The 288,358-nt window shown below is 45.4% G+C and overlaps 2 long non-coding RNA genes across 2 annotated transcripts; both read left to right on the top strand.

The window, feature by feature from the left end:
* Positions 1 to 65,091: 65,091 nt before the first annotated feature.
* Positions 65,092 to 171,372, top strand: LOC138302145 (uncharacterized). The gene is made up of 2 exons (XR_011205305.1): positions 65,092 to 65,201; positions 170,305 to 171,372. It is a non-coding gene; the product is annotated as an uncharacterized lncRNA (long non-coding RNA).
* A 13,037-nt stretch (positions 171,373 to 184,409) lies between these two features.
* On the top strand, positions 184,410 to 185,136 carry LOC138302146 (uncharacterized). Its single transcript, XR_011205306.1, has 2 exons — positions 184,410 to 184,457; positions 184,953 to 185,136. It is a non-coding gene; the product is annotated as an uncharacterized lncRNA (long non-coding RNA).
* The last annotated feature ends 103,222 nt before the right edge of the window (positions 185,137 to 288,358 follow it).

The following is a 288,358-nucleotide window of genomic DNA, read 5'->3' on the forward strand; positions in this document are numbered from 1 at the left end:
CAAGAAGCGTGAGACTTGCAACACTGCATCCGGCGCCCCCGACTCGACTGGTGGAGAACCAACACCTCAGGGAGGACCCCCAGGTGACTCCAAGACTGTGAGTAACCAAAGTTGTCCCCCCTGAGCCCCCACAGCGACGCCTGCAGAGGGAATCTCGAGGCTCCCCCTGACCGCGACTGCCTGACTAAAATCCCGACGGCTGAAAAAGACCCTGCACCCGCAGCCCCCAGCACCTGAAGGATCGGAACTCCAGTGCAGGAGTGACCCCCAGGAGGCCCTCTCCCTTGCCCAGGTGGTGGCTACCCCGAGGAGCCTCCCCCCTTGCCTGCCTGCACCGCTGAAGAGACCCCTTGGTCTCCCATTGAAATCCATTGGAAACCCGACGCTTGTTTGCACACTGCACCCAGCCGCCCCCGCGCTGCTGAGGGTGTACTTCCTGTGTGGGCTTGTGTCCCCCCCGGTGCCCTACAAAACCCCCCTGGTCTGCCCTCCGAAGACGCGGGTACTTACCTGCTGGCAGACTGGAACCGGGGCACCCCCTTCTCTCCATTGAAGCCTATGCGTTTTGGGCACCACTTTGAACTCTGCACCTAACCGGCCCTGAGCTGCTGGTGTGGTGACTTTGGGGTTGCTCTGAACCCCCAACGGTGGGCTACCTTGGACCCCAATTTGAACCCCGTAGAGAACTAACATTACATTACTTTACCTCCCCAGGAACTGTGAAAATTGCAGTGTCCACTTTTAAAACAGCTAAATGTGTTTTATGTAAAAGGTATATATGCTATTGTGATTATTCAAAGTTCCTAAAGTACTTACCTGCAATACCTTTCAAATGAGATATTACATGTAGAATTTGAACCTGTGGTTCTTAAAATAAACTAAGAAAAGTTATTTTTCTATACAAAAACCTATTGGCCTGGAATTGTCTCTGAGTGTGTGTTCCTCATTTATTGCCTGTGTGTATGTACAACAAATGCTTAACACTACTCCTTTGATAAGCCTATTGCTCGACCACACTACCACAAAATAGAGCATTAGTATTATCTCTTTTTGCCACTATCTTACCTCTAAGGGGAACCCTTGGACTCTGTGCATACTATTCCTTACTTTGAAATAGTGCATACAGAGCCAACTTCCTACATTAAGGAATTATGATTGCATTTAAAAAGCAGCAATGTCCATGGCTTATTTACAGACGTTTCAACCAATGACTTTTGTTTCTTAATATTTGTATTTTAATAAGCCCCTCAAACATCTTTGAACGCTAAAATAAGACATACCTCTTGCAATTCATGCTAGCTTCTGAGCAAGAGCATTGCCGTCTAGAGAGGGGCTAAAACGCCAAAGCACACAAACATACAGTCCACAACAAAATATGAACTTATTGAAAAATGTATTTCTATCAGTTATTTCATTGCATGGTAGTGACATGCCTTATTATGATTGGATGGTCACCTATATTGGTTAACATCAAAATACAAGTGTAACATTAGAACTAGACTAGTTGTATAGATGCTCTGTATAGACAAATTAATGATGCTTTATACTGATACAATATTTCTTATTATTTAAAAAGTGTTTCCTCAATTATTGATAGTGATTACATTCGAGATGACTACTTAATTCATGCACATTTGTTTTATCCTGCCTTTCACAATTTTCTATTTAACTGAGCTGGAAGGATATGCGAAGTTAATTGTGCGGGTTATTGTGTACAGAAATACCTGCTTAATGTTTTAGATATTAAGTTAATACTTGTTTGCTCAACCTCTGCCCTAACAAGATTCATCTGTGTATAGTACAGACACGATATCCAGCACCGAACGAAATGTGTTTGCTCCATTGTTTTTGTATCGTGAATACCTGCTCTAACCCTAACTGTACTCGAGCGCATTTTGTTTTCCAAGCAAAAAGATGCTCACAGAGTGGTGACGTCAGGATTCCATCACGAAGACTAGCCAATCAGAATACTGGCCGGAACACGTCATTTCTCGAAAACACTTTTTTATTTCCTAAAGAACCAGTCGGCACTCTTTGCTCTGCATCTACTAAATGTTCAGAGCTCGTGGAGCTGCTCATTTAGCACGGAGGTTCTAAATATATTGAATAATTTTTCACTGAAAAGTCATGCAGGTTTTGCAAGGGTGAGTTATGCTATAAACAGTGGCAGATAAAAAATGTCTTAAAATCCGGCTCCTACCCCATTAAATGATTCTGCCAAGGAGACGAAGGACAAGGAATTAAAAACACTGGTTGTAAATCGTGATTCTGTTGAAAATTATTTAGTTCCTAGATCCAAATAAAACATTTGCAATATCCTATTTGTCAGGGAAAAACATAAAAACACGTGCTGTGCAATCTGTGGCAGTTTATTTGAACTCTAGTGAAATGCTCCCTGTGGTTTACATTAAAGCCTCCAATTTGTCCCCAAAGACAACCCTTATTTAGTACATTCATTTTGGATGAAAGGAATATTGCTTCACTTTGAAATTTATAATTATCCCCATCAATTCTCAATGGCTAAGAGGAATCCTCACAACATCTAGTAAGAAGAACTGAGAATTAGAGCATATTAGCATAGCTGAACTAACTGTGTCAGTTCGTAACACTGGTCTTGGTTAAAGGTTACTAACTGCTCATTGCGTCCTGGTTAAGCTTGATTTATTTGTAAACAATATTGCTGTTGCGGGGAGGGCAGCATCTGTGCAGCCGCTCTTTTACACACATATGACAGATAAACAGACAGGCATACATCATTCTCTAAGGCGAATAGTATAGTTTCACAAAGAGAAAGATGAATGAATGAACACTCATTAAGCTCACTGCACTCTCATAAAATATCCTAGTCCTGAGGATTTTGCCAGACTAATCTAAGGCAATTTTTCTGCCTGGGTGGTCAGAAAAATTGACCAAGGCGAGTGATGGGTGTCATGTGGCCTTCGATCCCAATCCACAGTAAAGGCCTCAGATGGAACATTGGTTGGCATATGGCGTGCAAAGTGGCCACAAGCGTCTTCACACTGATGTGAAGGAAGTGATGCATATGAGGTGTCACACGGGTCAGAGCTTGTCTTGATGCTTTTCAATGCATTCATATATGACTTTGCAGCTGAACTTCTAAAGATGATATACAGACCTTGCCTAGAGTTCATATAATGCCCGAGTGGTAAAGGTGGCAGTTACTCAATAAAATAATGTAGGAAAACAGGGTTTTTGCAGGTTTCCTCCCATTTTTGCCCCCATCTGGTCTAGTAGCTGCAGGGTTATGACTCTGACAGAGCATTGGAGCCTGCTAGCCAGACCCCAGTGTTAGTGCTCTCTCCCTAAAATTGATGTATGTGAATTGATATTCCCAACTGGCAAGGACTTTAAAACCCTTTTAAGTCCCTGGCAAATAGTACTAGTGTTATCCAGGGTATTTGACTGAAAGGGGTTGTCAGGGCTTGAAGCACTGATGGTGCCACCCCGAATGACCCAAGTAAACAAATGACAACAGCCCTGCCATTGCAAACTGTGGAGCAGGCCAAACTGCTCCAACTCGACTTTGCCCTCACCATAAGTGGCGAAGTCAAAGCACTACTTTTAATATATGCCTGTCACCCCTAAGATAGGCCTCCTAAGCCCAGGAGGTAGGGTGCATTATATTAAAGATGTGGACATATACATCCAACTTATGTGTCCCTATAGTAGTCTCTTCCTACTACAGGCTAATGTAAATGGTCAGGAAGCCATAGGCTAACATGGGCCGGACCCTGGGCATCCCGAGGTCACCAACTCCATTATGACCCCACTAACTATGCCATATTTGGTATCAGACGACATGCCTCATGAAACCTGACTTTACTCAAAAGTCAGATTTAATGTCACATGCAACCAGGTGACTACCTTAGAGGTTGCCCATCTGGTTGACCCAGTCTGTCAGCCTACGAGTTGCTGCCATGACAGGTATCCGACCCCCGTCAGGAGGTCTGAACACTCCCAAGAGTTAGGAACAAAGGCCTACCTGGGTGGGAGGTGTCACCTTCTTCCCTGACAGGATAGCTGGTGAAGTGGTACATCAAGGCAATATGCAATCAGGCTGACTCCCAGGATAGAACAAAGCCATCCTCATGCCCCCAGGCACATTTGCAGCCAGGCAGTTGAGAAAATTAGGTAGTCAGGAGGTGTTCTTGCCCGGAAGGCTAGCCACCACCCTTAGGGTGGGATACCTGGTCTGTACAGGATGGTTTCTACCATTTTTAAAAGTGGCAAAATGAAGGGTTCTAGGTAGAATAGGTGGCATACACCCCTGGATGTAGTCACCTCAGGGGCATATTAGCTGCTGTACTATACACTGAACACCCCTAAACCTAGGATTTAAGGGGGACCGCTGGCACCAGAACCTCAGATCTGATTAAATTTGCAAAGAAGGACAAAGAAGAGACCCAAGTCTGCAACTTCAGTACCTTCACAAAGTAAAGGCGCGATACCCTGCACCTGTGGCAACCATCCTGCAACTGCACAACTGTGAACTGTCCTGTACCAGAGGTCCAGTTCCAAAGGCAAGAAAATATTCTCTGAGCATCAAAGGCAACTTTAGAACTCCGTTGGACTAGAGGCACTAGTTCCTTGCAGCCCACAGGTAAATGTACATTCCCTAGAACTAAAGAACCACTGGCCATCAGGCCCGCCCAAAACTAAATGGTCTAGTGCATTGTGGGAAACATAGTCCTGACCTCCAGCAAATTTCAGGTGGCTACAGTTTCCCCCCACCCCATACTCCAAGACATAGAAGTAACCACATGCTTTGTTTGGCGCTGCTAAGGATTGTTGATGGTCAGCCAGGCTACCACTACTTTAGTTAGAGGCTGCACCATGAGGGAACTTGGCAGCATCTTCAACAACCCACCTCAGTTGCCCTGTTGTTCAGTTTCTGAATTTGTTTAATTACCTGCACAGTTTAAGTGGTAAAACCAGAACGCCTGCGGCTCCTCCATCAGCACCGACAACAGCCAGGATAACCCCAAACAAGGGCCCTAGGAGCCAGATAAAATTCAACTGATTGTCGTGGCCTGGTCCTGGGATCCACATCACCTTACCCTCAGTGGTTTCCACTGTACTCGACCTGCAAGTGACTGATTGCCATTAGTTGTTATCTCCATTGACCAATGTTAAAGTTTTGCAGTAGTGACTTACACTGATTTATTTTTCCTTCTAAAATCCAACTCCAGGTGTAAGTATCTGATTGTGTTCATTTTGGTGTCTAAATTTATATAAAAATCTGCTCTATTTTTTTAAAACTGGTGTCAGATTTCATTTCACTCGAGTCAATTACTTATCATGTTGGTGTGCTGAAAAGCTTAACATATGTTCCTCTAGTAAAACCTGACTGCTCTGTGCCGCACTACCAGGACTGAGCTAGGGATATATTAGTGTGAGTCCAAAGGACCCAGTTTGGGGGATTGTGAGAGTATTACATTGTTAAGCCCAACTAACCTCACTGCATAATACTCAACTTCCCTACAAATAGCTAGTGTAATTTAAGGCCCTCAGCCATCCAGCCATAAGGCTGAAATACCTTGGACCAACCAGTACTAGTCAGATGATAGTTAACGCCCTGTACATCATACATAGACAGTGGGAAAAACTTTCAAAGTTAGTCTAAGGATAGTATTTTGTGCTGATATGACACCCTTCTATTACAGATTCTGTGCTGACTCAGACACACACCCTTGGCAATACAGTACAAAGGTGTGTGCATGGTATTAGACAAACAAATTGTATGCCAGCACTTGGGAAAGAACAGAAGCTCAGTATCTTTGTAGACATGGCACTGTTCTGAAATCTCCTTTTCAAGGAATGCAGTACTGCAAGTTTGATTGATGTAATGTATTTAAATACGTTTATCTCAGAGTCTAGTCACATAAAACTTCATTAAAAAATTACATCGAGGATCCATACACATTTTACAAAATATATTCATAATACATGGATTAATCACACAAGAATAGAATAAAATCAGTTCAAAATACATTAACACAAATAATTTATAGGTCATAATAGTAGGCCCAACCTCTTCCTTTGAAGCCAACATACATACAAACAGCTGCTGAGGGCATGTATTAATGGGGAACTTGTGTCTGGCTGAAGGATTCGAAAAGCAGCTTTATAGTGTCTCACACCTAATGCTATAAAAAGCGGTTTGACTCACAGTTTTCTTGGAACCAAGAATATTGGACAAAAGAATACTAAATGTTCAACATTGTCAGCTGTGTCACTACAAGTTAAACAGTATGGAGATGTCATTGGGTTAGACTTCTACTTGCCATTGAACTCACTGACCAACAACGTACCCAACTTAAATTTGATATACAGTGTTCGTGCTTGCTAAAGTGAGATTACATCCAGGTAAGACTGGAACAAATGTGCCTCCCCACTTGAAGGCATCAAGAGAGTAAGTGTTGATTTTTTTTTATAACATTGTTTATTTAAAGAGAAAACAGGGTATGAACCAGCACACAACCCTGACGAGCACCACGCTCAACAAGTATGCGATTTGTAAGCTCTCCCCATCTCACTTGGGCAAAATTTTCCTCATGCAGTTTAATCAAAATACCTAGCAGAAAAGAGTTAGGCCCGTATTTATACTTTTTTTAGCGCCGCATTTGCGCTGCTTTTTGACGCAAAACGGCGCACACCTACAAAATACAATGGTATTTTGCAAGTTTGCGCCGTTTTTGCGTCCCAAAACAACGCAAATGCGGTGCAAAAAAAGTATAAATACGGGCCTTAATACTCAATGACGCAAGCAGGGACCATAGACATTACCTGGGAATTAAGTTGAAAACCGCACTTAAGCCCATGAATGCCAGATACAAGTAACCCTTAGAGAACTTGAAATATTCCACATGATTAAGTTGAGACTAAAGATCTGGTCAATCGTACTCACCTTGGAGTAGAATGCTGCCTGAAAGGTAGAAAGGATTTGTGCTTCTGCTATCAAATCAAGCAGTTTTTCTAGGATGTGGTGGCAAAACACTTTCTGAAGGTTATCAATTAAACAAAGGGACGATAATTGCCAGTGTTGGACCTGTCCCCTTTTTTAAACAATGGAATTATCTTTACACAGTCAGGTATTCTTTCCCCAGCCATAACCCTATTTGACAGGGCATTGATGTACAGTCCCCACACAGTGGGCTCTGACTGAAATAATTCACCAGAGACCTTATCTGGAATTGAGGCTTTCCCTGGTCGTATGGATTGGATGGCCCTATGTGTGTCCTCGATTGCAATGAAAAGGGTCATTGACTGCTAAACAATAATCAGTCAGATGGATTAAAAATTCAGGATTTTGAGTGTCTGCCTTGGCATTTAGTGATGCAGCTTCTTCTGCACTATTCAAGACATACATTTCCGTGAAATGGTGAACCCACTTTGGAAGTTTTACAAAACACTCCAAGGGGCTGGCATTACTTTAGCTGCCGTATGCTAAGATATGCCAAAAAGCTACTGTGTCTTTCTGTCTTGAGGCTTCTACAAGGGCATACCCGGATAAATCAATACATTGCTGTTTAGATGAGGGAACTACCCATTTGTAATGAGAATGAGCTTCTTTAATTGCCACAAGGTACTCTAGTTTAATGCCTTTAATCAATACTGCTCTGGCCCTGCAACATTCATCAGGAAGCCAGGGTCAAGACTGACAAACATTTGAAATGGAGGAAAGAATATCTTTTGTGCACAAATGTTGCAATGCTCTGAACACTTCTTTGTGAAGATCAAATAAGGGAATTGTATTGCCCTGATAATTCTCAAATGGACCAAATTGTGATGCCGCGGGGTCCCACGTCGTCCCCCATGCAGGCTGTGGTTGGAGCGGCGGTCTGCATTTCAGGCGGCTGTTCCTGCCGCAGGCTGCTTTTTGTGCCGCGACCTGTTTTCTCGACCGCGGAGAGGCTCAGGAGTCCTCTCTTGGGCTCTGGGTTGCACCGCGTTCACTTGCGGCCTCCGTAATTTTTCTTACCTATTTGCTGGACTTCTTTTTTCCTTTTTTCTTTCTTCTTTTTCCTTTTACTTCTTGTGGCCATATGCTTCCTCACAGGTGTCTGTGTTTCCCTCCCTGCATGCATTGCACTACCTTTTCTACAATGGCACGCTTTCCCAATCCAAGATGGTACCTTTAGTTCTTTCTGCATATCACTTCCTGTTTGCCGGTATATAAGCACAGAAGGACTTCTTTTACTTGCATTGCAAACACTTCCGTCCTGGTGGTGCTCCTCGCTCCTGCTTCCTGTGTTTTTGGACCTATCCTGTTTTTTGCCTGCAGTTTTGTTTTCCTGTTTCTTTTTTCTTGTCAGCTTCTTTTCTTTTGCCTCTTTTCAGGAGTTCCTGTAATCTGAGTTTTTTCCCCAATTTTGGGTTTTTCCTCTGGGACTTCTTATGGAGGTTACGGCCTGCTAGGTGTTGTACTGTCAGCAGCACCATGGCTACTGGAAAGGGTCGCCCTTACCTTGGTCAATTAAGAAAAAGCAAGAAATCAGGTGGTGCCCGAGACTGGCAGACTACAGTGGTAAGAAGCGTGCAAACCGTACAGATTGCAACGCCCAAAGATTCAGCATTGCTCTGGAACTGTGGAAGAACCTCCTGAAAACATTATGGAAACTGCACAATCCATGCTTCGTACTGTACAACAAGAAGCCCAAGAGTTACAACAACTGCATGCCAAAAATACAGCATTGAGACAATCCTTGGTTTCTCGGTCCATTGATATACCTACTGTCTCTGCCTCAACACCACGTTATTCTGGAGATCCAAACAAGTTAAAGAAATTCCTAGATTCCTTAACAGTATATTTTGCATTCCAACCCACTCAGTTTACACAAGATAAGACCAAAGTGGATTATCTGATCAGTGCCCTGTCTGGCCCAGCCCTAGCTTGGGCTACCCCCTTGGTAGCCGCTGATGACTCTTTATTGTCAAACTATTCAGCCTTTATTAAAGCTTTTAAACAGATGTTTGAACGACCTGGACTGGAGGCCGCTGCTGAAGAAGCTTTATGCGATATACAACAGGGCAATCAGGATGTCCTGAATTATATAACCTGTTTCAAACAGCTAGCGCCTGAAACCACTTAAGCTGAACGTACTTTTGCAACTCTCTTCCGTCGAGGACTACAAGGTGAAATAAAGGATGAATTGGTGCATTCCACTCAGGTAGAATCTTTGAAAGCACTGATGGATCTGGCACTAAATATAGAGTACTGTTTACGAGAACGTAAGTTGGAGAAACGAAAGACCAGGATGCAGTCCCAGTCAGGAGCATTTTACCCCTCAGTATGTCGCCCTGATGAAAATCTGTCAGAGAACCTGGTTTCTACAGAAGAAGAACCCATGCAAATAGATATTGCTCATGGACCTTTATCTGAATCAGAGCGAGAAAACAGACAACATAAGGGCAGGTGTCTTTATTGTGGCAGTGCAGGTCACTTGATTTGAATGTGTCCTATTCGTCCTTCCACATCTTCGGGAAACACCAACTCCCTTCCCCTGTGAGAAGGAAGGGGACGGGATGTGTTGAACTACCTTCTATGTCCTCTTCAAAATAAAAGGTGTGGAATCGGGCCACTATAGCGTGGGGTTGAAAGAATTGGACATTCCAAGAAGCATAATCTCTGTTTTATCGGTGTTGCACTTAGGATGGTTAGTGTATGTTTATTTACACATATGTAATTTAAACCTACTATTAAAATTATATATTTGAATTATTTTATATTTTACAAATTTGTTCAATGTAATACTATTTAAAAATACATATGTGCATAGATATATAAACATATATAGACATATATAGGTGTATATATATTTATATATATATATATACATATATATATATATATAAATATACATATATAGATGCAATACATTAAAAACATTAACAAATAAACTGAAAAATATAAAACACATAGCAATTTATTTAGACAGAAGAAATAACCAATAGAAAAAAATAGAAAAAAATGCATTCTATTGAAAATATGTTGTATATTACAAACATTACTAATTAAAACAAATATAATTTAATATACCCAAAAAAAATCATAATAATACATTTGTAAACAATATAAACAAAAATGTTAAATTCTAGAAATAATACATATAATATTCTCACTGCAGTCAATGCAACAGTAAGGAAAGTGTTGGACTCAGAGGGGTAAAATTTACTATTCCCACTTCAGTCAGTGCAACAGTAAGGAAAACATCCAGTGAATGGAACAGTAGGGAAAGCATTGGATTCAGAAGGGGTCAAGTTTATTATTCCCACTCCAGCTGGTGCAACAGTAGGGAAAGCATGGACCTCAGGAGCAGTCAAATTTATTATTACCACTTCAGTCAGTACAACAGTACGGAAAGTGTTGTACTCTGGAGGGGTCAAATATAGTATTCCCACTCCAGTCTGTGCAACAGTAGGGAAAGCGTTGGATTTAGGAGAGGTAAAATGTACTATTCCTACTCCAGTTGGTGCAACAGTAGGGAAAGCACTGAACTCAGAAGAGGTAAGATTTACTATTCCCACTCCAGTCAGTGCAACAGTAATGAAAGTGTTGGACTCTGGAAGGGTAACATTTACTATTCCCACTCCAATCAGTGCAACCATATGGAAAACATTGGACTCAGGGTAACATTTACTATTTCCATTCAGGTCAATGCAACCGTAGGGATAGCATTGGACTCAGGAGGGGTAAAATGTACTATTCCAACTCCAGTCTGTGCATCAGTAGGGAAAGCGCTGGACTCAGGAGGGGTAACGTTTACTATTCCCACTCCACTCAGTGTAACAGGAGGGAAAGCATTGGACTTGGAAGAGGTCAAATTTACTATTCCCACTCCAGTCAGTGCAACAGTAGGGAAAGCGTTGGACTCAGGAGGGGTAACATTTACTATTCCCTTTCCAGTGAATGGAACAGTAGGGAAAGCATTGGATTCAGAAGGGGGCAAGTTTACTATTCCCACTCCAGCTGGTGCAATAGTAGGAAAAGCATGGACGTCAGGAGCAGTCAAATTTATTATTACCACTTCAGTCAATACACCAGTACGGAAAGTGTTGTACTCTGGAGAGGTCAAATATACTAATCCCCCTCCAGACAGTGCAACAGTAGGGAAAGCGTTGGATTTAAGAGAGGTAAAATGTACTATTCCTACTCCACTTGGTGCAACAGTAGGGAAAGAAGTGAACTCAGAAGAGGTAAGATTTACTATTCCCACTCCAGTCAGTGCAACAGTAATGAAAGTGTTGGACACTGGAAGGGTAACATTTACTATTCCCACTCCAATCTGTGCAACCGTATGGAAAACATTGGACTCAGGAGGGGTAACATTTACTATTTCCATTCCAGTCAATGCAACCATAGGGATAGCATTGGACTCAGGAGGGGTAAAATGTACTATTCCAACTCCAGTCTGTGCAACAGTAGGGAAAGCGCTGGACTCAGGAGGGGTAACATTTACTATTCCCACTCCACTCAGTGTAACAGGAGGGAAAGCATTGGACTTCCCACTCCAGTCAGTGCAACAGTAGGCAAAGCGTTGGACTCAGAATGGGGAAAACTTACTATTCCCACTCCAGTCTGCGCAATAGTAGGGAAAGAGTTGAACGCAGGAGGAGTAAAATTTAGTATTCCCACCCCTGTCTGTGCAACAGTAAGTTAAACTTTGGACTCAGGAGTGATAAAATGTACTATTCCCAATCCAATCTGTGGAACACTAGGGAAACTACTTCACTTCAAAAACATACTTTACTTTAATACAATTATTAATTGAATAAAATTATAAAACTATTAACATAAAACTAAGGCCCTCATTATGAGTGTGGTGTTCTCAAGACCGCCACACTCGTGATGGTGGTTGGACTTCCGTAGACAGGGCAGTCTGACTTCCCCATTATGATCATGGCTGGGCCAACTACTGACACCGCCAGGCTGCAGGCTGGCTGCAGCCTTGTGGTCCCAGCAATTGTAATCTACCAGGGTAGTGCTGCAAGCAGCACTGTCCAAGGAGATTACGAGTCCCCATCCGCCAGCCTTCCCATGGTGGTAAACTCCGCCATGGAAAAGCTGGTGGAATGGGGGCATCAGGGGCCCTGGGTGGCGTCTGCTCTGCCCATGCACTTGGCATGGGCAGTGCAGGTGCCCCCATGCACAGCCCCATTGTGCATTTCAGTGCCCAATTGGGCGCGACGGGTGCTCTCGCACCAGACGCACCACAACATTGCCGCCAGCTCAATTATGAGTCGGCGTCAATGCTGTGGTGAGTGTTCCACTGTGCCAGTGGGCGAAAACGCTGTTTTCATCCATTGGCCAAGAGGAATACTCCTAATATGGCGGGAAAAAGACCTCCAGGACTGGCGGTCCTTTGCCTGCAGCGTCTTCGGCGGTACGAGAAAAGGATCACCAAAGTCATAATGAGGCCCTAAATATATACATTTAAAAAATAATCAATCAAAATAATTTAGATTGTTTAAATAATTTAAGTTAAAAAAACTTTGTTTAATAATTATTTTATTAAATTCCCACACTATAGTCGAACATTTAACATACATCTAAATTAAACAATTATATAAATTACACAATTCACATAATAATTAATGAATCAACAATTAAATAATTATCTATTTATCAAACGTTATTAATTGATACATTATTTATTAAACTTCCCTCCCTATACCTCTGCAAGCCAAGAACCCACACCTAAAATACAACTTAAAAAAATAATATTTGCATAATCTACACACTTAATAATAATAATTAATATTAATTTAAAAATATATAAATATTTTGTACTTAATTTACATCCCACCCTGTACCCCTACAAACCTCACAATCCCTATGACACTATCAATTACTATTATACTTTATACTTTGTACTATAAGTACACAAAGAAAATAAAACATATACAATTAAAATGTCTTTGAAACACATAAAGAAACTTAAAAAAGAATATAGCTTACCTTAAAACAAACATATTTCTGTTAATTATATTTTTGCTCATGATATTTCTGTGTCACAATATTAAAGACAATACTTGTGCAATTTGATATTTTTGATTTGATATTTTGTCCGAATACCCAGCTGGTGCCACTCAGCACAATGGATTATGGGGCTTGAAATTCCCCCCAAGAAGTGAGCTGGAGTCTAAGTAATGCTATAAGCACGAAGGAGGTGTGGCTCCTCCTCCCCTCCTAAGCCCTAGGTGACCAGCAATGTACTTATACTGTGCCACTATATAATTTTGAAAAACAAGTGTTTGCCTAGAGCTCTATTTACATTTTTTCTTTTTTCCCCTTGATATAGCTACTGTTGCTGGTCCACCACCGACCCGGCAGTAGATAGTGGCCTGGCTCTGGCAGCAGAGGCTGAGGCCACCATGGCACACTACTAGCTGCTGGTAGACGATAAGGGCCAGGCAGTTGGCTGGTGGAACTGGGCGATGCTCCTGGGCCCCATTCCACCAGCCAACCACCTGCTCTTTCAGCCTCCAGGCCACACCAGCGCCACCGAGAGATTGGAGCTGTCTGTCTCTGACACAGTGCACCCTCTCTTTCAATCTGCCTTGAGGCCAGGATTCAACACCTTAAAACCATTATGAAGAATGCCCTCTACCAACCCCTTTTAAAAAAATGGTTTGGTGGTAGGGAGTTGTGGGTGGAGAGAGTGGCAATTTGAGCAGGGCAATTTATCTACCTTACAGACCTGGTGCTTATTTATTATGGACATTGGTGGGGGATGGGAACAGATGTAGGAGAGGGATGGGCCTGTTGAGAGTGGAGAGAGTGGGTTTTATTTTTTAAAATTTGTGTTAATGAAGGGAAAATCTTTATAATCCACTTTATGTCTGAAGTTTTTTGTGCTTTACTTTAACTTTGCACTGCTACCTTTTCACGCAGCCTCTCTTTTTAATATATTTCTCAAAGTGTCTGCCAGTTAGGAGTGTATGCTGCCATGACCTATATTGCCTACAGAAACATAAACAATTACTTATCTCATCTGCAGTAGACGTTACTTATGTACTCAGTAAAGTAGGTCACTTCACCCCACATTTCTTTTACCTGAATAGATGAAGTGATGGCTGGCAGCTGCTTCCTCTGTCAATCATCCAACGCCTGCCTGAAGGGCTTCCCAAAGTGCCTTTCTTATGATAGTGGCAGTGAACTAACAGAGAAGGCATCACAGCGAGGTCTCACTCCCACCTAGGTGATCTCCAACTGTAGGATCAATCAAAATGAGCACAGGCAACTCAATTGACAGAAAAAACGAGAGTTAGTAACTCATAGATGTACTTTTATATTATAGATTTAGAAAGACTGAGTAAAGACTATCACCATGTGTCGAGACGGGCCACTCACCTGAAAAGCAGGATGCCTGCAGGGGCGATTATATGCCCCGACCTCCTGGAACACCTCTCGGCACTTCCTGGTGGACACAGAAACACTGGCAGCTGTCCCAAAAGGAAAGGGGGAGTGGAAGAGAAAGAGACAAAACACTGCTATGTCTTGCAGGTCCAGCCAGGCACCCTGTATCTTCGGGGGGCAGGTTGTTGTTGACAGAGTGATAGTAGAGTTAGTGCACTCAACTTCCTTGAAACAGAATCTCTCTTTCCGATATGGGCACAGGTGCAGTAGAAGAACACCCGAATGCTCCAGCACTTTTCTTGGATAATAATAATTGAACCCACCATGTTTTAAAAAATATGATCGTTAAAAGAAAAATTATACTGTTTTGCCAGATTGGGTGGTGCATCTTAATTCTCCTCTGGAATGTCCATCACTCTTGGGTGCTTGTTTGAACCGGTCCTGTAGGTAAGCAGGTGTCTTGAGTTCAGCTTTTGCCTTTTGTTCATGCAGGAGAGGAGAAAGAGGAGAAGGCCTGTAGATTGTAAAACAGAAACTGTCTATTAGAGTCAAGGAGAAGGACAGAAGGAAGGTAAGCTTCATGAGGAGTGTACCAATAAGACTCAGGAAAAACAAAAACAAGAGGAGTTTCATGTTTGCCAGCAGTACAGCATGCACACACAGCAGCATTTCCCAAATCAACATACCTCTCTCCATTACACATAGCTGAGTACTAGGCCTCAGAGTCCTCATCATGGTTTCTCTTTGAAGTCGATAACTTCCTTCTTCTAGCTGTTGAGGTAGTCCCACTTTGAATCCTTCCATCCTCCACCTGACTCGCAGTAACTCCGTCCAAGTCCCAACTCGAGCGAGATATACAACACTCTTGACCCCTCACAATCCGGGTTCCGCAAAAACTACAGCACGGAAACCGCCCTCATCACATGCACTGACGATATCAGGACCAAAGTCGACAAAGGCGAGACCGTCGCACTCATCCTCCTAGACCTCTCCGCAGTCTTTGACACCGTCTGCCACCACACACTCCGCACACGGCTCCACAACATAGGAATTCGCCAAAAAGCCTTAGACTGGCTCACCTCCTTCCTCACCAACCGGACCCAGAGAGTCCACCTTCCGCCCTTCCACTCCAACACTACCAAGATCACCTGCGGAGTCCCCCAAGGGTCCTCCCCCACACTCTTCCACATCTACATGATCCCCCTAGCCAACATCCTCCGAACACACGGAATCACTATGCTCTCCTATGGAGATGACACCCAACTCATCCTCTCCCTCACCCGCAACCCCACCACCACCAAAACCAACCTACATGCCGCTCTCCTCGACACCGCCAACTGGATGACTACTAACCACCTCAAGCTCAACTCAAACAAAACCGAGATCATCATCTTCGGCCCCCAAAAAAACACTTGGGACGACTCCTGGTGGCCCACCACCCTATGCCCCGCACCCACCCCCGCAAACCACGCACACAACCTCGCCATCATCCTCGACCCCTCCCTCTCCATGATACAGCAAATCAAGGCTCTAACCTCCTCCTGCTTCCACACACTCTGCACTCTAAAAAAATCCTTCAAATGGATTCCCCCAGAAACCAGAAAGACAGTCACCCACGCACTCATCATCAGCAGACTGGACTATGGTAACGCCCTCTATGCCAGCACCACACTCAAACGCAAACTCCAGAGAATCCAAAACACAGCCGCACGCCTCATCCTTGGCCTCCCCCGCCACGAATGAATCTCACCACACCTCAAATCCCTTCACTGGCTCCCCATAGACAAGAGAATCACATTCAAGATCCTCATCCACGCACACAAATCCCTCCACAACACCGGCCCAACCTACCTCAATGAAAGAGTTAACTTCCACACTCCCACACGCAACCTTCGATCAGCCGACCTCGCCCTAGCCACAGTCCCCTACATCCAACGCACCACCACAGGAGGCAGGTCTTTCTCCTACCTCGCCCCCAAAACCTGGAACCCCCTCCCCACTGACCTTCGCAAAACCAAAGACCTACTGGTCTTCAGAAAGAACCTCAAGACATGGTTGTCGATCAGTGACCCACCCTGCCCCCCCCATTTCCCCTTACCCAGCGCCTTGAGACCCTCATGGGTGAGTAGCACGCTCTACACATTTTTTTGATTGATTGATTGATTGATACTTGTAGTGCACTGCTGTTGAACAATAATTATTTTGTATAGGTTTGTGTTTGCTAACTAAAGTGACTGGTCTGATCTCTGAATAACCAAAATAGGAGTGGGCCCTACAGGTATATTTTTGCTAAGTAAGTTTGTAAAAGCCAGTCACCTCCAGGAAAACAGATCACCTATCAGGCACCAAACATTGCAATTCATCAAAATTAAGTTTAATATTAATTTAACACGCTCCCTCACTCTCTGCTACCACATATCTCATCAGTCATCACTCATATTCACTCATTGGTGCAATAGTTGTAGTCACCTCTTCCAATCCTAGCACAGGTAAGCACACAATTGTTTCCTTAATGCAGGCAGCACATTGTAATTTGGTATTGACACTCATGTAAATCAAAGAACTTCTGAGGATCCCTGCTAAGTGATGCATAAAAAAGGATAAGCTTGTGAGCGAGGCAGGCGTTGTCTCTAATGTCATTATGGAATTGTTGGCGCTTCTTCACTGCACACTCTCCAACTATAATCTGGCCAAACACGTGATGTGAATAAAAACTGGTGTGGCAGCATAAATCAGACACTAAAATAATGTTCCACTAGCTACTTTTTTTTGCAAAGAAATAATTTAAACGAGGAATAATTAAAAAGTGCTATGCTAGCAAAGGCATTCTCAGACAGGGAAGTAGATTTCATCCTCAAACACAGTTGGTTCACCCAGAAGTTGGTCAGCTAACATACTTGATTCTGACCAATCATCCTTCTCTCCCTTCTGTGCTGTTTCAGTCACGGTGTAATCATGTGGTATCAAATGTTTGTTCATTTTGATCATGGTCAACCTCTCAAGGATTTGAGGTGAGAGACTGGTTTTTCTCACTGTAACAACTGACCCACCTGCACTGAACACACGCTTAGCAGACACACTGGCTACAGGACACGCCAGATAATGTATTGCCAACCTGTTGAGATGTGGCCATTGACACAGATCCCAAACAAATACATTAATGGATTTTGATCCACAAACCCTCTTTTGGGTCATCCAGGTACTCCTGGAACATCCTCTGAATGGTTATTGGTGCTACCACTTGCTATAACTCTTTTGTCTTTGCCTCTGCACTGGACTTAAGACCTGCCACTTGAAACCAAGCCAAGGCAGAGGTTGGGTCTGATTCTTCTGTTGCTGTTGTTGCTGGTATTCTTGTTACTGGTGTTGACTGTTGTGATGAGACAAGACTGCCCTCTCTGGAAGTTGAAGTCGGCACCTGAGAGAGGCCGAGTGCGACTCAGTTCCAGTCGTTCTTCTTTTTGGTGTCCGGCTTGCTCCACAATCTTCCTGTTCTAGTTTAAAACATCCCTTTCAGAAAAACAAATAAAAGTGTGCAGAATTTTTTTGTACTGTGGATCAAGTAGTATGGCACAGATGTACTCTTTGGATGAGATGATGTCATTTTGCAGCCTTGCAATACAAGCCAAGTGATCGATTAAGCTGTCAACCAAAGCATGCGATTCTGGATTTTGGTTCACACCAGCAACTTTTAACCTTTTAGACACCTTCTTTAGCTGGTCCTGTAACAGATGCAACAACGGGATAGCTTGGCCCATTGTACTGTTCTCCTTGCTAACTTCCCATGTGAAAACTTCAAAAGGGAGTAGCATCTGTGTCTGGCATTTGACTAGGCCCCATTTGTTCGCATGAGTGGTCATAGCTTTCCCAGTTGCATCCCCTCCTTTTTAAATGACAGTCATTGATCTGTCTGTACTGCTCAAAGAGACGTTGCAATATGTAATAGGTCGAGTTCCAATGTGTTGTCACCTCCTGTATCACAGCTTTAACTGATACTCTGTTAACATGCTGAATAATCCGCAATGGCTCCCGGGTTTTAAAAGAATGGCTCAAATGAGTGCAGATTCCTCTGTAGGTGGTCAGTATGTTGCTAACTATGTCTACTTTTTTTAGAAACTCTTGCACACCCAGGTTGATGCAATGTACCAAACACAGGATCCTGAAATAGCCACTGTCTGACATGTGCTTGACTATGTTACTGTCATTGTTCGTGGCAACAAATCCAATTCTGAGACCTCTGGGACACAGCCATTCAGACACCTGGCTATTAAATTCATCCAGAATGTTTGCAGCTGTATGTGATGTCTCCATGTGGACATGGTTACTGTTGCATGCAGTTGAACACTCTGAACTTATCCGAAACTACATTACAGATCCAGGACCTGTAGATAGCTGTTGCCTTTCCCCCTGCAAAAGAGATCCAGTGTGCAGCGATGAACATTCAATCAGTTGCTTGGCAACTGGTCCACATGTCTGTCGTCAGAAGAATAGTGTGAACAACGTTTTGCTGCAAAGCTTGCCCAACCAATTGTAGTTTGCGATGCAGTGCTAAAATAGCAACTCTATCAAAAGTTGTCTGAGTTGGAAGACAGATGGCTGTCACAAATTCTAAGAACTCCACTGCTTCCACAAAAGAAAAAGGGAGTAAGTTCAGCAGTAACATTTTGGCCGGCTTCCCACTGATCAAACGTGCCATTGGCTGGTTGCGGTTGCAGGGCCCCTCCTGCCTAACATGTCTGTAACAGTAGCCTGGATTTTCTTCCTTTCTAGGGGCATTGATGCAGGTGAAGTTTGAGAAGTAGGTGGTGGTAGACTCAATGTTCATCGTGGGTCAGTCACTGAATGCTGTGGTGTCTCCATATGACTCTGAGTCTTCTTGTGCCATTGTGAGGATGCTGAGCGGGGTGATTCTGGTGCACTGCTGGGGACAAGGCTGCTCTGTGTGAGGATTTCACCCTCTTCTTTCTCATGACCTCCCACTGTGATTGCACTTGTAGCTGATATTTCACGGTTCTCCTCATCTTCACCACCACAACCACACTCAGCAATTTTTTAAGGTGTTCCTCCACCGGATTGCGTGATGTTTTTACATATGGGTTGTTTGGCCTCCAGTACCATCACGTGAACCAAGCACGCCTTGACAAATTATTGCATGGCAAATGGAGCATTTTGCAATTTTATCCTTCTGCTTGCTAAGCGCAAAAAAAGTCCCAAACTGGAGAGGAGTACTTTCTTTGTGGGACATTGCCAATGCATGAGGAAGAACTAGAGGCAGGTGGGTGTGCAGTCGATTGCCTGTCTGCAGTGCATAGTTCTACTGAGGTAGGGTTTGGTGCAGGTCTCATCTGGGGCTTTACAAATATGGGAGCAGGTAGTACTACCTGTGCCACATCCCTCGGAGCAGTTTGAATGGGAGGAGTAATGTCATACTGTTTTGTGCCAGCTTCCATAATGACTGGATCATCTTCATTGTCGTCCTCATCATCCCCTTAAATAATTTTAAGGATTTCAGGAACTTTTCTTTTCCCTTGCCTCTCCTGGTATCTCCTGGACTCTGGCTGGTTCCACTCCATGTCCTTATCATCATCATCAGAGGTAGTGCTGGGAGAAGATGGTAGATTACCCTTTCTTTTTCTTGCTGGAGATTTGGGAGCCAAGGATTCTAAAAGAGGAGGTTCTTGCTCAGCAGGAAGCTTCAATTCCTGTTCTACTCCAACTTCAGGAAGATCTACTATTGATGTGGCTTCTGTCCACTTTGCTGTGTTTCCTAAAATGATTGGGTAACACTTTGCAAAAGGGACAAATCCAATTCAGCATCACTGCTTGTCGGCATTGCCATAATTGCAGTGGCTGCCTCACTGACAGACATTGTCTTGGGCTTAGGTTGGGGTGGTGCTGTTGATGGAGGAGTGCTGCTCCCACGTTCCCACGTTCCTCCCCGGAGGCAGGTGCAGCAGGCACACGTCTCCCAAAAAAGGTTGTGGTTAGCTCCTTCTTCTCACTGACCACTTTCTTGGGAGCAACTTTCTTTGGGGCCATCTTACAGTTCTCAGTTGGCAGTGGCACTAAGCTGAATAAGCGGAAGAGATTGGAGAACTGAAAACACTGTACAGGTCTCTGTTTGGCAGTACTTCAGGTGATGTCTCTTCTTCTCTTGCACCTAAAAGCAAACAAGCAAGAAAAGCATTTTGTTAATGAAACGTGGTGTTGTTGCAGGTTGAATTTGTACAAAGGCAATATTAGGGTGGTTGGTTACTTAGGTAATAAAATTAATCCAACCATTGTAAAATCAAATCATACCAACATACCATAAATTTTCATTTCCAATCAGGATAACAACACAAAATACAGATATAGCTCTTTGCCATCTATTCTAACGCAAACACCTACAGTAGTCAAGGATGTGCATGGGTAAATGGAATAATGCTTTAAAAATGAAGGTTAGTGTGCCTATGGCAGGCAAGGTGGTCGGGGAAATGAAATAATCGTTAAAAAAAATGAATGAGCCTGATGTGTCTGAGGCACTTCACTACAGGCAGGGTGTCCAGAAGTAAATGGAATTATACCGCCAAAAATTAATGCTTTAGTGCAGCTGTGCACCTCTGGTGTTTAGATGGATAGAAGCAAAATGCAAAAAATTAAATAAAATGCAATTTAAAAAAACTAAAGGTTGAAATAAAATAACATCTAAAATAAAATGATTAAAAAATAAAATTAAATAAAAAATTAAATTAAAAAAATGATATATATGCTGATGTTTGCATGGAACTACGAAAATAAACCTACTGTCCATCCATCCAAGACTATGGCAAAGGCACGCTGGCTGAATGCACAAAATGTCAGCCAGCCGCATGGTCAAACAACAAAAGCTAGCAAAGAGGCATGGGGAAATAGAACACATGCAAACCTATGGCAAAGGCACACTTGCAGGATGCACAAAATGGCGACCAGCTACATGATCAAACAAGAACTGCAAGCAAGGAAGCATGGAGAACAAAGGACATATGCAAACCTATGGTAAAAGCAAACTGGCTTAGACAAAATGGCCACCAGCAACACGGTCAAACAACAAGGAGCAAGAAGGCATGAGGAAAAAAGAACTCATGTAAGCCGATAGCAAAAATACACTAGCTGGATGCACAAAATGGCCATCAGCCATATAATCAAACAACAACACGAGCAAGGAGACATGGGGAACAAATAACTCATACAAGACTATAGCAAAAGAACTCTGGTTGGATGCACAAAATGGCCTCAAGCCACATGGTCAAGCAACATCAGTGAGCAAGGAGGCATGGGAACAAAGAACACATGCAAGCTCATGGTAAAAGCACACTGTCTGGATGCACAAAATGCCCACCAGGCACATGGTCAAACAACAACAGATTTGAAGAATGCACGAGGAACAAAGAACTCATGCAAGCCGATAGCAAAAACACACTGGCTGGAAGCACAAAATGGTCGGCAGTCACATGGTCAAACAACAACAGCGGGAATGGAGGTATGGGAATCAAAGAACTCATACAAGCCTAGATGCACAAAATGGTCAAACAACAACAGGGAGCAAGAAGGAATGGGGAACAAAGAACCTAGGTAAGCCAATAGCAAAAACACACTGTCTTGATGCACAAAATGGCCACCAGGCACATAGTCAAACAACAACAGCCAGCAAGGAGGCACAGGGAACAAAGAACACATGCAAGACTATGGCAAAAGCACACTGGCTCGGTGCACAATGGCCACCAGCTACATGATCAAACAACAACAGGGAGCAAGAAGGCATGGGGAACCACGAACTCATGTAAGCCTATAGCAAAAAACACACTGGCTGGATGCACAAAATGGCCACCAGCCACATGGTCAAACAACAACAGCGAGCAGGAAGACACGGGTAACAAAGAACTCATGCAAGCCTATGGCAAAAATACACTGGCTGGATGCACAAAATGGCAGCCAGACACATGGTCAAACAACGACAGCGAGCAAGGAAGCATGGAGAACAAGGAACACATGCAAGTCTATGGTAAAAGCACACAGGCTGGATGCATAAACTGGCCACCAGCCACATGGTCAAACAACAACAGCGAGCAAGGAGGCATAGGGAACAAATAACTCATGCAAGCCTATAGCAAAAACACACTAGCTGGATGCACAAAATGACTGCCAGTGACATGGTCAAACAACAAGAGTGAGCACTGAGGCATAGGGAACAAAGAACACATGCAAGCCTATGGCAAAAGCACACTGGCTGGATACACAAAATGGCTTCCAACCACATGGTCAAACAACAACAAAAAGTAGGAAGGCATGGGGAACAAAGAACTCATGCAAGCCTACAGCAAAACCACACTGGGTGGATGCACAAAATGGCAGTCAGACACATGATCATCAACAACAGAGAGCAAGGAGCCATGGAGAACAAGGAACATGTTCAGGCCTGGGGGCACAGACTACACTACTACAAAAAGACATATGGTGGCTGATGACAAACACACTCATGCACAGAAAAAGGAGGCATGGTCTAATACTGAAGCAAACACTACCATAAATTCAGGAATGCAAAACACATAATTGACCAAGCTATAACATTTTAACAACAATGACACGCATTCTCCTATCACATCAAATATTACCACACATATACACATTTTGCAGAACAAATTTGAAATACAAACAATAGCCAGCATATTTAATTTAATCCAATGCCATCCCTGCCCTTAATGATGTTTTAAAAACATATGCCAAAGAAAATTTTTTCATGCTCTGATGACTAGTACTGGGCCTACTGGCTGGATAGCCCATTGGAAGACTAGGTCGCCTAGTAAAATAAATGAATATTGCAAATGTAGCAAACATGGAGAAAAGGTAGTGAACTTTGAAAAATAAAATGCAAAAAATAACTAGGCCCCTGCTGAAACTCCAGCCAACCACCACAATGAAATTTTACCTCAGCCGGAAGATGTAATAATGTCACTGCTCCTGGAGGGGGCTCCATGTCCTGGGGAGTGCAAGGCCACAGTCTCTCTAGTGGGTGGTTTACCCACTCCTTGGTTCTGGGGAGTGCAAGGCCACAGTCTCTCAAGTGCTTGCTCCTGGGGAGGACAAGGCCACAGTCTCTCAAGTGGGTGGTTTGCCCACTGCTTGGTCCTGGGGAGGGCAAGGCCACAGTCTCTCAAGTAGGTGGTTTGCCCGTTGCTTGGTCCTGGGGAGGGCAAGGCCACAGTCTCTCAAGTGGGTGGTTTGCCCACTGCTTGGTCCTGGGGAGTGCAAAGCCACAGTCTCTCTAGTGGGTGGTTTGCCCACTAGTTCTGAAGGGGGTTTTGTGCCCAGTCTGCTTCATCCTGCCAAGGATAGGGTGAGTGGATGCCTTTCTCCACTGGTTCTGGAGGGGGCCTTGTGCCAAGTCTGCTTCATCCTGCCAAGGATAGGGTGAGTGGATACCTTTCTCCACTGGTTCTGAAGGGGACTTTGTGCACAGTCTGCTTCATCCTGCCAAGGATAGGGTGAGTGGATACCTTTCTCCACTGGTTCTGAAGGGGGCATTGTGCCCAGTCTGCTTTATCTTGCCAAGGATAGGGTGAGTGGATGCCTTCTTCCGCTGGTTCTGGAGGGGGCATTGTGCCTAGTCTGCTTCATCCTGCCAAGCATTGGTGAGTGGATGCCTTTCTCCACTGGTTCTGGAGGGGGCTTTGTGCGCCTTCTGATTCATCCTGCCAAAGATGGGGTGAGTGGATGCCCTTCTCCACTGGTTCTTGAGGGGGCTTTGTACCCAGTCTGCTTCATCCTGCTAAGGATAGGGTGAGCGGATGCCTTCTACCACTGGTTTCGGAGGGGGCATTGTGCCCAGTCTGCTTCATCCTGCCAAGGATAGGGGGAGTGGATGCCTTTCTCCACTGGTTCTGGAGGGAGATTTGTGCCCAGTGATGCAACACTTGGGGCGTGGCTGTTCACAGTACCTCACCTGGGTGTCTGAGGCACGAGATTTGCAGGGACCAGGTTGGATGATAGTTCATGGAGGCAGGGCTAGACTCCATCCGGCGGCGGCTATGGCTGCAAACTGGTGGTAGTGCTGGTTCTAGTGGGGGTGCTGCCAGTGGTGGAGGGAGGCTCCAGCCTTTTCTCCTGCAGCCTCGGACGGCTGCCCACTGGGGCTGCTGCTGCTGGTAGTGGTGCTACTGTCAGCGGTGTAGGTGGCAGTGCTTGCGGTGATGCTAGCGGCAGTGCAGGTGGCGGTGCTGGCCGTGGTGCAGGTGCCGGTGCTTCCAGTGGTGGAGGGAGGCTCCAGCCCTTCTCCTGCAGCCTCGGACAGCTGTGGACTGGCTTTGGCCTTGGAAGGGGTTGATGGTACACTGGCTGGGCTGACGGGTGCCCCCTTTAAGCCTCCGATAGTTGCAGGAACCACAGCGGACGTTGACTTGGTGGCTCAGGTGCTGGACTGGGTTCTGGCCATCCTGGGCCGAGGTGAAGGACTGGGGGGAGGGGAAGGGAAGAGGTCAATGTTTGCCAGGAAAAGCTTCTTATGAACACTGGGGTGGGAAGAGGGAGAGGGTTTGGGAGTGGAGGAAGACGGAGTGGTTGTAGGAGGTGTCTGCTGAGTTTGGGTGCAGGTGCATGGGCTGGATGCTGTTGGGAGGTGGATGGCTGTTGGGTGGGTGGGTGCTTGCGTTTGTGTACTTTGGGAGGATGGGTCACAGACACACTGGGAGAGGACATAGGGGACATGTGCATGGATGTGGGGGTGGTGACTGCCAGTGAGGGGTGTGTTGTGATGGGCGTGCTGGTGATGGAGGTAGCGGATGAGGATGTAGTGCATGCAGGTGTGAGTGGAGACGCTACTGGGAGGGAGGTGGATGATGAGGAGGAGGGGGACACAATGGAAGCAGTGGATGCTGGTGTGTCTGCATGGGGATGGTGCTTGTGTGAGTGCCTGTGAGATGAATTGTGGTGCTTGTGTTTGCCTGAGCCACTTTTGTGTGTTGATTTGTGTGACTGCTGGTCTGAAGGTGTGCTTGGGATAGGCTGGGTTGAGGGGATTGGGACTGGGTAGAGGAAGTTGGAGGGGGGAGGCTGGAGACAGGGACAATGGCTGCCATCAGTGCGGAGGCCAGAGCCTGAAATGCTCTCTGTTGGGCCACCACGCCAGAGTGAATGCCTTCCAGGTATGCATTTGTTTGTTGCAAATGCCTCTCAACACCCTGGATGGCATTCAGAATGGTTGACTGCCCAATAGTGAGGGATCTCAGGAAGTCAGTAGCCTCCTCACTGAGGGCAGTAGGGCTGACCGGGGCAGGGCAAGAGGTGCCTGGTGTGAAGGAGATGCCCACCCTCCTGGGTGAGCGGGCAAGGGAATCACGCTGAGGGGCTGCTGGGAGGGCGGTGCTTGTAGGAGGGGTGGCGGCTGTACTTGTTGTTGGGATGGGCACAGAGGTGTCCGCCACTGCCAGGGAGCTTCCATTGTAGGAGGAGTCGCTGTCTGTGGTGTTCCCTCCTGTCCCCGTTGTGGTGCTCCCCTCACCCTCCGTCCCACTGGTGCCCTCACCATCGGTGGATTCGGCCTCCTGGCCCATGTGGGATGCAGCTCCCTCCGTCGCCAATGCCTCTGCTCCTCCGCCAGATGATGCTAATGCAAACAAGGACAGGGTGACAAAATAAAAAGGGGGGGAGAGACAGACGATACACTTGGTCAATGCCAGCAACACCACTACAGTTGGCGTACACAACACACAGGGAGCAGCCCTATGCACTAGGCAATGCACTACCAGTTACTAAGATAGTCACCAGCCCATGGGGTACAATGCCTAATGCCATTAGCTGCACACCTGAAACCCACAGGACCCTGCCCAGTAGTAGATGCCCACTAACACTATTGGGGTTGGAGTGCTTCAGAGCCTGCCCAACAAGGGACCTACCCTGCCATGTTCGCCCTGGCCTAGGGGCACCCACAGGCCACAACCCCCACCCAGGTAAACCTTACCACACGCAAAGTCATGAATCTGAATCTGTACTCACACCCTTGTGGCTGCTGTGATGCCTTCAAGTGCCCGTCGAACTCCGGATAGGCCACCGCTAGGATACAGAACATCAGGGGGGTCAGGGCACCCCTTCCTCGTTGGGAGACTAGCCCCAGCTGGGCCTCCGCCATCTTCCTTGCCCAGCGGCGCAGGTCCTCCCACCGTTTGCGGCAGTGGGTGCTCCGCCTGTCAAAGACCCCTAGGCTCTGGACCTCCTTGGCAATGGCATGCCAAATACCCTTTTTCTGATGGGTGCTGGCCTGCATGGAAAAGACAGCAGAAAAGGGAATTAGTTAACTGTCCGGACCGTTACACTCATGGCACACCAGATCCCTCCCATCCCCTGATGCACATACATTGACCACCATACATGCAGCACTCTGGCCAGGATGCCTCACCCCCCCGATATCTGGCTTACACACAGAAATCCATACATTCATGGCCCACCCATCATGCTCACAGTGTACTCACCTGTTTGTCTGGAGGACCGTAGAGTAACGAGTAATGGGGTAGGACCTCATCCACCAGTTTCTCCAACTCCTCTGCAGTGAAGGCAAGGGCCCTTTCCCCCAGACACCTGAGCCATTGTCGCTTCCAGACACACGTCAGAGCAGCACTTGCAGTGTAGGTCCTCTGCTGTTGAAGATCAGATAGCAAGTGATTGAATAGCTAGAAAATGGTGGTCACGTCCACGGCGGTGCATACCGTCACCAACGGTGTACATCGCCATTGGCTCCTGGAAACCATAGGGCCAATGATAACCAATGCGAAGTTGCACTGCGGTCGTCAACCGCCTACTACAACGGCGCAAAACGCCAGCGGAACTACCTCATTTCCACTTGTCCCTTCTCACAGGTCAGGCAGCCCCCATTTCAGGAGGGCACAGGCCATGGCACCTAACTGCATCACAGCAGACATTGGTACAGTAACTGTCAACACCAGAGCAATACGCGCTCTATTGGTGACAAAAATGCAAAAACCCAGCACTCTCAAAACAAAGTAATTTATGCATTGTGCTGATATTTTGTGGTTTATCCTTTTGCATTGCAGAGTTCAATCCTGAAAATGTATTTTTAATATGCTTACAAATACTGTTCCTTTGCAATGTATTGCTGCAGGTCTTCAGAGTGTGTTAGGGTGTGGCCCCTTTCCAGGGCCTTCCAGAGACATTCCCTGCAACATGCCTGGGCGTGGTTCTGGGCTGGGCCAAGACTCTATAAAAGAGAGCCAGCCCAACTCCCAGTGCTCACTATTCAGAGGTCCCAGTGCAGAGCAGCAGCTTCTTCCTGAGCTCCTGTCCCGGCGGCCTATTTTGATCTTCCAGTCTTCTGCCCTAATCCTTCATTGGTGATCATTGTTCCAGGCGGTAAGACAGTGGTTGGACTGTCCCGACACCGTTATTTAGAATTTTCATATTCTTGGTTTAAATTCTTAAATGAGTAACAGATTACTTGCGCGCTACCATTTCTTGACATTTATATGGTAGTTTACAAATAGGCAAGATGCTCAATTTATTTCATAAAGGTTTGACTTTGTTATTCATTGCGCGCTACCATTTCTTGACATTTACATGGTGGCTTAAGAATCGGCAAGATGCGCAATTTGTTTTATGGTGTTTAAACATCGTTGTCCATTGCGCGCTACTATTTCTTGACATTTACATGATGTTTTACGAATTGGCAAGACACACAACTTGTTTCATGAGCATTTAACTTTGCTGTTCATTGCGCAATACCATTTCTTGACATTTTACATGGTGGCTTAAGAATCGGCAAAAGAAGTGCGATTTGTTTCATTGTACTTTGATCTTGTTATTTATTGTGAGCTGTTATTCCTTGACATTTACATTGTGTTTTACGAATCGGCAAGATGCGCGATTCGATTGATGATGATTTGACTTTGATATTCATTGCGTGCTACCATTTCTTGGTATTTTACATGGTAACACTCGAATTTGCAAGACGCATGATTCTCTCCTCGAGTTTAATTCATGTTGTTTATTGTATGCTACTATTCTAAGATATTTATTATGTAATATTCGAGTTGACAAGTTATGTGATTTGTTTCCTGACTCCATATTGTGTTATTCATGGTGCACAATCCTTTTATGGTGTTTACTATATATATACATATATATATATATATCTGCAATATGCGCAATTTGTGTTGAAACATTTTAAGAGTACACAGAAGGCCAGAGTTTCTAGATGCAATATTGTATGGTCCTAGTATACATTCTCAAAAACAGGATTTATATGACTGGTTTAAAATTTTGTCAGAATGTTTTTTCTGATTCTCATGTAAAGGAAAGTACATGAATAAGAAAGTTTTCATTTAATTCATCTTGATTCCCCTACAGGTATCCAGCCATCTTGAAACTTAGTCATTTTAAACTTAACTCTTAGATTGTTCATGTTTTCAGAGTGACTGGGCTTAGAATCATAGTCTAGTATTGATTTCAGGAGATGTAATTTTCATATTGTGTGTTCTAACCTTTTTCTTACTACATGTCTCCTTCCCAGCTGTTCCCTTCCTAATCCCCTCTTCCCCTCTTGAACTCTCTCAGTCTCTGTGATTTATTTATCAGAGTCTTGGAGCTGTTCAGTGGCGGACGTGTTGGGAACGTGCACAGACACAGAGGATCTGGTGACTCTGACAGTAACTGACTCTCGGATTCACATACAGGTTCTGTAAAGGAAAAGATGCCTCATTATTTTAATTGATGTGTGAATATGATCCTCTGCTCACCGTTTTCAACCACTGAGGATGAATATGAGATGGCGACATCATCATGTGTACAGACCCCTGGTGGACCTTGAGACAATGGAGGACAGACACATTATACTAACATACAGACTTGATCAGGCCACAATCCAAGAACTGTGTGCCCAATTGGAGCCAGACCTGATTTCAGCTATCCGCCAGCCCACAGATATCACCCCTCTAGTGCAGGTTCTGTCAGTGCTCCATTTCCTGGCAAGAGGTTCCTTCCAAACAACAGTGGCCATGGCATCAGGGATGTCTCAGCCAATGTTCTCTAACGTGTTGACCAGAGTGTTGCCTGCCCTGCTGAAAAACATGCTCAGCTACATCGTATTCCTCCAGGTTGAGGATTTGGCCACAGTGAAAGCTGACTTTTATGCCCTGGGACATATCCCCAACATCATTGGTGCGATTGATGGTACACATTTGTCCCCACCAAGGAGAAATGAAGAAGTGTTCAGGAATAGAAAAAGCTATCACGCTATGAATGTGCAGATGGTGTGTTTGGCGGACCAGTACATCTCCCATGTGAATGCCAAGTATCCTGGCTCTGTTCATGACTCCACATCACAAAACAAAATAAAATGATGGATGGAGTGTTGAAACTTTTCCAACACTCACCCCCAGTCACAGATCTGGGAGTAATCCACCGTTATTTTGCTCGCCACGTCACCCCGATTTAGACCCAGCCATATGCAAATCAGTCTTGACCCTGTTCCCCATAGGAACAGTCCAGCCCGAACTGCTAGGCCAGGTCCTCCCTGAACAGGAAACAAGCATCCTAGGACCGGTTTCAGGGTATCACCCTTCATCAGCCAGGCTAGCTTGAGCAAGGGACCCACGTCTTGACTGAGAGATCAAGCACTCTGGCTGCTTTGTGAACTATTCTTTGCTATCTCAGTGGCAACTGTTTTCTCTTGTTCAATGTCTTCATTTAACATTTGCAGGTAGCTGGGAAAGATTGGACACTCAATCCATAGCAGTCATATTGTCCAAGTAACTCTGTTTGAAAACACCAAGGCTTGAATAGCTGGAGAAGTGTTAAGTAGAAAAATATTTTTTTCTAGCAGTTTGACAACTAATTTTTCAGTGGTTTATTAAATTACTTTTTACATGTCAAACCAAACAAACGTCGTAACCAACTACAGTATATTTCCCTTCTTCATAGATTTCCGTCACATTGTTTCTGTATCCATAGAGTTGCAGAATTTCATAAAGACACATATTTTCAAGGTATGGACTTCTTGGATAGTAGGTATCTAACATATTTGTTTTTACAATATTGTGCGGTCTGGCTCACTCTGCTAGGTAATTAATTTCTGGGAAAGACTTCAAAATTCAGTTTCAAATGTTGAAAAGCCCTAGAGTAACCTAATAATTCCCCTAGACCAGTGGTCTTCAAACTTTTTAATGCTGCGCCCCCCCAGTTGAAAAATAAAAATCATTGGGCCCCCCCTCAGAATTTTTCACAATTATTTTAGAAAGATGGCAATGTTTAAATAGGTCTAAACCTATTTAAACATCGCAGTTAAGTACTGTTACCTTTTTAAAACTGCAATAACATGCTTTTGCTTAAAACAAAGGCATGTTATTTGTATAATATATATTTTGGCCAGAGTTTGGCGCCCCCCCTGGGATCACTTAAGGCCCCCCAAGGGGGGCCCACCCCCCAGTTTGAAGACCTCTGCCCTAGACTTTGAGTACAAGGTAACTGAACTCAACCTGTCAGAGCACTCTAACGACTTATCTCCCTATGAGAAAGTATTTTCAAGATGAAACTGTACAATTTCTTGGATAGAGATTTTTTCTGAAAAAATGTCCTCCCACATTTCCTTCATCGCTGTTTTCTCTGATTTTGTGATGTCTGAAGTGACATAGCGAACAACAGCAATGGAGTTGTCTACAAATACCGTATGCCCATATTTGCATTCCATAATTTCAGAATGAAAGAATTATAATCATTGATATATTTGGAGGCCTCCAATCTTCTCAGATTATATATTTTTGGGTGATTTTCATGTCAGTTTATGCCTGACTGCAGATAACAAGCTGTTCACTTTTCCCTTGGAAATGATAGGTCTTAAAAATTCAAAACAAAATCTCAAGTAAAATTTTCCTTTACATCTGAATCTTCAGCGACAATACTTGGCATATCTTTGTGTTTGGAAGAATATAACTTACTGTCTTCGGCCTTTGTCATAATTCTCATTTGGGACGCTGAATGTTTCATACTGTTCTAGAAAAGACAGTACACAATCATCACTACAAGTTCCAAATTTCATGCATCCTTTATCCATATCAGCATGTGTACATGAGGAGTACGTCTTGCCTTGTATTCTTTATGCCAAATACTAAATCTGTAACTTCACTAAGAGTTTTTTTTTAAATATTGCATGTAAAACCCAGCATCACTTGAAACGTGTGATTAAAATACCTAAACACATTCGCAGGATCCAAAGAGCAAAGCTCTCCTGTTGTTGTCAAATTAATATCCTTATTGTTAGAGTTTGCTTCTCTTAGAAACACAAGTAAATCCTCCTATGCGTACTCTGTGCAACTGAGTGTCACAAACCAAGTAGGTAAACCTAAGTTTCAGAGCATACATTTAAGTTCTTTATGACAACAGTACCAATATTCATTGGTCCTACATTGACATGCATCAAAGTAATTAGTTGTACTCAAGATTTTCGGCCTTCCCTTGTATTTTGTCAACAAACCTCCTTGCAGAATGATTTTGCTGATTAACTCCTGTCTTTAGAATATGGTTCCCGACATAAGACAGTCCTGAAAGTCACACTCAAATAACAGATAGAATATGTAGGGAATACACTGGTGAAACCTAGGGTCCTCCGAATATGGTCTTGTTGACCTGTACTCTGCTGCTGGTATTTTACAGGACGTTCATCGTATCGTCCACTTCTGTGTGAAATAGCTGTGGGAAACAGTAAGCCTCTAAACTTTTTTCCCACATACTCATTGGAGTTCCTCTAGCATGTTGCATTTGGAACAGATCATTGGCATCCTTTCTTTGGAATGAAGTTGATGGATACTGTAGTGCTCATATATTTCTTTTGGCTTGTGTTTATCTACTTTTTCTATTTGTCCACTTGATTGTAATACTTCACCATCAATACAAGTTACATCTCCAATAACATCAATATTTTTGTAAAAAACATTATTTTCTTTTAAGTATAATGTGGGTTTTTTCACTTTATTCACATTTACTAACTCTTGCCAGATTCGTTTTACTTTTGGTGGGCACTCCATTTACTAGGATGATGAGTGGTTCATCTATATCTTTCTCAACACTCACAGTGCCAACATGTTTTTTGTAAATCTAAAGGTAAGTAGACAACTCATTCCATAATTCCTTTCTGTAGCTCTGTTAATGGTAGTTTCCTTGTCTTGGGTTCGATTTGAACTATTGCTTGAAATGGGTGGACTGCCTGTATTGGAATTGATTCATAAACAATTATTTGTTGAAGTTCTTCTGGGATTGATACCAATTCTAGTCTGTTATGTGTTGCTCTAGCTGGCAATATATTATCCTGTAATCTATCATAACAATACTTACATATTCATTACTTTGTGCCTAAGTTAAAGCCTTCTTTACAAATAGATATGCACCAAATTCCTGCCACTCATCTCTGTTATCTTGCTCAGTTTTAGTAAATATAAATACATAACGAGTTTGTTTTTTGTAATGAGTGCGGCAACAACAAATGCAAGCATACTCAAACTTCTTTGAAAATAGTCTACTGAACTTGTCTATCTGTTGATCAAATATTTCAATACTAATCTTTGTCCTGCTGCTCTACACCTCCAGTCGTTACTTCTACATTTTCTCTATACTCCTCTTCAGAACGAAAGAAACAATACAGAGGCCCTCATAACAAGTTTGGCAGGAGGAAAAGGCCGCCTGCCAGACTCCCACGGTCAGGTCACAGTCAGTGCAGTGACCTTCCCGTGGCCCCTATTACGAGTCTCCCGCTGGGTCAGCGGGAAACAGAGTTTCTGCCTGCTGGCCCAGCGGGAAACAGCCCACAGCATTGACGCAGGCTCGTAATCGAGCCGGCAGCAATGTTGCGGTGCCTAGGGTGCAACAGCACCCGTCGTGCTTTTCATTGTCTGCTAAGCAGACAGTAAAAAGTGCAGGGCTGTCCATGGGGGCCCCTGCACTGCCCATATCAAGTGCATGGGCAGTGCAGGGGTCCCACAGTGGCCCATGCACCCATCTCCACCAGCTTTTACATGCGAAAGCTGGTGGAGAGGGGACTTGTAATCCCCAGGGAGGCTCTGCTTGCAGCACTGCCCTGTCGGATTAGGACTACTGGCACCGCTTGCCCCTCCTGTGGAGGGAAACTGGTGGTGCTGGCGGTCCGACAGTGGTGCGTTTGCCCCTGGTCATAATGTGGCGGTCTGACCACTGCCTAAGCGGTCGGACCACAGCTTTGGTGGCAGTCAGACTGCCACCGTGAGTCTGGTGTTCCTAGGACTGCCAGACTCGTATTGAGGGCCTGAATGTCTTCACATACTTCCTCTATCTTTGCAACAGTATTAAGCAATAGAGCTCTATTCATCTCTCCTAAACATAAAGCTGGGGTTTTTACATAAAAAGTCTCTTTACTAAATTTTGCAACTTTGAATGATGCACAACTAACATTCTAAAGTGGTGAAAAGTTATTTTCCACACTTTCTTTGAAAGACAAGCTAGTGAATGGCCTTGTAAGTTAGTGTATTTCCTAACTTTGCACAGATCTAATCCTTGCAACATTATAAGTTTCTGTTTCAGACTTTTGCATGTGAATTGTCTTAGGAAAGTTTTCAGTTTAACAATTGATTCCTGACGGATAGTACAAATACTGCTCCACTTCTACTCCTACACAGGGGCTTGTCTACATCTTCCTTGTACCTCTTCAGCTATCACTTGCTCCACGTTCCTAATAACTATCTCTTCTTTTTCTATGGGAGTACCGTCATTTACCTCATAGCAATGAACTGTTGTGTCAACTGCATGCACTAATGTGTTCTCTTGCAAGTAGTTCTCTTCATTAAAAACAGTTCTGTACTAGATGTGTGCATCCATTTACTTTTAAAAGTTTTACAAAAATTACTTTTGTTAATAGGCCTATTTCTTAATGTTCTTTTCTTCATGCACAATACTGTTTTGTCTAGTGGCTTCATTCTGTTTAATATTAAGATAAAACGTTTCCTCTCTAGGGATAATGCTTTCTCAACTATAGTCTCAGTATGCTGCTTTTGTTTAAGCACAGTGCTTCTTCTCTTTTACTTTTTTATCTTCTTCAGCATATTTTGAATTATTCTGTTCTGAAACAATTTTATTCTTGACTCCTTAAACTGTTTCCGTCTCCAAGTCCGAGTCTATGTATCTTCTTATTAGATTTCCTACTTTTAACATCATGCACTTCTTCCTGTTTGTCAGTACATTTCAAACTTCCCTTTTAAATAGACATCTTTCTCTCATTTCACACTATATGGCATATTTTCCTCAAAACATTCTTAGTACTCTTACCAGCGACCGCGTCCTTTCTTTGCACATTTTCCACCTTATCTTCCTTTTTACTGTCAGTTTTAACCAGGTAGTACTGTTGTTTGTGATTCTCTCGACTTTGTGTTTTATTAGGCATTGTCATTTAAAAAAAATAAAAGTAGGTTTCCGGAAAATAAATAAATGATTTATTTGCCTCCATAGAATATTGAAAAATGTAGATACAGTAAGTAACTAAATAGGTACATAAGTGGTCTATTAGGTGTACTAAGAATCTTAGAATCTAAGAGGATCTAAGAAGAAATAGCTCAGTATAGAGCTATAAATGTATATATTACTTAATGTATACAGAGCACACACTATCTTCCTATGTTTCCCCCTAACAGTTGTCTATTCTACTGTCTTAGTGCTTGTATCAGTGTGTTTGGGTATGTCAGTCTTTACATGAGTGTGTGTTTGGATGTGAATGTCTATATTACTCTGTGCCTGCGTAAGTCAGTTTGTGCTTCAAACTCATTAGTAGTGGGCCTGAGCCATGTTTAAAGTGCTATGTCTCTGGATGGGAGACTAGTTTTTGTACTAGTTTCTTAGATATGGGACGAATTAATGAGTTCCTCTATGGTTGTGCTCCAAAACTGTTGGTGTATGACTTATAGTATGAACTTAACACAAAGGGAGAGGTGGGCAGAGAGGTTTGAGACCCCATACTGTCTCCCCTAAGTATGCTTCACACGTGATAATGCATGCTAAAACAGGCACATAACCATGTAATACATCAAATCTGTCACAATAAGTACACAGTTAGATGGGACCATGACCCACCAGTTGCATGGTTATGTGCCTGTTTTAGCATGCATTTTCACGTTTTCGTGTGCAGTGGTTTGCTGTGTTCAGCCTCACATATAAGTAAGTTGCTTGCATACGACGCTTAAGTACTTGTTTTCCTTCATCCATAGGCCCCCCTTACTAAGCAATCCACAGGTAGGCCCTTCTTATTATGGAGATCCAGCCACCTCCCTTTGAGGCTAGGCATCCCCTTAAGTACATGACCTTTTAGAGCATGACCCTAGAGATCCAAGGCCCTGACGAATGTCCCAAACCTCCTCTGGCTTTATCTAGTGGGCAGAAATATGTTGGCCAGTAAGACATTGGTGACTCGTTGAGTCATTATTCTCTAGAAGCGTCCCGTTGTGTGTTTTTTAATCTTACTAACAATCACTGTGAATGAAGGTGTAATAATACATTGGTGGTTGATTAGGTAATTTAAACTTTTCCATAGTACAACTGGATCCCGATACTATCCAGATAATCAACATTTTCGCACTCCCTCAAACTTCTTTTAATTACAAGGTTGAGTTCGTCCAGGTGGTACTGTCCTACCTGGATGGGGGTAGGTGGTCATATGATGAAGCACAACACTATATAGTGTGTGAGACCACCTAGTCTGTAAGGAATAATTCCCCTTAGACCCTTTTCCCGTCTCCGGAACCAGAGGCACACAAACAAGTCCCTGAGTCTGGGACACACTGAAGGTCCAGGACAATGTAACACTATTTTGTCCTTACGTGATAGCCCATACTCTTTGTGTATTGTGACTTACAGAATGGTCAGCATAGTGCATATATATCTGAGCATAGGGGTCTGCAGTGCACATCTAAGTCAGTTAAATTGAGAATACCTATTTATAAAAAGGATAGAGTCAGTCACATATCCAGTCAGGCACAGAAATAGTCACCAATACATTCATGCACATACTGAGATAGCAGGTATGGATGGAGCAGTGTCAATGCCAGTTGGGTACTGATACGGTCACTCCAGTACGTGGTGAAGTACTTGCAAAACCTAGTCACCCATCCAGACAGCTACTCCTTTAAACATGGCTCAGCTGTACTACTACAGACCCTCAGTGTGTACTTTTACTGGCACCTTGAGTAGTCATTAGAAAACTTGCTTAACAAGAAATAAAACTTGCTTAACAAGAAAAGATGAAACATGTATTGTTTCATCTTTTAATTATAAAGCACCCTGCTCTATGGCCTACCTACAACCTCACTAAGGGGTAATGTTTGTGTAGTAAAAGAGGAGTTCAAGGCTTGTCAAGCAGGTATTCTAATTCCAAATTGAGCTTACAGTAAAACTGCAAACTCAGACTCACCAGTAGTCGGCCTGAACCATGTTTAAAGGACTACTTGTGTGAATGAGTGACAAGGCTGTGAGAGTACTTGACTGCATATCAGAGTGAATGTATTAATTGCCAACTAGGTCTGATACTGCAGCATACATCAGTGTCTGACTGTGAGTAGCTCTATTCTTTTATAAATATGTGAGTTGCAGTATGGATGGAAGACTGCGTATAAACTGGGAATGGGGGGGGGTGTAATTGCCCATTTAACTCAGTGAAACTTAGAAAGACATGTTTAACTTTTTAAGCACAGAGGACCCTGCTCCATCGCCTACCTACAACCTAGGTGAGGGATGAGTTTTCTGTAGTAAACTTACATTTTATTTCTTGTTAAGCAAGTTTTCTAATGACTACTCAAGGTGCCAGTAAAAGTACACACTGAGGGTCTGTAGTAGTACAGCTGAGCCATGTTTAAAGGAGTAGCTGTCTGGATGGGTGACTAGGTTTTGCAAGTACTTCACCACGTACTGGAGTGACCGTATCAGTACCCAACTGGCATTGACACTGCTCCATCCATACCTGCTATCTCAGTATGTGCATGAATGTATTGGTGACTATTTCTGTGCCTGACTGGATATGTGACTGACTCTATCCTTTTTATAAATAGGTATCACTCAGAAACTGTAGTGGTAGGCCCAAGACATGTTTAAAGCACTAGTTTTCCTACTAGGTATCTAGGTGTGTCAGTAATTTCACACATGTTTGAGTAAGTGTATCAGTCCGTCAATGGGTGTGCACCAGATTTTTAAGTAATGTACAGCTACATGTTTGGATCTTTTAGTAAATATAAAGCCCTCTAAATCTGCATGTTAGTGATTATCTAAATTGCTTGTTGAATGTATTGAAGAGTACAGGGGTATGTAACCATGTCCGCAACTGGCTCCAATACTCCTGGATACATAGCTGCTATCTAGTGTGTTAAGGAATATAAAAAATAGCTCTTGCAGTGTGTAACGGGGTGTGTGAGTGGCTCTATCCTTGTGTTAATAGGTATAAGACTTGAAGTATGGGTAGCATAGTGTGTATACACCTTGGTATGGAGGACTGGAAGTGCACATCTAAGTCAGTTAAACTCAGAAGAACATGTTTCACATTTTAGTCACAAAACACCCTGCTCTATAGCCTACCTACAACATAGATCAGGGGTAAGTTGTTTGTACCAACAGGAGAGTTTTAGGCTTCTCAAGCATATTGTCTGATACCAGATCTAGTTCACAATAAAACAGCACACTCAGGCTCACCAGTAGGAGGCCTGAATCCTGTTGAAAGGTCATAATCTATGTTATGATAGTAGTTAACTACACACATTTGCCAACTACAAGTCATGTTGCAGCATACAGCCCTGCTGTATGGACATGTGCATGAATGTATACGTGTCTCTCTCTGTGTTTGACTGGATGTGTAAGTGATTCTATCATTTTGTTATCAGGTATATGTCTTGCATTAGGTCTAGTAGACTACCTATATACCTGAGCATACGGGTCTGTAAGTTGACATCTTAATCAGTGAAACTCAGAAGGACATATTTAACCTTTTAATAACAAAGCACTCTCCTCTATGGCCTACATACAGCCTTCCTAAGGATTGAGTTTTGTGTCCTAAAATAGGTGTAAAGAATGTCAAGCACCTTTTATAAAGCAAAGTCGAACTGACAGTAAAAATGTATACTAAGGCTCAGCATTACTAGGACCAAACCATTTTTAAAGGACTAGTTATCTCAAGAGGTGACTAGATTATGAGAGTACTTGACTACATATCGCAGTTACTGTACCAGTTGCCAACTAGGTCTGATAAGGCAGCATATATACCCGCTGTCTGGGTGTGTGCATGAATATTTGAATGGCTCTTTCAGTGTCTAACTTGGTATGTGACTTGCTCTATGTTTTTCTAAATAGGTATGTGAGTTGAAGTATGAATGTGAGACTGCATATATAACTGGCCATAGCGGTCTGAAAGTGAATGTATAAAATAATTAAACTTAGAAGGACATGTTACACCTTTAAGTGACAAAGGACCCTGCTCCATGGCTTACCTACAACATAGCTGAGGGGTGAATTTTGTGGACCAAAATGAGAGTTTAAGTCTTGCCAAGTGGGTTTTGGTGCCAAGCCGAGTACACAGTAAAAGTGGACACTCACGCTCTCCACTTGTACACTCAAGCTATTCTTAAATGAGCATTTGTTTGAAGGGGGAACTATTATTATATCAGTACATCACTACATATTGGACTGAATGCATGAGTTCTGAAATGGCTCCAATACTGCTCGATACATACACTGCTGTCTGGATGTGTGAATTAATACATAAGTTGCACTTTCGGTGTCTTACTGGGTATGTCACTGGGTCTATCCTTTTGTAAATACATATGTGAGTCTGGAATTGCACATCTAAGTCACTTAAACTCAAAAGGACATATTTTACACGTTAGTCAGAAAGCACCCTGCTGTATACCTACCTCCAGCCTACCAAGTGTTGACTTTCCTTTGCTAAAAGGAAAGTCTAAGGCTTGTCAAGAAGCTTTTCTAGTGCCAGGTAACACCTTTAATTCTTTCTTTGCTGATTTATCTACTTTCCTTTATTTTATTCACAAACCTTGTATCTGTACTGCTTCTTACGTTTTACCAATGTGCTGTTCATTGTCATTCACCTTATATACACTCATGCCTGTACTAATACATTTTAAATTAAACTGCATTTCACTATATGTACCTGCTAAGTGTGCTTTTTGGTGTGTGTGTCTCTCTCAGTATCAGTCAGAATTTCTTGTCATTGAAAATGTGCAAAACCAAGCAAAAGAATGGTACGCTGGTCTTATACAAGCCAACCATCAATGGCAACCTTTTCAACGTTGCTTTCAAGGTTACTCAATCAAAACCAATCACAATCTCCCTCTTATGTTATACTTATGTTATACTACTAATGTCTGCCTGCTATAGTTAAACCTTTCCCACACTCCTCAAAACATAGCCCAATTTGATAGTGGTTTTAGCTGGATCCAATTTGACAGCAGAATTCACCGGATCCACTGATCCACCGTGGTGCTCAGCATAGTGCCCCCACGTAACTCCACGGTGGTTTGACGTGGGAGTACGAAATTTGTTTTTGCTATTTGAAAACAATGCTATATATACACCTGTTTCTATAGAAAAATATATTCACCACAAAGGATACGTTTAATGAATTTTTACCTAGACTTGCGACTACAAAATCACAATCTAGTCTTTTTCTATTCCCTTCCCCCATGCTCCTCTAGCTTTGCTACTATTGTAGACAGTCTACAGCATTATACTACAGCAGAAAGTCACAGGTTCATTACAGTTTCTCGGTGCACCATGCTTAATTTTAAACTAAGTTTATTGGTTGTGGTTGAATGTTTGAAATAAACATATTGCAAACAGCAAAAATGTTTTGCAACTTCTCCAGAGCCAATCCGACATCTACTTACTTTTCACACAATATAACTATCTAGCTTCATGCACTAACACATTTACAACAACCAATCAAATGTATTCTTTCAAACTATAACTAATAGCCTCCATTTTAACTACCTTCCATTTCAAATCTGTCTCATCCAGCTGCAGCATTCTCCTGTGTGGTGCTCCAGCTTCCCTCCAGAATGCTCAGTGTGTGGATGGTGGGATATAGCTTTGTGTTTTGGGCCAGAGAGAGTGCTAGAAAAAGTGACATTGAAAGGGACTTGGGTTTGTATAATGTGGATGATACTTGTCCTGGCCAGAGTGACTTCAAGTGGCATCAATTACTCCCTTTGGTTGAAAGCATTAAGGATTTCCAACATTCAGACTTCATAATTGTGCACTTTGGTGACAATGCCCTGGAAATAATTACAGTGGAAGGTTTGGAAATCCTAATGAAGGATACCTTTAGAAAATTAATGGTACTTTTCCCATACACTGCCTTTGTTTTTTTCTAACATGTGCCAAGGGCAGATGAGGAACTGGTCAAGTAAATTCTGTTGTCAAGATTCATCCAACAGTGCCAAGTCTAAGCAAGTCAAACAAAACATTTTCTATGGAAACTAGGTCCTAACTATAACTACCATGTCCTCTCCCATGTTTAATTTTATATGGACCCTGCCATCCAGTTTTCTCATCAAATTTAATTGCAAATGATGCATTGATATTATTAATGATGTCATAAGAGATGTCATCACTGATGTGATTTGTGGGGTATTTAGCAGTGCACGGCAAGGTCGCAAGTTATAGTTATCATAGTACACAAGTGAAAGTTTCTTGAGATAAGTGTAACTATAGCTGCTGAGTTTTCATGGTTTTGTGTGGGTAAAATCTGACCATAACTATAACATCCCTTTAAACTGAATTTCTATGTTTTTTTAACATAAAGTAATATTTAATTACCATACGTTAATTCAATTGCCACCGTACATTACTTTAGTCTTTCACAGGATGTAGGCTAATGCTCCCACATGCAGTCAACCCCTTTGGCTGTGCACAGCAGGGATTAGGCTTCAGGGCATGGCTGCAGTCAGGCACTGAGGCCAACCCCCTGCATGAAGCCAACCCCATGCTGTGGGTTTGTAAGTATGTGAGTGTGTGTGTGTGTGGTTATGTGGGCGTGTAAGTGGCTGTGTGTGTGTTTGAGTGGGTATCTGTGTGTGTGTGTGTGTGTGTGCAAGTGGCTGTGTAGGTGTGTGAGTGGTTTGTGGGTCTGTGAGTGAATGTGTGAGTGGCTCTCTGGGTGTGGCTGTATGGGTGTATAAGTGGGTGTGTGGTTATGTGAATGGGTGTGTGAGTGGGTGTATGAGTGGCTGTGTGGTTCTGTAAATAGGTGTGCAAGTGGTTTTGCAGATCTGTGAGTGGGTTTGTGAGTGGGTGTTTGAGTGGCTGTGTGGGTCTGTTTCTGGTTGCAGTAGTGGTTTTGAGCGTCTGCGAGTAGGAGTGGGCTTGTGTGAGTGGGTCTGTGAGTGGGTGTATGAGTGGCTCTGTGGGTCTTGGAGTGGGTGTGCAAGTGCTTTTGTGGGTCTGTGAGTGGGCGTGTGAGTGGGTGGTGTGTGTGTGAGTGGTTGTGTGGATGTGTAATTGAGTGTATGAGTAGCTGTGTGGGTCTGTGAGTGGGTAAGGTAGTGGTTTGTGGGTCTGTGAATGGCTCTGTGGGTCTGTGAGTCAGTGTGTGAATGATTTTTTAAGTCTGTGAGTGGGTGTGTGAGAGCAGTATGGGCGTGTGAGTGGTTGTTTGGGTGTGCACATGGGTGTGTGGGTCTGTGACTGGGTGTGCAAGTTGTTTTGTGGGTGAGTGAGTGAGTGAGTGTCTGAGTAGCTGTATCGGTGTGTCAGTGGGTATATGAGTGGTTATGTAGGTGTATGACTGGCTGTGTGGGGCTGTGACTGGGTGTGGTAGTGGTTTTGTGGGTATGTGAGTGAGTATATAAGTGGTTTTGTGGGTATGTGAGCGGCAGTATGAGTGTGTGAATGGATGTGTGGTTGTGTGGATGTGTAAGTGGTTGTGGGAATGTGTGAGTGGGTGTGCTTGTGGGTGTGTGAGTGGCTGTGTGGGTCTGTGACTGGGTGTGTGTTAAAAAAGAGGTCTCTGGTTGGCAGTCAGTTTGCACTTTGTCCAAGCAGGGACCCTCACTATAGTAAGGGCAATGAAGACACACATATAGACAACCCCTTGCTCACCCTCTTGGTAGCTTGGCACAAGCAGTCAGGCTTATCTCAAAGGCAACGTATAAGTATTTGTACCAACACATGCAGTAATACTGTAAAAACATTACAAAATGCACACCACACCAGTTCAGAGAAATAGGTATTATTAATCTAAATCACACAATACCAAAATGACAAAAATCCAACATAAACAAGTCAAGATATGATATTTCAAACGAACCTTACCCCATAGAAAACAATGGAAACATTGATTTTACACAAAGTACCTGGTTTGTACCAAACATAAAGCTGCATAGGCGAGCATGCATCGGAAAAGTCAGCAATGCGTTGATTTCTTACTCGCAAGTGAGGTTATGCATCATTTCATCTCCATGTGGGTAGGCCCTGTGTCGTTTTTCTCACTCGCAAGAGGGCGATATGTCGATTTCCGGACAGAGCACCTTGGATCCGTGCCGATTCACAATGAATTTGACACCCAGGGACGATGCATGAGACATCCGATCACACAGTGTTAGAAAACCGCGCGGCGTGGTGTTTGCATCATTATTAGCAGCTGCAAGCAGGTGTTGCGTTGTTTCTCCAGCAGCAATGCATCGATCTCCCAGCCGCAATGCAGATGGAGCGTCAATTTTAGCCACAAAGCGGTCGCTTAGCATCTATCAGCTGGGTTGCAGATGGTGCGCTGAAAACTTCCCTGCACAGCATTCTGTGGGTAGATTTCAGCTTTTGTTCGCCAACTTCACCTTTCAAGGGCCCAAGGACTGGATAGGACACCAATTGGCAGGGGAGGAGTCTCAGCTAAGAGTCCAGGTGCCGGCAGAGGAAGTCTTTGATTGCCCCCTGAGACTTCAAAACAGGAGGCAAGCTCAATTCAAGCCCTTGGAGATTCTTCTCAAGCAGGACTGCACAACAAGGTCCAGCCTTTGTCCCCTTTCACAGGCAGAAGCAGCAGCTGCAGGATAGCCCAACGAAGCACAGTCACAGGCAGGGGCAGCACTTCTCCTCAGCTCTTCAGCTCTTCTCCTTGGGAGAGGTTCCTCTTGAATCCAGAAGTGATCTAAAGGGTCCACTATGTATAACCCTTTCTGCCTTTGAAGTAGGCAAACTTCAAGGGAAAGTTGTTTACAGGATCATGCCTTGCCCAGGCCATGCCCCAGACACATACCAGGGGGGTGGAGACTGCATTGTGGGAGGGCAGACACAGCCCATTCAGGTGTAAGTGACCACTCCTCCCTCCAATCCAGCCCAGATGGCTCATTAGGATATGCAAGCTACACCCCTGCTCCCTTTGTGTCACTGCCTAGAAGAGATTCACAAACAGCCCTACTGTCAGTCTGACCCAAAGAGGGAATCCAAAAACAGGCAGAGTCACAGAATGGTTAAAGCAAGAACATGCCCACTTTCTGAAAGTGGCATTGTCAAACTAATAATTCCCAAAACCAACTTCACTAACGGATGCATTTTTTAAATTGTGAGTTCAGAGACCCCAAACTCCAAATTTCGATCTGCTCTCAAAAGGAAACTGCACTTTAAGGATATTTAAAGGCAGCCCCATGTGAACCTGAGAGAGAAAGGCCTTGCAAAAGTGAAAAACACATTTGGCAGCATTTCACTGTTAGGACATGTAAAACACATCAATACATGTCCCACCTTTAACATACACTGCACCCTGCCGATGAGGCTACCTAGGTCCTATATCTTAGGGGTGCCTTACATGTATAAAAAGGGATGGTTTAGGCCTGGCAAGTGGGTACACTTGCCAAGTCTAATTAGCAGTTTGAACCTGCACCCACAGACAACGCAGTGGCAGGTCTGAGCCATGTTTACAGGGCTATTCATGTGGGTGGCACAGCCAGTGCTGCAGGCCTACTAGTAGCATTTGATTTATAGGCCCTGAGCAGCTCTAGTACACTTTACTAGGAACTTATTAGTAAACCAATACGCCAACCATGGAAATATTACACATACATTTTACACAGGGGGCACCTGCACTTTTCACTGATCAGCAGTGGTAAAGTGCCCAGAGTAGCAAAAAGCGCTAGTTTTGTGAATTTTGCGAAGATTCTTCAAACAGTGCCAAAGTTTTTAGTAAAACAAAAAAACACTTTTCCTATGGAAACTGGCTCCTAACTATAATTATTTATATATATATATATATATATATATATATATATATATATATTTATATATATATATATATATATATATATATATATATATATACATATACATATACATATATATATATGTATATACATATATATATATATATATATATATACATATATATATATGTATATATATATATATAGATATTGAATACAGCAAAGGTTAAAATGATAGTGTAGTTAGGTCAGTTTAAATGTAACTTTTTAACTAAACAAATACTGAAGCTCATCAGTTACAGGTTATAGTTAACTCAAGAAACCATGAATCGTACCCCACCATGCACAGTGTTGTTATTAATGATGTAATTTTAGTTGCCCACGTCATGGGTGTTCTAATATGTAATTTGCAAGGTCCAGCCAACCCCCCTCTGTGCACAACCTGCCAATCCCAGGTAGCTTGGAAAGTTTTGTCAAGATTCGTGAAATGAGGCCAAAGTTATTAGCGAACCAAAAAATCAATTTTCTATGGTAACTAGGTCATAACTATAACTACATAGTGGTGACTCAAGTTACACAAGTGGTACACACTAAAGGGTGAATATTCTATTATAAGGACTCGGGAGGCTGAATAAGTAATCTCAGTATCAGTGATGTTGCTGCATTGTTCACGGTGGCACAACTAGACCCTAAGAGTGAGGACACCGATGACAAATTTCTCAAATTAGAACCCATGGGCATTGAGTTACATATGAATTGTCCCAGTGAATTCAGGGCCAAATCTACCTTCGTTCCTACCCTTCCCCATGATGTGATCAATACTTTTAAAACAGTTGTTGTGCAAGACTTCATATAATTATTGAAGAAAATCAAATGGCAAGGCGATAATATGACCCACAGTGAGAGGGAGGCTATTAGGACCCTACAGACAGATACCAGCATTGTCATTAGAAAATCAGATAAAGGTGGTAATGTGGTTTGTCTAGCCAAAGATATGTATCTGAAGGAAAGTTACATGCAATTGAATAACAGACAATATAGAATGGTACAAAAATTTGATAATTCAATCTAATAATGTAAACCATGACAGACTGATAGAGTGGAGAGAACTTGGGCTGATAGAATGGGAAGAACACAAGTTTTTGCACTGTGAGCATCCTAAAATTCCCATTCTCTATTCGCTCCTCAAGATACAAGAACGCTATTAATCCCCTGAGTAGGCCTATAGTCTACTCTAGGGGGTCTTTTTTGAAGAACACTTTGAAACTCATTTATTATTTCATTTGTCCTTTTGTTATATTTAATTTGTCCTTTTGTTACTACCCTACCATTTTACATTAAGGATAGTCAGGATGTTCACCCTGCATTGTGAGCAAATATTGAGCGATGATTACCTATTACTAACACAAGATGCTGGTAGTCTTTATAACAGTATCAGTCCAGGGTGATGGGATCCAGGCATGCAAGTATTTCCTTAAAGCAAGATCTTTGTCATTTTTATTTCACAGTAGAGAAATGATTTGGTATTGCCTGCAAAACAATTTCTTTGTATTCAATGACAAATATTTCAGACAGGTCCAGGGTATGGCGATGGGCATATGTTTTGCCTCGAGTTTTGCCAACCTGTTTTTGGGTTGGTGGAAAGATCAGGTGGTCAGTGCCCTGCGCGAATTAAACACCCATGTGGTCACTTGGATAGGGTATATTGACAATCTATTTGTGGTATGGAGAGGTAATAACACCAAAGTCACGGAGTTTGTAGAGAAACGTAAGGACAATACCCTGAATTTACAATTCACTAGCCAATGAGCAGAACTGACATTGAGATGTTAGAGATGTAAGTGGTGGAAGTGAATAACAGGTTCACTACTCGATTGTTCAGAAGGGTTGCAGCTGGCTACACTCTCGTATATTCTCACAGCAGTCACCCCAAATCATTAATACACAGCATTCCCTACAGTGAACTCTTACAGGCTTGACACAATTGTAGTACAGAGGAAACGAACAAGCAGGAATACACCAATATAATGGCACAATTCAGAGAAAGAGGTTACTCCAACTCCACACTAGTCTCTGCCCTTCAATGGGTACAGAAGGTCCATAGAGATGAACTGTTAATGTCCAGGCCAATTGCTCCAGCTCCCAATTCTAGCACCCTGAGATTTATCACTACTTTTAATGACAAAGCTAGTGAGGTTAAGTTTATTCTAGGAAAGCAGTGGCAAATGTTAATGAGAGCCTGGTTGATGCAATTAAAGGACATCAAAGAGTGGCCAGAAGAGATAGGACCTTTAAGAACAGACTGGGTAGGAATGCCATCAGCAACATGCACCACTCAGACAACACCAGACTAGATTTCTTCACTTGCAAATTTTACAGCTTTTAGAAACAGTACAAACATCAGCAAATATTATTACCTATGTGAGGTAAGGAGAGAACTATCAACAAACACCTTACTTGCATCTCTGATTATATGGTCAATAGTTTGTCCATGTTAGTTATAGTATGTGGACAGCTCAATTCACCCAATAAAAAAAAATCACATTTTGGAACATCTTAGAGCCATCACGATGACAGCAAATATTATCCTGTGGCTAGACATTTAACACAGTTTTGTAAGGGCATTAGGAAATGTCTTCATTTTTTTGCCATTGACAGAACACCATACATGAAAAGAGGAATTGGCAGAACAAGTTCTTTGAGAAAATCTGGAATACAGGTTTATCCTGGAGCTAGACACTAAGCCATCAAATTGGCTCAATACTGATGAGGAACTTAATGTTCATTTAGGTAGAAACCTCTTTGCTGACATTAACTTAGTTGTATGTATAACATTGTTTGTACTGATGACCTGCTGTTCCTTTCTTCTTATATCCTCAGAGCAATTGTGTGTTTGAAATGGTTTTACTCTTTCATTTTCCACACTGGGCTAGTGGAGTTTGTGAAAATGTGGGCAGAGATTCTTCTCGAGGTAAGATTTTATTTTCCATTTAAATGTAGTTCATATATGGATAGGTAGACATAGGTCATGCATTTGAATATGATGTCAATGATTGTTTGCCCACTGGGGCACTATGTATAGATTACAGATACTGTTTGTTGTTTATTTGCCTACTTGCGAAGTAATTTGGGAAACATTTTGAAGCTCTTCATATGGAGGGATTTGTCTCTATCAGAGATATACAATCCTTTAATGTGAACTTAAACAATAAATGTTTTACTCTATGATTTTTATTATGACATTGCTATACAGAAGAATCGAGTTATGTACTTATATGTGTTTTATGATTTACATTCATGGACTGTCTTGTGCAACTGTTTCATAGAATTTGGTATTCAGTTTTCTGAGTCATTTGACTCCATTCAACACTTTTTTTTACAATGTTAAGTGTATATTGCTTTTTAGGTAGTAATGAAGAATGACCCATTATCCACTTATTGCATTTTTGTACACTGTTCATGGTTGCGTTCGACTTTGTTGCGGGGTAGATTGCTTTGACTTATTTGTATTGTGAATATTACAAAATACTCACAGTGCTTAGCTGTTTCATTCTTTTCGAATCTTCCACTGAGCCATTTGTTTGTGTTTCTAACACTCTAGACCACACTCATGATTGGTGGTAGGCTTGCACTCTTTACCTGTGACCTAGGCAGTTTCCACCATACCACGTCTTTTTTCCTTGTTGCTGTCACACACTTTGATGGATTGAATCTGTTACACCAGCAACTCTGGAGTGTGGATCTCTTTTCGTGAAGGAGAAAAAGAATGTTTGGTGATTGTTCAGGCTCTCACACCCACATCCGCAACCTTCCCACTTGGTTGGGACAGACAAGGCAAGAACTCAGGGGCATATTTATACTCCGTTTGCGGCGGAATTGCGTCGTTTTTTTTTACGCAATTCCTACGCAAAACTAACTCCATATTTATACTTTGGCGTTAGACACGTCTAGCGCCAAAGTCCATGGAGTTTGCGTCATATTTTAGCGTGGACACCTACTTTGCGTTAATGAGATGCAAGGTAGGCGTTCCCGTCTAAAAAATTGACTCCGAGGCATGTGCGCCGTATTTACACTCCCGGGCAAAATTCACGCCCGGGAGTGGGAGGGTAAAAAAAAATGACGTCCGGCCGCTTTTGCGCCGTTTTTTAGCGCCTGGAAAAGGCAGGCGTTAAGGGACCTGTGGGCTCTGAAGGAGCCCAGAGGTGCCCTCCCATGCCCCCAGGGACACCCCCTGTCACCCTTGCCCACCCCAGGAGGACACCCAAGGCTGGAGGGACCCATCCCAGGGACATTAAGGTAAGTTCAGGTAAGTCATTTTGTAAAAAAAAATTTGTGGCATAGGGGGGCCTGATTTGTGCCCCCCTACATGCCACTATGCCCAATGACCATGCCCAGGGGACAGAAGTCCCCTGGGCATGGCCATTGGGCAAGGGGGCATGACTCCTGTCTTTGCTAAGACAGGAGTCATTTCTATGGGGGTTGGGAGTCGTAAAAAATGGCGCAAATCGGGTTGAGGCGAAAAATTTGCCTCAGCCTGACTTGCCCCATTTTTTGGCGCCCAAGCTCCATATCCCCCTACGCCGGCGCTGCCTGGTGTACGTCGTTTTTTTCCACGCACACCAGGCAGCGCCGGCGGCTAACGCCGGCTAACGTCATTGATTAAATGCAGCGCCCGCATGGCGCTTCAGAATGGCGTTAGCCGGCGCTAATTTTTTTCAGGCAAAACTGCGTTAGCGCAGTTTTGCGTCAAAAAGTATAAATATGGCCCTCAGTGTTTTGTATATATATATATATATATATATATATATATATATATATATATATATATATATATGAGAAAACAAACTGGTCCTGCTTCTGGCGCACTCTTTCATGTTGGTGCAGGTGTGAGGAATGGACCATTTCCTCTCATAAATCCAAAAACAAACAGTTGCAAGCAACTTCACCAGCGCACTCCAAGAGGAAGTTATTTCTTTTTATTGCAGTCAGGATTAAATCACCATCCTTCACCACTGACGCGTTTCGACCTACTGGTCTTGATCACAGTAACTTAGTCCTATCTCCATGTCCCCTATTTATAGTGTCTCTCCTATGACCCCGTTAGTGCATTGTGGGACATGTAGTCTATTAAAAATAAATTAAATGTTGTGCATTAAAAACAAAGCTCCCCACCGCCACAGAACGTGCCGAACGCTACACAAATTGTCTAAATTATTATGTGCAAAGAATATCACTATTCACAACAATCATTATGCCCATTTCTATTCTGTTGGAACTATTAACCTTACTTAATGCAATTACCACTGTGATTGCTATATATACCTGATAATAGATTGGTGCACTTATCTATTATTATTTTCATACTTTCCCATATACATCCTAAATTTACCTCATTTTCTCCTTGATATTTATCTATAAATGTCCTCTATCCACACATCCACAGGTAATCTTATCTAATAACTATTAGCAAGAGCGTTATATATCCTCAACCTACAGATGATAATGCAATTCTTCATCCCCATTCAGACCCCTCAGGCTTTTGGTTTTGAGCTGTATTATGAACCGTGACTCCAAACGTCTCAGTTGTAACTCTCTATCTCCTCCCCTTTCATTGCTATCTACACTCGCAGTACCAAAAAATCTCATGTCTGTCCATTTAACTGCATCATGAGTCATAAGGTGTTTTGCAATAGCATAGGTTGAATCCTTATTTTGGACGGCTCTAATGTGTTCCAAAATGTGTTTTTTTAAAGGACAAATTGTACAAATCCTGACTGCAATAAAAAGAAATAACTTCCTCCTGGAGTGCAGTGGTGAAGTTGCTTGCAACTGTTTGTTATACATATACACACACACACACACATATATATACATATACATACTAGTAAAGTGCACTAGAGGTGCCTAGGGCCTGTAAACCAAAGGCTACTAGTGGGCCTGCAGCACTGGTTGTGCCACCCACATTAGTAGATCTGTAAACATGGCTCTGACCCGCTACTGCAGTGTCTGTGTGTGCAGTTTTAAACTGCCAATTCGACTTGGCAAGTGTACTCACTTGCTAGGCCTAAACCTTCCCTTTTACTACATGTCAGGTAACCCTAAGGCAGGCCCTAGGTAGCCCCAGGGGCAGGATGCAATATATGTTTAAGGTAGGTCATATACTAGTGCGTTTTATACGTCCTAACAGTGAAATACTGCCAAATTTGGTTTTCACTGTGCAAGGCCTATCTCTCTCATAGGTTAACATGGGGGCTGCCTTTAAGTATCCTTAAAGCGCAGATTCCCTTTGAGAGAAGATAAAAATGTGGAGTTTAGGGTCTCTGAACTTACAATTTAAAAATACATCTTCTAGTGAAGTTGGTTTTTAAATTGTCTGTTTGAAAATGCTACTTTTGGAAAGTACACATTTTATTGCTTAAACCGTTCTGTGACTCTGCCTGCTTGTGGATTGTCTGTCTGGGTCACTTTGACAGTTGGGCTGTTTTGCACCTCTCTAGACAGTGACGCAAAAGGGAGCGGGGTGTAGCCTGCATATCCTAATGAGCCATCTGAGCTAGAGGGGAGGGAGGAGTGGTCTTTCACACCTGAAAGGACTGTGCCTACCCTCACACAATGCAGTCTCCGACCCCCTGATGTGCGTCTGGGGCCTGTTCTGGACAAGGAAGGATCTTGCAAACACTTGAAACTTTGCTTTGAATTTTGCCTACTTCAAAGGCAGAACAGAGTATAAGAAGAAGACCCAAAACCCCAGACTTTTAGAATCTTTCTCAAATCAAGAGGAGCCTCTGCCAACGAGAAGAGCTGAAGAGCATGAGGAGGAGTACTGTCCCTTTGCTGTGCTGCTTTGCTGGACTGGCTTGCAGTTGCTGCTTCAGCCTGAAAACAGTGCAAAGGATGAACCTTGCCGTTTGTCCTTCTTGAGAAAGTTCTCCAAGGGCTTAGAGTAGAGCTTGCCTCCTATTGGAAGTCTCAGGGACACCAAAGACTTCAGTTTCCTCGACCTGCAGCACTGGGATCTGTGTGTTCTGTGCTGTTCAAGAAGAGAAACCACTGTGAGGCCACCAACGACACCGCTGGCCTGCACAGTGACCCGCCAATGCCGCAAAGAGTCGCATTGCCTCGCTTTGCACCGCAAGCCTGGTCTCGCCGTCATCGGACTACTTCACCGAGCCGCTGCTTGCACTGCGACCTGTGGGCCCCGCACTCCGGTATTGCCTGCTCACACCGCAACCTGGGCATCCCCGACGCCGCAGCTCCTGCTGACACTGGCGCCGCTGCCTGCACCGTGGCCTGTGGACACCACTTGTGAGGGTCACGAAGCACTGTCCCGTCCCACATCGCTGGCTTGGGCCTATCGACGACAGCGCTTCCACAATGACGACAATGACGCCTGCACCGTGACCTGCGGACACCGCACGTTGCACCACCCCGCTTTACACCGCAGCCCTGATCCCACCGACACCGCTGGACACCGTCACCAAACCGCTGACTGCACCGTGACCTGTGGGCACCGCACGTCGCATCGTCGCGCTTCGCACCGCTGCCCCAATGCCATCCATGCCAGCGCTCCTGACTTCATCAGCCCGCAGTTCGATCTGCAACGCATGTGACTTCAAGGGCCCGATGACTCATGCACCGACTCTGGAACCGGCACTGCGACGTCAGCAACGCTGCTGTCTGGAGCCCACCACGAGGATCATGACCCCCTACAAATGCAAGGTACTGTTTGCGGGTCTTCATGACACCTTAGCTGGCCTGCGACGCCGCAGCCGGCTTGAACTGTTGGTTTTGTTCATCACGACGCTGTGATAGCCCCTATTGACTTCAAAGAACTGTATTTTTGAGTAAATCTTGCAGACTTCATATTTTTATTACTGTATGTTGGATTTGTGTCATATTTGGTCATCTTATGAAAAATAATACAGCCTGGCAGTGTTCTGTTGGCAGGCGCTGCTGGCGGTAGCAGCGTGCCGTCCCAGCCCCTGCCGGAAGACCCCCTGGATCCAGGTAAGTCGGGTTTCCGAACGGGGAGGGGGGTGTTGTGTGTGTATGTGGGGGGGTGTGCATGAGTGTGTGAGTGTGTGCGTGAATGCGAATGTATGTGTAGTGTTGTTTGCACGTGTGCATGAATGGATATGTGAATGCGTGTCTGTATGTCTGTGTGAATGTGGTACGGATGTGTGCATGAATGAATGGATTTATGTCTGTATGTACGTGTGTATGCCAGTGTGAGTGAGTGTGTGTATGCGTGGTGCGTGTCTGCGTGCATGTGTGTGTGTAGGGCTACAAAAATGATGCGTTCGGGGTCCCCCTGGCCCCTCGCAGCCCCAGGGAATGCCATATCCCTGGGGCTTATATCAACTAAATACACAGGGAGCTCCCCGGGGCTTTAAACTAATTTGATGCGGGGGGCCCCAAGGCCCTACCCGCAGCCCAGGGCAACACCATCTTTCCAGGGCTTTAAACAGATACAATGTGGGTCCCCAATCTGTATTTTTTTTAATCTGCCCTGGGGAGGTAGCGGTCCCTGGGGCTGCGAGGAGTCGCGCCGCCACCCTGCACATGATGTAATTAATGCTGTGGGAAGGTGGTGGTCACCAGGGCTGCATGGGATTCGAAATGGATCCCCCATTTGTTTTGTAATTTGCTCCTGGGAAGTGGCGGTGCCTGAGGCTGCAGTGGGTCTGGTTGGGCCCCCCCTGCATATATAAATCAAGGTCCCCCAGACTTGGTCCACCCTGGGGCTCTGTAGACAAGAAGTGCAGGAGGCTGTGCTTGATTTTGTTTACCCAGATTCAGGGGTCCACCACGAATCACAGCGAACATTTAAAACAAATTTTTTTTTAGCTCTGGGGGAGAGGTCCCTCTAGGTCCCGACCACCTTGTGAAGGGTCAGGGTATCTCTACCTTTTCTTCCCGTTTTCTTTGAAAAAAATTTTTTTAGTAGTACTCGGCTGAAGCCGAGTCCCAAAATGGCTCCCAATACTTCTTGGTTTAAATTGTTGGCAGCCAATCAGGGCTGTGCCTTTCCCTGCACAAGCTTCTCATTATTCGCAAAGTGATTGCAGCCAGAGATATTCAAATTTGGATTTCCTTTAATATCTCAAAAACTACTGAACTGATTTACACAAAATAAGCGAAAGAGTAATCAGTGTACCTAAAGCAAGCTTTCTGGCACATTTCGTGTAATTCCATCCAGTGGTTCGAGCTGTGGCCTTGTTCAAAGGTCCTATGGAAATTAACATGGGAAACACAACTTTTTTGAACCCCCCCCCCCTTTTTTCTCGGCCCTCGCTTGACGGATCACCCCAAGACTGTCTGTGTGCAACAAGATTCACTGGGGCGCATTAAAATAAAAACAAATTACAGATTTGTCAAACGGTGCCAAGATATAGGCAAGTCAAAAAAAGTTTTCTATGGAAACATGTTCCTAACTATAATTACCTAGTGGCGACTGTATATACACACACACACACACACTGTGTGGTTATGTTTGAGACAATGTTTCCATTCAAAAGCCATTTTATTTATTTGCCTAGAACTTTTGGCCCTGAACAAGGATTTGCAAGAAATCTGGCAACTCACCAGCATCATCAACTAAAGTATAGCTTAAAGCATGTCAATTTTTGAGCACATAATGATAGAGAAAAAAAGTTAGGGAACAAAAAAGAAGCGATTGACAATTTAAAAACTCCTTTATGAAATGTTGCTTGTTCCAGGCACCCACAGCCAGCATCCAAAAATTGCTGTGCAAGGCCAAAGATCCCGCTCTGAGGGTAGGCTGCGGTATTGGGTGGGGTACAGGAACTGCCTGCTGGCCATGCTGTGTGGCCAATTCCTGCCACACCAGGCCGCAGGCCAGGAACAGCTAGGTTTATCTATTGGGAGGGGGCAAGGCGCAGGTCCTAGCTGTAGGTCAAGCATTATGCAGAACTCCCAGAAAGCATGGCTGAAGGCCACAGGTGTTGGCTGATGAAAGAGGGTTGGGTGGAGGGCCTGGTCACTGCCCAAGGGGTTGAGCGGAGAGCGTGGCCACAGCCAAAGGCCTTGGAACTCTGGAGCTGGCAGACAGTAGTAGGCTGGGCAAGGCCAGGCACTGAGACCAGCCATTCCTTCTCACAGTCAAAGGCCAGGAGCTGCATGGATAGGTCACGCATAGCAGCTTAGACTCAGCACACGTCCACAGGCCAGGCCATGCTGCCAACCTCCACCACACACCTAGGGTTGAAATGTAATTACTTTGTTAAATGAACTAAAAAATTCACTGCAAAAAGATAGTTAAATACAGAGCCATGGTTCTGGCTCAAACGTGTGGAACCGATGAAACCGATAAAATTCACCAGTTATGGTTACAAACACTTTCAGCATGAGCAGTAACTTGTGCTGACATTTAAAGGGTGTTATATGTGGGTATTCTAATTTTCTAAAACTAAAAAATGTTAGTTCCAAAAAAAACTAACATTCATAAGATTTATTTAAATGACCTAAGAATATCTTACACCTCCATAGATTTCAGTTGTCATCAGTGATGTAATATGTGATTTCATGAGCAGTGCATCACAGTGGTGCAATTACACTTTGGTAATTTACCTTTAACTTGTGAATTTTATTGGTGGTTATTTGGTTTTAAAACCTTTTTCATTATTATTTGTAGACCTACGTATAAATACACTAATTTAACATGAGTTAAAATCTTACTGCCTTACTTACATATAACTTCATTTTAACCTTTGGGTTTTTTTAGTGACACTCTTCTGTGATTTTTAAATGTAAAGTAACATCTTATTATGATATGCCCAACCACCCTTTGCAGCCAGGCCCTGTGCCAAACGCCCCAAGGGAGGTCAACCATCTGCCACTAATGGCTGCATGTAATGGCACCCGCACGAGCAGTCAATCAGCCACAGACCCTCACCCCATATGTTTTTTGTTTGTTCTGGAAGAACTCCCATGGGGCCACATAGGTCCCCGAGTCCTGTAAAGGCAGTCACAACATTTCTCCCCATGTTGTGGCTAGCCAGTGAGCTCTTGGTCCAGTGGGACCGGTCTTTGCCCTTCCGGACTGACCAGAATGGTGTGTTCTGTTGCTTTTTCCAGAGGGAGTCTTGCAGCATTACATAGCATTATTCATGAGACTTTAATTTTTCTAAAACGGCTGAACAAATTTACAACAAATCACAAAAATCATGCTTTTTGAGTAAAGTTCTAGCAAAAGATCTAGCATTCTGACAAATTTGGCGTCATTCTGCTCTACCATTTTGTTTTGTATCGTTGTCTATTTTCCCTGTGGAAACCGCATGAGAAAAAGTGTTTGGAGAACACTCCTTTTTCGCATCCCTTTCCCCTATACTTGATGGATCATCCCACAGCTTTTCAGAAAGGAGTTCAGCTGAACGAACTTTTTTTAAAGTTTCATTAAGATTTGTCAAATGATGCCAAAGTTATACGCAGAACAAAAAAGGATCTTCCGATGAAAACTCAAACCAACGTATGAGTACACATTTGCCACCATCATTGTGCAATATATATTTATAAGTATTTATATATGTGTGTGTTTCATAATTATTTTATTATTTTAAAAATTTATAATAAACTAAATTTTTTAATGAATTTGAATTTTCAAACATTAAAAAGTAAAAAATAATTACAATTAATTAAACACAGAATTATTAACAAAATGCTGCATATTAAACAAAGATACAAATGTTAATGAGCGTGGAAATTATTTTAAATCGTTGATAAAATTGTTATTAATAAATGAAATTAATATATATAATTGAATCAATTATTAAAAATAAGTGTAAATGATTGAGTTACAGTGCTGTGACAGTTTTTATTATTTTTAAGTCAAACATCAAAATGTTAAATTAAGTAACATTTCTAATTAATACTGAAATATGCTTATTATTTTTTGAAATAGTAATACACAGTATTGGTTTTTCCTACATCTTTCCAGAGCAAGATATGCAGAGGTGCAACCTGGCCCCCACCCAATCCCTCCATCACCACGGAAAATGCTCGCATCACTCCTCAGGCAATAGTCTCCCCTGTCGCAGATCCCTATCCACACCACTTCCCTCACCACACGTTGACATTTATCCATTGGTGCTGGCAGTAGGAGAGTGGTGGGTGCCTTCTGCACCACCAAAATAATCATGATTGAGTTCAGAAGGTGAATGACTAATAAAGATGCCTCTAAATTGTGTTTTATCTTGTCACATTTGCTCTCCTTCAGAGACAAACGTCAAATGTCAGGCTATGTCTTCTGACAAATAGCTGCTTAATGTTTTACCACAAAGATTGGTGTTTACAATTTCTTTCTCCTATGGAAAAGTTGGACAATTTTGTAAAGTGAACTATCTGACAGTCTTGATTGGGTAGAGGAAGTGTGAAAGGAAATGCTGAAAGATGCCAGTTTTTTTCTAACACAAAATACCATTTAAATATCTGTAAATGAACTGAACTGTTCTCCATCATCCATCTGCACAGGAAGTGACATTACTGGATTTCCCATCATCCATCTGCAGAAGAAGTGACACAACTTTTACCCTCTCAGGACCTATTTACTGGCTGCTGCAGAACAGTCATGTAACAGATGCGCGTATCGGCTGTGCTTAGTGGGCGCGCTGCTGGCACACCAAAGGCAAGCCTTTTGCACCTGTCTGTGCCTAGACTGCAGCCAATATCAGGAATCATGTCTCTGCTCCCTCCCCCTACTACCCTGTTAGGATACTGTGTGCTCTCAACCTCAGCCACCCCTCCAAACGCTGTTACCTGACTAAACCACACAACATGGAGGAAGTATTCTCCTGCACCTTCTGTCAGTTTTAATGCACTTACCCACACGCACCACTCGCCAGACCCCATAACAACAGCACCCCACAACCCAGTCTTTCTCACTCACACAGTCCTGCAACCACCCTCAGAATACTCTATACTCACATGCCTGCTCCTCAACAACAGCTCACATACCAAACATGGCACAGGGATCTGGGACCTGCTGCACGATGGCACACCGGACCTACTCTTTCTCAATGGAATCCTGGCTAAACTCTACATTGGCATTTGACATTTCCACAGCCTTACCCCTCCCCTCCAGCTACAAGATAACCAGCCATGACAGAGTTCACATGGTATCACCATTATCCATAAGAACATTATCAGTTGCGCCAGGTCCCCGGACACATCATCCTCCAACATGGAACACCTGTTGTTGAAGCTCCACATCACAGCCAACTTCACCCTAAGTGGCACTCTCATCTACAGACCATCGGAACAGCGCATCAACTTCACCAGTACCATCACGGACTTCGTCAAACCACTCACCCTCAACACTCGCAATTATATCCTACTCGGAGACTGAACTTCCACCTAGAAGACTACGCTGACCCAACTCAAAAGTATTCTTTAAAGACCTTGGAAGCCTGTGCCTCACCCAAACTACCCACTTCACCAGACACTACTTAGACTCTATTTTCTCCACCTTTAACAACATCCCAGTCGGAAAGTTCGCACCAGTCTCACGGACAGACCACACCATCGCAAATTCAGCATCCCCATCCCAGTACAATGCACATGTTCCACCACTAGACCAGCCCTTCAAATCTGGAACAGCATCACTGACAAAGACTGGGACACTGCTCTCAACACCCACCAACCCTAACACAGCAAAGCCTCCCGAAAGCCATCAAGAATCTCAACTATACCATCACCTCCTGCACCAAGTGTATGACTCTACTTCAAACAGAACAATACAACGAGATCTAGACCCCAGACCAGCTGGGACATGGAGGAACTTAGACTGATGAAATGCCACTGCAAATAACTGTGCAAGTGGAGAATGAACTAGGACAATGCAGACAGGAGCACATACAAATCTGCCCTGAGCAGCTACAACCAGTTGACCTGAACCACCAAACATGTGACTCTGGCTGACCACATGGATGACAGCACCAACACCAACAAAGGAATCTTGTGAAAGATTTCACCTCACGAACAGTCACCACCAACTTGCTCACCACCTTGCAGGCCCTCTGCAATAATCTTTCTCAATTCTGCAGCAACAAAATTACCACCATTTATAGCACCTTCAACACACAAATGGACCCGACCAACCTCACCTAACGCCTTCTTATCTTATCCATATTACCAATGCTAGCCACATGGGCTGTCATCATCCCAGACGAAATTCCTCGACTCAGGGACCCCAATGGACCCTTACCCAGACACACTTACTCCAGATGACTCTAATCCATCAGTGACCTTCTCACACCCATTCGTAACTCCCCCACCTCTTTTGCAACCTTCCCAGCCACTTGTAAACATGCAACTGTCTACCCATTGCTGTCGACACCCACCATGAACACTTCAATGCTCATCAACTACACACTGATACCATTCTCTGCCAAGGTCTTAGAGAAAATCATCAACAGATGCCTCACCAAATATCTCAACAACCACCAACTCCTTCTCACCACTCTGTCTGGTTTCAGACCCAACCACAGCACAAACACTGTCCTCTTTTCTGCCATGGATGACATCCACATGACTCTGGACAGAGAAGACAGAGCAGCCCTTATTCTCCTGGACCACTACACAGCGCTTTTCAGTCTCCCACCCCAGCCTCATCCAATGCCTACAAGACATTGGAATCCAAGGACACCCATTCCAATGGATCTGCTCCTTCCTGATTAGAAGGACCCATTCAGTCAGCCTAGCACCGTACACTCCAGACTTCGGCAACATCATCTGCGGAGTTCCACAAGAATCCTGCCTTAGCCTGACACTCTTCAATGCATATAAAGCATAAAAGCATTATCCACTCTTACAAAGTCAACGTTCTCCCCTATGCCGATGACATGCAACTCATTCTCTCCAACAACAAGATGCCCGTTAGTCAGATCAACTTCAATGCCTGCAGGACTGAAATCGCCCACTGAATGAAGACCAACCATCAGAAGCTGAGCACCAACGGGACCAAAATCATGTCCTTCAGGAAGAGCACATCAAAGTGGGACTCCACCTGTAGGTCAACAGAGCTAAGACTGACACCCACTACCAATGCCAAGAACCTCAGGTTTGCCGTCAACATCAAACTCAACATGACTACCCAAGTCAATGCAGTCACCTCTGCATTCTCCCATACTCTGAAATGCCGAGAAAGATTTTCAAATGGCTTTCAATCAGCACATGGAAAATTGTCATGCATGCCCTTGTTATTAATAAGTTGGACTACAGGAACATCCTCAATGCCAGGATCATCAAAAATCTCACCAGAAGGCCGGAGACCATTTAGAACTTGGCAGCCAGAATCACTTTTATCCTCCTAAGCTGTACTCACATCACACCACACTCGAAGGGGCTCTACTGACTCCCCATACACACATGAGCACATTTGTAACTCCTCACCCACACTTTCAGGGCACTGTATAACACTGGTCCAGCGTATCTCAACAACATTCCAGACACCACCATTCGTCCAGGCTCCTACTTGTCCAAACCCCACGCATATGTAAAACCAGATCCGACAATAAATCCTTCTGCTTCATCTCTCTTAAAACATGTAACAACCTGCTACTACACATAATATCCTCCTCCTTATTTCAGAATTCCGGAGGAAGCTGATGTCCTGGCTTTTCGAGTATCCCGACTTGTCCAAAACTTTGGCTAGACTCAAACCTTCTCAGCACCAGGATGACTGTGGGCACTACAAATCTTCATAACATAACATACCAAAACAAAACACATATTTCCAAACGTGACTGCAGTTACTAAAGAACAAATGAAGCACATTTTTTTTTAATTCTGAAGTATGATGGAAAGAAATATTTTAATAGGGTCAAAACAAACCAAGGTACTTTACTTGATCATATGCAAACAATAAATATTTGTGGATACCCAATTTCCACGCATTACAATTTGTATGCTATATTGTTTATCTCTGAAATTGCATGTCAGTTGGAATTTTGTGGCCATTTCAATGGAAAATGTGCTACCAGTAAATATCAGTATTGCAATAGCCTGCTCCAAAATGCACCACTGACTACATACCGCAACCTTGCCATTCTTCTGCTTAAAGGGTGTGGCTCATGATATATGACTTCTGTGATGCAAGTTTGAGGGCAGCACCTCCAACTCTGAAAATTGTTCCAGCACCACTGCATCTATCACCAGTAGGGTGTAGATGTCAGCTGATTTGTCCTTAGAATCAGGGAAAATCAGTGGGACAAAACTCAGTAATTCCAGGAATTATGTTTTTTTCAGACACAATAACTTAGGCTGGATTTAAGCGCAGATATTATTAGTCCCTTTTATCAATGCACCTAAATACAGCAACCTCCTAGTGAGGCCCTTTGCCTTTTATTTTGAAGAAAGAATCCTATCAAGGTTTTCCTTAGGCCTTTAACATACAATGTAGACACCTCCAGTACTTGTTGTTTGCTTCTGTGGCTCCACTACTTTTCTTTTTTGACAGTCATTTTCTTCTCCTCTCTATTCCTTTATTTACATGGGACATATCATTCTGTATCCTCATTACATGTGAATCTAGAGGGCCTGATTCTTAAAAGTAAACGTACACCTTATAGTAAGTTTACTAACTTTCAGTATTTACAAACTATGTGCAGATGTTTACGCATCAGCGGCCCCCTGGAGTTAGGGCTGAAAGCTCTGCACGCATAAGTATAGGGAGTGCAAAGTCATAAAGGTCTGCATGTAGTTTTTGAATTGTATTTTGGAGTGTGTTCTGTAGTACAACAAAATATAGTACAAAGTGTAGTTTAAAAATCAGGCCCAAAATGGTAATGGAGCCATTCAATGGAGTTACCTCTCCATCTGAATGTAGAGATCTGCAGTAACTCCACAAATCTGGTGTTTGAAAGCCGGTGAAGTCTTCAGGTGAAATACTTTGGAGAAGTGGGGAATAACTAGGAAATGTCAGTGCTGCGTTTCCACTCCCTAGTAACTTCACATTTTAAGGACACCCTCGGGATAGGGTGACCACCTCTCTCCAGGTCTTCATTGACACACTTTCCAGTCCTGGATTTTTGTGTGATCGCCCAATGCATTCTGGGTGTTGTAGCCTTGTTTTGCTTCTATAGAACAGATGTCTGAAATCAACTATTTGTATGTAAAAAAGTGTCCATAAAGGCCTGGGGGAGGGGAGTGGCTCTCAATCTTAATGCCCAGGAGCTCCACACAAATTCCCATTTTTTTCGTCACCAATTGCTTAATTTATCAGCCAGGCTCTGAAGGGCACTCTAGATGAGAACCATAGTATTCACTGGTAGTACCAGTGGAATCTGAGACCTCTTTCTTAGATTATTAACATATATGCAACACAGTGCAACAGAGGCAGCAAATGAGAGAATCAGTGGCCCACTTTAGTGTAAGTAACAGGGTAGAAAGGTGCACGGATCCGCGACTTTCTTCGGAAAATAATTCAGTGACAGCCATTTAGTGTAAAAGGTCATTTATTAGGACAGGATTGCAACAAGCAACACAAACCTTAACTTTTATTCTGAAAACCGGAACTTTAATAACGCCCTCCCTTTAACATCTCCTCGCTCATCCTTCCACTCCAAACCCTAATTTCTATTCCATTCCCCAAACACTGCTCTTTTCCTTTCATGCCCCATTTGGTTCGTGCGTACCCCCACTCACAGCCTTCACCTGCTTGTTTATTGCCTGGAAGGGTGGCCAAGCCCGCATCTGACTCACCACCCTCCCCATCTACTGCCTGCTCATTCCTGCAACCTGCCCTACCTGACAATCTGCTCCCCCCTACCCCCTTTTTCACCTGACTCAAACTTCCTTCCTCTCATGTCCCCTTTCTTTGCCGGGTGGGTGGGACGCCAAACTAACCGTGCGATGGGCTGCGTGGAAAGAGGCCGGTCCCTCCCCCCAATCCCCCTTTTATCCCCACCCTCTAAGCCCACCCCCACTTACCTTTTAGCCAATCCCGTCCTGGCTCCGTCACTTCCCCGTTTCCGAAAGAGCCCGCGGAAAGACTAGAGCGGTGCTCTTACTCTCCGCGGGCCCCTCCATTCACTACCGTTTGTAATCGAAAGCATGTCGACGAGATGCCATTTCACTAAACAGCAAATTGAATGGGAACGTTTCCCATTTCAGCTGAGGCAGGTTGAAAAGAGTAATGTAACACCACTCCGCCATCCGATTAGCTATACAAACCAGAGGACAGACTAGGTGCGAGATTTGTCTCAAATCTGGATAACCATTATCCTGCTAATCCTACATGGACGCTCCCATTTCAGAGTGGAAAAGTTCTGACAGGATTTTGGCATCAGACATGGGTTTTGTGATGGGAGCGCAAGTTTAAATCTTAATAATTACTGGCATATTAAACGCTGCAGATACTGCTGCCCATTTATAGCAATTCACTTCTCTTTTCCCTATTTTGGAAACATGCTTGAAGCGTTCCTCTCTTTAAATAAAACACTGATTTGTGTATAACTCCTTGCATTGAGCACGAGGACTAGGACCTCATACTTGGCTACAATTGTACATTTTCCAACATTTACAGCGCATTTCCCATTAACCTTTTGATTTAAAATCACTTGCCTTTTAGATTTCACAAAAGATGCTTCGACTTGCATCGCAGAGGTTTGGTCTCGGGGAGAATCCCTTCCGTGAAACATCATCTTCAATCAACGGGGCAGCTCAGCACACTTACATTTCATTTTCTTAACATTTAGAACACGTTCCGGAGACTTATCAGAGAACTATTTGCGCCCAATTTCTGTTAGTAGCCTGCTGAATTGGCCTTATATTGGAGTTTGAATCATTTGGCGCCCTCTTGTGGTTATAGTTTGTAATAGAAAAGGAATGTTTTTCAAATCAAAGTAATATTTCTTGTAATTCGGTAATGTGCTAAAAGTGCACCATCCCCAATGTCACCAAAAGCATGTTTATTTTAATTGCCTGAAAGTAAAATGTGTGCTCTTTCAACATAATAAAAAGAGAACATTGTCAACCAGTGGCCCAGCAGTAGGGTGTATTAAGTATATTCATATGAGTTGCATACAATCAGTGATAATGGGCATCATTTACATAGTCAGGGCTATATGAAAATGTGGAATTGAGCTATCCCTCGAGGACATATGGATAACGTAATGTCTTCATTTTGGCATGTCAGATAAAGTTACTCCTGACATAAAAATAAAACAGCAATAAGGCAACAAATGTGAAAAGACAGGCTTAATATTGTTAGTTACATAAGAATAGGGATGTGTTATTTGTCAATACTGCCAAGAGACCACTACAGGTGAACATGTGTCCCCCAAGCGCCCTCTATTGTTATGAAAAAAGCTGTGATTCAAAAGAAAATAATCCTACAATACTAATGATATTTTAGCTGAACTGGCTGGAAAGCAGAAACAAATACCAAAAATCTTTCATATGGCAGGAACAGAGTCCTCCCAGTGGGGTGGGTGACTAGAGCTCTCCTCATCTGGCAGACTTTAGCAGCTGGCGATTTCATTGCCAGTGTTTCACTCTTCCAAGAGTCCTGATTTTCCACTTCGCCTCCAAATTCAACAAACAACTTATCCTCCTTTCTGGGTGTAGGCTGGATCTAGAATCTGAAATCTGGACCTTATTCCAACACTGAACACTTGAACATTGCTGGAGATATCATTCTCGGATTCATCTTATTTTGAAGAAATAAGTTGGACGAATTTTATTTAATCTTTGGCTTGGTGTGGTTTGGAGGGGAAGGGAAGGGGGTTGTTAACGGTTGAAGACGTTTAGAAGTGGGGGAGATAAGAAGTTGAATTTTAAGAGGAAGAAGGAGAAGGATTTTTCCCGAACATTGTGTGTTCGTGTAAATGGCATTTTTTCCGGCTGGACCCGTGGTGTTTTCTGGGTCAGCCGGTAATCAATTTTTAACATTAAATATTTAATACATTTTTAATAAATTTTTAATTCTTTGTTTTGAAAAAAAAAGCGGTCTGGTTTTACGGGAGGGAGCAGACATCTTTCCCTCGCATTAGCGGCCCACTGAGGTCCGCCATCTTGGGAGTTGGCGGTCTAGTTGACCGCTACCCAGGAGAGATAAAACCGGTCCCGGCGTCCGCGCAGGAGATCGGATTTTGAAGAAATAAGTTGGACGAATTTTATTTAATCTTTGGCTTGGTGTGGTTTGGAGGGGAAGGGAAGGGGGTTGTTAACGGTTGAAGACGTTTAGAAGTGGGGGAGATCAGAAGTTGAATTTTAAGAGGAAGAAGGAGGAGGATTTTTCCCGAACATTGTGTGTTCGTGTAAATGGTATTTTTTCCGGCTGGACCCGTGGTGTTTTCTGGGTCAGCCGGTAATCAATTTTTAACTTTAAATATTTAATACATTTTAAATAAATTTTTAATTCTTTGTTTTTAAAAAAAAACGGTCTGGTTTTACGGGAGGGAGCAGACATCTTTCCCTCGCATTAGCGGCCCACTGAGGTCCGCCATCTTGGGGGTTGGCGGTCTAGTTGACCGCTAACCAGGAGAGATAAAAACGGTCCCGGCGTCCCCGCCGACAGCGCACCAAAGGCAAGCCCGTCTGCGCCTGGACGGGGCTAGGGGCCACTCCCCTTACGCTGCTGGAAGATGGTGAGTCCCTCTATATATACATACTCATCGGGGGAACTTAAGGAGCTTTTGAAGAGCCCAGTAGAGGGCTGCCATCTATGTCCCATTTTAGAGGGGGGGACGTGGACATGTCCCGCTTGTGAATGGACTCTGCAAGAGTCAACAGGTTCAGACTCAGAGCATTTTAAACAAAGTCTGACCATTCAGCTGATAAACTGCTGCTCTTTGTCAGCACATAAATTAGATATAAATCTCCTTCTGAGTGATGAGGCACCGGCCGCCCTCTTCCTTACCGAAACCTGGCTCAACGAGGGTTCGGGCCGGCGCTAGCACTTGCACTACCCAAAGGGTATGTTATATCAAGAATTGACAGAGATAAAGGTAAAGGAGGGGGCATAGCGGTTATTTTTAAACAAGGTCATCTTTTTAACTGCAGTCCTCTGGACCTTTTAGGATGCGAAGGGATGAGTTTTTCTCTAACATTCAACCCAAAGTTTACATTTACAGGAGTACTACTATATCGTCCGCCGGGGCCATACGAAGAATTCCTGAACTTATTACCAGAGCGGATTGCGGAACTTATCTGCAAAAAAACAAATTTTACGATGTTAGGAGATTTTAATATTCAAGTGGATAATCTAGAATTGATGGCAACTAAACGTCTAGTGAATGATTTGGAAGCATTAGGACTGCACCAATTGATTTGTGGGCCTACACAGGAGAAAGGGCACACCTTAGATTTGGTATTTAGTAACCTTCCTTCGTTGTGTGCATTATCCCCTGCTCCTGTAGCACTAAAAATCAAGATGTCTAATCTGCATGGCTATTATCAATCTTTAAACAGCAAGGTCAGGAAATGGCACAGACTAAAGGTAGCAGAATGGGTTAACATACTAATAAGAAGTAAAAAAGATTTCACGAGGGACCCTCAGATGGACCCCACCCTTTTTAACGATTGGATTTCCGATAGTCTTGACACAGTGCTGCCCTATAAATCTGCCTCTGGGCAAAAGAATGGAGGCAAGGCCCCATGGTTCTCCCCTCATCTAATGACATTAAAAAGAAATTGCAGGAGGATCGAAAGAAAATGGAGGAAATCATTAAAACAGGGAGAGAGAGAAGAATATAGATGTTCAATCAGGCTGTATCAGAAGTAGATAGGATTAGCTCAAGCTACCTACTATGGAGATAAAATAGCAAGGGCTGCAGGATCTCCAAGACCGACTGTTGTTGAATCTGCCTAGGTCCACATCGGCTAAGAAAGCGTTGACGGAATTACATTGGCTCCCAGTAGTGAAAAGGATAAAATTTAAGGCGCTGTGTATTTTTCACAGATCTCTATATAAAGGGGCTCCTCAACACTTAAAATCATTAGTTTCATTCTCTACACCTACGAGGGTCTTGAGATCGTCTTCCAAAGCCCTGGTAGTGATCCCTAAAGTAAAGAGAATATCTTGGGGAGGAAGATCCTTGAAGTACCAGGGAGCCAAACTCTGGAACTCTCTGCCAGTTAATATCCGTATGATGAGCCAGAAGATAGAATTTAGGAAGGCCATTAAAACTTGGCTATTCTAACATCAAGGCAGTACTATTCTCTCTACGGAGGCGGTAAGATTCCTCCAGTTTGTCTTATCTTCTAGTCTGATCAGCGATACGAGGCCTCCGGGTAGTTTGCGCTATATAAGAACTAGTAACATAACATAACATAACATTCTGCAGGGGGTTCTTCAAACACGGAAACTTAGGGCCAAATGTGCTGTGCAGTCACATTGTTTGCAACCACAAATGCGCATTTCCAAACCTAATAATACTATTTTAGAAGCTGGTAACGTTTTACCGACTCCTAAAATGAGACTGCGACTGAATAGTCTTTGGCTTCTTGACAGGGGCATGTTGTTGTAGACATTCCTTCAAAATACCTACCAGGTATGACATATCAATGGCTTGTGGCCACAATCCAGCTACAACAATTTGAAAAAAAATACTGAATCTTGAGTTGGGGTGGTAATGCATTCACAAAAGTGAAGGGGGTCTGTTTTGGATGCCATCCTCTATTTGAATCTTAAAAAAAAGTTTTTGGGAAGTGGGTATTGGTCCAGGTCAATTCTTAAACGTTTTTTTAAAACTACAACTTTTTTAAATGCAGCCCTCGTTCCTTTAATCAAAATGTGCTGCATTTTTAAAAAAAAGCTTTCTTTATTAAAAAGCAATCACATACATGTTGAGCTGCTGACCCTAGCAGGCCACCATCCCTGTGATAGCCACTAGTTAAACAGAGTTGTAATTTACGAACTACCGCAATAATATTCAGGTAGTAGGTCAAATTGTGACCCCCTCTGAATAGGAATTTTATAAGCCAGCATATTAGCATGTAGGTTTGCTCATAAAATTCTTTACTGTTAGGAAATTGTAAGAGGATTTGTTCGACCAGTTCTTAGAACATCCGTCTCATAGATCATCCACTGTATTAAAACTCAATTAATTGCTCGGCCAGACAAGTTGTACTAAATATTTGGCAGGGATCTGGTAAACCTACAGCAAAAAGCTGCAAGTCACTTTCTCACTCTAAATCCCTGTGCAGAAAAGTATGGGGATTTTAGCACAGTAATGATATAGGGTAACCGAATCCTGTTAGCCTTCATGAGCAATAGGATGTACCTTGTGTACCTTGAAGAATTGCAACACTTTGAAAGTCCACATTTCTGCCCAAAAGAATAGGAGTGGAGGCAGTGCAATGTTTAAGAAAACATAATTAGCTGTAGAAATAAAATGACTAACTTTTCCTAACACACACACAAGTAAAATCCCAAATTTGTAAAGCTGAGATAGCTGTGCTTGTTTTTTGTCCTGTAAGTCTATGCACAGAGGTAGCGTGGGCTTGGCAAGCATCCTCGGTTAGCGACTGCATTGTTAGCATGGTAAATTCGAAGTTTCAAAGTGGTGCTTCAGTGATGCTGAGATGTGTCTTTCCTGTACGCTCTTTGCCAGGGATTACGTTTGTTTGCAATGGGCATTTTGCTGAAGTTAGTGCAGTCTGTTGTTAAAGTTATGTTCGAGTTGTAGCATCATCCCATAGGTAATGTTACATATAAATAATTTTCTTTGGCTAACATAAGCTGAATTCAATGGCCATTAATTTGTTTTCTGATATTGTATTAATTTGAATCCTTGTTTATAACATGTTTTCACCTATAACAGTAACAGTAACAGAAAATACAAAAATAGAATGTTAAGAACTGCACCACATAGTTAAATCTACTTTAGATTTGTGTTTAGAAACTGAGGGGCATAGTTATCAAGTGTTTTGCATCGTCCTTGCACCACGCAAGAGGATATAGAGCAACACATAACTTACAATGAGATTTACAAAGCCATGCAAGTCCACCTTGTGTGGTCCTCCGTGTCTTGGTAAATCCTGCCCTCTCCCTTTTACAGAGCACAGCAAGGTGTCTTGTTGCATTGCCTGAAAAAATGATAAATATGGACCTTACCGTAATAATGAAGATCATTATCTGGGGCATTCCAGATGCCAATGACACTATCAATGTATTGCTTCATAATTCTACAAAACCTTTATTTTTATCCCTGCTTGGAACAAAAATAATTCCTCTCAAAACAACCCAAGAATAGGTTGGCTTAAGACCAAGCAAATTAGGTGCCCACTGCAGTGTCTTGCAGTTTGGGAAAAACATAATTGTTTCACATGAATATGTGAGGTGTAAGAACCAATTCAGTAATTTTCATTAACTCATTATGATTTTCAAGTAGAGTCTGTTGTGAATAAAATGGGATACTCGGACCCCAGGCACATGGCTTAAACACACACAGATAGACCTCAACGACCTGGGAATGTGTGTGTGGTAGTGAAATGTAAATGTGATTAGATACAATTGAAGGTACACTAAAATATATTTTTCTGTTTTTTTGTGTTCATATATTCAGAAAAACATTATTATGGCTGGAGCCCACAATGGGATATTAAACTCACATGACAATATTTAAGAATCCTAGACTAGAAGGAATATACTTATTCTGGCTGTCACAATCGTAGTTGATAGCTGCTATTTTTTATTGTGAAACTAGATCCCAAACAGCACACCTTGGGAAATGTGTACCACCATAATGAAGAATAAAAGAGTTATATAGTGTACTTTGTGGAAATTCTGGGTCTGTAGTGTTTGAGAAATTGATTTATTAATTGAGAGGGGTAAGAGCCTAATTTAAATAAATATTACCCTTGTCATGGTGAATCACAAAGGTCACTAAATAAACCTGTGCTTAACCCTCATAGCTTGGCACAAAAGCAGTCAAACTTTACTTCGAGGCAATGTGGAAATTATTTATGCAGCACTCAAACAGTGATAAAGTGCAAAAGCAACAGAAAGATGACCAGTCAATCTTTGAGAAGGTCGTTCCACTGCGCAGCAACGTTTCATCGCTTTTTTGTGTAACTTTTGATATGTTTAAACTTGAAACAATATTTTTTTTTGTTAAATCAACATATTATGCAGCAGTTGATGTATTATATGGCAAATGCGGCAAATCCATATTTATGCAAAAAATGCCGGAATCCCAAAATTGCATAACTCCAGTGACCATAGTTACTAGGCAACAGAACTGCAGGGGAGGAAACTATCACATGTCCAGCTCTTCTTCTAGACAGGAATCAGTTCATGCAATTGGCTGTCCATATTAACTTTGTTGTTTTTGGCTGCTTACTAGCAATGAAAGTTTTGGTGGAGCCTGGAGTGATCACACTAAATCAGTAAGGAACAGTGCGTTGCCACCATGCAGATGCAAAGTTTGATGGCTTGAACAGCAGTTTGCTTTCGTGGAGGAATGATTTTACGTTCTTTAGTAGAAAGAACTGAAACAAGTTCATCTTTGTTTCCTTGGCAATGTGTTTCTTAAGGGTGAGGTTCATGTGAGAGGTGAGTCCAAGTGCTTGGCATTGAATGAAAGTCAAGGTTTGATGCCGTCAAGGTTCATGTTATTGAGCCAAGTTTGGACTTGATGTTGCTTGTTGTTCTTAGCAAATAACAGGACTTTGTTCTTCGTGGGGTGGAACTTCCAGTGGTATGTGCTGGACATTCAGACCTGATTGAGGTGAAGACGGAGATTGAGGCATTGGGTGTATTGATGTCCTGTTGTCCCTGTCTCTCAATTTCCATGTGTCTGCGTCATCCAGTTCCTATGCACTATGCCTTTGTCTCCCAGTACCCAAATATCTTCATCCACCAGTCCCATGTGCCATTGTCTCCGAGTTCCTATGTGTCAGTGTCCACCAAACCATGTGCATGCATCCCCTAGCACATACATCTGCTTTCTACCAGGTGTACAGGTAACCCCAGGGGTGGAGAAAATCTTATCCATCGTGAGATGAATCTTCAAGGTCAAGAATAAATGAGGAATTACTGAGGAAATGTATAATTTCGGGTCCAGTTCTCCCACTAATTCATCATTTTTCTCCAGATGTTCACAGAGATTTTGCTGTTTTTAGCAGCTGAAATCTCTGTCTCAGTGTACAGAAATCAGCAGTGTTTCTGTGGGTTTCTTCGTTTTGATGGGACCAATAAGTGCTGTTATTGGCCACATTAGATAGAGTTAAGAGGCAAGTTGTAATGAAGGCCAAATTGAGAGCCTGGCTAATGACCTGACCGTGCATTCTGAATGTACTGAACATAGCAAAAGGATGATTACAGTGAGATGGAGAACAATTGTAATTGTAGGCATTCAAAGTGAGCAAATGGCTTGCACCAAAAATTCAGTATTACACGTGAAACTTAGATTGGTGTTGTAAAATTAGAAGCAGATTGGTCAGGGAGGGAGATAAAGGGAGACCCCAAGTGGTGTATTTTCTACTCAAGGGGCCAGATGAAGCAACTTCCCAAATTGCGACTTGCAATTTGCGAGTCCCTGCGACTCGCAAATTGCAAGTCGCAATTTGGGATGCAGAAAGGTGTCTCAGACACCTTCTGCGAGTCGCTATGGGGTCGCAAAGACCCACCTCATTAATATTAATGAGGTGGGTCGCAATTTGCGACCCCATAGCGATTCAGGGCACTCGCGGGGATGGAGGCCTGCTGGGAACAGCAGACCTCCATGTCCGTGACTGCTTTTAAATAAAGCAGTTATTTTTTTTCAAAGTGCAACCCATTTTCCTTAAAGGAAAACGAGCTGCACTTTGAAAAATAAACCGAAACCTTTTGTTTCTGTATTTTTCAGGGCAGGTAGTGGTCCATTGGACCACTGCCTGCTCTGAAAAAATATTTTTTGGTCCAGACACAGAGGGGAAGGGGTCCCATGGGGACCCCTTCCCGCAGTCGCAAATGGAATTGCATACCAGTGCGACCCCCAAATAGGAAGGGAACCCCCCCTTCCTATTTGCGACTCGGAAATGCATTTTGCGAGTCGGTTCCGACTCGCAAAATGCATTTCTACATGCCAGATGGGCTTTAGCGACTCGCAAACGGCGTTTTTCGCTGTTTGCGAGTCGCTAAACCTTTCCTACATCTGGCCCAAAGTCCACTAACAAGTCTCCGATGTTGCACACCTAAAAACCGGTCATCAGAATTAAGTCATTCTTAGCTTGAAAATGTAGTTTGATCTCACTTAAACCCTTTAATCGGCTTGATATAAATGCATTCATTTATTTTTAATAAAATGTAAAGTTAGAAATAAAATGTATTTGTAGCTGGACCATTACATTTGGTACAGGCGCTGGAATTTTTTATTACACATTTTATTAGATATAATACAGACATAGACAGACAGTGAAATCTGCCATTGTACCCACATATCTGTGGCTGTAACCCTCAGTATCCCCATCTCCCGCCATGATATGATCCAATGATAGGTACAGAAGTCCGAGATTTTGAATTAAACTATGAATCTGATTGTCAGTGTTAGAAATGGGGTCTTTGGTTGGCAGTCAGGTTACCCCCTGTCCAAGCAAGGACCCTCACTCTAGTCAGGGTAAGTCACACACAATCCAAATTATCCTGTGCCCACCCTCTGGTAGCTTGGCACTGAGCAGTCAGGCTTAACTTAGAAGGCAATGTGTAAAGTATTTGTGCAATAAATCATACAATAACACAATATAGCACCACAAAAATACACCACACAGTGTTTAGAAAAATATATAATATTTATTTGGATATTTGCAGGCCAAAACGATAAAAGATGCAATAAGAAATTGTAGAGATATCACTGAAAAGTGATATGAAGTGTCTTAAGTCTTTAAAAAGCAAACAAAGGCCCTCATTACAACATTGGCGGTAAATGCCGCTTACCGCCGTGCAGAAGACCGCCAACACACCGCCGCGGAATTCCACCACAGCTATTATGACCCACAGCACGGAATCCGCCAAAATTCAGACACCCACACAAGTCCGCCACACCAAAGGTCAGTGATAAACTGGCGAAAACAAAACCTCCACCGTCACGCCAACAGAAATACGCCCACACTATCACGTCACACTAATCCACGCTGCGTTCTTTCAACCGTGGTATTCCATTGGCGGTACACACCGCCACGCTCAAAATACACACACATTTACAAAACACTACCACATTGGACAATTCAAAATACACACACCTGATACACATACACACACCACTCCCACACACCCAATACAATATAAAACACAAACCCATATCACCCACAAACCCCTACGACAACAAGTACAGAGAGAAGGCCAGAGAGAGACACTACAAACAACTACCAAGCATCCACTGGCACACAATACCATCACCCACATTACTTCCATGCACCTCACACAACACACCACTAAATAGCATCCCACTTATCACTACACACACCACCCCACACCACCCCATGATACGGCAAAGACACCCCAGGTTCTCTGAGGAGGAGCTCAGGGTCATGGTGGAGGAAATCGTCCGGGTAGAGCCACAGCTATTCGGATCACAGGTGCAGCACACCTCCATTGCTAGGAAGATGGAGCTATGGCGAAGAATAGTGGACAGGGTCAACGCAGTGGGACAGCACCCAAGAACTAGGGATGACATCAGGAAGAGGTGGAACGACCTACGGGGGATAGTGCGTTCCGTGGTCTCAAGACACCACCTTGCGGTTCAGCGCACTGGCGGCAGACCCCCACCTCCTCCCCCACAACTAACAACATGGGAGGAGCAGGTCTTGGCGATTCTGCATCCTGAGGGCCTCGCAGGAGTAGATGGAGGAATGGACTCTGGTAAGTCAAAGCTTTACTATTACATTCCCCACCCTACCTGCATGCCATCACATACCCCCACCCTCACCCCCATCACTCCTACTCCTCACAAATGTCCCACTATCACCACCCACCAATCCCAACACCAAGCCCTGCATGCAACAACAAATCATGGACACCCATCACCAAAGCATGGCCACTGTCTTACCCATACACCCCCCTAAACCACCATCACACAAGGTCCCACACAGGAATGCAAGCACTGGGGTACACAGACACCCACCTATTGCACACCATGCCACACACAGATGTAATAAACATCCTTTTATACCCCTGCAGTACCCCTACCCAACGTCACCGGACAGGAGGGTCCACACATGTCCACACCACCAACAGAAGAGGCCCACAGTGATGACAGCAGCTTTGTCCAACTGGATCTAGATGACCAGCCCGGCCCATCGGGGACCTCTGGGCAGTCGGTTCCACTCACGCAGTCACAGGCCACTACAGACCTTCCCCCCTCTGGAAACACCAGCACAGCACCCACCCAGCGGGCCCATACCTCTGTCCCCAGGACACGTCAAGCAGCAGTGTGTCCACCACTACAGGGAACCCAGGCTAACCCAACACCCCAACAACAACAGGGACCTGGGGGCAGTGGTAGTGGGCACATGGTCCAGGGGACGGAGGCCCAGGAACACAGGGGAACTGGGAGGGCTGATGTGGGACGGGGGAGGACAGGCCAATGGAACCCACTCTCCACAAGGCCCTCTCCTCCATCATGGGAGCCTACCACTACTCCCAGGAGACGATGGCAACGGTACTGGCCAAATTTCAGGAGACCCAGCGCCTGCAGGAGGAACAGTATTTGGGCTTCAGGGAGGAACTCAGAGCCATCAATTCCACCCTGGGCACAATCATAGGGGTGCTGAAGGAAGTACTCAACACCAGGAGGAACACTGTGGCACAACAAGGGGCCCCTGACACTAGCATGGACGATGAACTGCCCACCACCTCCGCCGGCGCTAGTGGACAGGAGGAACCGCCACAGGACCACCACACTAGCACCCCACCCCCTGCAGAGGGAGAACCACCCCGCAAACGGTCCCTGAGATCCAGGACAAAGACAGAGAACGATGCCAAGACCCCCGCCAAGAAATTAGACCACCCTGATTGTCATCCTTCTGTCCCACATTGTCACCCTGTCCATCCTCAAACTGCCCCAGCACCACTTCCTATGCCCATTTGGGCAATGCACCTGTGAGACTAATAGACTGGACTCTGCCATGGACATTCCTCCACCATCACCCCTCACCATTTTACAACCCTCTCCAATATTGAGCACTTAAATAAACACCCTTGAAGCACAAAACAATCTGGAGTCCCATCTGTGATTTCAAAATAGTGTATTAGCAATTACAGTGGTAAAATGCTCTTTCAATTGTAATGTCAACATATTTATGTTACACAGCTCTAGTCCATGAGGAAACAAAGCAGATGTCACACTGTGGGACACACATCTATGAAATCGTAAGGGAAAGTGAAAACTCAGTGACCATACACTGGGTGAAAATGACAGACAGTAGAGAGGTAGTAGTGTTAAAGTACATGTAGTAGGCAGGTTTGTATTCTTATCTGGGTCTCACTGGAAATATTGCAGGATCACCGAGTTTCTGTTGTCCATGTCCTCTTCTTCTGCTTCCTCGTCTTCACTGTCCACAGGCTCCACAGCTGCAACAACACCGCCATCTGGACCATCCTCCTGCAGAAAAGGCACCTGTCATCACAAAGCTAAGTTGTGCAGCATACAGCAGGCCACGATGATCTGGCACACCTTCTTTGGTGAGTAGAATAGGGATCCACCTGTCATATGGAGGCACCTGAACCTGGCCTTCAGGAGGCCGAAAGTCCGCTCTATTGTCCGCCGAGTTTACCCATGGGCCTCATTGTAGCTTTCCTCTGCCCTTGTCCTGGGATGCCTCACTGGGGTCAGTAGGCATGACAGGTTGGGGTAACCAGAGTCACCTGCAAATGGCGAGGGGCAACTGTTAGACACACACTAACCTGTAGGGATATCCCCAGACCCAGACAACCATTCCCACTGACTTGCTTCCAGGTGCTCACCTAATAGCCACACACGGTGCCTCTGGAGTTGACCCATCACATAGGGAATGCTGCTATTCCGCAGGATGTATGCATCATGCACTGAGCCAGGGAACTTGGCATTCACATGGGAGATGTACTGGTCTGCCAAACACACCATCTGCACATTCATGGAATGATAACTATTCTGGTTTCTGTACACCTGTTCAATCCTGCGGGGGGGTACCAAAGCCACATGGGTCCCATCAATGGCACCTATGATGTTGGGGATATGTCCCAGGGCATTGAAGTCTCCTTTCACTGTAGGCAAATCCCCCACCTGAGGGAAAACGATGTAGCTCCGCATGTGTTTCAGCAGGGCAGACAACACTCTGGACAACACGTTGGAAAACATAGGCTGGGACATCCCTGATGCTATGGCCACTGTTATTTGAAATGACCCACTTGCAAGGAAATTGAGTACTGACAGCACCTGCACTTGAGGGGGGATTCCTATGGGATGGCGGATAGCTGACATCAGGTCTGGCCCCAACTGGGCACACAGTTCCTGGATTGTGGCACGTTCAAGCCTGTAGGTGATGATCACATGTCTTTCCTCCATTGTCGACAGGTCCACCAGTGATCTGTACACCGGAGGATGCCGCCATTTCCTCACATGTCCCAGGAGACAGTGCCTATGAAGGACAACAGCGAGCACAGAGTCAAACAACTCAGAGGTACGTACCCACAGCTTACACAGAACACAAATCATAATCCGAAAATTGGCCTGTTAGTGTGTTGAGGCTAGGCCTAGGTATGTTTGACGCTGTTAAAAATTAAGCCATGTGGGCCCCTGAAATGGCGGCTGCCTGACCTGTAAAGTGGGACAATGGGATGTGAGGTAACTGCGCTGGCGTTGTACACCGTCGCGGTAGGCGGTCGAAGACTGCGACGCAATGCTGCATTGGTTAATATTGGACCCTATGGGTCCCAGGAGCTAATGACGATGTACGCCGGCGGTGACGGTACGCACCGCCGCGGACGTAACTGCCATTTTCTATCTGTTCAATCACTCGATACCTGATCTTCGACAGGAGAGGACCTACACTGCAAGTGCTGCTGTGACCTCGGTCTGGAAGAGACAATGGCTCGTGCGTCTGGGGAAAGGGCCCCTGCCTTCACATCAGAGGAGTTGGAGAAACTCGTGGATGGGGTCCTCCCCAGTACACGCTACTCTACGGTCCTCCTGACAAACAGGTAAATACACTGGGAGCATGGTGTATGGGCTATGCCTGTGTGGAGTGGGGTGGATGAAAGATGTGGGGGGGGGGAGATTGAGGCGTGCATGAAATGACGGTGAGTGCATGTGCATCATGGCAAGGGTAGGGATGGGGGCCAATGACTATGATGGTGCATTTGGTAATAACTTTTCTTGTCCCCCTGTACAATTCATGTAGGTCAGCGCCCACCAGAAAAAAGATATTTGGCGTGCCATCACCAAGGACGTCCGGACCCTGGGAGTCTACCACAGATGGAGCACCCACTGCCGTGAGAGTTGGGAGGAGATTCGTCGCTGGAGCAAGAAGACGGCGGAGGATAGTCTCCCAACGTGGGAGGGGTGCCCGTCGCACCATGACCCACCTGATGTTCAGGATCCTGGCGGTGGCGTGCCCAGAGTTGGATGGGCGCTTGAAGGCATCACCATGCCACAAGGGGGTGAGTACACTTTCATTCTGCTGATTTTGCATGCAGTGGAGGTATCTGTGTGGGGGAGGTGGGCTGTGGGTTTCCCTAGGCCAGGGCAGTTTAGTAGGCAAGGTCCCCTTGTTCTGGCAGACCCTGTGGCACCCCACCCCACCTGTGTACAGTGCCAAGTACACCTAGTCAGGCTCCTGTGTCATCCATGTGTGCAGATGTCGTCCAAAGCCTTGTAGGCCATGTCCCAGGGATTGAACAGTGGAGCACAAGTGTGCAGCGTAGTGCAGGGGGCTTCTGTGTCTGTCGTGTCTGCCAACGGTAGCGGTAATGCATGCACTCAACATGTCTTTCTTCTGTTGCCCCCCCCCTTTTTGTGGTCTCCCTGTTCTTGTGTGCATTAGCATCATCAAGCGGAGGAGCAGTGGCACCGGAGCAGGAGGCAGCTGCATCCCACATGGCCCTGGAGGGCGAGACAAGGGACTCGGAGTTCACCAGTGGGACGGAGGGTGAGGGGAGCTCCACGGCGGGGACAGGAGCTGACACCAGTGACACGGACTCGTCCTCTGATGGGAGCTCCCTTGTGGTGGCGGCAACATCTGTGCCCCCCTCATCTACAGGTACAGCCCCACCCACCCCTACCAGCACTTCCCTCCCAGCAGCCCCTCAGCCTTTGCCCCGTGCCCGCTCACCCAGGAGGGTGGGCATCACCTTCGCCCCAGACACCACAGCCCCTGCCCCAGTCACCCATTGACCTCCACAGGTCCCTCACTGTTGGGCAGTCTACCATTTTGAATGCCATCCAGGGTGTAGAAAGGCAGTTGCAACAAACAAATGCATTCCTGGAGGGCATTCATTCTGGTCAGGCGGCCCTTCAGCGAGCTTTTCAGACTCTGGCCTCAGCACTGATGGCAGCCATTGTCCCTGTGTCTAGCCTCCCCCCTCCAACTTCCTCCACCCAGACCCAATCCCCTCTACCTCAGCCTATCCCAAGCACACCTTCAGACCAGCATGCACACACGTCAACACACAAGGGAAGCTCAAGGAAACATAAGCACCACACATCCCACAGGTACTCACGCAAGCATCAGACACATGCAGACACACCAACATCCACTGCCTCCACTGTGTCCCCCTCCTCCTCGTCTCCCTCCTCCCTCTCAGTCTTGTCTACACTCACACCTCCATGCACTACATCTACAGCCACTACTGCCATCACCAGCACACACACCACCACACCCTGCTCACGTGCAGTCACCACCCCACTGCCATTCACACGTCCCCTGTGTCCTCTCCCAGTGTGTCTGTGACGTCACCTCCCAAGATACACAAACGCAGGCACACACCCACCCAACAGCCATCCACCTCACGACAGCCTCCAGCACATGCACCTTCACCCAAAGTCACCAAAAGAACACCTCCTACAACCACAACCTCTCCCTCCACTCCCAAACCCCCTCCAGCTACCCGTCCCAGTGTTTCCAAAAAACTTTTCCTGTCCAACCTTGACATCTTTCTCACATCTCTCCCACCCCGTCCGTCTCCTAGGTCCCGACTCTCCAGGTCCCAACCTAGCACCTCAGCCACAACATCTCCAGGACCAGTGGTGCTTGTAGTCACCGGAATCTGGAGTGCACCGGCCACCAGGGCAGCCAGTGTGGCACGGAGCCACAGCACGGACAGTCCCCCACCTGTGAAGCATCAAAAGTTGGCCAGTGCCCGGCTGGAGATGGGGAAGACTCCAGCCACCAAATCAGCTCCCAGGGGTACAGGTGGGAGTGTAGAGTTAGCTGCGACACCTTCCAAGGTGGGGAAGGGCCACAAGAAAGTCAGCAGGTCTGGGAAGAGCAGCACGGCGGAGAAGACCGCCATCATCCCGCTGCCCAGGAGGCCACCGCCATCATCCCCGCTGCCCAGGAGGCCACCGCCAGCACCAGCCCTGCTGCCCAAGAGGCCACCGCCACCAGCCCCGCTGCCCAGGAGGCCAGCACCTGCCCCGCTGCCCAAGAGGCCACCGCCACCAGCCCCGCTGGCCAGGAGGCCACCGCCATCATCCCCGCTGCCCAGGAGGCCACCGCCATCATCCCCGCTGCCCAGGAGGCCACCTCCAGCACCTGCCCTGCTGCCCAAGAGGCCACCGCCACCAGCCCCGCTTCCCAGGAGGCTACCCCATCATCACCGCCGCCCAGGAGGCAACCGCCAGCACCTGCCCTGCAGCCCAAGAGGCCTCCGCCACCAGCCCTGCTGCCCAGGACAGGACCGCCAGCACCAGCCCCGCTGGCCCAGACAGGACCGCCAGCACCAGCCCCGCTGGGCCAGACAGGACCGCCAGCACCAGCCCCGCTGGGCCAGACAGGATCGCCAGCACCAGCACCGCTGGCCCAGACAGGACCGCCAACACCAGCCCTGCTGGCCCAGACAGGACCGCCAGCACCAGCCCCGCTGTCCCAGACAGGCCCGCCAGCAGCTGAGTCAATGCAAAGGGCCCCGCCGCAACAGGCACCGCTGAACAGGGCACGCCGCCACAAGCACTGCTGAACATGGCACCGCCGCCACCTGCACCGTTGGCCCATGAGTGCCAAGGGCACTGATGCTACTGAGTCCGTCACGAGCAGGATGAAGCACTCTGGGCACCAAGGCCCCTCCAGAACCAGTGGAGAGATACATCCACTACCTCAGTCCTTGGCAGGATGAAGCACTCTGGGCACAAAGCCCCCTCCAGAACCAATGGAGAGATACATCCTCTACCTCAGTCCTTGGCGTCTTCCCTTCAAGGTCCTGTTTCTGCCGTGTTTTTGTCCACGGTCAATCCGCCCCGGAAAAGGTGGCGGATTGGTAGGTTGTGATACTGTGGGTGGTACTTTGTCCTCCACCTGTCTGTTGGCGGTGACCGCTAAGCTGTTTGTTTGTACTGCCGTGGCGGTCGGAGTGTTAAAGTGGCTGTCTTCGTTAGCGGTTTCCACCACGGTCGTAATTCCAAATTTTTTACTGCCGGCCTGTTGGCGGTCTTACTGCCGGTTTAACACCGTCCGCCAGGGTTGTAATGACCACCAAAGTCTCTTTCAAGCACAAACTACCTGGTTTGGAGTGAAAAATCTCCGCAAAGGGCCGCAGAGGAGAAGATGCGTGGAAAATGGTGTGTGCGTCGGTTTCGCCCTTTCACACATGGACTTGCGTCGCTATTTTTCACGCGGGGAAGACGTTGTGTCGATTTCCGGAGCGCAGACAGTCTCCTCTGTGGGTCGTGGGTATTTTTAGTCGCCCCGGCGTCTGTGCGTGGAATCCCTTGTTGTCTGGCTGCGCGTTGTACCGGTGGGCTGTGCGTGGAATTTTCTCTCTCACAGCAGGCGTTGCGTCGATTTCCTCTCTGGAAGTCGGGCGGCGTTGTCCAGGCAGGCCGTGCATCGAAGTTCCCGGTTGCACTGCAGGCGTCGCGTCGATCTTTTCCTCGCAGGGTCGAGCGGCGTCTTTCCGGTTCAGCATGCAGTGAATTTTTCACCACGGAGCAAGCTATGCGTAGAATTTTTTCCCCCACTAGGAGTCCAGTTGAAAGATAGAAGTCTTTTTGGTCCTGAGACTTCAGGGAACAGGAGGCAAGCTCTATCCAAGCCCTTAGAGAGCACTTCTGCAGCAGGGCAAGAGTTCAGCAAGGCAGCAGGGCAACAGCAAGGCAGCAGTCCTCTGTAGAAAGCAGTCAGGTGAGTCCTTTAGGCAGCCAGGCAGTTCTTCTTGGCAGGATGCAGGTTCTGGTTCAGGTTTCTTCTCCAACAAGTGTCTGAGGTGGTAGGGCAGAGGCCCTGTTTTATACTCAAATGTGCCTTTGAAGTGGGGGAAACTTCAAAGAGTGGCTTAGAAGTGCACCAGGTCCCTTTTCAGTTCAATCCTGTCTGCCAGGGCCCCAGTAGGGGGTGTGGCAGTCCTTTGTGTGAGGGCAGGCCCTCCACCCTTCCAGCCCAGGAAGACCCATTCAAAATGCAGATGTATGCAAGTGAGGCTGAGTACCCTGTGTTTGGGGTGTGTCTGAGTGAATGCACAAGGAGCTGTCAACTAAACCCAGCCAGATGTGGATTGTAAGGCACAGAAAGATTTAAGTGCAGAGAAATGCTCACTTTCTAAAAGTGGTATTTCTAAAATAGTAATATTAAATCCAACGTCACCGGTCAGCAGGATTTTGTATTACCATTCTGACCATACTAAATATGACCTTCCTACTCCTTTCAGATCAGCAGGTACCACTTCAATAATGTATGAGGGCAGCCCCAATGTTAGCATAGGAAGGGAGCAGGCCTCACAGTAGTGTAAAAACGAATTTAGGGGTTTTACACTACCAGTACATGTAAACTACACAGGTACATGTCCTGCCTTTTACCCACACAGCACCCTGCTCTAGGGGTTACCTAGGGCACACATTAGGGGTGACTTTTATGTAGAAAAAGGGGAGTTTTAGGCTAGGCAAGTACTTTTAAATGCCAAGTCGAAGTGGCAGTGAAACTGCACACACAGGCCTTGCAATAGCAGGCCTGGGACAAGGTTAAGGGGCTACTTGAGTGGGTGGCACAACAAGTGCTGCAGGCCCACTAGTAGCATTTAATCTACAGGCCCTAGGCACATATAGTGCACTCTACGAGGGTCTTACAAGTAAATCAAATAGTCCAATTGGGTATGATCCAATGTTACCATGTTTAAAGGGAGAGAGCATATGCACTTTAGCACTGGTTAGCAGTGGTAAAGTGTGCAGACTCTAAAAGCCAGCAAAAACAGTGTTCATAAAGTGGAGGGAGGCAGGCAAAAAGTTAGGGGTGACCACCCTAAGGCTGTCAGGTCTAACAGTCAGAAAATAATTTGTACTTTATTTACACCTAGTCGTTCATGAACCAATTTTGCAGGTCTATGAACATGAAGGAATAATAGAAGGCTTGACTTTCTCACTACTGCGGCCATTACACTATGTATTTTGAGACTTACAGAGTATTTATTTATTAGATTAATTTGGTCTAGAAGTCTAGACCATTTGACGTAATAATAACAATCGTACATGAAAGAAAAGAATGTGATAAAAGCATAGTGACAATATAAAACCAATAATCGTCAGAACATTATAACAATAAAACAGCAGGACAAAGCATTTGATCATAAATATAAATACAATAAATACAACATGAATAGATATAGTAAAAAAGAGAAAAAGATAAAAGCTAAAATATATAAGACTTTTTGTCTAGAGGACCAGTGTGCACAACCAGAAGACAAAAAGACAAAAATAGAGTTCCCATTTAACTAAAAGAAACATTATCAGAATACCAATCAAAAAAACAACAGTAAAAGCTATAGGGAAGGACTCTATAAGCTTGTGCAATCTCTGGTGATCATATAAAAGGCAACAAATTCCTAAAGGAGATTTCCTGCTAAAAATAATACAAAGAAGATAAAAAGAGCATATTAAAATCCTTCTAAACACTAATATAAAAATAACTCAGGGGCCTTTGGGTACAAGGGACTTGCGACGGATGTACCAGGCCTCCGATAAGTATTTAGTGACTGGAATGGCTACCCTGGGAGAGGAATCATGCGTGCAGATTCTAATGGCTGTCACTCTATCCTGATATGACATATTTTTGCAAAGGGGAATAATCCACCTCTTTCTGGATATCTTATACAAAGGGCAGAAGAAGAATACATGCTCTATTGTTTCTTTACAGTGTTGGCAAAAGATACACCTGTCATTTGAAGCGATGTTAGATGACCAGTGGGCCGTGAAACCATTGGTAGGCAATGTACCGTATCTTAACTGCAGGTATAGAGCGCGGGCATATGGAGGGATAGGGAGGTTCAGGAAATTCTCAGCCCAGGGTTCATGCTTAATTTGAAGAAAATCCATTGTTAACCTACCCGCCCCCTTTTGGTGACTTACAGAGTACACAAATCTATTTCTAGAAAATATTTGGCAGGGGCAAGGAGACCACATCCCAATCCCACGAATATTTGTATTAGCCTCCCCTAGAGCTTTATTACTTTACAAATAAGTTAACTTCAACACTTAGATAAAAGAGCCTAAAAGAGGGTGAATATCATCTAAGGATGACAAAGTCAAGTTAAAAGTTGCACTACTATTAGAAAATTGCTACAAGCAATACTTAATTTGTAAAAAAAAAGTGCCAAGAACTTAAAGTTTTTCTTGGGAGTTGAATGCCAACAGGTCTTCAGAATACCTTGGCTGCCTCATCTTGATTCCACCTCCTGCCTCTTTCATCCACCACCCTACACTCCCTCTGTATCTCACTCTTGAGAGTTTCTTCATCCTTGCTTTCTACAGTTGCCACTGTTTCCCTAAGTTTCTCCTTCTGCCTTCATTCTCTCCCTTTCTCTCTCTTTGTTGGAGTCCAAGTTTGGTGTTGAAAAATAAGTTGATCCCCAAAAGTAGTGCCGGTGCCACCACCAGCAAAACCTAAGCACTGACTGCGGTGGGTAGATTATGAGGGTGAAGCCTAATTTCTACTCCATGTACAAATGGTGATTTTCCTATGTTCTACTTTTTTATTTAAGGTTGAAATTGTTCTCTATTTCATTCACCACCTGTTGGCAGTTGCACAGAAATGGAGAAGGTAATTCAATCATATTTATAATGTCAGATCTAATTTCTGGTGTTTTCCCGGTGAAAGCTGAGGCCCTCCTAATAGAAGCGGCGTCTCAGTGTTAATGGCTTTGCTTTTTAGAGTTAGTACTCTGGCGGTGTAATTCCTGTAAATTGATCATTCTGCAACTAGCAAAATGGGAAATAATACACAAAAAAGCTCAAAACACTTTTCAAATGAAATTACTTCCAAACTATACAAAATATGGGAGGCGTGCTTTCCCACGAGAGCTAAAGCAGCATCCAGTTCCAAGGAACAGTACAAACTCACGCAAACTCAATTTCCTTTCATGCATTGTAAACATAGGTTTGTAATCAATTTAAAAGTTTTTAGCAATGTCAAAAAATACAGTGTAAACTTTTCACAAAAAAAGTCAAATCTATTACACTAACTGCTGTATAGCCTTGCCCCGGAATGGATTTCTTTCAGTATCTCTTACCCATCCAAGAAAAAGCTAGAAGAACTGTAACAAGCGTTTGCTGCTGCAGCGAGACAAATGGTCCGCCTAAGTGAAATTTTATGTCAAGGCTGGTGATTCATTGTATTTTCAAACTGTGACAGCAACTATTTTTACTGTCACAATTTTGGATTGTATTATAGAACTTATATATTGCATCATTACCCTTATGAGGCCGTGTAGAACACTTTATCGCATTGGGTTAAAGGATGCCCTCTCGGAGTGGATAGTGAAAAGGATTTGGTTGTGGTTTTCCTATGTCTTGACTCATAACTTATCAGTCAGATGGGTTACTGACTAAGCAGGTAGCCTGCGCATTCATTGTCATCTAGTAACCCTGATGAGAAAGGATGCTTCCAATGTGGTTCAGAAAGTGTGAGAATAGAAGTTTTTCTACATAATTGACTGTTATAGGTTTTAAGTAATTGGATATCTGTATTAAGTTATTATGTGGGTGTAAACAGACAGTTTTCAGTGCTCTCTGGATATCTAGATGATTGTTAATCCTTCTTGCCCCTGCAGGAATCTAGCATTGCTTTTCTAAGCACTGGAATAAAAACATTACCCTCCCACCTTTCTACATACTAACAGGACAACAGGCCCTTTCAAGTGGCCTAGAATCAAAATTGTAGCCACACAAGGTTGACCGTACCCGTCCTAATTCCTTCCCAATCTGTCTACTAGAGAGTAGCTCATAAGTAGGTGGGGAGGATGTCATACAGCAATTGTCATTACCGTTTCTGCTTACTGCAGTGGTTTCTACAAATATGTCCCATTTATCGACAGTGACTGGCATGGACAATGCGCAACGACTAAGGCACCTGCTCAAAAAACAACTTAATGATTTTTCATTTATTTTATTTCCTAATGGTATTTGCAAAATAGTTTTTTGTTGGGGGCGCTACCGGACCCATGTCAATCTAAAAAGAAACATTTGTTGAAAGCAAACATATGTTTTGGTGTTAAAAAGCACATGTTGCCATAGTTGTCCCTTGCACTGAAGGGAACTACTTTGTATGTGACTGTGTTGTATGTGAAAGGGCAGACTGACGTCACTCACCATGAAGACAGTCAACGGCTGAAGTGGGCTGAGCCACTGCTTTATGCTTTAGTGGGCAGGATTAAAATGTGAATGAAACAATAACTTAAGAATGGAAGAAAAGGCTGAAAGCACCTACAATACCTATAATACGTAAGTATAGTATACATATAATTTCAGTAAAATCAAAAGGTCTTGTCTAACGGCAGACCTAAAAAATGTAAAAGTACATACAACAAATTACACCTCTCCATGAATATACTCTCACTCTTTTTTCCAGTTCACAAACAATCATAGGAATATTTCAGGAAGGCTGCGCCAGATGCGGGTTTCCATCCATCCGTCCTGGCATTGTTACCGGACATTTTTATTGTTTACCATTATCTCAAAGCAGAATTGAACAAAGGGTGCAATTATGCACTGTGCAAAGGGTACCTGATTCCGAAATGCACATTTGTTATTTTTTTTTTCTTCACTAAGAAACATTTTTCCTGTGAAGAATCAGCTTCCTCACCCTGCATCCCAACCATGTTTGGAGGTGTTTCATTCCCATGTCACCCTGAAAGGGCAGTTGCTCCAGCCTTTTGTTGCAGCAAAAATCCATTTTTTTTTCCAGGGTGTGAAAATATTGGATAAGACTTTGTGAATGACCACAAACTGATGTGTAAGTGAGCGTTTGCAAACTTACAATGCAAGCCACCTCTTGTAACACTTACTGCCCACACCCTGCATGCCTGCATGGCGTTTAATAATACATAACTCTACACACTGCTGGTGGAGAATTCCACAATAGGGAATAGATTGGGTGCTAGGTCACCTTTCAAGGAAGTCTGGAAGCCGTAAACCCTGACATTTTGCACTTGTAAGCCTGATTTATGGCAGCAAATGGCTTTGTAAATCCTGGCCTCTTAAAGAGGCGCTGCATCAAGGTCAGCCATGCAGCAGAGGCAAAACCAGGGTCTCAAATGAATCAAACCCAAGGTCACAAATGAACCAAAGGGTGGCCCTTCCCCATCAGACTGCACAAAGAGGCAGGCGGAGAGCTGCAGTAGAGCGTGACAACAGCCTGTTCACTTCCTACAGACTCCTACTAGGAGGGCCTTACAATTGAGGTAAAACGTGAATCTATAGCGTTTCTATGAAACATAAGGAAAATGGAAACATTTGTTAATATGGACTCCTAGATATTTTGTTTTGTTTCTCTGCAAAATATAAATCCCAGAACGCTAACCAAGGAAATTTTGTTAGCAATGTCCTTCGTATATTAGTATGTGGACACGCCCTTTTAATATTTACAATTACAGCATAGGCTACAGGGAACGTGGTGAGCGCCAGAATTTTGTCCACCTGACTGACATACAAGGAGAGTATTTCAAAAGAGGACCATATGTTCATAAACATATAAAAAGTGCTCTTTCTCTTGCAACCCTCACTCAAGAACATTTTAGTGGATTCAGAAGGGTGGACCCCGGACTGTATAATCAGTTTTTTTAGGTTAGGGCCCTTAAAATTGAAGCAGTGCGTGCAAGCATACATACAAACAACTTTTATAGAAATTCTGCTTGTGGAAATTTAATTTAAAGACATACACGAACCCTGTGAGCACCGAAAAGCATTGTAAAACTATAATTTTCAATACTGTCATTTTTGACAACCTACTAATAGGGTATGAATCGATTGCGAAAGGTATTTGCAAAATGTAATTACATTTTCTGAAAATTACACAAAATTAGGTTAATTTTCTCAGAATTCACTCTGGATATCACATGTGAAAACTGACAGTGAATGGATACCACTCATGCAGAAAATTGCAAGATATACTGGCAAAAAGACTGGTTAGAAGAGAAAATATCTGCCTCAAAACACTTTCCGCTCGAGCCAGTCTCATTGGAAAAAGTATGCAAATTGTCAGGCCACATAATTCACAGATTATGCTGGTGTAATAAAAAAGTTAGGACATGCCTAATTCAGATTCACTACACATGAGATCTCAGAGAAAGTCGCCCAAGTTGGGTTTTTATGTTTATTGGTGATTTAAATGTACCATATTTACAACAATGGACAGACCCATCGGTAACATAAAACTGTAATATCTATCTAGTGGTGCTCATGAATAAAAACTCTTGAGCCATAGGAATATACTTAGTAGTGCCAACAACTGTGATATAAGAAATAAGATAAGTCATGTCCACTGTGAAAACATTTTAATGATTTCAGATTGATAGAAACAGTTGAGAAATAAAGTAAGAAGATGAAGATAGAAAGGGGGAAGCTAAAGAGGAAAACTCAGTATATGATAAGAACCTTGCAAAAATACCAAGTGATGGACGGAATGCTGAACAATGTCAAACATTCACCCCCGGTACAGAGATCTGGGCCTAAATCTATAGTTTTTTTGCTGCCCATTCCATTCCAGTTTGGACCCAGCCATATGCAAATCAGTCTTGACTGATGATGGGTGAAACCCTGAAACCGGTCCCAGGATGCTTGTTTCCGGTCCAGTGAGGACCTGGCTTGGCAGTTCGGGCTGGACTGTTCCCATGAGGAACAGGGTCAAGACTGATTTGCATATGGCTGGGTCCAAACTGGGGTGGCATGGTGAGCAAAAGAACGATGGATTAAACCCAGATCTGTGACTGGGGGTGAGTGTTTGCATTGTTCAGCACTCCGTCCATCATCCTTTTGTGTTGCTAAAGTTGCCCTAAGTGGGAAGGGTATGCCCAGATGTGGGTCCCTTGCTCACTGTGCGATGGGATTCAAGCTAGCCTGGCTGATGATGGCTGAAACCCTGAAACCGGTCCCAGAATGCTTGTTTCCAGTCCAGTGAGGACCTGGCTTGGCAGTTGGGGCTGGACTGTTTCCATGAGGAACAGGGTCAAGACTGATTTGCATATGGCTGGGTCCAAACTGGGTTGGCATGGTGAGCAAAAGAAGATGGATTAAACCCAGATCTCTGACTGGGGGTGAGTGTTTGCATTGTTCAGCACTCCGTCCACCATCCTTTTGTGTTGCTAAAGTTGCCCTAAGTGGGAAGGGTATGCCCAGACGTGGGTCCCTTGCTCAATGTGCCACTTGATTCAAGCTAGCTTTTGGAAATCCTGATACCGGACCCAGGATGCTTGTTTGCGGTCCAGTGAGGACCGGGATTGGCAGTTCGGGCTGGACTGTTCCCATGAGGAACAGGGTCAAGACTGATTTGCATATGGCTGGGTCCAAACTGGGGTGGCATGGTGAGCAAAAGAACGATGGATTAAACCCAGATCTGTGACTGGGGGTGAGTGTTTGCATTGTTCAGCACTCCGTCCATCATCCTTTTGTGTTGCTAAAGTTGCCCTAAGTGGGAAGGGTATGCCCAGATGTTGGTCCCTTGCTCACTGTGCGATGGGATTCAAGCTAGCCTGGCTGATGATGGCTGAAACCCTGAAACCGGTCCCAGAATGCTTGTTTCCAGTCCAGTGAGGACCTGGCTTGGCAGTTGGGGCTGGACTGTTTCCATGAGGAACAGGGTCAAGACTGATTTGCATATGGCTGGGTCCAAACTGGGTTGGCATGGTGAGCAAAAGAAGATGGATTAAACCCAGATCTCTGACTGGGGGTGAGTGTTTGCATTGTTCAGCACTCCGTCCACCATCCTTTTGTGTTGCTAAAGTTGCCCTAAGTGGGAAGGGTATGCCCAGACGTGGGTCCCTTGCTCAATGTGCCACTTGATTCAAGCTAGCTTTTGGAAATCCTGATACCGGACCCAGGATGCTTGTTTGCGGTCCAGTGAGGACCGGGATTGGCAGTTCGGGCTGGACTGTTCCCATGAGGAACAGGGTCAAGACTGATTTGCATATGGCTGGGTCCAAACTGGGGTGGCATGGTGAGCAAAAGAACGATGGACTAAACCCAGATCTGTGACTGGGGGTGAGTGTTTGCATTGTTCAGCACTCCGTCCATCATTCTTTTGTGTTGCTATGATAAGAACCTTGACAACCAAATAGCTATGTGAAGTGAGAGAAGGATGTCAAATAAATGTATTTTGGGTGTATGCAAATCGTTTTACAGAGGGAAGAACAGGCTCATCAAAATTAGTTGGAGGTATCAAATCAAATCAAACTTTTTTCGAGTATCAGAGACATCCATGAAAGTACATAAAATATAAAACAACATGAATAAAAACCAAAACTTATACACACATAAATGATCAGACATTTAAAACAAGCAAACATAAGGATTTACGAAAGCTTTGACTTTCCACTATGAACTGTTGACTGGAAAAGGGATCCTGCCCTAGAGCACGAATCCTTGTCATTTAAAAATTGTAAAAAATAAGGAAACTTTGCACTGTGCAAATATGCGTTTTCCTAAAAAAGGAGTTAAGGAGTGCATAGTAAAAGTAGCATAAAATTTGTGAAAGAAAAGAAAGGTCAATGGAGATATATTTGACATATATCTTTATTTTTTATTTATTGTTTATTACATACGCAACCCAAATGTGATTTTGCTCAAGACCTACTTACAAAAGAGAGATCAGTGAATCTTTTGAAATGGGTCACCCATGCCCACCGCATGTGATATGAATTGTTTACTCTCTTTCCAACAACATAATGCTGATTTGGAAGCAATTGACAGCAGCACAGCCTATAAAGCTCTAGCTTGTGTTTGTGATGTACTGGAATTGTCCACAAACACTCCCATGCATAACCACAAAAAATGTAATCCCATGTCTGTCACAAATTAAACCAGTTTCATTTCATAATTAACTTTTGGAAGTGGAAAAATCCGAATTACCCACCTCTTTACTCTCATAAATACAAAAATGTTGCTTCAAGCTTTGATATGATGTGGGACAGCATGAAGGCACCAATAAGAGGCTTTGCTTCCCAGATTCAGCTCTTGCATTTCATATGAGGCTAACAACTTAATTATGACAGCCTTAAGCATATAATCTGCCTGCTCTCCTCACTAGACACACAAAATGTTTGCTATCATTGATCTCAAAGGAATCACCATGTTAAAATGCAATCTTCCCTGAAATAAATTGCCTGTGTAGCCGTCAAGTGGACACTCCATTGAAAAGGAGTCCCTCTCATTTGAAATGGTATTCATGTATTTAGAACCCCATAGTATGATCCTCTCGGGTTCCTGAAACCACTCTCATTGGGGTCTAGAGTGTATGTTAACCATTAGCAGATGAAATAGTATTGCTGAGAGAACGTGGGCTCTTAATATTAGCTCTACTTTAACAAGTCAAAAATGTGTCAATTTCCCAAAGTGATGGGATTCAATTGACTCAACTTTTTTTGCTAAATTTTCAAATGTTAACAGATGTCCTCCACTATTGTTTACCATTGAGCACCCTGTTATGAACGTTCTTTATTTTATAGCTTGGATTCATTTTTATAAATGTGAAAATAATTTTTTGAAGAATTGTTTGTATTAGCACATATGATGTATCATAATGGCAACAAACACTATGGGGGTCATTCCGACCCCGGCGGGCGGCGGGCACCGCCCGCCGGGCGGAAACCGCCCAAACACCGCCCCGCGGTCAGATGACCGCGGGGGGCATTCCGACTTTCCCGCTGGGCCGGCGGGCGATCTGCAAAAGATCGCCCGCCGGCCCAGCGGGAAAGCCCCAGCAAAGATGAAGCCGGCTCCGAATGGAGCCGGCGGATTTGCTGAGGTGCGACGGGTGCAGTGGCACCCATCGCGATTTTCAGTGTCTGCCAAGCAGACACTGAAAATCTTGCTGGGGCCCTGTTAGGGGGCCCCTGCACTGCCCATGCAATTGGCATGGGCAGTGCAGGGGCCCCCAAGGGCCCCACGACACCCGTTCCCGCCAGCCTCTTCCTGGCGGTGTAAACCGCCAGGAACAGGCTGGCGGGAAGGGGGTCGGAATCCCCATGGCAGCGCTGCTTGCAGCGCCGCCATGGAGGATTCCTTTGGCCAGGGGAAAACTGGTGGGAAACCGCCGGTTTCCCTTTTCTGACTGCGGCTTTACCGCCGCGGTCAGAATTGGCAAGGAAGCACCGCCAGCCTGTTGGCGTAGCTTCCGTGGTCGTTGGCCCTGGCGGTCAATGACCGCCAGGGTCAGAATGACCCCCTATATGGGTTAACAAAAAGTTACCACTAAAAAACTCCCCTCTGTCCTTCTGTTCGCCCCACACCACTCCAAAACTAGTCAGCGACAACAGAAAAAAAGATGTTAGTTAGAGAAATCAAAGGAAGCGAGTGTAGGTAGGTGAAATAATGTTTTAATCTCCATATTCTACAAATGTCAGAAAAGCTGCAAACCTCTAAGTCTTGGAATGAAGACTACCAAGTTCTCCAATTTCATAAGACAGTTTATCAGAGAAGGTACTTTGCCCCTCATTACGAATAGTCTCTTAAATCTGATTGGGCCGGTAGCAGGAGTTACTGGCCTTATCGGAGTTATGAGGTCTGAGGTGTTTCTGCAGATCACTTTGTTTTCACATAGAAATTTTGGCTACTCAAAGCAGTCCAGTCTCTGTGTGAGATTCCAAGGGGAAAAGAGAAATTAACTGGGCATTCCGACTGAGAACTACATAGTCCTTTGGTTATTCCTCATTTCGAATGGGGCCCAGAAGGTCCATTTGCAACGTACCAAGTTTTCTCAATCTCAGTGTTACTAATAGACACTGGTATTGGTAACTGTGAGTGTGGGGAAAATCCAAGCCATTTTTCAGGTTGCTCGTAATGAGGGCCTTATCCGGAAACTTACGATCCTTGTACATTTGTTCTGCAGTCAAATTCTCTATCGCTTTAAATCGCCATAACTTTTTAACACCTTCGCTGCCAGGCCTTTTCCCCCTCCTGTGCCGAGCCTTTTTTTGGCTATTTGGTGCATTTTCGCGCTTAGGCCCTCATAACGTTTTGTTCACATAAGCTACTCACGCCAAATTTGCGTCCTTTTTTTCCAACATCCTAGGGATTCTAGAGGTACCCAGACTTTGTGTGTTCCCCAGAAGGAGGCCAAGAAATTAGCCAAAATACAGTGAAAAATTCGTGTTTTTCAAAAAAATGGGTAAAAGGGGCTGCAGAAGAAGGCTTGTGGTTTTTTCCCTGAAAATGGCATCAACAAAGGGTTTGCGGTTCTAAAATCACCAGCTTCCCAGCTTTCAGGAACAGGCAGACTTGAATCAGAAAACCCAATTTTTTCAACACAATTTTGGCATTTTACTGGGACATACCCCATTTTTACGATTTTTTGTGCTTTCAGCCTCCTTCCAGTCAGTGACAGAAATGGGCATGAAACCAATGCTGGATCCCAGAAACCGCAATATTTCTGAAAAGTAGACAAACTCCTGAATTCAGCAAGGGGTAATTTGTGTAGATCCTACAAGGGTTTCCTACAGAAAATAACAACTGAAAAAGAAAAATATTGAAATTGAGGTGAAAAAAACATAAATTTTTCTCTACGTTTTACTATGTAACTTTTTCCTGCAATGTCAGATTTTCGAAAGCAATATACCGTTACATCTGCTGGACTCCTCTGGTTGCGGGGATATATAGGGCTTGTAGGTTCATCAAGAACCCTAGGTACCCAGAGCCAATAACTGAGCTGCTCCCTGCAGTGCGTTTTCATTCTATACCGGGTATACAGCAATTCATTTGCTGAAATATAAAGAGTGAAAAATAGCTATCAAGAAAACCTTTGTATTTCCAAAAAGAGCACAAGATAAGGTGTTGAGGAGCAGTGGTTATTTGCACATCTCTGAATTCCGGGGTGACCATACTAGCATGTGAATTACAGTGCATTTCTCAAATAGATGTCTTTTTTACACACTCTCTTATATTTGGAAGGACAAAATGTAGAGAAAGACAAGGGGCAATAAAACTTGTTTTGCTAATCTATGTTCCCCCAAGTCTCCCAATAAAAATGATACCTCACTTGTGTGGGTAGGCCTAGCGCCCGCGACAGGAAACGCCCCAAAACGCAACGTGGACACATCACATTTTTTGAAAGAAAACAGAGGTGTTTTTTGCAAAGTGCCTACCTGTAGATTTTGGCCTCTACCTCAGCCGGCACCTAGGGAAACCTACCAAACCTGTGCATTTTTGAAAACTAGAGACCTAGGGGAATCCAAGAAGGGGAGACTTGTGGGGCTCTGATCAGGTTCTGTTACCCAGAATCCTGTGCAAACCTCAAAAGTTGGCTAAAAAAACACATTTTCCTCCAATTTTGGTGACAGAAAGTTCTGGAATCAGAGAGGAGCCACAAATTTCCTTCCACCCAGCGTTCCCCCAAGTCTCCAGATAAAAATGATACCTCACTTGTGTGGGTAGGCCTAACGCCCGCGACAGGAAATGCCCTAAAACGCAACCTGGACACATCACATTTTTTTAAAGAAAACAGAGGTGTTTTTTGCAAAGTGCCTACCTGTAGATTTTGGCCTTTAGCTCAGCCAGCACCTAGGGAAACCTAACAAACCTGTGCATTTTTGAAAACTAGAGACCTAGGGGAATCCAAGATGGGGTGACTTGTGGGGCTCTGACCAGGATCTGTTACCCAGAATCCTTTGCAAACCTCAAAATGTGGCTAAAAAAATACGTTTTCCTCACATTTCGGTGACAGAAAGTTCTGGAATCTGAGAGGAGCCACAAATTTCCTTCCACCCAGCGTTCCCCCAAGTCTCCTGATACAAATGATACCTCACTTGTGTGGGTAGGCCTAGCGCCCGCGACAGGAAATGGCCCAAAACACAACGTAGACACATCACATTTTTACATAGAAAACAGTGCCTACCTGTGGATTTTGGCCTCTAGCTCAGCCGGCACCTGGGGAAACCTAGCAAACCAGCGCATTTTTGAAAACTAGAAACCCAGGGGAATCCAAGATGGGGTGACTTGTGGGGCTCTGACCAGGATCTGTTACCCAGAATCCTTTGCAAACCTCAGAATTTGGCTAAAAAAATGCCTGCGTGACATTGGCGCCAAAAAATAAATCCTCGGTGCCTAGTGGTTTCTGCCCCGTTGGGGGCAGATTGACCTAAAATCGGCCAATCTGCCCCCAAGGGGGGCAGAAATGGTCTAAATACAATTTTCCCTGCAGGAGAGCGACCCTTGCCTAATGGGTCACTCCCAATCTCTAAAAAAACAAACAAACTAAACCACAAAAAAACAATTTGCCCTGCCGCCTAGAGGTTTCTGCCCCCCGGGGGCAGATCGGCCTACAATCGGCCAATCTGCCCCCAAGGGGGGCAGAAATGGTCTAAATACAATTTGGCCCCCAGGGGAGCGACCCTTGCCTAATGTGGTCGCTCCGCATCTCTAAAAAAACAAACAAAAAAAAAAAAACACAAAAAAACAATTTGCCCTGGCGCCTAGAGGTTTCTGACCCCCGTGGGGACAGATCGGCCTAATACCAATAGGCCGATCTGCCCCCGGGGGGGGGCAGAAATGGCCTAAAATAAATTTGACCCCCCACCCTCCCTGGGGAGCGACCCTTGCCTACAAGGTCGCTCCCCTTGCGTGACGGCGCAAAAAATAGATCCCTGGTGCCTAGTGGCCTTGCCTAAGGGGACGCTCCCCATCTGTAAAACACAACAACAACAAAAAATCCCTGGTGCCTAGTGGTTTCTGCCCCGTGGTGGCAGATCAGCCTAATAAAAATAGGCTGATCTGCCCCCATGGGGGGCTGAAATGGCCTAAAATAAATTTGCCCCCCAGGGGAACGACCTTTGCCTAAGGGGTCGCTCCCCTTAAGTGAAAAACAAACAAACAAAAAAAACTCCCTGGTGTCTAGTGGTTTCTGCCCCCCTTGGGGGCAGATTGGCCTCATAAAAATAGGCCAATCTGCCCCCAAGGGAGGCAGAAATGGCCTAAATATAATTCGCTCCCCACCTCAAAAAAAAAATTAAAAAAAATTAGCCCTGGTGCCTAGAGGTTTCTGCCCCCCTGGGGGCAGAAAAGGCCTTAAAAAAAAATGCCCCCCCTGGGAGCGACCCTTGCCCAAGGGGTCGCTCCCTTTTGTCAGTTACCTAAATAAAAAAATTAAATCCCTGGTGTCTAGTGGGCGTTTTGACAGCCAGATTGCTTTACAATCCGGCTGCCAAAACGCAGAGAGAGACTTCAAAGGGAAGGAAATACATTTCCTTCCCTTTGAAGCCTCTCTGCCTCCTCCCGCTGGAAGCTGAGCTTCCAGCACGGAGGAGGCATTGTGATTGTCAGCGCGCGCTCGCGCGCTGACGTCACGGGGGTGAGGGGGTTGGGGGTGGATCCCTGACTTGGGGGGTGAACCCCACAGAGGCAGCGCTAGCGCTCCCTCTCGGCTGGGTGCCCAGGACGTAATGGTTACGTCCTTGGCACAGCAGCACTGTGCCGCAGGACGTAACCATTACGTCCTCGGCACAGAAGGGGTTAAACCAGTGAGCAAGGTTAGACGGGGTCTCATTTACTTCCAGTGAAATCCAATGAGCATTTTAATTGGGGCATCTTTTATAAAAGTAATTCCCCATTTGTGAAACATAAACCCTCCATCTCAGAGACTTAATTACAAAGGATAATAACTGCTGGATCTTCATGAATAGTGAACCCCACTCACTAGTGACAGTGCACAGTTTTTCGTGAGCAATTAAACGAATATGATGTAATAAATGTGATTTACTGTTCCTCTTTCTGTGTATGCTACAGGGTGATCTTATTGAGATAATTCATTGAGATAATTCATTTCTGTACAGATGTTGAATGAAATAAGGTTGTGATGATCAACCAATTTGTTTCCTCTTGATCTATCTACAAAATAACAGTATAAATAGAACACGCAAAGTAACTTTCTGTTCACATCTAGCAAAACATAGGTATGATATTTTTGGATCCCTCCTTTGTTAGTTAAGCGGAATCTCATGGTCATATAAGAATTTCAGCGAGGCTTGGTTGATTAAGCTCATTGTCTCCTACCAGATTTGTCTCTGGGTCTCCCCATCAAATTTAACCAGAGGACCTTGCCCTTCTCCAGATCACAGTTCCCAGTCACTTTAGTAACAATGAATGAATGGTTAGAATTTTCTTCTCTGTATAATTTTCCGACTTCACTCCAAGATGGACATTTTTGGTTCACACTCATTTCACATAAATTTGCTCCTCCTTCAGTTTCTGTTTCACTAGACGTAACTCTCTTTGCAACTGGAGTCTAGTTTTTGACAAACTCTGAAAAGGGGCGTTCTTGCTTTTACCATATACTATTTCCTCCATGCATCTTGTCAGAGACATGATTTTATCCTTCAGTCTTGAGTCAGTCAGTTTTGCTAGCATGTCTTTAAGGAGTCCACTGAGTGGCGCCACACTTTATGAGTAATTACATCTACTTATGTACATTCTTTTCCATTGCTTATTCAGATATTGATCCTTTTGGTTTCAGGATATGCTCAAGACCGAAACTCCTTTCCTTCTCTTAATCCTTCCTCAGGTCCATGATGCCACGAGTCTGTGTGAAGGAGACAGGATAAATAAGGAAGGGATTAATGAAGCATACACAGGACATAGTAGCTTCTTTTCAGCATCTTTGGCCTGAAGCCAGTCATCAGCTTTGCTTGTGCCTTGTGCTCCTACTAAAGACAAACAGCAGTGTGGCTTAGTCAGCAAATACATATTATTAATTTAGTTAACAGATTAATGAATAGCAGACTACTGAGATGTATGGAAGTACTTTGCATAATAACATAACAGTGACTCATACAGTTGACAAGGAACCCTTTGAATGAGGGCGAGGGAATGCTGCTCAACTCTTGGATCTCCCTGGCCCAGCTAAATGAGAAAAAACAGTTTAGCTGAGCCATGGACGAACAAGGGGTTGAATTCTGCCCCCTTTTACAGTTCTTGCTGTGAATGTTCAACAGCTAACATCCATGGCCCTATGTGTGCTGTTAGTAGTAGAACATTCACAGCAAGAGCTGTGAACCAAAGGCTTTCGAGACCGAGAGGGATTTCAACCCGTCCCAGGGCTCCAACAGGACTTTGTGTTTTTAATTAGAACTTTCTGCCCTTATGGGGCACAATGTTCTAATAGCTTTATAGCCCACCGTAGTGGGCAATTATGCCCATTAGAGGCCCACTACCTTGTTAAAGGTCCAAGCTGAATGTCTGGCATAGCCCATTCCTACAGGCTACAAGGCTATAATAAATATCAACAGGAGACAGGAAGAAGCGGAGGACCCCCAACCTACTCTGGACCTCTTATGCCAGGGGCCCGCTGCTCAGGCACATCGCCAGCTGTTTTGAGGGGGCCCCCTGGAGCTCAGGGGCCCACCACACTGTGGGGTTGCAGGAGTTAATGTTAAGCCGCTGCTTCCATAGACTGCAATGGTTTGTAAAGCATTAAAAAAAACATAGTCTTTCAACCGAAAGTGCTATGTAATCTTAGACACACCGTGGCTAGTGACCCATGTTTCTGAGATCTGGACATATTTTCCAAATAATCACACTTCTCTGAAAAGGCTTTTCTTTGGGTTTCCAGGTGAGCTACTGTGGTGTGAAGGAGTTGATCCACTTCAGTGTTCACTGAAAGTTGCCTTGCTGCTATTTCCAGTCTCTTCTTTATAGAATGTAGTGGATCCTATTTTGTTTTAATGGGAATCAGTAGTTTAGCTTAGCCTTTGGCTTGCAGGCCTGTGCCCCCGTCATCCAGTGACTTTTAACCTCCTTGCTTGCTCTGTTTTATCCCATTTATTTCATTAATTACAAGATGGCTGCCATGTTTATAGTTAGGAAGATGTTTTAGGTTCACGTTATCAGTGCCACTCTGTCAAGGCGTCACTATCAGCGTTAAAGATAAATGAGGTACGTAGGTTGTCACACTATGTACTTTCCCACTTTCGTGTGCCAGTAACATAATGTATATTTTCAGGGAATTGTTTATATAAGTGCAGCCCAAAGCATGCCTTCTTACCTATTGTTTGGGAACATACCTGTGTCAGGGGTCGTACCAGATCTGTATAAATAGATCTCACACAGACAAGATAATCAGAGGGATTCCTACCAGATGCCATTGACGCTATCTATGCTACACGTCGCCTTGATGCTGACCCAGTCTTCGTGTCCCCATGGAATCTGATCTAGAGACCTCATTCCAAGGTAACAAGGGTTAGAGGCTCCTCTCCTGGACATGGTACTAGCAGATTAAGATTAACACACCTAGTTCTCTTTAGGTTAGAGATTAGGTTCATCATACTCAGGTATTAGGGCCTACTTCACATCTATTCCATACTATATGTTATTGCAAAATGGTGGGGGCCTTTGTATTCATGACTCTTGTTTTTATCGTTCTGTTTCTTGCATTATTCATTATCCTAATCATTGCAGCCCATGCAACTCATCGTAGACTGCAGTCTTGTTAATAAAACATATTAAAAACTTTACTGCATCTCCTTCATTGCCTGTGTTTGACTGGGACATGTTGTTCATGTGAGAAAGGGGTAATCTCCGTTTAACCTCAGCCTCCATGAGATGTCGCATTCGTAAAGGCTGCCACAAAACACCTTTTACTGTTTGGGTTTTTGGTGAGGTTCTGCTTGTGAGCCGGGAGGGTTGAGACGACAGTTGTGGCTTGGTGTAGGTTTGCCTCCTAGTCACCTACAAACAAGTACTGTCATCCTTAGACCAGCAGTCTTGCCTACAGCAAGAGTCAAACTATGACATGGCGCCACCAACAATGGTGTTTAGGCACTAATTTATGGATACCCTGAGTGTCACTGTCTCACACACAAGAGGTACCCTAAGTACCATTATATGGGGAGGTACATGGTCTTGGGGAAGAACCTCCTCAGCTGAGCAAGGAATACCTAACTAGGCTGTAGGTTGTTCGTGCTCAAACTATTAAAAGGACTTTTTCTCCCCACTTGGTGTTCCACCTCTTTACCCATTACACAATATGTATAACGCCACAGACATTTCTGAGAATACTAAACAAGCATTAACATTACACCTAGTAGCACATGGTTTAACAGATGTGGGGCGGATGTCACATTTATAGTTGAAGCTAATGAAGCTTACCAAACAGAAACATTCTACTCTTTGGTCACCTTTCCTGAGGAAGACCAAAGATCATTCACATTCCACGCATACAGAATTGCAAACGTACCTCAATGGTACCAAGCATACCAGTATCGAAAAATTCTGATTACTTATCAAAAACATCAGAACTGGTTTAATGGCACCCTACTATACTTAATACAACCCATGAGATTAGGTCCCTTAGGTAATGAAGGACCGACATGGCCTACGTTTGCCACATATACACCTCACCCTGGTGTACAAAACATGCAGGCAGCAGATCTGCGCAATCTATACCTTGAGCTAGTAACGCTATATAGATGACTTGTTCAGTTGGTAATGCGAACTCTAAACACTACACTAGCGCGTCCAGAACCACCAGTACCTGCTGGTTATCAATTGGCTACCCCTGGGATTAATCTACAAACAGTACATTCTATCATGGGCACAGTACCCACAGAACAAGAGACAATCCCGTTCTGGATAACCTAGAAAACAAATCAGCTGGAAGCTGTGTTTCCCCATACGGAACAACAGGAAAGCATAGAATTCTCTTAATGTGCTTGCCCTTCGGGATGGTTCCCTTGGTGCATGACGGCCCCACATGGGGTTCAGTCTTCGCTGCAGCTTATACTACCACACATGGTACTGAGACACTTGCCAATTTACTGGAAGTGTTAAAACAAATATAGAATGAGCATGGGGCTACAGCAGCCCTAGATTTGGGGATGAAATTAATGAGTAATTGTGACAAAGTCTACTCAATAATACTCAGTAACATTAAAGGGGAAGTAGAAGTACTGGCTATACGCCAGCAGCTCCGACAGATTCCACATTTGGATCAGGAGAAACAGCTACCGAAGATTATTTCTGACACCTATACTAGTATAGGAAGGGATAGTTTGGGAGCCAACTCGAAAAAATCTGAAATATAAAAGTACCACCCCTAAGGAAGGTACTAAACAAACACAGGAGGGTTCTAAAAAGAAGCAAGATAGACAAAAGCAAATTAAAGACAAAGTCAGAGAGCAGATTCTCCACACCCGGATAACTCCGACAGGAGATATAATCTCAGAAATAGAGAAAATATAAAAGCTCCTGACAGATATACTGATTCATGTCCCTCTTGTTCCTTTCAGGACGCATCAGATAGACGTAGTGAGAGAGTGGGCCAGTCAGCACGACGTCCTGACTACGTGAAACAGAAGAAAGACTCACCACAGTCTTCAGACAAAAAAGAAGAGAAGTCCCCACAAGAATAGCTACAGTTTAACCCCCCAATGCGCCAAGGACATAACCGTTACCTCCTTGGACTGGCTCATGGGGGGGAGCGCTAATGCCTCTGCACCCCCAAAGCAGGGATGGAAGAGGAATCGCTTCCCCTTCCACCTCCCCCATGGCGTCCGATGACGTCAGCATGCAAAGGCCTTTCCTCTCCTTTGATATCTTCCTCAGGAGAAATGCCCACTAGACACCAGGGATTTTTTTTTAAGGTTATTGTCACGACGGGAGCGGCCCCTTGGGCAACGGCCACTCCCCAGAGGGCCAAATTATATTTAGGCCGTTTATGCCCCCCCGGGGCAGAACGGCCTACTATAATTAGGCTGCTCTGCCCCCAGGGAAGGCAGAAACCCTGTACACACCAGGGATTTTTTTTTTTTTTGTTTATTTATTTTTTTATATATGGGGCGCGACCCCTTTGGCAAGGGTCACTCCCCGGGGGGGCAAAATCACTTTTAGGCCATTTCCGGGGGTAGATCGTCCTATTTTTATTAGGCCAATATGGACCAAAGGGGGGCAGAAACCACTAGACGGCAGGGAATTTTTTTTAAATATTATTGAACGAGGGGAGCGCCCCCTTGTGCAAGGGGCGCTTCCCAGGGGGGGCAAAATATTTTTAGGCCTTTTGTGCCACCCCGGTGGCAGCTCGGCCTATTATAATTAGGCCAATGTGCCCCCAAGGGGAGCAGAAACTACAAGACACCAGGGATTTCTTTTTTGCCGGTTTCACATGAGGGGAGCGACTCCTTAGGCAAGGGTCGCTCCCCTCAGACGGCAAATTTGTTGTAGGCCATTTCTGCCCCCTTGAGGAAAATTGTTGCCAGTAACATGTACTCTTACACCTTGGTGGCTCAATGTAAGCACTATATGGACACAAGGTAGCTTATCCTTAAGATCAGCCACCTTCCCCCACAGAGTTCTGTGTTTTATGGTGTTCCCTTTGGATTCTCTGGACCTGTTCAATCGCCAATGATTAAGATAATCATTGTAGGACTGGTGGAGAAGTATGAGTCACAGACAATTAAAGTTAATAGTTCTGGATTTGTGTGTTCTAGCACTAATAAGGGCTTTGTGTTCAGCCAGGTAAGCTGTGCAATCACCTGGGGTCTGCTTGTAGGTATTGTGAGGGTGGAATATACCATCCCTCATCACTGCTCATGGCTGCGCAAGCGGCTGAGTATTGATGTTTAGTACCTACCGCTGGTTGTGCTGACTCATCAGTGTAAATGACAGTGTGGTATCTGTCCAGTGGCAAGATGTCTAGAGGTGCTGGGTACACCTGTTCGTATTGGAGATATTCTTGTGTCTGAAGTTTTGGATCAAAGATATAATCAACATCAGTGGCAGTACTGCAGTAAGAATGTTTTCTGTGGGTTAAAAACGTTGTTCTGTATTAGAGTATAAATATGATTTATATGCTATGGGAACTGTGTCGCCTTCATTAAAGGAGACATAATTGAATCCAATGGCACCAGCAATTATTCTGATGACCAAATTTGTTTTTGTTTTCACAGGTGTGCAAGTGTTTTGCTTCTAGCATGTCTTGTTCAGTCCTTTGAGGATGCGTGTGTGTTCTACTGTCCAGTGTCTCCTAGAAAACTCAGGGCGTATTAAGTCATAGAGTGGCTTGATACGTTGTGCATAGTCAGAAATGTAAGTTCTGCCAAAGTTAAAGAAACCAAGTAAAGGCTGTAGTTTCTTGATTGTATTTGGTGGCTGGAGTTGAGCACATTTTTCTAGAAGACCGGACCAGGCTCTTGCCCTCGTTTAATAGCTTGTATCCCAAGAACAATATGCTGAGAAAGGCTATTTTAGTTTTCCTCAAATTACATTTGTATCCAAAGGCTGCGAATCCTAAAACGATCCGATTGACCCTGATGAATGTTGAGGTTGTCATCTGTGAGATAGATGTCATCCACATAAGACAACGCATTGGGATCAATATCATGCATTATTGATGTTGCACGGGCTGTTAACAGCCCTGGGCTGTTCTTGTAGCCTTGGAGCAAACGGCAATAGTGTTTTTGTGAGACAAATGAGAATGCACTCAGGTCCCAACTTTTGTGTGCTACATTTTTGCAGAAAAAGCCATTGGAGATATCCAATGTTGTTTTCTATTTCTTCCACACTATGTTGTTAATTAGTACTGTGCTATGTGAATTTTGTATTGCGTATGTGCGTGTATGACTATTTAAATGTCTATAATATAAGACTATTCTGTATGAATTGTTGGGTTTTGCAACAGACAATAATGAGTTATTCATTGCAGAGACACATTGCTCAGTTACTCCCTGGTACTCAAGCTGAGTGAGGATCTCCCTCAGCGGAGCCTTGGCTTCCTCTTTAACAGGATATTGAGGCTGAGACTGGGGTGTAGACCTGATAGGTATTACATGATAAGGAGAATCCTAGTCCCAACCTACATGATTGCGGTATAACGCAGGTGCCTGCGCCAAAGCCCAATTGACAGCGTAAGATTGTTTTACCTGCTCTGGAACAAGATCACAGAAAGAAGGCAAAATTACATCTTCCCCCATGTGGGTGCTTACGGACGTGCTCAGGTGGCCAGTCCCTTTGGTCAGTAGGATATCACAACTAAGTTCATACCAGAATATCACACCAAAGGTGCGCTATATGTCTTCCTCAATTTGGAAATTTAAATCGTAAACCCTGTCGGGTGGGAGAACGCGCCCGTCCGCAGTCTCGACTGCAATAAAATCGCTAGTTGCTGTTGCATCCAGATGAGTTTTCAGACCCTGGCGACATATCGTGACCACTGCCGCGCTGTCTAGCAGTGTCACTGCCCACGACTTGTTCTTCAGCAATGTTCTCAAGTGTACTGGCATTTTTAATTGACAGTGCTGCCACCCTTTTCTTTTTAACCCCTTCGCTGCCAGGCCTTTTCCCCCTCAGGTGACAAGCCTTTTTTTTCTGTTTGGGGCAGTTCGCGCTTAGGCTCTCATAACTTTTTGTCCACTTAAGCTACCCATGCCAAATTTGCGTCCTTTTTTTCCAACATCCTAGGGATTCAAGAGATACCCAGACTTTGTGGGTATCCCTGAAGGAGACGAGGAAATTAGCCAAAATACAGCAAAAAAAACGTTTTTTTCAAACAAATGGGAAAAAAGGGCTGCAGAAGGATTGTGGCTTTTTCCCTGCAAATGGCATGAACAAAGGGTTTGCATTGCTAAAATCACCATATTCCCAGCGTTCAGGAACATTCAGACTTGAATCAGAAAACCCAAATTTTCAACAGAATTTTGGCAATTTTCTGGGACATACCCCATTTTTACTATTTTTTGTGCTTTCAGCCTCCTTCCAGTTAGTGACAGAAATAGGTGTGAAACCAATGCTGGATCCCAAAAAGCTAAACATTTCTAAAAAAAACAGACAAAATTCTGATCTCAGCGAGGGGCGATTTCTGTAGATCCTACAAGGGTTTCCTACAAAAAATAACAGCTGAAATAAAAAAATATTTAAATTGAGGTGAAAGAAGCAGCCATTTTTCTCATATTTTACTCTGTAACTTTTTCCTGCGATGTCAGAGTTTTTAGAGCAATATACCGTTACGTCTGCTGGACTCTTCTGGTTGCTGGGATATATAGGGCTTGTAGGTTCATCAAGAACCCTAGGTACCCAGAGCCAATAAATGAGCTGCACCTTGCAATGGGTTTTCATTCTATACCGGGTATACAGCAATTCATTTGCTGAAATCTAAAGAGTGAAAAATAGGTATCAAGAAAACCATTGTATTTCTAAAATGGGCACAAGATAAGGTGTTGAGAAGCAGTGGTTATTTGCACATCGCTGAATTCCTGGCTGCCCATACTTGCATGTGAATTACAGGGCATTTCTCAAATAGACGTCTTTTTCTTCACACTGTCTTACATTTGGATTGCAAAAAATGTAGAGAAAGACAAGGGGCAATAACACTTGTTTTGCTATTCTGTGTTCCTCTAAGTCTACCGATAAAAAGGGTACCTCACTTGCGTGGGTAGGCCTAATGTTCACGACAGGAAACTAAACATGGACACATCACATTTTTACATTAAAATCTGACGTGTTTTTAGCAAAGTGCCTAGCTGTGGATTTTGGCCTCCAGCTCAGCCGGCACCTTGTTAAACCTACTAAACCTCCACATTTGTGAAAACTAGACACCTTGGGGAATCCAAGATGGGGTGACTTGTGGGGCTCTCACCAGGTTCTGTTACCCAGAATCCTTTGCAAACCTCACCATTTGGCCCAAAAAACATGTTTTCCTCATATTTCGGTGACAGAAAGTTCAGGAATCTGAGAGGAGCCACAAGTTTCCTTCCACCCAGCGTTCCTCCATGTCTCCCGATAAAAATGGTACCTCACTTGTGTGGGAAGGCCTAGTGCCCGCAAAAAGAAATGCCCCAAAACACTACATGGACACATCACATTTTCCCAAAGAAAACAGAGCTGTTTTTTGCAAAGTGCCAAGCTGTGGGCTTTGGCCTCTAGCTCAGCTGGCACCTAGGGAAGCCTACAAAACCTGTGCATTTTTGATAATTAGATACCTAGGGGAATCCCGGATGGGGTGACTTGTGGGGCTCTCACCAGGTTCTGTTACCCAGAATCCTTTGCAAACCTCAAAATGTGGCCAAAAAAACACTTTTTCTTCATATTTTGGTGACAGTAAATTCTGGAATCTGAGAGGAGCCACAAATTTCCTTCCACCCAGCATCCCCCCAAGTCTCCCGATAAAAACGGTACCTCACTTGTGTGGGTAAGCCTAGTGCCCGCGAAAGGAAAGGCCCCAAAACACTATCTGGACACATCAAAATTATCAAATACAAAACTACCTGTTTTTGCAGGGGTGCACCTGCGTTTTTGATCCTGGACTCAGCAGTCATTTAGGTCACCCTACCAAACCCAGACATTTCTGAAAACTAGACACCTGAGGAAGTCCAGGGATGAATGACTTGCTTGGATCCCCCAATGTTTTCTAAGCCAGAATCCTCAGCAAACCTAAAATTTAGCTAAAAAAAGCCCAGGTCTCCAGCCCAGCATTCGTCTCCAGCCCAGCGGTCGTCTCCGCCCTGGCGGGCAGAACGGAGAAGCGGCGGATGACCATGGCGGGAACCGCCATGGTCATAATTCCCAAAAAAAGACCGCCAGCCTGTTGGCGGTCTTACCGCCGCTTCTCTACCGTCCGCCAGGGTCGTAATGACCCCCTATGTCTCCTTTTCTGTTTTTAACTATTTTTAACACATTTTTAGATTTTAGTGATCTTTTAATATGATTTTAGCTTGTTTTTACTCCACAGCATTTTAGTTTGGGTTCATTCACTTTCTCTGATGTCATTAGTTTGGGGTCATACTTGTTCCGGCAATGGAGAAGGTGTAGTGGATCCTATTTAGATTTAGGGGGTCATTCCAACCCTGGCGGTCGGTGTTAAAGCGGCGGCCAACCCGCCAACAGGCAGGCGGTGCAAAAAATGGAATTCTGACCCTGACGGAAACCGCCAACACAGACGGCCACTTTAACACTCCGACCGCCACAGCGGGACAAACAAACAGCGCGGCGGTCACCGCCAACAGACAGGCGGGAGACAATGTACCGCCCACCCTATCACAACCCACCAATCCGCCACCTTTTCCGGGGCAGGAGCCCCGCCGATAAAAACACGGCGGAAACAGACTACGAACGGGAAAACGCTCACCTCTACACACTCCACGAGGAATCTGGACAGCATGGAACCAGAACTACACATCCTACCAGCTATTGTCTACCTGCTCCTCTACCAGGAGTACGAACGCCGGCGCAGAAGACAACAGTGAGTACTGCACCTACGACACAGGGGAGGGGGGAGGAGAAAAGATTACGGGCACACACATACGCGACACACCCACCCTCACCCACAACTACCTACACATCAATGCAGAGCAACAACTCAGAGTGGCACCCCCCAAACCCCCCAGAAGAATGCCAAGACAAAATAAAATGATCATGAAATTCAAATATATTGTAAGGCTACGTAAAACTTTTTGTACAAACATCTATAACTATATACACATATGTAAATTGTCCTGTCCAAATTGGGTTTCAGTCATTGTACGTGGGCCGATGGGGCTCAACACATGGGCAAAGCCCACACAGGAGACCCGAAGCCATTGGAGAGAACACTGCAGGGGCATCAGATAGAAAAACTACAGGCACCTCAGGGGGAAGGGAAGGGGAGGCACCTCAGCCACATGAGTCCACGATGCCAGATCCACGAGGGGCCTCCATGCCCACTGTGCCATCCTGGGGAGTGCAAAGCCACAGTCTCACAAGTCTCTACAGTGGGTGGCTTGCCCACTGTGCCATCCTGGGGAGTGCAAAGCCACAGTCTCACAAGTCTCTACAGTGGGTGGCTTGCCCACTGTGCCATCCTGGGGAGTGCAAAGCCACAGTCTCTCAAGTGGATTACAGACTCCACTGGTAGTGGAGGAGGCATGGTGCCCAGAGTGCATCGTGCAGCCCTGCCCGACACAGATCCGGGCCTGCCCCTTCTGCCAATGGGCCAGTGGTGCTTGAGACGGCGGTGCCCAGCGGAGCGGTGCTTGAGATGAAGGGCCCAGCGGAGCGGTGCTTGAGATGAAGGGCCCTGTTCAGCGGTGCCTGTCTTGAAGGGCCCTGTTCAGCGGTGCCTGTCTTGAAGGGCCCTGTTCAGCGGTTCTTGAGACGGCGGTGCCCTGTTCAGCGGTGCCTGTCTTGAAGGGCCCTGTTCAGCGGTTCTTGAGACGGCGGTGCCCTGTTCAGCGGTGCTTGTCTTGAAGGGCCCTGTTCAGCGGTGCTTGTCTTGAAGGGCCCTGTTCAGCGGTGCTTGTCTTTAAGGGCCCTGTTCAGCGGTTCTTGAGACAGCGGTGCCCTGTTCAGCGGTGCTTGTCTTGAAGGACCCTGTTCAGCGGTGCCTGTATTGAAGGGCCCTGTTCAGCGGTTCTTGAGACGGCGGTGCCCTGTTCAGCGGTGCCTGTCTTGAAGGGCCCTGTTCAGCGGTGCTTGTCTTGAAGGGCCCTGTTCAGCGGTTCTTGAGACGGCGGTGCCCTGTTCAGCGGTGCCTGTCTTGAAGGGCCCTGTTCAGCGGTGCTTGTCTTGAAGGGCCCTGTTCAGCGGTTCTTGAGACGGCGGTGCCCTGTTCAGCGGTGCCTGTCTTGAAGGGCCCTGTTCAGCGGTGCTTGTCTTGAAGGGCGTTGTTCAGCGGTTCTTGAGACGGCGGTGCCCTGTTCAGCGGTTCTTGAGACGGCGGTGCCCTGTTCAGCGGTGCCTGTCTTGAAGGGCCCTGTTCAGCGGTTCTTGAGACGACGGTGCCCTGTTCAGCGGTGCCTGTCTTGAAGGGCCCTGTTCAGCGGTGCTTGTCTTGAAGGGCCCTGCTCAGCGGTTCTTGAGACGGCGGTGCCCTGTTCAGCGGTGCCTGTCTTGAAGGGCCCTGTTCAGCTGTGCTTGTCTTGAAGGGCCCCGTTCAGCTGTTCTTGAGACGGCGGTGCCCTGTCCAGCGGTGCCTGTCTTAAAGGGCCCTGTTCAGCGGTTCTTGAGACGGCGGTGCCCTGTTCAGAGGTGCTTGTCTTGAAGGGCCCTGTGCAGCGGTGCTTGTCTTGAAGGGCCCTGTTCAGCGGTTCTTGAGACGGCGGTGCCCTGTTCAGCGGTGCTTGTCTTGAAGGGCCCTGTTCAGCGGTGCCTGTCTTGAAGGGCCCTGTTCAGCGGTTCTTGAGACGGCGGTGCCCTGTTCAGCGGTGCCTATCTTGAAGGGCCCTGTTCAGCGGTGCTTGTCTTGAAGGGCCCTGTTCAGCGGTTCTTGAGATGGCGGTGCCCTGTTCAGCGGTGCCTGTCTTGAAGGGCCCTGTTCAGCGGTGCTTGTCTTGAAGGGCCCTGTTCAGCGGTTCTTGAGACGGCGGTGCCCTGTTCAGCGGTGCCTGTCTTGAAGGGCCCTGTTCAGCAGTGCTTGTCTTGAAGGGCCCTGTTCAGCGGTGCCTGTCTTGAAGGGCCCTGTTCAGCGGTTCTTGACATGTGTCTCCAGGGCACCATATCCGCCAATATATGGAGTTCAGTCGCCATCCGACTTCTCACTTCCGGGGCCCTCCTGTGCTGGAGTCCCGGGCCCGTGGGTGTCCTCCTTCACACCCGGAATGGGTCTGGTGGGGCCCTCCTGGGCAGCTCGCCTGCTGCCGGACGTGTCAGCCGTGCTGCCCTTGCCATCCTTCCGTGGTTCCCTGTGGCCCTTGCCTCCCTTTGTAGATGTGCCAGGTGGCACCCCACATCCTGACGGTGCCAAGGTAGTGCCTTTGGAGGCTGCCGTCTCTGGCCTCTCGCGCCGTGCCTTGCCTTTCTTGGTTTTCTTCCCAGGGGGTGGGCTGGCTGTCCCTTTACTGCTGGCCGATGTTGCTGCCCTTGAAGGTGGTGGACTCCAATATCCCTGTACTATGGACCTTGTAGGTCCAGGGGTTGTGGTGGCTGAGGTGCTGATTGGACTCTTACGAGATGGAGCGGGTGGGTCAAGTGATGGAAAGAGGTTCATTTTGGACAGGAAAAACTTTTTAGGAGCAGTGGGAAGGGTAGGTGCAGTGGGTATGGGAGTGGAGGAAGAGGATGTGGTTGTAGGAGAGTCAAGTATGGTGTCTTTGGGTGCAGGTGCCTGTGACGGAGGCTGTCGTGAGGTGGATGGCTGTTGGGTGGGTGGCTGCCTGCGTTTGTGTGGTTTGGAAGAGGGGGTGACAGACACACTGGGAGAGGACACAGGGGATGTGTAAATGGCAGTGGGGGTGGTGACTGCACGTGTGCGGAGTGTTCTGGTGGGTGTGCTGGTGATGGACGTAGTGGCTGATGATGTTGTGCATGCAAGTGTGAGTGGAGACGTCACAGGGAGGGAGGAGGGAGACGAGGAGGAGGGGGACACAGAGGAGGCAGTGGCTGTTGGTATGTCTGCATGTGGCTGTTGCTTGTGTGAATGCTTGTGTGATGTGTGGTGCTTATGTCTGGATGAGCTGCCCTTGGGTGTTGAGGTGTGTGCAGGCTGGTCTGTAGGTGTGTCTGGGATAGGCAGAGGAACAGGGGAGTGGGACTGGGTGGAGGAAGTTGGAGGAGGGAGGCAGGAGACAGGGACAATGGCTGCCGTCAGTGCTGAGGCCAGAGCGTTGAACGATCGCTGATGGGCAGCCTGACCCGAATGAATGCCCTCCAGGTATGCATTGCTCCGGTGCACCTCCCTTTCTACCCCCTGGATGGCATTCAAAAGGGTAGACTGCCCAACAATGAGCGTCCTGAGGAGGTCAATGACCTCCTCACTGAGGGCAGCAGGGGTAACTGGGGCAGGGCCTGAGGTGCCTGGGGCGAAGGAGATGCCCGCCTTCGTGTGCGAGCGGGCATGGGGCGATCGCAGAGGGGCTGCTGGGAGGGCAGAAGTGGTGCGCCCACAAGGGAGCTCCCTTCCGAGGACGTGTCTGTGTCGCTGATGTCTCCACGTGTCCCCGTTGTGGAGCTCCCCTCGCCCTCCGTCTCACTGGTGAACTCCGAGTCGGTTGCATGGCCCTCCAGGGCCATGTGAGATGCAGCTCCCTCGTGTTCCGATGCCACTTCTCCTCCGCCTGATGATGCTAATGCACACATGAACAGGAAGAGCAGCAAAAAAGGGGGGGGGAAATGAAGACATGTTGAATGCATCCATTGGCAACACAGTTGGCGGAGAGGACACACACAGAAGCCCCCTGCACTACGCCACGCACTTGGGGTACACTACTCAATCATTGGGACTTGGCCTACAAGCCTATGGACGACTACTGCACACATAGGTGACACAGGGCCATGGATAGCTGTACTTGGCACCCTACAGAGGTGGGGGGCGGGGGCACAGGGCCATGCCTTACGGAGGGGCCTAGCCTACAGAAATCGCCCTGGCCTAGGGATACCCACAGCCCTCCTCCCCCACCCAGGCGCCTCCACTGCGCGCAAAGTCAGCAGAATGTGTTTGTACTCACCCCCTTGTGTCTGCTGTGATATCCTCACGCGCCCATCCAAATCGGGGTAGGCCACCGCCAGGATCCGGGACATACGGGGGTTCAATTGACAACTGGCACCCCTCCTACGTTGGGAGGCCATCCCCAGCAGAGCCTCCGCGGTCTTCCTGCTCCCGCGGCGGATGTCCTCCCACCTCTTGCGGCAGTGGGTGCCCCGTCTGTTGTGGACCCCCAGGGTCCGGACATCCTTGGCGATGGCACGCCAAATGTCGATTTTCTGGTGGGCGCTGACCTACGTGACATGTACAGGGAGAGAAGAATAATCATCACCTTCTGCATGCTCGGCCCCCCATCCCCACCCTTGCCATGTGGCACATGCTCTCATCCGTCGTTTGATGCATGCCTCAATCGCTCCCCTCCCCACCATCTTTCATCCACCCGACTCAACACAGGCATTGCCCCCAAAGCATGCTCCCAGTGTACTTACCTGTTGGTCTGGAGGACCGTAGAGTAGCGCATACTGGGGGAGGACCCCATCCACAAGTCTCTCCAATTCTTCAGAAGTGAAGGCAGGGGCCCTTTCCCCAGTCGCAGCAGCCATTGTATCTTCCAGACCGAGGTCACAGCAGCAGTTGCAATAAAGGTCCTATCCTGTGGATGATCAGGTCTCAAGTGATTAAGCAGATAGAAAATGGCGGTCACGTCCGCGGTGGTGCGTACCGCAGTGGTGCGTACCGCGACCGCCGGCGCACTTCGTCATTGGCTCCTGAAACGCATAGGGTTCAATGCTAACCAATGCGGCTTAGCGCCGCGGTTTTCGACCGCCTACCGCCACGGTGTGCCACGCCAGCGCATTGACCTCACATCCCATTGTCGCACTTCACAGGTCAGGCAGCCGCCATTTCAAGGGCCCACATGGCTTAATTTCTACTGCGTCACACATGCCTAGGCCTTGCTTCGACACTCATACAAGCCATTCAATGCATATAGAATCGTGTACTGTGCAAGCTGTGGGAACTTACCTGTGGGTTGATTGACTCTGTGCTCGCTGTTGTCCTTCCTAGGCACCGTCCGCTGGGAATTGCGAGGAGATGGAGGAATGTTCCCGTGTACAGACCGCTGGTGGACTTGTCGACAATGGAGGAACGACATGTCATTCTGACATACAGGCTTGACCGAGCCACTATACATGAACTGTGTGCCCAGCTGGAGGCAGACGTGATGTCACCCATCCGCCAACCCACAGGGATCCCCCCTCTAGTGCAGGTGCTGTCAGTACTCCATTTCTTAGCAAGTGGGTCATTTCAAACAACAGTGGCCATTTCATCAGGGATGTCTCAGCCTATGTTTTCCAAGGTGTTGTCCAGAGTGTTGTCTGCCCTGCTCAAACACCTGAGGTGGGGGATTTGCCTACAGTGAAGGGTGATTTCTATGCCCTTGGACATATTCCCAACATCATTGGTGCCATTGATGGGACACATGTGGCTTTGGTACCCCCCAGTGAAAGTGAACAGGTGTACAGGAACAGAAAAAGTTATCATTCCATGAATGTCCAGGTGGTCTGTTTGGCTGACCAGTACATCTCCCATGTAAATGCCAAGTTCCCTGGGTCAGTGCATGACGCGTACATCATGCGAAATAGCAGCATCCCTTATGTGATGGAACAACTACGGAGACACCGTGTGTGGCTAATTGGTGACTCAGGTTACCCCAACCTGTCGTGGTTACTGACCCCAGTGAGGAATCCCAGGACAAGGGCAGAGGAACGCTACAATGAGGCCCATGGGCGAACTAGGAGGATTATAGAAAGAACCTTCGGCCTCCTGAAGGCCAGGTTTAGGTGCCTGCATATGACAGGTGGATCCCTAATGTACTCACCAAAGAAGGTGTGCCAGATCATCGTGGCCTGCTGTATGCTTCACAACCTGGCATTGCGACGCCAGGTGTCTTTTCTGCAGGAGGATGGTCCAGATGGTGGTGTTGTAGCAGCTGTGGAGCCTGCGGAGAGTGAAGAGGAGGAAGACGAAGAGGACGACACAGACAACAGGGACACAGTGATACAGCAGTATTTTCAATAACACACAGGTAAGAATCAACACCGGCATTTTACATTTACTTACAGTCTCCTGCCTCTCTACTGTCTGTCCTTTTCACCCAGTGGATGCTAACAGAGTTGTGACTTTCCCTTCCAATTTCAGAGATGTGGGCCCCACTGAGTGACCTCTGCTTTGTTTGCCCATGGACTACAGCTGTGTGACAGTGGTATGTTGTCATCACAATGTAACTGGTCATTTTTGCACGTTTATGTCTAATACATATTTTCAAAAAAACAGGCAGACTCCAGATTATTTGTGTGCAATAAGTGTGTTTATTAAAGTGCTCAATTTTGGGACATGGTTGAAAATCGGTGATGGGTGATGGTGGAGGAATGTCCATGGCAGAGTCCAGATTCTCAGTCTTACAGGTGCATTGTCCATATGCCTGTGGAAGGTGGAGCAGGGGCAGTTTAAGGTTGGACAGGGTGACAATGTGGGACAGTGGGATGACATCAGGGGGTATCCTTTCCTGGCGGGGGTCTTGGCATCCTACTCTGTCTTCTTCCTAGATCTCAGGCACCGCTTGCGGGTGGTTCTTCTTCTGCAGGAGGTGGGGTTCTGGTGGCAGGTTGTTGCTGTGTCGGGGCCTCCTGTCCACTAGCGCCGGCGGAGGTAGTAGGCTGTTCCTGGTCCATGCTAGTGACAGGGGCCCTTTGTGGTGCCACATGGTCCCGCAATGTGGTGACAATCTGGTTGAGAGCCACAACGATGGTGCCCATTGCGGAACTAATGTATCTCAGTTCTTCCCTGAACCCCATAAACTGTTCCTCCTGCAGTACCTGGATCTCCTGGAACCTGGCCAGGACCGTCGCCATCGTCTCCTGGGAGTGGTGGTATGCTCCCATGATGGAGGTGAGGCCTCGTGGAGAGTGGGTTCCCTGGGCCTGTCCCCCCCTGTCGCACAGCAGCCCTCCCAGTTCCCCTGTTTCCCTGGGCCTCTGTCCCCTGGACCGTGTGCCCACTACCACTGCCCCCAGGTCCCTGTTGTTGTTGGGGTGGTGGGTTCACCTGGGTGCCCTGTAGTGGCAGACACACCGCTGACTGACGTGTCCTGGAGACAGAGGCATGGGCCCGCTGGGTGGGTGCTGTGCTGGTGTTCCCAGAGGGGGGTAGGTCTGCTGTAGCCTGTGGCTGTCTGAACGGAACCGACTGTCCCGAGGTCCCCGATGGGCCGGGCTGGTCATCTGGGTCCAGGGAGACAGAGCTGCTGTCATCACTGGGGGCCTCTTCTGGGGGTGGGATGGACATTTCTGGACCCTCCTGGGCGGTGTGGTGGCGTTCGGGTCCTGCAGGGGTATAAGAGTATGGTTATTGCTTCTGTGTGTGCCATAGCGTTCAATGGGTGGGTGCCCGTGTACCCCAGTGCTGGCATTCCTTTGTGGGGGCTGTTGTGACGGTGGTTTGTGGGGGAGATGGGTATGTGCAGTGGGCATGCTTAGGTGATGGCTGTCGATGGTTTGTGGTGGCATGCAGGGTTTGGTGTTGGGATGGGTGGGTTGTGATGGTGAGACATTAGCAACGAGGATGTGTGATGGTGGTGGGGGGGAGGGTGGGGGTATGAGTTGGCATGCTGGTGGGGTGGGGGGGATTAAGTAGTGGAGATGAGACTTACCAGAGTCCATTCCTCCGCCTACTCCTGCGAGACCCTCAGGATGCAAGATGTTCAAGACCTGTTCTTCCCATGTTGTAAATTCTGGGGGTTGAGGTGGGGGTCCGCCGCACAGCGATGTTGTGCCTGGATACCATGGAACGCACCTTCCCCCGTAGGTCGTTCCACCGCTTCCTGATGTCGTCCCGATTTCGTGGATGCTGTCCCACAGCGTTGACCCTGTCCACTATTCTTTGCCATAGCTCCATCTTCCTGGCAATGGTGGTGTGCTGCACCTGTGTCCCGAAGAGCTGGGGCTCTACCCGAACTATTTCCTCCACCATGACCCTGAGTTCTGCGTCTGAGAACCTGGGGTGTCTTTGGGGTGCCATGGGGTGGTGTGGATGAGGTGTGGGGTGGTGTTTGCGGGGATGAGTGTGGTGAGTGTAGTGGTGTGTGGTGTTTTGTGCGTGGTTGTTGTGTGGGTGATGGTGTAGTGTGCCTCTGTGTGATGGTGTTCTCTATTCTGTGCTGTCTCTCTCTGGGCTTCTTCTCTGATTTGTGGTCGTAGGGGTTTGTGGGTGATGTGGGTGTGTGTTTTATAGTTAATTGGGTGTGTGGGAGTGTTGTGTGTATGTGTCTCAGGTGTGTGTATTTCAAATTGTCCAATGTGGCTGTGTTTTGGAGCTGTATGTGTATTTTGAGCGCAGCGGTGTGTACCGCCAATGGAATACCGCGGTTGAAAGACCGCCGCGTGGATTCGTGGGTCGTAATGGCATGGGCGTTTTTCTGTTGGCGTGACGGTGGAGGTTTGGTCTTTGCCAGTTTAACGCTGGCCGTTGGTGTGGCGGACTTTTGTTGATGTCGGGTTTTTGGCGGTTTGCCTCTTGAGGGTCAGAATGACCGTGGGGGTTTACCGCGACCGCGGCGGTGTTGTGGCGGCCTTCTGACCGGCGGTAAGCGCCTTTTACCGCCGAGGTCAGAATGACCCCCTTAATGTGAATCAGTAATTTAGCTTAGCCTTTGGTTGCAGGCCAGTGCCCCCATCACCCAGTGACTTTTAACCTACTTATCTTGCTCAGTTTTAGCCCATTTATTTAATTAATTCTTCCAAGATGGCTGCCATGATAATAGTTAGGAAGATGTTTTAGTTTCATGTTATCAGTGCCACTCTGTAAAGGCGTCACTATCATCGTCAAAGATAAATGAGATACATAGGTTGTCACATTATGTACTTTCCCACTTTTGTGTGTCAGTAACATGACGTACCTTTTCAGGGAATTGTTTATATAATTGCCGCCCCAAGTATCCCTTCTTACCTATTGTTTGGGAGCATACCTGCGTCAAGGGTCCTACCAGATCTGTATAAATACATCTCACACAGACAAGATAATCAGAGGGATTCCTACTAGTTGCCATTGATGCTATCTATGCTACACGTGGTCTTGATGCTGACCCACTCTTTGTGTCCCCACGGAGTTTGATCTAGAGACCTCATTCCAAGGTAATGAGGGTTGGGGGTTCTTCTCATGGACATGGTACTGGCAGATTAAGTTTAAGACCCCTAGCTCCTTTAAGTTAGAGATTAGGTTCATCATTCTAGGGTATTAGGGCCTACTTCACATGTATTCCATACTATATGTTATTGAAAGATGGTGAGGCTTTTTGTATTCATGACTCTTGCTTTTACCATTCTGTTTCTCGCATTTTTCATTATCCTAATCCTTGCAGCCCATGCAATTTATCGTAGATTGCAGTCTTATTAATAAAACATATTAAAAACCTTACTGCATCTCCTTCATTGCCTTTGTTTGACTGAGACACGTTATTCATGTGAGAAAAGGGTAATCTCTGTTTAACCACGACCACCCTGAGATGTTGCACTCTTGAGTCCATGCATAAAGGCTGCCACAAATCACCTTTTACTGTTTGGGTTTTTGGTGATGTACTGCTTGTGAGCTGGGAGGGTTGAGACGACAGTTACGACTTGGTGTAGGATTGGCCTAGTCACCTACAAACAAAAGTACTGTAATCCTTAAACCAGCTGTCTTGCCTAGAGCAAGAGTCAAACTATTACATTAATGTATCCCTACTTTACTTTTGCCATGGCCTGGTCCACTCATTATTAGTGTTAGGTTAGGTTAATTTAAGGTAGGGCACACAAAAATGTCTTGTCACTAGAGGACTCCCAGTAGACTACGACAATGCACCCCAACAGCGACGCCTGCAGAGAGGATCCAGCGACTGCCTGGTAACAAGGAACCCGACGTCTGGACCAAGCACTGCACCTGCAGCCCCCAGGACCGAGAGGAACCATCCACCAGTGCAGGAGTGACTAGCAGACAGCCCTCTTCCTAGCCCAGTCGGTGGCTGGCCTGAGAAGCCCCCCTGTGCCCTGCCTGCATTGCCTAAGTGACCCCCGGATCCCTCCATTGCTTTCAATAGCAAACCCAACTCCTACTTTGCCTACTGCACCCGGCCGCCCCTGTGCCGCTGAGGGTGTGTTTTTTGGGCTTGTGTGTGTCCCCCCCAGTGCTCTACAAAACCCCCCTGGTCTGCTCCCTAAGGACGCAGGTACTTACCTGTAAGCAGACGAGGACCGGAGCACCCCTGTTCTTCATAGGCGCCTATGAGTTTTGGGCCCTCCTTTGACCTCTGCACCAGACCAGCTGTGTGTCGCTGGTGCGGAGACTTTGGGGTTGCCTTGAAACCCCAACAGTGGGCTGCCAAAGCCCAGGAGACTGACTGTGTAAGTGATTTACTTCCCTGAAAAACTTAACCAAACTTATCTCCCCCAGGAACTGTTGATTTTTGCACTGGGTCCACTTTAAAAATAGCTTATTGCCATTTTAACCTAAACTGTGTGTACTCCTGTTTTAAATCAAAGTTCTATACTTACCTGTGTGAAGTACCTTGCATTGTATGTACTTACCACAAATCTTGAATCTTGTGGTTCTAAAATAAATTAAGAAAATATATTTTTCTATATAAAAAATAATGGCCTGGAGTTATGTCTTTGAGTGTGTGTTCCTCATTAGTTGCCTGTGTGTGTACAACAAATGCTTAACACTACCCTCTAATAAGCCTACTGCTCGACCACACTACCACAAAATAGAGCATTAGTATTATCTAATTTTGCCATTATCAACCTCTAAGTGGAACACTTGGACTCTGTGCACACTATCTCTCACTTTGAGATAGTATAAACAGAGCCATCTTCCTACAGTGTGTGACACTAAGTTATAAACATACATGAAAACCATTGGCTAACCAAAATGTCTAAAGATATGAAGTCTACTAAACAGCAATACTGTTAAACACTGCAAAGATTACGTAAATTAGCAAAATTACAATATGCACATTAATTTCAGATTTCAAAGAAGATGATGGTGACATCCGTAAACCATCAAAATTCAATTTAACAACCAATTTTCAGGACTGGGCCATCCTTATCTCTAAAACAAATTTAGACCGGTGTGTGTGGAAATCGGCTAACACATGTGGGCAAAACAAAAGGAAAAGACAAAAATATTTTGGAAAAATCATCTAACTATGGTAACTCACTATAAACATATGCTGGTGTAATTCCCGAAGCTGTAAAGGAACCAAGAAACCACATTTAATTTATACCTCTCCTCATGGGACAGCAGACAGGAAAGTTTCATCAGGTAGAGCGTTCACCTTCTTGCGACATCAGTAGACAGCAGCATCAGGACAGTGAAGAACACGGGCTGCACATAGGACAAGTCAGCCGTTCAGAATTGATTGGGCATATTAGTACTGAACAGCATAAGTAAGTGGGGTAATTAGAATTAAGAGGAAACTCATAATATAAAGATTACGGCCCTCATTAAAACACCGTCGCCGCAGCTACCTACCGTCCGCCATATTATGACTGTAGCTGGAATTCCGCTAGAAGAATGGTGGAATTCGGCTGCAGCCATGGCAGCGGGCGGTGGAGCCACGCCAGTAGAGCGCCGCACACATGATACGGCCTGGTGGTGTTCTGCTGGTGGACGCTGCAGCTGGCAGCAGCACCCCGTTCCATCTCCTGCCGTAGGACCCCCTGCAATCAGGTAAGTCGGGTGCTCAGACAGAGGAGGGAGGTGGGGGGTGTTGTGTGTGTGTGTGTGAGGGTGGGGGTGTGGGTGTATGTTTGTGTGTGCGTGCATGCAGGTGTGTGGCGTGTGGAATGCGTGTGTGCATGCATGGTTGCGAGTGTGCGTGTATGTTGTGTTGTGTGAATGCATGGGTGTATGTATGTATGTAAATGTGTGTGAATGTGTGTGTGAATGGATGTATGCATGCGTGGGTGAATGTGGGTATGAGTGTGCGAATGTATGTGTATGATGGTGTGCGAATGTGCATGTATGTCGTGCTGGGGTCTGGAGTAGGAGGTGGAGGGTGGGGGAGGACTCAGGGGAGGGGGTGAGGAAGACCCCTATCAGTGACAGGGAAGGAATTCCCTGTCACAGATAGTGCCTACCACCATGGTTTTCGTGGTGGTGAGGCAGCCATGAAACCCATGGCGGTAGGCAGGGTCATAATCCCGTTGGTGGGACAGTGACAGCCACCTGGCTGGAGGCTGTTACAGCCCTGGAGGACGGAGTGGTACATTGGCGGTTTTGCTTGACCCAAACCGCCAATGTCATATTATGGGAAAGAGTACCGCCAGCCTGTTGGCAGTACTCTTCTCCAAAATACCACCGCCCACCAGGGTCGTAATGAGGCCTAAAGAAGACTTGGAGAGGGACAGGAGGTGACAGCAAGAGCACCCAAGAATGGTAGCCACTGACACCATCAAGTTTGCAACTATTCTGGATTTTCTCAGAGAAAGTGAATGGTCATCTCAATTAATTCATAGAGTTCCACCAAAATATTACATTTTCTAGTGGATTGTTGGGGATCCTTTCTCTTGGTACACAGGATGAGATTAACAATTCTCACATGAAAATAATAAGGTTTCCTGTCTTGTTCGACAGCTAGAACAAATATTGTTACTTATTTAACATTGAAACATGTTCTCAGTCTTCAATACAATAGGACATTCACTAATACATCAGCAACCTAGGAATTAATTCAGGTCAATAGTAACAAGTAATTTTTCTCTACTGCTGCAAATATGAATCTTCAGGCCTAGTCTAGCTAAGCAAGCCTAAATGCACATTTAAGATACTTATAAATCGTATTGCGCTCCTTACAATTTGAATCAAATAAGCAAAGCAACCTATTTTATTGCAAACATCATTTACGACATATTAGAACACAATTTAAATGTGCATTTATTTTTCTGCACATGTAACTCATGTTGATATAATTCCATTTAACTCAATATAAATATGATAAATTCATGTTCATTTAGTACTATCAACATACTTCATTTGTACTGTTTTTTCTTAAAGATAATACTTTCAAAGTTAATTCTTATCAATAAGTCACTCAAATATGAATGCATAATATCTTCAGATTAAAACGTGATGTCAAATACGAATGGAGGCCACATTGTCCACCATAATTCAAATGTGCATATTTTACATTTCCATGTTAATTTCTCTGTTAGGCTTTGAAATGAAGATTTCCATGTCACCATATGCTAACTTCTACGGCACTAATCTATTAGTAAAATTTGATCTCAATCAGGGGTTTGTGACATATAGTGATGCACGGACCTCACAGCCTCCCTCCGAGGTCCATCAAGGTTTCCTACAAAATCAGGATTGTCAAGAAGGTCAAGTACCACTACTACTGCACATTTAGATAACCAGGACAACATGATGTGGGATTCTTTTTGTGCACTTAGGTGTTACTGTTGTGATTTTCCTGCCCCCTCCTCCGCCCTCCCCGCTTAGTAGTGGAGCAGAGCTAAGATTTAGATTGTCAGTCGATATTTATAGAGTAGACATGATATGCACTGCAATTTCACAGTAATAAAGCCACATAACAACTTACTTTAGTTAAGCAACACGTTCTTGGACTTATATGTGTTTTCTCATGGCTATTTCTCATGGCTTGTGAATAGTGAGGAACACGGCAGAAACGGTGGAGTGGAGTTCCAGAAAGCTTCATGGAGCACATAATGTCAAATTTAGGCCTCTTTACTAAGGTAGAGCTGGAGCAATGAGTTCTCAGATGAGGGGAGAGCTTGGGCTTGCAAAATGCCCTTTTCGGTATGGGGTTCAGTCCGTTGGGAGTCGCTGCAATATCCTATAGCTAGATGGAGCACTCTTTTTTTCCAGTGAGGTCAGTAGCTGTTTGAAGCATTTAAAAGTTAGCATTCAGAAAACCAGGATGCATGGCAACCAGGCGCGGCCCGTCCTTTAGGGTGGAGGGGCCACGCCCCTCCCCCCACCTTTTGCCCCTCATGATGAGTGTCTGTCAGGCTGAACAAAGGTCAGCCTGACAGACACTTCATGTTCAGGTCAGGCAGCCAGGAGCAGACATGCGCGATTTGCGCAGACTCCTGGCTGCCTGAGCTGAACTTTGCTGGGCTAAGGAGGTCACAGCTCCTATGGGCGTGACCTCCTCAGCTCAGCAAAGGTGCCTCAAGGCCCTCCACTGGGTGACGAGGAAAGCGTCAACCATTGACTTTGACCTGGGCGCTTCAGGTTTAAGCCCTGAAGCGCCCAGGGCGAGAGTCAATCAGGGACACTTTGTCACAGAGTGGGGTGGGGTCAGCAGTCTCACTGACCCCATCCCACTCTGTGACAGGCAGGGACTGCTACCTTTCCTCATTGGGGGGAAGGCAGAAGTCCCCTCCGAGACTGAAGGTAAGTGTGTGTGTGTGTGTGTGTGATCTTTTAAAATGAATGTTTGGTGCTTGCATGCATGTTTGAATGTTATGAGTGTTGTTAATTGATGTGCGTGCGTGTGTGCATGCATGAAAGAATGAGTGTGTGTGTGATCTTTTAAAATGAATGTTTGGTGCATGTGTGCATGTTTGAATGTTATGAGTGTTGTTAATGGATGTGTGTGCGTGTGTGTGTGTGTGTGGGTGTGTGTGAAAGAATGAGTGTGTTTTTGCTTCCCGCCTGCCCCCCTCCCTCCTAAAGCTGCCGTCCGCCACTGATCGCAACAGATCTTGGTTCCTGATTTTGTGTCACCCTCAATGTTCGATTCTTCTCCTTATTCAAAAGAAATAGCAAATTCTGTCTATTGAACCGTTGGTCTGTCTCTGCCTTCCTCTCTACTCCTTCCTGGTGTTCAAAATGCCGTGGAAGGCCCCCGAGAGGCCGCATTTTGGCGTGTCTCTGACTTGTACAGCTCAAATACTTACATAGGGTCTACTACCCAATGTGCCGCCTATGGCGTACGGGAATGCTGGACTCACCATTGTGTTTGCGATGTCGGGTGGAGGATAGTACGTTTTTACACACAGTGGGGGGCTGTCCCCATCTTTTAGTTTTTGCTCCAAGCTGTGACCCTAGAAAGGAACTATTGTCTCATTATCATGTCTATTATGCTGTGCAGGCTGGCACTGTGACTTCTGGGAGGAGTCAGCCTCTTCTGAGGCAATCTAAAAGGGCGTACAACACACTGTCTTTGCATTTAGTTCCTAAAAACCTGCAACACCACTGTTTTTCTAGGCTCTGTCTTCTGCTGTTCGATGGTTCCTGCCCAGGCCCTGGTAGAGGAACTTCAACAATTACATCACAAGAATCTGGTGCTACAACAGACCAGAATGGCACAGTCTTAAGACATCCCAGTTGTCCCTTGAAGTTCCCCACATTTTTCAGGGGATTGGAAAGGTTAAAAAATGTTTTGGTCTTTCTTATGGTGTATTTTGCCTTTCGCTCTGCACAGTTTAATCACAATTAAACCAGGGTGTAAAATCCAATGTAATCCACAGTATAGAGCAGGAGGCTCATGAGGGGTGCGGGGATTGTGTGAATGAAAGAGGTACACTAATCTAGCAGCCCCAGAACCTCTATGAGCTCCAAAATGCTGTGAATGGAGGTTTCTAAATGCAGCAAGTTGAATGTGCAGCCGGGTACAGATGCTAAGCCCACTTTTACCTTTCTCACTCTTCTAACTCACCCAGATGAGCTGTTCGTACACACCTAAAGGTGTACCTGTTTGTGAATAAGGGTGTAGTAAGGAAGTGTGTGCAAAAAGATCTAAGATTAGAAAAGTATCAGCAAAAGTGACTCCTACCCATGTGATTTACCACAAGTATGGAAAAAGCATGTGCAGGGGCCGCAAAAGGACGGCGGCGGCTCCCAGCCTGGTTTCCGAGACTTGATTGACCTGAGGGAGCTGTCGGCGACACCTGGGCTTGCGACGCGGGGCCGCGCACCGTATACGTACCTGACCGGAGCACGACTGGAGAGGACCGGACCGCGACCAGACAGGCCTGGTACGAGTCCACGGGGGGCGGGGGAGGGCGCTCTGCCTGCCGTGTTCCAGGGTCTGATGCGTCCACAGAACGGTGGTGATCCAGACGGCCCTGACGCTGCTGGGCCTACGGGAGAGACTGCTATCAGCTGACTCCACCACACCATGCCTTCTGTGGAGGGGCTACACGGCAGTGCGCTGCCTGCTTTTACTGATTAGAGGGCTACAGTGCAGACAGCAATTAAAGGGGTGACCCCCTGAAGGGCTACCCTCTCAACACCGATACCTGCAGTCAGTTTAGGAGCTGCCTCCCATCACCCGCCCTCGCCCCTGGCCCGGTTTTTGAAAGCAGAACGACGGGCGGAGGGGACTGTCAATATCTGGGCTTGTGGTGTGGGACTGCGCATCTGACACTCACCTAGACTGGACCGCAACTGTAGGGGCCCGGCGCGAACCCAATGAATGGCCATATCTGCAAGCGGAGCATGAGGGGGACCCTCTGCCAACCGCGTCACAGGGTTGTGTGCATCCACAGTTAGGCAGTGATCCGCCCGGCCTTGGTGCGCCTGGGCCTACGATGGAACCTACTGCCTGCCAGTCAACCCCTTCTAATTATACCCACAGTGGGGACCGGCGCAACTAAGTGCCGCCTGGTTTTGCATTATAGGGGATAGTGGTTCAGGCTACAATCAAGGGGGAAGACCCCAGAAAGGCACCGCCTCATCAATGTTACCAACATCCAGCAGCGGAGAGGCCTAGAGTGACAGCAAGAGAGATCCTGGGACGACTCCCATGAGACTCAGAAGATCATTGTAAGCCCCCCCGGTCATACTCTTCTAGGGGGGACACCCGGCCTATCACACAGATCCCTGATTGCTAGAGCGACTGCTATAGGTGGGTGTGACTGCAACCCAGGGACTAGGGGCGAGCTGGACCCATATCTGATTATTCCAAGAACCTTCCTCCTCCAAATCACCAATTGAAAACAGCTACTACCCCTCACCCCCCCCCACCCCCCCTCACCTCCCACTTTGCAACCATGACCTGGACACCTATAATCAATATAGCTAACCATGATACCCACAGAGGGGACCGTCATGACTAAGTGCTGCCTGGTTTTGTATAATAGGGGATAGCGGTGAAGGCAACAATCAAGGGGGAAGACCCCAGAAGGGCTACCCCCTCATCAATGGTACCAGCATCAAGCCACAGAGAGGCCTAGAGCAACAGCAAGAGAGACCCTGGGATGACTCCCATGAGAGTCAGAACGCTATTGTAAGCCTCCTGGTCATACTCTTGTAGGGGGCGCACCCGGTCCACCACACAGATCCCTGATTGCTGGAGCAACTGCTGGAGGTGGGTGTGACTGCGACCCAGGGACTAGGGGCCAGCTGAACCCATATCTCATTATTCTAAGAACCTCCCTGATCCAAATCACCAATTGAAGACAGCTACTGCACGACACACTTTGCAACCATGACCTGGACACCTATAATCAATATATCTGACCATGAAAGTCAATTTCTGGGGACTGTCATGCAGTTTACGCACAAAGTGGTGAGCTGGAAGACCGTAAGCCTCATTCTGTGTACCTCGGGCTGGGAATGGCTCTGGGTAGGCTGACTATGAACTTCGCCAGTAGTGGTTAAAAGGCATACTGAGGAACTAGCACGAGCACCCTATGCAATCACCACAGGACCATATGCTGTGCTTATCGTGGGTCTTCTCCATCCCCCTGGAGGGCCCTGGATAGCCATCCGTATGTAAGCACATAGACTGGCACCTACCTCTACAAGAGCATACTTAACAATAATGAATATGGGGAAGTCCTGAACCCGACAATCTGTCCTCCAGCAGGATATCAGCGCTGTGTCTGTGGGCCTGGATCTGCTGCATGCTGAACATCAAAAACTGGCCGACACAGTACAGTAGGTAGAAAAGGGGAATAAAGAGGTCCACCTGGCAGAGAAAGATCTTGCACATCAGGTCGCATCCCTAGCAGACAGAGTATACAATTTGGAGCATGCGCAGAGTATGCAGAAAGGCGCAACAGGCAACATAACATCCACGTAGTGGGTTTACCTGAAGGCATTGAAGGGGCAGATATGGTGACATATCTTGAGAACTGGATCAAATCAATCTTACTCCCGACTCACCTCACTGCCTTCTTTGCGGTAGAGCGGGGCCCACAGAATACCTGCTAGGCCACCTGCACCTGGTAAACAACCACACACAGTAGCTGCCAAACTGCTCCACTTCCACAACAGGGACACCCTGCAATGATGTGCTAGACTGGAAGCGCCCAAGTGGGAAATGGTAAGGTGACTATGTTCCCAGATCACACAATGGCTGTGTAAACTAAACTGGCTGCATACCCTGAAGTGAAACAAACACTCAGGGATGAAGGTATTCAATGCTCACTAATGTTCCCTGCCAAACTGAAACTTACCATGGATGAGAAGACGCACTTCTGTGAACCTCCTCAAGAAGCATGGGAACGCTTTGAATGTTATAAAGCAGGGATCCCATGGAATGGGCAGCAACGGAAGTCTAGAGGAAAACAGCACCACCCCAACAAGAAACCTCAAAATTCAGGAGCAAAAACCACACTGCAAAGGCCGACAAAGAAAGAAGCAGATGAGGAGAAAGAGGCAGCACTTCGGGCATCAGCAGAACTTGCCATTCAACATGGCTCAGATCGTGAGATGGGAACCAACCCTAAAGGAATGGCAACGGATTCAGACATGGAACAATCCACCCAGAAAGAAGATGAGCAACTGGTGGTATGGTAACCCTGCAAACAGTTGATGAACTTATTTGACGTCCTCTTTAACAACAACCCTGTCCGGTGTTGACCCTCTGCTACAGTATCATCCTGAAGCATAACCCAGCCTTACAGATGAGGCACCAAGCATAACCCAGCCTTACAGATGAGGCACCAGCAGTCAGATACTACAACGCGGAGGCACTCTGCACCTCAGCCCTAACATGGGAAACAAGTGGGGTGCCACTTGGCAACAGCTGTACTGCAGTGGAAATAAGCCTGGGCTCTGGCAACCTAGACACACCACGCACTGGCTGTGAGAACATTTACTGTGCCAAATTGTCACCATGATCAGTGATCCATGCACACCAGCCTCTCACCACCTTACTCACTACTAGGGTATGGTGGACCTACACATTTGACTTTGTTTCCTTTTTGGAACTGATCATGTTTGAGCAGTTGTCAGTTGCCATTTGGCCCTTGGGAGAGAGAGTTCACAGCTGAGGATTTTTCAGTTTTTCTTTTAGTTATTGGCTCTATCTGTGGACTGGATACTTGGATACGTGGTATCTCAATATGCTTAGTTGCTGTGGCATCCATGAGATGGAGATCAATGTTGTTTATAAATAAATGGTAGATCCAACACAAGGTATACAATCTATAACATGGAATGTCCAGGGCATGGGATGTGCTATGAAATGCTGTAAGCTCTACCGTTATCTGCGACATAGGGTGGTCCACATAGCAATGTTGGAGGAAACTCATATCATGCTAGTAGAAATTGAGCGCCCTAGACGGAGGTGGTACGGACAACTGTACCCTACCTCCTATTCACCAAATGCAAGAGGGGTACTAATTTGGGTCTGGTCTGGAACCCCCTTTGAACTCATCAAGGAAATGGTCAACAGGGATGGGAGATATGTACTGCTTCGTGGTAGACTAATAGGTAAAGGGGTGAATCTTGGATCCATTTATGCCCCAAACCAATACCAGCTGGCGTTTCTCCAATCACTGTCAGCACCATTAGGTTTGATGATACATACGGCTCTTTTAATGGGTGTCAATTTTAACTGTTTTGGTAATGTCACTCTAGATCATCCCACTCCACCTCACCAAGAGGCCCCGGCCCACAAGCTTGGGGTAGGTTTTAAAGAGTGGACACGCTGCTAGACACTAACGGACATGTGGCAGAGCCAACATGGCCAAGAATGCAAATGCTCTTATTATTTGCAAATACATGATCTGAACACTAGAATAAATAGAATGTTTTGTTCAGGGAGGCTGTGTAATTATTTTAAGTTCACTGAATACCTGGAGTGTACCATCTCAGATCATAGCCCACTGCTCCTAGCCCTCCGTTCTCTAACCAGTAGTCCCACTACTCCCCAATGGCGACTTCAGCACACCTCACTGTAGGATGATAGTTATAGAGAACTGCTGCACAAAGCAATAGCTGAGTAGTTTGAATTAAATCAAGGGTCTGCCTCATCCTCCCTTGTGGAACAGGAATTCTTCAAGGTAGTGGTTAGAGGACAATGCCTGAATCAGATTGTGGGAGTTAGCCGAGAGCTACACAAAGAACTACACAAGTTAGAGACCTCCATTCACACCTTGGAAACTGGCAAGTGAACAGACCCCACTATTGGCTTAAAACTCAGCCAAGCCCATAAACAGCACAATTACTTTTTGTACAGACAGAAATGTATTGATTATAAAACTTACACAAACACAGCGCATAATGAGCAAGGCAAGTGGCTGTTACAACCAGAATCTCAAGGTGCTCCTATTACCCACCGACCACTGTCACCCAGTCACATAGTCATGCTCCAGGACCCATTAATGACGAATTCCGGAACTATTATGAGTCCCTTTATGGACGTCCTGAAGCTCTACCTGCTCAGGCACAATCTAGCTTTCTTGTGTGTATATACTTACCCCAACTGCCTCCTACGGCTAAAGAAACACTGGGTGGGCCCATCGTGGTACATGAGATAAAATAGGTAGTCAAAGAGATGGCCTCTGGCAAAACACTGGGCCAGGATGGCCTCCCGGAAGAAATCTTTTAGATTTATATAGACCTACAGGCCCTGAAGTTAGTACTCCTATATACAGCCACACTGCATGAAGGGTGATTGCCTGAATCAACCAGAGATGCTCTGGTAGGGCTGCTTCCCAAGATCAAATAGCTGGTATACCACCTACTGCATTTCGCCTTCCATCCATGCTCAACATGGATTTCATAATTCTCACCAAAATCCTGGCAAATAGAATTCTACCATACATGCAGAAATTGGTACACGAAGACCAGAATGGATCTATTCCAAACAGAAGCACAACACTTAATTTACGCAGACTGTTCCATGTCTTATGTCACTCGGACATGCAAACACAACCCAATGCTGAGCTCATGTCAATAGACCTTGAAAAGGTGTTCAACTCTGTCAGATGGGATTTCCTAATCAAGGATGGATTAGGTGGATCACGCTACTGTATACAGACCCAGCTGCAAGGGTCAGGTCAGGGAATACAATCGCCTCCAAATATGTCATCTATAGAGGTTCTAGACAGGAGTGTTCTATCGCTCTTGCTATTCACCCTAGCCATAGAACCCCTAACAGCACTGTTCCACACAGACGGTGACGGAGAAGGTATAATTGTAGACAGATTCCAGCACATCATATCCATTTACGCCGATGACCTTCTAGTATATGCAGCACATGGCATGAGAGGGGCACATAAAGCGGTGGCACGATACAAGGATTTGGGGAAGTGTCAAGCCTACGACTGAACCAATCTAAGATCTGCCTATTCCCCTGTGCCGCTGATCCGCGGTGCACCCAAGACACACCGGAGGATCTCAGATGGGAGGCCTTGTTCTTTGAATACTTAGCATACATGTCTACCACTCAGTGGATGATCTACGCGAAGGAAATTTGGGGAAAGCATATTGGTCCCTTAAGGGTAATGTTTCCTTCTGGAAATCACTGAAAACGTCACTGATGGCACGAACTGCTGTATCCAAAATGGTAGTTCTTCCTCATTTTGTGTATTATTTTGTAAATCTACAGAAAATTATCCCTTTTACTTGTTTTAAAAAAAGTAGATGTGCTGCTCAGGGATCTGATCTGGGAAGGAGGTAGACACAGTGTTTCGCTCAAGACCTTAGGGCGCCCGCTAGATGAGGGTGGTCTGGGGGTACCGGACAATGAGCTATATTATCAGTGGCAAATGCCCTGGAAAACCTCCATATGGCTCCCAGTAAAAAAGCGGGTGGCTTTCAAAGCATTATACCTGGTTAACAAAGCTCTATATTGTGCTAAACCCAAGCTACCTAGGAAAGAAAATCTGATGGTATAACCCAGCTCGACACTTAAGATCATCAACATCCTACCTGTTATCAGATAGCAAGATAAATAAAGGCCCATATTTATACTTTTTTGCGCAGCATTTGTGTAATTTTTTGACGCAAAACCAGTGCAAACTTACCAAACCCAATTATATTTTGTACGTTTGCACCGCTTTTGCGTCAGAAAATGACACAAATGCAGCACAAAAAAAGTATAAAGATGAGCCAAAGTGTCATGGGGTGGCCGTGCATTTGTCCATACAGCAAGTCAGTTATGGAATAAAATGCCTCTCTACCTTAGAAATCTATTGAACTATCAGAAATTTTGCTAGCTTTTGAAAAACTGGTTATTTACATACCCCTTTTATTAAATTGGTTTAGTGGGTCTTAGCGTAAGGCACGTCTTTTGTATTCTTTTATATTGGTCCCCCTTTATGAAATCTTGATATAATTATTAGGATGCTGTTATAGCTGCGTTTAGATCTTTATAGCACTAAGACACCCTCGGGTATTTGTGCACTTCATAAGTACGGTCTCATTCATTCATTACTTGGCAGCGCAATTGCAGTGGATCTTGAAATGTCTTGATGAGTCGAACCGCAGTCCCTTGGATGAATTGGCCCTCGCCCCGCACCGAAAACTCCTCCTGCCAAAGCTCCTCAAACAGGATGCTAAGATTTTACATCCCACCATTCTACCAGGTGGCATTATACACCTGGGAACGCTGACAAGTGAGAAACTACAAGGTGATTACACATGCCCCAGGGATCCCCCTGGTGGGTCTCCCACATAGTGACTCGGTTACTTTGTTTACCGCTGCTGATCTGGCTACCCAAAATAGTGGGGGGTTAGAATCAGTAGGAAATTGTTGCCTTGGGGGATATTGTGTAACAGTATACATTATCCAGTGGCCAATTCCTGCATTATGAAGCTTTACGTAGAACGTTCGCAGCCCTGTGGAAGTGCCGAAGTGAGGAGCCCAAAATTCTTGACACCCTACCATTATTACTGACAGTGGGCACCTCCCACCAACAGGTCATCTAGTTTTATAAAGCATTAAGCGGCATGGGGAGCCAACCCCTGAAAACCCTGAGAGCCAAATGGGATCATATCTGTGGGAAAGACTTCACAGACAGGGACTGGAACAAAATACTAGCATATCCCAGGAGGGGGTGCTCGAACTGCAGACAAAAGGGGGATAAGCAGGTGCCGTGTGGCTGTAGAAAGAAGTACTGGGTATTTAGTTAAATCCTGTTAACATCACTGACTCAGAACAGGGATGTGATGATGACGCAGAACACTAACACCAAAGGGATGCCTTGAACAAGAGACCAGACTAAGGCTTGAAGGTGGGAGGTGCAATAAGAAGCTTAGCACATAATGCCCCATTGGACACTACTGCTAAGCGCCCGACCCACGCACAGTCCTCATCTCTAGACAAGGAACCCAATATGGCACCCAGTTAGTCTGAAACAAGACGCTTCTGATTAGAGCCACCTCTCCAGATAAGATACCTATCTGCTACCATAATGTTGATTACTTCCCAGACACCGAAAACCCTAAAGTTAATCATAACACTGTTTAATTTTTTTTTTTTTCCTCACGGTTTGATTCAGTGGCAGTGGCAATGGCTTTGACATTGGTATTCCCTTTCCATTTCACCATAAGGAATTCATTTCACAGCACAACATAGCTCTCCACACTCACGTGGGTCATCCGAAAAGGAAAACCAGGATAATAAACACAGAACGTGATCACAAATAAGGGGTTTGGATGTGCCAAATATAGTAGATCGTATTTCTTAACCACGTGCGTATATCTTCTGCAAAAGCTTGAATGTTGTACACATATGACCACATGCCTTTCCACGTATAGCCCAAACATGTTGAAAGCATAATTGTTGATATGTGAAAAAATGGCAATAAATATATTTTTAAAAAGTCTAGGATCTACACTAATAGTGAGGATAACAAGTATTTGCAGAAGAAAGGTACATTTGACATTGAGTGCTCATATAATCTTCAACAACGACTGAAGGTTTCTAAGTATAAATCTAGTTAGAACAATGGGCAGCCTTTGCACTGGTAAAAAGAACCCATGAAGCATATTCAAGACTCTTGGGTCCAGGGATTAAAAGAAACCCATGAGAGACTAAGATACCAAAAAATCACTTCATGGACAGGGTTAGGGCATGTGCCCCTACTATTCTGACATTCCCTGAACCAGAAGGAAGCACTGGGGCTGCACTGCACGATGCACCTGGGAATGGAGCAGTGCCAGTCAATGGGCCAGCAGGAGGAACATAGGCAAATCCAGTGTAAGCAATCACGCGATCACAGAAAGATTGGCAACTGTGACCAGCAACAGTGTGAATGGCATAAGTGTAAGAGAAGAAGCTGACAAAACAACACCTCACTGTTCACTTCCAATGGGACCTATTTCACTATTCCACCATTCCAAAGCTTTGCAGTCCAGCTCTTACTTGTGACAGACTAAGCAGGAGTGCATGGTGAAAAGAGAGAGAGCGCTTGAAAGAGCGCATCTAAAACAATCCGATACTTCTTCAAATAATGAAGAAGATATTGACGACCCCAATGATATGTCTCACAATCAACCCAAAACACTTCTGCCTCTCTAAGAGTACTATGTCCCCGGTGTAGAGAGTCAAGGCACTGTCCATGGTCCCTGATTCCCAGATGACCTAGCAAATATCAAAACAACAATTTCCTAGGATACATTACCATATAAGGCAATTAACATAATAACTTATTAGAGAAAGATAATTGGCCGCAGCAACAACCCATCAGTGCAGCTGCTCTTATTGCTGCTGGAGATGCACTATTGAATGGTTGTGTTGTGGTATGTCCTTTGAAAAACCTTTGGGCCAAGATTAATAATTACTCTAGCAAATTATCTTTATCCTTTAAAATATATTCTTGCTTTTTCTAAAGGTCAGGCAACACCTCAAGAAGCTGTTGGAGTGGAGTTATTTCAATGTGTTATACGGCTCCTACTGAAGTAATAGGACAATGTATTAGGATTACAGAAATACAGATTGCGGGGGCTGGGTTCGTCCATACCATCAGAAGCTGTCTGCCAATTCCTGGCTAGCGCACAGTGTCTCATCTCAAACCCCTAACCTTACTGGGGTGGAAGGTACTTACAGCAACCTGAACGTGACACTCTGATCCTCAAGGGAATCATGGAAAAAGATCTTACCCATTTGTTGTCTTACTCATGCATGTCCAGGCAAAACACAAGAGAGATATGAGATACATTTTCAATACATTTATTGAAAAAATCGTAGTCTTACATAGAGAGAATGAGCTGTGATAATTTGGGCAGAAGAAACATAGCAACGTTATCAGCACCATGAACGTGTGAAAAGAATAAACAGTCCATCCAAGGGAAATGATTCACTAACCCTATACTGAGAGCTTAGTGAATAGATCCTTTGCATTCACCAGATCTAAGAAGATAGCCTTAGCCCCCAAACCTGGAGAACAGAACCAGGAAATCGGCCTGTAGCGTAGAAGGCAATCCTTCTCTGTAAACTGAAAAATCTGCACCAGGAGAGCTGCATGTCGAACTCAGCATTCGTCTCAAGAAGATCGCAGCTGGAGTGCTCCTCTAACCCTTCTGGGTCAGCGCATGGTTTATATAAACAAAGCCAACCTGTTTTAGATGCACAGCTTGATACAATGATATGTCTAGATGTTAGAAGCTGTCTCAGAACGGGCAACGCAAGCACTAGTATATCTTGAATTGTGTTCCTATCCTTTAATGGAATGTACAGATTATAGCCCTCATTATGATCTTGGCAGTGGTAAGACTGCCAGGGGTGCGGTGGTGGGACCGCCACCAATGTGGTGGTCGGACTGCCACATTATGGATCACCAGCACCGCCAGTTCACCGCCAGTTCACCGCCACAGGATGGACAGGTGGTGCTGGCAGTCCTAGTCTGACAAGGGCAGAGGCAGAGCTGCAAGCAGCCCTGCCCTGATGATTACGACTCCCCTCTCCACCAGCGGTTTCATGGTGGTAGCACAGCTATGAAATGGCTGGCAAGGACAAGGTGCAGGGGACCCCTGAGGGCCCCCTGCACTGCCCATGCACTTGGCATGGGTAGTGCAGGGCCCCCCCGCCCAGCCCCATCGCAAAGATCGCTGTCTGCCTTGCAGACAGTGAACTTTGCTATGGGTGCTGGTGCACCATACATCCTACAGCATTGGCACCGGCTCTATTACGAGCTGGCGACAATGCTACTGTATAGGCTGTGTCCCACTGGGCCAGCATGCGAAAACTCTTTCACCCACCAGCCCAGCGGGTAACTCATAATGGGACCAACTGGGAGGTGGACGCACTGGTGACAACCTAACCAATCGGGACATCAGCGGAGGAGCTTTTCCATCCGCCAAAGTCATAATTGACCCCATTATGTCAAGTAAGGCAAACTAAAACAAGCAGCATGTGCAATGTATTCTCTGAATAATATTGTGCATGCTTAAAGTGTGTAAAGTGTAATTGCTAAAAATCCATGTCAGCTAAAATGTGTAAATGTAAAATATGAAACTTAGTTAAAATGGAGAACCAATGGGGGCCCAAGAAGACCTCATGACAAAGGGCTTTTGACCAGGGTATAGGAACATCTGTATTCTATTTGCATAAGATGGAAAACTTTGCATACATTTGAAATGGTCTTTTTTGTAAGTGATTATGTTGCTGTGAAAGAAAGTCTTAATCTTAACAAATGCAATAATTACAACAAACATTCAGAGAGATGAGCTGGTAGCAATGAGAACACAAAATGACTGTGGAAGGTAGGGACGTGTGAGGTCCAAACAAGTGCAGGGATAAAGAAGGCTAGATTTTGCACCATCTGGTGGTTATTCATGTTTCAATTGCAGGCAATTGGGGCACTAGGAACACAATTGCTTAACTTGCCCCAAAGTTTGCACAGTTCGCCTGGGCAACCTGAATACACCTAGATACTTTTTAGGACTGTCTCATGGGAGCCAGCATTTCTGTGAATACTTTAATCACTGTAGATCAGAATGGAAGTAAGGGTCTTCATTAAAATTCACCATGCCTCTTTTGTTTGCTACACATATGATACTCTCTCCTATCAACTTCCTGGTTGAAGCTGTAGATGGTGTGATTATCCACATGGAGACTAAGGCTGAAGAAGGGCTGTAGGAAATGGGGAGTCAGTTTTGATTGCTCCTTAGTTTTGTAGACCAAAGCCCATGGATGCATATTGTTGAGAGTCGTCACCGACAACCCCAGAATAGACAACCTTGGAGGAGTAGCACTGAAGGGCTGCAGAGCTAACCAAAAATGATCCAGCATAATTAGTCGGAAGGCCTTGACTTGTGCAGAGTTGGCGTAGGACCAGGAAACTCTTGTCTCGACTATTTAGGCACTCAAGTAGCCGCCAATGTGGAGGAAGAGTCTTGCTTCAGAGTATGACTTTGAGATGCAGAATGGTTGTGAAAACACAAGAAAGCAAAAGTCCTTTCCTTTTAGTATTTTTTGTGGGAAGATCTGTTTGGAGAGCATTCCCTTAGGGAAAAAGTCTGCTTAGGAGTCTCCCTGTGGGTCGTAGCCAAAAATAACTTTATCTCCAGCTCTCTAATCGCCTTACAGAGCATGGAAGTTCAAGAGTTGCAGGCTGCAGCATTGTGATCCCACGCCAGCTAGCGCAGTAATTGTGGGCGTCCAAAATGGACATTTGCTTGTGACACAGTCTGAAAGACTGAGGACTTTTGAGGATATATTTGATCTAGTCACTGGTGACAGATGAGGAATTTGTTGATGAGTCACCAAGAGAGAGCTCTCGTTGATGAGGCACAGAAAAACAGGAATTGACAACAATGCACTGGTGGTGCCTAATATACTCCAATGAATTCATGTCCAAAGGCAGTTTCACAGCCGATGCCACTCGGTGCCACCTGGGTGTGCTGAAGAGTCATTACTGGGAACAGGTTTTCAGGAGCAGTGTGAAGCTTGGAAGGAGTATTCATAATGTGAGACATCTGTGGGATGGGGTAGGTAGCCATCATAATATTCGTCCTCTGTCTTTTATTTTCTCACTACCTCATCTTGCATCATCATTTGCAGTCTTTAGTTGAGCAAGCCTTTGGCTTCTCATGGCTGAGCTCAACACTGAATCAACCATCAGTTGAATTAGCTTCTGTGAGGGTTGCGGGTGCAGGGGGGGGTAGGAGGGTTCACTGTTTTCAATCGCCAGGAGCCACTTCAATTGCTATGTATAAAAGAATCTCTTGTATACTGCTCAAGCTGGCCCGCCTTATCTCTAGCCAGGCCGGCCCTCCTGAATGCTCACCACGGTCAGATGGTGTCCCCAAAGGACCCAGTCCACCCATGATTGGCCTGCATCCAGGTTATAAGCAGCTACCTTAACTTGATCCCAAGAGCCACCTTACACTGAATTATTTTTAAAGTGTGCCTATCGGCTTTGTAGTCGGCCTGATTCTAAACTCAAATCTTCTACACTCCCTAAAAAAGGAAATTTCTACAAAATACATCAACAAGTAATAATTGAGGGCATGAGGTACGAAAATCAAATGTATTGCTTCCTAAATTGGAATTCATACAGAATTAGCAATATAGGGAATGGTAAAATTGATTTGCGAACCTTTACTATATGTAAATAGAGATTCAGAACCATTTGGTATTTTGAAATACCGAATTGTAAATTGCGATTCTGTATGAAAACAAATTTGTGAATCTTCTAATGGGAGCTAATTAGGACCACACCCAGTTCATAAGTGCATTTTCCTGGAGCAACAGACCACTGATATATAGAATTTGTCTTTCAGCCCAGCAGTTTCTCAGTTGAAGAATGCAAGCCATGAGCAACAGGAGGAGGTGGAGGGGAAAAGCGAAAGGAAATTTAGTGATGCTGAGCTGGAGATTCTAGCGCAAAGTGGGTGGGTGAGCATGATCGCATATTTGGAAAGGCTGCTGTGTCTGTTCCTGAGTCCACCAAAAAACAGATATGGGCCAGGATAGAGCACTAAACAAGTGCTGTAGCAGTTACCAAAAGGTGGAAAAAATCCAAAAGAAGTGGTCTGACCGCTGCTCCTGGACAAAGAAGACGTTAGCAAGAAGAAGGAAGGAAGCATCAGCACTTGAGGAGGACACAGTAATGAACCACCTCCCACCCATATGGAAGAGATGTTCAAATCCACCTTCCAGACAGGAGTCATCTCGAGAGAATCTACTATTGATATTCTTTCCCTGCTTCGGGTCATCAAGATTAGCTGTTTATTCTTTATATTTCTAATACAATGCCCTTGGTTTAACTTATACCTAAACATTACAATATATAAATATACTAATTATTGTGTTTAAACAACATTGTTAGAAAAATATATTACAGTTGTTCTTAGGGTTGTAATCAATGTATTGAGGTTAATGTAGTCCAAAGGGTAAAAAAACGTTCAGAAAACAAATAATGATGTATATTTGGCATTTCTGCAATTACAAAACTATTGATCATTCAAGACGTAGGCATATAACATTCCCGCAAATAAAAACAATTATTTTCAATGTAATCATTGCTCCTTTTTACAAATAAAAACTAGCATAAGTAAACAATTTTTGTTTATTTACTCCAACTGAACCTACTAATAATACACAACCTTAAACTGAGGATGTGGGAGAGCCATCATGTCAAAAGGAAGTTGAACATGCAGAAACTCTAATAAACCGTCCAACTGACACAGAAAGTGGAACAGCTAAACAAACTCTTTTAATAGCGCAAACTACAAGTATTGGCACTTTGGGTGAAAATGAAGATCAAAACATGCCGTCAGTGCCTGTACTGCTTAGAGGAGGTAGGCCTGTAAGACAGGCTGGAAGAAAGGTGATTCACAATATCCGTGCGTTATCACATAGACATGGACAACTTTATCTGTTATGCAACCCATGCTCAAACTACAATGAAAGCATGACAGAACAATATCTGAAGTAAACAGAAGGGTAGAAAGACTAGAGAGAACCATTTATTAAGGCAGCGAGGTTATGAAAACAAATATGAGGGTGTAACTATGACTATCAAAGATTTGGTCAAACGAATAGTTCAGGATTCAGCATCACACCGATGCAAACAGAGACACAAGAACACTTGGCTGCAAACATTTGGACATTCTGAGGAAATGTTGGTTGAAGTTACATCAACAATGTGTAGAAAAACAACTAACGTGGCTTAAATTAGAACACCACTGCAGTGATGTGGCAAAGAACCGTGCACAAATTCTAAATATGCTTGAGTAGATGGTCAATGATAATGTAGTAAATGGGGCACCAAGCTCTTTTGGTTAAACTGAGGAACGCTCAACTGTAAGCAGTATATCAGTTGGTGAGCCTGCTACACCTGGGGGCAAAAAAGCTACAGTGCAGAAAGACAAGGAAGGGCTACCCTGCAGTTCTTATCCAAGTACTGGACCAATCACTGGACGTCAAAGGCGTAAACACTAAACAAAGATATGACAATGTGAGTTACAAAGTCAAGACAATATCATTTAATATGAGTTATTAACATTGTTCAAATGGAAAAAATATTTTTTTTGTATAAAAATTCTGTTCTTGTCCAACGTAAAATATAATCGGCGAATGAACAGAAGAAAATCATGATTACTAATTTGAACATTTGGCGTATTTAAAAAAAATATATTAATCAAGTATGTTGCAAGAACCTTAAAAATAGTTGTTTGTCACACCATCTTTGTCTGCATGTCTTTCAGCAGTTCTTGCAGTATCAGGTCCTGGATGTGGAAAGTGAGGAGGAATTTCATCGTTCTCATCTTCAGAATCATCATTGTTGCTTCAGTGGCTAGAATCCTATTCACAGATAGGTTGTGTAGCACAGCACATGTCTATAATCTTGCAACACATTGTAGGGCCATACTCCATGACTCCCAACTTTTTTGGAGGATTCTAAATCTGCCTTTAAGACGTCCAAATATTCTCACTAAAATGCTCCTTGTTTGTGTATGAGCAGCATTAAAACTCGATGTCTAGGGTCTAGGCTGTAAGCTTGGAGCCATAATCCAAAGTGTTAAGGAATATTCACAGGAAATATAAGACAGCTGGGTTTGTTAATATTTCGTAATTTAATTTAAGAAAATAAGTAGACATGTTAATAGTAATTACCTAACAGTCACCTTTGTCCAAAATCTCTTCTGGACTGCTGCTCATACAGTCTACAGTGTCTAAATATGTAGGAGTCAGGAGTGCTCCCAGGGTATCATCTAACTAGGTAATTTTGTATTACATACTACTTGCATGTTTAAAGAATGCTGGCTTTTCTGGTTACGATACTCATCCTCTGTGTCAAAGGATGGGTAAATTAATATATGTGTACCATCTACACTACCAAGCACTCTCGGGAAATGTGTTTTGGTAGTTTCCAACTCTACAGTGGTAGTAAAAGAAGAAATATGGCAATTTAGTGTCACCAAAATTGCTTTTATAAAATTACTGAAAACCCTGCACTTTGTGAAATTCTAACTGCTAGAGCCACAGTGTGTTGGTAGCTACCAGACGTTAGCAGGTGTAAACTACACAAAACCTGAATAAATGTAGGTATTGCTACACTGCGTTGGTTAGGCCTTTTTCATACAAGGTCCAGCTCATAATTTAATCTCAGAATAACCTGTTTGGTCAACCTGAATCTGGCATAACCCTCCTCATCAGTTTGTGCAAACAAAGACACCATGGGCGTCAATTCACCTAAATGCCAGGGATAGCGGCATTGATATTACAGGCCACACCATTTGACCTTTACTTTGACTCACACACACACGTGCTTACACATACACACAAATTCACACACTCTCTTTCATATAAATAAGCTCTCACCCGCAAGCATGCATACAACATACATTTAAAAGCATTTTTTACTTACCTTATCTGCCAGATAGGGTTTATATTCCAGCTAATTGTACTCGATTTTTTATTACATAAATAGTGAATATTCTTCACTATTTGGGTAGTAAAAAAATTGACAAAAAACCAGCAAAGTGGGTCCTCACCGACATCAAGGAGAACCAGCCGCCTCTTTTTTTCCAGGCATTCACTTTGCCACCTCTGAGGTCAAGGGTTGCAAAGGCAGTGCCAGGGGCCGCAAGGGGCATACCAGGGGTCGCAGCTGCGACCCTTGACAACCCCTAAATGACATCCATGAGGGTCAGCCTCTGCCTCAATATCCTTTCTCCCCCCTCCTCGTCCTCCTCCTCTGTTGAGCTCCCAGAATCTGTAATCTCCTTATTACAACAGACACCAGCCATTGTGGAAGATTGCAAGACATTTTGAGACGAACCCTTTTAAACTTTGCACCTGGTTGCACGTTTCAAATTCATAATATTGTGCACGTTCAAAACGCTTTTTCTAAATGTATCTCAAAATAATGACTCGCAAATTGGAAATCACATATAGCGAATTTGCATTTCCAATCCTAAAAATAAGAAATCACAGTTTATTCGGTGCTTTGTGCAATTTTAAGAAGCACTAATTTACAGAGCCTTTGTATATTGAAACCACCTATTTAGTGGTCGCTAACCTGTTTGTGACTGGTTACTGACTTGCAAAGTGTTGGTTCTCCAGGCTCCCTAAATTTCCACTGGACCCTAAGAAATCTTCATGACTTTTAGGTCAATGCAGTCTCTTTCTTGAATTAAAACATATCAAGTACCTCTTGAACCCAACCATTTGTACTCTGGAGTGGAGGGAGAAACATCCTTCCAATGACATACAATTTGCATACCTGCTACTAGAAGAGCAAGAAAGTCAACAGTCATGTCGAGGATCATGAACAGCCTTACTGCCTGCACTTCAAAAGTAATCTCCAGCCCTGAATCTTCACATAATTTATAAAAAGGCTGACCATGAAAATAGCTACAGTAGGAACATGTAGCAACCTAGGATCACGTGGATGCACACTGGTGTAATCTATTTCTCAGTCCCATGATTGGACTATTGTACATTTTAGAAATGCTCAAGGGTGACGTGTTAGGAAAAATTAAAAATATGTCATGGATGTCCAGAGATCTCCTGTTTGTTTAATTTTCAATAAGGAACTTGAATATGGGGCCTTATGTATCAAGCTCCCAGTTTGCATTTCTTAAATAGTAATTTTGAAGAAATAGCCATTTACGAAATGCAAAATGGGATGTATGAAAATTGCGATTCGGTAATAGCGATTTCTTAAAAATCGCAATCGCTATTACAGAATCGCCATTAGGGAATGGGACTCCATTCATCCCTATGGGCCTGCAGGCCCATAGGTCCGAATGGTTTTGCATTACCTAATTTGCAAATGACTGTTAGGAATTTGCAAATCAGGTAATACAAAACCCAGGGTGCTGTGGGCCTAAGGCCCCCTTTGATACACCCCCAAAAAATATTTGTGGACATGTAAAGCACACACAGCCCAAGGGGCATGTGTGTGCTACATGTCATTTTTTAAAATGCATTTGTAAAGCATTTTTAAAAATTGCACATGCTTACCACCAAACTTGAGTTTGTGGTAATTGCATTTCCTAAATCCCCAATTCGCATTTAGGAAATGCATGATTCGTGTGCTTTGGAAATCGCAAATAGGAATTCCCTATTTGCGATTTCCTATTTAGAGAATCACAATTTGTGATTCCCTAAATGGAGTCGCAATTTTAAGGAATCGCTATTTTTGCGAATCCTTAAAATTGCACTGCGAATTCCTTTCATAAATCATGAATGGTGATTTTGCATTTCAAAACGGTGGAATTTTGCAATTCGCAAAATTTGCAAATGCAAAATCCTTTGATACATCTGGCCCATGGTTTGCATATTCACAACTAATCCAAAGCAACCCTGGATAGAAAATGTGTAACCAAACTGAAGGTCTGAATGAGCCTAGACTGAGTCCTTGCTGACATTACAAATAGCTGACAAAACAAGGACATTTCTGATGGGCATAAACCTAAGGTATCTGTTTACTAAAGTGTTAAATATCTAGCCACATATGGCAGATAAAAACTAGCCAATTAAAATGAACTTGTTCTGGGCTGTACTTTGGAATGGAAAATGTGAACATGAAAAGGAGAGTAGATGACTAAGGTATGTGACAACCTGAGTTGGAATAGTGGAAATCTAGATGATCGGTTAGTCTCTTACTCAGAACACTCCAATAGTAATGCTGGAAGTGCAGCAATGCCCACCCCCTCTTATTAGAGGTAGTTGAAGAAAACACCTAGCTCTCTGGGATTTCTTATGCCCTCCTATAAGAGAGGAAAAAAAACATGTTCAGCCTGTTAAAGACAACTACGTGAGGTACGCGGGTAGAGCATGAAAACGTTACAAAATGTTTGGGATTAAATCATCTTGGGGAGGTGGCCGCGGCATCAGGATGGCGGTCGCACTTTAGGAGTGTTACCAACCCCTCTGTCATCCACCTCAGTCAGCACCCAGATTTCTGGATTCCCTAGCATGTGTTAGCTCCCTGCAGACACCAAGATCCCTTTTGGCCCAAAACGAAGCAGTCGGAGTGCCGGGGCTGGTCGAATGCAGCCGCTCTCCTGCCTGCTGCCCCTGCTACTGTATAAAATGCCGGCCACCATATGAGGTGGCGGGTCAGCTTGGGCCCGCATCGCTGGAGGCATTGCAGCGTGGGGCGAAAGAGTTTGAAAGCCCCTGCCAAGCAACTTAAGAAACCCAGTGGGTGCGGCGATGACCCCCCTCATTGCCTTGCTTGGGTCCAGAAGTTTGGGCCGACCACGAGGCGGGATGATTGATTGCGGGTGGCGGCACGTGGTCCCACAGTGCCAGAGAAGAGACAGTGGACCAGGCGTGGGAGCGGTGGGGTTGGTGCAGCACCTGGGCCTCCCACACTGGTATAATACGAGTCTGGTGCCCCTGCTGCCTCTGAAGGCCCAGAAGACTACAGGAGTGGGCTCCAGACCGCAGCAGTCCATCCTGGTCTGGGGAAATGTGCCGGCCTGGAGAGGGCGGAGGAGAGCCTAAAGGAGATAGAGGGACAGGCCTGGCCAGTGGTTTGGGCCTAGGGCGACCAGCGAGAGGGGGAAACATTGAACACAGGGCCCTCACCTGATCCAGACGAGGCCGGATGTGCAGTTTCAGTGAGGTCTCTGAGTGACCATGGCCAGCCTGGCCGAGGACTGCCTAACTGAGCTGTGGATTGGCAGGCAGCCAGACTCTTGTGGTGGCCCAAGTCTGATTATGGGGCAGGGGCCCAGATTGTGGAGGCTTTTGGAATAAGAAGGGGATAGCCTCTGAACCTCCATTGATGGCCAAGGAAGACACCCCTCAGGCCCCTAAGGGGTCTCTTCCCTCCTTGCGTCTTTATTGGATATGGTTCCCCAACCTCGACTGCTCTTGCTACAGTGGATGTAGTAAGCGGGTCGAGCCTCAGTGACATGCTTGGAGACAGCCGTGGAGTGGTGCATGCCAGGCTGCCTGGGGTCATGGAACGTTAAGGGCAGCTCCTGGCATCGGGAGATGGCAAAGCTCCACAACCTTTTTTCGCGGTATCTGTACGATAAGGCGTTTTTCCACGATGGGATTGCCGGTAGCAAGATTAAATAGTGTCTGGATTACAGAGCGACCTCTTTAAAATGTATGTCAGTCTTGCCATGTTAATCAATTGCACGCCATCTGGAACTTTTCCACTGGGAATCAAATGAGCACAGATGCGTAGTGCCCCGGCACCCTACTGGATTATTAGAACCTGAACAGCTCATACCAAATACAAAGGGACGAGCCTTGAGAAAGTCCCTTCGGGGACGAAACACGTGTCGGCTGAATTTGGTTCGGATTCTGCAACGAATTGTTTTGTATTGGATACTAAGAACCTGCATTGCCTCAAGTCAACATATTGGACAGTACACACCCATACCACGGACTATTTGGACTTGGGTGTTCTGACTTTGAGTCTTTGGAGATCAATAATATGTACTCTTCAGACGAGTTGTGTTAAATTTGTGATATTTATGTCTTCAATTCTTTGTTGTAATTTTGATTATTAGTTTTATCTGTATGTATATATGTGTATCTTTTTTGTATTAAATGTGAATTTCAAATAGTGTAGTCTTGGAGCCAGTACACAGAACCGTTATTCACTTGAACTGTACCAGGGTTGTCTATGGAAGTTTAAATAGAATCAAAGGATCCAGGGTTTCAACAATTATTTGAAGCAAATCATTACTAGTGTGCTCCATTCTTCCTTTTTTTTCTCATTATAGTTTGTTGGTGCAAGTTCCTTGCCCCGCAATACATGTTTGACAACGGGGATGTTTAGGATGTACTGAGCACCATTGTCTACACTCTATATCAAAGGAAAGTGCGGCCTCTCTCTAGGGTTTTCTGTTGTCAATTATTCTTGTTTAATGAAATAAAGCTCCACAACTGCCTGCTTTGAAAGTGCATCTCAGGCGAGACTCAACAGGCCCCCTGGAATCTTGCTGGCTGGGGCACCTCCGGCGATACAGCGACGTTACTACCTGGGAAGGAGCGACAGCCATGTATCCAGAGTTCACCTGCACGTGCTGTCACTGGAGGAGGACAAGCGGGTTGAACGGCTCCTATGCGCCCTCTTGGCTGGTGGCGAAACCATGGGTAGAGAGAAGCCATGTCGCTCCTCCACAGCTCAGACATGCATGTTCCAATACACCACTGGCCCACCTACGGTCTCCACTGGTGGCAGGGTGTAAGCCGGAATGATGAATCAACCATCAAGGGATCTCGCCATGATCCTCCAGGTTATACAGTCCTTAGAGGAGTCTGTTAAAACAAATATTGGGGAGATCAGGGTGGATATAGTGCTGGTGCGCCAGGACCTCCGTAATGCAATGGCCAGGCTCACAGAAGCAGAAACAAGACTTTCCGATGTGGAAGATGAGGTGAAGAACCCCAAATCCCAAGTTTAGACTCTCCTAGCAGGTACTTTCGAGTTGTATCACCACGCAGAAGATGCTGAAAACCGCTCAAGGCACAATAATGTATGCATAATTGGCATTCCCGAAGGTGTGGTGACCCACCCCATGGTGAACTTTCTTGAGGACTGGTTCAAAACCTGGATGCCCTCCACCCATCTGTCACTCTGGTTTGCGATTGAGCTGGCCCTCCAAGCCTTGACCACAAAACCAACACCGGGTGCATATCCTATGCCAGTTATCGTCCCTTTTTTCAACTTCCGGGACAGAGATGCTGTTTTACAGGAGGCCCGGCACAGTGATGATCGCCAATTCAGGAATACCAGGGTCCTGGTCTTTCCGGACTACACCAAAGAAGTCCAACAACAGCACAGGTCATACACTGAAGTTAAACAGAATCTCAGGGCAATGGGGCTACCATATAGCCACTCCTTTTTCCTTCTCGGCTCATGGTGGTTTATGATGGCAAAATATGGTTCTTTGCGAGACGGGCATTCGTATGGACATCGCTCACATGGGAACATCCACTGGCCCACCCCAGGCGCCTGCCTGCCTCTGTCATGGCTGAATTGCATCGCAATGATGTAAGACCCAAGACCCAAAGGAAATGCCCTCACTTTCGGAGACGTAGGTCATCCCGGCGGACTGTGTCTGTATCTCCATCGCCCAGGCTTCGCGAAGGCTCACCACTGGCCACGGCCATCAGAGGAACCATAGTCAATACGGCTCAGAAATCTGCACGGGGTACGCCTAGAGAGAGTCTCTCACCGGACAGGGTGAACTCAAGCAGTGACACCAATCTATCCCGCAGTCCCACAATTTAATGCTCCTCCTGTGCTCAGATTCTGGGATCTGAAAATCGTGTATTATGAATGTATCCACCTTTAAGGTGCTCTGCCGTACAACTGAACCCTATACTATGGAGGGGTCAGCCACTGTCCATTAGTTTGGTATTATGATTTCTAAAGAAGGTTTGCTATATATGGGTGACAGTTGCTTCTGGGGGGAAGTATGGGCAAGCGGGGCAGTTGGGGGTGCAAATGTAAGTTGGATGGTAAGTTTATGTTTTTGTTGGTTTGGATATATGTTCAATACCTCTCATTTGCACCCTTTACAGACACAGGTACACACCTGCAAGGGACAGACACTTACTGAGACTTGAAACACCAGAGGGCCACACAGGCTTGATTCACAGCGATGGGGCAGCGATAGAGGGTTGGTCTCACCCAGAGAAACATTATTACACCACACACATCAAATGGTAGGCCCCCTCCAAGCACTATCCTGGAATGTTAATGGTCTCCTAGATAAAGTCGCCTCTTGGTTTGACTGTTATCTCTAGGACTCTGTGATGTGTAAAGGGTGTGGCACCCGAGAAGCCGGCAATTCACACACACATCAGCAGCATATCATATACAATCCAGAATAGATCTTATCCTTATGCCCATCACTGACTGCGGTACCCTCTCACATTCAAATTCTTCCCAGAGGCACATCTGACCATGCCTCACTTCTTTTAAGTATTGCATCTGCTGGGGGAGGACCCGACCCTTGCGGCGTCTCAAGCACCTGGCATCTTCAAAACAAATCCTGAATTGAGCACTTGCAGACAGAACACAGGGTGTACTTTGACATTAATGATGACTCCATTTCATCACCGGGAGTCCTCTTGGATGCCGGTGAGGCGGTGATAAGAGGCCTTGCCAAAAGCTTAAAGGCTTCCAAGAGTGGGCACGCATGATGCAAATTACCCAACGAGAGGCCCAGGCTTTCTGCCTAAAATGACCTCGGGAACGCATCCTTCAGAAATGGTCTCTCGTCAGTTGAAGTTAATATGGGAGGAAATACACAATCAGTTGATGGAGGCAGCCAAATATCTCTGGCGAACCTCTACAGCCCGAGTCTATGGTTGGTGGGACAAGAATGGGAAACTAATTTACTGGTTGGTCTCCCATCATCAGTTGTCCAGAATGATGCCCAAAATCGTAGATTTGGAGGGTAATAGCATAACACACTCCCCAGGGTGGCCAGAGCATTTGCTGGGTTCTACCAGTCACTCTACACTGCATCTCCAGCAGTCAACCCCAGCTATTCACCCAATTTCTTAAGAAGGTACCTCTCCCCCAGCTACCTTTGCCAGAGAGAGACTACCTGGACAAAGCTATCACTAATGCTGAAATAACCTCAACCACCTCCTCTCTTGTCTCTTGGAAAACTCCTGGTCATGACGGCTTCTCTGCTGAAGACTATGTGGCATGTCGAGAGATCTAAGACTACTCGCCCTCTAGGGTGAAGTTGACTGCATTGGTGTCTTCCGGCCCAACTTGGACACACCTACCATAGTGCTTATCCCAAAGGCCCATCCCAAAACCTGGGCCTGTGCGGATTTTCACCCCATCTCATTTATTAAAGAAGATGTCAAGATTTATGCCACTATTTTGACAACCTGTTTTAAACAAGTTCTGTCCCTTCTAACCCATCCAGACCAATGAGGATTTATGGCAAACCGTGACACTCAACACTGTGTCTGTAGGCTTCAAGTGGTCTTAGCCCACCATCCTCGACTGCCTTTGGATCTTGGAATATTTTTTGTAGTCTTTGAGAAGGCATTTGATACAGTGGACTCGAAGTATTTGCAGATGGTTATGAGTCGGGCCAGGCTGGGACCTCGCTTTCGCAGATTAGTGCACTGGCACCATTGCAAGACTGTTTTGTGTAGCAAGAGATAGTGCCCATTCGGCGGCTCAGCTTCAAATATCTGGACATCTGGGTGGCACTTTTCCTGGACCTGGCCTGGTCCCTAAATCTCCAGCTGTTGGCACGGCAAACTAATCTGGAACTGGCGAGATCGAGATCCCTCCAACTAAATATTATGGGCCATATAGCGCTCTTTAAGATGATGATCCTCCCAAGGTTTCTGTACATCTTTCAGAATAGATTGTTTCCAGTTCCGCCTTAGGCAAAACCATAGCCTTGTTCCTCTGGCGGGGCATCAGACCCCAACTAGTGCTGCACCATTGTCAAAGAGGCCAATACCATGGCGGGTTGGGACTGACTAATCCGTACCTTTACTACTTGGTGATCCAGCTCCTCGTCCTGCATGACTGGTTCAATGGGGGGTGTTCAGACCCAGCATATCAACTTGAACTTTCAATCCTTAGTTTTCCTCAAATATTACATCTACTCTATAGCTCTCCGATCCCCAGTAATATGGCCCAAAGAACCATGATGGTCTTCACAGCATGGAGTGGCTCTGCGACACACTAAGTGGAAGAATACTTTTACCCAACAGACTCCCCTTTGGAGGGGTGCCTAGCTCCGTGAATCAGCAGCACTAAAGGTATTGACAAGTGGGATCTGTTTGGCATCTCCCAGCTTGGGGATATGTGGAAGAGAAGGCACATGTATTCCTTTCAAGACCTACAAACTACCCACGCTCAGTTCTACAAATATCTCCAACTCTGCCATGCCCTGCCTGCTTGCTAATCCCCTATCAGAGAATAGCCTGCTGGAGGCAAAACTGCTTATGGGTGCATTGGGGAAAGGGGGAGTGTCCATTATATAACAAAATTTGAGTAACAGTTCATCAGGGGATTTGAATCATATCAGAACCAGATAGGAATGGGGCTAGGACCGCTTGAGGATGATGATTGGCGTAATGCCTTAACGGCATCCAGAGTTATAACTATGCCCACCCGACTAAGGATAATACAAACATACTACCTGTTTGGGGCTTATCTTTCCCCCGCCACATTGTATGAGACGGGTTTCCTTCCCGAGGCTATCTGCCCCAGGTGTGCGGCCGCTCCTGCAGACTTCTAACATATGACATGGATGTGCCCTCCAATTCAGCAGTATTGGACTAAAGTACTCAATAAGCTCACAGGGACTGTGGGTTGGGAGGTCCCGGTATACCCCAGAGTGCTGCTGGGTGTGATGGGGGGTACGAAAGCGGACCGCACCTTCTTGGGAACTGCATTATTTGTGGCCTAGAGAGACATTGCAGCCGGCTGGAAAGCTTCTACACCGCCAACCCAATCGAGATGGAGATGGGGTAGATTGGTGTGCACACAGCAGGAGAAGCCAGTTTATAGGCATGGGGCAGCCCCGCAAACACACTAGAGTATGGGAGAACTAGTTGGCCCAAATGTCCTGACAGTTCATTGGGGTATGTCCCACTGCCTCTGCTGTCCTATTTGCATATTGTATGTATTTGGTTTAACATAACTGTGGATTGCCTGCATGCTGTTGGTAATGTAATGGCCTCTGTGGCCAAATGTGCCATCTCACTTTTTGTTCTTAAACTTTAAAATTCAATACAATTTGTTTATCAAAAATATCATCTTGAATAAATTAAAATGCCATAGGAATGTCCTAGAAATGTGTTTCCTTTATAGGTATATTCCTGGAGTGCCATATTGTAGTTTCAGTGCCTTGCTTTATAGTATTCATTGGTCACGAATACCCCAAGATATTTGAACTTTGGCTACTTTGCAGTATTGAAGCTGCCAGCTTGACACTCGCAGTGTTTACGTCTTATCTGCGCTCAGTTTACAGTTCGAGTTCTCTCAAGTTGCACAGTCAATACCTTGTTGGAGAGGCTGTATGGGCTGTATGGGCCATATATACCGAGTATCCTCTGCCTTAGAAAAGTAAACAGATGCAAAGCCGTTATCTGAGATGACTGCCTAGTCGATGAGGAAAGACACTTAAAACAGTTAATAAATTACACGGAGAACCTAAACTGCTACATAATTGACTACATAAGTGAGCGCTCATATTGGTTCAACACTTGTTCTGCATTAAACTCAATTAATACCAATCGTTTCAGACCAGTCAATTAGTGCAGCTACAAAACTGGTATGATTTGTAGTGCCCCTGCTGTGAACAAATCCATGTTGCCATAGTGGAACCAATCACATAATAACTTTGGATTATCGGTTTGGCCGTTGAGACAGACTAATGAGGTAGGTCGAAATAATCCTGGGATCTGGAGGTCACTGCTATTTCCGTAGAAACAGAATTATATGTGTCATTTCCTAAGGCGGAGTTATGGCAGCCCCTTGCACAATATCTTCTTTGACATGGTATAATTGTACTAAGATCATGGGCGTCCATTCACCAAAATGCTAGGGGTAGCGGAAGTGACATCATACACCCTTTGACCTTAATGATTTCACAGGAAGTTATGCCATATGACCTTAACCCTCATGACATCACAATACATGCAATCACTCTCACCCTGCCTCACTCATTTGACTCTCTTGCTCACTCTTACTCTCACCCACCAATAATTTCTTACTCACTTTCACACACACTATCCCACATTTTAACATACATGCTCACACATACGTTCTATCACCCGAATTCTCTCTCACACTCATGCACTCACATGACATACACTGAAAAGTATTTTAATTTAATTACATAAGATGACACCTGTGATTCTTAACCTGTGGCATGCGGACACCTGAGTGTTCACGAGCTCTATTCAGGTGCTCTGCAACTGTTCAGTAAATTAAATAATATTATCAGATTAAGGAAGTATATATACATAAAAAAAGCAAAATTGGAAATTGTAAAACTCTGTGTGTGAAGGAATTTAAAATTAGAGGCTAAAAATTAAGCTAGTATCCTTAATCTTGATTTGAAAGAGCAGCACAAATACAACAAAACTAACATAGTATGGATGAATGGTAGCCCCACTGATAAATGCCAACTAAAAAGAACGTGAGTTTGGAGCAAAAAAAGAGGAAAAAAACAAGTTACTAACCATATATGAAACTCTTTCTGGTAGAGACTCCAATCGCAGATTCCTCATTTTTTTAATATTCCCAAGGCATAATACTGGATCTAAAACTTTTGAGGAGTACCTCTGTGTGCTGGAAGGTGGCACCATGAGGCTCCACAATTATGTTGTTCTGCTCCAAAAATTACATGCAGGGGCCTATAGGCGCCACTCCTACGTGCTAACGTCAGTTAGTTTCAAGGCTATTCTCGCCCACAGAGGCAAAGCCCTAACAGTAAATTGGCTTTGAACAGTGTGCAGAATCCTAGATGAGGGATCTTATTCAAGGATAGAGCCCAAGTCACAGAAATGAGGGGATTGGAGGGGTGGTGAGGAATCTGTGGTTAGGTGCAAACTCTAACAGAAAGAGCATTACCAAAGGTAAGTAAAATGTTCTTCTGATAGAGACTTCTAACTGCAGATTCCTCACTTTTTAAATAGATACAAGAGCAGTACCAATTAGGAGGTGAGTCTGTTAGTTGGCTCAAAGCAAGAAGTTCTGTGAGATTGTGCAGACGAAATACCCTTCTCGGAAAACCTGGCTCTCCAAACTGTAGTGCCTTGAGAACGTATGGAGCAATGCCCACTCCTGTTAGATGTCCAGGACAGCAACTCTGCATGCCACCAAAGTGGAAGCTGCATTGGACCTGAAGGAATGGGTTTTCAGCCCTTTTGCAGGCTACTTTTTCGGTAATGCATAGCAATCTTGATGCAGAGTATGATCCAATGGCAAATAGTACTTTTTTGCATGGCCTTGCCTTTTTGACCTCTGTGAATTCTACAAAGAGCTGATCGTCCATCTGGGTTTCTTTGGTACAATCGATTTAAAACCTTAGCACTATTTTAGGGTCCAAACAATCAAGTTTCTCCTATTTAGATGGGTGAGGCAGAGCGTACAACACCGATAGGGTGATAATTTGACCAACATAGAACGGTGTCACAACTTTTGATAAAAAGGATGCTCACCACAGAACCAGTTTGCCTGGAGAGAAGATGGAGTTGGAGGGTTAACATAGAGAGCCTGAAGCTCACTCACTGCATCAAGAGGATGGTGATGAGGAACACCGTCTAGAGGGTAAGCTGTGAAGATGTTCAAAAGGAGTGCACATTGAATATGATGACCAATTAAGGTCCCAATGTGGCAAGGTGAAAGGAGAGGGAAGAACAAGTGTTTGAGACCATTCATAAAATGCATCACATTTGTTACCTTAAATAATGAGACCCATAAAAAGACTGAAAGAACTGAAAGATACCCCTTAATTGTGTCCAAAGCAAAACCTGGCTAGGCAGGACACAAAACTGACAACAGGACATCAGACTGCTAACTTAGCCTCGAAGCGGTCAATCTTGTATGTCACGTACCAAACCACTACTTGTCCCAACGATAGGCCTACACAGTATTTGTCTAGGATGTCTGGCTGACAAGATGACATCAACAAATTCCGTAGGACGAAGGTCAAAGGTCTTCAAATTTCGCTGGTCAATCTCCATATATAAAGGTAGACACTGTGAAGGCCGAGGTGCAGAACCCTGCCCTCTTGTTGCAACAGCAGGTCCTCCCACAGGGTCAATGTGATTAAAGGACAGATGCTCAAGCCCAAGAATTTTGGATACCATTCTCTCCAGGGCCATTAGGAGGGCTTGGACCTGGTCATTCCAGATCTTCTTCAGAACTTGAGGCAGGAGTGGTATCGACAGTAAGGCTTACATGAGTTCCGACTTCCAATCTAGGCACAATGCGAACCCTAGGGAGAGGTGCCTTGAAAGCACCAACATACACAACTGATGACATTGCAAATTCTTGGTGGTGGCAAATAGAGCCAAGGATCTTCCCATATGTAGAAAAGGCCTTGCACTACCTCTGGGTGTAACTGTCACTCATGATCCACTATATGACAAGGGCAGCCAAGACCTGGGCAAATGTGAACATCTTGACTTTTTCCTTCCATAGGAAGGCATTCAGAAAGCACAGATCTAAAATAGAGTGAGAACCTCTGTTGGACCTGGCCCTTTCTTTAGGGTTATCGACAAACTTTTGCCTTCTTCGTTCTATTTTTTCTGACCTTTTCTTGTTGGCTTTAGGACTCTGGGCACTTTACCACTGCTAACCAGTGCTAAAGTGCATATGCTTTCCGTCTAAAATGTATTGGCGATTGGTTTCTTCATGGTTGGCATATTTGATTTATTAGTAAGCCCCTAGTATAGTGCACCAGGTGTGCCTAGGGCGGGTAAATCAAGGACTACTAGTGGGTCTGCAGCATTGATTGTGCCACCCACATGTGTAGTCCTGCAAACTTGTCTCAGACCTGCCACTGTAGTGTGCAGTTTTAAACTGCCATTTTGACCTGGCAAGTGCACCCCTTGCCAGGCCCAAACCTATGCTTTTACTATATATAAGTCACCACTAGATTAGGCCCAAAAGCGGCCTCATGAGCAGGGTGCAATGTATTTAAAAGGCCGGACAGGTACTGGTGTGTTTTACATGTCCTGATAGTGAAATACTACTAAATTTGGTTTTCATTACTGCAAGACATATCTCTCCCATAGGGTAACATAGGGATAGCCTTGAAATATGTTTTAAGGGTAATTTCCCATTGGGAGCAGATAGAGATTTGGAATTTGGGGCCTCTGAACTCACATTTAAAAATACAACTTTTGGTGAAGTTGATTTTTGAATTGTTAGTTTGAAAATGCCAATTTTAGAAAGAGGGCATTTTCTTGCTTGTTAATTCTGTGCCTCTGTCTGTCTGTGGAATACAAATGTGGGTCAGGATGACAGTTGGGCTCTTTGTACATTCTCTGGAGGCAGTCACACAGACGGAGCTGAGGTGAGCCCTGCATATCCTGATGCTACAGTGGTGGGAGGAGCTGACACTTGCACCTGAACAGGGATGTGCGTGTCCTCACACAAAGCAGTCTCCAAACCCCTGGAGTGTGTCTGAAGCCAGGGCAGGGAAGAAAGGGTCTTGTGTACTACAAAGACTTCTCTTTAAAGTTTGCCTACTTCAAAGACAGAAATGGGTATAAGTACTGGTCTTCTGAAACCACATAGTTAGAACACTTCTGGACTGAGGACATTCTGACAGGAGAAGAGCTGGATGCTGCAGGAGTAAGGAGCTACCGCCTCCCCTCCCCTGTGGCAATAAGGAACTCATGCCACATCGGCTCCAGCGACGCCTCACTTCCCCCGACTCTGTGCAATATCTATGTTTCCAAAGTACTGTAACCGGGGTCTACACGACTCCGTGGCCAGCCACACACTCTTGTGCCTGGCACCAGACTGTTGGAAGAGACTCTGTCAAGCCGTTGTGCCAAGTTGGAGCTAATATGTTTCTAAGCCCTTTACTAAGATTTCACCTTTGAAAATGTGTATCTTTACTTGTGTATGTTGGATGTTTGTCACCTTGGTCTTGTTTTACTCAGATAAATATTGGCTATTTTTCTAAACTGGCATGGAGTACTTTTGCTGTGTTTTCACTGTACTACTGTGTGTGTGTGTGTGTACAAACACTTTACACATTGCTTCTGAGATAAGCCTGACAGCCTGTGTCAAGCTTCCAAGGGGGTGAGCAGTGGTGTTATGTAGATGTGTAACTCCCTTACCCTGACTCATGTGAGGGTCCCTACTTGGACAGGATGCAAATCACTGCCAACTAGAGACTTCATTTCGAACAGCCTCCACCCTCCTTTGGCACCAGAAAGTAGTAGGAATAACAACCACAACCTACATCTGCCACCTGCCCCCTCTCAATGGCCTCTTTGGCCAACAGGACCTGCACTTTCTGCTTTAAAATAGATAGCTGGTCCTCTGTCAGTTGCACTGGGGATGGTGAAAGATGAGGAGGAGTGGCAATGAAAGGTAAGGTGTACCTCTTCTGGATTATCTACAGGACCCACCTGTCTGATCTGATGGTCTGGCACTCTACACGATTCGTTGGATCCTGTCAGCAACTGGGTGACAGTGATCCACTAAGGGTATGTTAAGTGATTTGGCAGTTGGGACTTTGGAGGGCAATACTGGTGCCAATAGCGTGCCCAATGTAATCAGTGGCGTTCAATCCACAATGAATTATGAACTTGGTTGCATCACTACTATCTTGTATGGCTTGGGTGAGGACAGTTTGTAGATTTTCTGGGACACCTGGGAGGACTTGAAGCACAGAATCCCAAAGAGTGTGGGGATAGGGCCCAGGAAGCTACTGGCATTCACAGACCTGAGGACCAAGCTAGTGGAGGAAAATACCCTCCTCCCAAAGGTCTCGATTTATATGTACTCCCTCCCGGGGTGAGTAGTGAGAAAGGTATTCAGCTATGTATGACCTATCGATTCCTGCACCACCAAGTTTCAGGGGACAGGATCCTGGGGGTCACAAACATGCTACACGTGAAGTCCAGGGTTTCGTTTTCGGGAGACCAAAGGCTGGACAAGGAGGAGGGCCGCCTGCTGGATGTTGCTGCACCGAAGGTTGGATTCCCCAAGGCCAGGGGGCTGTGGGTGCAGGGGTTCATTTTGGCATCAGAAATCTTTGTCATGTTCTGTCGCAGTCAGGGGGGTCCTCCGGATTCAGGCTGCAGATGTCATCATGTTGGACAGGAGGGGTAAACCCTGCCTCTTGAGAATAGGAGAAAGTCTTCCTACCCCTGCAAGAGGTGAGACTGTCCAGGATAATATTCAAACATGTCCCCGGGCCTGTGGGAGATCCAGAGAAAGTGGACTACTGAGAACAACCTAGGAGCAAGCTGTGCTGTAGGACATTCTCCTGGCCTGTCAAACTTGGTTCCTCAAGAAAACTACTAGAAAACTACTCCGGATTCAGGCTGCAGATGTCATCAAGTTGGACAGGAGGGGTCAACCCTGCCTCTTGAGAATAGGAGAAAGTCTTCCTACCCCTGCAGGAGGTGAGGCTGTCCAGGATAATATTCAAGCATGTCCCCGGGACTATGGGAGATCCAGAGAAAGTGGACTACTGAGAACAACCTAGGAGCAAGCTGTACTGTAGGGCATTCTCCTGGCCTGTCAAACTTGGTTCCTCAAGAAAACTACTAGAAGTCAAGTACTTGTTTGGCAAAACATTTGGTCCAATTTGGGCTGCATCTGTTCTGGAGTGACAGCCTAGATTCGGGCAGCCAACTTGCACAGATAGGTGCTGCATTTGCTGTGGGTTGTTGGCCAGCGTGTGATTGCAACTGATTGTTTAGCCCAATCAGGGTTGCAACTGTCATGTGACACAGACCCAATCTACCTGCATCTGCTGTGCAATTAAATTGCCCCAAGTGGGGCACATCTGTGAGGTGGCATCAGCCTATCTGGGCGGCATCTGCTGAAGTGACTGACTGGCCCGGTTGAGGACTCAGACCCTCCTCATGGCCTAAGCTGAACAGCCGCAGCCAGGCTGCATCTGCACTCCTCATGGTTGAGCAACTATACTGTAAAAATAGAGATGGGTAGCTTTATGCTTTAAAGAATGAGTGCACCTGGCCTATGTGGCAGCTGCGGATGCTGTCCTTGCTCACTATGGGCTATCCATGGGAAGAACTATTAGGCCTCCCAATGTGCTCCAAGGCAGTGTCACTGTGCATGATTTGACTTCTGGGGGACAGAAGAGGCTGCACTTGTGCCCAATCCATACCATTGCTATCATCACTTGGAGGGCAACCCGTTGCGGAATCATCTTTGATGGGTTAAACTCAGAGTGGACTCTACAGGTGTCTCAAGAGTCGGGCAGCACTAGGATTGTTGACTTGTACCCGAATTTATATTTTGTAGTATTTAATAGTGCTGATTAAAAGTACTTTAATAGAGGATTGCTAGTTGGGGGGGCGATGGCATGCTCCGGGTGACTGCGGCGGCCCGAGTGTGCTGCAGACATTGCTTTGGCCTAAACACTGATCCTGCACCTCGGAGGCCCCACAGTGACAGGGGCTGCAGTTGAGCCTGAGGAATGGGTCGGTCGAGGTGCACAGTGCAGCCTGTGGCTGTTACTTGCCTCCCGCCCCCCCCCCACCTCCCCCCATACCAGCCTGCTCACATGACGGCATACAGGGGCCAATACAGCTTTAAGGATCCGGACCTACAAGGTGGCAGTGCGGTGGATTAGAAGCCAAGCCCTTTATCACCACGAGGCAGCAGGCCTCCATGGGCCTCTTTGGATGCTGGCCTGCTGTTGGGGGTGAGGTCGATATTGTAGAGAGCCACCCGGACTCTCCTTTTATTTGTATCCAGTTCTGCATGTCCGGATGGAACGCGGAACCAAGATTATGTAATAAAGTTGGCGCTGCGCTGACGCAGTTTCCCCCTAGACAAGCAACCAAGTGCACGCGTAGTTATTTCCCTCGGGCCATAGGTGTGGCCCTCACGACCCGTTACAGATATGACCGTAACGGGAAGGAGCCACCATAGTTAAATCATCAACTCCAAAGGTATGGTCCCTGACCTTGCACCTACACTCAACCCCTGACCAATAACTGGCATAAAGGACTACCATTAAACTCTACTACCACACCACTGGTTGCCACATTGATGATATGCAGATTGTGGCCCTGCGCTTCTCACTGAGTAGGAAAGAATACCTGATCTTTCGGGGACAGGCGCTGTGAGTCACCCCCACACCCACCCCACCCAGGGCCTGCTGTCGAGACTGCACAAAGGTCTGGCCCTCTTTCATCAGTGAACTCATTAACTGATCACCGTCTAATAGGCAATGGTTAAGGGGAATCCTAAACTACAAAAACTCTCATTTGACAAGCAGAAACAAACACCGCAAAGGCAGCATCCATAATGTCTGAATTGGAGTCCCAGGGGGGGAACGACATTGATACAACAATCAACGCCACTGCTATAATGATGGAACTTCGCACCGGTTTTAAGACAATAGACACCAGATTTTACACAATAGCAGGTCGTCTTGATCACACGGGAGAACGCCTTGACCGACAGGTTACACGACTGGAGCATGCAGAGGACCATATATCTGAAACAGAAGACAACACTGCCAAAATGATGAAAAGACTTGAGCTACTGGAGTCACGTTCTACGTACTGTTGCAATAAAAAATGAGGACCTTGAGGCACAGGGCAGGCATAATACCATCTGCATTTTGCAGGTGGCAAAAACGACCAGTATGGGGCGCATAGACCGAGGAGCTGGCTCCTGGAACACGCTTTTCGGCCCCGTTACTGAACTCACCCATTCTGAAAAACTATGATGGTTGGTCTGGTCTTCAGGCTCCTCAATGCTGCTCCACATTTGCCTCTGCAACACAGGTGCCACCTGCTGTAGCATTGTCACCCCTCCATGATTACCACATTAACTGATGTAATGGGTTTTTTATGCTTAAATATGTTATGGGTATCACCTGGCTTTTCCTCTGCAGTTGTGGGAGGGTGAGATGGGACTGTTTACATACTGATAGTTCTAATATTGCTTCTTTGCTTTTATTTTGTTATCAAGTGCACCCACATAAGACGCAAAAGTGCCACTTCTTCCCAAACAGATGACTGATGCACAGACGATGCAGCAACTGACTATGGATGTCCTATTAATGCCCTGGAATATCAGAGGTCTCAATAATCCACGCAAAGGAAAGCAGGTGCTGCAATATCTAAACAATCATGGCACGCAGATTGTCTTCTTAGAAGAGACCCATATGTCACCAACCTCTAGCAGCTTCTTTGCTAAACAATGGGAGCCCCATCGCTACTATTCAAACTATAGCTCATATTCACATGGGGTATTCACCTTGATCGATAAAAGCTTACCTTTCCATCGTCAACATACCATTACGGACGCAAATGGCAGATTTCTCCTTGTCAGGGGCATTCTAGCTGGCTGCCCTGTTGTGCTACTCAACATATATGCCCCCGATATCGATTGCCCTGATTTCTTCCACACACTCCAGACACACATTGATAGAGAACCAGCGGATCATTTGATACTTGGGGTGACTTCAACCTGCTGCAAGAAGCACGACCGGACACTAAGTCCCCTCACCTCATACTTTGGGACATATTCAGGACCCATTCACTGCGTGAACCCTGGCTGCTCTCCCGTTCTATTCTGCATCTCATGACACCAGGTCATGCATAGATTTCTGGCTAATGTCACCTGCGACATGGTCTTAGCATGGCTGTGTTTCCCGCCTCCCATGCACCCTTTCCGACCACTCCCTGGTTAGTCTTGAACTGCGCATTCCTGCCATTGATTACATGGAGTGCTCCTGGCACTTCCTTGCCATGACTCTACACGATGACGCCTTCTGCACGGATCTCTGCTCTGCAATCCTAGAATACTTTGCTATGTAACACAGCATCAGTAACATCGAAAGCAGTATTATGGGAGGTCTTTAAAGCAGACACTAGAGGGATCAGCATATCTACATATATGGGCCTAGATGTCTAAAAAGTGCCAGGCTCGGATGGCTTTACAGGTATCTTCTACAAGACATATACGCATCTCCTGGCCCTGCATTTAATGGACATGTACCAAGAGGCCATTGACCTCAGGACGCTCCCACCTACACTTCGAGAAGTGGTGATCTCACTACTATTAAAACCTGGCAAAGACCCTGTCTTTTATGGCTCATACCAACCTCTGTCCTTAGTAGATGTCGACAACAAAATCCTGGCTAACTTGGGAAACTGGCAGTTTTTCATTGTTACTGGACCAAATCATCTCACCAGCCTAATTGGGATTTCTGCACCCCAGATCCACATCTATCAGTCTTCGCACTGTATTTTCAGCTTTCCACAGAGTGTCCCCGAAAACCCCGGCAGCACTGGCCTTACTAGACACGAAGAAGGTTTTTGATTCTATAGAATGCCATTTTTTGGAAGCCACACTCCTCAAACTTGGCATATCCCACGGATTTGCCTCCTTGATAATGTTACTTTACTCCTTCCCAACTGCCCAGATCCGAATTAACGCACATTGATGCCCAACTTCCCTATCACCAGAGGAACAAGGCAAGGCTGTCCCTTGTCTCCCTTCCTCTTTATTATCGCAATGGACCCTCTCATCAGACATTTACAGGAGAGACACTTGCATAGAGGACTGCAGTTTAAGACTGGGCCCTTGTTGGTCTCCCTCTATGCTGATGACATCCTCTTGTTTCTTCCGCACCCTGCCACTAACTTGAGGTCGGTACTCATGTAAATAGTTCATTTTGGCAACTTCTTGGGGTTATGGTTCAATTGGCACAAGTCAGAAATGTTTCCTCTCACGGAGGCAGCTACGCCCATGAACTGCGAGTTCCCACTCTCCTGGTACTCCGACCATGTTAAATAGGGCCAGATGTAGGTACAAAAAAATTAGCGACTCGCAATTTGCGAGCATGTGCGACTCGCAAATTGCGTGTCGCTAATAAGAATGCAGGTACAATGTCCGTGTACAATTTGCGACTCGCACCCGGAGTCGCAACGCAGATAGCGAGTCCACTGTCTGCGAGGTCGCTGTCGGTGGGTGTCGCAAATTGCGAGTACCATGTAAATTGATTGCAGGTGCTGCAGAACACTCCAGAAACCACTCCAGAACACTCTGGAAACACTTCCTGGCACATGATGATGACATCACAGCCAGGAAGTTTACTAATACACCTGGGAGGAGGGAGGACCACACCCATTTTAAACTGTTGAACAGCCAACAGGAGGAACAGCAGCTACAATGGCAGAAACACCAAGAAAGAGAAAACTCAAATTTTCTGAGAAGGAGCTGGAGGTGCTGACAGAAGAATGCTGTCAGCACTATGATGATCTCTTTGGAAAGGCAGCCCTCAATGTGCCAGACTCAACCAAAAAACAACTCTGGCTGGAGATTTAAGAAAAGTGAACTCCCTGGGGGTGAGCCACAGGAGTGTGGATGAGATCAAAAAGAGGTGGTATGACCTCCGCTCCCGGACCAAGGAGAGGGTGGCAGAAAAGCTCCGGGAGATGAGAGGCACAGGAGGGGGACCATCATCCGTACCACCACCCACACCCCTGGAGGAAAGGGTGGAGGAGACCCTGGAGCAGGAGGCAGTGACAGGATTTGGAGATCTGGACACCTCTGAGCCCACTACATCAACCGGTGAGTACCATGTGATATGCCTGTACCCCCATCAATGCCATACCGCCACCCACCATGTACACAGGGGCATGCACAACCAAGATACCTCCATTTCAGGGTAGCAAACACCAGAATGATGCATTATGGGCAATGTAGTCAAGTAGGCAGTAAATAGGCAAATGTTTATTAGGAAGTGTGCAACAGATAGTAGACACTGACAGTCTGTTCCCCATGTCCCACAGGTCTCCCACAAGACACCACCACAAGCCACAGCAGCCAGCCCCATGAGGACAGCACAGGAGCTGCCACCACTCCCACCTGCACCACCAACACCATCCCCGTGATGTCAACACCTGCTGCAACAGTGGTTCAGGAGGCTGCGCCAGCAACAGCCGAGAGTGCCACAGTAGAGCACACAGGGCATCCACCGCTGCGCAGGCGACGCAGGTTCAGGAGAGCAGGGCTGCAGGCTGAGTCCGGCCGTCCATCTACCACCAACACCGAGGCACAGCTGCTCCGTGGTCAGCGCCTGCAGAACAATATGTTAGGGAGAATTAGTGGGGTGCTGCACCGATTTGTGAGGAGCAATGAGGCCAGCATGCAGCAGCTCCATTCCCAATTGGACGTGATTGGCACAAACACTGGGGGCCTAGCCCTGTCCATGAGGGAACTGGTGGCAGGACTACTGTCACAGAGCGAGGGTGGGCGGCGCAGGGACCGTCAGCTGCTCCAGAGGCTGGACAGGATGGCCACATCAATTGGCAGACTGGCAGTTAACACCACTGGCCTGTCGAGAAGGACAGTTGGCCTCCAAGTTGAAATGGGCCACTTTGCAGGGGATGTGGCTGGAGGCCTTGGCCGGATCACACATGTGATCGATTTAATGGAGGCACGGCGTCTGTCCAGGGGCACAGGGGACACCCCCCAGGACAGCGAAGAGGGCTCTACAGTGAGCAGTGTCTCTGCCAGTGACACTAGGGTGCTCCGGAGTGGGAGTACCAGGCAGAGCACTGCAGAACAACCTGGGACCAGACAGGCTGGCAGAGGCCGCCGTAGGACATAGACTGAACCCTGTCCCTGATGTTGGGGCACATGACGGCAATGTGCCCCATGCATGGTTTGCTTTTTGATGTTCATGAACAGTTAGTTATTGTAAATAGTTCAATTTCTGCACATATTAAATAGTTTTTTTGTTCCACTTAACAAATGGAGTTTTTGGTCAATAGGTGAGTATGGTTGAAGTTGACACGTACCTTCCAAAGTATTGGGTTGCGATGTGTTGCCGTCTCAGTCTGCCTTGATTTGCTATACTCCGATCCCCATGATGGCGATGTGGTTGCTCCTGCTCTTCATCCTCTGAATCTGGGTCTGCAGGAGTGAGAGGTAGCCCACGTCAGGTGGCAATATTGTGCAGGATGGCGCATGCGACAACAATTTTGAATGCTGTAATGGGGGTATACTGGAAGGGCACCTCCACTGCGGTGGAGGCATCTGAACCTTGCTTTCAGCAATCAGAAGGTGCGTTCTATTATGTTCCTGGTCCTCTTATGTGCACTGTTGTATCGCCTCTCGGAATCATTGCTGGGTGTTAAGAATGGAGTCATTATCCATGGCCGTAGTGCATATGCACTGTCACCTGTTGGGCACAAACATTACACTGTTAGAAAGTCCTGGTTGGTGTGCACAGTGACCTGTGTGTATGTCTACGAGGTGTATGCAGCTCTACCTAGGAGGTATCTGTCTCCAAACTCCCCACGTTCCAGGCGTTGGTGTATCCCACTGTGCCTAAAAATGTAGGAGTCATGGGTACTGCCTGGAAATTTTGCAACAATGTCGGTGATGACATAATGGGCGTCACAAACAACCTGAATATTGAGTGAGTGGGTACACTTTCTGTTGCGGAACAGAAGTTCCAGGTTTGCAGGGGGGCATATTTGAATATGTGTCCCATCTACACACCCTATGACATGGGGAAAGTTGGCAATCCGGTAAAAGTCCAGCTTGGTGCTGTTAATTTCTGCCTCATTCCTGGGTAGGTATATGAAGTGAGACATGTGTGTGAGTATGGCATCTAGGAATGCCCTGAGGAACCTTGACAGTGCACTTTGAGATACCCCACCTGCCACAGCAATGACCCCCTGATAGCTCCCTGAGGCCAAGAGGTGCAGTGAGCATAGCACTTGCACATGCGTAGGGATGGCGCAGCTGCGCAGAGTCTGGCGTTCTAGCTGTGGTTTTAGTAATTCAATTAATTCTAGTATGGCTGCGCTGCTAAGGCGGTATTTGTCATATATCTCTTCCTCAGTTTGCTGAAAAAGAGTCTGCCTTGTTCTGTAAATCTTCTCCTGTCTCTGGCTCCTCCTCCTCCTCTGCTGGGCTGCGTGGGCTCTCCTCCTCACTGCTATCAGGTATATCTCCGCCATCTTGAGTAACCCAGATGCCTTCTGGGTCTCCTTTTATACTTTGGTAATGGTTACCACCTGCTCTGAGTTAGTGGTAAATGGGACATGCAAACTGGGCTTTTTGCGACTAGTCGCAATTTGCGAGTTGCAATTGCATATGGTTTGCGACTCGCAAATTGCGACTTCCTATTTGCGGGTCGCAAAATTGGGTTGCAATTTTTGCGAGTCGCTAACGGCTCGCATCGCTTTTTGTGAGTCGGAAATTGGATTTTTGCATCCCATTTCCGATTTTGCACAGTCGCAAATAGCGATTCGGGCCATTTGCGACTCGCAAAACTTTGCTACATCTGGCCCATAGTTGGGTATTTATATACACAGAGACCTGGAACAAATATTCACCTAAATTACGGACCTGCATTGGATAAACTAAGCACTCAGACTGACTTCCCGATCCGTCTCCCTTTGTCTATAGTGGGTCGTATCGCCCTGATAAAAATGGTAGTATTCCTACATTTTTTATATGTTTGTCAACATTCCTATCGCTTTTACAAATTCATTCTTCACCGCACTGACCTGGGCCAGGAAACACCTTTGCTTATATTGGGAGCTACTGACACTTGTGTATAAGCGCAGGGGCTTCGGTGTCCCTAATTTTCAGTTTTACTATCTAACTGCACAATGCCATTACACATACTACTGGTACCACCCCAACTCCTGGCTACCATGTGCTATAGCGGAGAGCGATCTAGTGTTCCCCACATGCTTAAAAAACACTACACCTTTCTGGCGTCCCCCTGAACCCCACAGTTGTCCAGCCCCCAACTACAACGTGCTGGGCATGGCAGAGATCGGCCCGCCCAGTGGCATGCACCTTGCTATACTCTTAGGTGCTCCCTTTGAGTGATAATCTATGGCTTCCACTCACACAGGAGAAGTTGGGGCAGCACACCCTTCGCACTCATCAACTCTTCACCCTGGGTGACCTCTTTCCAGTTGGTCATGTATTCTCACAGACTGAGGATGTACACCTCAGATCCACAACTCACATGGATCATTTTCTCCTCCGCCGTCTACAGAGTACACTACAGGCCCTTCTCCCCACTTACTCACTCGCACCTGACGACTTTGTGCCCCTCACATTTCTCAACACGGCTGCCTTCATTGATGGTTTAATTTCCAAGCTGTCCCACATTTGCCTCAGCCATCTCGCAGTTCAGGATCAGGGGGTGCAGGAGGCCTGGGAAGTGGAGCTAGGACACCAAACTATCAGACAAAGTATGGTATGAATGCTGCACCCAAACACGCACAGTATCTCTTAATCATAGGCACAAACGTATTCATTACAAATTTCTTCGCAGAATTAACATGCCACCCAACACTTCGGCCAAACTTGACCCTACCCGATCCGCTGCTTGTTTGAAATGTAATGCAGACTTTGCTCATCTGATGTGGACATGGGGGCAGGTGTCGGAGTACACTATCCTTACATCAATTGATCCTTACATCTATGCTGGATGTCACTGTCACTCCAAATCGTCTGAAGGCATTACTGAGCTATGTAGAGACTGTTACCAAACCTCTACATTGATTTGCAGCTGTAGCCGATGCGAAATAGCCCAGCATTGGGGCTCGAAGACCACCCAAAACACGGGCATGGCTCCATGGTCTTATATACTGTGACACAGAGGTTTATGCCTCTCTACAACCTCCTACTTCACACAGGGGACATCTGGCAGCCGCTACGGGCCTACTTCTTAACGCTGAATGACCCAGAGTTGTCAGACGCGCATGGTCATAATCGTCCCACTGCTCACGTTACCAATCCACTTGAAACAGGCAATTTACTGCATACTAACTCTTTGACCTCTCAAGTCTGATTGTACCAATGTTCCCCACCCTTCACAAGATGTAAATGCCACTGCTCATCCTATGTGTAACTTAGGTGTGTATGTCAATATGTATATGTGTCTCAGGTACATCACAGTAACTGTTCCATAGTGGGTGCTGTGTTGTCCTTGTTGGGGTGCACACCTGTATTTTCTTTGGTTGAAAACGTAATAAAAAGATTTTTTTTAAAAGAAAGAAATTCAGCAGTTATAGTTGTGGTTAGCTGAAGTACTTATAACTCATGCCCTAAGGTAACTAAAACTCGCGCCCTCGCCATGCAGTGCTAATTACCCCACATATTACATCACTTATAGCATCTTTGATAACATCATTCATAATATTAATGTAACATTTTCAGTAAAATTATTGAGGACAAAACTGTGCATGGCGGGGGCGCAAGTTATATTTACCTTAGGGCACGAGTTATAGTTACTTCAGCTAACCATAACTATGACTGCCAAATCCTATGGTTTTGTGCCAGTAAATTCAGAACGTAACCATAACGTCCCTGTAACCTTTGTTTGTTAAGTGAATTTCTTTTTTTTGTTTATTCTATTTTTTTAACAAGAATGTCCCTGTAACTTTTGGCTATATATATCATAGATAGGGACTCTGTAGTTATGGTTTTAGAGAGAGTATCAAAAACAAAAATGTTGTGGGACAAAATATTGTGTCAAGAATACTGAGGACAAAAATATTGTGAAGGTAAGTTTCAATAGGGAAGCAAAGTTTTACCATATATAACTCCACATATGTGTACCTTGGCGATATATGTATTTTCAAGTTATGTAGATTTGGATTTAAGAATAGTGAATCTATGCTTACCTATTTGCACTTACCTTCTCAATATTTAGGTCCTCGATAATTTTGACACAATATTCTGTCCTCACAATATATTTCTTTCCAATATTCTGTCAGTGATGAACTGCACTTCCCACTAAAAAGGTATTTTTTGGGTTGATAATAATCTTGGCACCATTTGATACATTTATATGAAACTATTCATACACCTAACAAGATAGCCTAAGAGTCCACATGGTACATTTTGTGCAGCTCTGTGCTGGGGGGGAAAAAGAGGTATTTGCCATTTTAGCTGCTATCGGAAATTTTGCTCTATACGCAGCAAAAAAACTAGAACGGGTAAACACAAAATTTGGCATTAAAGTGAAACTTCACTCAGAAAGTGTGCTTTTTTAATTCGGTGAGAATCAATTCAGCAGATATTAGCGTTTGAAAAAATGTGTTGAGCAGGAATTGAAAAGTTACAAGTTAGAGATATCTTGGTCATTAAACTTAAGATCTTTCAATTATTTTTGAATTTTTCAATCAATGATATTGGATGATCGATGGCTTCTTTTTTTTGCCAATTTAAAATTTGTGAATTTGCCAACATTTACTTGTGGTAAAAGGAGTTCACAGATAGAAGAGGAGGCATCATGACTGGCTTCAAGCACCAAAGAAGGGTGAATGTAATCACCGTGGTTTGAAAAATCTGCACAACATGTCATTCAAAAAGCACTTAGCTTACTATATATTGTGAATTTTTTTAAACTATAGTCAGCCCATTAGTAAGAGTCAGGTCCTGGGACGATGCACAGGAGGTCGCTGACAATGTTTGGCCAAGGATCATAACCTGTTTCCATACACTGGGAGGCAAAGTAGGCAGGCACAAGGCCAGGTCACACACCCCGCCCTGCATACAATCTCTGTGTTGTAGAATTGAGGGACGTGTGTAAGAGGAGCTTGATCAAGGATCATGGCTGTGCCCACAACTGAAAATACTCCTTGCAAAAAAACATTGAAATAAAGTGAAAATACCACGGTTAAAGTTCAGGTAACGCAAATACAGAAACACTCATATGGAAAAACCTAAGTATTTCTCAAAAGAAAACAAAGGTAGGATGACATTTTAACATCAAAGTCTAAAAATACCTGTTAAATCTGTCAGTCATGCTCTGCTACACAAACCAAGCTTGTGCACCTGCCATGAAAGCCTTTACTTGCCCCACAAATGTCTGAAGACTCACCTCCTCCGCGTCCTCTCTACTCCAAAGATTTCTTAGCAAAGTATGACTTCCCACATATGTGTACCATATGACATAGCCCGAGGCCCTTGATGAGTTGTAAGGAAAAACTATATAGAACAATTTCAACAAGACTTGGCAATGGCAATTGGTCTGGCTTTAAAGGAATATTGTATGGTATTATGAGGCATTACAAGTAAATAGCATATGCATTTGTATGGAAGCAAAGAACTGTAGAATGATATTGGTCTAGGTTAAAAGGTCGGGTGACAGGTGCAGTGTGAAGCCCGACTAAAAATCCCTGTGGATTAATGACTGCCCTCCTCCCTTCTGTGCTGCTGCCAAAGTAAAACAAGCACCATAAACTATCTTGTTAAGGAAGACACTTTAACAGCATGAGCACGTGATGCGTGTGTCCCTGAAAGTTCAAATTCAGCCAGCTGGATAAAGAAAAATGATCAGAGCTTCGTGCAGGGCAAGCACTGTTTTTAGGTTGAGTCTAGGAAGCGTGCATGTGCTGTCTTGGGAGACATGATTTATCTCTCTCTGTGGGCTTTGTGCATCCCCATTGTTTCTCATTGTTCCTTGCAGTGCCCTTCGTACAAACTTACATTTCTATAGGACCTTTATTGTCTTTGTCCTGCCTTTTGGTGTTCCCACCCAGTGAGACTGCCCCTGTTACATATGTTCTTACTCACTTGTTTATTTAACGTTTGTCTGACACATTATTCTTTTTAATTTGGGCTTGTTGATCATGATGGACACACCTCCCACTCCATTGCTTGTGCTGTGTTTCCATGGTGCGCATGAGGCATTACAACCCATCCCACTCCCCCTTGTGCCTGGTGCTTCTTTCCCCTCTAGCCCGAACTCGACCCAAAGTTAATGGAGCGCTTAACATGATTGCTTTCACTGGGTGATTACGGGATTTGCTCACTTCATATGTTTTTGAGCCAATACCGAGACTCTAACCGGGTCACCCCTTTAATTTAACAACTCTTGGTGCTTACAAAAGCATTGATCCACCCGGCATTTACCCTGGCATAATATACGTCACTTCTTCTGGCAGTGGCGATCATAGAGGAATGTAGTGGTGGGGGGATCGCTCATCACATCCCAGGGGAGTCCCTCACTCTACCTTGTTTTAATGCACTTCGACCACTGTCCAGGATACACAAATGAAGCACATAAATCAAAGAAAGGCAGAACATTCTCAGGTAAAATATGTATTTGAATGTTGGTACTTTCCAAAGCATTTCCCAGTCTCTCTTCTGGTTTCACTATGTGTTCAATATGTCAGCATAAGCCGCGAGTGAAGTCTCGTTTTACACCCCTCGCATTTCCTTAAGAAGGGGGGTGACTGGTTTATGCAACAAGCCCTGCCTACATTGTAAATCATGTGTTTTGGAAGAGTTGAAACCCAGAAGTGGGAATGGCAGATGACAGCTCATCACAGGATATCATGGATGAGGGCCATAGTACCTCTTGATTGTCCATGGACCTTATCCATTCTGTTAGTAACGTACAGGAGCTGGAGAGCATGTAAGCACAGCTATGCGAGGAAGAGGTATTCACTTCTGCATTGCTGCCACTGGTTACTGAGTGATGATGTCTCTGTTTATCTTGTTGTCAACCTTCCACTCTAAATGAAATTGTACCATGGCAATTTAACAATACTTTTTGTAGATTTCTAAGTTGCTCCTCCTACACTCCATATAATTTATCATGGTGGTTTAGCAGTGCCTCCACTGTCGCTTCACTGTCTCTCCTCTGTATTTCTATATGTTCTTTGGTAGTTTAACAGTAGTACCTGCAGTAGGCTGCTTCTTTGTCTCTCTTGGGTGGACATCACATAATAAGTATAGTACTGCCTACCCCATACAATAGCAGATACCTGCATATGTGGCTGCAATTTCTTCTCATGCTCTCTGCAACACCTAGGTTATCGTGTAGCAACACTAAGTGTACTGTGCACCAACCATGTTCTCAGACCTCAGGCACCTCATATGCAAGCCCCTTAAACCATGAGCTTCAAAGGGCGATCAGGAGCCCGGTGCAAATAGCATTTGACATCCTCACCAGTGTTACAGAAAGCTATGTAAATACTGCAACCAAACTACAGACTATATTGCTTTAGGTTTCATAAAGGGTATAGAAAGCACTGCCAAGAAACAGGAAGAATCTCTTGGTTGCTTCACAAGTCCTCAAGAGATACACAGCAGTTTAGAGACAAGTGTTTGATTATTCTAAGCTTCACATATATGACATATGCACGCACCGCAAGCATGTCAGATACATCTGAATTGAAGGTTTGTAACTTCAGACTTACAGGTCAAGCCAGAATTTCGGCTACAGAAGCAGTGTGCTATCCACGTAAAACACAAAGCTGTGACAGGCATGTTCCACACGTGCCTTGCAGCAATTTTATTGGATTAACACAAACAATAAATACTTAATGTACATACAACTACAGTAAAACAGAAACAACAACAAAAATCCCAAAGGTGAGACCTATTGGCTTTGGCAATGCTTGTTGTGCAAGCACCCAACTTCTGCCCAATCAAAACATGTACCCCTTATTCCAAACATGTAGGCAGAGCCAAAGCCCCTCTCCTGGTGATTCTCACATAATTCTCTGGAGATTGTTGCACTGTCAAGTCAGGCCATACAAATGGCACTAACACACACCAATGTTATGAAAAGAAAGAGCCTGGGAAGACTGTCACAGCAGCAGTCTCCCGCCTGCCGTATTAAGCTGTATTGCAGCTAAGCCAAAGACTGCCATGAGGAAGTGCACTCTGTCAAGTTAGCTGGTTTCCGTAGCTGATGCTGCGAACTCGAAAAACTGATGATTAGCACTTCATAGCCGTCTCGACGGCGGTATCCCGCTAAGCCTAATTAGATCCAATAGTCGTTCCACCAGTGTGTCAGCCGCGGGCCCATGATGGCGGGAGTTCATGGCGGGACGTGTAAAGTATAGTACCATGGCTGTGGCCATTGGTTGAGTGCTAGTAGCCCACACGTGTTGCAAATTGGACAATTGTGAACACCTGCAAAACACACTATAAAACAAACTCAATTTCAGACCATGATCATTTGCCATTCCACTGCAGAAGACCAGACAGCCATCCAAATCCACAACATAGGAGATTGTTTTTTATTCTGTTTACCTCTACCTCTGTGTCATTTTTGTCAAATTTATTTTTTACAGTATGCTTCTTTTTTTCAGCACTTGTTTTTTTAAAGAATAATTTCACAATGGCAGAGAGAAGAAATCCCCGTTTCACAGAGGGAGAATGGCTGTCATGGTGGATGAACTCATTAGAATAGAGCCACAATGGTTTAAAGCACAAGTCCAAAATACTATCATTTCCCAGAAAAGGCAAATGTTGTCCACAATAGCTGACAGGGTGAATGCAGTAGTTATAACCTGCACACATAGGAGGAGATTAGGGAGAGGTGGAATGACCTGCAGGGGAAGGTTTGTTTACTGGCCTCCAAGCATCACCTGGAAAGGCAGAAGGTTGGTGGTGGTTCTCCTATCCCCCCATTACAACTCTTTCCTCAGAGGAGAAGGTCTTGCAAATCCTCTATCGTGAAGGCTGGACTGGAATCCTTTGTGGGGTGCAGACTGGTAAGTCAGATCTATCTATGTGTCGACAATCACTAATCGAGTCCTGCCTTTAAGGTAGACTGTTAGACTGCTGCAACAACTTTAGCATCACAGATGTAGCTATTTGTGACTAAGCAAAATATGTTTTGTCATACAAATTGCAGCAGCATGGGTGTAGCTCTCCTCCTATCAGAATGTTACATGGCTAGACAGATTATCTGTAGATCACTCCTTGCATGAGCTCTGGATATTACTGTCTATCAATGTATGTTGTTATCCTACCCAAAACAGGTCCAAAACTACATCCATTTTCACAGGAGAGTATGCTGTCCGTAAGTTGCATTGTCTCCCAGTCACATGATATCCATATGTGTGTCCCAGTTACAAATGTGTTTTCATACCTTATGCAGTCATTAAAAGTGATATGTGAAAACTATTTTTCAAACAAGTATTGTCCATGGTGTCAGATGACTACAACTACCATGATGCTCTGTTCCTGGATCTGACAATCAAAACTGGAGGGTAATGTTGGAACACTGTCTATTACTTCAATATGAACATACATCTAAAAAACGGATGCATTTGTCAGTCACCGTGTCATGTTTAGGAAGTAAATATCATGTCTTGTGCACCTCAACCATGTAAACCCCCACTCACAGAAACAGTGAATTGTTGAAAATGCTTATTTAAGTATTTTTTTTCTGAATCCAAGATATAAGAACATTTGTAGTGGCATGCAGAACAGAATTAGTAGCCACACACAAGTAACATTTTGCTGTTAATATGATGTTCAATTGCAGTATCATGTGAGTTATGAACTATTGTGTATTTTAATGTTTTGCAGCCTGCTAGGCCTTGGAAAGGATCAGGACTCCAATGTACTCACCACTGTGGCGGTCCTAGTGTCTGTCAAATGCAAAAAAAACATTTAATTCACATATCCTCTGTATCATTCACAGGTCCAACCACCTGGACCAGTGCACTACCCATCTGGCAGCCAGGAGACTTCCACTCCAGCCAAGGAGCAAGCCTTCAGTGAGGATCCCAATGCTGCAAGTCCAGTCCAGGTGATGAGGAGCAAGCTGGCCTATCTGGTCTGTCTGCCCAAACCACTCCAGTAAGTCAGACCCAGTCCACGGCAACATCTCCCACCACTGCTGCAGGACCACCTCAGCAGGAGGACACCTCCATTACCTATGCACCAAGAGGCAGAACGCCCAGCCTATGCCCCCACCCTCAGTCCTGGTTCCTGTTGAGCCACCAAGAACCCTGGCAACAGATCTGCCAGGAACCAATGGTTTAGGGCCCACCTCAAGGGCACAGGCCAGTGGGGGTAGAGGCCATTGAAGGGAATTTGTGGGCCAGCCAAGGGAGGCTACTGGGGTTTTGGTGAGCCAGACCACCCTTGACCAAATCTTGGGATCACGTCTACAGTCCCAAGACGTGATGGAACAGGTACTAACTGAGATCTGGTACCTAAAGAAGGTGCAGATGGAGACCAATGTGGAGCTCCAGAACATCAGTTCCACTTTGGGCTCCCTGGCTGGGTTGATGTATGACATCCACCAGCTCATGCACAAGGCTTTTCCTGGGCCATCTGCCCCTGTCTGTAATCCCTCAACATCTGGGCAAATTACAACTCTGCCTGCCACAAAGAGGCAAGACCTGCCACTGGAGGAGCCTGATCCTACCACCCCAGTTCCTGCACTTGTGCGCCCGCCTCCCCGGAGGGGACGATCATCTGGACCAACAGCAGAGGATGGCAAGACTAACACAGCCACCTTCAAGAGACACTGAACTTAATTTCCCCCTGTGTGTCTACCATTCACCCTGTGGACTATTCCATGGACACATTTCCCTTTTCTGAGGACTGTAGTATTTTGGATATTGGACTCCAAAATGGTTTTGGCTCTACTACCATGCTTCCATCCACGATGACAGACTCTTCCTGTTGAAAAATAATTATTTGATTTACATGACACTTATTTTTGTTTCTACACAATAAATGTAATGGGCACTAAGTACAAGACTCTTGTTCGAATATTTTTTGACTTTCCATTGTCATGTCTATATACCAACATCATGTTGGGAACACTATGTACAATCATTTTGTAGAAAAAAAAGTTGGAATTACAGAGTGGGAAAGTGCCAAAAAATGATTCAAAGATAACAAACTCTATTGAGAATGTATGTGGAGCATGCAAAGTTTGGAAACAACTCCTTGTAGAAATGGAGTCTAAGTAACAAAAAACAGTCCTAACCCCTTAGTCTGCGCCAATCAGGTATATAGGCTCCAATACCTTGATACCGAGGAGGAAAGGGATTGTTCAACCGGAACAGATTAAATAGGCAAACTATCACTGATGCATGACCTCAGTTGGAGCCATACATCCTGCCATCACAGCAAGAATCCCAGATCAATAACACCAAAAGTCCACATCATGGTAGTGACAACAGTTGAGGCCACATGACCAGTACAAGACACTGTGGCAGCATCTAGTGCAATGACACATTCACCATTCAGTGGTGTGCTAACAAAAAAACCTATCACCGATGATGAAACACATCAATAGTCAATGTGAAGTGAGAAAAGTATACTAGGGTTTCACATACACATGTGGTTTGAGCAACTCAAGTGGTACATATTGCCTTGATGGCAGCATCACACAGAAAACAAATCAAATACAATCTTCTGAACTTCGATGCCATCAGTGTGCAAGATGTCTGTGGAAAAGGTTTGTCCATCCCGAGTGGGTGTCTCTCCCTGGATCAACACATGTTCACTTTGTTCTTCCAAACAGCAACATATCACTGCTAATATTACAATATTGAAATGTCCAAATGAATATGGCATGGTGAAGGACCCTGAAACAGACTAACAATGGAAAATCAGTTTTAACACAGAGAATATGTAACTCAATTGACAAGTCATGAGGACACATATACTTAGCATAAGCACTTTTCAACTATTTCAATTACCACATAACCCAGTGTGGGGAAACACTGGTCCACCAGCATCTTTGCCTTCACCATTCCTGCACTGACCAGTCCTAAAAAAAAGTACCATAGCAGACAGATATGTAACCTAGAGTCCAAGTTCTACTAACACTGGAGCATAAACCTTGTAAAGGTAAACTTACACTCAGGTGAAGAAGTAGGCAATCACATCTTGACGTAAGTCAACTCTTCTTCACCACTGTCATATTCATAGGGCATTTGAACAGCCGCACCTGGGGGCTCTTCATGGTCACCCTCCTCGGCAAATATAGGGGCATCTCTCCTCAGGGTGAGGTTATGGAGAAGGCAGCAGGCAACCGGGATTTGGCACACCTTAGCGGATGCGTAGAGAAAGGCTCCACTGGTCTTGGCCAGGCACCTAACCATAGCCTTCAGGAGCCTGAAAGACCCCCCCCCCAGTTGCATCCATGTTCTTCCATGGGCCTCATTGAAGCACACTTTCCCTGGCGTTGGTGGATTCCTCAGCTGTGCCAAAACCACAGTTGGTTAGGATACGCTGCGTATCCTACACAGAAGCAACACATCAACAGATTGCTATCAGATCAAACCATTGTACCTTCCTAAACTAAGATTCAGGCAAAATATCTACAAGTCATGTTGTAAATACCAACAAGCCAGGCCCTCTCTGGTCCAAGTTATAACATCTGCATGGGTATATGAATAAATCATGTGTTGACCCTGGGAAGAGGCCAAATAACCTTATGATGTATACCGCTAGTACGCAGACAACTTGCACATTAATGGAATGGAAGACCTTCAGATTTGCATAGACCTGTTTTCTGTTGTGTGGTGGCGCCAAGGCAATATGCGTGCCATCTACTGCTCTAACCACACATGGTATTCCATCCAAAGCATAAAATTGTCCCTTCACAATGGCTAAATCCTGTGGATGTGGAAATTCGATGAAGCTGTTCATGTTCTTAATCAAGGAAGCAAGGGCTTCTTGTATCACATCACTGAAAGTTGGCTGGGACATGCCCCGAGATACTGCCACAGTGTTGAAAGGTGCCAGTTCCTACAAAATGCAGTACTGCCATGAGTTTGATTATTGGTGTTGTGGCTGCTGGATTCATATTGTGAGACAGGAGATCAGGCAGGTTTGTGGAATTTAATAAAATATCTACGAGTCCATGGGACAGGTTGCTTCATTAATCTACATGTCTTGTAACAAAATCCTCTTGTCCCTTTGGTGCCATGCAGTCTGTGACAAAACATAGCAGCAATCTCATTATGTAAGGGCTGTGATAATAGCCCCTCTGATTATGCCAGGGCTCATACTATGGTAGGGTTTATATACTAGGAAATCCCTTATTTTGCCACCTTTTCACAGTAAATGCTCAGGCTGTAGGTAGCAGTAAGCAATGGTTCCAGGTTTGGAATGCCCTTATGAGTCTGTACAAACCTACAAACATGCATGTTTTAGAGGGTTTTACCAGCTCATCGCTAATTGTTTTCCATACTGAGAAGGCTGGACATTTCTTCCTGACAGTTGGGGAAAAAAGTTATTGGAGGGAAAGTTAACTTGTAAATGCACAACAGATTTTTGCATGAGCTAATCAAGACATATGTATTTGATTGAACTAAAACGTAGTTCACAAATATTTTCTAGGAGTATCAATGGCCATTGCCTACTTCTGTAAATTCTGTGTAATTAATGGGCCGTACATCTGCACTAATGCATGGACATATACCAAGGGTGTACTTTTGTGACATCCTTTAAGAATTGGGCTGCTGATTAGGTCTGGCGTTAACCAACACCTTTTTATTTTTATTACAATTCTGTCTCTCTGTCTGTTGGCTGGCTTCACTATGCATGGCAGCATTCACAAGGAGCAAACTGGCACAAAAAGTAGTTTTGTTCAATGCCAAGAACTACCGTGGCAATGTGTGCTTTTTGAGACCAAAAAATATTTTTGCTTTTGCCGATGTTTGTTGTAATAGTGAGGGCCCGGCTGCTCAGACAACAATAAAGTTTTACAAAACCCATGTCAAATCAAGACACTCACTGACAAAACCAAAAGGCTGACAATCAATGTCTAACCTACTGACTTTGACAATGCTTGTTTATTTCCAAGTTTCTCATAATCTTGTTGAAAGTGGTTACACCAATTTTTCCATTATGGGTATATTTTTTCAGAAACACTAGCATGCACCAACAAATTTCACTAAGTGACGCGTCAAAGAAATTGTACCTAAAATTTCACAGCAGATCAGCAAAACGTTTTTCCTCATTACATTTTTTTAATGAAAGTTTTGATTTTGAAGTAAAAAAATCCTCAATATTGCTTTCAAGCTTCTGCAAATATTTGCATCTAGTCAGAGAGGATTCTGGGAGCATTATACGTAGCTTCATATTGTTCAACTTTGCAAATGTGTGAATAATTTTTTTTACTGGAACTACTAGCAGTAGTGCTGCCCGAGCTTACCACATTTCCTTAGCGGGTGCTCACCCTAATAGTAAAGCCTGTACATATAGGAAAGAAAATGTAAGATTAAATGGTCACACCCTACTACTAAGGTCAAAGCACATCTGACTACTGGGTAACAGTAAAAAATTTCATTAGTTGATACATGTACACACTGACAACAAATGTATGGCCAACTAATATGTAAATTATACACATTTATGATTTTTCATCATTGTGTGCAGATAGTACGTTTGACCTGTATTATTTGCACCTATATTTTTTTATTTTTTTATAAATACCGTCAACAGGGGTAGTACTACCCCTGTGGCACTATTATTGACAAACACAATCATGGTACACATTTTTACATGTCATATCTTGCCCATAAAAGTGTCATTTGTATCTGACTGTTAGAAATGCACTTGCCCCCATTTTGAGTACTGGTGACTTATATAAGATTGTAAAATGTGCAGATAAACACCCTACAACCCCCTAAAATGCCATCGGCCTGACTTTGCCATCAGGACATTGCATAGCCAATGGCCGTTAGCGGATGTGGACCGCGTAGTAGGTGGAAACCTCCACCACAGTCCCTGTCATAGGTTAACGTGTGTGAGGGCTACGCACAAAAGCCAATGGCTGTGTCTGTCTCCGTCACGGATCGTATCTGCTGTGTACTTGTGCTCCGTGTTGTGTAAAAAGAATCACTTGCCTCTTAACACTGCAGCAATCAAGACCTCATCGATTTTTGCTGCTATCACCTGACCTCTGGGAGCCAGGATACCGGGTAACGCAGGTGACAGGGCCCCTGCCTTCTCCCCTGAGGAGCTGGAGCTCATCTGTCTGTAAAGCCAACTCTATAGGATCCCAGAGGAACATATGGCTTATTAGGTAATGTCTGACTGAGTAACCTTTTCCTTTACGTTTCACAGGATATTTGTTTCCCTTTTGGTAATGTGGTTGTTGTTGTGCTTTGAGTTGACAGATTTTTGTGACCAATGTATGAATGTTCTGTACATGACAGTGTTAAGACATTTGACCGTAGAAGCCGCAATGTGTGGCTATGTATCACACAAATCCTATTTCCTCACACAAACTGTAGGCCACTGACTGACAATGGCCAGTAGACAGAGTACCAGTTGTATGATCAACACCATAAAGCTGATGTTGAACCAATGATTAGGTTTGAAAACCATGGGGTTCTGGAGTTGTCTGATGCTGTACTGTCTCGTTGGAGCCCAGCACATATTGTCAATCATTTAGCTCTGATGATGACAACCTGTCACGAAGCAACACATAGTTAGACTTATTTTAGGTGTAGCAAGTTCAGATGACAGTGGCTCACCACCATCCATCTCAGTCTGTCCCATAAGAATCCACATATGTCCAAACAACCTACAAATCCCTGCTCTCATTGATTATATAGCAACCCTCCTCTGTTGCCCTCAGTCAGTGTATGTGATGTAGACCATGGGTTCTGACTCTTGGCAGTTTAGACAGGAAGTAAAATATACGATGTGAGTATGATTATGTGCAAGAAATGTACAGGTGGTATGGTCCGCAGTGGCTCACAATCATTGTGAGTGAAAATGGGTGGCTTTCACAACAGAATTGGTTGCATAGTTCTAGCCATGATGATGTTGTAGGCCTGAGTAGATAACATGAGGATCCAGCAAGCATTAATGGTGCACATGAGATAACTGCAAATCAGTTATTCCACTCTACCTATGACTGTTTTGTTGACAAAAGAAATTGCAACTGTTTTGGAAATGTACTTGTTCATTGGGAATTCATGATGTCACTGCAGTGCAGCCCAACAATGACACTGAATTGCCCTTTCCTGTTTTTTCATGTCATCTATACGCCCATCAAAAGCGGGATATCTAGAAGGTCATCGCAAAGAAGGTGCAGACCTTGGGGTCCACAAGCAGTATGGCCTGCACTGTCAGAAGAGGTGGAGGACCTATGGTGGACAACTAGAAAATATGCCTCAAGCCAAGTCAACCCATCCTCCCACTGATCCAGAGGGGTGCATTGCACCTTGACCCCTTCCCTCCCCTCCCAATGGCCTATGGCCTGCATCCTTGCGATAGCTTTCCCAGAGCAGCATGGGCAGTTGAGGGCAGCAACAAGGGGGTAAGTGATTGTTTTGAGATATTATTATGGTTTAACCTCTTTACTTTCCAGCCATGTTTTATGCCAACCACTGTGTGGAAGGCACACATCCAAAGCCCATGAGGATTTCTGAAGCTGTAAGTTGGTCAGACTGTGTCTGATGCTGTGTGTGTTGTGTTGCTTTGTGCTGTCCCATGCCACTAGATTCCTCCTCTCAGTTTAATTACTGTGGTGGACAGACACATGGCTGCATGCACACAAGAGAATGCCAGCATTTACAGAATGACACAAGGGACAGTTCAAATAAGCATGGCCCACCTCATGATTGGGTTAGATGTGATGGTACATCACACATGTGTTAGTGGATGTAGGCTTCCTTGCTGATGACTGTGACAAACTGCACAATTTTGAAGCAGCAGATATTTCTGAATTGGCATTGCTCAGTTGGTGCTATGGCACTGTCAGAATGTGCATCTGCACTGACAGTTTGGATTTTCTGTGACATGGACTTCCTTCCTTAGCTGACATATGTTTGACAGCTGTTTCCCCAATCAAAACTATGATACTTTATGTTGACCGTAACTGGTGGAGCTGAGTCCTTAGCCCATCACAATTGTACGTGTAATCCAGTCTGTGAATGGCAAAATTAGTTTCTTTACAAAAATGTCTTGTAAGCAACAGATAGGAATGTGACCACATTGGTGAGAGATTCATGCGTCCCACAGACATTTTGATGTCCTTAGTCCTGCCCAGAGGTTAATTTGTTGATATGGAACAATGTGATCTTGAAAGTTACATTTGCATGTGGAAGACTACATCACATAAATATTGTGGTGTCCCATTTTGGGCAGGCAAATTCGAACCAAAAATATAAGATTTTGGGAGAAGGTAACCAATATTAGCTCTATCCAGCAGTGGTTCAGAGATGTAGCCAGGCCTATGTGTTCACTCCTGCTGTTGGAACCCTGTGTCATGGAGTGAACTACAAGTGTAGAAGTGACAAAGGCATGCATGATAAGGGAGCATAGATGGGGGATAACTGAACTTGTTGCAAATGTGGTGGGATGAACATTGATGTCCAACTGTGTTCTGACACATACACTATAACTATTGTATCTTGTTTTTCAGCACTATCTGGGCAAGGCGAAGGTGACAGCGCCCATATCGGTGGGGATGAAGATGGCCAGTGGGCATTGGGTACTGAGACCACCAACTCCGAGAGACACGGTGGCACAGAGGGTGAGGGACCTGGCCAGGAGGCCACAAGTGATTACACATCTTCCTCAGAGGCCTCCAATGAAGACCAGTCCCTGGGGGGGAGGGGGGGCGGGGCTGACCATGGTGAGTCTGTGACACCTACATCTTCGTCCGTGCCCTGTATTTCCATCTCCACCCTCCCTCTTGTTACACCCCAACTTGGCTGCAGCCACCCCCCTAAAGGAGGTGGGGTCAATTTTGCTGCAGGCACGTCTGCCCTTGGTCCCAGGCTGCGCTCACTGAGGATGCCATGCATCTATTAAGAACGTTCGCTGTAGGCCAGGCCGCACTATAGAATGCCATCCAGGGACTGGCTGGCCAGAGCACCCAGATGCTGGCTTACCTGGATTGCATTCACATTGCTCTGTCTCGCCTACAGTGGTCATTCCAGGGTCTGGCCTCCTCATTAGCCAATGCCGTCCACCCACCCCAGCCTCATGCGCAGACTCCCACCCCTTTCACATCCCAAATCACTCAACCCAGCCCTGTCCTAAGCAAATGCAAACATATGCACACTCACAACAGCCACATGCAGCACATCATAACATAAACACATCAAGAAACATAAGCACAGACAGACACATGCAGCTACAACACACATCACCTCCACAGTCACACCCCCAGTCACTACACCCACCCCTACACAACCACACACACACAGACATGACACCCACCTCTACATCAACACCCTCCGACACCACCACCAGCACACCCCCAGTCATTGCACCTACCACATCCCCAACACACACCACAGACATGGCACCAATCATAACAGCCACACCCCACATGCATGCACTGGCACACCCACAGACACCACAGTCGCAGCAGACACATCCACACACACACATATACTCAACACAAACACCCACACTCACCCACTCAACAGACTAACAGTAAAAGTACAAACTTACAGATGCACCACATACACCAGACCCTCATGCACCCCCACCGTCAATAGACACATGCACTACAAACAGGGCCACTCCCTCTACCTCCCAAACCAGACTCAGTTCCAAATACCCTACACGATTCCCTAAGGACAGCTTGCTCATTTTCCTGGCCCTGACCCCTACCAAATCCAAACTTACCCCTTTTAAATCCCAACCCACACCTGCCAAATCTCAAACCACTCTTCCCAAAACCAAACCTACTACTCCCAAACCCAAAGACCCACCCCCCAATAACATCTTTGAGATGCCTGCCATCTGCCCCTTCCAGAGGAAGTTTATTCTGGCAGCGACATTAGGACGCAAGTTGTGGGCATGCCCCCACACTATGGACTACTGGCCTGGTGCCTTTGTTTTTTCTATATAATCTCCTTTAATTTACTTATTAGAGAGTTATCTCATTTCTATAATACATTTTTTTAGTTTGGGAATACCTTTATCCTGGCCTTATATTGGATTGATACTATTTTTTTGTTGATGATGTTATATCTACTAATGTGTGGCCCATGCACTTCCTCTTATTTGTAAAAGTGACAAGCACAGGCTGTGTATTTTACTTATTATTTGAAATGCATACATTTGTTGTTGTACATTTGTGATGGACAAATTAATTGTGGTGCAAGCATTCATCACGTTACTGGACACTCGCATCAAAAATATATATGTTTCTGTTATTGTGACTGGAGAATGCATGTGTGTTTATTTTGACAATGATTTTGACAATGATATGCACATTAGCATTACACAGATGGCCTAGCACGTTACAGTTTTATGTGATTATATTTTTGTGATATGTTGCACACACCAAGGGGACATGTGACCTTTGTACATCTCTGACAAATTTGCAGTTCACCAGTGGGTATTCTGTTACATTCTGGGTAAAACCACCTGTATTGTGTTGTATTGTTTGTGCTACATTGGAATGGGTTTTTGTGTGAAATTTGTGGTTATTTTTCCAATTGTCACTTTCAATGTTTGGGTACATTCGTGCACACACCTCTGTGGGCACATTCCTATTTGTGATTGTTGAGACAGGCTTTTTCTGTAGGTGTCCATTGCAATGTAGGAAGTCCGTCACTATTTGGTGGGTGCTACTTATGTCCTGGAGTCTGTTCTGATCAATTTTATACTTCCACATTACAAACTTATGCACTATGTAACAGTATGGAGGTATTTATAAAAATTTTGAGGCATGCACAAGTCCAGTGTTGCTATACAGCTACAAGGCTCAGGGTAACAGGAATGCCCGTGACTTACCTTCTGTTCTGGTGGGGGTGATTTCCATCTTGGACCTGGCCCAGGAACAACAGGAGGACTGGTAGCAGTGGATTTATGGTGACAGGATACGTGGAAAGCATTCAAAAGGTGGGTTTATATATCTGCCAATCCACCAGCTCAGGTGTGGAGGATTAGCTGCCATAGTTGCATCAGCGGGTCTGCACATCATGATTGGCTTGGCGGTAAAACAGGCATCCTCCCTCCGCCAGCCGGACTAGCCTATGGTACTGTTGACATGGGGAATGATACTTGCCGGTGGCAGCGGACCATTGGCGGTCTTTCGTCTACGTTCCCGCTGACATCTAAGTGGGGCGGGTGAACCGTCAAGTCAGTGGCTAGTATTACCATCCAAAAGTCGACAGTGGGACCGTTACCGCCAACATCTAAATCACGACCAAAGTCAGCTACAGTGCTTACTATTCACAAAGGACGAGAAGCCTGTAAATTTCAGCCCAAATAGCGGAAAAATATGTAGCTTCGGTGTAATTAAAACTTCACGTGCATTCAGAATATTCTGAAAAACCTGACTCAAATGCTTGCCTCACAGCTGGTTCATTTTCAGCCATTTTGAATCATCATTTATGTAAATAAATTGTAGTCTTCTTCAATGTATTTGTTTAGTTGACATTCAACTGACTCAGTCTCAGGTAACGAAACTTCAGAGGGCTCCCCTGCAAAGTACCTTGAGGGGGGCCCGTCCCAGGGGGCCACTCAGGCGCCTTTGTTACGCCGCTGGACTCAGGCCGAACGTGCTTGCAGGTATTACGTGCTAACGTCTCCTTATGGGTCAGTCTGCTTTTAGTCGAACATTCCAGACTGCTTTCAGTAAGACATGGGTCCCGTGATACGCCGCCGTCAGTTCTTGCAGCGTCAGAACAACATTCTGCATTCTCCCTTCGTCGCACCATTCAGCAGGATCAAGAACACAGTACCCTTCACGCCTGCCTGAGGATAGCAGGGTTTCCAAAATAGACGGAGTGGTGCTGGCTGCAAGCAACATTAACTCAATGCCGTTGCTGACAGAAAACCCATCTACGAGGCAATACTTAGTTATCTCAGACTATGCCCGGCACGTCAATATTAATGTTTTTTAAAAGCCTGGTTCTTCCTGTCATTCTATTCTTTAGAATCACATGGGAATAGAAGCTGCGTTTGCCGATAAAGTAAACTCTAGATTTCCCCAAAGACCAGTCCCTCCAAAAGAGTGGCAGGCATGGGGCAGGCAGGCCATGATCCGTACCCATAACAATATGAGACCGGGTTGCCAAGCTTGACCTTTCATGTGAGAGCACAGGTATTCTGGGAGATCTAGTCGGGTCAGGCAGCTCATAATCTGTGAACGTTATTTTTTAGGGACCGAAGCTCAATTTTCATCATCAGACTTGGACCTTGAGTAACAGAGAAAAAGACAGTAAAGTCAGAAGAAATGGAAGAAAGATAGGAAAACAGGGAGAAAGGAATAAAACAAGGATTAAGAATCTGCTAGAAGGAGATAAAAAGACGAGAAGTGTGAGCTGACACACCTCAGAATGATATGTTCAAGAAAAGTCTATTACAGGAAGTATTGCGACACAGCCGATGTTTCTACAGATCTTTGAGCGCTCCGCGCTTTCAGGGTGCCCGAGTACAATGGAGGGCAATCTGACCTGAGCAGCACGCGGAGAACCTTCTGCCCCTCAAGTTAAACAAAGCAGAGCCTATGTCTGCCAACATATTGTTGATTCTGGACAAACCACCCGCACTACACTTATTTCAATAGTCCATTGGCAATTAAAGGCAAGTCAAGGACGAGGGATGCACTCCCAGAGGTCAGCTCGGAGCCAGCCTCGATGCTCTCCCTCATAGGAGGCATGCGGAGAATTGCAATGTACATATTCCGTGATCAAGGGGGTATCCCGTGACATAAGGATGGGAAGCCAAGCGTGTGAACCGATGCACTTTCAGGGACGTGTACATCCGGTATTTAAAGGAGCCGCTTTGCCATCCCCGGGGAGGATTAAAGGCAGGGGCCGACTGGCAACTGGAAACTACCATGGAACATATTTTCAACGCGGCACGCCCATGTGACCGATCCAACAGCACAGTATGGCTGCATTCTAAATATGAGAAATCGCTTCCTACTTAGGCCACGAGTACTAGTCTGCCATTTGTGATGCAATAATTATGGCATATTCAGAGCTTTTGGAGGCTAACATGCAGATTTTGGTGCTTCCTATGCCAAAATACACCTTTTCGTCAATAATGGGGGCCAGATTTACCTTTGTAATGTGCTGCCCTTGTGTCACGCAGGGTGAAGCAACGACAACGTAATAAGTCAGATTTAGCAAACAAAGCAGGGCCACCTTGTGTGACTTGGTAAATCTGGAGAAGTGCAAGGCAGCACAAGTCTCTGCCTTGCATTACACTGCGCCAGGAAGAAGTTCCATGGGTGAAGCATGGGTGTTCCCACACATCCACCCAAGGATTTTGGCAGATTGCCAGATTTACCAAGACCGGTAAAACTGAGAATGCATCAAAATATTACGCCTTCCCAGGGGAGGTGCAATGAGGATAAATATCTTTATTCTTCATTGTTTCCCCATTCTAAGCATGCATCATTCTGCAGTACACATAGAAAGAGGAAAAAACCTCTAAGGATTGTTTATGTGCAGGAAGGTGTTATTTCCTGTACCAAAAAAAAAATTATGCAACACGGGCACCCTTGCACTATGGCACAAGTGTGCCTGCAGTGGCGCAGCCAGAGTAGGAATGCATGAGATAGTGGTAACTATGGCGCATTCCTGCCCTCTTCCTTCCAGGCAGCACAGAGAAGCAAGTTGTCTTGCTGTGTTGTGTTGCGTGAAATAATGATATATCTGTCTGTGGGCCACCTTGTTAAAATGTAGCAGGTTTGACCAGCTGAAATTTATGGGTATGATCTACATCAGTAATGTTCTGTGTACCATCTATTTCGTTTTTCTTGTTGTATTTGAAAAAGATTTACACTCCATACCACTTATATGTTTATCCTCCCTAATATAATCTTTCTTCGGTATTCTTACATTATCCTACTGTTTTTATTATTTGCTTTCTTTTTCCTCCTTCTTCTTTTTTTCCACCTTATGTTTATCTTCATTTTCAACTGTATTTAGATTTTTTCCTTCCTTTTGTGACATATGGAGTTTTATATCATGATTATTTATTCACTCTTTGATTCACACGAGCATGGCGCTCGTAATTTCATAATTTCATAGGATTAATCTACTTTAGATGTACTTGATAATGTTGCTGAAATTATATTTAACTTATTATGAACGTTTGATCAGTTACCACTGAATAAAAAATACACTATTTATAGAAACTCGGGCATCCGGGCCCACTTAAATATGGTGACATTTCCCTTCTACAATCACACTTGCCGGCAAACAAAGCGAAAATGGACTACACAAGTCCAGGCTAGTCCCCTTTATAAACGCGTACACGCGGGGGAACACCTTTCCAAGATGGCGCCCGAATAAGACGCGTTCTCTGCAACGTTCTGCCGTTCTTCACCAGAAATCGCCTTTACTAGGTATTCGGGTAAGCCTTCACTACTCAGACCCTGAAAGCTTTTCTTTGGATATCAGTGTTGCCTGTAATTTAAGTAATTTAATCTCTATACTTTACCTCTAAATTTCACTCACAATGTTGGGGACTCGGATATTCACTTACTCTGTCCTTGAAAGCCTTGGATATCAGTGCTGCCCGTATTTTAATTAATTTCTACACCATACCTGTAATATTTCACTCATAATGTCGAGTACTCGGGTACTCGCTTATTAATGACTAATCTTTGGGGAAAATGCATAATCGCAAATTAACAACTACATAATATATTGCTAAATGATTTCACTACAATTGACTTGTACTTTTCGTATTTATGTTTCTCAATAATTCTATAACACTGCATATTATTTGTTGCACTATAAGCCAGGTATCTGTACAAATGTTATATTTGTCTTTAAATTAGGAGACGATTTTTCCTAAGTTCCTTAAGTAGACAAATGTTTCCTTTTTAAACTCAGACCTATGATCATGATGATGTGATGAATGACTATGAATACTACATTGGTATGATTAATCTATGTCCTTCGTTATTCTCTTGGTGGTCTTTATAAAATGCTCATCAATATCCAGTCTTGATTATAACCCACTAAAAATACTAATTTTTGATCTTTCAAATACTAGCATTTTGCTATTAAATAGTCGAGTTCTAGAACTGTACTTCTCTCACTGGTGATCTTATTGAACTATCGCTTCAACTGCGGGACTAAATAGTTACAATTAGTCTGTTTTTGGACTAGACTTGTTTCACTATATCTTCCTTTTTCCTATTTTTCGGTAAATAATTACATTTTCTTTGCTATACACCGGGGTAATGGGATCCCTAATGTCTCTTTATCTTTGATTTCAACTAATTTTTCCTCTTTATATTCAGTCCACTGGAAGATTGGAATGGTCACAGCCTTGCATGACATTCTGCATGCTCAGATTCTAATTATTTAAAAAATTAGATTTCTTAGGTCGATAAGTGGCCTCATTCTATTTACTTTGAATTGTTTCCAGCCTTGAAGAAGCCCCAGGTGGAACTACCGTAGGGGGCGAAACACGTGTCGACTGTTGCAATCTGTTCTACACTCTTTGAATTCATTGGATTTACTTTACCACAATGATCGTCTTTTGGCTCAATTTCTGTCCTTTGCACCAAATTGGATTTATGAAGTTCTAAATAAAGACTATATACACTTAATTGATGAACGTGGGTTCTTATTCCTTTACTTGTGTATGATCTACATCACACCTGCAAATTACTATGTAAGATAAACATAACACGGCTTGTAATTGTGAATCCATTTTTTACCGGTTTTAAATATGAAGTTATCAGAACATCTGAGGTTGGGGCACACAATCCAAGTCAAGAGTTTCCATTCAACAGCTGGTGTATTCTGGGAGTTGTAGTCTTTCGCCACATGCCACCAGTACCGATTTTCATAGGTTTGTCAAGGACATTCTAAGGCTAAATAAATATTATCCTAACTAAACACAATTTTTATTACAGCTATTTTTGATTACAAGAGAACATTTAAATTATGTTTTATTAACAAGTGCACAATAAGGCAGGTATGCCTGTTAAAGCTGTCCTCCAAACAATGTATCGGCATTTATTGTTCCACTCAGCCCATTCATAATAAATTAGATGATTTCATATGAAAAAGTGCGCCACACGGGTTTCTTGATGTTAAAGGCAATGGTATCTTATAAACACACAGAACAGCTGTTGTTTGCTTGCATGCACACTGCTTATAGGGTTGCACATGAAAGTTCACAAGTGTCTAACTCGGCCCTTGAAGGCTCCTCACTGAAGAACAAGCATTTGCTCTAGCAATAGGTCTAGTATTTGTGAGAGTTAGAGCTATTGGTGTTGTAAGGACAATGTCTTTTACATATGTGTTTTGGTTTGGCGTGTAGTGGATGCATGAACAGAGACTCAGCTGCAGCACAGTCTAGAGGACTAAGAATGGTGAATTACCACTGGGAACAGAGACACGACTGCAGTATTGTTTACAGGACTAAGAATGCAGAATTACCTCTAGGACCAGAGAATCAGCTAGCAGCACTGTCTAGGTGACTTAGAAAGAGGAATTACCAGTGGGACCAGAGAAGGAGCATTGTCTACATGAATAAGAATGAGGAATTGCCACTGGGACCAAAGAAGCAGCTGCAGCACCATCTAGAGGATTTAGAATGAGGAATTATCACTGGGACTAGAGAAGCAGCTGTAGCATTGTCTACAGGACTAAGAATGAGGAATTGCCACTGCGACCATAGAGGCAGGTAGCAGCACTGTCTAGAGGACGTAGAGTGAGGAATTACCACTGAGACCAGAGAAGCAGCCATCAGCACTACCTAGAGGACTTAGAATGAGGAATTACCGACTGGACCAGAATAGCAGCTGCAGCACTGTCTAGAGGACTTAGAATGCGGATAACCCCAGGGACCATAGAAACAGCATAGTCTACAAGACTAAGAATGAAGAACTGCAAGTGGTACCAGAGAGGCAGCTAGCAGCACTGTCTAGAGGCTTAGAATGAGGACTTACCAATTGCAGCTAGCAGCACTGCCTAGAGAACGTAGAATGATGAATTACCAATAGGACCAGAGAAGCAGCTTGCAGCATTTTCTAGAACATGTAGAATGAGGAATTACCAACAGGATCAGAGAAGCAGCAACTAGCACTACCTGTAGGATTAAGAATTAAGATTTACCACTGGGACCAGAGAAGTAACTGCAGCACTGTCTAGAATACTTAGAATGAGGAATTACCACTAGGACCAGAGAGGCAGCTCCAGCATTGTCTACAGGACTAAGAATGAGGAATTACCAATTGTACCAGAGAAGCAGCTAACAGCACTGTCTAGAGGACTTAGAATGGGGAACTACTAGTGGGACCAGAGAAGCAGCTAGAAGCACTGCCTATAGTATTAAGAATTAGAATTTACCACTGGGACCAGAGAAGCAGCTGCAGCACTGTTTAGAGGACTTTAGAATGAGAAAGACTGGAAAACACACACACGCACAGTCAATTATTTCTAAAACAACAGTAGAGGGAAACGTGGCTTGGAAAACATCAATTAAGTATACCCAAGCAGTGGCACAAGAACAAATGAAACCTGAATCCTTTGGTGCCTTTCTAAACACGGTGTTTTCACTGGTGTGATGGGAACACATTGGTATGGACAACCAAAAGAACACTAAGGCTGCAATGCCCAGACACGAGGAGGGGCCATCACATGCTGTAACAGGAGGACGCATGAACACCTGTGAACGTAATGTGATGGCCAACAAAAATCTTCTCTTAGTGAAATAACCTGGTAGGGAACTAAGCACATAAAGGAGGAACATTTAAAAATAAAAGGATCAATAAAAAGGAAGGATTTAAGACAAGCACAATAAAGAATGAATGACAATAGTGGGTGTGCTTAAAGCCCACTGACTGAATACAGCGTGTCTTGCAGACAGCGCATGTGTGCTGCCTAGGCTCGACCTAAAAAACAGATGTTAAAGTCACACTCTGTTACACTTGATGTTGAAATGCAGATTATCCCATGGCAGTACAAGCAACAGGTTTTATGTATATTTCTGATAATATGGGTTTGAAGATCAGAAGAAAAATATCTTAATGTCTTGTTCACACAGTGAACAACTAGTGAATCCCGATTGCTTTGTTAGTGTGAGGCTCCTCCCAGCTGTAACCTAAGAGCTCTCAAGTTTCCCAGTTTCATGCCTAAGAAACCAGAACTCAGAAGCACATTATCAGGGCAGTTCACAACTGGCAGAGCAGTGCATTTTTAATAATCCTATGGGGGCAGCTCCTTAGTATTCTGTGTGAGTGACCCGAGAGATACTCTTGTCTTGAGGTGCAGTGCCTGTCAGTGTGTTACTGGAGGGGTTGTGAGAGATAACCACACAAAGAGAGGAGGAAAAGAGAGACAGGTGAAAAAATCAGTTATCTATCTGAATGCTCTACATCAGTGGTTCTTAACCTGTGGTCCTGGGACAACTTCTGATCTGGAAAGCCTACTATGGGGATCTGCGACTGCTAAGAAAATTACATAATACATAATATTAACAGATTAATAAAGTGTATATGAATAATGCAGTAAAATTTAAAATTTTAAGACGTTCTGTATATGTTGAGGAATTTTGAATTGGAGGCCAGATAGATTCATGGGAGCAGCACAAACACATCAAACAGTGTATAATATGGACAAACAGTGGTCTCAATAGAATTCAGAAAAGCTCCAATCTTCCCATTATAATTAAAATTTAGATTTAAAAAAAAATGGGTGAATTAAATACATATTTCCTTATTTGTGTACTTGTTTGATGAATGCTTCTTTCTTTATTGTTTGTGGTTCAAATCATTGAAAATGTTTAGGCCGGCGCATTGGCTTCTAGTAAGGGCTCATTGGGGGTCACCAGATACCAATAATGATTCACTGGGGGACCCTGTGTTCCAGTAATGACGAGGTAGGGGTCCACAGAAGTCAAAGGATTAAGAACCACTCCTCTACGTTATAGGTAGTAGTTTGGCAGCCAGGAACTAAAACACATAGGCAGTTACACAGCACCAACAACCTAGCCAAAAGGGCCACAGAATGCTATCTACATGTAGACTCAAAACACGAGATAGTTGGAGAAGACCTAGTAATCCATATCACAATATGCGCAAGGCAGAATACTGTCAAACATATTTCTTCGAAAATAAAGGCAACAATGATTATCTTGTAGGGGTGTTACAATTTTATTTTTTTAATAATGTAGATTATTGTAATTTGACAAAAGCATCACTTTATGTATTGCACAATTTACTTGATTAATCCCCGAACAACTGCAGCAGAGAAATGTGTTAAGTAACAGTTATTTTCATGGATTGTTTTCATTATACTAGAGCTTTAATTAAAACTGAGAGGTAAACCTGTTTTACAGGCAAATTTCCATTTGTTTCTGAAAAGGGATTGCAAGTCAGACACAAATTGCACCCGATGCACGGGGTTTGTACTCCCAGTTAGCTAGCGGCAAATGAAGATTTCAAATTAAGTGGGTAAATAGTGCACTTTTATTTTTTTTGTACAGCACAAGTGAAGAAAAATTGGTGTAGTTTGCATGCTATGACTCATCTCGAGGTTTTCTAGTTACCATGATCAATGGTAACGGCAATTAGCAGGTGCTTATTTGGCACATGTGATTACAAAAGGGTCATTGTGTGCAAATTAATATAGGGAGGAAATGCCACATAGGAGATGATGCTGACCTTGAATTAAGCTTGAATCTAGATCCTGCTAAAAAAAGAAACAAAACGTGTTGTAAAGTGTTCTAATGCCTTCGGGCAAGGTTTGCACTGTAAAAGCTGTAAAATATATTTGTTGTGTAACTATCACGAATTAAAACTTGGGTAGTTGATTAATGTTGATTTTTTTGTCTTTTTTGTTAGTCTTAGTATAAGTATTTCATGTAGAAATGAAATATGCTGCCATGAGAAATTGACCATCTTATGATCTGGAATTACAAAATTGGCAACATCTCTTTTTCGAGAAAACTGCGGCCGTGATTCATTGGCTCGCTGAAATGTTATCAGTGACCTTTTCCTGCCCGCTATATCATAGGCCTTATTTTTGTTTTGTATTCAAATTAGGACACTTCACATGATTTGTGGGTAAATAACATATCCTCAATATATTGCGTCTGACTAGGTTTAGAGATAAGGTTGTTCTACACTTTATTTCTAGTGATATAAAATACAAATGTGAGTGTGGTGCTTGTGATAGGTCTGTATAGCATACATTGAATTATGACATATCGTTGATTCGATTTTCTTTGTGTACTGAAGTGGAGATTGTATTTAATATAAATAGCTGTGCATAATAAAGCATATTAAGGAATTAAAAACTGTTATTTTGCAATTATTTATTTTGGAACACAAAGCACAAGAGAATACAGTTTAGCAGTATATATATAAATATATATATATATATATATATATATATATATATATATATATATATATATATATATATTCGAACTCTATTTGATTAATTTTCCTGCACTGATGTCTGCAAATTATGCTCCTAATTGTAAATACTCATCAATATAATAGTTTGCCATAAAACCTTTGGTGTATTTCTTTTTCCATTGGTGTGCTGAAAGAGATTTATTTTTATTGTTTCTGTATGTGCCGCCCCGTCTGAAATTGTGTACAGGTAAGAATGTTTTTCTTGGTCAGTGTAACAGTAGCCTTTCATATCCAAGGTAGCCTCTACATAATGCCACATCACTCAATTATGAAGTCATGGTGATGTCCTTTGTGGTCATCAGTAAAGCCATTTGAGAGTTCACAGAAATCCATGATGGTGTTATGGTTGAATAACTAAGAATAACTGTCAAAGTTATTTTCATTGTTAGGAAAAATATAGTCACCAACCCCACATGCATCGCAGGACACACTCTCAGACCCTTTTTCACAGCCAGTGACAGAGTCAAGTACAGCCATGTCACCAAGCTCACCTGGATGGACCGCACCATCATCCACTTCACCATCTCAGGATCCTCCAGTACTGCCCCCAAGCCGCCCAGCACCTCTCACCGCAGCTGAAACAAATCTCAGAGAACAAATGGACTGATGTCCTCAACACCACCCACTCACACACCGCAACCAACCGAGAACAGGCTGTCAAGAACTTCTCTTCTTGGATTCTCTACAGCGCCGACAGAGACACCCCCATTACATCCCACCAAACTCAAGAGGTTCTCCAAACATACCAGCTGGTACACCACAGAACTAAGAACCATGAAATGCAACTGTAAACAACTCAAAAGGAGATGGCTCACTAGCAAGGAGCCCACAGACCGAACCACCTTCACGACATCCCTCAACCGTTACCACCAACTCCTCAAGGAGACGAAAAGGAGTGCCCTAGCTGGCCGCATCTAAGCAAGTTCCAGCCACAGCAAAGAACTCTTCAACATTTTCATAGAGTTCTCTAACCTCTCATCCACCGAAAATATCATCACTCCTTCCTAGGAACTCTGCAACATTGTGGCAGGCTTTTTCCACAACAAGATCTCCACCTTGTACCGAAACTTCAAACCCCAGCCACCTCGAGCCTACAAATGGAAAACCCAACCACCTGTTCACCACCTTGGACCAGCTCACCACACAAGGCAACACAGCCATCATGAACTCTGTCCACTTAGGAGCACCCATGGTCCCCTGTCCCCACCACATCTGCAACCTCAGGAGCAAGACAATCATAAATGAGCTGATTGTCATTTCAATGCATCCATTACCAAGGCCAGCTTCCCCATAGAATGTAACTACACAGAAGTCAAACGCATACTCAAGAAACCACGTGCCAACCCCAAAAACCTCAAGAATTACTGCTCCATCTCTCTTCTGTCCTTTCCTGCCAAAGTCCTTGAAATGGCCATCAACCACCAACTCACAGAACACCTGGAGAACAACAATCTTCTGGGCACCTCTCAATCTGGATTCCACACATACCACAGCACCAAAACCACCCTGATTGCTGCCACAGATGGCATCAGATCCCCCTTCACCATGGAAAATCGGCAGCCCTGTTCCTCCTCGACCTCTCAGCAGCATTCAGCACAGTATCTCACCACCTACTCATCAAAAGGCTTCACCATATTGGAATCCAAGGAGACGCCCTCAAATGGATCACACCCGCATCCCTCAAGGTTCGTCCCTCAGTTCTACTGTGTTCAGCACCTACTTGACTACCTTGGTCGATGTTGTCAGAACACAACTGAACATAGCATCCTAATGCGATGACATCCAGCTCATCCTACCACTATCAGAAGACCACCTCAGCCGCATTGACCAAATTCCACAGGGCTATGACAAGCATCACCAACTGGATGAAAGACTATTTCCTAAAGCTCAACACATACAAAACAGAAGTACTGATTTTCGGGAATAACACATCCCTGTGGAATGACTCCTAGTTGCCTCCTTAACTAGGACCCCCACACACCCTGACTAACCATGCTCACAACATCGGCATCATCCTGGACACTAAACTCACCATGAAAAGACAGATCAATACAGTCTCATCCACCTGCTTCCTCATCATTCACATGCTCCTTAAGATCTTCAAGTGGCTCTACATCGACATCAGACAGACCGTCACCAAAGCCCTTGTCACCAGCTGACTGGACCATGGCACAGCACTCTATGTATAACTCAAACCCCTAGCATGCACAGATTTTCATCTAAAATTTTACTGCAAAAATTACATTGATATTATCAGATGTCATAAGTGCCGTAATTTGTGGGGTAATTAGCAGTGCATTGTGTGGGTGTGAGGTATAGTTACCTTACGGCATGAGTTCTAGTTACTTGAGGTAACTCTAACTATAAATGGTGAATTTCTATGGTTTGGTATGTTTAAAATGTGAGAAAAACTATAGAGTCCCTGTAACCTTGTATTTTTTTAGTGAATTTCTATGTTTTTTAAATTCTATTTCCTAAATAACATCCCTATAACCTTTGTCAATTTCAGTGAATTATTTTTTAACATATAGTAATTTTAATTACTATACGTTAATCCAACCACCTCCGGCAGTTAGCCACAGGGCCTGGATTCTGGCCAAGACCTATATAAGCATACAACCTTGCACCGTGCATGTCCTTCACTAGTGTGCAGGGGTGGTTGCTTGCAAGACCTGGCATGAAACCATACCCTGCGGCCAACACTCCATATCCACCCATACCCACGCTGTGCACAGCCCTTTGGCTGTGTGCGGCAGGTGTTGGCCGCAGCTTCTCTGGTTGTGAGAATAGGTGTGAGAGGGTGTATCTGGGGGTGTGAGAGTGGCTGTCAGATTGTCTGGGTGTGAGAGTGCGTACATCAGTGTTTTAGTGGGAGTGTCAGTGTGTGCGTGGGTCTGTGAGTGTGTGCATGAGGGTGTCAGTGGGCCTTTGAGTGGGTGCGTGAGTGTCTGAGTGGGTCTTTGAGTGGGTGTGTGAGTGTCTAATTGGGCCTGTGAATGGGTGCAACTGACTGAAAGAGAGAATGAAAGTGAGAGAGGAAGAGGTTTTTAGGCTTAACATACTTAGGATGAGATATTTGTGTTCAAATTGAAATAAAAAATAAATGTATTTTATTATTTAAATTTTTAAAAAACGAAAATTGTATTTGTTTTTTTTTTTAAAGAGAGGGAAATGAGTACAGCTGGACTCGAACACCCAAAGCTCAGTGTGAAGGTCTGCGACCTGCACACTGAGCTATGGGTTTTTTTTTTTTTTTTTTTTTTTTAGCCCTTTATGGGCTTTCTGGGACCGCAAGGGAGACCTTAAGGGCTCCCCGTGGTCCCAATATATATTTTTTATTTATTTATATATAGCTGAAAAAAAGAATAATCCAAAGCACTAACAGCTACCTGACACCATGGGGGAAGCCTTCAGGCTTCTCTCGCAGTGCTCCATGCTTGCTGAAGCATTTTATCTCTGTCTCCTGCACGCGTGCTTCGGAATGCTTCGGTGGTCACTTGGGCACCGGGAGAGCCGCACCGCCCCGCAAATAAATTGCATATTTCCCCATGGGGTGGTAGTCCATGGGGCCACAGGCCTCCCTACTTTTTATTATCTAAACACCACTGGAAGGTGGTAGTCCCCGAGGCAGAAGAAGGGGGCCGGGTGGCCCCCTGCATATTAACACAGCTCTGGAGAGTTGGCGGTCCCCAGGGCAGTGGGAGAGACACGCGGCCCCACTGCATACAAATAATAATCCCTGGGAAGTGGTGCTCCCGGGAGAAGTGGAAGGGGGCCAGTAGGCCCACCTGCTTTTAAATACATGAGCTCCCAGGACTTGGCCCACCCGGGGCTTTACAGTAACGAAGAGTAGGAGACAGCGCTTCATTTTTATTTTTCATTTTACGGCGGATCCACAGCTCCACTGCGTCTCCTCTCATAAAATCAAAAATAAAAATGTTTTTTAGGCCTTGGGGTTCCCTTTGGGACCCCCCCACCAGAGCTGAGGGGCCAGGGTTCGTACCCTGGCCCCTTTTTTCTTTCTTTGGCTCCCCTACTTATTATTACCTAAACACCACAGGGAGGTGGTGTCCCCGGAGCAGCATGAGGGGGCCGGGGATATTAACAAAGCCCTGGGGAGGTGGCAGGCCCAGGGCAGTGGGGGAGACACGCGGCCCCACTGCATACAAATAATAAGCCCTGGGAAGTGGTCCTCTCCGGGGAAGCGAGATGGGGCCAAAAGGCCCATCAGCTTTTATATACATGAGGTACCGGGACTTGGCCCACCCGGGGCTTTACAGTAACGAAGCGTGGGAGACAGTGCTTCATTTAAAAAAAAAATGTAATGGAGGATCCATGGCTCCACTGTGTCACAGCTGATAAAATAAAAAAATAAAAATGCTTTTTTTTTTAGCTCTGGGGGGTCCCTTTGGGACTCCACCACCTGAGCTAAGGGTATTCGTACACTGGCCCCTTTTCTTTTTTTTCACTTTTTTTTCAGGACTCGTATTCAGCCAAGTCCCAAGATGGCTGACACCACTTCAACGATCTCTGTTGTTGAATTGTAATCAGCCGATCAGATCCCTGCAAGAGATCGGGAGGGGTGGTGAATCCTTCAAGTACCTAGATATACATATTTGTTTTCCCCCTAATTTCCCCAAATCTATTGAACAGAATTACACCAAAACACAAAAAGGTCGCTTTCTGGACCAGGACCTATCTTCGAGCCAAATTAGTGCACATTTTGACTATTAGTGCACTGGCTTCCTGCTAACCAGGCCTCCAGTGCCAGATCTCTTTGCCCAAAACTGCACAGTTGTTTTGCACAGTTGGCAAACTCTTTAGCTACCACTGTAAGACCCTAGTAAACAGTACCCCTGGTGCATGGGGTACTAAGGAAATTCACTGCAGGCTGCAGCACCAACTGGGCCACCCTCACGGACCCTTCAGCAATCCCACACAGGGCTGCCATTGCAGACTCCATGAGTTGGTGCAGGCTAAATTGGACACAAAACCTGTCACACACCCCTGTGTACAAGGTCCCCTGACACTGCATGTGCCAGGTGGAAGTCACCCCTAAGGCAGGGTGCATCCAGGCACATGTGAGGGCATGTCTATTCTGAGACATAGTAAGTGCATAGGGAGGCCATTTTAGATGCATGTGCTAGACACTGGTCATTACGAGTTCCACAGCTATGTGATGGCTTCTCTAAATACTGGGACGTTTGGTTTCAAACATCTCGGAATAATAAATCCTCACTGACCCCAGTGATGGAGATGTTAACAGCGCACACAGAGGGCACCTTAGAGGTGCCCCCTGAAACCTTGCCCAGCTACTTGAGTGTTCACGGATTGGTCAAAGCCAGTGCAGCCACCCTACACCATGTTCTGGCCCCTGAGGTGAGAGCCAACGCTCATGGAGGCCCAGAACAAAGGTCTGCTCTGGGCAGAGGTGATCACCCCTCGCCCAGAACAGGGTGAACATTCCTGGGTGGGAAGCTTCAAAGGCCTTGCCACCTTTGAAATACAACTCAGGTCTCATCAAATGGCGGAGATGACCATCTCCCATGCCCTGACCCCACTTTTGGTGGCAGCACAGGTGGGAAAAGTAGTTAAAGTAGGAGGTGTGCCCACTTCATGCCCGTCCCAACCCTATGGTGGATGAGCTGAAGTGGACACTACTTTTTAAATTCCTCCCTCTTGTTTGGAAGGACTTAGGCCACTAGGGTTAGGGTTATGCCCACTTCCCAACAGAAGAGGTCATACAAAGGGTGTAGTCCCCTAAAGGTGGTCAGCCCATTGGCTACTGCCTGGCACTCCCTGTAATGCCCCTAAAATGAGATTTTAGGTGGTACCCCTGAACCCTAGAACTTAGATCCTGACTCCCTATGAAGAAGAAGGACAAAGAAGAGTCAACCTCACAGAAGAAGAGGAAGAAGAAGCAGCTGACTCGGTACCAGCCCTTCCGGCCTGCCTGCTAACCTTACTGGACTCTGCCCAAAAAGACTTGTCCTACAGCTGCAGCTTTAAGAAACCCAGGGAGCCTGCCTACCTTTTAAAAAGACTCAGACTCCCATAAGAAGCGGGCCTGCTCAGAATCAAAGTATCCAACAACGACTCTGCAGCCTGGAAACCTGACATCTGAATTGACCTCTACACCCAAGAAGCCCACCAATGGTGCCAGCAGGTCTCCCCAGCTTTCCTGAGCCTGAGTCCACTCGAGTGTCACCCCTCCTGGACTCAACCAAGTGGCCTGCAGCCCCTGCATGCAGGCCCCCTCTCCCCTAGCATGGTGGTGAGCTAAAAACCTGACAACTACAGCAACCACTGCACCTGTGACCCCTGGCCCCAGCTGAGGTGGGTCATCAGTGCCAACAAGTCCACCCTGGGCCCACCCCTGCCAGACTCCACTGCACCTGTGACCCATGCCCACCCCTGCCAGCAACCACTGCACCTGTGACCCCTGGCCCCCAGCTGAGGTGGGTCATCGGTGCCAACAAGTCTACCCTGGGCCCACCCCTGCCAGACTCTCCCACAAAACCTGCAGCCTCAACTCACAGGACCCCCTGCCCGTGTGTGCTCCCGGACAAGAAAACCCGACAGCAAAAGACACCCTTGCATCCGTCACCCCTGGGAACAGGAGAAGAGGGCCAAAGGTGCCCAAGCACCGCAAGTCTACTACTTACCTGTTTGTTGTCCATGACTGGCTTTCCAGCCACAGTTTGCAGCCTGTTTGTCAGAGGGTCAATCTCCCATAGAAAACCTTTGGGCACCTGACACCTTACCGCACCTCCGCACCCGGCCGCCCCACTGCCACTCAGTGTGACCTGTTGGTGTGGTTCTGATCAGTGCCTGGTACTTACCTATTTACCTGAGATTGGCTTTGTAAGTCGTTGTTAACCTTGTGTTTGCTGAACATTGTTTTCCTATAGGATAACAGTGAAAAAACTCTGAAAATTGCACTGTCTATTTTTGAAACTGCGAAGTATTTATGCTTAAAATCCTACTTACCTGATTACGTAGTTCTTGGGTTTAAAACATATATAAAAAGAAGTGTTATTTTTCTAAATTGGTCTCAGATTTATTTTTTGAGTGTGCGTCTCATTTATTGCCTCTAGGAATACAACAAATGCTTAGCACTACCTTCTGATAAACCTAACTGATCGCCCACACTCCCACACGTAGATCAATAGTCCTATCTACTTTTGCCTCTGCAATACCAATTGGGGATCCACTGGACTCTCTGCACTGTGTACTTCATTTTAGTGCATTCTAAAGCGAGCCAGCTTCCCACGAGAACTTTCTGCATGTTTTTAAGTCTTATGAAAATGAGGGTGGGCTAGCAATACTTAATATTTAAATAAAATAAATTAACATGTAAGTGCAGGGAGGCAAAGTGTTTCTTAGGCAGCTAGCTGTCTGCCAGTGGCGCTGCCAAATGCCAGGATGGATTAATATGAATGCTGCCCACTTCTGATCCCACCTCATGGCTCTTTCTTCCACACCCTAGGCTTATTTTTTGTTTCACGTCTGCAAGTTATTTTCCATCTCTGCTCTGTCTTTGCAAGTGTTTTTACATCTTTCCCTTCCTCTCTTTTCTGCCTTTCTCTCTCTCTTTGCCTGAGTCAATGTCTGATGATGAAAAATAAGTGTGAGTCGCTAAAAACGAGTGCCGGAGCCCACCACTTACAAAGTCTTGCACAGATTATGCACTGCAGGTTGGCACTTGAGTGTAAAAAAGTAGAGCTGGGTGCCAGCTCTTAAGAGGAAGCCCAATCCTAAACAGAGCTGTGTTGGACGGGCGTGAGTTATGTGGCAAAAGAAGATGGGAGGGTCTCGGGTTACGGTGAGTGAGCTACCCCTGCATTGGTTCATCAGGCCGTAAACAAGAACTCTGTTAGGAAGTCCAGGCTCTGAGGGGCCTCTTGCAGCAATGTTGATGGGTAAGTTGTAGGTTAGTCATATGTGTTAGTTATGTAACCTAGAGACCAGCCAACAAGTTGTTCCTGTGACTGTAAACACAGGGACATGTTTTGAATAATGGAATTTAAAGAGCACAAAGGCAATTAAGTGTCACTGATAAGCGGTGCTTAAATCACAAAAGACAAATATAGAAGAAAAGATCAAAATAATCGGCCAAACGATTCTCTTAGAATCCAGCAACAAGTGCAGCCAGACACCAGGGCAGTCGTGGCTCGCGTCTTTAATGAGGAGGGGCGGGACGGCGTACGCGGGGGTGGAGCGCGCATGAGTGGGTAAAAAAAATGTATTAAAATAAAATAAAAACGTACCTGCTCCTCGCTGCACCTCTCCTCCGTCTCCTCAGGCTGCAGGCAGGCACAGGCTCCCAGCCAGCCCTGCGGCCAATCCTGATAATGCTCAGAACAACGTCAGGATTGGCTGGGAGCACCCTGGCCAGGCAGACTGGGAGTCTCTGCAGGCTCTGTCCATCCCAGCAACCGTGTTGCTGGGCTGGAGAGAGCCTACAGCGCATGTGTGTTTGGCCAGCCTGAGATGGTCGGCCAAACACACATGCACTCTGAAGGGAATGCGCAGTGCACTAGAGTAGCGGCTCGAGGTGTAACTGAAGGGGCGGGGCGCCACATGCGCAGGGGGATGATTGTGAGGGAGGGAATAAACATTTATTTTTATCAAATAAAAAAATATAACACTTACCTTTCATCGCCGTTGCGCCGCTCCTCGCCATTGCCGGATACTGCAGGCACAGGCTCCTAGCCTGCCCTACGCCAATCCTGATGCTGCTCAGAGCAGCATCAAGATTGGCTGGGAGTACCCAGCCAGGGCACTCCCAGGCAGACTGGGAGCTTCTGCAGGCTCTCTCAAGCCCGGCAACTGTGTTGCCGGGCTTGAGAGAGCATACTGTGCATGTGTGCTTGGCCGGCTCGAGACTCCCGGCCAAACATACATGCGCAGTGAGGGGGAGTGCTGAGCACTCCCCCTTGCTGCTCTTCACCCCCATGGCCCCGCCCCCTTTATCAGAAAACGATCATAAACAAAGTTTATGATCATTTTCTGGTAAAGGTTTGGCAGCTGCAGCTGCTGGTGGGGGGCCACGCTCCTCTGCCCAAACGGAGGAGCCGCCACTGGTGCACTCCCCTCGGTGCTCATCACCCCGTGGCCCAGCCCCGCCCCTTTCACCACAAAGGGATAATAAACCTAGTTTATTATCCCTTCGTGGTGAAAGGTTTGCAGCTTCTACTGCTGGCGGGGGGGGGGGGCGGCGCTCCTCCGCCCTAATGGAGGAAATGCCCCTGCACCAGGGTTGCCAAATACCAACACCACCTGGTGTTGAATCAACATTATTCAACATTATTCATCTTACTTCTACAATCCCACACTTCTTTATGGCTCTCTATGCCACTATTGTGCACTATTGCAGCTGTTTATTCATCCATAGCACAAAACATACAAGCCTTGCAAACAGCAACCACTAGCTCACTGGTTGTTTGTGTTGTTCTTGTGTACTTGTGCTTTTTGCCACGAACAGCTCATAATAACATGATATCTCTCCACAGCGTAATTTTAAAAACTTTGTGTAACAAGCAGAATCGTAAAATACTGAAATGACACAAGTTTACAGTAGCATAATGGAAATTTCACCCAGGCCTTTTCTTTACCCAATGCCAATACTTTGAACCAGTATTTCGCGCTCTCCATCCTCGTGTTGTCTTTGGCTATACAGTATAATATGTCACATGGTCCACAGAGCGTGTTATTATAAGCTTTCCTGGGAGCAAGGCATGAACCAATGATATTTGACTTTGCTGCACCACACCTTGTTCGTGCTGCATAGGACAAGGGCAATGCTCATTTCATTCTCGAAATGTTCACTAGAGGGAACCAGAAGCCAACCCCATTTTTACACAAGCCTTGGGAGGACGGTCCTGGTCTAATGACCCAGTCGCTGGTGGTGGCCTTCACCCGTCAGGGTAATATATCGAGATTATTAACCATGCAGCTGAGTTTAGAATGGAGGTGGCTGAAGGGTGATTTTGGCAGTTCTTAGCATGTCTCAATTGCTTTTCAGAAGGTGTAGCCTAACCCAGCAAAGAGCTTCCATGCACTGACTACATAGCAGCTGCCATCAGCTGAGGGATCAGAAAGGAGAACCTTCAGAAGAGAGGATTCACAGCAGTGTTTATACAAGGAGATGGGGTTCTTCATGAAACATTCAGGGACAGGGCTACCACCTCAATGGGCTATCACCTCATTCCGGATATGGGGTGCCACCTCATTGACTCAAAAGTTAGATGGGTGTCACCTCGCTGGCTAACTAGGCATAGTGATGTCACATCATTATTCCTACAGGGACCGTTCACCAGAAACATCGCTCATGCAAGGAAGTGGGTGCCAACCAATTGATTCTGTATGGAGGAAGACGCCAGCTTTAATCATCATCGTTGCTATTCACAATTACTTGTTAATTATTTGTGGTGGGATTTTCCATACTCCGGTTTGGTGAAATGCTGATACTTCTTTTTCTTTGAGCTTGCTTTTTTATTAACTAAAGTGACAGCAACTGGGATCCGGGACTCAACTGGAGAGATGAATATCACTTATAGACCCGGTGATTCGTGCCCTTCCTCTTTAATTAAGGAATTTAAACATGCCATTGCCTCGTCATTGCAGAGAATGTGAAAACTCCATGGCCCTATGAGACGTTCTGAATTGTCTCAAACATGCGCGGATGTCTCCTTTGCTGAAAAAAGCTGTTGCTTAGCCCAGATGATCCGTCCAACTATAGAGTAATTTCGGGGACCCTTTCCTTGCTAAAATTTTGGGATGACGGTCACCAGACAGTGTCTTGAGTATTTGAGTTTCCATCTCCTGGGCGATCTGCAGTGCGGTTGTAAGGAGCCAGCCTTTCTGAGCACTCCAGAAACAATCCTTCACTGAGCCGGCAAGGGATCACAACCACTGATTAGCTTTCCTTACCTATTTGGTGTGACATTTATTGCACCTGAACATATCCAAGTTCACGGAATCAGAATTTATCGAGTACCACAAATACCATCCAATTACAAGTTTTGGTCGAATAATATGCAGAAAATGTGATGATTACCACCTCAAAAGCTACATTTTCAAGTAAATACCTGTCACACCTCCCCCACGATAAATACCAGCAGGCTTCTCCTGACAATGTTTATCACAAGTCTCATAGTTGCGACAAGTGTAGTGCAGTAGTTACTGCACTTATCTGCATTAATCGGGCCGATAGTAATGAGACTCTTAATGTTGCTGGTCCATTCAGCCACCTTCCACACAGTGTGCTAGAATCAGTTGTCTATAACATATGATGGAGGGTCTGCTGCGTCATTGTACTGGTTCGTATTTTTTGTTTTACAGAACTGTTCAGGTCTCTACAATACAGTGTCTGCTTTAGTGATACTGCTTACAATATCTTAAACCTTTACCACTTCTGCTTGAAGCATTGGGCAAGGTTCAAATGCTTTAAGCAGAATGCCAATGACACTCAGATGCTCCTCTGATTAAGGTCCTCAATCCATGTGGCAAAATTTCACTAGGCACAATAATTCCACATGAAATTTGGACACTCACAATTCCAAGTGTCTCTGGGCAGGGAATTATTGAGCTTGCAAACTCTGGACCTCATTACTACAGAACCAGAAGATGGCCTCCCCAGAACCCCACGCCCGGCCCCTCCTCAACACATGCATCAATATAGGGGGCGCAGACAGTGCTCCCCCAGCTGACCCAAGCCTACCATGGGCTGGAGGTCTCCATCAGTCCATTTCCAGACACAATTCTACCCACAAAGAGCAAGCAGAAAATGTTTGCAGTTTGCTCTTTGGAATGAGGAAAAATTATGTGTCAGAGCCCCTTTCAAATGGCCACAAGCTAAACAAAAGCTCCTTAGCCTAACCGTGGGGGTTGATGTCTTTCACACCTGATGCCCAGGAGACAACCTACTATGGATCTTGAGCAACTGGATCAAGTATCCCTTAAGAAGTTGTCTCTCAGCAGTAGCGCAGGCCGAGCAGTCCAAGGGTTCTTGTGAGGGAGGTGGGTACAGGGGCAGTGAACACATGCTCACAACTCAAAGTACATTCAATAGCAGCAATAAATGATTGTCCAGTGAGATACTGCCTTTTATATAAAAAAGTACTATTTATTAACAAACAAAGTGAAATACAGCTTACACAAACAATATACATAGCCTCCTGAGGTCAGAGTTTTAGTGCATGTTAGGCAGGCCCACTTCTCTCTCACTAGCAGTAGTGGTTATTCCCAATTCAGTATAGGCAACATTTAGTTTAGGCCCCACTGGCAGAACGAGTCTTATGATTCCCACTCTGATTCTTCTAAAAAAGACAAAAGCGTTTCAGCTCCAAACCACTATCTGGCACAAGAGTTTCCATTGGCCATCTGGCCCATTGATCAGTCTTACCCATTCGGGCAGGGATTGCACAACCGGAGGCACCAAGAGCATCTCACTCTCAGGCGTGGAGGCCGCACTGGCTGCCTTCAGTTACAGGCTCTGTAGGGAAGCCGCAGGGTGTCATCAGTGCTCTTCCAGTGCAACAGTCAATTTCCTTTAATCATTCCCACAGGAGGGGTGGATTCGATGCTTCTGGTTCCCAGTCCTCAGTCAGGGCTCGAGCACACGGGTCATCACCGCTACCTTTTCTCTTGATGACTGCTTCAACCAGGCTATGATCCTTGTCCTTTCCGATAGCCCCTCTGGCATAAAGGGTCACCACTCCTACTCCACACTTGGGCAACAACCCAAATGGAATGGCATCAAGTTCCTTCTTTATGGCAGCCGCCTCTGGCCTACAGGCTGCCGACTCCTGAGCCACACAGGGCAATGGCCCGATCTGCATATGGGGCCATTGACTTACACACCACACACAGGCAACGGCTCTATCAGCCCATTTAACTTCACAGCAGCCCCCTCTGACATACAAGGTCAAAACTTATACACCACATACTGGGTATGGCCGAATCAGCACAGTTAACTTCACAGCAGCCTCTCAGGCATACAGGGTCACTGACTTACACACCATGCATGGGCAACAGCCTAATCTGTATAGTTAACTTCACAGCACCCTCCTATGGAATATGGGGTCACTGACCTTTCTACCTCATATGGGCACATTCAGCACAGCACTCCTCTCCTTACACCTTGCTACACGGATCCACTCACTAGGATCCCCCATTTGACCTTGTTCCCTCCAGTGCTCTCCTCTTCTTCACAGGGCACACTGGTCTTGGACTCTTCCAGTCTCCATGGGCTGGTGGTCTTGGATTTTCTCTGGGTGATGTTCCCCCACCCAGCTGGGATTTCGACAGGCCTTAACCCCCAATCTTGGTCACAGGTAGAAGTCTTGCAGAGCTTCTCCTCCTCGCACAGCCCAACTGGCTGCTTGACAGCTGACAATTTTGAGGGCCTGAGACCCCCTTCTTATAGTCCATATCCAGACATCAAATGAGATTTAGGGTCTGAGTTTGGAGTATGTGCTGGGGGACTGCTTCCTTTTGAAGTGCCCTCTCGTATGCATTGCCCTTCTTCCAGCAAGCAGTCTGTCACAGCAGGAGTGACTCCAATTCTGAGTCCCACAATACACGCCCATGGACGTGACTAGTAGTTCACACCTGGATGTCAGCCACAGTGATATGTGTATCAAAAGGTTATCTCAGTGCCCAAGCCCTACTCTTTATAATTCTCTTATGAGCCCCATTTCCTTCTTGAGATGTGCTGAGCCCCCTTTCCAGTGACCTTTCTCTGAATCAAATAGCACCCTTTGAAGTGTACCAAAGAGCCTGGTTCTTCTCCCTCCAGTGTGTGTGTTGCACCCAGCTCACAGAAATGCAGCAATCCACACATCTGTCTTAGGGGATTCCACTACCTCCTCTTGCACCTCTAGACAGACCTGGGTCTCCCAAAATGGAATCCAGAATCTTCCATGTATTGTGCCATTCACAAGCACACATATACCCAGCACATGCGGACTATGAAGCTGCACTGCACAGCGCTACATACTAACTTTAAGTAGGCCAAGGGTGGGTTAAGCACATAGCAGAGTACCTTTACACGAGGGAGCCCGTAGGCCTCCCTCCAGTGACACACGTAAAAAAGGTATACTGTAACCACTGTTCTTGCGCTGCTTAACTCCTGGTAAAGCAGTAGCCTTTCACCACTATGAGAATAGTGCTTTGGGCGCCCTTCCTGTTCCAACAAGACTTGTCTATATTATGATGCACACTAATGATCCATGTTCACCCATGACAAGAAAAATCAGTGACAGAGATCCAGACATGCTTGCAGCTGGGGCACGCAGGGCAGGGGTACACATCTGTCATCATACAAGGGACTTTTCTGTCCCAACACTTTGGATAAGGCCCCAGTATCTCCAAGTCCATTCTGTCATTACCCATTTTGGAAAACTTGCAATCATCTTTTTTTAGTGCAGGGATTCCAGCACTCTGCTACTCCAGCCCCAAAATCTGCTGAATGAGAGGGGGAGTGGTTTCTTTTACACTTATGCCAATTGTAGTCTCGAATATTGAGGTCATACAATATCATGACCAGAATATCGGTGACCAAAATATTGAGAAGGTAAGTGCACAGAGAGAGGAATAAACTTACTATTCTTAACTCCATATCTATGTACCTTGAAGATATGCATACACAGGCATATTGTGAAGGTATGTATATGGGAGGTTGGGCATAGAAAATAAATATATACATACCTGTCGATATTTTGGTTCTCAATATTATTGTCACAGTATTGTATAACCGCAATATTCCCCCATCAGTGTTCCAAAATCACACCACTTATGCCACTGTCCTGACAATAGCTGGAGGACATCAAGATCTGGATGTTCATGAGCTGGCTTTACTTGAATCTGAAATATGCTGGTTGGCCTTGTGGGCTGAGCGCTTCCATGACTGATGGAATGTAGATGATTCCATTGTTAATTTCTCCCTTGAGAGACGGTTGTCTAATGATGACCGAGTAGCACTAACAATTTAATTGTAGATTATCTTTGTGAGTCCCCTAAAAGACCTTGGGGAGGCCCAGAGAAGGTTGGCGTTTATATAATAAATGAGGTGGCAGGTTTTAGGCATATTGAATATACTAGCACTCCTTATAGAAACTAAATTGGCTCCCGTTAGCAAACGTGGATTGGAGGTTTCTTATCATTAATCCTCAAGCGCCATGAGTTAAGTGTAATACATACTGTGGGAGAAAAGCATCGCTCATTCTTCACGCTGACGATACCACACCACCATTCATCCAATGACCAGGAAGCACATCATTCCCTGCAAAAGAGTTACATCATCCTTTAAACAAAGAGATCCACCCATAGCAAATTAAATATTGCCACTTTTACTCTTTAATAAAAAGTGTATATTTCCTTTAATGAGCACCTATAGCCTCTGTCGTAGGAAACCACCTTCCTACTTTCTTCCTGTGGGTATGTGGGAGTCCTAACTCCCATGGAGCTACTGAGCAAACCCCCAACTCAGGAAGCAATAAACTCAGTGAGTCAATAGCCAAACGAAGAGATGTGTGTGTGTGTGATTATGTAACTTGGAGGGCTCAGGTTTCTAACCTTTGAGAGATCTACAAAATGAGTAAATTAACATCTATTCCTTAGGTTCTAAATCAGTATTTAGTTTACTGTGTACACTACATAAATGGTCAATGTTTTTTATCAAAATAAAACATGCTCGAAGTCCATTATAGCTAGTAACCTCACCTACGTGTCCTCCATCCCACTACCAAAACCATTCTATGGCTATGGCATATGGCCCAAAGCTCTTAATCCTTTCAATATCAACAGAGTATTTCAAAATCTCCAGTAGTCATCCCTGTTAACAGCTGCTGCATAGAATCACATGCATTTGGCCCATTTACCCTATAGTTAGCAGCATCTAGATTTTTAGATGGTCCGTCGTTCTGTGGCCTCAACACTATCTCTTTCCCCTGCCTTTCCATGTGTCATTATTCCTATAATTTAGAGCAAAAATGAGCTCGAGCCTTTCTTACTGTCAATCACTCATGTCTGAGCTCTTCAAAGGTACCACGTGAAGACAACCAAGGACTCCAGGAATCCGTACCATTTGTTGAACCAGACTAACTCGGTCTTGATCCAGCTACCTCAGAAGGAGCCAAATAAAATAGTACGGCGATCTCATGTGAATCTCATTTATTTAGTTAAGTTGGCCTTTGTATAGCACTGCTTACTACATCTTCAAAATAAAAAATCTAGGACCAATCTATCTCAGTCTATGCCGTAAGGCTACTCCTCCCTAGCTATGATTTTGCTATTCAAATAAATCATGCACTGATAAACTCAGTAGGTTTGAGCATGGTAAGCTAATTCAAACTTTTTTTATGTACAAGCAAAGCCAAGAAAAATGAAAATATATCATGCCACTGTTTACACAAGGCTGTTGTGTGCTTGCAATACAGATTGTAATTAAAATTGTAATATAACAAGATGGGTGTCAAGGAAGTCAATTCATGAACATTCTGGAGTAGTGGAAATGACAATACACACAATTTGATCTTAACCACATCATAGGAAATGACATAAGTTGACCTTTGTCCCTGAACCATCTAGGACGTGATGTCACATGATTTCCACCCTGATAACATCTTAATAAATGCCATTAAGTTTTCTAACAGCCACATGACTATAACAACCCAACACAGTAAAATGTATATTTTATATACCACCAACATTAGAGTTATGACATAAAATGCCAGGGAAATATTACTCATTTTGTATTACATCAAAAAGTATGTGTCTGAAGAGGATATAGGGCCTGATTTAGATCATGGTGGTAACGGTCCTGCCGTTGACTTTTCTAATGAAAACCTGTCTGCCGCTGCGACAGTCCACCAGCCGTATTTAGATGTTGGCCATTCCATAGACGAACGCCCACATTCAAACTGTTATCTTAGCCAAGAAATATTGAGCTTGTCGACCGCACAAAAGGGAAAGGTGGCTGACAGCGGAACCCCAGGCACCCTTCAGGCTGTGCAGATTTGGATGTGCTTTACCGCCACAAAAAAAGTGGAGGTCCGACCTCCATGTCTGAGTTAGTGGATTGTGGAGGGGATCGGGGTGAAAACTCACCTTTTTTCCCCATTCCACTCTGGACACGATGGACAACATCTGCCATTGCTGCTGCCACCGACCCACAGAAAGAACACAACCCCTTCATCTCTGGACTCAAAGGTAGGTACACCGCATTACCAAGGTATGTTTGGTGAGCACTACACAGGAGTTCGGAACCTCTGCAGACATACATTTCACAGTATTTGTTTTTAAATTACTGTAACATGCATATGTGGGGTACACAATATTGTCACACATGACTGGGGACACATGGGCACAACACGGATATTGCGCCCATACACAGCTGTCATTGAGGTGTCATCTTTCGTGCCAAACTACAATGAAACTACACTTGCACTGAACAACAGTGTTCATGTGTGTCCATTGCAAGGGGACCTGTACGGATAGGTTTGTGTTATCTGTTATGTGTGCAATGCTTAATTTGAGCTGGTGGTTTCCAGTGCGGGCACCAACACTTATTTTTGAGGGTTGGAACTTATTTTTCAGCCTTAAGCATTTACTGCAAACAAAAGGCATATATGGGAAAGATGGAGGAAGAGAAAAGCAAAAGAGTGAGCTGAAGGGCCATGGAGTGGCTGTAAACGGATTAAAGAAGCCCGAGATAGCTTCAGGATTAGGCTGCCTAAGAATTACATGCTTGCACATTTAATTGCAGCAGTCGTGTGTTTCAGAGGAGAGCTTTGGGCACCAGCATGTTTTTATTTACAAATTACACACTGTGTGTATGTGAGTCTGTGGGTGTATGTGTCTGTGTGAATTGGCTGGTTGAGGTGGAGGGAGCTGGAGAGGGTGATGTGGTTGTGTCTGTATGTGTGTCACTTGCATGTGAGACTGATGTTGCTGTGTATGTTGTGTTGCTGTGTGACACATTCAGGTGAGTGTTGTTGTGTGGCAGTGGTTGTCGTGCTGTGTGCAGTTGTTTGTGTGTGTGAGTGTGTTTGTGTGGCTGGGTGTGTGGTTATGCTGGTTGTTGTGGTTCTGGCAAATGTGAGTGCAGTGTCAATGGTGTATGTATGTTGTGTCAGGGATGTATGTCAATGTGTGTTTCTGGCATGTACGGGCTGTGTTGTGTTGGCATGGCAATGGGTTATTGTGTGAATGTAGTGTGTTGTGTAGTGTGTAGTGCATAGTTACACATATGGCTAAGGGACAGTGTATGTGTGTCACTTACCTCTATTCCATAGCCCCTGCCATTGTATGAAGTCCATTGGGGTTCTCGACGTCTCCCTCTGTCAGCAATCGTAACCTGCTAGCAGACCTGTAACATCTAAATACGGCGGGCGGAACACAGTTGGCTTGATGGTCTTTTCAGGCCCACCATTGACATGGCTTGGCGGTGTGACCAACAACATCTAAATCAGGCCCCTATTGCTACAAAACACAGAACAGCACTATGAGTCTTCATTGTTTGCACCAAACTGTCATGAATTAATAGTGCCTCTGTTGTATATCTCATCAAGAAATGTATTGAACTATGTTATTGGTTCAAATTATTCCTTATTGTTAAAACATTTTCATTTATGACCATTTGCAAGCAGCTATCACTTGTGTGAAGTACAGAAATGAAGAATCATTGTTCGTATATTCAACAATAATCAAACGTGCCAAAAGCGTTTAAGAACGTGTTTGTTTATAGTTCATTATTTATTTAATAAGAAAAGTGGACATTGCATTGCTGAATTTATTTATTTTATAAAACCTACAGCGTAATGTTCCGGCCCCTAGTGGAAGCCGCAGAAAGTTAACTGTGTTCAAGAAGACTCCATTTACCATTGACTGCTTTTCATCTTTAAAACATGTGGGGCATAATACTTCCCCTGAATTGTAGTGATCAGGCAAAGCAAGTGAAACTGACCTCCCCTAGGCTTGGAGGGATTCTCCCAGATTAATTGTGAAAAATGTGAAGTTAAACAATGCACTTTAATCACAATTTTCATATAAATTTGTCAAAAAGCCTTAAGTTCTAAAAGGGTGCTCATTAAATATTCGAGTCCTTTAATGGTGAGCCAAGCCAATAAAACCAGAAGCCCCCTCCCCCTACGTGTTGACTTCATTTTGCCAGTGCAACAATTTTGTCCTTATTGCCATCCATGTACCATAGGTGACCCTTACGTCAAAAAGTAGCTCTAGTATATCAGGGACAACTTTATGTTGTGGTTGGCCCCTCCTGTATGCCACGATTGTCCTTTCCTATGCCAAGAATTACCATCAATGTTCCAGCACCAGCATTTTGCCATGGGTGCCCCTACAAACAGAATTTCCTTGAGTAAGCCACCACCAGCATTTTTCAACAGGTGCCCATGTCAAGAATTATCTCCAGTATGACAGCTCCAGCATTTTACCATGCCAGTGCCAGTATTTTGTCACAGGTGTCCATCATGCTAAGAATAGCTTCCAGTATGCTAGTGCCAACATTTTGCTATGTGTGGATCTATAGGCCAAGCATTGCTTTCAGTATACCAGAGCCAATGACAGACTTGCAAGCAATATAGTCTCACTCATGCTGATTTACAATGGCTTGTACTCATTTTCACTCACATTTACTCTTTCATTCTCATTCACGCCCCCTCATTCATTCGTTAGCACTCTCTTACACTCACTTGTTCACTTACTCACTGTCACTCATTCACATTCACTCACTTTCACTCCTTCTTACTCCATCATTCTTAATCACTTGTATTCAATCAGTTATGCAGTCACTCAAGCTCACACAAACAAACAGATCCACATGCTTACACATACACATTCTCACAGGAACACAGTCACTAAAGATACACTTTAAAACATTTTATTTTTCTTACCTCAGCTGCCAGCCAGGGTTCAGTTTCAGCTACTGGTACTTCATTTTCTCTTACACTTTCAGTGAATAATGAAACATTGTTTAGTATAAGTGTAATTGAAAATGATCAGAAAACGAAGAGGTTGCATCCATGACGTTGGTAACCCTAAGTTCTTGGCACTGTTTTTCCCACTCTTTGGCCATGGGTCACAGAAGCAGCCCGAAGTGATGTAAGGCGCAAGCCAGGGATCACTGCTGTAACCCATGGTAACATCTCCATGACACCATAATGGGTGCTTCTACCTGACAGCTGTACTTGAGACAAATATTTAAAGTATTTTAGTTTAAATGCATATCACAGGAAAATACAATTCCTATTGGCGCAAAGAAAAGGTTCTCTTGGATATGAATTGCTGTTATGTATTTTTATACGTTATATATATTGTTTGAACACTCAAAATTGGCTAAAAAATAGAAAAGGACAAAGAACTGAACATAAAAAAAACATTCACAGCATAAAGTATTACCCTACCAGCCCTGGCAAGAAAGTGCCCTTCTTTTAGGGTGAATGCACAACTGTGACTAGTCAATATGCTATAACTCACAGTGCTAAATAGGCAACGGTCCCATTCTATAGGCTGCGGTGAACAAAATCAAAATGTTGCTGACAGTCAAACATAAATGGATGAAGATGGCTGACCCAAAGCCCCTCTAGGTATGCATGTATTTATATATTTTTATTTATGATTTATATTTATTACGTGAGGCTGGAGAGATTAAAGAAACTATATCTAGGTTAGACACACAAACGAGCTTAAAATCCATGCCTTCACTTAGCATTTCTCTCACAGCTTGCAAACAACACTTTCTCTCGTTAAACATCCAGCATTGTTCTTTTACATTGGTTTTGTAATGTAAGTACCATGAACAAGATGTACTATAAATGTTGCATCATGCACTGAATAGTACGTTGGATAGTTAATATGTGGTTGAACCAAGTATTTCCATTATTGGGTCTCGACTTCCTAAGAGCAGGGTGTGGACCTGTAAGGGATCACCTCGGTGTAGAATATATTAGAGGTAACCATAACTTCCAGTTTAGTTTTTGAAAGATCGCTCAATTAGTCATTGTAATTTGCTAATGTCACTTTCCTGCCAGTTCAGAGTATATTAAGTGTAGACTCAACAGGGTAAATGAACATTAAGGCCCTCATTAAAACATTGGCGGTATTGACCGCCATAGCGACAGCCGCCAACATACCACCGCCGTGGCTACCATCGACTAATGCGTATCATGACCGCCGACGGTATTCCTCTAGAATTCTGGCGGAACACGGCCACCGGTCATGGCGGCGGACGACAGTAAGGCGGTGCTGCTGACAGCAGCACCGCCACACCAGCAGAACACCGCCGACCGTATCATGAGCAATGATATGGCCTGGCAGTGTTTTGCTGGTGGAAGCTGCTGCTGACAGCAGCGCCGCAGACTGTCTCCAGCTGGAGGACCCCCTGCAAGCAGGTAAGTCAGGTTCTCCGACCGGAAAGGGGGGTGGGTGGATGTTGTGTGTATGTGGGGAGAGGGTGCTCTGTATGTTTTGGGATGCACGCATGCAGGTGTGAGTCGTGTTGGATGCATACGTGAATGACTGATTGTGGTGTTGTGTGTTGTGGATGCATGTTTGTGACAAGGTATGTTGGTGTGTGTTGTGGTGTGTGGGTATGTATGTATGTGTGCATGCGTGGGTGGAGGTGGGTATGCGTGTGTGGTTGTGTGTGTACGGGTGCACGTGTGGGTGTGGATATGTGCGGGGACAGTAGCGATGGGGGAGGGTGCGGAGGGCTCTGGGGAGGGGGTCAGGGCGGGGGAGATCCCTATCAGTGCCAGGGAAGGGATTCCCTGGCACTGAGAGTGCCTTTCGCCATGGTTCTCGTGGCGGTACAAAAACCACGAATAACATGGCAGTAGGCCAGGTTGTATTCCCGAGGGTGGGAATCTGACGGTCGCCGGGCTGGAGACCGAAGTCTCCAGCCCAGTGGCTGTTACCATCCTGGCATCGGTGTGTTAAAGTGGCAGTGTTGGATAGCGGTGACCACCGGGATCCAACTCCCATTTTTTTTACTGCCGGCCTGTGGCGGTATTACTGCTGCTTTAACACCGACCGCCAGGGATGTAATGAGGGCCTAAGCGCCTTACACGTGGGCAGCAGGGGCATAACATGGCCCTATGCAGCATGTTGGGCAGCCCTTTAAGGGGAGCCCATTCAGTCTAAAGCCTATGGATATTGGTGAGCTGCAGTGCTTGAAATAGAAACATAGAAGTGCAGGTACCCTGTACCAGAGTACCTGCTTGTTTCTGAAAAGTGCAAGCACTCCCAAATTAAAAGTATTACGTTGTTCCTGAGAAGTGCAGGTACTCTCCATCTCAAAATAAAAAAGTGCCAGTATCCAGTACCGGCCCATTTCAAGCACTGCCGTAGATGTGAGTGTCTCGAGGCCCTAAAACAGCTTTTGCTGGTGGGGGCCTCATCATTTTGCATTACACCACTGGCTGGTAGCATACGGAGATAGTACTCATATTCCACAGAAAGTATATGCCTGGATATGCACAAAAGCAATTAAGTCGCTAGTAGCGACACGTACGAAATGCTGAGCTTACGTCAGCCAATGAGAAGGCTTAGAATGCTGGCACTAACCACTGTTAGAGTTTCAGTGAAGTACGGATATAAAGCAGATGGGAACAGTTGTCAGTTTGTTTGCCTGTTACATGACATGAGCGAGCTCAGTGCTAATATCCTTTTTGCTGCCAGGCGTTAACAATTATCATTTATTCTTCCCTCTGTTATATATCCCATCTTTTAGCTCTCCCATCCTCCTTTACCCCCTCCCCCGCTATACTTTGGCTCAGGTGACATGGCTACTCCTAACTAGAAGTTGAAGATTGTAGAATACATAATATTGTCACCTTTTCTAGATAGTCTAAAGCAGTGCAAAATCGTTTGAAATAATAATTCAGTAAGTTGGTTCAGGGTAGACAATATGGCTCCTTTTTTCGAAAACAGATATGTCGCTCAAAGGTAAAGTGTTAGTAGCATTAGGCGCGTGTTTTTTATTTAGAAGCGGAGTGGCACTTTATGTATCTGTGAAATTATAGTTATGTGACTCAGAACGGTCGAAATTGCCTTGCCTCCTCTCCCTCCGATCAATGACGTTTCTACATTAACGCAGGTGAAACGGTTGTGTAGGAGACGGGCGACATCTGCTATTTCACTAAACACATTATTATAGTTCCATTGCTCAATTTGGAGCAGCTCTGCCTTTTAAACTACATTAGCCTGGCTTGTAAAATGCGCCTAAACTTCTATAAATTTCCCGGAAAACAAACACAATTCTGGTGCACGCTTTTCCTCGTTTATTTAGGCCCACTCTCGGTAAGTGCTCTATTGATTTGCCATCTTTTATTTTGGATTTGGAAGTCCTGCATCCTACGGGGATAGTGTCAAAACACTGCAAAACCTGGCAAGATGGAGCCCAAGAGGTTTCTTTGGGATGTTACACATTGGAGAAAACCTGGCGTGCACATAAGGCGGTAGGCCTAAGGCCAACCTAAGAGCCATACGTATGAACAGCAGTTGCTGAGTTTTGCAGTGCGGGTAGCGTGACCCGTCCATTTTTTGTGGTGCGCAGTATATATTTTTCTCCAACAGCTTTGTCTTTCCACAACAAACTACTGTAGAGAACTCAGGAGGAAGAATAGCTATAATGTTTTATGAACAGTCGTTGATATAAGTCTGGGTGAGTTTTCCAAGGTCCAGACTGGTTAATACTTACTAGTGTGTGCAACCTCCGACTCTGCCTCATGGTTGATCTACACCTGTGAGAAAGACCACACATAAAGGTGTTACTGCTTTAGAGAGAGGTGCAGGCAAACGTTCTAGATGGACTTAGCTGTTACTATGAAGAACATTGCTTGGCTATCAAATATATGTACAAGGTCGGTGGTCGAAACAATTGAGCGGGATCTGAAAGAAGCAAGATAATTAATCATCAGGGCGATAATAGCATCAATTAGTAGAAAGATACAGAAGAGTATTTGGCAACACTAAGAAGAAAATCAATGCACATTCCCATAGTATTCCTAAATATGATAATGATTGCTCAAACACCAAAGCATGATGTTTTTGCTAAATGTCTACGGGGCTTACAATGTTTTCACTATGGTGATGGTCTCTTCTGGGTTTCCATCCACTTTGCCCTTTTTACCTATTTCAGATCTGGGTTTTTATGATAGTCCGATCCGGTCCCTCAATAGATGAATCATACGAAAATAGACAGGATGGAACCATATAGAATACGCTCCAAGATGGCTGCCATGTTTTGTGCAACTTTGCAAGGATTTTTTATTTTCGCTTAATAAGGCGCTTTCGCCCTTACGTGGACGACACATGTTGTGTATTCTAATATTGTAGGCAACACTAGTTCCGAAATATTTCACTAAGCGCCATTTCCTACATCATACTTCCATAGAATAGTTGTAGTATCATATGGAGAATCCATCTGTGCTACATTTTAAGTTGGCCGCCACGGTTTATGCAATTGTTTCCAGGACTGTTTTTACCTTATCAATAGTCCGATTACTGCCTTCCACGGAAGGCTGTGTATCTGATATCGGCATTGGATGCATGCTGACTTTAAAATAAGTATTTAAGGCGGTTGGCTAACGGACGTTTTTGGAGTGATTCAACGTGACGGGGAGTTACGACACTGGAGATGGCAATAGACAGGTATTATTCTAGAGCCAAGCTTCTCTTTCTTTTTGAATGTATGTTTGCCCGCACATATGAGTGTCATTAGCTTTTTGATGCTCTCTCAATGTCTTATATCCAAGCGTATACATTGTTTGTCAGGTTATATATACATATGTCTTATCGTGTCATTAGTTTCACAATCGTATTCTCATATCTGTACCCCTATTTAGGTACATGAGGAAATCCAACTTAGAGCGTACTGATTCTAGAGTGTATTTCCATGGGATTGCACATGACCATTTGGCTTCCCATATATATTTTATTTATAAGATATAGTGCTACAGGCTGAATTTATTTTTGCTACGATAAGGACATTCAGTTTCAGATAAATACGACAAATGAGCAACCAATAACTGTTCCAGTTATTGCAGAGATGAAGTTAGCGAATACTGATCCAGTTTCTGATGCTGTTTAAATAGTTTAAATGAGATTTTAGCCGATATATACTATGTACTTACAACCAATATACAATTCGGTGTGTGACATTACATTAGATTAGGGAAAAATAACATGTATATTTCATGGTGTAGAGTGAGTGGCAGTACAGAATTATAAATACATAATTAAATGACGTGAAAATTGTTAAATGATCTCTCATACTCCATTTTCATATTTGTAGATAGAAGAATAGTCCCATATGACGTTCTCTTTCATTTATGGGATACACGTAAACATTCTCTTCTTCTGGGACTAGCTGAGAATTTGACAGTTGAAGTGGAATTTTCAATAAAACAAAAAATATCTCTTGGGACCCATCATAACTGATGGGCACAATTTATGTCACGGTTAGTATTAGATTTGGATATTGTTACGATAGATATATTCAGATAGTTTTGAGTCTAAGCTCATGATTATGATCCCCCTTTTTCCATTTAGAATTTTGGATAATGATTTGGGACCCAAGAACCTATGATTTATTAAGGTATTTACCTTTTGAGATTCATTGACTATGATCATTTTGGGGATTACCTGTCATGAGGCTCTTTTCATTCTCAAAAATCTTGGGATTCCTTTCAACATCTATATCTCTCTGTTTAGTCACTTTATCTAAACGACATATGCAGTTCTACCGCCTGAGCACATGGCCACATTCATGGCTAAACATTATTTTCTAATAATTTAAATAACAACTAGGTCTTTCGACATTTAGTGTTGGTTCTCTTTTCACAATTTTTAGTTTGGGTACACTATTTTGGAGACTTCGGTGTATCTTTTTATCCAATTTTAAGGTGCAGTTACTATTGGAATTTTTACATTGTACAATTTGGGTTAATAATATTATGTTTCTGTATTATGATCTATCAGCCTTGAAGAAGTCTTTTTTTGGACGAAACACGTGTCTTTGATTATTCAACTAGAATACTTAATATTGTTTTGTTAGTTATATGTTTGTTTGGTCTTATCATATTTATCTCTGTTACAATGTGTATTTCTAAATATGTGTTTTCTTTAATAAAATTTATTTTTGAAATGTTAAGATATTTATAGGTTTGTGTTTTATAAGAGAACCAACACCTTTGTTGTGAATATATGAACATTAGTCTAGGGATTATCTATACCTCACATTGTCTTTCATAAGCCTCAGTTGGCTTTCTGTACTTTTACATTAAGAACTACTTGTGTGCTCCGCTATTTTTTTTTCTTGTCGATAATAGCATCAAGCTCAGCAGTGCAATGGTGCGGTCGCTCGCCTGTGGGACAGTGTGGGAAAGAAATACTGGAATAATATCCTTTAAGAAGGACAAATGTGACCTTGTTGGAGACATAAGGAGTACGTCTCTGTGGACATGAGTGAAAACTGGTTCTCAGGACAGCGTGGAAAGTGTTAGCATTTTGCAGAAGTGTGAGGGCAGCTGGTGCCCAGAAGAGTGGAGTTACATGTAACTTAGAAAGGGTGTGGGAAATAGGTCAGGATAATGTAATGTCCAGGAAGGAGATGTATGGTGGGAACTGCAACAAAAGTGGAACAAAAAGAGTATCGGAAAACCGGGGGGAGAGGGGTGGTAGAGAAAAAGTATGAAGGTAAACAAAGAGTGGGTAGTAAGTGATGGTCAGACCTCAAAGCAACCATAGTCTGAGGAAAACCAGGAAGCAGTGGTGGCGCTTGTGTGAAAAATTAGTGTAAAAGTGTCAATGGAGTCCATAACAAATAGTGGTGAAGCATGTGGATGATTGTAAGAAATTGGATTATTATTTGGGGTGGTGACTACCCACCTCAAGGATTCATCACAACCCTTGTCAGGGTTAATCCTCAAAGTCGCTTAATGAAGATGAGCTCAACCATCTGGTAGCTGTGGCACCAAGCAGACAGGCTTAACTTAGCGCAACGTATAAAGTATAAATGCAGCAAAAAAAGAGTAATAAAGTAAAATTGAAAAACAATAAGAAATCTAAACTGAATTAGAAAAATAGAGTAAAATGTAATAAACAAAATTACACTAAAATGACAAACATCCAATAAGGGAAACGTGAGGTATGGTTTTTCAAACATTTTCAGTAGGAATAGCACCAAGAAGCACAAAGTGCCAATAATAGTGAATGGTTGCGGTAGATCAGGACCTAGGTGCAATTTGAGGCTAGCTGCCGTGGAGCGCCAGTGGCATAGACCAACCAGGTTCACCCTAGTCAAAGGTTTTATCTTCTAACTTAGGGCCTGATATAGAGTTTGGCGGATAGGGTTACTCAGTCACAAACATGACGGATATCCCATTCGCCATATTGTCATTCCATTATGTCCTATGGACATTGTAATAAGGCGCACAGTCCAGTCCAGGCCCATTTGCCACTGGTCAGCTGGGCAGGTGAAAGAAAAGGCCTCTTGTAGTTTGAACAGGAGGTCAGCCCCATGACCTTTGGAGTTCACTTCTTCATCCTGGGTACAAGAGGGAGCAGGTCTAGTTCTTCAGCACTCCTTGCAGGTTACAGACAGCAGGTCCCGTCCTGTTCTCTTCATCCGCAGGTCCAGCAGGGTTCTGAAGTAGGTGCCTGGAAATGGCACATTTATGCCTGGCAGCATTATGGGGTGGAAATGTTGCCTGGGCATGCCCTAAACAAAGGAGTAGAAGTTCTCCAGACCAACCCTACTCACATTAGGCATTTTCAAGATGGCAAAAGTATCCAGCCACATTAAACCCGGGCTCTGAGGGCTGGGGATGTGTTTGGGGAGTGTACTATGGGAATCCTAGTGTCCTACCCCATCTAACACTAAAATCCAGTTTGAAGCAGTCACTGTCCCCACAATAAACACAGAGACAGACATCTGCTAGGACAAAAGCAGGGTTCTTCATTGACCAGACAGACGATACACAAGTATTGTCCTGGCATCCTTTTACCTTCCTTTCAAGTGACCCACAAGTCTTATGTGTAAAACCCAGAGACAGAAGTCTGGTAGAACAATGGCAGGATTCTTCAGCAACTAGAAGGGGCTGCACAAGAATTGTCTTGGCATCCTGTTCCCTTCCCTTTAAGTGCGTCCCAGGTGTTATGTGTAAACCCAGCAGGCCTGTCAAAAAGGATTTGACACTCAATCAGGATTTGACACTGTAATGTTAAAAAGTGTGCTTACCGCCTCTATCATTTTGTTGAGCACAATGGAGTCATTGGTGCCCATTCAGGTCGGCCTGTCAACTACAGTGGCCTATCTTTTTGATCCTGGGAGGTATTTCACATTTCATTCACACCTTATTCAGAGCAAGTCACTGGAAAAGCATGTTAACATTAAGGCCCGCATTACAACCCTGGTGGTCGGTGATAAAGAGGTGGTAATACCGCCAACAAGCCGGAGGTAAATACTGTCAAATTATGACCATGACGGAAAGAGCGCAGACAGACAGTCACTTTACCACACTGACCGCCAGGGCGGAATCAACAGGCACCACGGCGGTACGCGCCAACAGCCAGGCGGAAGACAATGTTCTGCCCACTGTATTATGACAGGCCAATCCACCACCTTTTCAGGGGTGGTACCATTGACATCAAAAGCTTGCTGGAAACACTGCACAAAAGGGAAACGACTCACCATTGGAGACTCAGAGAAGAACTATGAAGCCATGGAGCCTAAAATGCAGATCTTCCCAATGATCTTCTATGTCCTGCTCTACCACGAACACCAACGACGGCGAAGACGACCACAATGAGTACAGCCACCTAACACACAGGGGAGGGGGGGAAGGAGAAAGAAAGTGACACACACAAGCACAACACACATGCCCACCCCCAACACCATACACACATACAGCAGCAGTATGACAACATATTGACCCCGTACCCCTCAGGACTAATGCAAGGACCACAGGAATACATTAAGTGAGTGTAATAATATTAATATAGTACAAATAAGAAAATTCTATCTAAAAGTATATACATATGTACAAACAAGGGACACTGCCCAGTCCTCAATCTAGGTGGGCCACAATCCAAAGTTCAAGGCCCCACTTGATTCCTGCAACAACACGGAGAGAACACTGCAGGGGCATCAGTTCGAAAATAGACAGGCACCTCAGGGGGATGGGGAACGGGGGGGCACCTCAGCCAGCAGATGGTAAAACACCACTGGTCCTGGAGGGGGCAACATGCCCTGTGCGCTGTCCTGGGGAGTGCAAGGCCGCAGTCTCTCAAGTGGGTGACTTGCCCACTGCTTTGTCCTGGGGAGTGCAAGGCCACAGTCTCTCAAGTGGGTGACTTGACCAGTGCTTTGTCCTGGGGAGTGCAAGGCCACCGTCTCTCAAGTGGGTGACTTGCCCACATGCTCTGGAGGTGGCAACATGCCCATTGCTCTTTGTCATTGGGAATGCAAGACCACAGTGTCTCAAGTGGGTGCCATACCCACTGGTTCTGGAGGGGGCATTGTGCCCTGTGATCTTCATCCTGGAGAGGATGGGGTGAGTGGGTGCCATACCCACTGGTTCTGAAGAGGGCATCGTGCCCTGTGATCTTCATCCTGGAGAGGATGGGGTGAGTGGGTGCCATACCCACTGGTTCTGGAAGGGGCAGCATGCCCTGTGCTTCTGATCCTGGGGAGTGCAAGGTCACAGTCTCTCAGCTGGGTGTCATACCCACAGGATTTGCAGCCCATGGAGGCAGACTACATACCGTCCGCCGGCGGTGACAGCTGCTCAGTGGTGGTGGTGGTGGTGCTGCAGCCGCTGGTGGGAGGAGGCTCCAGCCCATCCCCTGCAACCTTGGACGGCTGCCCATTATTGGTGGTGGTGGTGGTGGGGGGAGGCTCCAGCCCATCCCCTGTAGCATTGGTCAGCGGCCCACTGCTGGTGGTGGTGGTGGTGCTGATGCTGGTGGGGGGGAGGCTCCAGCCCATCCCCTGCAGCCTTGGACGGCTGCCCACTGCTGCTGGTGGGGCTGCTGGTGGGGGGAGGCTCCAGCCCATCCCCTGCAGCCTCTGACGGCAACCCACTGGTGGTGGTGGTGCTGCTGATGCTGGTGGGGGGAGGCTCCAGCCCATCCCCTGCAGCCTCGGATTGCTGCACCACCATGGTTGGTGGTGGGGGCTCCGAATGAGCCCCCACCTTTTTTGCCTGCTGGTGCAGGCCCCTTGCCCTTCCTGGCAGCAGCTGGGGATTCCTCCTTCCCCTTCCTGGCAGCAGCTTGGGATTCCTCCTTCCCCTTCCTAGCAGCTTGGCATTTCTCCTTCCCCTTTCTGGCAGCAGCTGGGGTTAGCCCCTTGCCCTTCCTGGCAGCAGCTGGGGGTTGCATTTTGACCTTCCTGGCAGCACTTGGGGCAGGCACCCTTTCTGTGTGGCTGGCTGGTGGCCTGGATCCTTTACCACCACGAGTTGGTGTGGACACTACTGGGCCCGTCGACTGTGTGGCTGAGGTGCTTGCCTGAGTTTTACACACCCTGGCCCGACGTGAAGGACGGGGGGGAGGGGTAGGGAAAAGGTCAATGGCGGAGAGGAAAAACTTCTTAAGGGCATTGGGGTGATAAGAGGAAGAAGGTTTGGGAGTGGAGGAAGAGGGAGTGGTTGTAGGAGGTGTCTGTCTGCTGTGTTTGGGTGCAAGTGCATAGGCTGGATGCTCTTGTGAGGTGGTCAGCTGTTGGATGTCTGAGTGCTTTCGTTTGTGTACTTTGGGAGGAGGGGGTGCAAAGTGGGGGTAGTGGATGAGGATTTAGTGCATGCTGGTGTGAGTGTAGAAGCAACTGGGAGGGAGGTGGAGGACAAGGAGGAGGGGCCACAGTGGAGGCAGTGGATGTTGGTATGTCTGCATCTGGATGGTGTTTGTGTGAGTGTCTGTGGGATGATGTGTGGTGCTTGTGTTTGCCATGTCCACTCTTGTGTGTTGTCATGTGTGCATGCTCATCTGTCTGTGTGCTTGGGATAGATTGGGGTTGAGGGGAATGGGATTGGGCAGAGGAAGTTAGAGGGGGAGGGTGGAAACAGGGAGAATGGCTGCCATCAGAGAGGAGGCCAGAGACTGGATTGATCTCTGTTGGGCCACCGAGCCAGTGTGAATGCCCTCCAGAAATGCATTGGTCTGTTGCATTTGGGCTGCCAACCCCTGGATGGCTTTGGGTGAAAGAGATGCCCACCCTCCTGGGTGAGCGGGCATGGGCAACTCGATGAGGGGCTGCTGGGAGGGTGGTGCTGGTACGGGGGATGGCGGCTGTCCCTGTAGCTGGGGTGGGCACAGAGGTGTCCGCTACCACCAGGGAGCTTCCATCAGAGGTGGTATTCGTGTCCGAACTGTTCCCTCCAGTCCCCGCCGTGGTGCTCCCCTCGCCCTCTGTCTCACTGGTGCCCTCACCGTCGGTGGACTCTGCCTCCTGGGTCCTGAGGGATGCAGCTTCCTCCATCACCGGTGCCTCTGTTCCTCCACCAGATGATGCTAATGCACATAAGGACAGGATGACAAAACAAAAAGGGGGGGGAGACAAAGGATACACTTGGTCAATGGCTGCACCTACACCACCGTTGGCATACATACCTCCCCTCACACACAGGGAACAGCCCTACGCACTGTGCAATGCACTACCAGTAACAATGCTAGTCAACAGGGCATGGGGAGGGACACATACCAACAACTGCAGCCCACACAGCCCTGCCCAGTAGTGGATGCATCCTAGCTAGGTTGGAGGATTTTCTCATCAGAACCCTGGCCAACATGGGACCTACTCTGCTATGTCAGTCCTGGCCTAGGGGCACTCGCAGACACACATCCCTCACCTAGATACTACCCTACCATGCGTACCTTGTAATGATGGGCACTGTACTTGCCCCCTTGTGGCTACTGTGTTGCCCTCAAGTGCCTATCCAGCTCCGGATAGGCCACCTCCAGAATGCGGGCCATCAGGGGGGTCAAGGTTCGACAATCATCCCTTCCTCGTCGGAAGGCCATCCCCAGCTGGGCCTCTGCCGTCTTCCGTGCCCAGTGTCTCTGGTCCTCCCACCTTTTCCGACAGTCGGTGCTCCACCTGCCATAGACCCTCAGGGTCCACAAGTCCTTGGCGATGGCACGCCAAATACCCTTCTTTTGACGGGCGCTGACCTGCAGAGGAAACATACACAGGGAAATGTATTAGTTATACCATCTTGCTTGTTACACTCATGGCCCACCATAGCCCTTCCCATCCCCTTTCGCACAGATATGGCCCAGCATACATGCTGCACGCTGCCCAGGGCCCACCCACCAACCCCCCCCCATGAACCCCCCCTACATGATCCCTTCACACACAGCACTCCATGCATTCATGCCCCATGCATCGTGCTCACAGTGTACTCACCTGTTGGTCTGGCGAGCCATACAGCAGTCCGTACTGGAGTAGGACCCCATCCACTAGTCTCTCCAACTCCGCTGAGGTGAAGGCAGGGGCCCTTTACCCAGTTACACGGGCCATGGTAGGTTCCAGACACAGGTTACAGCAGCACATGCAGTGTAGGCCCTCTCCTGTTGAAGGTCAGGTAGCAAGTGAGTGAACAGATAGAAAATGGCGGTGACGTCTGCGGTGGTGCATACCGCCACTGCTGGCATACATCATCATTGGCCACTGTAACCCATAGGGCCCAATTATAACCAATGAGGAGTTGCACGGCAGTTCCTGACCACCTCCTGCAACGGCGCACAACGTCATCGGAATTACCTCACTTCTATCTGTCCCTCCATACAGGACAAGCGGACGCCATTTCAGGGGGGGCAGTGCATGGAACATAACTGCGTCACAGATCACAATTCTACATACAGGACATATGCCAGTAATACATTTAAATTACACGTCATGCATTGAACTGTAGTGGCTACAATGTCCATTTTATGACCGGCTCCTCACTCTTTTGCCCCATAGATTGCAACCGCTGAGGATGACTAGGAGATGGTGACATCCCCCCATGTACACTCCTGGTGGACTTGGCAACAATGGAGGACAGGCACATTATACTCACCTACAGACTTGACAAGGCTACTCTCAAGGAACTGTGTACCCAATTGGAGCCTGACCTGATATCTGCTATCCGTCACCCCACTGGGATCCCCCCACTTGTGCAAGTGCTATCTGTGCTCCAATTCTTGGCAACTGGTTCTTTCCAAGTGACAGTGGGCTTGGCAGCAGGAATGTCACAGCCAATGTTCTCAATAGTGCTGATAAGAGTGTTGGGTGCCCTGATTAAACACATGTGCAGATAAATTGTTTTCCCCCAGGTGGAGGATTTTCCCACAGTGAAGGCTGACTTCCATGCAATGAGACATATCCCCAACATAATTGGGGCGATTGATGGAACACATATTGCATTTGTGCCCCCCCCTGGCAAAATGAACAGGTCTTCAGAAATCGAAAACATTTTCACTCAATTAATGTGCAGATGGTGTGCTTGGCAGACCAGTACATCTCCCACGTCAATGCTAAGTATCCTGTGTCGGTGTATGATGCCTTTATCCTGAGGAATAGCAGCATCCCAAATGTGATGGCCCACCTACAGAGGCACAGTGTGTGGCTAATAGGTGAGCCCTGGTTCACACCCAGTGGATGTTGGTGTATGGGTATGGTGTGGGCCATAAGGGATAGTGTGTGGCTAACAGTTGTCCCTCGATATTTGCAGGTGACTCAGGTTACTCCAACCTGTCACGGCTACTGACCCCTTTGAGGAATCCCAGGACAGAGGCTTCGGAACGTTACAATGAGGCACATGGGCAAACAAGAAGGATTATTGAACGTACCCTTGGCCTCCTGAAGGCCAGGTTCCGGTGCCTCCATCTGACTGGTGGATCCCTGTGCTACTCACCCAAGAAGGTCTGCCAGATAAACGTGGCATGCTGCAGGTTGCATAACCTTGCCTTCAGACGCCATGTACCTTTTCTTCAGGAGGAGGATGCTGGAGATGGCCATGTGGCAGCAGTGGACCCTGTGGACAGTGAAGATGAGGAGGCAGAGGATGAAGATGAGGACAACAGATCTGCAGTGATTAGACGATACTTCCAATGACATACAAGTAAGACAGTGTTACTTCACATTTCATTGTCAGTTTTTTGTTTCACATTGTCACTGGCATGCTGTTATTTCCCACTTCTATGCCCACTCACTGTACCCTTTGGCAACTCTTTTTGCAGATGTTGGTGCCCCACTAGCGCTCCTGGTGTTGTCACTGGAGCCAACTACAGGTCTATCCTATGTTAACATTACTGTACAGTTGAATTGAAATGTTTAAACCTTGTTTAACAAATACATACTTCAATCATTTGACATACTACATAGTTGCATTTGTTCAAAGTGTGTTTATTCCAGTGGTATGAAGAAAAGGGAGAAGTGCAATGTGCTGGGGTGATGATGGAGGAAAGTCCAGGGTATAGTTCCAGTCTATTTGTAGCACAGGTTCATTGATAAGGGGGCATGGGAAGGGGAGCAATGGCAGTTCAAGGTGGACAGGGTGACAGAGTGGGACACAAGGGTGACAATCAGGAGAGTCTTATTTTCTGGCGGGGTACTTGGCAATAGGCTCAGGCTTCTGCCTGGATCACAGGGAACGTTTGCGGGGTGGTTCTCCTTCTGCAGGGGGAGGGGTGATGGTGGCCTGTTGATCATGTGGCAGGGCCTCCTGTCCACTAGCGGCAGCAGAGGTGGAGGGCTGTTCAGTAGTCTGGCTAGTGGCAGGGGTCCGCTGTTGTGAGGCTGCCTTTCTCATAATATTAGCCATGTGTGGCAGCACCCCTGCAATGTTTACCAGGGTGGTGTTAATGTCCTTCAAGTCCTCCCTGATCCCCTCGTACTGTCCCTCCTGCAGCTGCCTGTTCTGTCCAGGATCTGGCCCAGCATAACCTGGGAATGTTGGTATGCTCCCAGGATCTCGGTAAGTGCCTCCTGGAGAGTCGGTTCCCTGGGCCTGTCCTCCCCCTGGCGCACAGCACTCCTCCCAGCTTCCATGTTGTCCTGTGTCTCTGTCCCCAGGTCCCTGATTGTCTTGGAACTGTGGTGTTCCCTGGGGTCCCTGCAGTGGTGGACACACTGCTGACTGACATGTACTGGGGAGAGAGGTATGGGCATGCTGGGTGCTCTGGTGGTGTTTCCTGAGGGGGGAAGCTCTGTGGTTGTGTATGACTGTGGCTGGGTAACCGACTGTCCGGAGGTCCCTGATGGGCCAGGGTGGACATCCAGGTCCAGGCGAGCAGAGTCACTGTCATCTCTGTGGGCCTCTTCTGTGGGGGGACTGGATGCTGCTGGTACCTCTTCTCCAGTGACATTAGCTTGGATACCTGTGAGAATGTAAATGCTGTGTTATTGTTTCTGTGTGTGACATATTGTGCATGGATGGGTTGCCCTCTATGGTTGTTTTTGCCCGGGCATCTTTCACTTGTGTATGTTGGTGTATTGTGGGATAGCTGATTCTCTCTGTGTGCATGCTTTAGTGATAGGTGTCCATGCAGGTCTGTGAGTGGTGTTCATGCATTGGTGGTGCATGCAGGGCTTGGCATAGGGATGGGTGAGATGTGATGGTGGGGTGTGTGGGAAGTGGCGGAGTGATGGGAGTGAGGGTGGCAGTATGTAAAGGCATGTAGGTAGGGGGGTGATAGTAGTATAGAGTTGACTTACCAGAGTCCAGTCCTCCTGCTAGTCCTGCCAGGCCCTCGGGATGCTTGATTGCCAAGACCTGCTCCTCCCATGTTGTTAGTTGTGGGGGAGGTGGAGGGGGATCCACCGCCAGTCCTCTGTACATCGAGTTGGTGGCTTTCTGCAATGGAACGTACCTTCCCCCGTAGGTCATTCCACCTCTTCCTGATGTCATCCCTTGTTCTGGGGTACTGTCCCACGCCGTTGACCCTGTCCACGATCCTCCGCCATATCTCCATCTTCCTAGAACTGGATATTTGCTGCATCTGTGCTCCAAATAACTGTGGCTGTGCCCGGATGATTTCCTTCTCCATGACCCTCAGCTCCTCCTCAGAGAATCTGTGGTGTCATTGTGGTGCCATGGGTGAGTATTGTAGGTGAGGGTGTGTAGGATGATGTGTTGGGGAGTGTGTTGTGAGGTGTGTGGGTGGTGTATAGGTGTGTATAGTGTGTGGCTCTGGTTTTGACGGTGGTCTTGGTGTCCGTCTCGTGCAAATTATTTGTATTCGTGAAGGGTTGTGGGTAATGTGGGTTTGTGTTTTATAGTTGTGTGAGTGTGTGGGTGTGGTGCGTTTATGGGTGTCAGATGTGTGTTGTTTGAATTGTCCAATGTGGTGTTTTGTTTGTGTGTGTGTGTATTTTGAGCGCAGCGGTATGTAACGCCAATGGTTAATCGCCATTGAATGTCCGCCGTGGTGATTTGTGGGTCATAATGTGGTGGTCGTAGTTCTGTCGGCGTAACGGTGTGGGTTTTGATACCGCCAGTTTATCACTGACCTTTGGTGTGGCGGAGTTATGTCTGTGGCTGTATAGCAACGATTTGGTGTGTGTGTGTCATAATATGGTGAACGAATATCTGCTGCGGCGGTGGTATGTTGGCAACAGTCAGCATGGCGGTAAGTGGGATTTACCACCAATGTCATAATGAGGGCCTAAATGTCTGCATGTCCTACTTCTAAATACCATGCACTCTACCTTGCGGGCTACATGGCCTACAAAGGGGTTACTTAATATAATATTTAAAAAGGAGGCTTTTACCTGTCCAACTGGTTTATTTTAACAGGTAGAGTTGTAGGTTTTACACTGCTACAGTTAGGTTACATTGGTAGACCTGAAGCAATGTTTTCACTACCACAGTAGTGGATGGCACAATAGGTGCTAAAGTGCACTAGTAGCATTTAGCTTCCAGGCTAGTAAATACTAGGGGCTTGTAGTAAGTTAAATATATCAGTTTGGAGTTTGCCAATTTGAACATGTTTAAAGGAACAGCACAGGCACTTTACTACTTGTTACCAGGTTTAGCGTGCACAAAGGTCTAAAGCCAGAAAATATACAAGATCCAGCAAAAGGTAAGTGTTCCTGGGTGAAAACTCAGTAAACACATATTTTCTACAGAGATCTTTCATCCAAGTCTGCCTTGTGTGTCATACTCTTTCTTTACTCTCCCAGTATTTTTTACTCCTCCCTTTTCTCTCCACACTTCAGCTACTACTCAAAACTGGATGGTTTTGCAGTTAATAGAACATTGTGCCACCTAACTTCTGTATTGCTTAAGAAATAAAGGGAGATTGGGGAGGAAAGTCTCCTCTTTCTGGCATGGTTACTCCCACTTATTGCCTAATGTCAGTCTACTTAGACTGTTTTCACTGGGATCCTGCTAATCAGGACCCCGGTAATTGTGCTCTCCCATCCAAACTTGGTTGTTTTGGTACTTCATACACCCCACGATTGGCATACTGGTGTACCCCTGTAAGTCCCTGATAGATGGTACTTAGGTACCCAGGGCATTGGTACACCAGGGGTCTCCCATGGGCTGCAGCATCTATTGTGCCACCCAGGAGAGTCCATGCAAACTGTTTCTGAAGGTCTGCCGTTTGCAGCCTGTGTGAAATGGTGCATGCACCCTTTCACTGCTGGCCAATACACAGGTCACTGTAAGTCATCACTATTATAGGCACTTTTAGCCCAAAGGGCAGGGTGTGGGTCCCTGTGTGGACACCCCTGCATGAGCAGAGGTGCCCCTACAAACTCCAATTCCAATTCCCTGGACTTCGTAAGTGCAGGTACGCCATTTTATCTATGTACATGCCACTGATCACTACCTGTGGTCCAATTACACAATAGTAACTCCGAACCTCAGCATGTTTGGTATAAAAAATGTCTAAATCATACCCCATTACTGATTCCAGTATTGGTGACATGATTCCAAACACCCAAGGGTTTCCTTAGAGGATCCCCCAGTTCTGCTCCTACCAATCTTTCAGGGTCTGCAGGCAGTCCGCCCTGCTGCAGCCCCCAACACAATTCTGCCCTCCTGCTGCTTGACCAGCTCAAGCAGGGGACAGTAGGACAAAGGATTTCTTGTAGGAGAGGGGTGCCCCTCTCCTTTGGAAATAGATGTTACTGGGTTAGGAAAGGGTAGCCTCCCCGTGCCACCAGATTGCTTTGAAAGGCACATTTGGTGCTCTCCTTGCATAATCTGACAGTGGGATTTGCCAGGGGAATTATTAGTCCCTGTTTGGGTGCCTGTAGTGGGGCCACACAGATATTTTTAGGAGAAACAACCTTTTACGTGACTACTCACAAAATATTTTTTTTTTTAAGAGACGTCTCCGCACAGGGCAGTCTTACGGCATGTGAGGTAACTATTGCTTAGGAAATAAAAGGAGATTGTGAAGGAAAGTCCCCTCTTTCTGGGATGGTTACTCCCACTTTTTGCCTGATGTCAGTGTACTTAGACTGTTTTTACTGGGATCCTGCTAATCAGGACCCCAGTGATTGTGCTCTCCCCTCCAAATGTGTTTGTTTTGGGACTTCATACGCCCCCCAATTGGCATACTGGTGGACCCCGGTAAGTCCTTGGTAGATGGTACTTAGGTACCCAGGGCATTGGTATACCACGGGCCTCCCATGGGCTGTAGAATGTATTCTGCCACCCAGGGGAGCCCATGCAAACTATATTTGCAGGTCTGCTATTTGCAGCCTTCGTGAAATGGTGCATGCACCCTTTCACTGCTGGTCACTACACTAGGTCACTGTAAGGCATCCCTATGGTATGCCCTTTTAGCCCAGAGGGCAGGGTTCAGGCTCCTGTGTGTGTGCAGGAGCCTGAACCCTGCACATGAGCACATGAGCAGAGGGGCCCCTACAAACTCCAGTTCCAAATCACTGGACTTCGGGGACGCATTTTATCTATGTACTGGCCACTGGTCACTACTTGTGATCCAGCTACATAATGGTATCAAAAATGTTAAAATCATACCCCAATACTGATTCCAGTATTGGTGACATGATTCCATGCACCCAGGGGGTTCCTTAGAGGATCCCCGAGTTCTGCTGCTACTAGTCTTTCAGGATCTGCAGGCAGCCCGCGCTGCTGCAGCCCCCTAGATACAATTCTGCCCTCCTGCTGTTTGACCAGCTCAAGCAGGGGACAGCAGGACAAAGGATTCCCTGTAGGAGAGGGGTGCAACCCCCTCTCCTTCGGAAATAGGTGTTACTCGGCTTGGGAGGAGTAGCCTCCCCGTGCGACAGGACTGCTTTGAAAGACACATTTGGTGCCCTCCTTGCATAATCCAGTTTGCACAAGTCCAGGGACACTGGTCCCCACTCTGGTGCAAAACGTACAAAGGAAAGGGGAGTGACCCCTCTCCTGTCCATCTCCACCCCTAGGGTGGTGCCCAGAGCTTCTCTAAGCAGCCACTTGGTTCTGCTAAAGTCTAGAGATCCAAAAAACGTTCTGGTTCTCTTTTTTTCTTTTTATCAAAACCTCTTTTTGAGGATCACTTATGCCTTTTTTTGGACCCAAAGGGGGGGGGGGTTATTCCTTTTATGGAAGGGGAAGCCTTCACAGGGACATTGACAACCTGAGAGGAGAGATTTCAAACCACTTCTGCAATATGAGCAATGAAGAAATGAGATCTATGCAGTCACTGGCCACAGATGAGTCCACAGTAATAAAACTAGCAGAAAAAGGGGGAGCAGTGATGATTCTCCCTAGAGACATTTGTAGAGCAGAATGCCTTAGACTTCTGAGTGATGTGCACAATTACAAATGTCTGTCCAGGGATCCAGCACTGGATGTACAAGAAGAACTTGCTTTCTTAGTTATGACAGGTCTGGGTAATTACTGGATCACTAAACATGTGGCAGATTTCTTAACGCAGAAGCAACCTACGGTGCTGTACTTCTATATTCAGCTGAAGGTGCATAAAGACAGATTCCCGCCCCAACGAAGACCTATGTCTTGGGGATCGGCTCTTTGTTGGAACCTCTAACACAATTTTGTGATTCTTTTCCATTGGCCCTTAGTGAAATAAATTCCTACCTTCCTGCAGGACTCATGGGATGTCCTTAACCTCATAAAAAGTTTGTCCTTTGATGAGTCCAGCGAGCTGCTGATCAGCTTAGACATGGAATCTCTGTACACAAACATTCCACAGGAGGCCACGCTAGCTGTGATTGACAAGATCCTGGGGGAAACAGAATGGAAGTACATGACACCCCGGGAATGTATACTGTATCTGGCACACCTGGCACTTATGAAAACATTTTTAAATTTAAGGGTAAGTTCTTCCTTCAGCTACACAGTACTTCAATGGGAAGTACATTCTCTCCCATCTTCTCTTTTTTTAATGTGCATGAGTTTGAATCAGAATATGTTTTCAATGATTCTAATTAATTTAGAGAGAAGATCCGCCTTTGGAAACGTTACATTGATGACGTTTTTCTCATTTGCAAAGGATCATGGGAAGAAGCAGCATCTTTTCTGGTGTGCCTTAATGTATTTAAGCCCTTCTTACACTTTACATTCACAGAGGAGAAATGTCATTCCTAGATCTGTTTGGAAGGGCAAAGCAGGGGGCTTTGGGAACTGAGGTTTTTTACAAACCAACAGACCGGAATAGCCTCTTGAGATTTGATAGTTTTCACCCACGGGTATTAAGGGTGAACCTACTAACTGGGCAATTTCTTTGATTACGACATAACTGTTCTGACCTACTGAAGTACAAGTCACACACCAAGAGACTATCTGGGAAGCTCCTAGAAAAGAAATACCCCTGGAGGTTAATTAAAAAAGCTCACAAAAGGGCTTTGAACAATAATAGGGAGTAGCTGCTGTTGTTTATTGCAAAGGAACAAAAAGAGAGACTCATTTGTGTAACTACTTTAGCCCTTTATCAAATAACCTACAAAAGATCATCAACAAACGATGGAGGATCCTACAGTCAGGCGGCCTTGATCAAGAGAGACCCATGTACTCATTCAGAAGAGCCAGAAGTATTAAGGACCACCTGGTACATACACATCTGGGTAAAAAAAAAAAAAAAAAAAAAACACAAGGGAACCAAATGACTCTTTCGAATGTACCTTCCACGTCAGGTCACTACCCATGCAGTGGCTGCAGTGTTGGCCACCTCACAGGAAGGTTGAAGGAGGTGGAGGTGAGACTGAGGACACTATGAAAGCTCAAACAACTAACGAACTAGAACTCAAAGAACGTGGTTTACTTAATTAGATGTCCATGCAATCTGTTTTACACCAGTATGACCTTGAGTAAAGTACGAACACGGATTGCAGAGCATCGGAGCACCATTAGGTTCAGAAGAGATGCAACAAAGCTGACTAGATACTATTTCGAGAGGGGGCATGGTGTGGACGAAATGCATTGGTGTGTACTAGAAAAAGTTGAGCAAACACGCCCGGACATGATTGAATTTCTGCTATTGTTTGAGCAACAATGGATTTATCATCTGCGAACAGACTTGGTTGGGTTGAATGATGACGTTACATGGGGGAGTATAAGAACTTAACTTTATGATCAATGGATCTTTACTCCTAGAGACTGGATGGTCTTGGTTATGGTAAGTTGGACAGTGGAAGGACTGCCAGTGGGATCTGCCAGGGAAATTATTAGTCCCTGTTTGGGTGCCTGTAGTAGGGCCCACACAAATATTTTTAGGAGAAACGACCTTTTATGTGACCTCTCACAAAAAAAATGTTTCTGAAGAGAAGTATCCTCACAGGGCAGTCTTATGGCATGTGAGGTAATCATTGTCCTTTTTCCCTATAAACGCACCTATGTGGCTACTATATTTCACTTCTCTTGGGGCACCTGGAGGAGGTGTCCCTCAAACATAATTAAAAAAAATATATAGATATACTTAGGAGAATGGACCTTATGTGGGGCAGCCATGCGGCTCAGATTCATTGAGTGAATGATTACTCCTCTGTTCCTGCATAGACATTATAGGGACCTCGTGATATAGAATAGGTCTTATAGCCCTGGTTGTTATATATTTTTTGCTGCATGTCAATTTTGCTTCCACACAGTATGTTTTGAGAAATGGAATTGCGCCTCTTGGCCAGATTCTTCAGAATTTTCCTACCACCATTGCAGCGAACTTCAAGTCCCCGTAATCCTCCAGTGGCATAGTTTAGTGACTTAATGACCGCGTGGCCTGCTGTGAGCGGGATGTCTAACCAGGTCATGCAATGGACCTCACTTCCCGACCTATTCTTGAGCGCGCGTTTTAATGATGCGTGAACGTGGCGGCCCATCTGCAGCCCTCATTTACAGCTGACTGCAATAGTTTTACTTTGGTTTTTGTTAAATAGCGATTTCCCTTAGTGCTTTGACCATAGTTCGGCAAGGCAAGAGTTTGGAATAGGTCACACGGACGGGCGCTCCTTTTGGAGTAGTGAGTACACAGGTTTTACACACCGAATGTGGTTATGTTGTTTGTAGGGTAGCATCTATAGAGCTACCTTGGTATTTCGGTGTTTTCAGACCTCTTTGTTATGTCAGGTGCCTCTACCCATGCCATTACCACTGAGGGTTGTCGCTTACGGCTGGCGGAATGTGGAGGTATGGCAACCCACCCGGGTGCTTCATTTAGGAGTGGCGAGCGTTTGGTGCTGTTATTTGACATTGTAGCGTGTTCCGTGCATGTGTGAGTACATACATGCCAGTTTCCCTTGGCACATGTTGTTGACCCAGGGTCTTATTTTCCAGCTAATTTGAGGCATTGGCTACACTCCATACACTAATAAAAGGGACATTACTCTGTTGTGGTACATCTGCAATGCATTATATAGTGCAGCACGGATTGGGGCTACCCAGGCTGGGCCCACCCTTGTAATTGAAATCCAAATATTGAAATGAACATGAGTATCATGTGAAATCCTTTGAACTACATAAATGAATACGATCTGGTGATGTGTTGTCGATTTGTGGCCTGTTCGTGTTTTGCGTTTTGTTCTCCTTTTTAGAGTGTGACTACAAAGGGCGCTGCCCCTCTCCCTGACCAAGAAGCTTTAGGTCATGAAATATAGGGTAAGGGCCACTAGCCTTTGAATATTTTGTGTTTTAATTAAGGATACTAAAAATAGTAGTAGGAGAGATAATGTCCCACTGCAATAAGGAATTCAAATGATGTTGTACCTAGTGTGAAGCGGGGTCTTTTCCTGCATGACTGAGGGCACTTATCACTAGCTCTTGCCATGAAGTGTGCATTGTCACGTGTGACCACTAGGTTGTATCAAGGGTGTTCTGATTATTGAAAAGGGACAAGCACTCCAATTTGGCCCTTGTTCTCTATGTTCCTACAGGTAGAATACACTCCTTCTAATACTATTTGAGGTAGGATCTCCTGCATGAGGTGTCTTTGCTTTGTAGACTGTGGCAACTATCATCAGATCTGGAAGGAAGGTGAAGTTAGGGATCCACGGCCCTAATGCATGCCCAAGGCCCGTTATGGCTATTGTAAATGGTCACAAACGTGCTGGCCTTTCAATGGGTGGCTCGACACATAATGGTCGAGATTTCACCTCGTTTTGTTTTCAACAATACCTTTGCTCCCCACTATAAAAGGTGAACCACAAGGGTAAAGCAAGGTAGTTTTTGTGTATTTGTCTGGATCCCTGTTTTTATCCATTAGTTATTTATTAAGAACTCCCTCCTGCGCTGAGTTATCAGGAGATTGAGTCCGCCCTAGTTGCACTGTCCTACCAGGGTGGGTAGAGGAAGCCAATGATGAAGCATGACACTACTAGGTGTGTGAGGCTTCCCCTTCTATAACCGGAATAGCTCCACTTTGAGGCCAAGAAAGGTATAAGTGATCCTCACAAAGAGTTTTCGAAAAAAAGAGAACCAAAATGTTTTTAGGGATCTCTCCACTTTAGCAGTCACATTTGTTTATGTGTGGTCTTAAGTGTAAGGGATCACGTGATTGCTTTTTTACCCTCCTCTTCCTCTCTATCTTTTTGTGTTTGAAGGCCACTTTGTTCAGTCACCTTGGAAACAAGATGTGCAGAGGCCTCTGGGGGAGTCTGACTGGGTAGGTAAGGCAACTGACTTCAGTGACCCCTCCTGACAGGTGGTCACCCCAGAGAGTGACCAAACCTCCTTTATGGGCTATTTATGGACTGCCTTGTGGGTGGGTACCCAGATTTATCATGCAGGACTCTGCTAGAACCTCTCTGCAAAGACATATTAAGCTCCTGGCGACTCGAACCGCTGCTGGTCTAAATAGGAACTGGACAAGATTGCACTGCCTGAGAAGACTTCTGCTAGCAACATTGTTTCCATGGCTCCTGTAAACATTCTGCAACATCTCCAAGGATGTGCATCCTCTGGGATTGGCAAGACTTTGACTGCACCAAGAAGTAAGAAGGAATCTCCCTTAGACTGAAGGAGTCACTCCCCTGTATCCGAAGGCAGCAACGCCCGGCTGGTGGGATCTTCTGTTCATTAGTTTTGTGAAGATTCTCCAACACAGGTGTTGGTTCTGAGGGATCCCCTGGGTCCTCTTTGCCTTCTGTCCAATGTAGGAGACGGCCTGTGCACCGCAACTGCTGCACCAACCAAGGCTTGTTGACTCCTGCTCCTAGGGATCTTTAGGCTCCAAGTATCCCCGGCCCCAGCACTCTACCTCTGCAAGGATAGTCTCCTCTCTGAAGCTCCAGCGAAGTGGGACTCCTCTTCAGGTGTGAAGACTGGGCCTCACCCTGACTTACTGTGCCTGCTGCCAGTGGGTTGCTGGTGGGGGCTCTGACCTCTTCTTCTGGCTCTCCTGCATTCTGAGGGTTGGCCCGGACTGCCCTCCAAGGGTCAAGTCTGCAGGACCTTGCAGGTCCTCCACAGCTCTGCAAAAGCTCCAACCGCTCCTTTTGCATTTCTCTGTGCTTGGTGGTGGTCCTCTTGACCACTGACCTGTCTGTAATCCAGCAACAGTCAAGGGATAGCTTGTAGGTGACTTCAGGGACTCTCCTGCAGCTCCTGGACCCCGCAGCTGGACTTCATCCATCACCATTGATCGGAATCTTCAGCCACAGAAGGGTGGTCATTGGCTCCTGCCCTACCTGGCCACTCCTGCATGGACTGGGCTCTGTCCACTTCTTTTGTATGTTCTCCTTGTCTGGAATCTGCCCTTAGGTTCCACCGCCTGGTCCTGTTTCTGCATTTCTCCAACCACAATTTCCCAATTTTAGCCTACAGGAAGACCGGGTAACTTACCTCTCGGGCCCGGTCACTGAGGATCTTCTAGGTACTTACCTTTTGAGGTTCCACTCTTCCTCCAACATTTCTTTAGCATATGGTTTGCCCCCCCATATAGGACCCTTGCTAATTTATGATTTTCCTGGGTACTTACCAGTGTATATTTTGTTTGTCAATACCTCCAGAGGCAGGTATACCAATGGTTGTCATGACATGAGGTATATAAAAAATGTTCCAACTGTGTATGATTTGGCTGTGTAGTTTAAGTTTTGGCCTCATGGACAAATTAAATGCAGTTGATTGGTTAGCATGTTTTAGACTGAAGGTAGAAGAGTGCTTACAGTGTTCAAGGATGAGTCAGAAGACAAAAAGCTTTTCAGGGGTTAACTGGGTATTGTACTGATGTAAATATCCACTACCATTATCCAAAAAAGAGCCCTGTTTATGGTGAATCTGTTCTGTGGGCCCTTATTTAAGGAAGTAAGAGCCCTGGCCATCACATCTTACACCTGAGCTGATGCCACTGGCTACTGACTGTATCCTGTTTTAAGGAAACAGTTAAAATACAGGCTTTGAATGGACTCCAGATTGCTGCTATCAACCTGGGAAGCATTAGGACTGTACTTAACTCAGTAGCAAGGCAGATGTTGTAACTGAACAGAGTCTGCAAAAAGGAACTCACCAAAAGCCTCACAAGAGCCGAAGATGAGGACGTACAAGAACTTGGGCCATAACTATATTTTCTGAAGCACAGTGGTTCTAATATGAAAATAAATGGATATATAATAAATACAAAACACTATTGTATTGGTATTGTAACAGTAGGAAGAAAAGAGGGGAAGGACAACCTCAATTTTCAGAAAAGGTAATAAGTACACAAACAAAAGTTAATATGAACATCAATATATATGTGTAGGGTTCATATATAATTATGAAAAGCCCCAAAACAACTGTGGAACCTATAATATTCAAAAGACACACACATTAACACATTACAAAATGAAAAAGGTTTCTAAAAAGAGCCAAAACGACCTAAGATAATTAAAATCCATGCTTTTGACCACATTTATTTGAAAGATTCACATTTTTAGATTCGTTCGAGCACAGTCAATGACATTTTGACCCTTTAAACAATGCAGTGTCTCATCAGGACAAAACAGTTAAAAGGGACACCTGAAAGAAGACATTGATTTGTGGAGTGTCTCTAGTTCTCATGTCCAGCATGTTACTAAGAGCTGGTACTGCCAGAGCTGCCCTAGCATCTCCATGCTCGTGGCTGCCTTGGTGGATGTTCCAGGAGCTACTTTGTGCTCCAAGCAAAGAGGATGACACTGGAGTTATGGAATGCTCCACTGGTCGAAGGATGTCATACTCACGTTTTGGTTTTGTTAAGTTGGTGAACACCATAGAGTCCAGAAAAGTGGCATGGCAAGCGATTTTCCAAATATAGAAACGCCACAATCTATTCATAATAAGAATACTTAATTAGAATATCGAAGATGGAGGAACAGCCCTCGGAGACGACAACAAAACAGAGGGACAGGGAGATTCCATCATCAGAAGGACCATTCCCATCAGTATCAACAGACACGGAAATAGCAGTACTGGAAATCGTAGATACTTCCAAAACTCTCCCTATCTTCAGGTGAACTAATGTCCATTTCGAAAAGGATGCTATAGATCTTCTGAGAAGGGGACTCACGTTTGTCCTGAGTCAAAGAGTAGACAAGTTTGAACTCATTAAGGACTTACAAGCCTTCTTTCGCAAGATTAGACTCAAAAAGATATTTTTGGATAGAGAAGTAGAAGTTGAACATACTACATTGGGTTTGAAACCCCGGTCTACTTTTACCCCAAGTTTAGATCAAGTGGGCCCAGAAGTGAGTATCTTTGAGAAAATGGTAATGGCCAAAGATTATAAAACTTTGAGGTTTGTTCCAGCTCCTCCCTCAAATCTGACATTAAACCAACATACAGCCCTAAGAGAAATGCAACATAATGAATCTATTACCATTAAACCTTGTGACAGTGTATTGCAATATTAGACACTGATAACTATAAATGGAAGATGAATACAATGCTCCCTATTGCAGATCACTACCATCTGTTCTAAGATCAAAGCTATCTGTGAACAGGGGGCTGGGAATGGCGATATATCCAAAACAGAGTTTAATTTCCTTCTGGTGGAAAATCCTAAACTCCCAGTTATATATGGAGTACCTATAATAAATAAGAAGGTAGATGATCCCCCTCTAATGCACATTGTATCCACCATAGGATCTGTTATAGAGCCCTTATCCAAATATATTGATACGTTTCTAAAACCTTTGGTTTATAAATTTACATCTTACATTAGAGATACATCTCAAATGATTTCTAAAGTAGAAGGTCTTCAGTTTGATCCGAATCAGCGTTTTTTGTGACAATGGACATTAAAGCATTGTACATCAATATTCCACAAGAGGGAGCCTATAAAGCAGTAGAGAATCTTCTAATAGATTAATCTCAGGATATGCCCATTAACTTGGGAAAACGTTTTTGAATTTGATGGAGTTATATATAAACAAGTGAAAGGAGTCAGTATGGGAGCAGCTTGGGCTCCTAGCGTGCCAAACATCTATATGCGCCTTCTTGAAAAGCGATTCATATATAATGCGGTGGCCCCATTTAAAAAAAAATGTTAATCATTGGGGAAGATATATAGATGATATCTTTTTTTGTGTGGGAAGGGGAATTGGAATACCTTCAGGAATTTGTAGAATGGCTCAGTTTATGCAATGACAACCTTAGATTTACTCCTAATATCAGTAATCCAAAAGTATAGTTTTTAGACATACACATTTTTGAGGGGGGCAACTCCAAGTGTCCCTCTATACTAAACTTATGGCTCATAACACACTATTACACTTTGAAAGTTTTCATCTAAGATGCCAACGTCAAGGAATTTCTTTCAGCCAATTCCTGAGATTTAGGAGAAACTGTGGTTGTATGGCAGAGTATGATAGGAATGCTAATGATCTGAAAGATATGTTTCTCCAGAGAGGATACACTAGAAGACTTATTAGAGATGCATACAAAAGGGCAAAGTACTGTAACCAGGATACCCTTTTTGAGGAACAATGGAAAACAGAACAGCAAAGGTTAGTATGCGTCATCAGGCACTCCAATATTAATAACAAAATGAGAAGTATTATCAACACACAATGGAATATACTAAATAGTGATGAGGGAGATAATTCTCTCCTTGCTCCAATGTTTGCATACAAGAGGAATACTAACATTAGAGACAAACTAGTAAAAGCTAGATCCACTCAAGAGAACAAATTTGTTCAGAAAACTATGGTTGGAACTAATCCTATTTTAGGAAATCATCACTGTGGGGTTTGTCACGCATGTCCACAGGCGATTGTGGACAACTGGTTTACCTATAATAAAAAAGAAATCCAATTTAAAACAATGACTAACTCTCAAAGTAATAATGTTATTTATTGCATTATCTGTCCCTGTAATCTAGGGTATGTAGGAGAAACAGGAAGACAGTTTAGGATAATGTTCAGTGTACACAAATCTGCCATCAAAAATTTAAGATTTCAAGCTCCGCTGGTTCCCCATTGTATGGAATTTAAACATAAGGTAAGTGACCTAAAGTGGATCATTTTGGAAAAAATTGTCCCGTCGAATTTGGGAAGTACTGATACCTATAAAAAAAAGCGTAACGTTTTTTGGATTTTTTATTAGAATACCGTAGATAATGGTTTGAATGACAGAATCCCATGGGAAATGCTTTATTGTCCTTATAACATAATTTAGTTACAATAGGACATGGATTCAGGGGTCTACTAGGTCAGCCTTGAATGATATTTCTACCAATTCCTTCTTTTCTTCTATAGAACCTTAGGAACCTTTGTGTTTCTATAATTTATTTATTCCCCTGTTCGTTTCAGTACCCACATTCCACCAATGTGCCTTCTTTCATTTCATTCTTAGTAGTGGAATTTTGATTTGCATCTTTAACTCTTTTCCAATATGGCTGTGTTGGTCCAAGCGTTTTAAGGCAGGCTGGTAGGGATTCTCCACTCTTCTTTCTATATTTATTTCTAGTTTTCCATTCACTTTGTGGATACCATATCTGTTGAAAATTCCTTCTGTCACATAATCTAACTATGCTAGAGTACATTGAGTACATTGCGGGGTTGACATTAGAAAGATAATGTGTCCCGTTTAATAATATTGAGAGATATCAATTGTATATACCTAAATAAACTCTTTTGTTATACTGAGGCTTTTAGAAGCACAGGTGGTGTAAAGAACTACTTATAATGTGAAAGATTTCAGGCATTATAGAAAAATTATAAAATTAGGGGACGATAGACCTCTTAATTTTTATTAAAGTCTCTTTCTTACTTTTACTGCCCTTTAAATATGGCTGCTATGTTTCATTAGGTTTTTAGATCGTAAGGGAAGCGTTGTCCTTTTTCAATTTTGATTTGGTACATTTTGGTTAGTAACACACGCTGGTTTGAAGTTCCAGTTAGAAACACACGCCGGTTTGGCGTTCAGCTCGTTTTGAGCTTTTGGAGCAGTTAGAACAAGTAGAGAGAGTACTGTAGAGCAAGAAGTGGCTGAGCCGGCATTTCAAGATGGAGGGAATCCACCTCCTGAGAGATATACTTCAAGAAGCAGATTGGTTGGTACGCCTAGACCTAAAGGACGCTTATCTAAGCATCCCTATCTTCCCTCCTCATCGGTGTTTCCTTCAGTTTCTTTGGTGAGACCAATATTTCGAGTTTCAGGTCCTACAATTCAGGCTTTCCTCCGCTTCTTGGTGCTTCATAAAGGTAATGAGACCAGTGGTGGAATCCCTTCGCGCCTGGGGCGTGCGCCTGATCATTTACCTCGATGATCTGATCCTTATGGCTCAGGACCCCCTTCTCCTTCAGGTCCACTTGACTTGGACGATTCAACTCCTTTAGAACCTGGGTTTCGTAATCAATCAACCCAAATCATGTATCCGCCCATCTCAGCAGATCGAGTTTCTAGGTTTCCGGATAGACTCTGTGAAAGCTCAGTTGATCCTTCCACCGTTGAAAGTGCGCGATATAAAGAAGGAATTGCGCCTGCTCTTATCCAGACAGAAGGTGTCCTTGAGGAACCTAGCCAGGATGGTGGGTCTTTTATCATCTTCGATCCAGGCTATTTTTCTGGGTCCCCTACACTACAGAGCCCTCCAACGTCTCAAGATATCCCATCGGCAGAAGGGTCTGTCATATACGGACATGGTACCTCAGACTCTAGATGCCCGCTCGGAGATAGCCTGGTGGCTGGAGCACATGGAGGCCTGGAACGGGCGGGCGATTTTCGGCACTTCCCCAGATGTGATCCTGGAGTCGGATGCCAGCAGATGGGGCTGGGAAGCCCGTTTCGGAGATCTGACCACAGGAGGCCGTTGGACGGAGGTGAAACTCCACCTCCATATCAACTGCCTGGAGCATCTAGCCAGATCCTTTGCAATCAGGAGAGTCTCACCTCTGAAATTAGATTGTTGCATTCTTTTGAGAATGGACAACATTCAGATATGTAAACAAACTTTGGGGCACGAGATCTCAGACCTTAGCTTGAATTGCCATGGATTTTTGGCAATATTGACTCCAACATCGCATTTCAGTGATTGCGGAGTACTTTCTTGGGACTCGCAATACAGTAGCGGATTGGAATTCCAGATTCCTTCGGGATGGCAGCGATTGAATGCTCCTCCCAGAAGTGTTTGCTACTCTGAATCAGAAAAGGTGCCCATTCTCAATAGACCTGTTTGCCTCGAGATTGAATAGCCAGCTCCCTCTCTTCTTCAGCTGGAGACCGGATCCGGAGGCAATTGCCACATATGCGTTTCTCCAGGACTGGTCACGCCATCGGGGTTATGCCTTCCCCCCGTTCAGCATGATTCCTCGGTCCTGACCCAGAATCACCGTCTGAGAACGGAGATTGTGCTGATAACTCCCCTTTGGAGAGCTCAAGCCTGGTTCCCCTTGGCTCTAGAGTTGCTGTACGATTTTCCTCTTCTGATCCCTCCTCAGCACAACCCATTGCTGGATCCTCTGGGGACTCCCCATCCCTTGATTGTGGCGGGCAAATTACGTCTGGTGGCTTGGAGAATTTCCGGCAACAATGTCTTTTACCTTGCCTTTCCGAACAGGCTTCCAGTTTCATTCAGCAAGCCTGGTTTTCCTGCACGCACAAACGCTATATCCCCGCTTGTAAACGATGGGTTCATTGGTGTGCGGAACGGGGTTCCGATCCCTTTAATGCTGATGTCAGTTTAGTAGTCAATTTTCTAGCATCGCTTGCCGCAGTGGGCCTGGCTTACAGATCTATCAATAATTATAGATCCTCCATCTCAGCTGGTCACCTGCCAGTTTGGGTAAACCGATAGGTGAACACCTTATCGTCTGCAAATTAATGAGGGGCATTCGTCTTTTGAATCCTCCTCTCCCACGGTATTCCTCCCTTTGGGACGTTAACGTGGTTCTTTCATTTATTTCCTCTTGGCCAGACAATAGATTCTTGTCGCGCAAACAACTCTCGGCTAAACTCTCGCTGTTATTATGCCTCATTTCTTGCAAAAGAGTGTCTGATGTTCGCTCCCTTGACCTTGCAGGTAGGATTTTCTCTCCTACAGGAGTTTCTTTTTCAATTTCCAAACGCACTAAAACAGGCACCAAATCATTGTCTTACCCTGCTTTTCCCCATAACCCCAAACTGTGCGTGGTGCAATGTTTAAAAGCCTATGAAGGGGTCACAGAGGAATTTCGTACAGACCCTAGGGGTCAATTGCTGATTGCTCTTCAGAAACCTTTCAATCCGGTCTCATCGGCTACTTTGGCCAGATGGATCAGATGGCTTCTTTCAAAAGCAGGAATTAACGTTTCCATTTTAGCTCCATTCAGTTCGTGGAGCTATGGCTTAAAAATCCTTTAATTTAAGAATGAGATTAGAGGACATTATGAAGGCAGCAGACTGGTCTTCAGAATCTACATTTAAGACCTTCTATTATAAACCCATTCTAGACATTACATCGATTGTGGTTGATCAGCTTTGAACTAGCATAATCTGAGCCTCCGGTCCTGACATAGAATGAAAACTTTTCAAGCTTACGCATCAAGAATTTTCAATTCTATCAAGGACACGGAGGCGAGGATTATTCCCCCCCCCCAGTTAACAATAAGACATCTGTTTATGAGTTAAGTATTTTGTTTTGCTATTATGTCTCATTGTTTTTACCCACCCGTTGGTTATGATAGTGTATGCATTTTATTGATGTCAGTTATGGTTATGCCATATACTATGATTAGTTTCTCGTTTCCCTTTTGTCACAGGATTCGACCAGAATTGAGGTTCTTAATTCCATGGATGTCGTAGTCTTTCCGGTTTCTGAGTAGCCATTTTCTCCTTGGACTTTGGATGGTGTACTTGTCTGGGTTCGATTTTGATTGACTTCATTGACTTTACTGACTGAGACTCTGCAAAGAAAGAGGAAGTTCTATTGCCTCTGGGGTTTATATACTCTGTGTTCTCTATGGTTGTTGTTCTCTCTTGAATTCTGGGATATGTTTTTGTTGAATAACATCTTCTCTTATTGGCTGCTGTGTTGATTAAAGCATAGAAAGAGAAGCGTAACCCTCGCCTCCGTGTCCTTAAAAGAATTGAAAATTCTTGATGCGTAAGCTTGAATTTTTTTAATTTGGGCAGACCTTGTGAGTGAACAATAGGTATGGGATTAATTAGTGAAATTGGCCTGCTTTTGTTTCGTTTTTAGATTTATATCTTATTATCATGAGAGGCCTGTTCTTTGCACAGAAAGTACTTCTTGCCATCATTGATAGGAGTCCATCAATATAGCGGTAGCAGGTGAGCTTTTACCTTTTTCTTTTCTTTATTTTTTCTTCATTTTTTCCCCCTTTTTATCATTTGCCTCTTTTCTTGATTTTTTTTTTTTTTTTGTTGATTTTTTCGTTCTTTTCTTTTTTTCTCTTTCTTCTTTTTTGTACCTCTGTTTTCTTTGTCTTTTACCCCATTTTGTGTTTTCTCTTCACCTAGGGGTAATTACTATCACTATTGGAATTTGCCTGACTGGCTTTTTATACACTACGGGTGTATGTGGTTTTAGTTGGGGGTTGGTCGCATAGGTATATAGGGGTCCACTTTACTAATCAGTACACATGCATGATACACTCCAGTCACTATGATAGGGTATAGATCAAGCAAATAGTTATTTAAGTCTTTTTATTTGTAGATTTGTGGGACATAAGATCGGATTCTCCCCTGTATGTTTTTTAATCAGCCATAGTAGATCTACCACGTACCCTGAAGAAGGTGTGTGACCGGATGGTCTATTGGAACCGAAAAGCGCGTCGGCACAAATTGGCCGGACAAATATCATCTGTTTCTCTCCTTGGGACCCCGCTTCACCTGTACCAATTGATACATGGATTTATGGACTTGGAAGATGGTTCTTATAAGAAAATAATTAATACATTATTATTTATTTGCAGGAATACAACCAATACGACATGTGTAAACAGTTCAATCCTGTAAATTAGCTATATTGCTACCTATGTATTTACCTTTGTTCTTGTTCTGTTACAGGTGGAGGAACTACTGAGAGTTACTGTCTGGCCTTTTGTTATTCTTTGTTTCTGCATTTAACTTATTTTAGCTTATTGATATGATGTGAGTTGTCGGCATGAGAGTTGCAGGGAGCTTTGAATTCGGGTCTTTGTTTTTATTAATTTATATATGTGATACAGAGAATATTTTTTGGTTAAAGAATAAATAAATACAATCATGTTTAACAATATTTTTTGTATGTATAACTATTTAGCTTGACGCCCAAATATCAAGAGAGGGATTCCATGACTGGAACCTTGATAGGAGGTGGGTTTTTCTTTATTTATATTTGGCATGGACAAGCTCTGCATACCAGCACAATCAAAGCGTGGGTACATTAACTGTTGTTTCAAACAATGTTGCACAGCAAGGGATGTTTCTGTTTTCCATTGTGTGAAAGGGAGAGAGTAGAAATGCTTCCTATTTACAAATATATGGACTATTTCTGCTCTCTCCTTGTTCTGGTGCACTGTGTGCTGCCTAGCACAAATGAAGGCACTCTAATACAAGGGTGTCTGTGTTACGGGCATATTTGTTTGAGACACCTTCCTGCACAAAAACAATTCTTGGAGGGATATCACTCTCCTTCAGCACAAATGGAAAGAGAAAGTAACAAGGAGAAATTAAGAAATTTTCCCCGTTATGATTCTGTCAGATAGGCACCATATTGGCGCAAACCCAGGTTTATAAGTCTTTGTATATCTTGGTTTGCATCAAAATACAATGGTGTGTGCACCAGAACATCGATGCCGCACCCAGGTGTTTCTACTCGGTGCAAAGTAATGCAAGGCAACGGTATGCACTGCATTGCATTACTTTGGGTTCACTAAATCATGTAAAATGGCTTTGCATGTCTTTAATGCAAAAATATATTTTCATCTGGGCTGCGCCACAAATGTGATGCAACCCAGGTGCAAAATCACAGTAAACCAGAGCCTTGATATATTGTACATGGAATGCTAACAAGTGTTCAAAGTCCAAGATGATCGTGATTAATTATTACTGTGATGTAACTGGATGTTAATATTGCTTGTAGTTTTTTCCTTATATTTGTTTCTTGTTTCTTGTCTGCATTCCTGTGATCAAGAGGAGACTGGTGTCTTGCATTACCTTTTAAGCCTTCAAGCCAATCTTCATCTTCAATGAAGAGCTACAAAGATTGCCAAGGAAGTTTTACCGGCTTGTGGGTTTTCCTCCTAACTATGATCCTTTAGAGGAGATACTTGACAACTTTTCCATATACTAATCTGTGCAGGGTGACACTGTGGCTACTGGGGGGGAGTTGGTTTTTCCCAAGGCAATCAAGAAAGTGACTTAAGAAACAGACCTCCTCTCAGTTTCCAGTCATTTACAGCAGAAGGCCTGCTTAAATGGACTAGGAATACGTAAATCCAACATGTGAATATTTCACTGTGGAACAAACATAACACACTCTCAACAATGGTGTCTGGCCCGCAGTGACTGACTTTCTTTTTACGGGGCACCCTAGCTGCCCTCCACACACTGCAGATGGGCATTTTGCCACATCTAACTGCAGAGCTGTTTAAGTGTTGCAGTGAAGGTGATAAAATGCAGTCGCAGCTCGCTGAACAGTGAAGGGGCGGGGAACAAAATAAACATTACATAAAAAAAAAATATATATATATATATATACCTACCTGCTTCGCCGCAGCGCCGCTCCTCTTTCCTGGTCCCTGGAGGCACTGGCTCACAGTCTGCCCTTCGGCCAATCCTAACACTGTATGAAAGCAGCACTAAGTTTGACTGGAGCGCCCAGCTCCCAGGCAAACTGGCAGCCTGTGCCTGGCAACACAATGCCGGGTTGGAGAAGCACACTGCATGTGAGTTTGGCCGGCCCGAGAATGCTGGCCAAATATACATGGGCACTGAGGAGGAGTGCTGTGCACGATCACCCCCCCTGCCCCCCCCTCCCTTGTCCCTGTCAATCCCCATGGCCCTGCCCCTTCAACAATAAAACCATAATAAACAGTTTAGTATCATTTTATTGTTAAAGCTTTACAGCGGCTGCTGCCCGGGGGGCATAGTGGAGGAGCTGCCGCTGATATAATGTCTGTTAGAAATGGCGTCTCTGGCTGGCAGTCAGTTTGCACTCTGTCCAAGCAGGGACCCCCACTCTAGTCAGGGTAAGTGAGATAGACACTTAAGATAACCCCTGCTCACGCCTTGGAAGCTTGGTACAAGCAGACAGGCTTTTCTCAAAGGCAATGTGTAAAGTATTTATACCAACACACAAAGTATAACAGTGAAAACACTACAAAATGGACACCACAACAGTTTAGAAAAATAGGTAATATTTATCTAAATCAAACAAGACCAAAACAACAAAAATACAACATACACAAGTCAATATATGAATTTCCAAAAGAATAAAAGTCTTATTCCACAGAAAACAATGAAAGTGTTTGTTGTTACACAAAGTACCTGGTTTGCGTCAAAAATAAAACCGCAAGGGCAAGCGTGCATTGGAAAAGTCAGTGATGTGCCAATTCCTTACTCACAAGTGAGGTCTTGCTTTGTTTCTTCTCCAGTGGGGTCGGCGATGCGTTTGTTTTTCTCTCCCACAAGAGAGTGATGCATCAATTTCAGGACGGGGCACTTCGGATCTGTGCAGGCTTGCGTTGATTTTTGACACCCAGCAATGATGAGTGAGAAATCCGTTTGCATGGTGTCAGAAAACCGAGCTGTGTGGGGTTTGCGTGGTTATCAGCAGCTGTAAGTGGGGTTTGTCTCATATCTCCAGCCGCGATGCATCGATCTCCCAGCTGCGATGCAGGTGGACCGTCGATTTTAGCCGCGAACCGGGTAGCACATCATTTTTAAGCCACTTTGCAGGTGGTGCGCCAAAAACTTCGGCGCACAGTGTTCTGTGCGTGGATTTCTGTTCTTTTTCACCAGCTTTACCTTTCAAGGGCCCAGGGACTGGATGGGGCACCATTTGGCAGGGCATAAGACTCACCAGAGAGTCCAGGTGCTGGCAGAGGAAGTCTTTGATGGCCCTGAGACTTCAAAACAGGAGTCAAGCACAGCTCAAGCCCTTGGAGATTCTTCACAAGCATGAATATACCACAAAGTCCATTATTTGTCCTCTTTCAGGCAGAAGCTGCAACTGCAAGCCAACCCAGCAAAGCACATTCGCAGGCAAAGGGGCAGTGCTCCTCCTCCAGCTCTTCTCCTTGGCAGAGGTTCCTCTTGATTCTAGAAGCAATCTGAAAATGTGGGGTTTTGGGTCCACTACTTATACCCCTTTCTGCCTTTGAAGTTGGAAAACGTCAAAGGAACACATCTGTTGTTCACAAGATTCTGCCTTGCCCAGGCCTAGCTCCAGACTCACACCAGAGTGCTGGAGACTGCATTGTGTGAGGGCAGGCCCAGCCCATTCAGATGTAAGTGACCACTCCTCTCTCTACTCTAGCTCAGATGGCCCATCAGGATATGCAGGCTACTCCCCAGCTCCCTTTGTGTCTCTGTCTAGAGGAAATTCACAAACAGCCCAACTGTCAGTCTGACCCAGACAGGGAATACACAAGCAGGCAGAGTCACAGAATGGTTTAAGAAGGAAAATGCCCACTTTCTAAAAGTTGCATTTTCAAACTGACAGTTTAAAAAACAAGTGTACCAAAAGATGTATTTCTAACTTGTGAGTTCAGAGACACCAAACTCAATTTTTCTATCTGCTCCCAAAGATAATATATACTTAAATATGATTTAAAGGCATCCCATGTGTTAACCTACAGGAGGGATAGGCCTTGCAACAGAGAAAACCAAATGTGGCAGTATTCCACTGTCAGGACATGTAAAACATATTACTACATGTCCCACCTTTAACATACCCTGCCCATGAGGCTACCTAGGGCCTACCCTAGGGGTACCTTAAATGTACACAAATGGAAGGTTTGGGCCTGGCAAGTGAGTACACTTGCCAGGTCGAATTGGCAGTTTAGACCTGCACACACAGACACTGCAGCGGCAAGTCTGTGCCATGTTTACAGGGCTACTAGTGTGGGTGGCACAAACAGTGCTGCAGGCCCACTAGTAGCATTTGATTTACAGGCCCTGGGCACCTCTAGTGCACTTTACTAAGGACGTACTAGTAAATCAAATATGCCAATCAGGGAAAAACCAATTACACATACAATTTACATAGGATCACTTGCACTTTAGCCCTGGCCCGCAGTGGTAAAGTGCCCAGAGAACCAAAAACAGCAAAAACAGAGTTCAGCACAGAGTCATAACATGGGAAGGAGAGGCAAAAAAAGACAGGGGAGACCACGCCAAGGATGTCAGGTTTAACAATGTCCATCGGCATAGGCATAATAAACGCAGCGCAAAGTCTTCATACCTGTAAAGCCCAAAGAAAGTATATAGGGGCTGAAAGACACACAAAACACTTCACTCTGTCATTATTACAAGGACACCCAGGAGGCCAATCCCAAGGTGCATTCAACTGATCATGAAAGGGCTATACTCTGAAGAGCTGCAATAAGTGTCTAACATTGTTCCCTTTAAGGTGCGCGCGTGTGCGTGCGCGCAGGATGTCTTTTCCCACCGCGCACACACCTTTATAAAGCGCCCAGGTCACAGGAGTTTTATTAGCTTTGTCTGGCTGGAGGGCACCGGGCAGCATTCAAGGCAATAAATCATGCTTATCAGCAGGCTGGCTGACTGAGGTGATCGCTTGCTAGATAAAATGTTTATTTTGTCACTGAGGGCATTGTGTTCTCTCCAGTGCGTAATTTGTAAATAAAAAAAACTTGCCAGTGCCTAAAGCCCTCTTCTTAAACATGCGGCTGCTTCAATTAAAAGTGCAAACACGAAATACTAAGGGCAGCATAATACTGAAGCCATCTCGGGCCTCTTCAATCCATTTAAAGCCAGTCCCCGGCCCTTCAGCTCACTCGTGCAGCTTTCTGTTTTCTCCCATTGTGACTCTTTTTTGTTTTTCGTTTCCACCTGTCTTTCCCATATGTGTCTTTTACTAGCCGTAAACGCTTGAGTAAGAAAAATAAGCATCGGCCCTCAAAAATAGGAAACAACAAGTAAAACCTTTATCTTAAATAAAAAAAGGTGCCAGTGCCCAAAGAGCTGCTGCAATTAAAAGTGCTGCTTATAGGTACATTTCAAAGTACATTTCACCGGCTTTATGACTGGAATTTCGTTTTTCCGTCACATTTTAAAACGTTTTGCGCAAAGGCAAGAGGATGTGCTGTTTCAACTTTGAACTCTGAGGCTGGGACAGTGTTTAAGTCTCGGAGGCTCAACATCCTGTGATTTTGGGAAAGGTGCTTAGTTTCTCCATGACTAAAAATAAATGTCTCTGTCTATAAAGCTACTGGTGCTCGTGCAAACCACATTAACTATATGCAGTTACAAATTCGAATGTGCAGGAGCATCCTTTGACAAACCGTACCTGTGTTTCCAATATCACACTATAAGGGTAAAAAACACTTTTAATCACACTCTGGGAGAGAAAAAAGAATTATTAACAGTGAAGAAAATACTAAAAGCTGAACACTCAAAAGGTCTTTCTTTAGGTAAAGCATTTCACATATTTTATTTGCATTTTCTGTGGAGAATTGCTTGTCTCTTTGGAGCCCCTCGCCAGCTCCCAGAGGAATACCTGGAATGCAGAGCAGGCCTCGGAAGTGCAGTCTGTGTTTGCTTACAAAAACAAGCTTGGCAGTTCTTGTTTACCAGCACCCTCATTGCACAAAATTGAAGAATAGCTCTGGCTAAACACTTATAAGGTCCCAAAGCCAAGACCTAAAGGCAATGCCAGTGCTTCATGCACTACTGCTGTGCTGTATCTGCGCTGTGTATGAGGGAAGCTTGCACTGCAGCCTGAACTGTATGTGTGCTGTGTGTGACGGAAGCCTGCACTGCTACCTGTGCTGTATCTGCACTGTGTATGAGGGAAGCTTGCACTACTGCTGCCTGTGCTGTATCTGCTCAGTGTGAGAGAAACTTGCACTGCTGCAGTGCTATAACTGTGCTGTTTGTGGGGAATATTGTTCTGCTGCTGTACTGTATCTGCTGTGAGTAAGGGAAGCTTGCACTGCTGTTGTGCTGTACCTGTGCTGTGTGTGATGGAAGCTTGCACTGCTGCTGTGCTGTATCTGCTGTGTGTGAGGGAACCATGCGCCGCTGCTGCCTGTACTGTATCTGCTTTGTGTGAGGGAAGCTTGTATGGTAAATTCTGTGAGGGAAGCTTGCAGAGTACCTTCTATGTGAGGGAAGCTTGCATTGTATCTTCTCAGTTAAGATATAAACTACCTATCCCTCTCTGTCTTCCTTTCTATGTATTCTATGCAGCTCTCACCCATATATTTTCACCATGCCACGTAATTGCACTACACAAATACACTCAGTACCACACAATTTTACACAGCACAATTCCACAAGTAACAATTCAAATACAAACCACAAATTTCGACTCCACACCACATACATCCTCTACACTCCAAATCAAAACACATAAATAAAAGACATTGTCATTTACAACACCAATAGCTTGCACTCTTGCCAATGCAAGACCTATTGTATTGCAAATACTTGTTATATACTGTCCTTCGAATTGACTGATTTGGATAATCAGAATGCCTAGCTTTAATAACATGCTGCAAAACCAGAGAACACAAGAAGGATAAGTGCCAAATGCTGTACTCTGTACTGCAGGTCACAGATTAGGTAGCTGGTTATTGTGAGGAATACCCAGGGTTATGGATGGGCTAAAGTCACTGTCCGCATTAACGATCCTGGGACTAAGCAAACTATGCCTTAATGTTGTCTGTTTGTTGAGCCCCCGCCGTGACTTCAGTTTGTAAGATGCACTATATTCAGGGCCACTAAAATTATGAAATTGTGTGGCCGCAGAATTTTTGTATAATTATAGATTTTCCACATAAACAAAAATCTGCAACCAAAATACATTGTTTATAGCTCAAACGGTTTGAATATTACTAAAACCCACCGCCACATGAAGACGTGGAGTGGAAGGCCGTTCTTGTCACCTTTCTGTTGCTTGCTGTGAGTGCATGTGCTAGCGCCTGCGTCTTGCTTGGGAGGCTCTGTTGTGTACAGTAAAGGCCTTGGAGCCTGCCTGTCACTTACTTTTTGTTGGCTTGCGTGGCACTCTTCTCTACAGTCTTGTAATTCGTCACTGGAAGCCAAGCATCATTTGCTTTCCTTTGTGTGGAGCAGGTACCAAGCACTGATTGATTCAACTTAATCTGTGCCCCTTCGCTGCTCCTGATGTGAACGAGATACTAATTTCTTCTTTTTAACTTCTAATGCCCTGCCTTTTTTGCTTTAGTGGTAAAACAAAGCTATGGAGTGGCAAATGCCAATGATCTTGGTAGTTATGCGCTGCGCTCGCGTGAATGGTTAATTTCTTGGCGCAAGTATCCTTAGCTGCAGCTCACAGAGACCTTACGCTGCCGCACACAGTGGAAAATAATTAGTGGGAACATTGGTGTCCAACCCTAAATATATTTGAAATTAGAGGGACTGTTTCCAAAGCATACCAGAGGAAAATCAGGGCTATCAAAGACCTTTCAGAAGCACTAATGATGTGTTAGCTTACAATGGAGATCTGTTTTTACGGTTTCCAATCCAATTTAACAAATTGAAGAGTATCCATCAGCTCAGTGTACTTTCCATATGCAAGAGTAAATAATAGAGACAAGTTTGCAGTAGTCTTTAAAACAGACGGCAAGTATCATAAGAGATTGGCAAACAAAGGTGTCAGAATGAAAATGATGCTGTGGTTATTGGCTTGAAATATTCTTGAGAACCATTACAGAATCATTAATATGCAACAAATTGTATTTGGATGATACTTTGTGCGATAAATGCATTTAAAATCGGTGTTTAAATACACGAAATGTTGATTCGGTCATACGCTTTGTGAAGGAGGAGAATTATGAGTACTTGGTAAAGAAATGTACTCTCTTAACCTAACTAGTTTCTATCAGTTATAAAATGGAGATAAAACAATAATGTAAAATATTTTTCTAGCTGAAGCTGCGCACCACGGGGCACTTTATATGAAATATATTGAAGGAATGATTATCTTTACCACTACGTTAGCTATGCCAACAATTGGATGCATCACAAGACAGAAGAATCACAGAAACCATGATGAGCAGACGTGTATGACTTCCATCGAATATGGAGGCTTATTTATACTGTTTGCGCTGAAATAGCATCATTTGTTTTTACTCTATTTCAGCACAAACTTTACTCCATATTTATATTTTCACTCTAGACCACTCTAGCATCAAAATATTGGAGTTAAAGTCATTTTCTGCCTGTGGAAAACTGCCTTGCGTCAATAAGATGCAAGGTAGGCGTTCCCGGGCAAAATATGACCAGGTGCCTTATATATCCTCCCGTGCAAAAATGGTGCATGGGAAGGAAGTGTGCCTAAATAATGGCGCTAAGCTTGCATAGCGCCATTACTTAACGCCTGGGTCAGGGCAGGCCTTAGGGGACCTGTGGGCTCGTTCCATGGTCAGAGACCATGGAAAGAGCCCACAGGTGCCCTTCTCTGGCCCCAGGGACACCCCCACCCATCCCCACCCACACCAGGAAGACACCTAAGGATGTAGGGGACCCCATCCCAGGTAAGTAGAGGTGAGTATATTTAAAAAAAAAAGAAATTAAGTAACATGGAGAGCCTAAATTGAGCCCCCCCAACATGGCACTGGCCCCATTTCCATGCCCAGGGGACACATGTCCCCTGGGCATGGCCATTGGGCTGGGGGGCATGACTCCTGTCTTTACTTAGACAAGAGTCATGTCCATTGGGTTTTGTGAGCCGAAATATGGCGCTAATCAGGTTAGACTAATTTTCTTGACTTTTACCTGACTAGCGCCATTCTTTGATGCCAAACCTCCAGTTTTCCATATGCCTCCCCACTCGGTTAGCATCAACTATTTTGACGCTAACCGGGCCTTACCGCCGGCTAACGTCATTCTATAAATATGACTCCCCGCCGGCGTCTTGGGATGGCGCTAGCCGTCAGTATACTTTTTATGATAAACTGCGTTAGCGCCTGTAGGAGGCTGGCCTGGCTTGTAGTGGGTACCAGAGGTACTTACACCTTGTGCCAGGTCCAGTTATCCCTTATTAGTGTAGAAGAGATGTTTCTAGCAGCTTAGGCTGATAGAAGGTAGCTATGGCAAAGCAGCATAGGCTGAACTAGGAGACATGTAAAGCTCCTACTATACCACTGGTGTCATATGCACAATATCACAAGAAAACACAATACACTGAATTACCAAAAATAAAGGTACTTTATTTTTATGACAGTATGCCAAAAGTATCTCAGTGAGTACCCTCAGTATGAGGATAAGTTATATACTCAAGATATATGTACACAAACCAAAATTAGCTAAGTAATAGCAAGAAAAGTAATGCAAGCAGTGTAGAATTACAATAGATTGCAATAGGAGCACATAGGTATAGGGGCAACACAAACCATATACTCCAAAAGTGGAATGCGAACCACGAATGGACCCCAAACCTAGGTGAGCTTGTAGAGGGTCGCTGGGACTGTAAGAAAACAGTGAGGGTTAGAAAAATAGCCCACCCCAAGACCCAGAAAGGTAGGTGTAAAGTGCACCTACTACCCCCAGAGAGCACAGAAGTCGTGATAGGGGGATTCTGCAGGAAGAACGACCACCAGCAATGCAACAACAGTGGATTTCCAGACCTGAGTACCTGTAAGACAAGGGGACCAAGTCCAATAGTCGCGACAGTGTCGAGAGTGGGCAGGAGCCCAGGAAATGCCAGCAAAGGGTGCATGGAAGCTGCCACTGGATGGAAGTAGCTTGGAGTTCTGCAACAAAGAAGAGATCTAGGGACTTCTCCTTTGGAAGACAGATGTCCCACGTCGCGATGAAGCTTGCAGAGGTGTTCCCACGCAGAAAGACTGCAAAATAGCCTTGCTAGCTGTAAGGGTCGCGGTAGAGGTTTTTGGGTGCTGCTTTGGCCCAGGAGGGACCAGGATGTTACCACTTGAAGGAGGAGACAGAGGGGGCGCCCAGCAACTCAGGGGGCTCTCACAGAAGCAGGCAGCACCCGCAGAAGTAACTGAACAGGCACTTGGAAGGAAAGTGAACTGGAGTCCACGCGAAGTCACAAAAGGGAGTCCCACAACGCCGGAGGACAACTCAGAAGGTTGTGCACTGCAGGAAGGAGTGTCGTGGACCCAGGCTTGGCTGTGCATGAAGGAAATCCTGGAAGAGTGCATAGGAGCCGGAGCAGCTGCAAATCACGCGGTACCCAGCAATGCAGTCTAGCGTAGGGAGGCAAGGACTTACCTCCACAAAACTTGGACTGAAGAGTCACTGGACTGTGGGAGTCACTTGGACAGAGTTGCTGATTTCCAGGGACCACGCTCATTGTGCTGAGAGGGGACCCAGAGGACCAGTGATGCAGTCTTTTGGTGCCTGCGGTTGCAGGGGGAAGATTCCGTCGACCCACGGGAGATTTCTTCAGAGCTCCTGGTGCAGGGAGGAGGCAGGCTACCCCCAGAGCATGCACCACCTGGAAACAGTCGAGAAAGCCGGCAGGATGAGGCGATACAAGGTTGCTAGTAGTCGTCTTGCTACTTTGTTGCGGTTTTGCAGGCGTCCTGAGCAGACTGCGGTCGATCCTTTGGTAGAAGGTGAAGAGGGAGATGCAGAGAAACTCTGGTGAGCTCTTGCATTCGTTATCTGAAGAATTCCCCAAAGCAGAGACCCTAAATAGCCAGAAAAGGAGGTTTGGCTACCAAGGAAGGAGGATTGGCTACCAAGGGAGGTAAGAGCCTATCAGAAGGAGCCTCTGATGTCACCTGCTGGCACTGGCCACTCACAGCAGTCCAGTGTGCCACAAACCCCTCTGTTTCCAAGATGGCAGAGGTCTGAGACACACTGGAGGAGCTCTGGGCACCTCCCCTGGGAGGTGCAGGTCAGGTGAGTGGTCACTTCCCTTTCCTTTGTCCAGTTTAACACCAGAGCAGGGCTGGGGGATCCCTAAACCGGTGTAGTCTGGCTTATGCAGAGATGGGCACCATTTGTGCCCATCAAAGCATCTCCAGAGGCTGGGGGAGGCTACTCCTCCCCACCCCTGACACCTATTTCCAAAGGGAGAGGGTGTAACACCCTCTCTCAGAGGAAATCCTTTGTTCTGCCTTCCTGGGCCAGGGCTGCTTGGACCCCAGGAGGGCAGAAACCTGTCTGAGGGGTTGGCAGCAGCTGCAGTGGAGACCCCGGAAAGGCAGTTTGGCAGTACACAGGTACTATGCTAGAGACCCGGGGGATCATGGAATTGTCCCCCCAATGCCCGAATGGCATTGGGGTGACAATTCCATGATCTTAGACATGTAACATGGCCATGTTCGGAGTTACCATTGTGACGTTGTACATAGGTAGTGACCTATGTACAGTGCACGTGTTTAATGGTGTCCCCGCACTCACAAAGTCCGGGGAATTTGCCCTGAACGATGTAGGGGCACCTTGGCTAGTGCCAGGGTGCCCACACACTAAGTAACTTTGCACCCAACCTTCACCAGGTGAAGGTTAGACAAATAGGTGACTTATAAGTTACTTAAGTGCAGTGGTAAATGGCTGTGAAATAACGTGGACATTATTTCACTCAGGCTGCAGTGGCAGGCCTGTGTAAGAATTGTCAGAGCTCCCTGTGGGTGGCAAAAGAAATGCTGCAGCCCATAGGGATCTCCTGGAACCCCAATACCCTGGGTACCTCAGTACCATATACTAGGGAATTATATGGGTGTACCAGTATGCCAATGTGAATTGGTAAATTTAGTCACTAGCCTGTTAGTGATTAATTTGGAAAGCAGAGAGAGCATAACCACTGAGGTTCTGGTTAGCAGAGCCTCAGTGAGACAGTTAGGCATCACACAGAGAACACATACAGGGCACATACTTATGAGCACTGGGTCCCTGCCTGGCAGGGTCCCAGTGACACATAGACTAAAACAACATACATACAGTGAAATATGGGGGTAACATGCCAGGCATGATGGTACTTTCCTACAGCGCCCTTTAGCGTCAAAGTATAAATCAGGGCCATAGTTTCTTCTGCATGTAGCAAGCGACATCGATGGCTTTAGCAGGTAAACATGAGATGGCCAGAATTGTTCCTGCTTGATAACCCTAGTAACTTATAATTAAGAGGTAGTAGAATGTGTTGTCATAACATTTGCATCTACAAATTGTCAAACTTTGGCCACAAAACTGGAATGTCAAATTATCCTAGAGTATTTGCACCTGTCAAGTAAGCCAACATTGCCTGGAATTACCAAAAATAGTGAGTGTTATCATCTTAATAACACAAAAGACACAATAGCACTTTAGGGTTTAATAGGTATAAAGAAAGAAAAGAGCAACTCAGTTGTGGGCACCTTTTTAACTTGCCAAAGAACAAATGTCCCATTATGGATTGGATGTCAGCTATCAATAGTGTCAACTATAAATCATGTCACAAATGGTGTTAATAACATTGGAGGAACGGTCCGGACACAAATAATGAGTGTTCTCAGCTTCATAAAAGAAAATACACGATAGCACTTTGAGTTTTAATAGGTGCAAAGGAGGAAAACAGCAAACCAGTTGTGGGCATCTTTTAGCTTGCCAAAAAACAAATGTCCCATCATTGACTGGATGTCAGATATCAATCACGTGACAACAACTTGTGTCAACAACACTGGAGAAACATTCTGGACTTTACTAATCAGTTTTATCATGAATGTAGTATTCCACCCTGTGATGAAAGACATCTTAAAACAGCCAACTTAAGCTCTACCATCCCAGTGAATTTAAAAGCCTAGCATTAGATATTGAGAAAGTGGGAAGTACAAAAAGTAAACATTTCGCTGATTTGCTTCAGCAGTGTACCTGCAACGCAGTGCCATTCTCTATCTTGTGAAGCTCCACTGTAATAGTTATAAGACAGCTATATCACAGATCTGTGGCAATCAGCACAACAGTGGCACCAGAGCAGACAATCTGTTACTTAGAGCAGTGCTGCACCTCAAACTGAGGGGCTTATTTACAAGCCCCTTGCTCCACCAGTGCGGCGCACCCTGCTGACCCATATATACGAGGCCATGTGTGGCTTTTCACATCCTCGTAGATATGGAGTAAGACAAGGCAGCGCAACTCGCTGTGTTGCCTTACTCTGCATCAGGGGGTGTTCCATGAGCGTTGGGGTGGATTTTCCCATGCAACAACCATAGCTTTTGGCGCATTCCCAGATTTACAAGGCATTGTAAATCTGGGAATGCGTCAAAATCATACGCAACCCCAGGGTAGGCGCAACGAAGAGAAATATCTTTATTTCTCCTAATTGTTTCTCTTTCTATGTGTGATGTATACTGCAGCACTCATTGAAAGAGGAAAACGCCTCAATAGATTATTTTTGGGCAGTAATGTGTCCCTTCCTGCACAGAAGCAATCCAGTATGCAACGCGGAATCCTATAACTAATACTATGTCATGATCCTTAGCTATCATACTCAAATATCTAATTATTGGAACAAAGGAAAATACGACATCATAGTTTGAATAAAAATACTGTAGATACTCCTGATTATAGAATCGGGTTAGTAGCAAACTACAAGTTCTACCATAAGTCAGAGGTAGACTATGATAAGTGAGGCCCCTCTTCCACAGAGGAAGGGATCTGCGTGCACACAAGACATCCTTTGCATCCACCGTCTCCACATATTCACTCAACAACCGATAAGACGTTAGAGGACAGCTCTCCCTTTGCATTAGTATAATCATGGAAATATTGCTCATCTAATTTAAACCTCGCTAAAGCTGTTAGTGCAGTAGTTTCAGATACAGATGTAATATCGGCTTCTCATCTCATGAATAGACATTCCCACAATCATTATTACAAACAATATACCACACACAATTGCCATTCCTACACTCAAATACCTACAGTACCTAATGTTCGTAGTGCTATTATCTAATTCAGCCATGATCTGTAAAGATTCAGAAAGTAGAATTAACTCTTAAGTAAGGTGCAACAAGAAAAATAAAAAAAATCTAAAATATGCTTCTTCTTCGTGCTTCAGATTTATACAAAAAGACCCCTTTTTCTTCCTTTGTCAAAATCGGTTAGCAGCTGGTCACATTCAGATTTTCAGATGTCGTATCAGGTTATCAGTGTCTCTTCCGGTTAAATTCGACAGTTTTCTCAATTGCTCTTATGCTTAGTTCAACAACTCAGTCTATTGATTCTTTTCAGGTTGCATCAAAATACTGATTCAGAACTTCTCTGTCAAAACAAAAAGACATAAACTCGTTTTGCCAATCACTTGTTGCGGCATATGCCCACTCAGGTCCTGCATATCTTCGACTTGCTACTCTCTTCCTTTTCAACTTTCGTTCTCCTGCTAGCTCTCCATCACTTAGTTTGTTTTTCTTTGTAGTGTCTATTTCTTCCTCTATTGCCTCGTTTATAACCAAGTCCTTTTACTTGACTATTTGAGATTCAGGCCAATGGTCTCCTTTTCTTGTTCCTTCTGTCAAAAATCTCTTTAAGATCGGACTTTTATCCTTCACCTTGTGTGTAGTGCCTTCTCTTGATGGACCTGCAACAGGTTCAGGAGGAGTCAGATCACCTTGGCTTTGACCTGTCTCAACTCTTTCCCCCTCAGGCTGTGGCACTTGGTTTCCTTGTGCTTTGTCACCTTTTGCTTCAGAGAGAACCTCCCCTGTACTTGGTTCCCCAATCACTTCTGCCGGGTTGATTTCTTGCTCTGTCTCCTGAACTTCTGCACCCTTGTCTCTCACCGGGGTGATCGATCCGTCTTCCGACAGTTCTGGATCTGCTTCAGGCCTCGACCTGCTCTGGTTCGGGAAGAACTATTTGCTTTGCTGCTGTTGGTGTTCTCAACAACACTTCTTCATGGTCTTGAGGACTCACCACTCTCTTGGTATGGCTCGCATGTATCCTGTTAGGCAAACCTGCACATTTCACAGCTGGTGTAGTTGTCAACACCACTTGATATGGACCTCTCCAGCGTGGTTCTAGACAAGTCTTTCGCACATGCTTTTGATCACAACCCAATCTCCTGCTCTTAGGTTGTGACTTGGGTCATGGATAGGTGGCAGGGTAACGGCTTGTACCTGCTGAGAGAAAGATCGAACCACATCTGGTAGACCTTTGCAGTAGTCCAACACCATAGCACCTGTAATATTGATAAGAACATTGGCTGGTATTGTTGGCATCCTCATTGCTTTACCCATGAGAATCTCATGTGGGGACAGTCCTGTTTTCCTGTCAGGTATATTTCTCATTGACATTAACACTAAAGGCAATGCATCTGGCCATTTCAGATTCGTGACAGCACACATTTTGGCAATTCTTGACTTCAAAGTACCATTCATCTGCTCTACAAGTCCTGATGCTTCTGGACGATAGCTGCAGTGAAGCTTCTGTTCTATGTTAAAGGCTGCACATAAGAGCTTAATCACTTTGTTATTGAAGTGCGTTCCCCTATCTGATTCTAAAGAGATCAGGAATCTGAACCGTGGCTGTCATTCCTACGTGTGGGTTATGCTTCAATCCAATGACTAAACACACACACAATCACCAACACTTACTTCAATCCACCACATGCAGGCATCTCAATACAATCCAATTGCATTCTGCTGAACGGTCCACCTGCTCTTCCAATGTGGCTTCAATTCACCATTGTCCCTTTTCCCACGTTTAACTGCTGACAGATCACACATCTGTGATACACTGCTTCAGCTGCTTTCCTGAACTTTGGATTGAACCAATCAATCTTGAACAACCTAATCATGGCATCTCTTTCAATGTGTGCCTGACCATGGTAATACCGAGCCATCTGAGTCAACAGACAATTCGGCAATACCATCTGACCCTCCTCAGATACCCAAATCTCATCTGGTCTCTGTACACACTTCAGCTTCAACCACAACTTTTTCTCTTCCTTGTCTGCATTTTCTTGTAATGTTTTCAATTCTTCTAGGGTGTCAATTATTTTCAATGCAAAACATGCACTATTGGTCTGCTCTTCTGGCATCAATTCACACTTATCTTTGAACGATATGCAGTTCAGGGCGCAAAACCTTGCAACCCATTTCCCAAGGAAATGTAATCTTGCGTCTTTTGATGTGCACTGCATTTTACTACAGCAATTTCTTCAGGTAACTGAATTGCATGCAGTAATTCTTTTATTCTGTCGCCATTTCGTACTGGTGTTCCACTGGAGGTCATAAAACCTCGCTGCAACCACAATTGACCAAAATCATGAACAATTCCAAATCCGTATTGACTATCAGTGTATATTGTCACTCGCAGCCTGGTAGACGTGTAACAAGCTCTAGTAAGAGCCACCATTTCTGCTACTTGCGCAGAATACACACCGGGAAGCCATGATGCTTCTCAAGTTCCTGTAATTGTACATACAGCCTATCCTGCTCTCAAGGTGCATGTCCTATCTCTAAGACGTGAACCATCGACAAAGACAATTTGATCATTTTCTTCTAACAGAGTATCTCTAATATCAGGCCTCGGTTTTGTTCATTGTTCGGTCACGTCAAGACAATCTTGCTCTATACCCCTCTCCTTTTCAATTTCAACAGTATCACTTGGCAATAATGTTGCTGAATTCAACACTGTACAAAGTTACATTTGGAGCGCCCAAAATGCTCGTCTCATACCTTGTCAGTCTGGCCCCCATCAAATGTTGTGTTTTCGTCCTTGTCAGTAAAATCTCAACAGAATGTGGTACCATTACCGTCACTGGGTATCCCATGACCACCCCTTCACATTGGGAAAGACTTTGACCAACTGCGGCTAAGGCTCTCAGACAACCTGGTAAAGCTGCTACAACCGGGTACAAGGTAGCTGAAAAATAAGCCACTGGGCAATAAGCACCTCCATGGACCTGTGTCAAAACAGACAAAGAACAAGCATCACGTTCATGACAAAACAATGTGAAAGGCTTTGTGTAATCAGACATTCTCAACGCTGGAGCTCTGCACAAACTCTCTTAATTCAGTAAATGCCCTCATCTGTTCCTCATCTGGGATAATGGGATCTGTAATTCCCTTGTGAGTTAACTGCTGTAGGGGTTTGGCTATCTCAGCAAAATTTGGGATCCACTGTCTACAGTACCCTACCATTCCCAGAAGCATGCGTACATCCTTCTGGGAAGTCAGGGACTTCTCTGCAAAATCATTGTTATCCTCTCTCGGGAAATTCTTCTCAATCTGATGTCCCAAATATTTAACAGATTTCTGACAATACTGCAATTTCACAGGTGAAACCTTGTGCCCAAACTCTCCCAAATGATTCAACGGGGCAATCGAGTCATGCTAACACTCGTCCCTTGTTTTGGATGCAATCAATAGATCATCAATGTACTGTACAAGAGTCAATTGGCAAGGTAATTCCAACGACTCCAAATTCTGCTTCAGAATGTGATTGAACAGGGATGGTGACTCTGTGTACCCTTGTGGAAGCCTACACCAGCTATAGACTTTATCTAGGAATTTGAAACTGAAAAGAAACTGACTATCCTCGTGAAGTGGTACAGAAAAGAAAGCTTGTGACAAATCAGCCACTGCGAACCACTCTGCCTCGCATTGAATCTGAAACAGTATCACTGCTGGATTGGGTACAATCGGACAGCACTTAACCACCATGTCATTCACTTTTTGCAAGTCCTGCACAACTCGTACTTTTCCACATGGCTTTTTTAGTCCCATTATCTGTGAATTATATGGGCTGCTCAACACTTCCTTTAGAACTCCATGTTTCCACCCCCCTCCCCCAGCTCTTCTCACTCTACCTGTCCCCCCCCTCCCTCGCGCTTTCCCGCCTCGACCTCCTGCACGCCCCCGCCCCCCAGCTCCCATTCGCCCCCACCTGACCCCTCCCCCCCCCTACCTCATATGGCGGCCGCTGCGCGACAGTGGTAGCGACCCTTGACCCAAGGGTAGGTCGCTCCCCCTGCAGCCCCTCCAGGTTCCGAGTTCCTGCGTTCCTGAGACCCACCTAACAGTAAGTACCCCCCCTCCCAGCCCCTCGCTCTGCCCCGCGCTACTCACCCTCTCTCCTGCTCCTGCTTCTTTTCTTCTTTTCTTATTCTCTGTTCTTCTGTTCTTCCTCCTCGCTCCTCGTCTGTAATCTTCTGCTGTACTCTTCTTTTCTCCGTCTTCTTTCTTCTTCTCTTCTTCCTCATCTTCTTCTGTGGTCTTCTGCCCTCTGTTCTCCGTTTTCTGGATCTTCTTCTGTGTTCTTCTGTGTTCTTCTGTGTTCCGCTGCGTTCTTCTGTGTTCTTCTGTGTTCTTCCGGTCTTCCATTCTTCTCTCCTTCCGGTCTTCTGATCTTCCTTTCTTCTCTCCTTCCGGTCTTCTGTTCTTCTGTTCTTCTTGTCTTCTGTTCTTCTGTTCTTCTTGTCTTCTGTTCTTCTTGTCTTCTTCCTTTGGGCTCTTCTGCCTCCTCCGTCCTCTTCTCCCCGCGCCTGCCCTCCTGCTCCTGCCTCATCCCCCTCCCCCACTCGCATCCCCCTCTCTATCTCCCCTATCTAACCCGTTCACTATCTACCTCCCTCACTCCTCCTATCTACCTATCTCTCTATCTCTCTATCCCAACTATCTAACTCCCTCACTCTCCACCTCCTCCTATCTTCCTATCTCTCTATCTATTTCCCTATCTATCGATTTCCCTATCTATCTATTTTCTCTATCTATTTCTCTATCTCTCCCCCCTCCCTCACCCCCTCTATTACCTATCTTCCTATCCTCTCACTCTACCTCTCACCCACCTCTACAACCCCCCCTCCCCTATCTTCTCAACCCTACTCCTATCTTTTTCCCCTATCTCCTAAACCTCCTAACACTCACCCCCCTCCGCCCTTAAACCCCCCTCCCCCAGCTCTTCTCACTCTACCTGTCCCCCCCCTCCCTCGCGCTTTCCCGCCTCGACCTCCTGCACGCCCCCGCCCCCCAGCTCCCATTCGCCCCCACCTGACCCCTCCTACCTCATATGGCGGCCGCTGCGCGACAGTGGTAGCGACCCTTGACCCAAGGGTAGGTCGCTCCCCCTGCCGCTGCAGCCCCTCCAGGTTCCTGAGTTCCTGCGTTCCTGAGACCCACCTAACAGTAAGTACCCCCCCAGCCCCTCGCTCTGCCCCGCGCTACTCACCCTCTCTCCTGCTTCTTTACTTCTTTTCTTCTTCTCTGTTCTTCTGTTCTTCCTCCTCGCTCCTCGTCTGTAATCTTCTGCTGTACTCTTCTTTTTCCCGTCTTCTTTCTTCTTCTCTTCTTCCTCATCTTCTTCTGTGGTCTTCTGCCCTCTGTTCTCCGTTTTCTGGATCTTCTTCTGTGTTCTTCTGTGTTCTTCTGTGTTCTTCTGTGTTCCGCTGCGTTCTTCTGTGTTCTGCTGTGTTCTTCCGGTCTTCCATTCTTCTCTCCTTCCGGTCTTCTGATCTTCCTTTCTTCTCTCCTTCCGGTCTTCTGTTCTTCTGTTCTTCTTGTCTTCTGTTCTTCTGTTCTTCTTGTCTTCTTGTCTTCTGTTCTTCTTGTCTTCTTGTCTTCTGCCTTTGGGCTCTTCTGCCTCCCCCGTCCTCTTCTCCCCGCGCCTGCCCTCCTGCTCCTGCCTCATCCCCCTCCCCCACTCGCATCCCCCTCTCTATCTCCCCTATCTAACCCGTTCACTATCTACCTCCCTCACTCCTCCTATCTACCTATCTCTCTATCTCTCTATCCCAACTATCTAACTCCCTCACTCTCCACCTCCTCCTATCTTCCTATCTCTCTATTTCTCTATCTATCGATTTCCCTATCTATCTATTTTCTCTATCTATTTCTCTATCTCTCCCCCCTCCCTCACCCCCTCTATTACCTATCTTCCTATCCTCTCACTCTACCTCTCACCCTCACCCACCTCTACAACCCCCCCCTCCCCTATCTTCTCAACCCTACTCCTATCTTTTTCCCCTATCTCCTAAACCTCCTAACACTCACCCCCCTCCGTCCTTGAACCCCCCTCCCCCAGCTCTTCTCACTCTACCTGTCCCCCCTCCCTCGCGCTTTCCAGCCTCGACCCCCTGCACGCCCCCGCCCCCCAGCTCCCATTCGCCCCCACCTGACCCCTCCCCCCCTCCTACCTCATATGGCGGCCGCTGGCGCGCCGGAGGCTCGCCAGAGGCAAGCCCGTCTGCACCCGTCCGCGCCTGTCCCGCGCCCAGCGCCACGACCCCTGGTCCCCAGCTCTCCCAAGCCCCGCTGACCCGCTACGACCCCACCACCCTCCACGCCCTCAACCCAGGACGCTCCAAAACTTGCTTCCAAGCTCACCCCAAACGCACCCATGGACCCTTCACCTGCAACTCTTGCAAACGCACCTTCCACCACGCAACAACCACGACCACAAGCCCACGCGCCATCAACCACCTCAAGTGCATCCTAGTCAACGCCCGCTCCGTCCACAAACACGCTGTTGAACTCTGGGACCTCCTGGACTCCATAGCACCGGACGTCGCCTTCATCACGGAGACCTGGATGAACGCCTCCTCGGCCCCCGACATCGCCACTGCCATCCCCGAAGGCTACAAGATCTCCAGAAAAGACCGCACCAACCAGGTAGGAGGAGGTATCGCCATCATCTTCAAAGACTCCATCAGCGTCACCACCTCCACCGAAGACACCCCTCTCGCCGCTGAACACCTGCACTTTCAGATTCGCACTGATCCGAGGACCACCCTCAGAGGATCCCTCGTCTACCGTCCTCCCGGGCCACGCGCCCCCTTCAGCGACGCCATCGCCGACTTCATCTCCCCGCACGCCCTCGCCTCACCGGACTACATCCTCTTAGGCGACCTCAACTTCCATCTGGAACAAAACGACCCCAACACCACCACCCTGCTCGACAACCTCGCCAACCTCGGCCTCAAACAACTGGTGAACACCGCCACCCACATCGCCGGACACACGCTTGACCCCATCTTCTCTGCCAGCAAACACGTCTTCTTCAGCCACGCCTCCGCCCTACACTGGACCGACCACAGCTGCGTCCACTTCACATTCCGACGCGAGACCCGCCACCTCCGCACCCAACCCATCCCTCGTCGACAGTGGAACATGATCCCCGAAGAGCAACTCTTCTCCGCACTCGCCGCCAACCAACCCACCCTCACCACCGACCCCAACGACGCAGCCCTCAACCTCACAAACTGGATCTCCAACTGCGCAGACATCCTTGCCCCCCTCAAACGCACGCATCGACAGACCAACACCAAAAAACCTCTCTGGTTCTCTGACACCCTCAAAGAATGAAAGAAAACCTGTCGCGCCCTTGAGAAAGCCTGACGCAAGGACCGCACCGCTGACAACATGACCGCCCTCAAGAACGCTACCCGCGAACACCACCACCTGATCCGCGCCGCCAAAAGGAACTTTTTCACCGACAGACTGGACAAAAACAGACACAACAGCAGAGAACTCTTCAGCATCGTCAAGGAGTTCTCCAACCCCAGCGCCAACGCCGTCACGTCCTCACAGGATCTGTGCGATTCCCTTGCCACCTTCTTCCATCGCAAGATTAGTGACCTCCACGACAGCTTCGGACACCAGACCCAACCAAACACCACCGAACCGGCATCCACGGCCATCACCCTCATCAACTGGTCCTTCATCAACACAGAAGAAACCAAATCCATCATGAACTCTATCCACTCCGGCGCCCCATCGGACCCCTGCCCGCACTTCATCTTTAACAAAGCCGACGACATCATCGCCCCGCACCTCCAGACCGTCATCAACTCCTCTTTTTCTTCTGCTACCTACCCCGAATGCTGGAAACACGCCGAAGTCAACGCTCTACTAAAGAAACCTACGGCTGACCCGAGCGACCTGAAAAACTTCCGCCCCATCTCTCTTCTGCCTTTCCCAGCCAAAGTAATAGAAAAGACCGTCAACAAACAGCTGACCACCTTCCTGGAAGACAACAACCTGCTCGACCCCTCACAAACCGGATTCAGAACCAACCACAGCACTGAAACCGGCCTCATCTCTGTCACTGACGACATCAGAACCCTGATGGACAACGGTGAAACAGTCGCCCTCATTCTGCTCGACCTCTCGGCTGCCTTTGACACCGTCTGTCACCGCACCCTAATCACCCGCCTCCGTTCCACCGGAATCCAAGGCCAGGCCCTGGACTGGATCGCCTCCTTCCTCTCTAACCGTTCCCAAAGAGTTTACCTCCCTCCGTTTCGCTCTGAACCCACCGAGATCATCTGCGGCGTACCCCAAGGCTCATCACTCAGCCCGACACTCTTCAATGTCTACATGAGCCCCCACGCCAACATCGTACGCAAGCACGACATCATCATCACCTCCTACGCCGACGACACCCAACTTATACTCTCCCTCACCAAGGACCCCGCCAACGCCAAGACCAACCTACAAGAGGGTATGAAGGACGTCGCAGATTGGATGAGGCTCAGCCGCCTAAAGCTGAACTCGGAAAAAAACGGAAGTCCTCATCCTCGGCAACACCCCGTCCGCCTGGGATGACTCCTGGTGGCCCACTGCCCTCGGCACCGCACCGACCCCCACAGACCACGCCGCAAACTCGGCTTCATCTTGGATCCTCTTCTCACCATGACCAAGCAAGTCAACGCCGTGTCCTCCGCCTTCTTCCTCACCCTCCGCATGCTCCGCAAGATCTTCCGCTGGATCCCCGCCGACACCAGAAAAACCGTGACCCACGCCCTCGTCACGAGCCGCCTGGACTACGGCAACACCCTCTACGCCGGGACCACAGCCAAACTCCAAAACCGCCTGCAACGCATTCAAAACGCCTCGGCCCGCCTCATCCTCGACATACCCCACAGCAGCCACATCTCCGCACACCTGAGACACCTGCATTGGCTCCCAGTCAGCAAAAGGATCACCTTCCGACTTCTCACCCACGCACACAAAGCCCTCCACGACAAGGGACCGGAATACCTCAACAGACGCCTCAGCTTCTACGTCCCCACCCGCCTCCTCCGCTCCGCTGGCCTCGCACTTGCTGCTGTCCCTCGCATCCGCCGCTCCACGGCGGGTGGGAGATCTTTCTCCTTCCTGGCGGCCAAGACCTGGAACTCCCTTCCCACCAGCCTCAGGACCACCCAGGACCACTCCGCTTTCCGGAGACTCCTAAAGACCTGGCTGTTCGAGCAGCGATAACCCCCCCTTTTTCCCCTAGCGCCTTGAGACCCGCACGGGTGAGTAGCGCGCTTTATAAATGTTAATGATTTGATTTGATTTGATTTAGAAAGTCTCCAATTATCTGCGTTACTTTCATCATCACATCTCGCGCCATGTTATACTGTGGAAGTTTCAGGAATTCAACATTTGGCTTCAAAGTGATTTTAATAGTTTTCACTCCCTTAATCAATCCCACTTCCTTTCATGTCAAGTCCCCAACGTTCTATTTTACAGTTCCCTGTAAGTCTGCATGCAACTCCTTTATAGTGAATATCAGGAAAAATTCAATCTATGGGTATTCTTCATAAGCATCATTGAATACCATGGCTGACACATGTTCCTCCTCATCATCACTATTGGTTTGGACTTCTGTCCCTGCATCTGTACAATTTATAGAACATTTGGTCTTACACAACAAATCTCTACCCAGCAAGGACACAGGACTTGAATCACACACCCCGAGCCTATGCAGTCCCACATGATTTCCGATTTCGACTTGTACTGGCTCTGTGATGGAGTTCGTCAACTGTCTATTCTCCACTGCCACAACCTGAACTGTCCTGCCGGAAAGAGTTAAATTGTGTACTTCTGTACTCCTCACTCTGGAGCGTGTAGCTCCAGTATCAACTAAGAATGAGACCTTGTAACCGATTACCTTTCCTTTCACAAAAGGCCCTCTCTGATCTACCTCTAGGGACGCAGCAAGAATACAAGATCCCTCATCCGAACTATCACTCATCCATTCATCCTTTATTTAATCTTCACTGTGAAGTGAGAACTGGTGTACTGTAATGTTACTATTGTCCTGTCTTTGACCTGTGACCTGTTGGGTAAGCATAACTTGTTGCTGTTCCATCGGTGCTTGGGGTATGTGCATTTGCTGTCTAGGCACCATAGAAACCTGCTACTGTACTCGTGATAAAGGAGCAAATTGTGCTCGAGGCACCTGCAGGTGTTTTACAGGCAAGAAATTCTGACCTCGATTCTGAGCATTCGGAACTATGCCCCTCATTTTCAGGATCCTTACAGTTTGAACTGCACTAACATCACCTTGCTGAACCACTCCTTCCTGCACCATCAATGGGCGCTCCCGCTTCCAGTGTCCCACGTTTCCGCACAAATGACATGGCAACATCTTTTTCATTCCCTGCATGTCATTCTGAACAACCACAGTGCCTAAATCCGGACCGCGCATCATATCCATTCCGCGTCCTCCACCCCTCACTTGAGGTTGAAACATGACAGCTCTCTGTTGCGGCAGAATCGGTGGCACTAAAGTTCCTTGTACTCCTGATTAGTCTACCTTAATCTGCATCACCATTGCTTTCTCTTTCAGTTCCTTTTGTTTCGATTCCATCTCACCACTACAATATTTAGCATAATCTGTAACTTGGTCTTAAATGCTTTGTTGTTTTAAGATCAATGTCATGCTTTTATGCCAATTCCGCTAACCTCTGGTGTATTTTCACCACCTCTTATGTGATTCTTGGGCATAAATACCTCAGCTCTTCTTCAGTATAGGATTCTAACCTATTCAGTCCCATTGTTCCCTCGACTAACTCATTTGCCTCAATATTTAATCCCACCCGGTTCAGCTGATCTTCCCCTTTCGATGCATTCTGAGGAGTATTTAGACTATCCAACCAATTATTCAACTGCTGAGCTGTTAACCCTTGCAATGAAATATTACTGGCATTCTGGACTGGCAGCTGCTGCGCCACTGTACCCGAAGCTTGCGGTGTCAGTAGTCTCAGGCCCTGATTTGCATTTGAGACATTTACCGCGTCTGTCCTGCAGATGATGTCAATTGTGTTGAATCTCCCGCTCCCCTTCTCACAAGACTTTGTGACATGTCAGTTTGTTCACCTGTCTCAGTTTTCTTCTGAGCATATAAAGGTACAGCTGGACCAAAAGTAATTGGTAGCGATATTGCGTCTGGAGCTGCCCTTGCACCTACACCTTGTGCGAGTGGTACTCCCATTGCCTGATTCATAACTGGTGTAAAATCAGTCGAGGTTACTGTCAAAGGAGTAAACTTCGACAACTGATCGCCTGTGCTGGAGGTAACAACATTGGTGTTGGGTCTGTCTGAATCAACATTGGCTTCGGAAGCACCTGCTCCCTTGGCACCATGATATTTGAAACAGTCTCAAAAACTGGTACATCTGGATAAATCCTCTGTACTGAAGGTGGATGCATCTGCGCCTCAGCTACAGTACTAGTTCCTGCAACAGGTGTACTCTGTACTACCCCTGGTAACCGTCCTCCTTCTGCTTGTGCAGCTCCTGCAGCTCCCTGGGATGTTCAAAGAGTAGCAAGAGGGGCTGTAGCATTAGTTCCCAGAACCCCTGCATAGGTTGTTGTAGGTGGAGGTCTGTCTCTTAACAACTGCATAATGAGGTCCTCAACATCAGTCATCATCATCTGCATAAAACGTTTTCCTTTTCTTCTTTCCCTCGCTCTCTTCTTCCTTGGCACTATCCCCTTTCTCCGACTCATCGCCCTCTGTAATTGCTGGGAACATCTTAATCTCTTTCATGGTCGCCATTCTCCATCTCATTTGCTCCCAATACCATCTAGCTTCTGCTAGTGACTTTTCTACTTTCTTCATCCTTCTGTTGAACTTCAGCTCTTGCTGCTGTCTGGCCACTAGCTTCCAAACTTCTAAAGCCTCGAACTGTGCTGGTCTCGGTAATGGCTTCATATCATACAATGATAATTCCAACTGATCCAAAATTCTCAAATTAAACGTTCCATGTTCCGGAAAAGCTAATGTCCCTTGATTCTTAGTTAATTTACTCCATTGCTTTAACCAAAGACACGGAGCTATACCTTTCTCTGTCATCACAAGATACGCCGGAGAATCCTCTCGTGGGGGGTGGGGGGCCGGCTCCCTTACTGATGCCTTAATGTAAGAATCACCCCTCATTGCACTCTTAAATGCCTTGAAAAACTTCATTTTGCCTGTTTTTGTGTACTATTAATTCAATAAATGTAATTACTTTTACTCCCGAGTTTCCCTTCGCCTATTTACTCGACCAATTGCCTCTTACGGACTGCCGCCAATCCAGTTGCGGCTCTTCTTACCAACCAACCTATCCCAGCGCGGCACACTCTGACATCACACTGACACACAGGGACTGACAAAGTCTTGCGGCTTGTCTCCCTTCAACTCGATTCACTCAACTAATGCAATTTTATTGCGAGCACATTTACCAAATAATAACTAAAACAAACCTGCAGGTTTACTACAGCAAGGGACACAATCGCTTCAGGGACCTAACGGATTTTCACTAATGGCTTTTTAGCTATTCCTCTTTCTCAGTCCCCAACATTCGCAAGCAAAATTCGACCCGAGAATTTCACTCTCAACTGATCAATGGGTCTGTCCTGGTGCACATAGGACTCGCCAAATCTCACTCGATGCTTCTTTTACTTAATTACCATGCACACTGACTTGTTGACCACGCCCGATCAACCTACTAAACCAGACAGATTACAACATTTAACCAAGTGTCTCCTACACTTGTCAATTTTCTCCGGAGTCTTAGACCACGCAGGGTCCGTTCATCACCAACAACCACGTGGATAATTTTTTGGCACCAAGCGACACACACATTTGAAGTTCGACGATATCCCTACTCTCATACTACGGAGTACGCACACTCCCACTAAACCTTAACTGGAGTACACAGACTCCCTACTTTTACCTCACATACTTCACAATTCACCTGCGATTTGCTTAAGCCTGTGCAAGCGCAACCTACCACTCTCATGCTGTTTAAAAAATATGCTGAGAACATACTCAACCTTACCAACGGGATCCAGGAACTGGGAAACTCATTTCTGGGTTTAAGGGGACATCATCTTTGCTACCATTGCCATTTCAGAAAAACAAAATTCAAACCTCATAAAGTACAAACAACTGAACCTAACTGAAACTACTACCATAACCACTAGTCACCACTTAACTAGTTCCCCAAGAAAACTAACCATCAAGCTGCTACCAAAATCTGTTAGCGCACCTGGACCTCAGTAGGTAAACTTACAAGGGGACGCGTATAGGTCGATGAACCTTTTGGATCACATGGAACATCCTAGTTAAGCAGTAGACCAATGAACCATCAATATCACTATAATCGATATCAAACATTAGTGAAAAACCTATTTAATAAGAAGTATCATCACTCTCGAGAAAAGTTAATTGTTTTTATTTCCCTATTAGTTACAATTCTAATCCAAAAACATTTTTTTCGACCAATTGTTAATCAAGCTTTACTAATCATCACAAGACAATGTTCACCAAAAGAGTCTTGAGCAATCAAAGTACAACATAAGTCATCGAAATCTTTAAAACCATTTAGAGTAATTCAGCAATGCAATCTTAGTCAGTCATTGTCACCGTCAAAGTCACCCTTGTCAGCCTACCTAACGCAGATTAGCATCAGCATGTGGGTCTTCAAGCGAAAACAATTTAGACAAAAATGTTAATTTGGAAAAATCTATTTAAAGGAGAAAAATATTTAAAACAGCGCAGTTGGTACCTAGAAGAAAAAGCACTCATTAGTCCGTCACTTTGTTATAGCTACCTACCTCAGATGGATCAGCAATGAGTCAGTCTTTGTCTCCAGGTCATCAGTCATCAGCAAAGTATCAGGCTCACAGAGAGTAAGGCTAATTATCAGCACTTCGGTCAGCGTCTCCTGACGTCATCAACTTTCACCTCTCCGCTCTAAATTTCCTTCTTTTGTCATGACTTTGTATTAGGGCCTCTCAGTCCATCCCACTAATTGCTAATTGGTCAATCTTATCATAAGTTATGACTCTAACCTATACTTTTTGTTTACCACATGTACACATCTATTCAGGCTTCAAGTTCCATTAGTTTGATTGGTTCTTCTGTCGATGAGAACATCATCCGGCTCTTCAGGTAACAAAATTGTTGTTCACAATCTTTTAGTTAGTGCTTCCATTGTTCAAGTCCTGGGAAAGTACGTTTAGCCTACACAACACATAATTGTATCAATTTGTCCTCATCATCTCCTGTCCACTGGTACATCTGTAGAATTTTCTAGCAGAGCTCTCTGAACTCTGTACAGTTCAAGGTCCTTTTCTCCAGTTCCAGTCCTCAGCAGCTTTGTTGCATCTCCACGTTCAAGCAAGCAAGGCCCAGCGAAGACCAGGCCTCCAGTTTGGCTAAGTTAAGAACATGAATTAACATAAAACATAGGTTATACATTCAAATGTGACATATTAATTCGTTTTTAATATATATTTTTAATTATGTAGCATCTTGTTAATACACATGGTGACCACTCCCCGTGGGCACATTTTGCCCATACACATTATTTTTCAAATATTAGTTTCTTTATTGAGTTTTCTCATTAGTATTCATACACAGATCATTAGAAATTTCTCATATTAGCATATCTGCTCCAACATCTGTAACCAGTAGGAGATTTATTCTAGTGACGTCAAAGTGAAGACGTTGACACCATGCAGTTCATTGCATTATGGACCTACTCCTTCTCGATGAAGCGTGGTTATATATCCCTCATGTGCAGGAGAGGGGCTATGTTACAATTACACTTTGCATGCCTGGGCCATATATTATTTGTACACCACTAAGTTCAGACCTGAATCATGCCTACGCCCAGTGTCATGTGGACATTACCAAGGTCAAATCTGGCTAGTATAATTCTACAATGAGGGCAGGCATTTTATGCAAGATATTGCACCATTAAATACTGGCAATAATCCTCATGCTCAGTAATGCCACTGAGGAGTAATCTACACCTTACTGAACATCTATGTGACATTTGCCATTTAGAAATCTGCATTTGTAACAATATTCTGAATAAATCCAGCAAAAAGCCTGATACAAAACCATCCTATCTAATGTCAGGACAGCTTGCCCTGGTCTGAAGTATCATCTGGGAATGTTAACCTGAGCACCGCACTTACCACACTGTGAGAGATCCCATGACAACTTTCCGCTTGTGTGGTACCCGCATTAAGGACTTACCGCACTTGCTATGCACCTGTGAAGAGCTACGGAAGGAAAGGAGACCGCTTTTGAAAGATCTGTTCAACAAAAGAGGGGTCCATTCACGGAGAGAGGCCATGCTGGCCTGCTTCTCCACAAAGACCCACAGCTTAACTGCCGACTGGTAAAGTTTCTTGAACTGGTGAGGAGGAAACTGCCAAGGGCTACATAAATTACTTGAACTTGGCAGCTAGCACACATGCACTTCCTGCTTTCATTTTCCGATGAAGCTGCCACTGACTAGGTCAGTTTGATCTCTAAACTTGTCTTTGCGCATAGCGCTTTCCGGTCTGCCACACCTCCCACACTATTGCACAAGGACCCTGCCTTAAGTTAGGCAAAGACCCTGTCCTCTACCTCGAGGTGCCTTCCTCCCATGAACCTGGATCTGTCACAGCCCACTAGAGATTTTTATCAAATTTTAATCTGCTTGAGTTTAGGAATGATTTTAAGTTATAAATGTGCTATATGGTATGTTGTGCATATTTAAGTTTTTAATGTTGGTTTTATTTCAATGGTTTTAAGCAACTATGAAAATAAAGATGAATCTGAAACTGGTCAGTCTCTGACACCATAGTCCCATCTTTTTTCAAATGCTGCAAAGAGATTGCTTACAAGGTGCAACAATCCACCATCTTCAGAAAATTTGCTGTTGCCAGTGCAGGAGGCGATGCTGCCTTGAAGGATAATTTCTCTGCATCAGTACTAGAGACAACTTCCTTTTATCAAATATCCACCCTTACGATTATTTGCTGGGTTAGAAAATTAGCTCTATGGAGAGCTTTTGTAGAAATGCACAAGCAATTGCTGAAGAGCTTCTAAGTGACTTTTGGGAAATTATATCTCATAGCGACTTCTGCAATGCGAAGCAAATCTAATCTTGACTTCTGGTCTGGGGCCTCACTAAATGAGTCATTAAATTCCTTGGAGGCCTCATGCCCTTCAAGGGTCCCACGGACATAGGTGTCAGTATGCTAAGATTGCTAAACCTGCTGAGCTTAGAAAGGCGGGTTTATGGCTTAAAATGACCTTCCATCCTATGAGGGATCACGCATACCGACTCCATGGCAGCTTAATGTAAGGAGACAGCAACAGGTGAGGTAAGCCTGAGGAAAACAGTCAAAATGGCATCTCCAAAATGTGTCCCGTCTTGAAACTTAGATGTGCTAAGGCGGCATTTCGCATTGCCCTTTCAGTGGCCGAATATCCTATTGGCCATGCAAAAATGGTCTACTGTGCAAGAAAAAAAGATGTAACAAACTAACATGCATATTTGCAAGGTTGTACGTGCATGTTTTCAGTGGATAGCTTTCAAGGCCTAAAACATCCCTTCGCACAGTAATATTCGAAGTGCCTTTATAGGAGAAACAATCTAATTATGTTTTACCGATTTGTGAAAGGAACAGCAACTCATTTCTTAAAAGCAGGACCATGCGAGTTTGCTTTCATCAGCTCTGGTTAGCACTGCTTATTTTGCTGGTGTTAAACTGTCCGTGGTGATTTTTTTTCGTGTATTTTCTTATCCATCGATGTTGTGGGCGTAATTACTGTGCAGTATATGCTTTAAGGTTGGTTTTAATCCTAATCTCGGCTATCTGCAAAGTAAATATTTTTTTTTGCTGCAGATAATGAGATTCCATGGATAGTGGTTGAAATGTCAGCAGGGGAAGAAGGGGGAGGGGAGGTGGGAATTGGCCGTTATATATCAGAGGCAAAATCATTAAATTGTCAACATCCTATTATGAATTCCCCTCTTCTCCCCTCCTACCCCAGCCGGATACATGCATTGATGATAATTTTTTGAAGCTTAATGTATGAACACTTAAAAGAAAACTGTTAGTAATAATGAAATCGGAGAGGGACGGCTAATGAGAAAGCTGGACTTTTTAATAATAACCTTTCTTAAAATGCGCTTTTCTGAGGGGCACTAAAAGGACGGTGTTGGTTAGCTGGTCCCTGTTTGGCTATGGAGAGGTCCTTTACAGGACCGTGTTGGTTCCTGTTCGTTGCACTTCCGGGTCAAGGTCATGTGAATGGAGATTTTAAATACTATATAATAACAGATGCACATCACAGTTAAGGACTGTTCAAGCTTCAAATGGTTGGTATCTGCCGTTCAGCTGAACCCCAAAGCTGCTCGATATTGTGTTATACATATTGTTTTTTCTTTAGTAAAACCACGCCAGTCACTTTGCTTCTTGGCGCATTGTTGCAGAGCTTGCCCTTGTATTCTTGTTAAGTGTACCTAGTCCTGCAGAAGTGATCGGTAGGGAGGGTGGGTGTTGCATTTTGCTCTCCAAATCCAAGGCAGCTGTGTACGTGTAGTTCTTTGCTTAGAGTCTTGTTGCGTAGCTGTAGCTTCGTGTCTGTCTGTGTCTGCGATAGGGGGCCCCATGGAAAGCATACACAAGGAAGTAGGATATGAGGGTTAGGATTGGTGGGAAGGTACGTGGGGGTGGGATAAAAGGGTGGGTGTAATTATAGGTTTAAGGGAGATCGGCCTCTTCCTTGCTGGCCCCTTCGCGCAGTAGGAAGTTTTGGTAGGATGATTTTACTTAGGGCGAATTGAATTTGTTCATGGCGAGTGGCCCTGACGCTGTGGCGGTGAGGGCTGTGCTTCTCATCCTTGGCAAAGCCAGCCGGGCTGACCTTTTCAGGCCTGGTGTCCTTGACCAGGCCTGGGTCAGAATGGCGTGCCCTGTGTACGCGGCGGGAGGCGTGGCGGCGTGGTTGCGGCGTACCGTTTTCCTGGCTGTGCACCCCCGTTGGAGGTCAGCAGGGGCGAGGGGTGCAGCTCGTCCACTCCCCCGGTGGCTATTATCGGCCCGAGTGCGGGGCCCGAAGGTAGCAATGAGGCTGGCGGGCGGGGCATGGTGAGGCCCGAGGCGCGAGTCCTGCTTGTGGCCTGGTGGAGGCCCCTGCTGAATCTGGTCGGGTGGGGCAGGGGATATTGCACCAAGAGAGTGACGCAGGCTTTGACAGGGTGGTTCTGGGTCCCAGGCCTCAGCAGATGGGGGAGCTCATAGTGTGAAAGGGGGGGTGGGGCTCCTGGGCAGAGAAGGGGCAGGGGCAAGGCAAAACAAGGTAGAGGGCCCAGTCAGCCCAGGCAACGGCCTGGAGGCCAGTTTGGACAGATATGGTCATAGGCAAGCAGCTGAGGGTAGTGCAGGCCACACAGGGGGGACCTATTGGGTTCTTCATAGGGGCAACCTAGGGGCACAGTGGACATTTAGGCTAAAATCAGGGAGCAGAGGTAGGTGGTGGCGGAGGTAGAACAATGGTGGGCTCAACTCTGCAGGGAGAGGGAGTAGTCTTTAGGCAGGGAGCAGCCACTGAAGGGCAAGTCGGGTGAGGAAGGCCTTGGGGGCAGCAAGGATATTGGGGTAAGTCAGGGTGGCTGGGATGGGTTCCCCACAAGGTGAGTGGAGGGAGTCAAGAGGCTGGTGCGGCTGAGGGGCCCGACTGCACGAAGGGCAAGCCTGGCGCAGACAGCCAGGGGCGGAGGGGAGAGCCAAAAGTCAGCAGTGGAGGTTGACAGACTGCAGGCGCTGCCAATGGGGCGCAATACAGGCCCAGGACATTGGTCTGAAGCACTGTAGGGGTCTTTGGCAGCCTTCTCTACAGCGCAGGAACGGGACAGCAGCGTATATGGCGTACACCATGGGGAACAGACTTCGGATGAGTGTTGTGCTGTAACAGATGATGGGGATAATGATGATGGCAGGTATGAGACGATGGATGATGAGGTGGAGCTTGACTATGAGGATGAGTTGGACGAGTTGGAAGATGGTGAGATTCGAGATGGCGAGGCCACAAAGGAGAGGGGGATGGGAACGGGGCACAGGAGCGGCGCAACCCCCTCTTTGGCTTCTGTTTTGCAGGACCGTCTGTCAGGTGCATGGACATGGAAGGAGTCGCATAAGGAGGAGCGTGGTCTCCAGATGGCAAGAGGCGCGGGGCCTGTGGTATCCAGTTTGAGAGGTAAGGGCGAATGGTTGTCGGTGTGGGCACAGCACAGCCACGTTAATGGTTTGTACACACAAGTCGGTGGGGGTTGGGGATTATTCTATTCATGAAGATCCTGGAGCAAGTGCGGCACAGGTGGGTGATGGGACAAAGGCGTCAACGACTGGAGAGGCTGGGGAGAAGGCCCAGGTAGAGGGGACTGAGGTTGACGGTTAGGACGCTAGGGGTCCTAAGCGGTGGCTCCCATATATGGGTTTAGCAATGCCTTTAGGTTCATATGTAGCTGACAAAGCCAAAGCCAGAATCTGGTGGCACGAATATGTGGATGTTTTCAAACTCCTACACGGGGATAAACAGGCAAAGGAGGGATACAAAGAAGAAGCATGGGAATTGGCAAGGAGGCTTAGGGTACCAATAAACATGGATAACTGGACCTCGGCATTCCTGATAAATGCAAGCATTAATTGCGAGATATATCCCGATAGGGCTATAGCGCTCTTTAAGTATATGGACATAATCTGCAAGTCCCAAATGCATTTTGGGGGTTTTGCCTGGCTCAGTTATGATGAAGAGTGCAGGGTGAGGGTGAGCAACAATCCAGATAAGCCTTGGGGGGGATGTGGATCCCGAATTATGGATGCAGTGGATGACATCCTACCATTCAGCAGCGTCCATGCATACTGCTAACGGTCTGCCCGTAGTGTACAACCTTTTTCAACGGTGTCCCGCTTGGGGGGGGGGTACGACACAGCGACCTCAGGCTCCTGCCTCAGGGGTCTGCTGGAATTTTAACAAAGGTTTCTGCTCCAGGCACCCGTGCAGATTGAAATACAAATGTTCAAAATGTTGAGGTAGACACCCGGTCACACAATGCTTTTCGCTGTGCAGACCGACCAAACAGTGGAGAGCGGCCAGAGGTAGAGGGAAGCCTGGTGCTCCTGCGTCAAAGGGCTCCTACGCCAATTAAGTTGGAAGGGCTGTTGCCTTGGTGGCGCTTGTACCTGGATTGGGACATAGTGCGAAAATTGGAATGGGGATTTTAGAGAGGGGTTTCACACATATTACCAGGGGCCAAGGGTAAGGAGGTGGGTGGACAATTTGCGGTCCCCCAAGGCCCAGCCACAAGTTGTGGCTGCGAAATTATTGAAAGAGGTGTCGGAGGGCAGAATTGCGGGTCCATTTTCTGACTGGCCCATGGAGAATCTAATGATTTCGCCTTTGGGTGTGGTTCCTTTAAAGAGTAAAGGGGAATTTCGTCTCATACACCATTTCTCCTGGCCAGAAGGGGCGTTGGTGAACGAATTTGTCACGCAGCAGGACACGTGGGTGGTGTATGCTTCCGTGGATGATGCCATTCGGCACGTTCATAGCTGTGGCAGAGGAGCTGAGTTAGCCAAGTGTGACATTAAAGCGGCTTTTCAGCTGCTGCCTATTCATCCTGCTGACTTTGCCCTGTCAAGTTGCATCCCCCTTAAGGCAATCTATGTGGATCGAGTGCTGCATATGGGTTGTGCCATCTCTTGTGCACTGTTTGAGGCTATTAGTACTCCACTGGAGTGGGTTTTCATCAAAGTGTTGGGATATCGAGAGGTAACACTATTTGAACGACTTCCTGTTCGTAGGACGGTCAGGTTCTGATTCATGCGGGAAGGCATTGGAAGGGTTTCAGCAGCTGGCTCAGGAGGTGGGCGTTCCTTTGGCTCCAGAGAAAATAGAGGGCCCCAGTCAGGCACTGACATTCCTAGGGATTGAACTGGACACTGTGGTGTTGGTGGCTGGATTGCTAGCTAGGAAGGTTGATGAGATTTTGTTTTTTCTGAAACGGGTCAGGTCCTTGCATACAATTGAGTTGCGCATGGCTCAACAGCTCTTGGGTTTCCTTAATTTTTCACGCAGGGTGGTTCGGGGATTAAGGACTTTTTGCAGGCGTTTGGGACTGGCAATGTCGGGACCATCTCTCCCACATCACAGGATTTGTGCCTCAGTTGGCATGCAGGAGGACATCAGAGTGTGGGAGACATTCCTGACTAATTTCAGTGGGGTCTCCAGGACTTTCCGAGAGGAGGACACGATTTGGGAAGTCCAGATATTCTCTGATGCAGCGGGGGGCCTCTGGTTTCCGACTGTTCTGGCGCAGTAGGTGGTGTGCGGAGGAGTGGCCAGCACAGTGGCTGGCTCAGGGCAGAAGCATTGCGTTTTAGGATTTATTTCCGCTGCTGGTAGCTTTGACAGTGTGGGGAGAGGAACTGGCTAACAGGACAGTAGTGTTTCATGTGGACAGCATGAGAGTCCTGGACTTGGTGAATAGGCAGAGGGCAAAAGACCTGAGAGTGCTGAGGCTACTGAGAAGTTTCATGCTTAGATGTTTAATGTTCAATATATTTTTCACGGCAGCGCACATTCCAGGGGTGAACAATCCTATTGAGAATTCCCTGTCTCGTTCACAGTGGCAGTGGTTTTGCAGTTTGGCGCCAGGAGCAGAGAGGCACAAGACATCGGTCCCAGCAGATATTTGGGAGTGGGGGGGGGGTGATGATAATTAGACTTGTGGAGATGTCCTTAGCAGAATCCACTCTGAAGAGTTATTGCCTTGCATGGTTGGAGTTTCATAATTTGAATGTTTTGGAGAGAATTTTTGGGTATAGGATGAGGGCACATATTGGAGTCCTGTGTTTTGTGTTGTTTCTGATACAGAAAGGTTTGTCACCAGCTATCATTGATGGTAAGTTGGCAAGTGTGTCTTTTTATGGCTGACTGTTTTTTGGCAGTGATCCAGTCAAGGATGATATTTTGGAACGAATGTTGAAGGGTTGGGGCAAGGTCAGACGAGATACTGCGGGGTGGGGTGGAAATTGATTACTTTTGATTTGTTATCGGAACTGTTGCATATTTTGCCGGTTTGTTGTGTGGACGCGCATGAGCTTGCATTGTTCAGGTTGTGCATGGTGTGGATGTTTTTGGGGCATTTTGGGTGTCTGAACTTTTGAGAGTAAGAAAGGCCGTGGGCGTGAGGTGAGCTTGCAAGGGGACCATTTAGGTATATGGCTACGAAGGTCCAAGACTGATCAGACTGGGAGGGGGAAATGGGTGTGATTGTGCAAGGGTGGTAATCCCACTGCATGCCCGGTTTTGGAATGGGTTGGGTTTAGGTCCCGGGTGGCGGCAATCAGAGTAGGAGTATTTGGTCATGCGGATAGGAGAAAGCTCACCGCATTTCATTTGTTGTGGGTACTGCGCATGGCACTACAGCAGATTGGGAGACAGGCACAGTGCTTTCGTACACATTCTTTCTGCATCGGGCAGCAACAGGGGCAGCTACTTTGTGGTGGGATTGGGCACAGATCAAGTGTATTGGAAGGTGGTGATCTAACTGTTGCGAGTGATATGTGCATATTATCTAACAGAGCTTTGATTGATCATGGGTGATTTGTGGGGCAAAAAGATGTGGCTGAGAGAGTCCGTGTAAGGATGTGCAATGTTGCAGTGGGTTCGCTGGTGGGGCAGCAAAACACCTAAAGGGTTTATGCTGGGTGGCAGTAGATGGGGGAGTGTGGAGAGTTAAATGTGGGCCTGTCCACCCTTCCAGGGGGGACAAGAAGTAGGGCAAGGATGGTAGCGTGAGGGATGCCCGAAGCAGGATGGGGACAAAAGGAAAAGGAAGATGTGTCGAGGTATGGAAGTGGAAGATGGGTGAAGGAAGGAAAAGTGAAGGGAAGGAGTGAAAAGAAGATTGGGGGAAAATTTCAGAGGATGGGGTTTAAAAGTTGAATCTTGATATGTTCATGTTAACATGTTATGTGGCTAAATGGCAATCCTGTCCTAAATAAATGGCCTTTTACACTATGGAAACCTGTGTCACTGACTGTCCCGATATCCTACACGACAAAATTATTTAGCCTACACCACCATACCCCTGACCCCTGCAGCTAAGCGGCCAGCAAAGTTTTAAAGAGGATTAGGAGGAACGAACAAATATTGAAGGGTGATGGCTGCGAAAAAGCAAAATATGATCACTTGTCTGGTTCTGCCCATTTGATCGAGAAGCTCTCTGTACTACTCAATGTCTTTCTTTATTATTATTTACTCGTCTTCTTTCCTCCCACCTCTGGCCTCTCACCATCTTGGAATGGGTTCCGTTATTCTGTTTCACACTGAGGAAGAGAGCGCGCGCAAGGCATAGCACCTTATAGAACGCTGAACATTATTAGAAGCGGGAGAGAACATCTATGCATCTATGGTTTAATATTTTGCCTCAATGTACCCTTCAGAGTACTATAGTGGTCCCGTTAAACTGAAAGCAGGTCTGAGCGTTTATTCATGGTGCATGACTGGCAAAAACATGCCCAGCAGGACAAAAAAAAATGTTAAAAAATTTATTTTATATAGTTCACTTTTTTTTGTGCCAAATATTCTTTTCTCAGTTCACACTCATGTTTTGTTTTTGCTCGTGGGCGCTGTTCAACAGATGACTAGTATCTTGTTCTAAATATTGCAAAGCAACATTGTTTCTTTCTTATGTGTAATTTTCAAAATTATACTTTAACACATAATCGTGCAATACGCCCCAATCCACCCCACTCCAATCCAATTCGCACCACTCTAATCCAAACTACTCACCCCAACCCACTGCAGTCCACCACCCTCCAAACCTCCTAACCCACCCCACTCCAAAACAATCTGCCCCACTTCAATCCAAAAAAAACTGCCCCACTCCAATACAGCAATCTAAAAAAATATGCCCACCCAAATCCAAAACAATCTGCCCCACTCAAATCCAAAGTAATCTGACCCACTTCAACCTGCTCGCTCCCATCAAAAGCAATCTGCCTTACTCAAATCAAAAACATTCTGCCCACTCCAGCCCAAAGCAGTGTGCCCCACTCAAGTCCCAAACAACCTGCCCCAGTCAAATTTGCCCCACTTCAATCCAAAACAATCTGCCCCACTCCAATACAAAACAATATGCCCCACTAAAGTCTGCCCCACTACAATCCAAAACAATCCGCCCAATCCAATCTGTCCCGGTACAAACCAAAACAATCTACCGCACAACAATCTGCCCTACTACAATTCAAAACAATTTGCCCACTCCAATCCAAAACAATCGGCCCCATTCCAACCTGCTCTACTCCAATCAAAAACAATCTGCCCCACTCCAGTCCAAAACAATCTGCCCTTTCCACTGCAATCCATCCCACTCCAATCCTATCCAATCCACCCCACTCCAGTTCAGGCCACCTCACCCCAATCTGTCCCACTTCAATCTGCCCCACTCCAATCCAAAACAATCTGCCCCACTCCAATCCAAAACAGTCTGCCCCCTTCAGTCAAAACCATCAGCCCAACTCCAATCCAAAACCATATGCCCCACTCCAGTCTGCCCCACTGCAATCCAAAACAATCTACTCCACTCCACTCTGTCCCAGAACAAACCAAAACAATCTGCCCCACTACAATCCAAAACAGTTTGCCACTGCAAACCAAAGCAATCTGCCCCACTCCAATCCAAAACAATCTGATCCATTTCAATCTAAAACAATGTGCCCCACTCCAGTCTGCAAACAAACACAAATGATGGATAGAATGTATAACCAATCAAACATTCACCCCCAGTCACAGATCTGGATTTAATCCATCAATTCTTTTGCTCAACATGCTACCCCAGTTTGGACCTAGTCATATGCAAATCAGTCTTGACCCTACTCCCCATGGGAACAGTCTAGCCCAAACTGCTGGTCCAGATCCTCCCTGGATCGGGAACAAGCATCCTGGGACCGGTTTCAGGGTATCACCCTTCATCAGCCAGGTTAGCTTTAATCCAGTGGCACAGTGAGCCTGGTACCCACATCTGGGCATACCCAGCACACAATCCAGTCCAACCCACTCCAATCCATCCACTCAACTCCAGTCTAATCCATCTCACTCCAGTCCAGGCTACTCCACTCCAATCAAATAAATCCAAATAAATCCAATTACCCCACTCCAATCGACTGCAATCCTCCCCACTCCAGTCTAATCAACCCACTCAATTCACTCCACTCAAAACCACTCCAGTCCAGTCCAATCCACCACACCCTAGTCATGTGACTTCAGTTCAATGCACCCCCAATCCAATCCAATCACCCCACTACAATCCACCTTTCCCCATTTCAATCCATAAAACTCCAATAAACCCCACTCCATTTAATCCACCCCACTCTACTCCAATTCAATCCACCTCAGTCCACTCTAACCCACTCCATCCTATTCCACCCCATGCCACAACACTCTCTGCCACTGAACCATTGAACATACTCTCCTCTACTTCACTCAACTCTACAACACTCTACTCTCCATACTCTAATCTACAACATTCTATTCCTCCACTCCACAACACTCCACACTACTAAGTTTTAACCATGCTGAACAGCAGCCACACTGATATACAACATGGCAAAAACACATTGGCAAAGCCAATGGCGCTTGTATAGGTTTTGCATAGGCTTTGCCAACGCTTTTTTAAAACATGTTAAATACAGGTTCATAGACCCAACCACACCAGAGTGACAATGGTCTATAACAGAAAAGCCAAGGACTGGAAACACGGTGCCCTGACCAGAAAATGCATGGCAACTGTTGTGGACAAAGTGGATTTCCACGTGACAGCTGCTGGCCAGACCGTACGTTCCAGCCCCCGGTAACAACTTTCTGCTGTCTGTTCTCTCGAGTCGGAAGCAGGCCGTCGGGGAGGCTTTACTTTTAAAGGTCTGCCGACTCAAGTCCAGCACCCTGCAATCCATCAGAAGTACTCTCTTGCTCTCGGCATATTTTCCGGGCCTGCGTGGTGGTGCCGAGGCAATACTTGGGCCACCGTGGCTATAAAAGGAGCTGAACAACGAGAGCCTGACTCACCTCCCCGGCCCCCTAGAACACTCCCTGCAAACAAGCAGGCCGGAGTCGGAATTTCAGACCTCCCGGCTTTTGCAGGCCTGGTTCCCAGATGGAATATTTGCACCTCGCACACCACTATGAATCCTAGTGTTGAATAACATACCTGTCTCTTGAGACATCTGATATAAAGCATTTTCTGTCCTCAAACTAATCCCAAGAATGAGACTTAAAACTATGTTCTGGCGCGCCCGATAATAAAACAATTGCTATATTTACAGAGAGAACGTGTGTGTTTGTTCATGACTTATTTCAACATGATCGGACTGGGACAGAAAATAAGCACTGCATTAAAATAAAAGTGGCCTTCATTAGCGAATCAGTGAGCTAAAAAAGTGGCCCGCGTTACACAAATTAGGGCAGTTTTAAACTAGTAAGAACGTGTTTTGCAAGGTATGGGAGACTGAACGTAGTTGCGCTTGTTGTTGGCAGTGTTTCTGGTAATATCAGGGAAATTAACAGTAAAAACTGTCCTATCAGACAATACAACAGGCCCACAAACAGTCATAAAACCAGCTCAATCCCTGACCTGTCAGACTAGTCCTTCTGGCACTGCCAATCTGCCATTTAGGTCAGTCCCACACTGGTGATGAAAAGCAGGGCTGCAGATGTGATAACTGGAAACAAGCTCTGCTCGTAATTTCCACACTGTTAAGGCTGCTTGAGGTGCTTGAGAAAAGGCTATAACTTGAGACTCTCAACAATAGGTAACCCTTCCCGCAGGGATGGCCTCAGTGCAAGAAAACTAAACTACCCGATGCTGTCTTTTTTGGTTTAAGAATACATCTCGGATTGTGGTTATTACAATAACAAAATGAATACATTTTCCATTTCACATCATATAAAACACAGCTTGTGCGTAAGATATTTAAAGTTCAAACTAGGCATTTAACATTCTTACATCTGGACAGTCAAAGTATTTAGGCCCAGATTTATACTTTTTGCTGCAAAACTGCCTTTGCGCGGTTTTGCATCAAAAAGTATAGCGCCGGCTTGCGACATTCCAGGATGCCAGCCGGGCGCCATATTAATATAATGGAACAATCCGACGCAAAGGGTGGGCTAGTGTAAAAAAAAAAAAAAATGACGTTAGCCGGTTGCGGGTGGCGGTATGGGAGAAGGAGGTTTTGCATCAAAAAATGATGCTAGGCTGGTTAGAGTAAACAAAAAATCCTAACCAGCCTAGTGTCATTTCCATTTTTGCATGGGAGGATAAATAAGGTGCTAGAGACTTAGAGTAATTTTTGGGACGGGAACGCCTACCTTTGCTTCTCATTGACGTAAGGTAGGTTCATGCATCCCAAAAATGACTTAAACTCCAATAATTTGGTGCTAGACTTGTCTAGTGCCAAAATATAAATATGGGGTTAAGCTTGCACTGAATTAGCATATAAAAATACGCTAATTCAGCGCAAAGCAAGTATAAATCTGAGCCTTAGTGTACTGAAGATGGCCTCTTAAACAGGTTCTCCCCCCACTGCATAGTCCAACACCTTATTGACACCAAGGAGGAAATCCAGACCATGCCAGAGTCATCTGTGTATGGACTGCTAACACCCTTCTGAGAGGTGTGCCATGTCAACCAGGCTATAACTTGGTCCACTGGTGCAAACCCATCTCTCCCCTGCCCTGGGCAATGAGATTGAATACCCAGCAAATGGCTAGAAACAGCTGTATACGTGCCCCTCCCCCCAAACCTCCACCACAAATAGAGTTCTAAAGTCCACAACTGGGGTGAAGATAACCATTTTTGCAGAGAATTTGATGCAGGACGCCAAGGTGTTTACCTTTATGTCAGCCAATTTTGAGGATTAGTGTGTATTATATGGTATGGTTGTGTAACCTTTTACACTCATTTGTAAAACCTTTATCAACACTGGGTAGCTGTGGCTTTGAGCAGCAAGACTTATACAAAGGAACTAGTGTAAAGGCATTAGAACGACCAAATAATGAAATAAGAAAGTCACACAACACTTAAGAAATCCAACACAAATTTATTAAAATAGATTATATTTTAATGAATTTTTAGACCAAAGATGAGCAAAATCCACCTAAGGGTTAGGGGAGATAGAGATTTTCAAATTAAACATTAATCTCAGCTTTTTAGTCCAAAGGGCAAACAAGCACTGGTAATTGTAAAGTTTTAGAAACGTTTGAAAAGGTTGAAAAAGTTGTGTTCAGCTACCTCAACCCAAGTAAGGTAACCAAATCCGGCATGGAGAAGGACAGTGGGGCCACTAGGGAGTATTTCGACAGTTATCTGTTCACCAAAATGGTCTCAAGTCCATTTCCACACTTTACATCAAGACTGCTACAGACTTCAATGGAGTAGCCCTGATAGTGGGGATACAGAATGCTGAGAATGTTCAAAGATGGTCTGGATGCTGTGCAGTCAATGGGGGTGTCTTTGTGTTTTTTCCTTGGTTCACGGGTAACTTGGAGTGACTTTGACCATAGGGGTCATTGTGTCCCAAAGTCCTCTTTGAGTCAGTAGGAGGCCAGCTGAGGCTGGGCTACTGATCCACGTACACAGCGAGCCCAGCAGTATCCTTTGGTGAAGGCTAGTGTTCCTCTTTGTTGCCCAATATGAACTCAGATGCCACTCCTGGATTGTCCAGAGGCAGTCAGTGGTGTATCTCAGATTGTGGCTACTGACTTTCTGGTGTGGACTTTTTCAGCTTTGATGGCCCTGGTGCTGGTTCCAGGCAGTCAGCTGACTGACACTTGGAGTCACTTCTTTGGTTTTGGGCTCGGGAGACACTTTTCCATGAGCCAGTGGCCACAAGCACAGTCCGCTCTACACTAGCATAAGGTGTAGCAGGTGCAGTCCAACAGACATTACAGGATCTCTTGCTAGGTCCTGGGGTAAGCAGGGCAATTCACCTTTGGTCCTTTCTCTAGTTCCATTGTGGTCTAAGGTTCAGGGTGCCTAGAGTGCAATATTTGTGCCCTGTGGGATGATGCTGTCACTAGCCAATGGGCTACCAGGATCCTTCCCATGCTGTGAAGACTTCAGGCTATGCGTGGCATCTAGCAATCCTAGAGTGCACTATTCTGCCTGCTCCCAAGATGTCTGAATCCTTCATTGGATGTTAGGAGATTGGTAGCGAACCATAGAGGTGTGGTTACCTGTGGGCTAAACGCCCACAGAAAAGCTGGTTTGGGTACTGGTTTTCCCTCTCTGTTCCCTGTCTACCTGAGCCAAGGGACAGCCCTTCAAGAGTGTCATTGCCATTTGCCCACCAAAGGCGGCTTCGCCTTTGAAGCTCGCCCTTCTGGCCAACAACTCCAGTGGCTTTCTGCAAGGGAGAGGTAACATCTCTCCCTGTAGCAGGCTTCTATTGTTCCTGGGAGTCCTTCACACAACTCCCCATAAGGGTAGTAGGTTGTCTGGTGGCCAGTAACTGTGCAAGGCCACTGGGCAAACTGGGGAACAGAGTGGTAACGTTTTAAAACACGCCTTTCCTTAAAAGTGACATTAAATTTGACTTGGGCATCAAGTCAGGTTTAATATCCCCATGAACTTGATATATTGAAGTACCCATTTTAGTAGTCCCATTCAGAAGTTAGCCAGAATGAGAGATCAGTCGGTAACTCTCACAGTTACTGGCTGACCTGACAGCAAAAATGACAATTTAGAAGTTTTGCTGTTAGGACATATACAAAGTATATGTCCTTCTCAATAATATAGAGCTCCCTGCCGTAGGGCTCCATAAGCTACAATTAGATGTGTCTTACATCTATTGTTAAGAGAAGAGGGGGGCTTTACCACTGGTTTCAACAGCAAAGTCAAACTAACAGTTGTAAAACTGGTCTTCCAGGCAACAGTGGCAGGCTATGAGCCATTTTGTACATTGTCACACAGAGTATGGCACAGTCAGTGCTGCAGCATTTGGAGGACAGTCTGTCTTGCATGTCCTGGGTATCCTTGGAACCATATTCTAGAGTAAGTCAGCTTATGCCAATTGGGGGTAGTAAATTCAACACATATTTTGTAATGGGTTAGAACACTGGCACTAAGATCTGGCTAGCAGTCCTTAGTGCACTCTCAGAGTTGAAAAACCAGCAGCTCGTAGTCCACATCGGGGTATAAAGTGTTGTTGGGGAGCTGCTAAAAGCCTGTTGGGTTTTCCTGGGTAGGAGGTTGGGAAGGGCTCCCACTTGCATCTCAAAGGGTATTGACCAAAGCCCTTATAAATGGGGCTGATTACCCCCCCCCCACTGATAGTCTGAAGCCTGGGCTGAGCTGAAAGTGGAACCTGTGAAAC

This window comes from Pleurodeles waltl, chromosome 6, assembly GCF_031143425.1.
Source record: "Pleurodeles waltl isolate 20211129_DDA chromosome 6, aPleWal1.hap1.20221129, whole genome shotgun sequence".
Taxonomy (NCBI): Eukaryota; Metazoa; Chordata; class Amphibia; order Caudata; family Salamandridae; genus Pleurodeles; species Pleurodeles waltl.